The sequence below is a fragment of the Ictidomys tridecemlineatus genome, chromosome 5 (genome assembly GCF_052094955.1).
Source record: "Ictidomys tridecemlineatus isolate mIctTri1 chromosome 5, mIctTri1.hap1, whole genome shotgun sequence".
In the NCBI taxonomy this organism is placed as follows: Eukaryota; Metazoa; Chordata; class Mammalia; order Rodentia; family Sciuridae; genus Ictidomys; species Ictidomys tridecemlineatus.
This window is the reverse complement of record NC_135481.1, coordinates 99,844,389-100,124,833: the sequence shown is the minus strand read 5'-3', so window position 1 is coordinate 100,124,833 and position 280,445 is coordinate 99,844,389. Positions and strand designations below refer to the sequence as shown.

Sequence of the window (280,445 nt, the reverse complement as noted above, 5' to 3'; positions counted from 1 at the left end):
CTGTTGACCAAGAGCAGCAGTGGCACCAGGTCACCGGGTATTCAAGGCCTCTAGACGAGCACAGGGCCCTTCCGCCAGATTCACCAGGCATCGCGCCCCCAGCCCAGGCCTGGGAATCGCCACCCTGGTTCCTTCACCTGGCTGTTAGGACACTGCCAGTCACCAACGCCCCACTCAGACCCTGCTCATGCTTTACCTTCCCAGGCCACTCTCTATTCAGGTATCATTCCTGTCACATTTGCCTCTGCAAAGGGTCATTCCAAATCTCCCAACAGCCCTGCCCCTCAAGATTTGCCTGGGTGCCTCCTGGAGATAGTTTTTTTCTGAGATGCCATTAGAAACATTTTCAGAGCCCGCTAGCTATGGCAGAAGGGCCCCAGACAGACTGCAATGCAGGAACAGGCCACCTCTGATCCTGGGAGTGGATGACAAACGCTCAGGATTGAACCTGGCCACCAAGGCAGTGCCTCAGGCAGGAGGAGCACACGTGTGGCTTTTCAAATGCACAGATTTCAACATCCCTGAAAATTACCAACTGTGCTGAGACTCTCCATGTCTGCACGCTGCTGATGGTGCACCCGCTGTAAGCCAGGATACCTATATGCTAGGCACAGATCTGGAAGGCACAACTCACACCCCCAAGACAGCTTAAGGAGCAAGGATAAGCTTTATCTGTAGAATTAAATATCAAAACTATATGGCTACAGGCAACTAGTAAACCTCTCTGATCCTTGGCTCCCACCACTGAGGGTAATGACGCTCCGTCTGAGAGCTGATGGGACAATTCAATGATGTAATGTATTTTCAGAGCCTGTCATGGCCTTTTGCACGTGGAGAGCACTCAACAGTCTGCTGTTCTACTGTTTTCAAGCTGTCCTGAACCTCCAACTCTCCTTGCCTCTCTGCTCTTCCCAGAGAAATGTGTGGGGTCTGGGCCCACTGGCCACATGAAGATGTTCTAGGTCCCAGTGCAGAGGAAGCCAACCACTAAAACAAAAGAGAAAAGTAAATGCCCATGACCTTGAACAGAAAGGACATTTCTATTTACTTCAGTGGCTATAAAAGATACCACAAAACAGAATATGCAGCACATCTTCGTGATTAATAACAGATCTTACAAATTATTCTCACAGGCCCCTGGGTCCATCCAACTGGTCACTAAGAACAATCAATTCTTTTAGGAAATAAAAGGACTGCAGTCATCTCTGATCACTAGAAAATCTGCTTGTTGTCTTATAAATAAAGGGAATAGAAAAATGAGACTCGGGCTCAGGGATTTTCACCTCTGTGATTGGGTGAAAATCAGAGAGACCCAGATACAATCAGCATCTGTGCACATGGGTGCTCAAGGAGTGGGGATCTGCCAGATCTGAGGTCTTGGGGACCTGGAGACCATGTGGCCACAGGAGTTAGCTCCATCATCTGCTCTTCTGTCCCAAACAGAGGAGCAGATGCTGGAGCTGGGGGGAGGTGCAGGTGACAGGTAGAAACAATTCAAAGGTGCCTGGGAGTTTCGGAGGGGAAGCCCAGCCAGGGACCCAGGGTTCAGGAACAGGACCAGAGTTTTCAGAAGGACTGGGAAGACCAGGTACAAGCACACCCCTGAAGCTGAGGTCACCAAAAGAGAATCAGAGAGTAAGACAGGTGGCCCAGGTCAAGGGAATGAGGTGAGAACCCACAGAAAACAGCCTGAGGCTTCTGCCAAGCTCTGAGCTGCTGCCCTCCTCCAATCAAGGCCTCAGAGACTTGGATGGAAGGAGAAGCCTCCAAGAAGCAGGAAATGGGAAGTGGCCCCAGAGAGGAAAAGGCTTCTTCCAGCTTGGAAGGATCACAAGGGAGGATGCCAAGCAGAAGACTCTCTTGGCACTAGGCGTTGAAGTCCACTACTGGCCAGTGTGGAATAAAAATGCCACCAACCAAACTCTGACTTCATCTCCCAGGTCTTCCTAGAGCTGCTCTAAGTGGTGTGGCAAGGGCCAGGGACACAGCTGAACGGGCATGTGGCCAAGGCAGGGCGGGAACCAGTGAGTCAGGACAGACAACCCTGCAAACTTGAGAGAGATTTACTGAAACACAATACATAAAACACCAACAGGTCACCGTGGCAGCAGTGACACACTCAGATGGCACCTCTGGGGAGTGACATGGCAAGGAGAGGAAGCCTGTTCTCCCTCGGGGTCAGGGACCATGCTCACCTCTGACAAAATCAAACTTCCTACGAGTTAAATGTGCTCTCCGTGCACGTGTGGTCCATCCTGAAAATAGAATGGGTGACCAGAAATGGGGGTGGCGTCCAGCCAGTGGCCACACAGCAGTGGGAAGTAGGCTACTGCATCTTCTCCCTGGGGAAGGACAGAAACCTCGTCCACGGTACCTGAGACAAGTGTGGGCACAGGGATTCCAAAGGTGAAGCATGATGGTGCCACAGGTCATGAGGGAACCCGGAACTCCTGACCACTATGGGGCAGGGAAGGTGGGTGGAGTCAGGGAACGCAGGAAAGACAGGAGTGGAAATCCACCACGAAGGGACAGGAGTTAAGGAGTAGCTCAAAGTGAAACAGGAAAGAGCCAGCAAAGCAGGGCCGAGACCCAGCGGGGCAGCCTCAGCCCCTTCACACGCAGCAGGAGTTCGTGAAGGCTGATCTGCCACAAGTTCAAGGCCTCGCTGAGAGAGATCTGGGTCCTTCTGAAGAACGAACAGGCATTCTTCTTGTTGTGCCTGAGGAAGGGCAAGAAAGGAGAGATAAGCCATCAGGACACCAGCTCAGTACAACTGAGAAAAACAAGAGATGGTGGCTTTGGCCAACGCACCAGCCCCTGCCCCTGGGGACTACTCTTGGTGACCTGATCATGCCACAGGGTCAGAGGACCTCAAACACGCCAAAGCAGTTTTTCAAATAAGTGGGGTAAGGAAAAGCATCTGTTTCACAGGGCGTCAGAGGTCGGAGAGGCTCACTGGATGGAATATTCCAAAACTTCTCTTCCCAAAAGTATAGTAAATATATGCCAACCCAGAATTCCCCAAGCTCAAATATACTGAAAGCTTTTCCAAACTTGCTCAGGACAAGAGTCACTTGAAAACCTGGTCATGTCCAGGGAGGCTGAGGCCGTTACACATTAGCCCAGCTCCATCCCTTCTGTACCAACAAAGGACACAATAAAAATTGGTGTTTATGACGACGACCTATTCAAGACCTGACTTCCCAAGCCCTCAGAGGAAGAATAAATCATGGCCAGCTCTTCCAGTGTGCGGAATATTTTGCTGTGATCTCATTTGATATCTGATAGAAGGTACATGATATATATGTGGTCAAATCTGAGTAGTTTCCCAGAAAGTCCCATTTCCTGCCCAGGAGAGATGGGCTAGGAGTGGACCCCAAGCCAGTGAGAACATTCCACGAGGGCACGTTCCTTCCAAGGTATTCCACCCCACCCCACGGGAGGCCAGAGTCCTTGTGCCTCTGGAATGAGCTCCCTGAGAAAGCACCTTCCCGTCCTCACCAGCACCCCAAAGGCACTGAGACAACTAAAAGGCCTGAAAGTCCAAGACAGCCTGCTGGCCAGCCACCCTGCAGGAAAAAGAGCCACTGGCCTACCTGCTGGGCCAATCACAGAGAGCCAAGTCCCAAGACCAGTTAGAGATTGGGTCACACCAAGGCTTCCTGACCCCAAGCCCAGGGACACCTGCAAAGGGCTGAGACTCCCCAAAACCTTTCAAACTTCAGTGTGGGCAAGAATCATCTAGAAGCTGGATTGGGAAGATGACATCCTAGAATCCACCCTTTCACATATACAAGTGACTCTCCGGGAGACCCAAAGACACGGACCCAGGGCACCTGCCAGTTCACCAGAGCTGTTTTCTAACCTCAGCTCCCCCGGCATGGAGAAGTGGAGATTGGGAAATGCAGATGGCGCCCGTGGACTGTGGGAATAGCAGAGGCAAGCAGGAGCCCTGGGCAGGCTGGGAGCTGAGAGAGGACCAGAACAGGGCCCATACTCACTTGGCTAGCGCCCGGACACAGCACCGTGACATGTTGAGGAAGGAGCTGGCAGAGGCGCGGGTGCCCAGGGTGGCCTCGATGCTGCGCAGCAGGTCATTGGTCTTGAAGATGAGCAGCATCTGGCGTGGCACGTGGTTGAGGAGCTGGCTGATCTGGGGGAGGTAGTTGGCGGCATTGTTGCGGATCTCTAAGTCCTGGGGCAGCAACAGGGAGACAGAAGTGGATGGTCAGAGGGGAAGTGGAGCCCGGGTGGCAAAAGTCTCTGGGCAGTCTGTGACCAGAGGGGCTTCAAGGAAGCTCCAGGCAGAAGCTTCCAGCACAGCCCTCCTGACACCACTAGGAACACTCCTCAAAGAGAAGCCCCACAGCTCCACAGCCTGACCACAGAGACCAGAGGCCCAGCCCAGCCCCTAGACAAGCACTAATGCAGCTCAGGAGCACGGTCGAGTGTGCTCTGCCACCCATTTCAGGGCAGGCCAACAAGAAGCCCTGAAAGTCAAGCCATGTCCCCCGCCAGCCAAGCACAGGTTGACCTAGCCCATAGGTCTGAGCTCCTGACTCCAACCCAGCCCCCAAGTCCTGCCCCATAATCTGCACCCCACCAGATCCACCCACCAGCCGCGTCCCCCTGTGGGTCACTGTGTCCTGCACTGCAGCCAGTCTCATCTCACATTGCCCAGAGTAGGGCCCAGGGCCATCCCACGGCCCTCACCATCAGGTGTTTAAGTTGGGACCCGGCGTCCCTCCTTTCCCTGTCACTGAGCTCTACAAAGGCATAGGTGAGTAACTGCCTACAATCCTGGGCATGACAGCGTGGCTCTGGCCCTTCAGCAGTCTCCAGGAAAATGATGAAGGTGACGATTGTGGTGGGGACCACCATGCCTTGGAAAGGCCAGGAACTCTGAAAATATCACATACATTAATTTATTTAACCCTAATAACAAGTCTATCAGGTTGAGTGTATTATCTCCATTAAAGGCGAGGACACGGGGCTAGGGATGGAGCTCAGGGATGGAGCCCTTGCCTAGCATATGCAAGGTCCTGGATTCCATCCCCTGGCAAAATAAATGGAAAGCAGGCAGGAAGAAACGGAGGCACTGAGAAGTCAAGGGACCTTCCCAGGGTGCAGAGCGGGTAAGTAGTGGGTCAGGATCCCACCAGCAGCCTGACTCCGGAGCCCACGCTCTCCCCGCCTGGCCACGCTCCCTGCCCACCTCACTGTAGGACTACAGGCCTTCAAGCAGTCCTGGATCTCTTTCCACTCAGGGCCCTCACCCCCAAACTGGACATGCTACTACCCTCTGTGTGGGATGGAGGGGGAGAGGCAAGTGACCCAGCTGCATGGAGAGGGTCATCAGAGACAAGGCACAGAGAAGCACTTGGTGCCACTGAGTCCTAACAACGGCCCAGCAGTTCTGCCAGAAGCCCTTTCCCCCACTGCTTTCCGCAGCTGAGACAGAGTCCCGGTGCCTTCAGAAGCCTGACAACACTGCTGATCATCATGTCGCTGAGTTAGCACACTGGGTGGTCTCCACGGCAGCCAGACACCAAGAGGCTGGGCACTGTCATAGCTGCAGGTGGCCCTGCCTGAGTGCTAAGTCCAGACCAAGGCCTGGCTCCCCAATGGGACTACAGCACCACTCACCCAGGGTGCCTCCCAGGGGTAGGTCTCAGAGCAGTAGAGCCTGCCGGCTTGGGCACCCACAGCTTAATGGTGGGTGTCTGGAATAGACCTAGTTGGGTGCCTACCGAGCAGCCATTCCCCCACTGTCCTTTGTTTAAAAAAAAAAAAAAAAAAAACAATTTTGTTCATTTGGGTCCTGCTCTTCTGGGGCTCAGAGCCCTTTGCTTGCCCTGGGGGTGAGGCTCGCTCTCAGCCAAAGCTGGCTCTGAGTACTCACTCCCTCACATGACACAATTCTGGCCAAAGAGACACAGGACAAGTCGGCTGGGGGACTTCTAGGAAAGGGTCTCTTGCCCTTCAGAAATGATACATGAGAGGAAACAGCCCCTGGTTCCTGCCTGTGGCCACCACTGAATAAAGATGTGAAGCTTGGAACTGCCCCGGCCATCTTGGAATCATGGGAGAAATGCCCAGAGAATCAACAGGAACCGAGCCCAGAGCCCCCAGGCTGTTGACGTGCTGAGTTAACTAACCCGGACCTGCCTCTCTCCAGGCTTTTTGTGAGAACAAGTTCCTCATCGTTGTTTAGGCTACATTTTGTTGGGGAAAACATCCTCCCTGATCCAATGCTGGGGGTTCCCTTAATTCTGAATGACAGCAGGTTTCAGAAAGAGCCTGGAGATCTCAGAGGCAAGGTTGGGCTGGTCTGACCCGGCTCAGTTCGCCCTCAGTCTGTCTGGGTTCATGTCCAAATGAGCAGTTAGAGTCAGGGTCTCCAGAACCTACACGAACGCCTGTCTGCTAGATCTAGACTGCAGGGACCTTATAAAAAGATGTGCAAGACAAGGGCCCTCCCTGTAATTAGACAGTGAAGATGGACAGACGGGACTACTCTGCAAGGGACAGTGAGCCACTTGCCCTAGAGTGATTCAAGTATGGATGGGTGACTTTCTATGAAGAGGGTAAGGAAAGGCTGCCTGGAGGTTTGGCTTCTTCAAAGCATTGGCTTTTTAACTGGTCTTCATGAAGTCATAAGAATGTAAGCACAAAATTCCATCTTAGATAATGAATATGCATGTCCTCCATGCATACCTACCATGGGCCACAAGACCTCATTCAGCACTGTGGCTTTAGGTATCATCTACAGGCTAAAGACTCACAAATGGATAGCCCAACAGGACCTCTTCATTGAGCTGTGGTCTTCACTTCCCAGGACATCCCCATCTGCTCGAGAGAATCAGTGCCTAGTCCTGCCCCAAACATGTCCTTTCCAAAGTTTCCCCTGCTTCTAGAAGCAGCAGCTGCTCCCCCCTTAGGACGCTGCAACCTTGATTCTGCTGCTCTCTCTCCTCCACCTCCGCCTCTAGTCTCCATCTTTGTTGCCACCAGCGTGGTCTGACCCCTCACCTCCACCTGGACGCCTGGCCTGACCTCCTAACCAATGGCCCAGGGCTCATCTCACCCCACTTTAGAGACACTTAAAAACAGCAGGTCTGAGCATCTGCTTCTGTTTAAAGCCCGTCCAAGGCTTTGCTTTATGCTGAGAATGAATCTGAACTTCCCTCTGTGGCTTTTAAGGCCCATGGGATGCTCTTCCGGCCAGCACTCCCAATTCTTCCCATCCCACCAGCCTCCTCCCCACACTCTGAACCCTACCAAACTCTCCTACCCCTGGGCCTTAGTGTGCCACAAATGCTTCCTTCAATCTCTTCCTGGTGCTGCTGCCCTTCTTGCCCTCTGTGCCTTAGCTCCAATGTCCTCGTCAAGGTCGTCTCTGAGCACCTCAACTCCCTCTGCAGATATGATCCTGCGTATTTCCTCCATGATGTCCATAACCTGCAATTATTACTCTTACTTGTTTGTTCACTTGTTTACTGTCTGTCTCTCGCAACCAAAGTGGAAATTACACAAAAGGCCCATCTGCCCGAAGGTCACAGTATCCTCAGTGCCGAGCCCAGGATCCAGCAAAAACAAATGCTTGTTGGATGAATGAACTTCAGGAACTGTTGGTAGGCGCCCTACATGCACGATTAGTAAATCAGAATCATCAGTCCTACTGTCCCTGTTTTACAAAAGGAGACTGTCTCTCTTCTGAGATGGACTGTGGGGCCCAGAAGAGCAGGTGGTCATCTTTGCCACCAACTTGCTGGAGAATGATGTCAACTTGGAGGAAAGTGCAGCCAAGAGATGAAGAGATGGACACTTGGAGATGTCATCTGCGACTCTGGATCCAGCCAATTCTAAAGCCACCTACCTACCACAAAGCAGCTTGCAGGGGAGGCCCCTGAGACCCAAAGGGGTGACAAGAACACCCCAGGTCATGACATCAGGAAAAGGAGGTGCCAGAACCTAAGCCCAGGCTTTCCGACATCATGATTGGTACCCTGTCCCCTGCAGTGAGCAGAGGCCTCAGCTGGAGTTCAAATCTGTCCATCACCAAGATACAGGCCAGCACGGATGGGCCTGGAAACTGACAGAAGGGACAGACAGAAGTCAATGCCAGGAGAGAAGGAGAGGCTTCCTTCCCTGGAGAGCTGCCGGGGGTGCAGAAGTGGGCAGGAGCGTGGGGAGAAGGTGTTCCCAGGATCTGTCTCCGAGTCAGAGCCATGCGACCCTGTCTAGGCCCACAGAGAAAGCAGCAACGGATAAAGAACAGAAGAAGCTGTTTCACTAAAGAGTCTGCAGGTCCACAGGGTGAGCAGGGCCACTTGAGTATCACACGGGAAAGCAAAGGGCCCTCCCGACCATGCAGCCTGGAAGGACAAGGACAGCAGAAGAGACTTAGGAAGGAGACAGTCCCTGAGGAGGTCCAGAGTCTCGGGGGAGAAGTTGGAGGAAGCCTAAAAATCTCATGTGAGCCAGTCAAAGCTAAAGCACAAGAGAATGGGTATTGCAGCCACGTGACCTTGTTTCTCCTCCAAGCTGATAAGGCCTGGGGCAGCAGGCAGTGAGATGTCTTCCCCTGACCCTCCTCCATACAGGGACACTGTCTCTTCCCCCTCCTGCTTCTCATCTAGTTCATTCTCCTCCCGACATATACACAAGCTCCCGGGGTCTTCCTCCCCAAGACCCTGGCTTAGAAGGGAAGGAAGGAGGGCCAGGAGGGGTCACCTACCTCGGAGGAAGTGACTGGCGCTTGGCTGATGCCCCTATTGACTGAGTCCCAGGACCGGGCTGTCAGCATGCAGGCAAACAACGGGTAGAGATCCCCGGCCCCCAGGCGCTGGCTGTACTTCTTCACCCCCTCCATGTCCATCCAGATCAGAGACTGCCACAGGTGACAGTAGTCCAGGCGGAACTCCTCCGTGAGCACCTGTGGGGGGACAGTGGTGGTGGGACCTGAGTCTCTTCTCCCTACCAAAGTCCTAACCCCCTGGCTGGTGCTTACCATGGCTCCCCATGAGGCCTGCTTCTCCCCTGAAGTCCGGCCATCCTTGAAGGCCCAAGTTTTTAAAGCTCCTCTAGGTTGACTATCCCTTATCTGAAATGCTTGGGCCGGGAAGTATTTTCAATTTTTGGATGCTTCCAGATTTTGGAATACTTGCATAGACATAGTATCTTGGGGAAGAGATCCACATCCAAACTGAAAATTCCTTTATGTTTCACATGTACTTTATACACATAAGCCTAAAGGCAATTTTAAAAAACATGCTTAGTAATTTTGTGCATGAAACAAAGGTCTCATGGCATGGAATTTTCTACTCAGTGTCATGGCACTTGAAAAGCTTGGAGTTTGAAAGCACTTTGGATTTCACATTAGGCAGGCTCAACCTGTATTTGGCAACACTTGGAATCACTCAGGAGTGGCAGAGATTGCTAATCCCCCACCAAAACCTATCCTCTCCTCTTCTTCTCTGGGACAAGCTAGTTTCCCAACCTCCTTTGAAGCTAGATGTGGTCCTCTGCCTGACTGTTGGGATGCAGCAGAAGCTCTATGTCTCCAGAACTTTCCCATGCGTGTACTCTGAGTCCTCTCCCCTGCTACTGGCAGCGCCCTGCTGACTCTGCTGCTTCCAAAACTGCAATCCAACTTCTCTTGTGTCGGGGCCGTCATTCATTTTGGGACTCCTCGTTGACCAAGGCTAACTTAACATGATGTACCCTACTTCACGAAGCCTTTCAGAGGAAGCCAAGATTCTGGGATGCAGCATCAGGGCCCCGGGGGCCACTGGGATAGAAGACCACTGCAGAAACTCCCCAGGACCATCCCCAAGGAATCAATCCAGGCCTGGAGACCCAGACGGGCAGTGAACTTCCCAAGCGGAAGCCCACGGTTCACCTAGACGCATCCCCTTCCAGGCTTCTTGTTACGGGGAGAACCAAGTCCTCATTGTCTAGGTCACATCTGCCTGGGGAAATGTCCTCTCTGACATGATGCTGGGGGTTCCCTTAATTCTGGGTGAGAGCAGCACTCTCCTGATCTTAGAGAGTAAAGTCTGCACCACCAGCTCCGTCAGCTCCCTTTCCACCACATCTTCCACCCTCCCTGGGGCTGAAGGTGGAGCTAGCTACCCTTCCCCAGAAGCCCTGGCTCCTGCACCTGGCAGTTCACCGCCCAGGCCTGCCGGGGCCTGCAGTCCCCTGGAGATAGAGTCACAGGCACAAGCACCTTTCTATCTACTCCTCACGACCGTCTGCAGAGGAGGTGTGACGGACCTCACAGAGCTCTCAGGACAGTGCATAAAATGACGGTTCCTGGGGGAGGGAGGCCCCCCACCCTGCTACCTTGACTATCCGCTTCCCAGTTCTGTGGCTGATGGGGAATGTCAGCCAGTTCTGGCCCCAGGCAGCAGACGCCCTGGGGCTGGGTGGGAAGGCTTCTCCCACCTGGTAGAGACCGTGGTCCAGCAGGATGACCTCTGCCTTGCCGGTGTCCGGATGCTTCCGCACCAGCACATTGCCCGGGTGGGGATCGCAGTGCACGAAGCCATTGACAAAGATCATCTCACTGTACATCTTGCCCAGGTGGCAGGAGATCTGAAAGGGAAGGGAGGCATGTGGGAGTCCAGTGCCATTCTCACCCATCTCAGGGAGCTCCCCTCTGGTCCCTCAATCTGCTCATTTTAAGAGAGACCCAAAGGACTGGGTAGGCCTGAGTGGAGGTGCGGGAAGTCATGATTTGAGACGGTCTGGTTCTTGCATTTAAGACACAGCCACACTCTGATCCAATCCTTCTTCACTCCTCCACCCATTAGAGCCACCTGGAGCTCAGAAATGCTGCGCACGGTACCGGGATGGTATTGAGCACCAGTGTTTTCTTAAAGTCCCCAAGGTGATTTCCAAGTATGGTCGTGGAGGAGAGGGGCTGCTTCTGCTTTGTCCAGGGCTGTCGTGCTCCACCCCCACATGGCCCGCCACCCTCCTGCTCCCTCATCAGACCCTCTTGCTTCCCTCCCCAAAGCTGAGAAGGGGTGAGAAGCTGGGCTGGGAGAGCTCGCCCACCCACCGTCCCTTTGCCAAAGAACAGGGCTGGGGGCCGAGGATCAGGAACAGATGACTTGGCACCCCATTTGGGGGCTGCCCCGTCGATGCTGGGCCGGTCCCAGACAGACCCAGTGTCCAGGCCTCTCCCCACTGCCCTCCCTCCCCAGCGCCCAGTGCTAATCTGATTTATGATGTCTGCACAGAAGAAATGACACTGGAGAGGCCATTTAAATCATCCTGTCACTGGTGCTCTCCCTGCAGAGGCAGGCTCTTATCTCTACTCCCGTTTTTATTAAAGCTAAAAGCCTCTTTGCAGCTAGGGAACGGTTGCTGAATAGAGTCAGACCTGGGCCCCGAGATGTCTTGTGGACAGGTTTCCAGGGGAGAAAGACTTGCTCTAGCAGAGAGCTGGCACCCCAGGACACCAGCTGCCCTTGGCATTCCACTCAGCCTCAGCTGGACCCCATGGTCATCAACAAACATATCCCAACCAGAGAACAGGAGCGAGGGCTCATGAGTGGGGAGCACAGGAATAGGTTCTTTCCTCAACCTACAAAGTTCTGCACCACCAGGCCCGGCCTCCCTCCACGGTCTCACCTTGCACCACGTCAACACCGCAGTCCCATCCAAGCTTCCTTTCTCCACTGATCCCTGTGCTTTTCTACCCCAGGGCTTTTGCACAAGCTATTACCACTTCCAGAAGCATTCCTGCCACCACCCCATCATCAGGTTCAGGCTTTCTCTTCCTGCCCACCTAGGTCAGCTTTGCCTCCCTGGGGAAACCTTTCCTAACTCCCAGGCTAGAAGAGGTTCTCTTGCCATATACTCCTAGGTTGCTGTGATTTGGTTTCATGGTACTAGCAATTATCTGTGTGATTATTTGATTAATGACCACATAGCCCACCATCCTAAACTCCACGACAGCAGGGAGGGGCTCTGTTTTGTTAAACAGCTTTATTATATGGCGGCATCATTTGCATACCATAAACTGGCTCTGTTATGTACGCACTTGCTTATAACAGCCCCAAACACGTGATTGACTCTAAGGCCCTGTGTTCAAGGTAAGCGAGACCCTCACCTCTTCGTGGCTTTCTGAGATGCTGTGGTTCCCACCTTGAATGCTTATCCTCACCTCATTAATCTCCTCTGAAACCCAATCAATTACAAGGAGCACTACATTAACCGATCAAGAAAAAGATCAAGAAAAATCCGTACTTTAGGAACAATAGCCAACGTCCTTATTCAGAGCCCCAGGGGATGGGGCTAGAATCAGAATGAGACAGGGGAGTTCACTCGGCCTGGGCCACAGCTGACAAGAGCAGAGCCAGGACTCAATCCCACCGCCTTCTAGAAAGCCCACACCTGCTGTGTGGCCCACACCTACTTCTGCACTTCTCAACTGAGTTCTGGGATCTTCAACAAGTTGCTGATATGCTCAGCTTCAGTAAAATGGAAATAGCAATAGTGCTATCTGGAGGCAAAGGATGTGTCACAGTGCCTGTGACCTAGCAACCTTTCCCAGTTGCCTCTGTGATTGCTGCTACTGGTGCCTCAGAGCACTCCTGGAGGCAAGTGGACCTGGTTTCATGACACCTTTGATCAAGACCCTGCCCTATTGCCACGCCAGCTCTCCGGCTGGCCTTTTCCTTGGGACCAAGGGACACCCTAGGACCTGGTGTCCATTCACACCAGCAGAACTCTGCCTCAGGTCAGGTTCCCAGACAGGCTGAGATGCCAGGGGTCCCAGGGCCACCATTCTCTGTTTCCCAGGAGAAGGACCTCAGTCAGCACGTCCCCATCTCTGTGCCACCAAGAACCCCTATTGTTGGGCTGCTTGGAGCTTCTGCCGCCGGGCTTCCAGAAGCCACACTGTATCTGCCAAACCGATTGCATTTATTAAGTAATCATTCATTTTTATTTGTCAAGGACGCATAGAAAGGTCCAATCGGGGCTCCTGATCGGTCCAAGATAAGCAGCGCCACCAGACTGAGCTGACGGAATTTCAGCCAAAAAGCAGAGAAATGACATTTCATTTAGTCTGGGCAGACCTGTCACTAGGAGATGTATGATATCCCTTAAGCCTTCTAAAATATTGCTAATCGCTCTGGGCCCCTTATTACTACACTGAAAGATGGCCCCTGGGGCTGTGGGGAGGGGGGGCTGTCCACGAGGACTGGGCCACCACGGCTGCTGGATAAGGGGGCACTGCCATTGCACTGCCTGAGACACACAAGCGCAGCCCCCAGAGCGGCCCTGCCCATATCAATACACCCATACAGCTGCCTCCTTGGTGTATGGGAAGCCCTATGCGGGTCCACTAGTGGTAGTCATTTTAACCAGATGTCACCAAGGACAGACAGATATGAAAGGCAGAAAGGGGCAGGGACTAGCCTAAGCCAACAGCTGGTCCCTGGAGCCATCTTGGTTCTGCCACTTGGGGCGTGGGTGGCCTGGAGCAGGAGTCACCTCCCTTCTCAGTCTGGGTCTAAGTTCTCTTAGCAGTCCAGTGGGACTTAGGCCATCTGCTCTACTTCCTTAAAGAGTGACCTTGAGATTCAAGGTCAAATGTGGCTGGGCAGGGGGTGTTTTTAGTGCTGTAGCTTCTTATTTTAAACTTGGAAAAAATACCCAGTATCACGGTCAAAGGGTAACTGTGAAGTTAAAAACACAGCTCAGACAAACAGACAATGAACATGCATCAAAGATTGGAAGAGTCATTAATAAGGGAGCATGAGAGATGGTACAGTCAGTTCAAAAAGAATTTTGAGGAAGCGGGTAACTAAGGGGATTTCAACAGGAGCAAGAGATTAAGATTCCGGGTGAAATACAAACTGGTTATTGTCCTATGGGGCATTAAAAAACCAAGCTTTGGGGTTATCTTTTCTACTGGGCAGCACCCTCCGACTCCCAGAGGCACTGAGGGCCCCAGGGGAAGCCTGAAGCCCTTCCTGGACAGCTCCCTCCCTCCCACCGCTCCCATGGACTTCAGCCAAGGCTCTGCCTAAGCACAGATGATGGAGTCCCTAACAAGGCCTTGGCCCCAGGACGGCGGCCCCTAAGGACAGAGAGCAACACCCTTCCAGCACGGTGGCAGGTCTCAGGATGTGGACCAAGCCAGCACTCCAGCCCTGTCCCCGGGAAACCGATGAAAAGAAACAAAAAAGAGGAAGAGGCGAGGTGACTTATGCTGTCTGCATGTAGGAACACACCACCGTGACCTCACAGGTGTGATCGCAAGGCACCCAAGGAAAAAATCAGAAGGAACTGGACCAAGGAGGGAGGGGAGGGGAGGAAGGAGGGGCAGGGGAGGTATCAGGGAATGAGTTGGAACAAACAAGGTTATGTGTGTATGTCACAATGAACCCACTGTTGTGTATAATTATGACACTTAATGAAAACACTAAAAATTTAAAAAAAAAAAAAAGCCGAATGTAGCGGTGCACACCTGAAATTCCAGCGGCTTGGGAGGCTGAGGCAGGAGGATCAGAACTCACGGCAACTCCGTGAGACCCTGTCTCTAATAAAATATTTTTAAAAAGGTCTGGGATGAGGCTCAGCAGTTTCAATTCCCAGTACTAAAAAAAAAAGAAAGAAAGAAAGAAATCACCTGGTCACTTTCTCAACAGTTTGTGATGCTGGGATCCAGACCCTGGTGACTGGATGCCACAGAACAGGTGCTCCATGGTCAGGCTATCTTGCCTCTCCACTCAGTCCCGAAGATTGCTGAAGGTCCTCCCCCCAGCTGTCCAGTAAAGGTAAATCATGAGGAGAAAAGAATCTTCCTGGGCAATCCTGGACAGGTGGCAACTAAAACCACACCGTACAGCGCCACGTAGGAAAAAAGTCACCAGGAAGTCTTTCAATTGTTCCTTGCAAAAAGGCTGCTACTCACAAGTGATTTCAGTAATTATGCAACGCCTTTACGCTCTCACAGTGGGGAAGTAGGGGAAACCGGGACTCTAAAAAAAGGCTGAGTAAAGAATTAATTTAGTAAATAATATTTAAATCAAGGAGTTATTTTTGGATTTTCCTCAAAACTTGAATTGGCTTAAAGTACTTTAATTATTTTATAATTGCATGAATTAATTTATTCCCACCCCCAAGGGAAAGTCTATTTATGTTCCTGGGGGGCGTCTCAGAAGCAAGGCCAAGATCTCGGAGAGAAGCCGCAGGTTGGTGCTGCAGGGTGTGGGCAATCACACAAGCCGCCCAGTGTCAAGGGTAACGGGGTTCATCACTCAGACTTTCCCTGCCCGTCCCCCAGTTCTGCCCAGGCCTCCGGCCACAGACCAGATCATGGAAAAGCTCCAAACACAAAGGTGCTGGAAGCCACCTGGCCACAAGTGGTGTTGGAGACGTCATGAGGAGGGAGGCAGAGGTGCCAGGCTAGTCACAGCCACTGAGGAAGTGGCTCGGACTGTGGCACTTCTAGGCACCTTTGCAAAAATTCCTCTGGGTGAGGCCTTTCTCTGGAGAGTCAGGGCATGGGCAGCTGCCACAGGCCAAGAAAGCCTGCTTGGGTCTCCAGCCAGAGACACTCAGGTCACCCAGACAGCAGGAAGTGGTCACGGCTACTGGACACCACAGGAGAAGGGACGGAAAGCTGCGGGCACCTGGCCTCTCCCGCCTTGGACAACCCTCATTCCAAAGAAAGAGCTTCACATCCACCTGGCCTGGCTCAATCGGAAAAATGGAGAAGGGGCTCTTCCCTACCTGTTGCCCCGACTCTTTGGTAGACACTGTGCTAGGAGCACCACGGAGGGTTGAAATGCCAACCCCTTTCCCAGGGCTCCCAGCATGGACACAGGGCTCGGCCACACACCGAGAGCCTGGCGCTTCAGCCATCAGACAACCCTCTGGGTCCCTCTCTAAATCCCACCTGCAAAAGGGTAGTTTCCCCAAGGGGACACGGCTAGCAGGTGGCAGAGTGCAGGAAGGTCGACTCCAGGTGTCAGTGACCTCTCCTGACCCCTCTGCTGGGAAGAGATAAAACTTCAGGAGTCCACCTTGAGCACCCGGGCCCCTCTAGTTCCATACACTTCCAAGAAGTGATGGGGAGAGGGTGACAGAAGGTGTCGCCTTTCTAGTGACGTCAGCAGACAGGGTCAGTAGACAGGGTGTTCGTGCATCTGCAGGTACCAGAGGGCCAGGAAGGCCCAGCAGCTGGGAGTGAGCTGAGCTGGAACATCCTCCCATTCACTGTGGGGATCAGAGGCAGGAACCCTGGCGTGGCTTTTGGAGGGGGCACCAGAGGCCTCATGCTCCACTCCAGGTCCACATACCTGCAGATTCCAGAGGCTGGTGAACAGGGAAGGAGCAAAGGAGATTCTAGAGGAGGACTTGCCTCTGTGAACGGGACCCTCATGCATTGTGAATTACAGATGACTTTCGAAATAGAGCCTCACAGCTTGCAAAGTTCACACAGCAGTGTCAAGAAGTGTTGTTATCCCTTCAGCTGTGAAGATGAGCAGGCTCAGACTACAAGTGAGCCACCCCAGGGCACCTGGCCGAGGGATGGCTGAGCCAGACGCAACACCGGATGTCCTGACTCTGAAACCCTCTCTGCTTCCTACCCAGCACCTCTGTGAAGCCCCCCTGCTCTGCCACACTCTGTCTACACTTCTATTATAGCACCGATGGGCAGCTGCACATAGTAGGTGCTCAATAAGACATGCACCGAAACCTTCACTGCTCCAAGAGGGACATGGAATGGACTTTAAAACTATGGGAGGGGGCTGGGGTGGTGGCTCAGCGGTAGAGCGCTTGTCTGGCATGTGTGAGGCCCTGGGTTCGATCCTCAGCAGCACACGTAAGTAAATAAATAAAACAAAGGTCCATCGAACTAAGAAAAAGAAAGAAAGAAAAAAACTGTGGGAAGGAAGCAGCAGCAGAGCTTCTGGTTACACGTGGCGGAGGGAACCCAAGCCATTACTCCAGGCCCTCGCCAACCCCTCTAAGATGACTAAAGGAAAATGAGGGTGAAATCCCATTCCCACACAAAAAGTGGAAGGACCAGGAAGAGCCAAAGAGATGAGATGAGCCAAGCTGCGTTGGCCTCAGGGGTGGCCAGCCACCTCGGGAGGACTCAGCAAGCCAGAAGGCATGGCCCCCCAAGCTGGCCACGGGGCGCTCCACGTTCACCACCTCGGAGCCCCGGGGAGGCTCAGGTGCCCCCAGCAATTCTGAACATGGGGCTTTGGGGTTCTGGAGAAGGATTAGTTAAACGACTAAACATCTCAGCTCAGTCCCCAGGTCCCCTTCCATCCCTGACAGAGGGGAACAGACAGCCGCTCAGGGGCACCCAACACACAGGAGTGCCATCCTGAGAACAGGGGACCGAGTCCGAGACCATGGTGACAGCAAGGAGCCCTGGACCTCCTTCCCAGCCAGCTCCCAAACCCTAGGGACAGCCCCCTCCTGCCAGCGTCTGCCCACCGGCCCATCCTCTGTCCCTGCCGCCCCTCTGTTCCTGGCTCTGTCACCTTTCTCTTGGCTAATTTCATGCCAATTAAATTGGGCCTCGGCCCAGGCGGGGTCTTAAACACACATTCACTGAAATCCAATTAACCTTCGATAAAGGTTCCGCAATCAATAGTCCTTCTGGGGCTGGAGGAGGCTCCATCCAGCCTGCAAAACGGGATCCGCACGCCCTTTACTTTTAATGAGATCAATGACAGTGGCTGTCGCCAGCTCTCTAAGTGACTGGCAAATATGATCACCGGGTCCGGCCCTCCGTAGTATCTGCTTCTGGGCAGAGACACAAACAAATGAGGGCCATGCAGGCTGCTGGCTCCCAGGGCCCTGCTCCCCAGCAGGTGAGTACCCCGGGTGGGCCGTCTCCCGCCTGGAGGTAGGAAGCAGAGCTTGGGGCGGGAGCCTCTGGCTTCCTGCCAGGTGGGGTCCTGAGCTGCAGTGAGGGTCTGAACCACACAGAGGGTCTGTTAAATGCAGATCGTGCCCCGTTTTGCCACCTGCCCAGCAGGTCCTGATTCACAAGGCTGGGGAGGTGACCAGAAGTCAGCATGGCTAAGTAAGCTCTCAGGTGATTCTGAAATAGATGGCTCCTGAACCCCTGTCAGCACCCCCAGAGCTGAAGAATCCCTGTTGGGTAAAATGTTCAAGTGGAAGGGACACTTGGTTGGAATCCAGCTAGTCAAACCCCCTCAGTAAGAAAACTGATGACCCCAGCCACTCAGGAGGCAGGAGGATCATGAGTTCAAGACCAGCCTAGTAACACAGTGAGAACCCCTATTAAAACAGAAAGGAAAGGACAGCGATCCCTGAGGACCACAGAGGACAGGTGATTTGCCCACATCCACACAGCCAGCCACTGGTAGGGATGGAGCTTGAACCTAAGTCTTTGGCCTCCCAACCTGGTGCGTCCCTGAGTCCATCGGGACCGGCTAGTCAGCCCAGGGTTCAGGTCCTCACAGGTGCTGACTGCAGCGGGGCTGACTCAACCAGTGGGTGCAGGCTCTGGGGCCATCGAGAGGGGTCCCTTCCAGAGACACCTTCCAGCACAGGCACCAGTTTACAGCAGCCAGGACGCCACGACCCCAGGATCTGGAGTAGGATTTTTGCACCCTGCCACTTCTATCTGTCCCCTGCACTTCCTTCCCCAGGAACACAGCCAGGGCGTCCTCTGGAGGGTGGTCACCCCAGGACTGGCATCCACCAGCAGCCTGCTGGGGACTGGGTCTGGTCCCCTCTGAACCCCCATACCAGCACCTGCAGGAACTAGGAAGAGGATGAATGCTGTTGAAAGAGCATGGCCCCCTCCCGTAGAGGGACCCCAGGTGACCAGGAAACAGAAAACGGGGTACAGGCCCTGCCCACTATCTGGCTGTCCCTGAGATCAAGGCACAGAGTGGGGACTCAGGGCCACCATTCCCCTGGCTCTGGAAAGCATTTGCAGTTGGTGGCTGCCACCTCTCTGCTGCCTCAGGCCTGAAGTCCTCAGCAGGAGGTGGGGAGGCAGAAGGGACAAGATTGTCATCAGGCCCCACAGAGGCAGGAGGGCCACGTCCCATTGATTTTACTCCATTATTTTTGGCTGTGCGGGGCTAAATGGTGAGAAAGATGGACAACAGCTGCAGCAGGCCCAGCACATCCCCATGTCCCACCAGCAAAGTGGCTTGGGCCGATGGCCTGGGAGAGCCTCCTGCCAGATGGAACTTCCCAGACTCGCCAGGCCACCCCGCCAAGCCCCGCCCCTGGACCTCACCTCATTGACGTCGATCCGGTTCCGCTCCATGTACTCCCGGTCGTTGACCTGCCCGCCCTCCACGAACTCCATCAGGAGGACCCGCTTGGTGGACAGCTCCCAGAAGATCCGGGGGACCTGGAACAGGAAAGGGAAGGCCAGGGCGTCAGGGGAGGCTGGGAGTCGCGCAGAGGACACAGGGACAGAGCGAGATGCTACTTCCCAGGCAGAAGAGCAGAATCTAGGAGAGGAGGCGGGTGGCCCTGGTCCTCAGGCGGGCAGAGACCCCTCCTGTTTGGGGGCCTCAGAATAGCTGGCTTTCCTCAGTGTCCTCCAGTTAAAAGCCAAAACCAAAATTTTGACTTCAGAGAGAAATACAGGAAATGCTCACAGCGGCACGTCAATGTTAAAGGCTGAGGCAGGAGGATCACGAGTTCACAGCCAGCCTCGGCAAGAGAGAGGCACCAAGCAACTCAGTGAGACTCTGTCTCTAAATAAAATATAAAATAGTGCTAGGGGTGTGGCTCAGTAGTCAAGTGTCCCTGAGTTCAATCCTTAGTACTCCCCCCAAAAAATATTTCCCCCTCCCCAGCACCCTGCCAGGCCCAGCTCAGGTCCCCCTCATGATCCTAGCTTATCTCAGCCTTTTCACCAGGTAAATTAATGTGCTACTTGTATTGAAAGAATGAATGAACTTATACCCGGTGATATATGTTGTTCCATGTGCCAGTTTCCTACAGAGCCCTGTGGCAGACAATGGTGGGCCTGAACCCATCACCTATTTCCAACCTTCCTCTTCCCAGAGATGAAAACTCAACACTCACCCTTCCTGCCTCATAATAGGTCTGGTCATGTGACACCGTTCTGGCATATCACACCAACTGGAAGTTGGCTTGGGAATTTGGGGAATGTTTTTATTTTCTTAATTTTTTTTTGGCCCAGAAAAAAAAAAAAGGGATGCTTGTATGACATTACTCATCCCCTTCTTTGCCTGCTCTGAAAGTAAGTGCGATTCCTGGAGCTGCAGGAGAAAAATAAAATGAAATAAAAAATCCAAGAAAATCTGAGATGCCAGCCCTGACACTGACACAATACTAAAACAATATGAGCAGGCAATGGCGGCACGCCTTCTTGATATGGGAGGAAAACATATTTCTTTTGTTGAAGACACTGCTAATGGTGCCTTTAGCTCTCTGAGAGCGTATCTCCACCCCTTTCTGACTCTGAGAACACTTAAAAGCCCAAAGGGGAACAGATTTCCCCGGGAGTAGGCAAGAGGCCACCATGCACCGAGGGCTTCCACAGTGTCAAGAGTGGGTGACCCCATCAGTACCACCCGGGCCAGGGAGATTCCTAACTGCTATGCTGCCCCACGGTTTTGGTGGCCTTGCTCCCCCTGACCACTAAAAACAACCAGGGCAGCTAATTCAAAGGGTTCGGAGAATAAGAGCCACCCAAGCTCATGGAGCAGAAGAGAGTGGCCCTCCACCTCCGACCTACTTCCTGTCCCTGAGCTGCTGATCTCTGCCGGGTCTCTGACCGTCTCCTGTCTCCCTTGCTGGCAAGGTGCCGGCCGTCCATCTCGGTGATGGGCACACACAGTGCAGCTGGTCGGAACCACGGCTCCCACCGAAATCGAGGTGCCATCTTGAGCTCCGCCACTTCCCTGTGGGTTTTGCCGTTTGGGAACCCTGGGTCAGCAGGGCAGTGTGTGCCTCTCCTCTACTTGGAGCTTAACATTTAGACTTAGCATTTCTCAAAAAGTGACTTAAAAATGAGTAGCGTTTGCTGTGGTTTTGTTTGTGGCTTCCATATGACAGGGCCATTCCTCCAGGATACGTTTCTCCCCACTGTCTGGAGACCTAAGCTTGGCCAGTGGGCCCTGGGGCTCTGGGGACAGGAGACCCCAGAAGGGCCTCCCGGGGCAACCTGAAGGGCTGCCCGGAGATGACCGCAGTGGAAAGAGCAGCAGGCGGCAGGTCCCCTGGGTTTGTCAATCCAAGGCGTGGGCGTGCTGAAGTTTCCCCTCCTACTCCTCATTCCCTCCACATGACCTGTCCAGGCTGACAGAGGACGAGCCCCTGGCTTCGTCTGCTCACATCTAAAATCTGGAATATCGAACCTGGGAGAAGAAGGGGTTTCACCAGGAGGTCCAGGAGCTCCACTGATGGACATAAGATAAAAACGCCTCCAAAATGCCAAACTGCTCCCAGCCAGCTAGGAAGAGGACTTGTCCCAGAATCTCCATGTGGGCAGAAGGGCCTGCGGTCACTACGCCTGACAGCCAGATCTCACCAGTCCCTGCCTCGGCCTCTTCCATCAAAGTGGGTGATCAGAGCTTCCGGGACCCTGGGGCCAAGGACTCTCTCCCAGCCACAGAGCAGGAGCCCCACCTGTGGGCTCCACCAGAGGCCAATCCTGACCCCAAGAAAAGAGCAGGTTATGGAAATTTCTACCCCAGACCCTGGGCGGGCCTCAGCCCCACCCTCTGGCCTGACCTTGTGCTCCTACCCTGTTCCCATGCTTTGGCTCCTCTGGACCAGCACCTGTCACCAGGATCACGGTTTCCCATAACCAGAGCCGGTGAGCAGAGTGCAGACCCGGATCCAGACGGCTGGGCTGAGCCCCGCTCTGCCTCCTGCAAGCTGCGAGACTCGGGGTGTGTTTTATCGCTTCTCCGGGTGCCAGCCTTCCCACCAGCAAAACGGCAGTGTCAGTTCCAGCAGAAGCAACACCCCCACTCCCTATTCAGCCAAGCAGAGCACTGGTGCTCAACGTGGGACCAGCCACAGAGCAACCTCAGGACAAATGTCAGCTGCCCCATGACACCACACAGCAGTTCACTCGGGCTCTCATTCATACCAGGGCTGAGTCAATGCCACAGGAAGTTCCCGGTCATTCAGATCTTTCCCACAAAGTGTCCCCAAGGCAGAACAAAAGAGTGGCCTGACATGCCGGCTCACGGCCAGGCTGCCTCCATTTAAAGACTGCTTCTGCCTCTGCTGGCAGCTGTGCAACCTTGGGCAAATGATTCCACTCTCTGGGCCTCAGTTTCCCCAGGGATGATATAGGGTTAGGAATGGCGCCTCCTCTGTGAAAGTGTCTACCGTGGCACATGCCTGTAAAAAATGCTAAGTGTCCCACCTTACACATCAGGAGTTGTTCATCTATGGGTCTAGGAAACCATCATGCTCCTCCAAAAGTATGCACACCCTCTCAGAGTTCACCAGCCTCTGGAGAGTCCCAGGGTCCTTAAGGTGAGAAATCATGGAGTGGCCCTGCCATCAGTCGGCAATGTCCCCTCCCCACCTCTGCACATGCAGACACGCCCTTCCTGTCCCTTCCCAAGCCCTGCAGTTAGAAGGCTTTCCCCTTCCTGCCTGGTCCCCAGTGGTCACTTAGTCCAGTCACAAACCTCACTGCTTGCCCCGCCCACTTTCTGCAGCACACACCCTCTCACTCCAGACCCACCAGGCCCTGACCTTGACCCTTAGGCCTGGCTGCCCCTCCCCTTCTCCCCTTCCTCCAGTCCCCCTGACACCAGATCTGCATTCAGGACCCATCTGAGGCTCCCAGATTCCTAGCAGGGGCTGAGGTCATTAAGCCCTGCAGAAGCTCCGGAAGACGCCCCCCCACGCCGAGAGGTAGGCTCTTTGCGGAGGCTTAATTACGCACAGATGTGGTGACGGGGTGCCAGCGAGCAGAGGCAATCCATCTCCAGCTTTAAGAGCCGAGCTGGCTTCGCAGCACAAAATCCACTTCCCACTTGTGATGTGTTTAGGCAGAATTGATGACTCTGAGAGCCTTCGGTCCGCCACGGTCTCAGGAATGGTGTGCGAGTTCTGGCAGCGGCAGGTCACGTCGGTGCATTAATTATTTCCCGGTTTGGCATCCTCGTTTCAAAAATTTGTGTTATTACTATCTGTACAAGTCTTGGTCTAGCAGTTGCGAGTGGGCCCCAGCCAGGGGACGATTTTCCTGTTTCCATGGAAACGGTGGAGGAGATGGTTGTTTGTCTGGCTCAGAGTTCTGGCTCTGAGGGGCACCCCTGCCGGGGGGAATGGCAACACAGAACCCCGAGATGAGCACCAGACATGGAATCCAAAAATCCAGGTGGTAGCTCAAGCTCCTCTACTCGAGGGCTGTCATGGGTGAGATGGGACAGTGGCTGGTGGAAGGATTCACCGTCAGGACCCGCAACAGTGCCTGATGATGGTCATTCCATCAGTATCACCCCGCCACACACACCCCCACCCCCCACCCTGGTCTGGTGAGCACTTCCAGACGTCCTCTGAGCTCTTGATCCTGGGTGGACTTAGTACTTCCTCTTGGGAATCCACCAAAACAAAGAAAGGACTATCAGGACACAATCCGTCCTATCCCAACACGTTCGAACGTTTGTTCTCCATTAGACGGAAACAGCTCTTCTTCCCTGACCTGAGCGTCTGGATGGTCAGGGGGTTGGTAGAGACACGTCCTCTCTTATCTGGACAGCGGGAGTGGAAGTTTCTCATGATGTCCAAAAGCCACATGAACACCAGAGCCAAGAACAGGAGAGCCTTGGCCATGCAGGGACCTGCCACGCCCCCACCCAGGAGGACGGCCACTTGGCTGGGAGCAGCACGAGGGGTTGCTGAGGACTCTCTGACCACGCCCACAATCTCTAGCCTCCTGAGTCAAGAGAACTGGACCCATGGCTTCCAGAGTTCCTGCTCCCTGTGAAGACTACCTGGAAGTCTCAGCCTGTACCATCCCAGTAAAGGGACCCCCATGGTGCCTGAATGATGAGCCCCACAGAGGCCAAAACCTGTTGGAATAACGGCTGTGCTGGCATGCATCTCGCTCACACCAACCCTGTGCCCTGTGGGGACATCAGGAGTCCTCAGAGACCACATCTTCAGGGCACTCGAGAGCAGCCCCAGGGACACTTTCAGCCATGGCTCTGCACCACCTGATACTGCTTCCCACATCAAGCGTCTTCTATCCCACAGGGTAGTTCTGCTGTCAACCTTGTTTTGGAAACACAAATCTGTCCCAGTGTAGCTGACACATTGGAGAGTGGCCTGATCATGACACACACCGTCACCTGCTATCCAGGCTATGCACACGGAGCTGCGCCCAGTGCACGATGCCACCGGGGAGTACGTGAAACGCACACGCACCTCAAATCTCACGTGTGCGGTGAGTCACCTGCACCCACTGTTACAACTTCCTGTCCCACATCCAATGACCTTTCTGCACCTCACGTCGGTTCACAAGCGGCAGCCTGCTGAAGCCCATTTCCACAGGCAGATCAAGGCAAGGTGCCCCGTGGATTATGGTCTTCGGTATTTCTTAGCCATTTAAAATGCATAAGACTGTGCTGCTCTCCTTATGAGTTCCTATCCCCCTTCCTTCCCTATGTGGCTGATGAAGTTTTTGAGTGCTGCCCCCTATGCCTATTTCCCCCATAAGCCCTGCACCTTCTGTGGTGTGGATTTACCCAGCATGGTGATTTCCAGGAACACAGGCCGCGTGACAGCGGAACTCACTGTATATCACAGGAGTAAATGCTAATGTAATGTACATGCATCTGGGAGAGGGCCAGGGGACTGTAGTGTTGGCCATCATCTGTTATCACCATCAACATCATCACCCCATGCCACGGAGGTCAAGATCACAGCGCACAGGCCCCTGGGTAGTGTTCAGTGTCTTGTGATCGCAGGTTATGCAATAAACATCTGTTCCGTGGACTGACAGGTCAGCACTCAAACTAGGTATTTCTTTGGAAACTGCCTCTGAGAGCTTTAATATGTATCTCCAGTGGCAAATGATTCATCCTCAGTCAGAAAACTCGGGAAGAAAATGTCTCAACTCACATTCTATAAGGGGGAAATTCAGAGCAGGAATCAATCCCCCACCCCCTGCCCTCTTGCACTGGAAGCATGGGCCCTACCGCCCGGTCCCTCTTACCTTTAAGAAGTCAAACTGCTTCAGCATTTGAGCCACTTTCTCAGCATTCCTTCCTTCGTTGAGGAAATCCAGCTCCAAAGGCAGGTTCTTCTTGGCCTCATCCACCAGCCACATAAACTCAAACTCTGGGAAGAGCTGCTTCACAGCCAGGGCAAGCACCTGAAATCATCAAGCACCGCATCAGCCGCCCACAACGCCCACCAAGGAAGGTACATCTACCCTCGGCCTCCGTCCTGCCCCTGGAGTGGGCGGGGAAACAATGCCCCTGGTTTCCATTTCTATAACTGCACCAAGTCCAAAATGATCACAGTCCAGCTGCTGCCACCGTGACCATGATGACCACTTGCTGGGCATTCCCCATATGCTCGGCGCTGGACAAAATGCTTTCCTTACTCTTCCACCAAATCTTCACAACTCTGGGAGGTACCTGGGTACACATCTTACCATCTCCATTCTATAGATGAAGAAATTCGGGCTCTCAGAGTTTGTGTGATTTCCCTGAATTTGCCCAGCAAGGAAATGCAGAGCCAGAATTCCACCTGGGTCTACCTAACTCCCAAACCCTTGCTCTTAAGCACTTTGCCAAACTGTTTTGTTGCTGCCTCCAGATTTGTTCTCCACCATCTGCAAAGCACAGGAAGTGCTTCGGCTATAGCTTCCATTTTTTTTTCTTTTTCTTAAACTGAGTGGTGGGTACTTGAGCATTCATAATTGAGGTTGAGCATTCTGATCCAAAAACCCCAAATCAGAAATGTTCCCAAATCTGAAACTCTGAGCCCTCACAGGACACCAGAGAGGAAATTGACACCTGCCCTCGTGTTATAGGCTGCAGTCCAAATGCAGGTGTACTAAAAACCACATATAAAATTACCTTTAGGCTATGTGTATAAGGTACAACTGAAACATAAATGAATTTCATGTTTAGACTTGAGTCTCAGCCCTAAGATAGCTCATTATGCATATGTAAATATTCCAGAATATAAAAAAAAATCTGAAATAGTTCTGGTTCCAAGGTACAGCATACTCAATCTGTATTTTCTGTACTCTGTGTAAAATATTTCATGATGAAAAATTAAATTGGAATAGAGGAACAAACAGTCTAAACAGGAGGAACAGAAGATAAGGAATTTGACTACCCAGATGAAAAGCTTGGATTTTTGGCAATTAGGGCCCACTGTGGATACCTCAGTGAGGGCACGCTGAAAAGGGAGGTTTTATTTTATTTTTATTTATTCATTTGTTTGTTGGTTGGTTGGCTGGTACTGGGGATTGAAGCAGGAGTGCTTAACTACTGAGCCACATCCCCAGCTCCTTTTTATATTTTATTTAGAGGCAGGGTCTCACTGAGTTGCTAAGTGCCTCACTAATCTGCTGAGGTTGGCTTTGAACTTGCAATCCTCCTGCCTTGGCCTCCTCAGTTGACGGGATTACAGGCGTGTGCCACTGTGCCCAGCAAAAGGGAGGTTTTAGAAGACTTGTCTAGCATTTAGGTATCAGTTTAAGGATGCTGAATTAAACATCAGAGGCGGAAAGCAAGAGCCCAGTGAGATGCACAGAGTACGCCACAGCCCACTCCCCCAAAGGGGCAGGGACTTAGTGCCTAGCTCCCCCTGGATTTTGAGGCAGTTTCACAAGTTCCCATGTGACACCTCTGTGGCAAGTGAGCAAGGGTGATACAAGGAGCATGCAGGTATTCTAAAATTCTAGAAGGGACTCACAGAAGGCAGCCCTCCAGCTCTCTCACCTGAGTCCTCCTGGCATTCAAAGCCAGGCCTGGGGAGGACCTAACTGATTGCCCCAATGATTCTTGTTATTACTAAGGTCCAAGCTCTCTGATAACACCCCTCTCCACCCCTGGCTACCGCAGATGGGAATGAACAATGACATTCCATGGGCCAGTTGGTGTCAACAGACCTTCCCCTTCCGATCTTCCCAAAAGGACTTCCTGAGCTCCAGTTGAGAGCCTTGTCCTGTGCCTCTGCCTGCACTGGTCTCTGTATTATGCATACTGCGTTAAGCATGTGTGATACAAAATTAATAAATAAATAAATCCAAAGCAAAGCCACTAGCTACGACGCATTTACAGCTTGGTTTTTAAACCCCATGTTCAAGGTGATATGCCAGACACCATTCTAAAAGAATTGTCACACGGGGTTATTACGGTCAATTTCTAACAGAACCCTTTTTAATTGCCTTAGGCTGTAGTCTCATTTCTTTTCAGTCTCGTCTGGTCTCTCATGGGCTAGACCTGTGACCTTACACCAATCAATTTTGTTCGTTTTGTTTCTGTTTGTGTAACACGAAACAAGAAGGGAAAGGTAGCAACAGAGACACCCGGGCCACCTACATCAGACCCAGGAACTTGGACGCTGCAGCCTCCAGACATGACATCTTGTCAGGTGTCCCCAGAGGGGCCTCAGGTGCACCAAAGTGGGGCCAGAAGCAGGCACATAGGAAAGAGAAGTGACTCACCAAGCGAGGCCCAGGGCAAGAGCACATGGGCCATTGAAGGCATCTGAATTCCACTCTTTGAACTCAAGCAACAAAAGTACAGAATTTCGCTCTGGTCTAAATTCCAGAGGGCTTTACCCCATAGGAGCAAGGAGAGAGCCAGAGTGAGGTTCCTCCTAGTTCAGTCAATATGCACTAATTACCTCCAGGTAGTTACCTTGGGCCAAATGTGGGTAGACACGGGAGAGCTACCTGCAGCCCAGAGCAGTCTGTATACAAGGCAGAGCCTTCTGGGTTGAGAGCCACAGCCGAAGCGGCCCCAGCAAACTTCCAGCTGCCAGTTGATTGGCTCCTCTACGGTGATGCTCATTGGGCTGTTTCCCCGCCCTTTCAGACCACGGAGCTGCTCATTGGGGGACTCTTTTGGCTCCGCCCATACAACCCAGCCAATCGGCCTCAAGAGCGGGAGGAGAGGGGGTTGAGAGGCTCAAAGGAAGCCGGTAGTGGCAGTTGGGCTCCGAGGGAATTCCTGAAGAGCTCCTGTGGTGCAGCATGTGTGTTCTAAAAATAAAGTTTGTTTCTGCTTGACAAGTGGCTCGTGAATTGTGCCCAGCCAGACTGCGGCACTTCTGCCCAAGCAATACTCACTCATTATAGGGTCATTGCTATTTGTGAAATTTTAAAATATCATTAATATCCAAACAGCATTGAAAGGTACTTTAAAGATTTTTCTGTTACTGATCAATTATATGATTAGTCATTACTAATGCCATTGGTTATTATTAATACCTCATGCCATTAATCAAAAAATCAGCCATACATTTTTATGGATTTATATTAATTGCTAATAACTAATTAGTAAACTACTTCATAACCCAAAAAGCATTCTGTGGGTGGCAGGTTACTCTGTTGAATACAATAGTCTCCTCTAATCCAAGAAAAATATATCCTAAGACCCCTCCAAAGGATGCCTGAAATTGCAGATAGTATGAAACCCTGTGTATACTATGTTTTTCCCCCTACCCAAACAGACCTATAATTTATAAATCAGGCACACATGAGATTAAAAAGAAAAACTAATTAAGTAGAATATTTAAAATAATATACTGTAATAAAAATTACATGAATGTGGCCTGCCTCTCTCTCTCTCTCTCTCTCTCTCTCTCTCTCTCTCTCTCTCCTCTCAAAACACCTTATTGTGCTGTATTGACTATGCTTGACTGTGGACAACTGAGTCCATAGATAATTGAAACCTCAGAAACTGGAACAGCAGATAACAAGGGTCTATAGTGCTCTAAAATGAGAGGGCCTGGGGCTGGGGATGTGGCTCAGTGGTAGAGCACTTGCCTAGCATGTGTGAGGACCTGGGTTCATCCCCAGCACCAGAAAAAAAAAAAGGGGGGGTGTCTGTTTAAATCAGTGGCTTAGATTCCCAGCAGTTCACCAACCCCCTTCTAGAAAGATGTCAATTTGAAAGCCTGATGTCGGCTGTGAAGCCCAGAAAATGTATAAACTGCACACAGTTCAGGGGGGTGGGGGGATTGGGGGGTGGGGTCCCACCAACTTCTCAACATGCACTGGGTGGGAAGGGGATCAGGTGAAGAGTCATTTGCAGGGCAGGTGGGGGAGGGGCGGTGTCTGTGCTGCCGCCATTTTCAACTCTTCTTGGCCAACGAGAGTAAAATAAAACTCCTTAATTTCACCGTCTGTTTTCATCCAGTCCCCTTAGAGCTGCCCTAAGTAGATTCATTTCGGTTTCTTTTTGACAACAGATGCAATCGACTAAAATAAAGCAGGTGTTGTTGTCAATTTGCCTTTTTTGATTTTTCTCCCAAAATGTATCTTCTCCATAAAATTCTTCCAACAGCCAATGTTTTCGCCAGGGCCTAACACATATGCAACACCCAGCAGATGTTTATTGGGTACTCACATGAATGAATGAGTGAATAAGTCAATAAATGAACACATGAATATTTCAAAGGGTTTGTCTTCTCCTGTGAGATAATTATATGGTCACATTTGTGTTATCAAAATGAAGTCAGGTTTTGTTTCTGTTATTTGGGTGGAATCATCCCTTCAGAAAAATTGAGAATTCCCTACTTCATCTGGAAACTTATGAATCAATTAAGGTATATTCAATAATTAATATTTCCTTCAAGGTAAAATAATGAAACTATTTTCCTATAGAGTAATTGGCTCACAGAAGAAAAAAAAAATAATTGATTGTAAGCCAGCCAGAAATATAACAGAGAAACAGGGTCACTTAGAGAAGTTTAAAAACTAGTAATTGTTATTTGTAATTGCACAAACAAAGGAAATTATCATTATTTAGTACCACGACTATAGGCCAGACTGTGTGCTCTAAGGTACTTTACATAGATATCCTCATTTTATCTTTTTCCTGCCCATTTTACAGAGGTACATAAGTTCCTGGAGGTTAAAGCAATTCTTCAAGTTTGGAACAGTCCACGCAGGATCCAGACCGAAGTATTTCTTGTTCTTTCTTTAGGAAGTCCTGCCTCCTGCAATACCATGTAGGAAAATACAATAGGAAGCTAAGATAAGGCAAAGAAAGAGCGTTGCAAATTGTGAAATGCGAATGAAATGTCAGTTACTGTTATCAAGTTATTATATACTATAAAAGAAATAATGTTCTATGGAAAAGCAGTCCACTAAATAGAATGCCACAACAAGCCAAACTGGTAAAAATGGACGTTCGACAAGAATCGAAAATCAATTCAGAGTGATGTAAATAGCTTGCCATTCTTGGAGTTTATCTTTGTTCAGATAAGTTATTAAAGTGCATGCTTTTTAGAAAACAGAATTATAGTGTGACAAGAAGTTTCCGTGGGGTGGCTTATGTCGCTGCATATTTTATATATATTATTTTTTTAAAATCAGCCATTGGATTTTGTGTCGACATAATCATTACCTAGCCACCCACCGTTCAATCGACACATTTTAGAAAAGACTCAAGATGACAGACAGCAGGCACTGAATAGGCTGCTCAGAAACTTGACTGTCACAGTCTTTATTTTTAGTGACCCTTGGGATAGGCCAGATGACAACAAGCATGCAGGCCACAGAATTCCACCCCAACATAGGAGAGTGCCCTGGGGACCACGGTACAGGGAAGGCGTGGTACTTAGCCATGAATTAGAATCCTCAGGGAGTGACAGCATGAGGCGTGTTCATCGTCACTGTTGGAAGCTTGAGCGACAACATGGAGTAAGATGGAGTGGTACTATGGGACCTGGGGATTACAGTCACATCCCCATTCACAGGCCATCTGAGTCCCACTCCACTTCCAAGCAGTGGGAGGTGGCCGGCTGAGTGCCCCTCCTCTGTGGGCAGGACAGGACTGCGGCAAAGCTGTCCCACCAGCAGACAGCCAGGCGGCACCTCATCAGTCCCCTTCCTGCTGAATCAGTCAGTGTTCCCATCTCCGGGCCAATTAGTCTGGCTTTGGACAGCCATCCAAATCAATAAGAGTCACTGGCCATGCATCTAGAAGTAGCGTGGCCCCAACTGCAAAAGGGACAGTATCAGGTGATAATGACAAAGCTGAAAAACACCCCGGGGCTTGGCTTCTTTATTGTGCAAAGTCACCAGCATCATCAGAGTCATTCACACACTGTGCAATGACAGCTTCCATTTGCCTGTCACCACCCAGAGATCCTCCCCTTCCCCAACAGGAGGGCCTGCTTCCCAGGAGACAAAAATACTAGGGTGGCACCAACCCAAGTGCCATCTCTCCCATCTTCCAGATTAGCAGAACCCCGAGTCTTTATGTCCTCCATGTCCTTCAAGGAAGGCAGGCCTCCTCCTGGGAAGAAGAGCTATGATCGGTCTAGGCCAAGCAAGGTGGTCCCACTTCTCCTGCCCAGACCAATTCAGGCCTGGGCGTTACTTCTTGTCAATGAGAAATGAGGCAAATTCTCTGAGGGAACTAGGGAACTTTCTTTTTTGATAAGAAGCAAAACACACACACACACACACACACAGGCATCTGGATGTCACCAGGAATGGTGCAGTGGTAGTAGGCATTAGTTTAAGAGGACAAGGCCAGGAAGCTGAGAGGGCAGAGAAAAAGATGGCAAGAAGCTAGGTCCTTACAAATCACAGTGAGGTGCTGGGTTAGTCAACCTTGGGACAGCTGGTCCAACTTCCAGACATCTTCTCCGGGGAGATAATATGGGCTATTAGCATCTATACTACTTTTTCTTGGACTTTCTCATTTTTGCAACCAAAAGCATCCTAACTGATACAACCAGCAGTCCCAACCTCCTCACTCTCCGAAAGTATCCCTTCCATAGACCTCTACCCACCTTATCTTTATAGCAGATATGTGTTTGGATTTACAAACTCCACTTCCCCCAAAAAAAAAAAACAAAAAAAAAAACAAATACGCAGAGAGTAAGTCTATCAGTCACCTTCTCTTTAGTGTGAATTACTGTCACCAGATGACCTTCCTCTCAAAACCAGGTAAGGAGCCATTCAGGGTTGTGGGGGAGAGGGACCATAGTGAACGAGAAAAATGAAAGCATAGAACACTTGGTATTGGCATGAAAGAAAGCACAGGAGGCTACACAGGAAAGTATCCTTGTCCCCCCTGTCTCTAAGATTCTGGTGGCTAAGGTGGCCCTCGTGTCCCCTAGAAACCATTCTTCTCCATACCTGTACATCTGAACTCAGGAAAAACAAATAACCAATATTCATCACAAATTTCAAACAAATGAGTTTTCTAATTGGACCCTTCTGGTTTTACAGCCAGGAAGGATGACCCAGGTAGGACTTTCTTCATCAGAGACCAAGCCCAGAGACAAGGCAGTGCCATCTGGTGCCGCTGCTGGTCTCTGGAGCAGTGGCCTCAGGCCTCCTTCCCAGCGGATCTCCTGCGGCCACAAGGTAGGGTTTGCAGTCTACCCTCTGATCCCAGCACTACTCTCACCATGGCCAAGCACAGTGGCTACTCGGCTCTGCACACAGATTGCCAGGTCACGCTGCCCACGAAAAGCATCTCACATTTATCTCAGGGAGGAAGATGCCAAACCTGCTATTGTTGTGGCTGACTTAGAGCCCTCGTGACTTAAGCAGCCAGCCAGGTCATGAGCAGAGAAAAGTGACTGCTATCGCCCCAGCCCAGGGGCCCTGATGCATTGCTGGGCAGAGGCAGATTCCTGCCTGGCTCAAGAGTGTTCAGGAAACTCAGGGATCCTCCATGACCCCCCGGTTCACTCCCAGCTACGGCCATTCCACAGCTCCCAAAGGATTCTCAAAAATATCAGGTTTCCAGGTCTGCAGCCAGCGTCACTCGGCAACCCTGGTTCCTCACCCTCGGCTCCCTTTGCAATGCGCACAGCAGCTATTCCAAACCTTCACCCCCTCGAGCCCCCAGTGCCACCTCCTACCCTCTCTTCTTAGCAGATGGTCTTGCCTCCTACTTCAGAGAAAAAATAGAGGCTATCAGGCTGGTACGCTCTCTGCTGCCCACTCTCTCCCCTCCTCCTCCGCCCCACACTCCTCCGCGCCTGGTCTTGCTGCCTTCCTCCCATCTCAGGCAAAGGCCCATCGGAGCCGAACGTTTCCTCTGGGATCCTGGTGCCCAACCTCCTGAATCTCCTCCTGGACTTAATCAAGCAACTACTTCTCTCTGCCGAATCTGCAATCCCTCCTGTTCCATCCCCTGCAAGCCTGCTCAACTGTCCCTGGCACTTAACACCCGTGCTCTGCTCTGACCCGCCCCATCCTTCTTGGCTGAGCGGGAGAAGAACGTGCTGCATTAAGTGTCTCTCCGTCGCTGGGTCTCACTTCTCTTTCACCGGACTCTTGTCATTGAAGCTGCTCTTCCTAACAACAATAAACTGCCAATCCAGCCAGGTATGGTGGTCCACGTCTCTAATCCCAACAACTGGGGAGGCTGAGGAAGGAGGATCACAAGTTTGAGGCCAGCCTTGGCAACTTAGGGAGAGCCTTTCTTAAAATGAAAAAAAAAAAATAAACGTAAAGGCTGAAGATACGGCTCAGTGGTAGAGTACCCCTTGGATTCATTTCCCAGCACCACAAAAAAAAAAAAGACAGAAAAAAAAATGCCAATCCAAAATACCCTTTTCAGTGCCTCACTGGTTTGATCTGCCACTTGACAACAGTGAACAATTCTGGCAAATTCTATTTTACAAAATGGCTGCAACAACACTCCCACTCTAGTGTGCTTCTAGAACCTGGCCACGCCCCTGTGAGCGGCAGGCTCTATTTCCTACACCTGAACCAAGGAAGACTTTGCAACTGCTTCCACCAACAGAGTAAAAGAGAAATGATGCCACATGAGTTCCCAGGTTATGTCACAGAACTTCTTCTCTGGGGACACTTACTCTAAGAATCCCGGCACCACACCATGAGGAGCCCCAATAGCCACGCAGAGGCCCATATGGTGAGGAAGGAGGCCCTAGCCTCAGCCCTGACTGAGCCTCAGACCACAGCCACCCCGATCTTGCCAGCCATGGGAGGAAGCCACCTTCGGGGTGGATCTCCGAGTCCAACAAGGGCTGCAGGAAACAGACGGCTTCCTCCACCAAGCCCTGGCCAAACTGCAGGGTCACAGCCAACCTCAGGACCGCCATGTTCAGCCTGTTAGGGTTTCAGCATTAGGTGTGAGACAATGCAAGAAAGTTTAGAGGTGAAGCAACTGGATTTTGAGAGTTTTAACCTAATCAGTGCATTAATCCCCAGATAGGGATTAAGTAGGTAGTACTTGCAGGCAGATAGAGAATGCTGGAAGAAGTAGGTCATGGTGGGGGTGGGGGGACTGACTTTGGGGTTTCTATTTTGTCCTTGGTGAGTATTATGGTTTAGATGTGGTGTCCCCCAAAAGCTCACGTGGGAGACAATACAAGGAAGTTTAGAAGAGAAATGATCGGGTTATAGCCTTAGCCTCATAGTGACTTAGCCCCTGATGGGATTGACTGAAGTGGGGGGGTGAGGCTGGGGAGGTGAGACTGGGGGCGTGGCTGGGGAGGTGGGGATGGGGGCGTGGCTGGGGAGGTGGGGATGGGGGCGTAGCTTGGGAGGTGGGAATGGGGGCGTGGCTGGGGAGGTGGCAATGGGGGCGTGGCTGGGGGAGGTGGGAATGGGGGCATGGCTACGGGAGGTGGGCTAGGGGGCATGGCTACAGGAGGTGGGCATGGGGGCATGGCTCCGGGTGGGAATGGGGGCGTGACTTAGGGTATATATTTTGTATTTGGAGAGTGAAGTCTCTCTCTGTGCTTCTTGATCACCTTGATGCAGGCGGCTTCCCTCAGCCATACTCTCCTGCCATGATGCTCTGCCTCACCTGGGGACAAGAGCAATGGAATCAGCCATCTACAGACTGAGCCTCTGAAACCATGAGATCCAAATAAACTTTTCCTCCCCTACTTTGAGCTTATCAGGCCTCTGGGTCACAGCAGCCAGAAAGCCGACTAAAACACAGCAGCGTGTCTTGAGATGGCTCCTTGTGTGGCATGAGATACCTGAAAGGACGCCCTCTTCTCGAAGGTTCTCTCATCAGATGGGGCAGCTCTGCTCAATCCTGGTTCTCCTGGGACACCTCCGCAGACCCTTCACTCTCCTGGTTCCACATCCCCAATGACATGCTCCTCACTTCTCTTTCCTCGCCACCCCCTAAGTGTGAGATCCTCTGGGTGGCCCCAGACGGATGCCAGCATGAGCCTCCTTCCTCCTAAATCCTGCACCCATATTCCAACCTGAACTCCAGAGCAAGAGGAGCAGCCCCATCCCAAGCCACCCACAGCAGCATCTCGCCCCCTCGGCTGCCTCTTCCACTTTGCTGAGATCCACTGATACCTCCTGACTCTCCTAGGAAACCATCTTCCTGGATGCCCTTGCCAACGTGCTTAAAGGACAACTGGTGGGATACTGTGGCTCCAACTCCCAGGCCCTAGACCTGGCTGGGGATAACACTCCAGTCCTGGATCCCACCAGGTTTCCCAAGCTCCTGGTCTCCAGAAAACCACCTCTTCTCTTTGCCCCTTCAACCTTGAGGGTCGCAATGACTTCCTGCTCTTTGTGAGTGCCTCACCATCCTATTTGGGGGTCTCAGCAATCCCACCCCTCACTTTTCTGTTTGAAACACCTAGAGAAATTTCTTTCTCCTGGACTACACCCTGGCTGAGACACGTGGTTAAAGGCACCCAAACTTGACCACTTAAGCTAGAAAGCTGAGAGAGATTTCCGTCTCCTTCTTCCCATCCACACCAGTCCTTGCTCCCTCCCCAGGTAAAGCTGGTCACAAGGTCTGGATGATTTCACCACCTGAGCTCATCTCCCTCCTGCCCCCACAACACTGCCTTGCTCCACATCATTCTCTCAGACCAATGCAGCAGCCCCTCAATTAGTCTCCTGGCTATAATCTTTCTGCCTCTCAATACAGTCCCCAGAATGCCAACGGATTTTTATTTTTAATGCATATCTGATCATGACAGTCCCCTGATTAAAATTCTTAAAAGGTTTCCCACAGACTACAGGAGAATATCAGAACTGCTCAGTCCCACAAATACGCGGTGAGCATTGACCAGGTAGAGTGCTCTCAGCCTGGAACACAGGCCGCCATCCCAGCCTCATCTCCAACCACTCCTGCTCACACCCTCTGAACTAGCTGAAGTTCTGCAAGCACAGTGCCTTCACACATGCTGGGCTGTCCTTCCCCTGCCCTGCTGAGGTCCACTTAGATGTCATCTCCTTAGTGAAGCCTCTCGACACCTCCATCCATCCAGACACCCTGCAAACACCCCTTTGACAGCCCTCAGGCCCCCACACTGGGGATGTTTGTTTACACACCTGTCTCCTGCATAAACAGGGAGCCCCCGCCAAAGAAGAGGACAGAGCTCACTCACTCTCATGTTCCCAGCACCTCTTAGGACATAATGCAAGAAGAGCCTTCTCTGTATGTGTTCAGTGTAAAGTGAGTTCAAAGAAGAAGAGTCCAGAGTAAGGAGTGAGAACAAAGGAAACAGAGGAAGGGCAGAGGAGGGACCTGCTGGCAGGCTGAATGGACTGCTGGCTCCCTGTGGGGGTGCTCCAACCATGGCGGCTCACCCTCCTCTCCCCATTGGTGCAAGCACAGAGCTAGAAAAATCCAGAAGCATACCAGGGCCTCTAGGGCTTTTCCCAGAGCCATTTTCAGGCAGGTAGCTTTGTTCATTCAAAACCAATGTGAGATAAGCAAACATGCCATCTGCATAAATATTTCCACATGGCCGGCACATCATTTTTATATTCCTAGGAAGACTGCATGCTCCCTTCTAATTTTAAAAATCTGGCGTAACTTTTACTACCTCCAAGGAAATCGCCTGAGGCTCATCTCATTCCCACTGCATCCCCTGAAGGTCCCTCTTGGCCAAAGTAGCTGCCCAGTATGTTCTGAAACCAATCCAGAGGATTCCCAGAGGCAAATCAAGAACTGACCATCCCGGCCATCGGGCAGGGTCACGAGTTATCATGACACCACTGTGGTCTCAGCTCTCCTCTCCCCCTCTGCTGGTCAAAGGGTCACACACCCTGAGCTAGTGCCACCAAGGCTACTTGGACAAAGGACAAAGTAAGAAGAGGGGCACCCACCTCCATCAGAAGAATGTCCTTTGAGCTCTGAGCCTGGACCTTCGGATGCTGGACCTTCACAGCCACTGTCCGCCCATCACGCAGCACTGCCTTGTGGACCTGGGCCAGGGATGCTGCCCCCAGTGGGGTGTCATCGAAGCTCAGGAACAAATCTTGGATCTGGCAGGAGTGGAGAGAGGACAAGGTAGTTGAGAGGATGGTGCACAATTCCGTAAGACAGGAACAGAGCTGCCTGAGGTCCCACAGCCGACTTCCTGTTTTATCAGGTCTTGGCCGTGCCCTGTGCTCCGGTGAAGCATCACACCAGGCACATGGAGGGAGTGGACAGAAGATACCCCTGCAGGGCCCATCCTCACACAGGTGCCCCAGCCCCAGCCACCTCCCTCAAAGACCCAGTAGGGCTGTCTGGAATGTTCATCATCCACCCTGGTGGCCTCTGGGGCTCTCACACACCCAAATTAAAAGTTCACAGGCCTGGGGCCCACAGCAGCCCCAGACAGGGTTGATGAAAGATGACCCCACTCCACCCACCAGGAGAGCTCGAGAGCCCCGAGTGGGAGGCCGCAAACCCGCAGCCACCTCTCGTTCCTGCCTGAGCAGCTGCCCCGGCATGCGTTCCTAAGGCCACTCCATGCCCAGTCACCCTGGCAGAGATCCCAGGGATGCCAGCCAGAGTTACAAGAAGCCCCACTCAAAGAAAGCTGTGGGCAGAGCCCCTGTCCTCCCTGGCCTGTTTCTCTCTCTGAAGTGGAAAACACGCTCCTTACTCTTTCCGTCTTCTCCCTCCTCCCTCCTCCCTCCTTCCTTCTCTCTTAAAAAACGCCACACTAATTTTCCCAGACTCCTATGCACTGAGGCCTCTGCCCCCAACCCCTTCTTTCCTTTGTCTCTTCTTCTGCAGAAGTCACTCTGTCCTATCCTCAGTGCTGACCCTCACCTCTCCTGGGTTTTCAGAAGTCACATGACCCACAGCCATCGCCCAACTGGTTTGCTAGGCTGCATCACCCTCTGCCAATCCTCCCTCCGGCCCCGTCCCCAACCTTCACCTCCCAATGGACTTCATTCCATTTACAGCTGCTCCACAGAGGCCAAAGGCCCAGGCGACTTGGGAGGCACCTGTGTGTCTTGGTCACAGGAGAAGATATGGGATTGGCTTCCCCGTCCCCTTCTTCCTCGGGGGATCTTTGTTTCTCCCCCTCCCAGAGCCTAGTTCTCCCTGCAACCCCAACAACACGCTCTTCTTTCTCCTCCCTTACAAGTTCCAGACTCCTCAAGGGCACGAATCTTCCATGTACCCACCCCAGTCCCCCTGGGTGTGACAGCACAAGGACCCTTGATCCTGCCCCTGGCTCAGGACGAGAGAACACCAGGACCATCTTCCCCCAAAACACAAGAGGACCTCAGCTCCAAGTGAGCTGGGCTTTGTCTCTTCTGTTCACTGCTAATTCCTTGCACCTAGAACCGGGCTGCAACTCGTCAATGTCAAGCCGATGCTGTTCTCTCCACTGGAGACTGGCCTCCTTTAGACCTCCCTGTTCCTACTAATCCAAACACCACAAATGGGTAATTTTTCACTATTTCCAAAACAGTGAAAGCACACATCATATGTGGGGATTACCTAGGTGGATCCCCGTGAGGGTAAAACCCTGGGCCTGGTGATCAGAACCCTGAGCGCCCCTGGCCACCCTGATTGGTTCAGAGATGGACATGTGACCCAACTGGTCCAACGAGACTCAATTTTTCTGCATTTTATTTTAACTATGAGAGAAGAAATTCTTTCTATTGAATTTGAACAGAAAATTATAAACCTGGCATGATAAGGATCACACAGCAGCAACAATAAAGGAAGTAAAGACAAGAGGTAAAGGAAAAAATCTTGGCTACAGTGTTGGATCCCCTTGATCGCATCATGCCTGAGTACCTACCTGATAATTTTTGACATTTTGCTAAGTCAGTTTGAGTTTTGTGTCACACATAACTGAAAGGAATCTGGCTAAAGCATTGTGTTCTTAGAACCCAGCGAGGACAAACAGAGAGAAGGGCATGGGGGCAGCGGGGGAGGGGAGGGCTGGCTCCCCCAAGGGATTCAACAAGTACCAGTTCCATCCCTTCCCCACCTCTTACTGGGACAGGGACCCAGGAATAGAAGGGAAGGTAGGATGCCTTTTTATCAGCGATGCTGCCAGACCTTACACAACGAGAGCAACACCAGTACCTCTGGTCCCCTCTGGAGGAACACCAAGGAGAGGATTTCTGAGGCAGAATGTGACCTCTGACCCTCACCCTCTCCCACCACCCCACTCCCCTAGCAAGGCAGCTAGAATGGCCCAATCTTCCTGCAGCAAAGAGACCTGGGATGGCCACCCCAAGCTTTGGCCTGCTCAAGAAACACCTGTTTACTGTCTGAGAAGGACAGCCAGTCTTCAATCTGGTGTCATTGCAGGGACATTGCAGAGTCATTGCAACCAAAGAGTGACATGGCATCCCTGGGGCTGTGTGACTACAGCAGCTGCCAAGAGCACCCCACGGGGAAGCAAAAGAAGGAAAGGGCTGAGACAAGCAGATCCTAATCTCCAGGTGGAGACAAACCAGGGACAGAAAGGGGCCTTCCACAATTTCCTGATCAAGGGGACCCCAAGATACCGTGTAAGCCCCGCTGCCAGCTCAGCACTGTAAAGCTATCGGGATTTGCCCAGCTTCCCCCATTTTAGCCATGGAAGTGAAGAGAGGCATGGGAAATAGGATGCACCCCACTCTGGGCCCAGGAGACCTCAGGCAGATTGCCCACCCCTGATCCTTCCGGTGACCCTCACAGCCATCCCTTTCCTTTCTGGCTGGATACAAGTCCCAGGCCCACACCCCCCTGTGCTCACGCAAGCACACACACAATAATTGATTGCTAGTGGATGTTCTTAGCTGGCTTATAAAAAAGGTAATTAAAGATCGGTGCTGCAGCCTGTAATTAAATATGAATAAAGTATCTCTAAATGGAACCTTGATTCCAAGTGTTCAGTGGAAGTACTTTATGCTGATAGAGAGTAAGGAAAAATAGACCCTGTCCCAAAAGCAGAATTACACCCCCCCTCCACCACCCTGCAGCTGAAACAAATGCCACCCCCCTCCAATCAGGATTTGCCTCGTCCTCAGCCCTTTCACCAGAAAACCATTAGCAGGCACGAACGGCGGCGGCATTTGCAGCAATTAGATTCAAGCAGGGCCCTCGGCTGCCTCCAGTCACTCACAGAAACTTGACTCCCTTCCTAAGGCTTTCTGCCGGCCCCCCAATCCCCGTTCCTTTTGCTCTCTCTGGGTCTGGAGGCAAAAATCAATTAAGGAAAACAACTGCGTTTTAAAATGACTAGTTATGTGCTTTTTAATTACTGTCGGCCCAGGATTCAAATATATCAATGCTCTTGTCTGGAAAAGAAAAAAATTATCAGGAAAAAAAAAAGTTTCTCTAGATTTGTAGGGTTGGGGGGTTTAGGATTTGGGGTGTGTGTGTGTGTGTGTGTGTGTGTGTGTGTGTGTGTGTGTAAGGGGAAAGTCTGTTTATGAGAAGAAAAACATCAGGGGGGCAAGACGAAATGTGTTCACCCTTGGGATCTTGGCAGACCATGGTCCCTTAGTTCTTCAGTATTCTGCCTTTCGCTGGGGTCTCTGAATCTAAAGAACAAGTGACATTATTCCCAAGTCATAGGGCCAAGTGAGAGATTCTCTGCAAAATCAGCCATGGCTTCCACAAAGCCAGGTTACTGGACAATGTTTCCAAACTGCCACACTATTGAGCAGCTAAGCACGGGTCAGGGTACTTATGAGACCCAAAAGAAGGTGCAAGAAGAGGAGATTCCTTGAAGTCACACTATGACTGCTTGGGGACTTATGCTTGCAGTGTCTCAGCCTTGGACCCCCTCATGGCCACCAGCTCATCAGTCACGTAGGGAGGGTCCCCTGCACTTTCCAAGAAGGCCCAGTTTCAAATATCCCATCTTGCTGTCCCCCTTCTCATCACATCAGACCTATTTTGGCTTTCAGAAATGTCACCGTCCTATTGATAATGCATCTCCCAAACCCTGAACTGCACAGTTCTAGAGAAGACAGACAGGTGCCAGCCTGGTTCCAAGGCCAGGCAGTTCCCACCTAAGAGCTGGGGAGACCGCCAGGGCACCTGAGGCAGACCAGCTCGGGGCAGGTTACCATGGCATCAGCGGCAAACAGCACTTGGCTCTCAAAGTCTGGAGCTGGCCCACCCCAGGTCTGGCTGGGTGCCATCCCTTCCGTGGGAGCACAATGGGGAAAGACAAGCCTCCTTCTGTGCTAATGGAGTGGCCCAGCAAGCCCCGCCCACTGCTCTCCCCGGGCCACATCCTCATCCCCAATCTGAGGCCCTCAAAATGGCTCCAGCCAGAGAGCACCCTGCGAAATGCCCATGCCTGCCCTGGACAGCAAACCCACCACCACCTCTCATCCCCTCCCCTGGGCACCAATTACCCACCCCAGGAACCCTCCATCCCACAGTCACGCACCCAGCTCATGGCCCCGTTGCTGTGATTGCTGTCCCTGGTCCCACCCTTAAACAGGGCTGGTCTGTAGCCCACCCCTTCAGGGTCATTCCTAAGATGACACCAGACAGTGAAGGTGAACAGGGGCACAGGCACTCCCACTCCCCCTGGTGGTTGTAATATATGATAGCAAGTTTTTACTGTTTTAAAATTTGTTCTAAATAATTATACATGACAGTAGAATGCATTTTGACACATCACACATAAATGGGGTATGATTTCTCATCCTTCTGGTTGTACAGGATGCAGAGTTACACAGGTCGTGTAATCATATATGCACATAGGATAGTAGAATGAATTGGACATTATTATCACCCTTCCTCTCTCCATACCGTCTCCCCTCCCTTCACTCCCCTGTCTAATCCAAAGTACCTCTATTCTTCCCTAGCACCCCCACTTCTTGTGAATTAGCATATGCATATCAGATTCAGCCTTTGCTTATATTCAGCCTTTGGTATTGGGGGATTGGCTTATTTCGTTTAGCATGATATTCTCCAGTTCCATCCATTTGCCAGCAAGTGACATCATTTCATTCTTCTTTATGGGCTGAGTAATATTCCATTGTGTATATATACCACATTTTCTCTATCCATTCATCTCTTGAAGGGCATCTAGGTTGGTTCCATAGTTTAGCTATTGTGAGTTGAGCTACTATAAACTTTGATGTGGCTGCATCAGCGTAGTATGCTGATTTTAAGTCCTTTGGGTAAAAACTGGGCAGTGGGGTAACTGGGTCAAATGGTGGTTCCATTCCAAGTTTTCTGAGAAATCTCCATACTGCTTTCCAGAGTGGCTGCACCAATTTGCAGTCCCACCAAGCAATGTATGAGTGGACATTTTCCCCCACAGCCTCGCCAATATTTATTGTTGCTTATGTTCTTGATAATTGGATGGCAAGTTTATAAATACTCTTCCCTTTGAGAACTGGATTGAACTGGAGTTAATGACCCACCCATAACAACCAGCACATGGAGGAAGGAACCGCGTATGACCTCCAAGACCAGTTTATAAAAGGCACCGCCGTGTCCTCCTCCCCACCCACTCTGTTTTCCACTCTGGAAGAGACAAGTTGCTGTGTCATGGGGACACTCAAGTGGCCTGCGGAGAGGTCTCTCCATTTGGTGAAACACCAAGGCTTTTCACCTATGGTGAGCCACCAACCCTCTATCCCCAGATAGGCCCCCGTACGACTGGCCCTGGCCAGCACCTTGACTCAGCCTCCTGGACCATGGGTGCCGTGGTCAGTGTTAGGAGTCAACCTGACTGGATTAAGGAACACTAGAGAACGGGAAGAGCCCTCCTCTGGGTGGACCTATGAGGGTGTGTCCCTCTGGGTGGGCCTGTGAGGGTGTGACCAGAGGAGCTGGGCCTGCAGTGGCGGGCTGTGCCCGGTCTGCGGGGAGGGCACCACCCACTTGGCTGGGGGCCCAGATATAGAAAACGATTCTCCCCTCCCCTCTCCCTCCCTCCTGGAATCAGGACACTCCCCTCCTGTCCCCTGGACGTCAGAACTCCAGGCTCTCTAGCCTTGAGACTCCAGGACAACCCCAGCAGGCCCCAGGGTTCTCGAATTTTCGGTCATAGCCAGCTTCTCCGGCTCTGAGGTCTTCGACATGAACTGAGACCTGCTCCGGGAAACCCCAGGGTCACCAGCCTGCAGATGCCCGTCATGGGAGCTCTCATCCTCCGTGACCCCAGGAGCCAATTCCTCTAAAAACTTCTCTCTCTTGTGTATCTGCAACTATCCTATTGGTTCTGTCTCTCCGGAGAATCCTAACACACTGAGCCAGAACCATCAGTGCACCACTCCCAAATTCCTGACCCACAAAACTATAAGATAACAAATGTCTGTTGTCTCCAGCCACTAAGTATGAGGGTGATTTGTTACACAGCAATAGCAAAGTCACACATCCCAGGCACACCCATGCCAGACATCACTGATCCATCACCGCATCCACTCCTGCTGAACACAGGTGATGCCTCACAGTCCTCTCAAAGTGCCCCAGGCAGCCACTGCCAGTGGACCAGAGTTAATTCATGAAATGAAACCCATCTGCCATTCCTTAGCCTAAGCCAATCAGTCAACAAATACCTACCTGCCACAGGCCTGCTGTGCAGCAGAAACCATGTTTGGTATGCCAGCCAACAACACTGAGCCTCTGGCCATGAGACCTCACCAGGGCACACACCTCAGCCTTGCAGAAGAACACTCTGGCACTTTAGCAGGGCCTGCTGGGCAGAGGGTCCCCTGCCCACTGCTGCTTCACCCAACCCTAAAAATAACATGCACTAGGTCCGAAGAGGGGACCTCACAGACACTGGCCATCAGAGAACGAAGCAGGAGGCCCCACTCTTCCCCTCCGCTTCACAGCTGCCCTGCCTCAAGGTGGGAATGCTCCCGCCTCGGCTTCCCACTCAGAGCAATTTATTATAATAAAAATAACAACAGCTTGAGGACACGGAGACCCTGGCTTCCACGGAGCGTGTGTTCTTTCTGGGGTGCTGGGGATCACACAGTCAGTTCTGCAGAACCATCAGCCATGGCAACGGCTGAGCTGGGAAGAAGCGAAAGGCCAGTGGCAGAACCTGAGCCCACCCCGGAAATTATGAGAATGTTCCCCAGTTCCTGGAAAGAGGCCGGCACAGCGCTCTGCCAAGGGCATCACAGGTCAGACCGAGCTTCTGTCCACCCACGAGACGGTGACCAGCAGCTGACTGGAAGAGAAGCCAGGAGCAAGCACACCCCAGGAGGCCTGTGAGCTGCTCCCTGGATGTGCACAGCAGCCACTCAGCTGCCAGGCCTGCAGTCCCGAGGCAAGCTCCAGTCAGGCCTGGCTCCGAGGGGCACCCGCTTAGGCAAGTCACCTAAGCCCTTGGTACCTCAGTTTCCTCATCTATAAAATGGTCATTTTAATATTAACCTCCAAGGGTTGCTTCATAAACCACACATACAGGGGGTCTAGAAGAGCACTCATTCCAGACCCCCAATAACCACAGCAAGAGCCGTGGGTGCCTCATTCGATGCCACCAGCAAAGAGGACAGAGGGGTGTGATAAACGGGTGCTGGGCAGAGCAGGCGATGCCAGCCTCAGTCCTGCTCCGTCAGTGAGAGCAAACACCATCCCATCTGCCATGAGACGACAGTGGCCTCCTAGCCGGCCCACCACCTGCACTCCTGTCCCCCCAGCCATGTCCCCAGGCAGCTTCAGGAACCTTCCAAACATAAGCGGATGGTGTCACTTCTGTCTGCCTAAACTACTTCACCAGCGCCAACCCATGGGGTCTAGCCCTGCCTACCTCTCCTGCCCATGTCCTTCCTCTGTCCCACCCACAGGGCCCCTTTCAGCCACCAGGGCACTCTCTCCCAACCCACCCACGGCAGGGCCTTTGCAGGTTCTGTCCCCTCTGCCTGGAAGGCTCCCCTCCCCCCACCCGTCCTTTAAACCCCAGCTCTACTGCTGCCTCCTCAGAGGAGCCTGCGGGATACCTGCTGGAGGCTCATGGCTCCTTCTTATGAACAGTGACCACAGCTGCCCCCTCAACTCCATTCGCATCGGCTCCATCCCCCCCCACCCTGGCTAGAGACTTCTGGGTGTGCTCAGCATGGCATTCGGCACACCGAACAGATACTTGGTGCTCGGCATTTCTAACAGGGGAATGGAGCTAAGGTTAGATTCTCCCTGTCCTCCACATGGAGAGAGGACCTCGGGCCTTCCCGCTGACCCAGGGTAGCTGAAACCCCTCCCAGAAGCAGCTACGATTCCTTCAAGGCCACCAAAGGGGCCTGCTTGGCACGGGGCTCCACGACAGCTGTGGGTGGAGGGATTCTAGGGAAACGTTATGATAATAATGATTAATAAAAAGCAGATAAACACCCAGTGTGGCTGGCCAGCACGGGAAGCCATCCATTAGAACTGTCATTCATTAGTGGTGGGGGAGGGGGCAGTCCACGCCGATCTCAGCTTAAGCAAACCTTCTGTAAATTGTAGGCTGCAGGCACTGACATTTGATAAATTATCCTTCATAATCCACCGTTGCCTGTCATAAATCTCATCTCTCGACGTTCCCTATCTTAATAACTCCTACAGCCTCACAGGGTGACGTGTTTATGTCCCTGCCTGTGACAGAGATCTCTGGGGGAAAAGAGACCAGAGATCCTGGAGAGAGGAGCACGAAGCCAGGGACCCCTCGGTCAGGGCCGAGGCTGGGCAGGTGTCCCCTGATGATCAGAGTACAAGGCCACGAGTCCTCCTTGGGGCTCAGAGTGCTCAGGAAGGCTGATGGCTCTCACCCCATCCCAGGACCCAGACCAGGAGCAGGAAGCTGAGCTCCCCACCCTCCAGCACAAGCCCACCCTCATACGGACTCCCCTCCGCTCCCTGAATCAGAGACGGGCAGTACTGGGAACGTCTGGACACCTCTGCTCCTCAGGGACGATGTCCAGCCCCAGGCCGTGCCTCACATCTCCTCACAGCACTCTGGGGGACTCTCACCCGTCTCCTGAGGTTGGCTGGAGGAGATGTCACTGCATCCCTTTCCTAGAGAACACACGGGCTAAGCCATATCCATTGACTCGCCCAACAAGCATTTGCTGAGTGACACACGTGCAGGGCCCTGGGCTCGGCACCGGGGACTCCACAGTGACTCCACAGTGAGTCCAAACTGGGCGCAGCCACCACCCTCTGGAGCCACCCACTCCTGGGACTTGAAGTGAAGGGGGACAGACAGGAATTCATCAAGCAATCACAGGTGAAGAGCCCAACAGCTGTCCCTCCAAGTGCTGCAGAGGAGCCAGCGCCATGGAACCCGCGTTCAGGGACTGAACCCAGGCGGGGAGGCTCCTCTGAGAAGCTGGCGAGAGCTGAGGAGTCGGAGCCAGCTGAAGAAGGGAGCCTTCCAGGCAGGGGGACAGAATGAGGGAGCCACGAATCAGGGGGGCGAGGAACAGTGAAGGCGGGAGCCAGGAACCCAACGACCAGCAGCTCCAATCCAGATGCAGCCAGACCTGGCTCCCCGCCTTCCCTGGGAAGGGTCCTCCTCTACAGCCCTGCCCCCTGGGGACCATGTGGCCACCAAGGCTCCTGCTCATTTCTGTGGGGGCTGTGAATTCCAAAACCCAGCAGGTTCACTCTCCACAAAACCCCAGAGGCCTTCCAGCTACCTTCAGATGTCCCTCCACCCAAACCCAGAGGAAATGAAGCACAGCATCCTTTGCCAGTGGCAGCTCTTTCTGCTGTCAGAACAGGCTTCTGTGGCTTTCAGAAGTGGCCAATGCCACCAGGCAAACGAGCCTAAGATATGCTCCATGCCCCAGAGCCAAAGTAAGAGAGTCGCAGAACCAAAGCCCTGGGCACGGTTCACCCACGAAGAAGTCTCCTGGATTCACTTTGCAAATGACACCGGTGCCCAGGGATTTTAAAGGAAGGTAAACCCAGATGCCACAGACCTACTGGGAAGACAAGAACGCACACTACTGGTAACCCCTGCAAAGCAGAGCGGTGGTTAAGAACACCAGCTCAGATGAGCTACCCTGTCTGACCCAGATCAAGTGGTTCCCTGGGACACAGCATTCCCACCCCCTGAGGCACGGTCCACGCTGGTCTTACACCAAGGTGGAATGGAGCAGTTGCGATAGGCCGTTATATGACCTGCAAAACCTGAAATATCTACTAACTGGCCCTGTTAGAAAATGGCCCAAAGTGGGGCTGGGGATGTGGCTCAAGCGGTAGCGCACTCGCCTGGTATGCGTGCGGCCCAAACAAACAAAGATGTTGTGTCCGCTGAAAACTAAAAAATAAATATTAAAAAAAAAAAGAAAAAGAAAATGGCCCAAAGAACTCTGTGTCTGGATCCCCAATTCCTCTGAACGTTCCCTTACATGGCAAAAGAGACCTTGCAGGTGTGATAAAGTTAAGGACGCTGAGACAGGGAAGCAGCCTGGATCACCCTAGCTGGGCCAATGTAATCACAGGTCCTTCTAAGAGGGAGGCAGGGGCTAGAATCAGAGATCTTAGCAGAGGCGAGAGGCTGGGGTGGAGATTTGAAGGTGCTACACTGCGGGAGGGGATTGGAGGAAAGGGCCAGGAGCCAAGGAACAGGTGGCCTCTAGAAGTTGGAAACGGCAGGAAGGTTCTACCCTGGGGACCCCAGAGGGATGCTGTCCGGCCAACACCTTATCTTGAAGACTTCCGACCTGCAGAACGGTAACATAATAAATATGTGTTGATTGAAGCCACTAAATCGGTAGCCATTTGTCACAGCAGCAATAAGGATCTTAGACAGGCCCTTTACAGGCAGTCTGCTGATCCCTGACCCTGAGCCCGTACCCTAAGGAGAAGTCCAGTTTTAGCGTCTGGCCATATTTCCCAGCACAAGGGTAGAATAATCTGGGCACAGGGTGAGGGGAACACAGACCATACAGGAACCCCTAAATGTGGGACCAGGAGCCGGTACTTCACAGGGTCCTTGTCTATCACAGCAGGTGACAATACCAAGGACCAGTCCATTTCCCCCTCAGGGTGCGAGGTCTTCTGCTCCCTCTGCTCCCGGGCTGCTGCGAGGATACTGTTCCTTCCCAGTCCCAGGCCAAGGGCTGAAGCCTGCCTGGCTGAATGTCCCCGGCCTCCCTTTCCAAGGAGTCCACTTCTTCTGCAGCTTCGCATGGAATCACCAGTCCTCCTTCACAGGGCTGCGGGGCCCAAAGAGACTTGTTACACGATGACTCTGGAGCCGGCTGGCAGGAGCTGCAGCTGTCGCAGTGACCGCCTGGCCTTCCACACACCTGGCTACCAGAAACACAGCTCAAGGCCCTCACTCCACCAGCACGCTGCTGTCTCTTTAAATCTAACATCTGGAATCTGGGGACATTAGGCCCTTGGCCTCTCAGTGCTCAGTCCTGCACACACCCGCTGGCCTTCTCTGACCACCCTTCCCCCTTCCACTCTGGGCAGGGGCAACTATGCAAGCCCCAGCACTGCAGAAGAGCCCTTCCCCAACTGCCAGCAGGATGACCTGCCAACAGCCCCACCGTCCCCTTCAGTTAGTGGTTGGTGCTGAGGACCCGCTGTGCATGCCAGAACCCTGGGTGTCGATCACGACACCTCCCTGTCCCTCGGCACCCCCACTGAATGCCTCCTTGAGTCCCGCTGATTCAAAATCCACCCACCCACTCCTGTCCCAGCCCAGCCCTAGGCCAACCACCATCACCTCTTGCCTGAATGACAATGGAAGCCACTCCACTGGTCTTGCATGAGCTCTACCCATGTCCCGCCACCTTCCCAGCCAGCCACTGCAGATGGCACTGCGCCCTTCTGCAGAGCCCGCCCATGGCTGCCAACCTCGGACCTCCTTAGCATGTCCAGCTCCCCTCCCGGCCTCCGCCCTGCACTGCACCCCCTTCCTGTCCGGGGTCAGACCTTTCCCACCCCAAGACCCGGTCATTCTCCATTCTCTCTGTCCCACGCTCCCGTCCCTCTACCAGGCTCCAGACTCAGTCACCGCTTCTTCAGAAAGGCTGCCCTCCCCCTCCCCCACAGCATTCTGTGTTTCTCCTGTGACATTTATGCGAGAGTTATTAAAGCTTTTATTTTTCCTGGATATTCACGGAACAGCTGTTCATGCCCCACAAGCAGATCCTGAGTCCCCTCCTGGCTGCCTGGCTGCCCACATAACCCAAGGCCACACGACACAACGTCCACAGGCACCTGCAGAGCCCATGGTGGACAGGTGAGGGAAAACAGCCAGAGAGTCCCACACCCTGTGGCCTGCCCATGGGGTCCCAAGCCACACAGGCCCAGCACTTGTCCCCCCCCCAAAGCCTGGGAGATACAGTCCTCCCTCTTCTCACCCTTCAGACACCTTCCTGAGAGGACATGCTCCGAGGTGATCTCCTAGGTCACCCCTCGGAGGCCCTCCCAAGCCTCCCGGCTCCTCTCTTCACCACATTCACGTCCTGCTCACGTCCACCTCCTCCAGAAGGCCCTGGCGCACCCTCTACAGTCCTGCTGGGCACCAGGATCACCTGGACGCTGCAGCCCAACCCAGGGAGAGCTGCCCTCTGTCCTGCCCTCTCATCGGGCCGCCAGCAGCATGTTACGTGCCTAAACCCTGGCTCTCGGTGACAGCAGGACTGTGGCAGCGAGGCGGTAAGGTCACCAACTGGGCAGCTCACGCAGTCCCCTCCGGCGACTCTCTGGCCCTTTGCCTGCTGGGGGAAGATTGCTGAGGCCTCAGGGGATGGTACAGGGGGCAGGGCTGGTCCCCACTCCCCACCAAGCAGCTGGGTGACCTTAAGGAAGTCACTTACCCTCTTCTGGGACTCAACTTCTCACCTTCCACCCTGTGCTCCCCCAAGTGTGCCCAAGGCCCTTAGCAGCCAACCTCTGCATGCACGCACACATGCAAAAACACACAGGTTCTCCACCTGGGGTTGGGCTACCGGCCCTGATTAGGGATGCAGACACACACTCACACACACACACACACACACACACACTCACACACACACACACACACACACACACACACGCAGACACACACACTCTTCCAGGACACACAGGCAAGGCCACTGAGGGGCTCTTCTGGAAGCAGGGCCCCCACGGTGTAAATTGCCACAGGAAGTAGCCTGGGAACTGGGCTTGTCCTGAAGCGCCATGAATAAAGAAGCAGGCCCAGCTGGCCTATTCATAAGCAGCATGAAAAATTGATTAGCCCTGTACAGATTAAACATTATTGTTTCAACAGCGAACATAAATCAGCGAGATGCGGAGGCCGCACCTTCCTCCGCTGCTGTCCCAGGTAAGAGCCAGTGGGCCGAGGTGACCGGGCAGCAGGAGGAGAGGACAGTGCTTCCAGGAGAAGGAGCAGGAGTGCAGTCCCCCTCCCCCTGCTGCTCCCCTCTCACCCACAGCTGTGAGCCTAACCACTGCACCCCCCGTTCCTGACGCCCTCTCAGCCAGCCCCTGACTAGTTCTGGAGGCAACATTGGTCAGGACCAACGGGGCACTGGAGGCAAGATGGCAGTCCAGTGTGAGATCAGAGGAGGAAGTGTGGCCCTGAAAGGTGGACCGGGTCTCACAGGCCATCAGTGTGGCCTTGAACCTGGCCCCGCTTCTCCTCGTTAGTCACCTCCTAAGGCAGCTGGTGTAATGATAGCATGTTTGTCTCTGGAACTGCACAACATTCCAGCTTAGTTCCTGGTCCCTTCATCGCCCTGCTGTGTCATCCTCAAAAAGTTACTCAATGTCTCTGAGTTTCTACATCTGGAAATACTGGGGAAAAAAAACACTGAGCTGTTGCAGAACTAAATGAGAGCTTGCATTTGACCTAAGGCATGTTTGAGACAGAAGAACAATAAAAATTCAGGTTTTTTAACCTGATAAGTTCTTCACCTGCCTGCCCAGCCCCCTGTTGGGAATGAGTGAGAAGCCATAAGCTGCCAGAACATGAAATCTTAATGACAAGTGTGGGGAGAGCCACCGAATGCAGGGGTTAGGAGCTTGGCTTCTGAAATCAGTTCTGCTTGTGTTCCTGGCTCTGCCTCAGACTCTCCAAATGACACTAGGCATGTGACTTGACCCCTATGGCCTCTGTCTGCCTCTCTGTGAAATGGGAATAGAGTGACAGTACTTCCCCCTCGTGAGGCCACCATGAAGATGACGTAGAAGATGTCTGCCTGCACAACACGGCCTGCACCCCACGGCCCCTTCTTCCATCCTGCACCACCCAGTATTGTATCTTCATGTCATCTCAGAAGTCAGCCGTCCCCGGGAGCAGCCATCAGTGATCCAGTTAGAAGCTGGTGGATGGACACCCTGCTTCCTCTTGGCCCATGGGGGAGAGATGCTGAGTGGCACCATTTCCCAGCTACCCAGCAGGATCACCCTTCCTTGGCCCACAGTGACGGCTGGTCCGAGACACAGGGTCACCAGCTGCCTCCTCCTCCCTGAGCCACCTCCCCACTTCCCTGTCAGCAGCCCCCGAGAGTCCCACTAAATTCACTTGATCCGTCTGGGAGTCTGCTTCCAGGACAACCCAGGCTCAGACAAGCCCCTGCCAGGTGGTGAGTGCTCGGTCACTCCTGGCAATTACGTCCACCTTCAGACAGGCCAGGCCCAAGGCTCCTCCACACCATCCCCTCTCCGCGGGACTTCGCCAACACAGACCACCTGGCTCAGGGGCACAGGGAGAGGCCCTCGGAAACCACTCCAACAACCCAGCCCCTTCCCCTGGGGAGGGACCAGAGGCTATGGGCACCATCCAAGGAAGAGACAAGGAACCTGCAGTCCTCTGGCAGGCCCAGGGGCACAGGGGCAGCAGCCAAGACATCTGTCTTCAAGCTTGTGGCCTCCTGACCCACTGCCCAGCCTGGGACACCCAGGCTCTGAGCTGCAGGCAGACAGTGAGAGGAGACAACCAGCCCTGCCCAGCTCCGGGAGACAGCACCAAGGCTCATCGGCCTGCACCTAGCACAACTGCATCAGGCCCTTGGGTGGTTTGCATCTGGAACATTCCCCCAAAGGCTCATGTGTTGAGGGCTTGGTGGCCATTGCATCCATCATCAGAGGTGGGCTTTGGGAAGGGACCAGATCTTCAGGGTGGGACCTCATCAGTGGATTAGTCCATGATGGACTCGTAGTTGATGGCTTTATTGGGAGGTGGTGGGAACTTACAGAGCCAGGGCCTCGTTGAAGGAAGAATATCACTCCTTTAAGTTGTTTTCTTCAGGTGTTTTATGACAGTGATAGAGAGCTGAGCAATACAGGCCCCTCCCTCCATCCAGTATCAGCCTGTGTGAATACACACACACACACACACACACACACACACACACACACACACACACACACACACACACACTGACCTGACTGTACTCAGAAGACCTGGGCCTGTGGTGACTTCCTAAAACTCACCACAACAAGGCCCAAACCCTATGGCCCACTTTAATGCCCCCCAAAACCAGCCCTCTCCAGGACCAGAGCCAGCAGCTGTGCAGCAGCGCTGAAGGTAGAGATGAGAGTTCAAGTCCTGGTTCTGCTTCTTCTTAGCCAGGACTGTGGACATAACTCAACCTCTCAGGTCCCTGCTGCCTCATATGGAAAACATGAATGGGGGGTGGGGGGAACCATGTCACCCAGTACAACATCTGACTTCAGCTGTCCATCACAGTCCCCCTCTGTCACGCTACCAAATGAAGCTGGGGGACAGGGCCAGTCCGCAGTGGCCAGATCTGGAGGGATCCCACTGTGTGAAGATGGCCTGCAGAGACAGGTGGAGAGGAGAGAGGAAGAGTCCAGGAAGAACGCCCCAAAGCCCAGCTCTACCCCCAGCTCAAATTCCCGTCGGCCCTGAACCTCAGCATGTAAAGTAAGGCCTGCGCGTTAGATGTGATCACCAAGTCAAGATGTGGTCACAGCGGAGTCAGTGAGCCCTCACCCCGAGGACAAGTGTCCTTATCAAGAAGATCATGTGGCCAAAGAGGCTGAGATTCAAACGATGCGGCTACAAGCCAAGGCGCTCCAAAGAGTGCCAGCGGTCACCAGAAGTGAGGAAAAGGCCAGGACAGTCCCTCCCCTGGAGCCTTGCGAGGGAGCATGGCCCTGTCGGCAGCCGCACCTCAGGCTTCCAGCCTCCAGAACCGTGAGAGGATAAGTGCCTGTTGTTTCAAGCAGCCCCCGCCACCCCCCCACCCCCCCACCCCCCCACCCCCCCCACCCCCCCACCCCCCCCACCCCCCCACCCCCCCCACCCCCACCCCCCCCCAAGAAACAGATGTCACTCTCAGAGCAGCCACTATGGCCTGAGGGGGTCTGAAAGGGGGAGCTGGGATTCACCCAACTTGGAGCAGGTTCCTGCCCCCAGAGAACACCCCAGAATCCTACTGCCTTGAGGGAGGCATGAGGAAACGTGGCTTCCTCCAAGTCCGTGGGAAACCACAAGTTCCCAGGGGACAGGGCTAACTTCCTGAGGCCCTGGCAAGGCCAGCCTGACTTCCGAATGCTGCCCTCAGGGTCCAAGCACTGCTAATACCATTACTCACATCAGAGCCACGAGTCTATCCCCCACCTGGAACATCTATCGCTCCTCTAGGCATGAGATCATTCAAAATCCTGTCCCAGCTCTTTTGAAATATATAATAAGTTACTGTTAACTATAGGCACCCGACATGCTAAACACCACTAGGACTTACTCCTTCTGACGGTAATTTTGTACCCATTAACCCTCCCACCAATCTCTGCCTCTCACATCCTCCCCATACTTTTCCCGCCCCTACTCTTCTACTCCCAGCTTCTATGAGATCAGTTTTTTTAGCTTCCACTTGAGTGAGAACACACGGCACTTGTCTTTTTGTGCTTGGCTTATTTCACTTAATACAATGATCTCCATTTCCACCCATGTTGCTGCAAATGACAGAATTTTATTCTTTTTTATTGCCAGATAATATTCCTTTTTGTATACGTACCACAGTTTCTTGATCCATTCATTCATCCAGTGCCAGGCACTGAGATGGCCTCCATATCTTAGCTACTATGAATGGTGCTACATAAACGGTGAGTGTGCAGATTTCCCTTCCTGGGGATAAATACCCAGTAGTAGTAGGGGTTGTTGAATCATATGGTGGTCCTAATTCCAGTTTTTTGAGGACCATCCCTATATTAGCATGGAAAACAGTGTTTGTCAGTACTTGTTCCCTGCTCTCCAAAGCCTTGTCCATATTTGTTTTTTGTTTTTTGTTTTTTTTTGTCCTTTCGATGACAGCCATTCTAACTGGGGTCAGTTGACAGCTCACTGTGGTTTTGAGTTGCATTTTCCTGATGATCAGTGATGGTGAATTTTTTCATACACCTACTGGCCATTTGTATGTATTCTTTTGAGAAACGTCTATTCAGATAATTTGCCTATTTTCTTAATCAAATTATTTGGGTTTTTGTTGTTTGTTGTTTTTGTTTTGCTGCTGAGTTCCTTAGAGATGCGGGATATCGATCCCTCGTTGGATGAATAGGTCTGCAAATATTTTCTCCCAATCTGCAGGTTGTCTCTTCAATCTGATCATTTTCTTTGCTGTATAGAAGCTTTTTGGTTTGATATGATTTGTCTATTTTTTATCTGTTGCCTTGCCTTTGAGTTCTTATCCAAAAAGAAAATCTTTGTGCAGACTAAGGTCCTGATCCATTTGATGGCTTATATCTTTCCGTCCTCAGCACAACCCTACTAAAGTGAAGGTTCTGTGACCATCCCTGTCTACGGTGAGGAAACCAAGGCTCAGAAGGAGCACCTAATTCACCCAGGGTGACAACAGCCATGGTTTGCATTTGGAATTTAAGCAAGACATTGACTCCAAAGCCTGTTTATTTAATCTGTTTGCTATTCTGCCTGAGAAATAGTCACTTTGCTCCTTCTAGAGCCACACGCTGGCCTTGCTCTTAGCCGGTGGCTTAGAGAACTCCAGGCAGACCCTCACACAGCACTATACGGAACAACAGGAGACCACCCTGCGGACTGCAGGCCCTTGAATGCCCCTGGGCCTCAGCCAGGAAGTCCTGCGTCAGAGGGAGTGTCTTGGTTCACCTAGCAATCCATTGTTAAGCTCCTCTTGTATGCAGGCCCTGGGCAGTGCCCTGAGGGAACCCAAGATAAGTGGGAGGAGACCTGTCATCACTGAGGTGACCAGATGGCCAAGCTGAGCTAGATGACCACCTTCTAGATCCCAAGAGATTCATGAGCGGTCAGCAAAGGTTTCCAGAGGACTGAGGCATTCAAGGTACTTCTAGAACTCAATTCAACAACACTTTCTAACACCTGTTCCATACCAAGCCCAAGCCAGGCCCCACGGGGATTCAGGATCAGGAGGTGATGAACCATGAGCATTAAATAACTGCTTAAGAGCTACGGCAGGAGAGGGATGTGTCCCGGCAACACAAAAGAGCCATTCATCCTGACCCGTGATGCATGAGAAGGTCCCGCAGGAAAACATCACCAGAAACTCTACCTCAGTTTCCCGTCTATAAAATAAGGCTCATAATAAGTGCTTATGAAAATGAGCTCATAATCATATGCAATCTTGGAAACCGTGGCTGACTCCTGGCTGGCATTCAGAATGAGGGAGTGTGTATGTGTGTGCACTCGCACGTGTGTGCGTGTCTGTGTGTGCGTGTGCATGATTAGACCCCGAGGCTAAAGGAAGAGTCCCAACGAGTAAAAAGGGGGAAACGAGGGCAGTGAGAAGCAAGGACAGACCCCGGAGTACATGGATTGAGAGAGGGACCCGTGGGCAGCTGGGCCGCAGCTGGCTGAAGGGCAGGAAAGGCCAAGAGGCCGGGGGAGCTGGCAGCCCTGCTTAGCTCGAGGTGGAGATTTATTCCACAGCCAGGAGCCACGGGGCCGACTGAGGAAGACTCCTCTGGAAACCACAGGACAGTGGGCTGAAGGTGGCCCAGAGACAGGAGTAGGAGTCCCCAGAGGGGACCTCACGGGCGGCACAGGGGTGCAGCCTGGGGCCGGGCAATGGCCACAGGATGGGGCCTGGGCCAGGCGTTGGGAGGAAGGTCAGCCAGGCCACTGCAGCCACCCCCTTGCCTGTCCCCGGTGACTAATGGCAGGCCATCCGTCCTGGATGACATCAATGCTTCCCTGCCATCCATCTCCCTCTCTTAAATTACCATTTTATGGCCAAAATCTCTCCATATAATTGATAAAAATCTCCTTTTGATGTTCCGCATTATTGGGGGGAATGTTTTTTATTCTTCATTATGTTTTTAATATAAATGCATTTTTTATTGAGATCTGCTGGGAAGGCAGGCTGAGGACAAGCAGGAGGGGGGAGCTCTCCCTGCCCCCACCGCCCTCCCCGTACTCAGCTCCGAGGCCACCAGATCCTTATGTTCCATTCCCAGAACACCCACTCGGTGGCCTTTTGGGGCACAGTCCGGGGAGACAAAGAAGCTAGACATCGGACCAAAGGGCCGTGCTCAGGGCCAGGAGAAGCCAATCTAAGGACAGTGACACCCTCGAGGTGAGCCTCACAGTGGCTCAGGCCAGCGAAGCAGCCTGGGGTGAGGTGCAGGGCCGGCAGACCCAGAGCACCAGGGGGCAGGGACCTCCAGGGCTAGCGCAGGACCTGCACATCCATCCATCTCCCACTCGATAAACAGACTTGTAAGGAAGTAAAAGGACAGGGAGAAGTGGGGACAGCACTGGGAAGAAGATGGCCAAGAAAACGGGAACAGGAAGGAATGGATGGCCGCAGCCCAGGGCGGGGCAGGTACTCCGCCAACCTGGGGCCCACAGGTGGAGTGGATCCCCAGAGCCTGACCACCTGTCCAGCCTTCGCCCACCCCAGGACATGTTCATCCCCGTCCCCTGCAACACACACACACACACACACACACACACACACACACACACACACACACACCTGGCCCTCCCAGGACACTGCAGGGGAAGCAGTCTGGCTGCCACCTGGCAGGCAAGAAGGGCTGGGGAAGGATCCTGAATACAGCACAGCCACCAACGCCAAGGCCCTGGGGACCGTGGCTCCTGTGACTCCTCCCTGGTAGCAGCCAGACCTCTGCCTCCAACACCTCGTCCCTCACATCAGCCCAGCACAAATGTCACAGTCCCTAACCCAGGGGAGATGCCACGCAGGACCCTGGGAGACTGCAACCCCCCAAGGTGGTGCAAGTACACAGAAGCCCAGGAGGCTCCCTAGGCAGCCCCTGGGGCGTTTCCAACACTGAGGAAGGGCTGGGCTGGGGGTGGAACACGGGGAACTGGTTAGGAAAAGTATGAGACAGGAGAGTTCTAGCAAAATACGGTATGGGGCAGAGAAGCATTCCAAGTATCAGAAAACCCAGTTCGAGACCCGATTCTACATTTACAAGCCCCCCAGGACCGAAGCTGCTTGCTCACAGAAAGCACCCAGCGTCATACAGAAATGCTAACATTTGCTGACCACTTACCTGCGCCACTATTATGGTTTGGATACGAGGTGTCCCCCAGAGCTCACGTATGAGACAATATGGGAATGTTCAGAGGTGAAATGGTCAGAAGGCACTCAGAACCAGAGACTAATACCAACAGGTCTGTTCTAAGTGCTCCACCTGCATTAATTCTTTTCTTCCCCACAGCAAGCCCACAGGCAGGAACTATCATTACCCCACTGCAATAACTGGAACCTCATCAGTGGATTAATCCATCTGGGGGATCAATAGTTTGAAAGGGTTATGGTGCTGGGTGGTAACAATGGGCAGGTAGGGTGTGGCTGGAAGAAACAGGTCACTGGAGCATATCTTTGGGGGTTACATCTTGTGCCTGGTGGCTTATTCTCTCTGCTCCTAGGCTGCCATAAACTGAAAAGCACTCCTTGGCCACAGCCTTCACCATGATGTTCTGCCTCACCTTATACCCAGAGCAATGGAGCTGACCGACCGTGGACTGAATCTCGGAAACCTTGAGCCCAAAATAAACTTTTCCTCCTCTAATTTGTTCTTGTTGGGTTTTTTGGTCACAGTGATGAAAGGCTGACTAATACAGCCAGGTCTGTTCTCAGGGCTCCACCTGCATTCATTCTTTTCTTCCCCACAGCAAGCCCACAGGCAGGTCCTATCATTACCCCATTTTACACATGAGGAAACTGAGGGGCAGAGAGATTAACTGACATGCCCACGGTCACAAAGCTAATAAACCAAAAGGCAGTTTGGCTCCAGCCCCTCTGGTGGGGGTGCCAGACGTCAATGGTAGGGAGAAAATGGCTCTCCTCAAGGTCATGAAGGGGCCAAGGTCCTACAGGCCCCTCAGGGGCATGCACCCAGTGACTTAAGGACCCCCAACTAGGCTCCTCTTTCTAAAGGTCATCACCTCCCAACAGTGCCACCCTTGAGACCAAGCCCTTAACACAGGGGTCTTCAAGGGACACTACCCAAATCATAGCACAAGTCAACAGCCTCATGGCTTAGACCTGTGCCTGTGCCATTCAGAGTGGACAGATGTCAGCCTGGGCTCTTTGGACCATGCCCAAGAGTAAAAAGAACTAGAGTCTTACCCACCCGGCAAGGACTCCCCTCTGCAGGAAAGGGCCTGGTCTCTGACACCCCTGGGTGACTCGCAAGCTCAGGCGCCATCTTCTGGCCAAGGCAAGCACTGCACTCCACAACCTCAAGGGCACTCAGCACCAGAGGCTATCCCCAACCCAGTCCCGAAGCCAGGTCACTTCTGAGGCAGCAGAAATGAGCCAATCTCCTAGGGAAACGGAAGTGTTGGGGCTCATCCTGTTGCTTGTTCCTGCCCCTCACTTAGCCAAGTGGTCCCAGCATACTCTCTGCTGAGCCAATCCCTGTGTAAGGATAGTGCCCTTTGCTTGTCCTCTGCTCTCCACTACTGGTGCCAGCTGATGTCCAGAGGCGTGGACTGATCTGGAACCAAGTATAATTGTGGAGTCCGAGGTCCAGAAGTGCTGGAACCTCCATTTCATCCCTCTCCCTCATGGGGGGAGAGGGGGCACACCTCAGGGTCAGCTCCATCTAACTGGAACAGGAACTGGTCTGAGGACACAAATGACCCTCTGTGAATGAGAAGAGTCCCCAGACAGTCAGGTCAGAGGGCACCATCCTTGAGCTTCTATCTAGCCACCCACCCCTGCCTGCAGTCCGAGATTCAGGAGCACTTGAGCAGCATTGTAACTTGGGAACCTTAGGACCTAACCAAGGACGGGACCCAGAGGGACAGCAATGTATGAGAGACAACCGGAAACCAGCGCTGGAGCCCAGTTTCCACGGAAGGGCCCGTGGCCAGCATGGCACCTGGGGGTGAGAGCTGCTCTTGAGAAGTGTCATGGGAGGGGCTGGAGGAGGGGGGAAGTGCGAAGTGAGTGACTTGCCCCCGCCCTTACACCCCCGCACTCACCTACCCTGCTTCCCACACAGCCCTTTGCCCCTCCCTCCACCCACAGACTAGAAAGTGTGTCACCAGGGAACAAATGCCATCTTCCCAGGAGGGAGTGGGGGAGACGGTGATCGTGCGCCTGTGGGGGCTGTGGTAAGACACCAGAGTTTTCTGAGCTTCCCAAAAGCAAGGGACGCCCCCTCAGAACTGTGACCTCGACAGCCTCCCTTTCTCCGAAGGTTCCAGATAAACGGGGGCAAGAGCCACATGGCCACCTGGCTCAGGACTACTTGGCTAGGGAAGGCTGGAAAAGAGGTCCTCCAGATGCAGGAGATGATTTCCAACCCCAAACATCCTCCAGCCAGCAGGGTAGGCCCACCGTAACCCTGGCACCCGGAATTTCTCATCTCACTCTGCCCCGGCTGTGGCCCCACCCCCTCCCCAGAGGCTTCCAGGGGTTAATTTTCTGCTGCCTTCCCCTCTTTCATGTCCACCCCCACCATGCCACATGCCAGTGATAATCCACTTCACACTGTTATTACAGTGACTTGTTTAGTTTTAATTTGGGGGTGGATCTCATGCTGTTGGAAGCTGGAGGCCAACAGTCTTCGTGAGAAGCAAAGGTGCTCTCCGACTGGCACCAGACTCTGACTGGGGACCTCTGCAGCCTAACCCTGCTCCTCCTAGCTTGCAGTCTGAGCCCCCTGACCCCCAGTTCTAATTCTATTTGCCTTTCATTCGATCTCTCTCTCTTCAGAGGAAATGTTCCTCAGTGCGGAGGAGGATTCCAAGCTCATCCTAGGCATGGTTCGAGCTTCTACAGAGTCAGCTAATGAGGCCTCCCTCCAGGTCACCATTGAGGAGTGCAGCATCTTGGACTGACACTGAGCAGCTGGTGCCTGCTCCACAATAATAGGTGCCAGCCCCTGATAGTCAGGGCCAGTTCCCTGCAGATCAGTAAAAATGGAACAACTGGTCTTCATCCATCCTCTGCCCCTATTCTCCCCTCTGCCTTGAGTAGCCTGAGGAAGCTGTCATTCATCCATTGACTCATTAAACAAACACTGGTACCTGCCTTAGACTGCATAGCTCTGGTGCTACAGATTCAGGATAAAAGAACCATTAAGGTCTTCATCCCCAAAGATTTTCTGACATCTGATGGAAACACCTAGGTTCAAGTACCCAAGCCTCAGCTGGCATGAGTTAGTTGGGGGGAGGCGAAGTTCTGCAGAGCCTAATGTGACTCGCGTAAGAAGACTTCACAGAAGAGCTGCAGTTTGGCCAGGAAACCAGCTCCTAGCACCTGGCATGGTGCTAGATGGACAGACAGAGTGCTAATGTCGTGGAATCACTCAACAGATACAGAGAACGGAGTAAAGAGACGTTCCAAGCAGAGGACAGACCAAAACACAGGCACCACAGGCTCAGGGTGCACAGAGTGTGACAAGCAGCACAGTGACCAGCAGGACCTGACACTAACTGAGCACTGCGGCATGCTGGGTGCTCTACAGAGCCCACCCCCCCCATTCCTGTCGCTCTAGTCCTTACTGCTATCCGAAAGGGTGTGTGCTACAGTGATCCCCATTTTTACGGATAAGGAGAGTGAGGTGCCAACAGGGTATAATTTGGGCGAGGTCCACAGCCCTGGCTCCAGAGCACAAACGCCATGCTCCACTGCCCTCTGCCCCACCGAGTTACAGTCATGGAACAGGGAGGAGGCAGAGACTGGATAGGCTGCACCTTGAGAGCCCTGCTAAGCATTTTAAGGGCAACTGGGAAGCATCAAAGGTCACAAACTAATCTCAGGAAAGGCATCTGCTGCTAAAGGCTCAACTTCAAGGTGATTTTGTTCAGAGAACTCTAGAAGACCTAGAATTCTCTAAGAGAATTTCAGATAACAGGTAAGGGCAAAAGGGATTTCAGTAAAGATCTCTGAGGCACCCTCAAATTATAGCACATAAAAGCTGGACCTGACCCACTGCTCAGCCACCTGCAGATGGCTGCTCATCCCCTCCCTGTCCCCAGAGGTAGTGACCAGAGCAAGTCAGTGAGGGTCCATGCAACTGTGCCCAGTTCGGCACAAAATAACACCCTGTGGTTTATGGCATGAGTGGGAAGGAATGCTCAGGGCAACCAGGGCTGCTGTACAGAGGGACCTTAGCTCCGTTCTCTGTCACTCCAGGGCCCCAAATGAAGATGAGGAGTTGAGAGTGGAGAAGGCAGGCTCTAGCACTTATAGGGATGCTCTTCCTACAGTCAGAAATGACTGACAATAGGAGAGGCCACCATGGGTGGCACCTAAGACAGGAAGCTTCCTACCATGGGGGGTTAATCGAGCAGAGGCTGAATGAGTGCCTACCAGGGATATTCCAAAGAAACCAAAACATGGAGCTCATGGACAGCTTATGGATGGCACCATATAAGCAGCGTGCCAGATCTTACTACCCAAGGCTGCAGCCTTCATTGGCAAAATGGAATTAGTAACAGTACCCACTGTAGGTTTGCCATGAGGATCAAATGAGATGAGGCATGGACACAGCACCATTGTGGGAATGCCATAAACCCTCAGATGTTGATAGAAATTATCAGGCTGGACCGTGACTCATTAAGTTGCATCCAAGATAATACGTATATTTCATACTTCAACTAACTTTTTTTTACTGAGGTTCCTTCCAACCTCTCTGATCTCAGCACTGAAAGTGTCTATGACATTTGATTTTGCATTAGTGGTGGGACCCCAGTGCCCTGGGCCCAGGCAGCAAGAACCGTGCCAAGACCTTTTCAAAAGCATACTGTCCTGGAGCCAGCCCTCCTGGCAGGGGTGAGTACCTCCTTGCCCAGGTCCTCCCGGATGACCTGGCGGACCTCCTGCATGCTGCTCTGCGGGGCCTGGCTGTGCAGCACCTTCAGCGTGCTGGTGTACTCCTCGGGCAGCAGGTAGTCCAGAGCCCCCAGGTGCTGGCCCACCTTGATGAAGGTGCCCCGGTTGGCACAGCAGAGATCACAGAGACGCCTGGCAGAGCGGAGGTGCACCTGCAGGGAGACAGACGCGGGGGGGACAGAGAGGCGTGAGTGCAGGCTGTTCTGAACATCATTCCCCTCCCCCGCCCGCTGTGCCTGAACACCTTCTCTCAGTCCCAGTGCCTAAGGTGGGGCCCGTGCACACACCTTCAAGGTCCTCCTTCAGCCTCCTGGTACCCACAGGGTCCATTCCAATCTCATACTAGGGCCCACCTTTGCACGTGGCCTTAAGCTGCCAATCTGCTCTCCATCAAAACTGGCCTGGTCTGAGTCACACTCCCTAGAAATCAGTGTTCAAGGCTTTCTGGGGCTTTTCTGTTTGGCTTTGGGGAGGCGAGATGCTGAGATGGAACCCAGGGCCTCAGACATGCTAGGTGAGCTCTCCTCCACTGAACCATATCCTCGTTCAAGGCTAGTCTACTAATGGCTCACTCTAGGGTGTGCCAGGTTCATGTATTTGCCACCTAGCCCTCAGACACACTAATAATACTTCATGTATGTTTGGGTCTCTACAGTGGATGGTCAAATACATCCTATCTCTTAAGACAGCTTTGGAAGGCAGTGTTGGTATCTTTTAAGATGAGAAACTCAATTGCCTTATTTATAAAATGAGAATAAATGTCAAAGGAAAGACTATAACATACTCCAAATCTGAAGCTCATTTAATGTAGCGAACTTTGGCAGGGACTCCTCTTTCCTGGGGGAATGACAGTGTTGGGGGCATGAGGCATATGACATAGGCTGTAGGACACACTGTCCAGGATGCAGGGCCCTAGCTTACATCCTGATTCTCATCTACCCCAGGCTGTGCATCACAGTCATCACTCCAGACCAGCTGAGGGTTTGGGAACCATGAGGGTCCTGCATTGCAAAATCATAGCCTCTGGGCAGGATGGGGCCCTGGTTGCACACAAAAAACAAGGGATCCCAGCATCCCAGGGGACCTGGTACCCTGTTTGCACCAACAAAGTCAAGAGAGCATCAACATCAAGCATGAACTTACACTCTCAGAAGGCACTAAAATCAGATTTAAATAACAACTGATAACAAAGATGGAGAAAATGTTCAAAAGTCCTATGTAATTAGTTGCCAAGTGAACCACACAGGAAACGACTACTTTAGAAACTGAGATCACTAAGCCCTGAGCACCCTCATCCCAGCAGCGGGGACACCCAGCCTACCCACCCCATAGCAGACTCCAGGCTTCAGCAGCCGTCCTTAGGCCCTCAGGGGCTGGTCTACTTCTAGCTCTGCTGGACACCTCTGCATCCTGCTCCAACCCATTATGGGCCAACCCTGAGTACACACAGCTTGGTTCCTCTGGGCACAGCCCTTCAGCTCTGATGAGGACACACAGTTCAAGCTGCACCAGGGAGAGTCCCTTTTTCTTGGTAGAAGGAAAAAGGAAATTAACTCTAATTGAGAGAATAAGAGCATGAGCATCCCTAGAAAAGTCAAAGCATCGAGGGATACTGTCTTAAGAACTGGAGACTGGGGACAAAGCCAGCCAGTGTCAGACGGCAGAAGGTCATGTGGAGCTGGGTAGAGTTGGGGCCATGGCAGGCCAAAGCCACACTCAAGCTGTAGTAGTAAGGAGATGACAAAGGCCATGGTCAACCCGCAGCCAGCCATCACCAGGCAGTTAGTACAAAGGTTCAGGCCTCAGTGGACAACTTTCTGCAGCTGAAATAGTTGGCCTCTGACTTTAACCCAGCAGAGGAGAAAATGCACAACCAATGGCAGAACAGGAAGAGCCAGAAAGGCGGGCACACCTCTCCATCCAGAGCCGCCAGAGCCAGGTCCTCCAGCCGCTCCCCAGCAACACTGCCCAGCGTGCCACTCATCCCCAGAGGCACACTAAACCCTACAGCTAGCTGTTCTGGGGGTCAGCTGGACAGTTAGCACACCCAAAGGGAACAGAGGCTAGGAAGGGGGTGAGGTCACATACAGCTCTCCTCCCCTCCCAGGAAAGACATCCACTGCCACACACTCAGGGAGACTTACTGCAGGTCCAGACCCTGCCCTCAGCTCTCTGGGGACACCCAGAGGGCCACTCACACAACAGAGAACACCACAAAGCAGCAGGTATTAGAGACTCTGAGTTCAGGACAAGCTGGGAAATCACAGATGAAAGAAACAAGGGGGCTATGAGCAGACGCTCAGGTTCACGGGAAAGGGTGACATGGGGCGAGGCAGGTGCTGGTTACGAATGAACAGATGCTTCTTGGCTTAGGACGGGGTCTGATCAACCAATGAGAAGTCAAAGATGCATTTGATGCCCCTGACTATGGAACATCACAACTTAGCAACAGGGCATCATAGAGCAGGGTGGTGACCCTGTGATCTCCTAGCTGACGGGATGATGCAGCTCACTGCCACCACCAGAATCCAGAGGGGTATCATGACATCACCTCTAGTCCAGGGAGGTCAAAATTCCAAGTATGGTTTCCACTGAAGACATATCTCTTTTGTATGATCATCGAGTCAGAGAATCATCGACTCCCGAGCACAGGTCCTGCCTGTCCTGCCTCTTGGCTCTGAATCTACTCTTCTTTGCTGAGATACTACAGCTGAACCCTGGGTCATTTTTCCTTTGTCTGAGGACTTGATGATATCAGCCTGTGTCATTCAGGGATCCTGAGGACACTGTGAGACCATAGCAGGCACAGAGGTCCCCTTACTGGTTCCAGTGTGCTGCTCCAGCAGAGACAGGCAGCCAGCAGGGACAGCGCCCACTCCAGGGCCTCAGATTCACTGCAGCCCACTCCTCCACTACCCATGGTCCACTTCCATGGAACTCAGGCCCACCCTCCATTGAGTGTCCTGGCCACCCCTACAGATGAGCTCAGCCCACCCCCTCCCATAAGTCTCTCTGCCACCCAGTGGGCTACTGCCACGGGCCCACTCTGGCTCAGGCCTGCACCACAGCCACCGCTAGCGTCCCAGAGCAGCCCTGCCTGCTCCATGGGCCAGCTCCCAGCCTCAAGGGTGGAAGGAGCTCTGCTGAGTCCTTGGTTCTTTCAGGCTCACAGTCCCCTGGCCCCAGAAGGAGCAGCTTTGGGTGCCTGCCACATCTGCACCGGCAGAGTCTCCTTCTACCCCTTGCAGGAGCTGACTACCTTTTCGTAGTTAATAATTCTTTATTTTCAATTTTTCCTATTCAAATTATGGTATGGCTGGGCCCTGGCTGATACAGAGTTGGCCTCTGAAAGTGAATTGAATAGATGAAGCTGAAGAGGAAAAACACTTTATCTAGAACAACAGACACAAAGGCACAATCGTGCATGTGTGTGCTGCTGTGTGGGTGCGTGTGCAGAGGGTACTGCCCGTGTGTTGTGTGCATGTTGCTACATGTGCATGATTGTATGTTGCTCTGTGGGGGGTGGGGCGGATAACCCTGCTCCACTGTTTTCTTTAGGCTGGACTCACATCTACATTTGTCCCTGGCTCTGACAGCCCTCGGACAGCACAGGACTCGCCCTGCCCAGTCTGCCCTAAAGCAAGCTGAGTCGGGGCTCTACTGCCTGTCATCTGTGACATGAGCCAGTGCTAGGTGGGGTGCCTCTTGGCACAAAGTGATGATCACCTTCAAGACCATGGGGAGCCCTCCCTGGTCACCCATGCCCAAGAAGGTGGTCCACCTCTGGCTCACCAGTTACCTGGCACATCAGCTCTTGGGCCAAGTGTGTCTGCTGTAAACACTGCATGCTCAGAGTTAGCTGTGCAGGTGCCATTAACAAACAGGTGACAGTGGTTCATATGTTCACAAAACCACCATCCATGAAACTGAGTTAGCACTACTGCAAATTACACCCCACATTCCCATCAAAGTTACCTTTGACCTGCTTCTAACACACACACACACACACACACACACACACACACACACACACGGAACTGAGGAACATTGCCACTCACCAAAAACTGAAAATATTATTTTAAGGCCAAAAGATCCCGATGCTGAATAACATAGCAGAAACTCTGCTCTCCAGGGTGCCTTTCCTGCTCCAGTTCCCACTGTTCTTCAGGATCAGAAGCCAGGCCCATGCAGATTTTCAGGAAGGTACTGACTTAGTGCAGACTCCCTTTCTCAGTGTTCACGGGCAGCTGGGAGTATACACAGGAATCTCACAGTTCCCTCTTTCCAGGATCCTATCCCCAACCATGCCTGTGTGCTTGAGGGAAAGAACAAAGCATCCAGAATCTCCTGAACTGGGTACCCCACTCAAATCTAGTCCTCACCACACACACCCTTGACCACACACAAGGCATAAGTACCATGAGGGACAGGCAGATAAATGAGAGTTAGTTTCTAACACACTATCCAACAGAACTTGCTGCAGTGACGGAAAGGTTCTATCTCTACTGTCTAGTACAGTTGCCCCAGCTACGTGGCTTCCCGGCCTACAGTAAACACTCAGACATAAGGGGTGGTGGTGGTTTTTGTTTTTAAATCTTTCCACTATCTCTGTAACAAAGATCTTAGGATGTGTCTTTAAAGATGAAGAAACAATGTCAAAGTTCAGTGACAGCCCCCAAATCCCACATGATGAAGCTACAGTATTCTGGTTTGGATATGAGGGGTCCTCCAAATGCTTCTGTTAATATAGGAATGGTCAGAGGTCAATGACTGGATATTGAGAGCCGTGACCTAATCAGTCCATCCTGCTCTGAACAGGCTGTCTGGGTGGTAACTCTAGGATGAGGGGCATGGCTGAAGCAGGTGGGTCACTGGGACAGGTGGGTCCTAGAAGGGTGTTCTTCCCTGCAGCCCCTCCCACCCTCTCCTCAGCTTCCTGACCACCATGAACTGAACAGCTTTCCTCCACTGAGCCCTTCTCCCATGATGCACTGCCTCATCCTGGGCTCAGGGCAATTGGGTAGGCTGTCTATGGACTGAGACCTCTGAAACTGTGAGCCCCAAATAAACTTTTCCTCCTCCAAGTTGTTCTTGTCAGGTATTTTGGTCACAGCAACACAAAGCTAACTAAAACACACGCTATGCCCAAACCTTGATCTGTCCGAGATGGGGCCCTGTGTACCAGGTACCATGTGCCAGGGAACAAGCATCATGAAATTTCTCTTGTACCAGGCATTGTTGGGAGCTGAGAAGAAATACAGCCCTGGTCTTCACAGGACAGGAGCTGACAATGTAGACTGACACACCCCCATAAAACCAAAATTACAAGAGCAGGCAGCAAAAGGCAGCTGCCCATCACTCCCAATGTGTGATATATGTTGGATGGTCACCAGGCTAGGCACAGGGAAGCCATGGCAACCGAAACAAGTGCACACCATTTGAAAGGCCAATGTAAGCTGCAGGTGGTCTTAAGTCAAAGGAGGAGGAATCATATAATGGTTAAAAGCATTGGCTCTGGAATCAGAAAAACTTGGATTCAAATCCTATTTTGATAGTTACTTGTCAAAGTTACTTGTCAAAGTCAATGAACTCTGGAACCTTGGCTTCCTCATCAGGAAGAGAGGGAAAATAATTATGCTCTTCATCATGATGGTTCATTGAGGTAATGCATAAAAAACCCAGTGCACGTTCAGGGCCCAGCAAATAGTCAGTGCTTAATAAATGAATGGAAAGAGAAAAGGGAAGGAATCAAGCTTCCCAGAAAAATGAAATTTAAAAACAAAAAAACCCTCCAGGCCCATCCACTCTCTGTGCCTCACTTGATTGGGTATAACAAGTCGGGACCACAATCTAATAAACAGAAACAACAGCTAATTTTATGGACTGTCATCTCAATTGCAAAGTACCGGTGCAAAAGAATCGCAAGTAACAACAGAGAAAGATCCACAAAGATCTTTCTACTTTGCCTGTTACCCTGACACCAGCCACCCATTTGTTCCCTGGATTCCAGGGCTGCCTCTACCCAGCACCTGGGTGTGTCACGGCAGCACACCCTCACTGACAGCCCCCACACCCATCTTCTATCCTGTCACAATATCCCAGAAACCACCGGCAAGTCCCCCTGCCCGGGCTCCAACCTCCTTTCCACTCCAAACTCAATAACTGGCTTTATGATTATCTCATTACCAATAACCTTGCTGCAATGAATTTTATCTGCCTCATATTAATTAAAGCATTGTCCTCACCAGCTTGGTTTGTGGTTTGAGAGGGGGACAATGAATAACTAATAAGATTAACTCAGTGCTGATTAGTTATTGATTTGGCCAGATACAGCCACAGCCTAAGGAAGATAACTCTTTCCTCATGTCTGAATCCCTGTGAGCAGGGGTCCCAGCCCCCAAATTTGGCAGAAAGGTACCAACGTCAGACTGGATCCACGGGGCTCCTCGTCAGACTGGGCAATATCTCCAGTCGGCCTCAGGGGGGCTGGGAGACAGAAAACAGACACACACACATACACACACACACACCACACGTGTGTCCCTCACAAATGGGAAGGAAAAAGGAAATGGTGAAAGGAAACAAATCCCAAACAGACCTTTAATGAATTCTTTTAGTCAAATACTCAAGTCTCAAAGGACTGGAATATTAACGGCAGTATCTCTGGGCTGCGAATTTATTCCTTTTTCTTCTTGATTTTTATGTATTTTCTAAATTTCTTATAACTAATGTATGTTGATAATGAGGAAGGATTTTTTTTTTAATCCATCCCTTCTTTGGCATCTTCTAGAAATGGAAAAGTCCTGCTGGGCAGTTGGTTGGTTGGTTGGTTGGGGGGTTTGTATAAGACTCTGCCACACAGACTGAGAGGGGTCCAGCAGCACAGCCCTTCTCTGGGAGGACACCATGGTCCCTGAGTGTGTTCCATCCTGAGAAGAGGAATCATGACTCCTCCCCCACCCCCCAGGGTCTTTGATGGCTGTTACTCCTTGCTTTCAGTTGTCCCTTAGGCATTGTTATGGTTTAGATGTAAGGTGTCCTCCACAGGCTCGTGTTGATGCAGGAGTAGTCAGAGGTGACATGATGGGATGAGAGCTGTGACCTAATCAGTCCATCCTAATTTGAATGAACAGATCCGGTGGTAACTGTAGGCAGGTGGGGTGTGGCTAGAAGAAGTGGGTCACTGGGGATATGCCCTCAAAGGGTTCATCCACCCCAAGGGCCTTCCCCTGCCTCTGCTCCCTGACCGCCTCCTCCCCCACCCCACCCTGCCTTGAGCTGAGCAGCTTCCCTGCCCTGGGCCCTTCCCCCTCAGTAGGCTGCCTCACCTTGGGCCCAGAGCAGTGGAGTTGGCCATCTGTGGATGGAGACCTCTGAACCCACAAGCCCCACATCAACTTCTCTAAATTGTTCTTGTCGGGTACTTTGGTCATAGTGACAAAGAACTAACTAAAACAGACAACCAAGTAAAATTCATCGTGTCTTAGAGCAAAGAAACAAGGTAAAAGTTTTGAGGAGTTTGGCCCCAGGTTAACACCCACTGGGACTGCACGGGACTGTTCCATGGTTAAGAACATGGGGACCCAGAGTGCCCTGGTCTACATTCCACTTCACCACTTAGGAGCTGCTGACCTTGGGCAACTTATGGAGCCTGCTCTCCCCCATAATCTAAAAAAGGAAGATAACAACAGTACCTACCTCATGGGGTTGCTGGGAAGATTAAGCAGGGTAAGGTAATACAGGCACTCCACATGGCCAGAGCAGGCATTTCCCCTACCACTAGGGAGAATCTGACACAGGCAGCGCCATTTTGAAACACATCCTCCTTCTCAGAACTGTCACCCCATGGTCACTCTGATTCAGCCTGACCTAGACCCCAGACCATACTCCATCATTACACCAGAAAGGAAATACTTATCTGGGACTGAAACTCTGAGAAATACCTTGTTTGACATGGAACAGTGACCACCACAGAATGATGGTGACCACCACAAGGACTCTTCCCTGACAAGGCCCTAGCAACAGCCTAACCGCAAAAATCCCCCCACTCCGTCACTCCCTATAACTTCCCTCAGTGGAAGACAGGTTCCAACCTCTGCTGGGAGCCCCTGCATAGGTTTGTCCCAAAGAAACCTATTTTATTGTTAAGCTCCTATCTCTTTATTTCTTCTGTTCAGTTCTTTCCTTACATCTACACTAATTGTAAGGGAACCTGGAAATTGTTTTTAACCGGGTACAGTAAGATGTACAAACATGGAGACAATTGTCATGAAGGAACAAGATTTTGGTCACAAATGCCTAGAAGATGAGGCATGGTGGGCCTTATGGGAAAAGCACCAGGGTCAGTCGGCGGCAGAGGGAGCCTCCTGCTATGGGTTCTGTGGGCAGGAATGGGTGAGGCAGGACAAGTGGTGTAAGACTGGTTAGTGTGGATCATTTCCACATGCTCTGGGGCACAGGAGCTCTCCCTACTTGGCTGGTTCCTGGCCTGGGGCAATTAGGGCTGGGGATTGGGGCCAGAGAGCAGGAGAGTAGAGAAGGTAGCTGGGGAATGGGGCTTTGGGTGGGTTGATTTGCCCATGAAAGGCACACCTCCAGGAAAGCTGACATTATCTCTAGGAATTAGTTAACCCTGGGAGGGGAGGGCCTTCTTATGCCAGCAAGAACCCAAAACAAGAAAGCACACAAAACAGGAAACTGATGAATGCAACACACTAGCCAGGTTCCAACCAGGATCTCATCCAGGGCGATCTACAAGCTGATGCCACATAAATGAGCAGCCCCTGCCCAGACCTCTCCCCTGACTAGAGCCTGACAGATCCAACTGCTTCTCCGACTTCGCTCCAGGGTCCTCCTGGCCGCTCCTCAAACAGCACGACTTTCTACATTATGCCCTATTAGTAACTGTTGTATTCTGCTACCTTTCTCACCACACCCACCGCCAAACCTGCTTCTCCCAGTCTTCCCCATCGTAGGAAATGACAACTCAAAACTCGAAGTTTCTCAGGCCATAAATCTTGATGTCATCCTTGACTTCTCTCCCAAAATGAGGACTCCTATTACCTTCCCATCTGGAACTATGTGGAAACTGGACAAGAAACATAAACCAATACTTTCCAAGGCACTGGACATCAGGCAAGGAAGAGCAGTACTCCTAAGAGATGGGGGAGAAACACAGTGAACCCTACGGTGGCCCCAGTGGCTGCTCAGCTTCCGCCCATGATGCTGGGAGGAAGCCAGGCTCCCTGAGCTGAGGAGATGGAGCTGAGCCGTGGAAGAGCTCACGGGTCAGAAGAGCGCTGTACAAAGAAAGAACAGAAGATCTGCAGAGGACCCACCTCAGGTACGCAGCTGAGCACCTGCAAAATCTGCCTGAGTCCAGGGAAAGAACAACCCAAAAAGATTCAAGTTAACAGCATCCCCCACTCACACAGGGACTGCTTCCACCAGCCAAACTGGAAAAGCCACATAATGCATGGGGCACTTGTTATCATAGCCAGGAAGGCCTTGCTCAATAGTGGGAAGTATCCTAAACACTGTTCCATTCCCATCTAACAAATAGCAAAAGGAAGACTTGGAATTAAAAAAAAAAAAAAAAACTATCTCCAAGTAACTTAACTGTGTCCCAGAACAACCTCAAGAATATGTCTAAGAGGGCTGGGGTTATGGCTCAGTGGTACAGCGCTTGCCTAGCATGTGTGAGGCCCTGGGTTCAATCCTCAGCACCACATAAAGATAAATAATAAAATAATGGTATTGCATCCATCTAGAACTAAAAAATAAATATTTTTTAAAAAAAGAATATGTATAAGAATACAAAAGTATCTAACACCCCAAAAGATAAAATCATAATATCTGGTATCTAATTAAGAATTTATCAGATATACAAAGAAGCAGGGAAATATGACACATAATGAAAAGAAAAAAAAGCAATCAAAATCAACCCAGATGTGAAACTGATATTAAAACTGGCAGAAAATAACATTAAAGCAGGTATTAATAGCTGTGTTTTGTATGTTTAAGAATTAAATAGAGATGTGGATGATGAGAGAGCAAGCAAGAGCTCCCAATGAAACTTCTGGATATGAAAAATTTGTCTGATTTAAAAAAAAAAATACACAGGTATGATTAATGGCAAACCAGATATTGCAGGAAAAAAAAGGTTAGTAAACTTGAATACCTAGCAATAGAAACTATTCAAAATGAAACACACAGGGTAAAATAATTTTTAATGAAAAGAACACTGTGAGCTGTGGGACAAATTCCAGCAACCTAGTACACTTGTAGCTGGAGTCTCCAAAGACGGGAGGGGAAGGAGAAAACAACATGTAAAGAAGCACTGGCTGAAATGTTTTCAGAGTTGATTTTTTAAAAAATCTATAAACCAATGGATCCAAGAATCTTAACAAGCCCTAAGCATCAAAACCACAAAGGAACAGTTTTAGTTAGCTTTTTCATCACTGTGACCAAAATACCTGATAAGAACAAGTTAGAGGAGAAAAAAAAAAAAAACTATATTTGGGGTCATGGTTTCAGAAGTTCAGTCCGTGACTGGCTGACTCCATGGCTCTGGGCCCAAGGTGAGGTAGCATGTCATAGGGGGAGGGTCAGGGGGAGAGGAGTTGCTCTCCTTAGGGCAGCAAGAAAACAGAAAAAGCAAGGGAGAAGGGCCTGCAGGAAAGAAGCAGCCTTCCAAGGCTCAGCCCAGAGACCCACCTTCTCTAGCAGCACCCCAACTGCCCACAGATACCCCCCAGCCAGTTCATTCAAATTAGAATGAACTGATTAGGTTATGGCTCTCATAATCCAATCATTTCATCTCTGAATATTCCTGCATTAATAGGAGTCTGGGGGAAGGGGTGAAACTCCTCATATCCTAATCACAACAGGAACATACATAAATAACTTGTTCAAAACCAGTAATAAAGAAAAATCTTAAAAGCATCCAGAAAAAAAAGAGGAACAAAGTTAAGAAGGACAGTAGGTTTTTTCACTGGAAACAATACAAGTGTAAGTAAGCAGATCAACACCTGTGAAAGCACTGAAAGAAAACCCTAGCCAGGTGTGGTGGCTCACACCTGTAATCCAGTGGGTCAGGAGGCTGAGGCAGGAGGATCTCAAGTTCAAAGCCAGCCTTACAACTCAATGAGACCTGTCTCCAAAATAAATAAATAAATATATATATATATATATATATATCAAAAGTGCTGGGGATGGGGCTCAGTGGTTAACTTCCCCTGGGTGGGAAAAACCCAGGATTCTCTACACTCTGAAAACATCTTTCAAAAACTAAGGTAAAATAAAAGTTTTTCTCAGACAGTGAAAGGTGATAAGATTATTTCCCTGCACTGTAAGAAATATCGAAAGACTGCCATCAAGCAAAAGGAAAATGATACCAGATGGAAATACGGATCCACATACAGGAATAAAGAGGCCAGAAGTGGTAACTTACCAGGTAAATACATAAAAATTTTATTTTATACATTTTCTGTCTCTTTAAAAGATAAGTGGCTGCTTAAACAATGTGGAGTTCATAACATGTTAAAGCAAAATGTATTGAACCAATTATATAAAGTTTAGGAAGAGACATGGACGTATACTCATAAGGTTCTTATAGTCTTTGAAGTGGCAGAATATCATTTGAATGTAGACTGTGACAAATTAAAGATATACACTGCAACTAAAGCAGGCATTAAAATAATGGAAAAATTGTAACTCATAAACCAACAAAGGAGACAAAGGCCTCAGAGTCCACCATAAGAATCCAATAAGAAGGGGTAAGACAAGATAATACAAATGGAAGAAATGATTTACAGTAGAAGGGGTAGAGAGAGAAAAGGGGAGGGGAGGGGAGGGGAGGGGGGATAGTAGAGAATAGGACTGACAGCAGAATACATCAGACACTAGAAAAGCAATATGTCAATCAATGGAAGGGTAACTGATGTAATACAGCAATCTGTATATGGGGTAAAGTTGGGAGTTCATAACCCACTTGAATAAAACTGTGAAAGATGATGTATTAAGAACTGTGTAATGTTTTGAACGACCAACAATAAAAAAAAATAAATAAATAAAATAGAAACCAATAAGAAGAGAGCAAATTAAACCCAGAGTAATCCAGAAAAGGGAGAAATGATAAAGGACAGAATCAATGAAGTATAAAACAAGAGAGAAAACTGAAGACAGTCTATTTCCCAACTCATTCTGAAACCTTTGTTCCCCTGATGTCAAAACCAGACAGACAAGAGGATACAAGCTACAGGTCAACGTCCACTGTGAACACAGATGCAGAAATCTTTTTAAAAATTCGTAAATCAAATCCAACAAAGTAAACAAAGGCTCTGTGCTCTTTACATCCTATCAGGTGGTGCACAATTTGGATCCGTCTCCTTTCTCACAATGCTAAAACTTGGATCACGTCATTAAGATGGTCATTTCATTAAGATGGTCATCTACCCAACTTCATTTACATTTACTTCTTTGCCCTTTATGATTAAGTATTCTGCGGAGAAGTACTTCCAAATTTTGTAAATAGCCCACTCTATCAAACTTTGATTGATTGATATCAATTTGGACTCATGGACTGCTATTTTTTCCAATGAATGATTCATTCCCATCATTGTTTATTTAACAACCTCATTGAGGTATTCTGGCATAAATTCAATAAACTACACATATTTAAAATGTACAATCTGATACATTTTCACATTTGTGCGTATCTGTGAAACCATCACCAAAATCAAGATAGTAAACATATCCATCTCTTCCTAAAAGCTACCCATAACCCTATGTAATTCCAGCCCCATCCTTTCATATATCCTTCATCTCTAGACAACCACTGACCTACTCCTTATCAGAACACACAAATTTTTAGTTGTAAATAAATGGAATCACACAGCCCATACTCATGTTTTGTCCAGTCTTTTCACTCAACATAACTGTGCTGAGAATCATCTATGTTGTTGCCATTTCAATCATCTATGATGTTGCCATTTTCTTGCTGAGTAGTATTCTACTGTATGAATATACCACAATTTGTTTATTCATTCACCTGTTGCTAGACATGTGGGTTGTTTCCAGGATTGAAATATACGTAAAAGCTTCATTTTTTGGTGGGTAAACATGCTTAGGAAGGCAATGCCCAAACTGAAGATATATGGTTGACTTTTTAAGAATTTGCCAAGGGCTGGGAAGTAGCTCAGTGGCAAAATGTCTGCCTTGCATTTGCAAAGCCCTGGGTTCGAACCCCAGTTCCAAAAAAAAAAAAAAAGAAGACAAAAAAATAAATAAATAAATAAGATTAAAAAAAAAAAAAAGAATTAGCCAAGTTTTTTCCAAGGTGATTGTACCATTTTACATTCCAAGAGAATATAAGATTGCCTCTTCATCCTCCCAATACTTGGTATGTAAGATAAGTCTTTTTTCTCATTTTAGTCATTCTAATTGGTGAAATGGTATCTTATTAAGGCTTCAATTTCTATTTTCTAGTGTCTAATAACATTGAGCATCTTTTCATGCACTTATCTGCCATTTCTATATCCTCTTTGGTGAGATTTCTGTTCAAATCTTGTCCACCTTGTAATGGATTACTTGTTTTTTTTTTTATTATTGGGTTATAGGGGTTTTTACATATTCTATAAACAAGTACTTTACCAGATTTATGATTTGCAAACATCTTTCCTTTCTCTGATGACATTTGTCAGAACTAAAATGGAGTCACTTGTATCAAAACCTAATTTAAAAAATAAAGCCAGGAGCCTATGAAGGAGGTCCCTCATGCATAAATGCCTATGATAAGAACAGGCACCCTAGGGGCTAGGGATATGGCTCAGTGGTAGAGTGCTCGCTTAGCACGTGCAAGACCCTGGGTTCGATCCTCAGCACCACATAAAAATAAATAAAATAAAAGTATTGTGTCCAAATACAACTAAAAATATATATAAAAATATACACACACACACACACACACACACACACATTTATATTTAAAAAAAAAAAAAAAAACAAGCACTCTCTCTGAAGAGCTCTTATATCCACATGTCTGTGATGGAAACTTTTGCCAAGGGCTTTCCAAACTGCAGCTTGCTACATGAAGCACATGATGGACAGCAGGATGCACAAGAACACCTGCCTGAACTTTGTCTCTGCTAATGAACTAACGTCAACTCCTAAGACACGACCTTGTGCGCAATGCTGTCTTTGCTTCAAAACAAAGCATGTGCACTTCTCTCTTTTCCCACTGAAAGCTTCTTTCTGCCTTAACCTCCTTGGATATGTCTGTGGTCCCCATAAGCACACATATTCCTCTCCCACTCACAATTAAACTCAAGAATTCCTGAGAGAATCTCTGTTCATTATTTCAGTTGACTCTCTCAACAGTTTTCAAAAAGATGAAGTTTTTAATTTTTATAAAGTAAACTTTACCTCTCCTTGTTTTCTGCATCATGTTTTTGGTATTACATCTAAGAAATCTTTGCTTAACCCAAATCACAATGATTTTCTCCTGCTTTCTTCTAGAAGTTTAATAGTCTTGGGTTTCACATTTGGGGGTGTCATTTACTTGGAACCAATTTATACAGAGAGTGTGAGGCATGGATCAGAGTTCAGTTTTTTATATTGCTGAACAAATGAATCCTTCTCCATTGAACTGCCTTTGCATCTTTGTAAAAAATTAATTGTCTGTATTTAGGTGAGTCTATTTCTGGACTCTGTTCAGTTTGTCCGGATCTGATCAGTTTGTCTACCTTAACATCAATATCATATTATCTTTATTATGACAGTTTTATGATAAGTCTTAAAATCAGGCATTGTTAGTCCTCCAACTATGCTCTTCTTTTTAGTGTCATTTTCTAGTACCTTTGGCATTTCCTTATAAATTTTTTAATTAGCTTGTCAATTTCTTCAAAATGAAAAAAATCCCCCTGGAATTTTGGGGGGATGGTCATTAATTTATATAGACTTACTTATCGACAACAGACATCTTAACAATATTGAGTGTTCTGATCCATGAACATGGTATATCTCCCCCATTTATTAAGTTTTCTTCAATTTTACTCAGCAATGTTTTGATTCAGATCTATATCACTTTAGAAATTTCCCCTAAGTAAATAATCCAAGATATGGGGACGGGGTAAAGCTATGCACAAAGATGCTCATCATAGAGTTAATTTATGTGTGGAGGGGTGTGTGTGTGTGTGTGTGTGTGTGTGTGTGTGTGTATGTGTAGATGCAAACTAAAAGTGGGGAAAACGAATTAGTTATGTAAGTTATAGAACAGTCACACATGAAGTACTCGATTTAGGTGAAGAATTGATAACTTGGAAAATTTCTAAAGATAACATTAAATGTGTAAAACACTTCATTTTATTGATAGAACACTATTGATTATAACAGGAACAGGTCAATATGGAGTATATTAAAATTATAATGATTCAGATTGATGAAACTAACTTTTTCTCAAATCCCTAATTTTTATAATATAGCTATTGCCTTAATGATTTTTTATTTTTACATTGAGATATAATTCATACATCACAAAATTCATCATTTTAATGTGTATGATCTGGAGTTTTTAGGATATTCACTTTATAAAAGTGCAACTTTAAAATAAAAGTCTCTAGTCTTCATATAAATTGATCGGTACTTATTAATAAATAATAATGTTTGTGAATATTCAAGCATTATGATTTTCCTATCATCTATATTTTACTAACACCCAAATCAATAATTTCATATAATAAAGTGAGGATCATACCTAAATTACCAAATGCCTTGTCAGTCCAATGCAAGAATCAATAGTTCCTTGATTTATCATTTTCACATACTCTCTATAATCATTAGTCTATATTTGAATTGTTGATTCCCTCTACCAACACAGGATATAAATCTTGCTTGCATGGGAAACAAAATCTTGTCCATCACATGCTCTGTAATAATGGTCCTCATAGTGAATGCACAGTCCTTTACAATGGCCTTTCACACACACATCACCTCCCCAGATCCAGGAAAGAGCCTTTGAGGTAGGGTAGGTACAGTCATTTTCCCCATTACACAGATGCAGGAACTGAGGCTCAAAAAAGTCTGGGCCTTGCCAAGATGATTCAACCAGTAAACAGTAGGTCCAAGATTTCAGATTTTCAGTCATTGTCTTCTACCTTTCTACAAGACTCTGCCAACCGCCCACACTGTTTAACACCCTCCTGAGTTAGAAGAAAGGCAACCAGGTGCCCAGCACCTGCTAGGGGCCCTCTAGCCTCAGCTGTTTTCCAGCCTGGGCCACACACTGAGCCACCCTAGGCCTGGCCATGTCTGAGCTCCCTGGATCTGTTCCAGTAAGCAAACAATGACACTGAGATTAGGAACAAATCCGTGAACATACAGGGGTCTGGAAAGCAGTCGTCCTACAAACAAACTGAGATGGAAAACTGCTGGGAGAAGGAAGGGAAGGAGCCCAGCAGGCCTGAGGGCTCCAGCAAATGGACAAGGCCAGAAGATGGTGCAACCCAAGGAGGCCAGTTTAGAAAGGGACCAGACACTGGCCACAGTGGGAAAGGGGGAAAAATCTTCCATGATGGTCCCAGAAGTCCCACCTGGCATGGCGGGGCATTAAGCTGGCTCCTGCAGGACAGAAAGTCTACCTCCATCCTCTCCCCATCCACCACTTATTCAAGGCAATGGTGGGGAGGGCTCTCTGGTTGTGGAATGTGGATTATGACCAAAATGCTCCCCAGGACCACAGGCATCAACATATCCATCACCACCTCATATTTCATCACCCAAATACTGGGATTTTTTTCATCACCAAATTGCAAATTCTAGAAGTACTTCAAACCCAGAAGATTCTAGAACATTCCATAGGGAATGAAGAGAAGAAAGTGCCTCTAAAGGAAATCCTAAGAGATATTTAGAATTTGCAGAGAAAGCGAACAAGGGAAGAGTCTATGTATGTTTCCAGCAAGAATCTAAAAGGACAATGCAATAGAAAAGTAACATTTTAACCGGCAATTAACAGTGATTAAGCACAGTAGTTCTTCTGTATCTGCAGTTTTGTTTTTCGTAGTCTCAGTTACTGCAGTCAAATGTGATCCAAAAAAAAAAAAAAAATCCAAAATAAATAGTGTACACATCTTCAACTGCATGCCATTCTGAATAGGGTGCTGACATTTCACATTGTTCTGCTCTATTACACCCCGGATGTGAATCATTCCTCTGTCCATTGGATCCATGCTTTACAAACTACCCACCCACTAGTCACTTTGTAGCCATCTTGGTTATCAGATCAACTGTCACATCAGGCTTGTATTTAAATAACCCTTATTTTACTTAATAATGATTCTAAAGTAAAAGAGTAGCTATGCTACTAGCAATTCAGAGATGGAAAAAAAATCCTTAAGTTCTGTTAAGTGAAAAGGTGAAAGTTCTTGACTTAATAAGTAAAGGAAAAGAGTGCGTGCTGAGGTTGCTTAGATCTGCAATAAAGTATTTTAAGAAACACCACATTCACATAACTTTTATTACAACACATTGTTCTTTTGTTGTTAATCTTGTACTAATCAATAAACTTCATCATTGGTATATTTATACAGGAAAAAAACAGGTATCTGTAAAATCCAGTACTATCGTTAGCTTCAGGCATGAAAATTGGAAGTCCTGAATCATATCCTCCATAGGTAAGGAGGGACTACTGCACTCACTATGTGGTAGGCCCCAACCGGAATATTTTTTACATGAATTATCTAATTTAATTTCATAACCACCCTATATAGCATGAAAAACTATTAACAGCTATTTTACAGATGAAAAAGCTTTGGCCCCAAAAGGTTAAATAACCTGGACAGGGCCCATAGGTAATTAGTGGCCAGAGCTAGGATCAGAACCCAGGCAGCTGAACTCCAAGACCACAATGGTCTCTAACCGTAGTGAAATGCTCCTAAGAATATCTGCACAATTCAGGGATGAGGTGGAGCTTCGCACGTTCAAGGCCCTGGGGTTAATACCCAGGTATCCCTGTCTACCTCAGAAGAAAAGGTTTTGGCCCAGGCCTCAAGGAACCTGGATTCTAGGTCTGTCAACTACTGCCTCTACTTGTCTGGTCCTGAACAAATCATTTTGGCTTTCTGGACTTCAGCTGACTCATTTATAAACAGAGAGGTTGGACAAATCAGGAGTAGCCAGTGTGTGGCACCCATGCCTCCCCCTGGTCACCACACCCATGGCACAAATCAGACATCACTAATCAATCACCAAATGCACTCACCGAGCCCAGATGAAGACTCACTTATCACCATCCTGCATTGGGACAACCACTACTTACAGACAAGAGATGGCCGGTAAAACGTCTTTGTTTTCCCAAAGCTAAGATGGTTTCTAAGATGTATCCTGACTCTGAAAACCTATAACTCTGTAATTGGGCTTCTAAAAACAAATTTTTAATTTTAGCCCCAACTCCCAGTGGACTGTTGTCCCCGTGCCCCGGTCTTCCTGCTGCAGGATGGACACTGTGTTACACTGTGACATTATGCAGTCAGCTCCACTTTCTCTCCCACCCGCCATGAACCACACACCAGGCCAAGGCCCAATTTGAGTTAGTCAGACTGGATCCACTCTTAACATGGTCCTGGGGTCCTCTCTCCCCCTTGTTTCTATAAGGGAACCCAACTGAGGGGGGATGGAAGGCCAAAGCTGCTGACATATAGGATGAAAGGGCACAGGTTCCCCTGCACTAAACACGTGTCTGCCAAAAGGACAATACTCTCTCATGGTGGTAGCACAGGAAATTATGATCAGTGACAGGTGAGTTTCTTCACCTGTCTCTCTCTCTAGGATTAACAACTACTGTGCTGAATCACTGTTAACCACTCTAGAGTTCTTTGAAATGGGACAGATTCTAAATACAGATTCTGTTTCAGAGAGGTCCATCCTAATGGAAAGTCGCAGGAAAGAGGTACTTAGGAAGGGCAGTTGCTGGTGGCTGAGAAAACTGAATAAATAAAGCAGGCTAAACAGTTGTCAGGGTTACTTGCATTTTACTAGGGAACAGAGTTCTAGGCCAAAGGAATTACTCTCTAATGGTGGAATTACAAGCAATCAACAATGATTGAGGGAGGTATTAAGCAAAGAAGTTGTTCCAGCATCCCTGAAATCCCAACAAATGAGTTAATGTGACTGTGCTCATCCTCGGCAAACAGCAAACGGGCTGCAAATTCAAGGGATTAAAACATTATTACTGGCAACTTCTGACTCTGCCTGTCAGTGGGCAAGCCTACCCCCACACAGACAAACCCGATGCCCACGGGAGCCCAGGACACGTACTCTCTGGGCTGGAAAGCCTCCATTTAGGAACTCAGTAGCCAGAAAAGCTGAGAGAACCCTTCCCTCCATCTGCCCCTCAATCACACGCACTGAGAAGATGCATAATTAATTTGTTCTCAACAGTTGCTCTGTGGCTGACAGAGTGAGGGCATTTCTAGAATGGCAATTACAGACCAGAAAAACAAATGTAAGGCCATGAGCAGCATAAACTATCCCGACAGCCCGATTCCCTTCCTTCCCCTCTCCGGCTTGCTCAGGCCACAGGCCCGGACGTGGGACAGGAGGCTTCTTTGTTTCCTCTCTGCCTTGTGCTCTTGGGGGCTGGTGGCAAGGGACAGAAAACAAATCCCTGAGAGGTACAGGCAAGGAGGCCCCTCTCTACTTGGAAAGAGCCAGAATAGGCCCAAAGTCCAGGTGCACTGTGACGGATGAACGGGCAGAGCGTTTGGGAACAACGGACCACATGCAGGAATTAGATGAAGTCAAAGGACTCTCGTTCATTTTGTTAATTGTGATAATAATGTTATGATTACTTACAAAAATATCACTGACGTATTCTTAAATCACAGGTGAAATGCAGTGATTTCCACAACTGACTTCAAACTTCTTCCATAATAAATAAATGAAAGAAAGAATTATGGCATCACACCTAGGTCTAAGTGCCAGGTAGGAGTTCATCATATTTTCTATTCTCTGTGCTTCTTAACTACATTTGAAATTTTTCATATAGAGGTTTTGTTTTCCCAAAGACCCGACAGCAGATCCCAGCCCGCTGTTCCCAACCCTGCAACTGTGGCCCAGGAGACGCTGCGCTCGGCCCATGCCAGCCTCTCTTGACTTGTGCCACGTGCCCTGTTGTTCACTCTGCTCTGTCGCCATGGCCTCCTTTCAGGAGCCTGAACAAGCCCAGCTCACTGCCCCCCAGGACTTCTGGACTCACGGTTCCCTCTTGCCAGGACCCCGCCCCGCACGTGGAAAGGGCCACACTTGTGGTTTAAGGCTCTGCCATCACTGTGGAAGTCAGAGCACTGCTCCCGTCCCCCTAAAATGCCCACTTCCTAATCCCCGGAACCCTCAGATACGCTGCCTTTCATGACAAAGAAAATCAGGTTGCAGAAGAAATTTAGGTTGCTAACAATGAAATGACCTTGAAATAGCAAGATTATCCTGGATGGCCCAGGTAGGCCCTGGTGACCACCACGGCTCTTGTCAGCTCAAGAGAAAGGCAGAATAAGGGGACCAGAGAGATGACAGTGTGAGGACTGGGCGAGGTGCTGCTGGCTTTATAGACAGAAAGATGCTGGGTGTGGTGGCACCCACTTGTGATCCCAGCCACTCAGGAGGCTGAGGCGGGAGGATCACAAGTTCAAGACCAACCTCAGCAACTTAGCAAGCCCCTGTCTCAAAATGAAAAAAAATAAAAAAATAAAAAGGACTGGGCATATGTTTATATTTTAAAAAAAAAAAAGTACTGGGAATATAGCTCCATGGTAGAGCACCCCAGGGTCAATTCCAAGTACTATTGGGCATAAGGTGGGGTGACAGGGTAAGCCAAGCCTCTAGAACCCAGAGAAACAAAGAAATGAAATCTCCTCCAGGAACATGGCCTTGCTGACACCTTATTTTATCCCAGGAAGAATCACTTCAAACTTCTGACCTCTATAACTGTAATATAGATAATAAATGTCTATTGCTTTAAGTCATTTAATATGTGATAACTTATTACAGCAGCTATAGGAAACTAACACAGCAGCTGCCTTAAAAGTCTTAATTTTATTTTTGGACTGGTGCTTTCTCAGTGAAATCAGATGGGACAGGAGAGCAAGCGCTGGGAAGTTCAGCCCAGCTCCCAAGCAGGCCCTCCTCCTCTGTGGGTTCCTGGCTGCCCCATGCCCACACCAGGCACCCTGGCTCCCCTCAGACTCCCCACCCCACCCTGAGATCCCTGCAGCTCTCTGTGTTCTCCCACTGCCCTTCATCCCAGCAGGGCGTCTGGGTTCAAGCCTGGGAAAGATCAGGGTCACACAGGTGCCACTTGGCCTCCAACCGCATCCATGGCTAGAATTACCACAGCAAGCTCAAAAGGTAACAGGGCAGGGACTCTCACCCACCCCAATCTAGAACCCGAGCTTATCCCAGAATCTCTTAAGAGACCCCCTCTCTGTGGGTTGAGGCAGGAGGGCCACAGGAAGGGAACCCAACTTCCAGCAGAGCCACATTTTCATTTTGCACTGGACACTGGACACTCCACAGCCAGCCCCACCTCCTCCTCCAGCAGTCTCCCCCCTTTCACTTGCTGGTTCTTAGACGACTACCTTCAGATTCAACTAGAACGTTCACATCAGAGAGCCCTTCCCCAGCCCCATGTCAGCTGCTCTTGACCCCATGGCTACATTTCTCTTCTTCAGGGCGCTTAGCAAGAGCTGAAATGATCTTGTTACTTTCCTCACTGATGCACTTAAAAGCATACACTGAGCCCACTTCAGGTACCACTGTCCTAAGTGCACAGATCTGGCAGCCGGCAAAACAGACTGAGACCCTGCCCTCCTCATGCAGATGTTCTTATTGGTTCCATCAACTGTAGTCTCTTGTCCCCATAAAAATAGACCATTATAGGGCTAGGGGTGTAGCTCAGGGATAGAGTGCTTGTCTAGAACTATGAAGCTCTGGGTTCGAAATCCCCAGCACCATGCACACAAATAAAAGCTGTTATGTGCCCCGCACTCCACACAGTGGCCGGCACATGGTAGGCATTCAATAAGTAGTTGAGAATCAACTGGATATGTGAATGGTGGTTTAGATATTCCACACCGTGGCTTGGCACAGCATAGAGAAAGCCTTCTTCGTTGCATTGATGGTAGGGAGGGAATCTGTTCCCTACGAACAAAAATTGGAGAGGAAGAGAGGCCTATAGGCAAATTGGTGGGGAGAGGCTACACCCTAGTTCCCAAAGCACCTTGCCTGGAATCAGCCTCACGTATGTACTTCTGCTGTCAGACGACAGTGTATTTGTATATTTAAGTGAAGTTATTCTGCTCATTGGACATACGTCTCACATTCTACAAGGAAAAGTCTATTTTTAAAAAGTCTTGCTACACCAGGCAAGAGCTCTGAAGGTCATTTTATTCAAGGAGTGGATTTTAATTTGGTAGAAAATAGCAGGTTGGGGCCAAGACAGGGAGAAGCAGGAAATCAAGAGCAGGCTATTAGGTGAGTGCTGTTCACAAACAGGCATTGCGACCACCCTGGCACCTGCGGAGGCCTTCCATCAAGCCACTGTTCCAGCTGGCCTTTCCTCCACTCCTGCCATCCCGCGACTCCCATGGTGGAGTTGTGGCCACTGAGGCAAGAGGAACACATCTCCTCTCAGCAGGTTGTCCTCAGAAACTCTGATCTCCTGAGTACACTAAGGTCTGAGAATTTTTGAGTTCAAGATGAAGAGCCCAGCCAGGCACGGTGGCACAGGCCTGTAATTCCAGAGACTCAGGAGGCTGAGGCAGGAGGATCACGAGTTCAAAGACAACCTCAGCAAAAGCAAGGTGCTAAGCAACTTGGTGAAACCTGTCTCTAAATAAAATGCAAAATAGGGCTGGGGACGTGGCTCAGTGGTCGAGTGCCCCTGAGTCCAATCCCCAGCACACACACACACACACAAAAGATGACTAGCCCAGAGGGTTTCAGGAGAAACGGTAGAGGGCTGAGGGGATGGGCTGGCCTAGGGGAGGCCCAGGAGCCACCCAGTCCAGAGGTGTGAGTGGGGGAAACACAGTGGTCATGAGTGCAGGGGCAGGAGCCACGCCACATGGGGTTCAACTCAACTCGAGATCTGCCCCAAAAAAGTTCAACCCCAAAAAAGATCTACCCATGCCCTAACCCCTGAAACCTGCGACTGTGACCTTATTGGGAAAAAGGGCCTTTGCAGATGTCATTAAGAACTTTGAGACCATCCTGGATTAGCCAGGTGGGCCTAAAACCAATGACAAGTGTCATCAGAAAGAGAAGACGGAGGAAGACGTGGGAGAGAACAAGCCGCAAGGAATGCCTGGATCTGCCAGAAGCCGGAAGACAAAAAGGATTCTTCCACAGACCCCCCAAAATAGGGCGGCCCCAACAGTAGTTTAATTTCAGATTTCTGGCCTCCAGAATCCTTCTCTATAGGAGACTACATGTCTGCCATTGTAAGCCAATGGGGTGACTTGTCATGACAATCACAGGGAACTAATACACCCCATGGTTAGCTGTGAACTCCTGGACAAATCACTTAAATGTGCCTTGGTTTTTTCATCTGTAGAATGGGGATGACACAATGGTAGCTGACCCATAGAGTAGTTGTGAAGTTAAAGAGATAATACAGAGTCCTTGGCCCAGTGCTGTCCTCTAATTACTGTCTAGTAAATGTAAACACTTGTTCTTAGCATCAGAAGCCATCTTGGCTACTCCTCAAAACCATGACTTTCCGGGCCTCAACCCAGAATCACTAATAGTGCATCCAGCTATGGGGTCCAGGATCCTGCTCCCAGGTGACTGATGGCCTGACAGATTGAGAACCACCAGAGTGCTGTCACATTCTCACCTCTGTGCCAGACACTGAGGTTCTCCTGAATTCAGAGTTCACAATATCCTCACTAACCCATGCCAGTCGTAAGCTACCTTAACCACAAGGAAGTTCTTGCTCATGTCCACCCTGAATCCCTCATCATGTCACTTCACCTTGTTTCCCTTCACTCTCCTTCGTAGAGGTAGAAGCACCTAGTCTAGGCTGATGGGGAAACTACAGGGGTTTTTCAACAGCAAAGCAACCAGGAACAAGAAGCTCATGACAGTTAGTCTAGGACAGGCTCTGAGATGGGTAAGAGCAAGGGAAAGTCGGGTTTCTCCAGCCTCTGCCTCACTAAGTGTACTAGGTGCAGGCTAAGCTCAGGGTGCAGCACTGACTCTGGGGAGCAGAGCACTCTGCCCTCTTGCACCCCCCCCTACAGAATCTGGTGGCAGGGACAGGTGGGGAACAGCCCTATGGCAGCAGGAAGCCAGCCCCATGCATACAAGAAAAACACAGAGGTGAGGGCTACAGATACACACACACACACACACACACACACACACACACACACACACACACACACACGGAACTGGCTGAGGGCAGTATTCATGGCAATCAGGATGGAGAGACACCCAGGATGCAGCCACAGCCCCATCGCAGAAACCCAGAGGGACGTTTTGTTTCATTATAACCATGGTCTTCAGAAAGGGATCACTGCTTCAGAGCAGTAGAAGCAAATCCTGTCCTATCAGGCATCTCTGAGCCTGGACCAGTAAAGGAGATGAACAGGGGAAGCCCAGGGCAGAGAAGAGCTGGAGAGCGTGGCCAAAGTCATCAGGGGAAAAATCAAGACAAAGGTAGGTGTGAGCCCGAGCCCAGCCTGGCGCCTGCTGCGGACGGTGCAGACTTGGTTCCCAACATGCAGCTCTGAACCAGTAACAGCAAGCAAAGGGGTACAAAAGGTGACTTCAGGCAGCACCCACAACACTTATTTGCATATGCATTAGATAGCCTGAGCAAGAACTGTCAAACCTATAATTTCACAGGTATTTTGCTTGAAACAAAACCAAATAAAGGGGAAAATCAACAGAATAAAAAAAATAGAAATACCTGAAGATCTGGTGATAGAGAGTGTGTGGCTATGATAATAAATTCAAGACAGTGCTTCTTCATGCTCATGTAGGAAGAAGGCTGGAGTCAGGGAAATACCACCCAGGGGCTAAAATTATATAGGTCAGGTATTATTTCTAAAATTGGGCAGCAAATGCAAGGGTGATCACTGAATTACTATTTATACATTTTTCTTAGGTATAAAGAATACAGGTGGATAAAGAAAATGTGGTACATATACACAATGGAATATTACTTGGTCTTAAAGAAGAATGAAATTATGGCATGTGCAGGTAAATGAATGGAAATAGAGAATATCATGCCAACTGAGATAAGCCAATCCCCCAAAAAACAAAAGCCAATTGTTTTCTCTGATAAGTAGATCTGATCCATCGTGGGGTGGGGTGATAGGGAAGAATGAAGGATCTTTGGTTTGTGAAGAGGAGATTCAGGGGAGGAATGGGGTTGTGGGGATGGGAAAGTCAGTAGGAAGAGACAGACATTATTACCCTGTATACATGTATGATTACACTAGTGGAGCGACTCTGAACCACATATAGTCAGAGGAATGAGAAGTTGTGCTCCATTTGTGCACAATCTGTCAAAATGCATTCTACTGTAAAATAAATAAATAAATGATTTTTTAAAATGAAAAAAAAAGAATACAAGTATGCACAGGTATGGCATCTTAAAAATACAGGGTATATGGAGATCTGCAAAACATGATGCTGTTATGAGCCACAGTCCCTAGGCTAACAAGTCTAGATCAAACAAGAGGATAACTGGCCTCTCCTTGGTTATGTGGGACCTTCAGAGAAGCCACCACAGTGAGCCCAACCTCCAGTCACCACACATTTTCCCCTGGGATGACCACTGCTGCTGGCAGTGGGCCCCACCAAGACCACACAAGGCCCCATGACCGGCACTACAGAACTCTCCCAGAATCAGAAAGGCCACTGCAGAGAATTGCACAGGTTTGCAAGGCTCAGAAAGGTTTGGGTATCCAGGAAGCCAAAACAGAGGTGCTGGACTCGACTCACAGACTGCCTCTCTCATCCCAGAAGCCTGATCCTTAGGGGACCCCACGAGAGCACATTCAATGCAGCTCAGGCCCCTGCAGAAATTATCACAAACTCTGAGGAAGCCAGTGGCCCACATGACAAGGGCTCGAGTCCCCTCCTCCTCTGTGCAGAACACTCTCAGGCAAGCATCCCATGATGACAAACGACAGCAGCAAGATGAGAGGCACAGCGTGTGAAAACCCACTGAAAGTTGTTTCCTCCGAGGGACAATGCACATGCAGAAGAACCACGGCCAGAGGGGGCCACCCTGGGACGCACCCCACCACCCCAAGCAGGGCTCCCACTCACGTTCCTACTGGCCGGGAGATAGTTACTATCGGGTCCAAAGCTGTGACTCCAGACAGAGACCAGAGCTGTCACCAAGACAAATCTGTCCTTCAGAGGCTGGCCGCGCCATGCCTGCTTCCCAGCCCGCAGCCCGGACTGCGGGCGACTTGAGGGCAGATGACAAGTCTTATTTCCCTTTGCCCCTTCTGAAGCCCACACGCAGCACCTGGCACACAGCACCTGGCACACAGCAGGCTCCGTTCAAGCTGGCTGAGGCAACAGATGATAGAAGAAGAAGAATGAAGCAAAGTCCTAGATTCGACAGGACAGTTCCCAGGTTCAGAGACGATTCCTAAAGAACCAGTTCCTTTTTGCAGAACAAGATCCTTACATGCGAGACAAACAGCTGTGACTCAGCACTAATCCATCCGGCTGAAACAACAGGTCAGCCCTTCTGATCCTACGGAGGTAAATGCCAACCGAGCCTTCATAGGTAGTGGCCACAGGTTTGAAACGGGGCTTGGGAGAGACAGTAAGGACCCACCCGTTGCATTGGTCACCCGGCAAAGGGAAACGAACTGTCGCCATTTGCAAGAGATACCACCATGGCAGACAACTGACGTCATCAGACTGCGGCGGAGGAGATAACTTCATTGAAACCGGCGGCTACAGGTGTGTAATTCACTAGCCTTCCCTCTCCACACATCGGGGAAACCTTAAGGGCCAATCTCAGCTCTCCTGTAAGGGCCTCTCCCAGCTCTCCCGTGAGCACGGTAGCAACACCGAGGGAATTAGAGGCGGCGCGGGACTACCGCTCCCACCAGTGCTGACAGCTGAGGTCTCTTGCACCAGCTACCGGGGGTGTGGCTACCGGAGGGGCAGTAAAATTCGCTGAGGATTCTCAGCCCCAAGCTCTACAAACTTAGGGACTGAGGGATTGGCAAACTGGAAGAGTGTGCCCAGTCATTCATGACAACAGGGCTCCCGGGAGCAGCAGACCTGGCGTGTACCCAGTATTGTGGTGAGCGGCACCCGTGAGAGGGACCTGGCTAGAGGAAAAGTGGGGAAGTGACTAGACACAAGAGGACGCCCTAGTCACCCAGGATTGGAGACTCGCCCAGTCTGGGAGGAGGAGCTGCTGCACAGTGATTGGTTTCCGCGTATTGATAGGAGAAACTTGGCCTGGTGGTCACAGCGCTACCTACTGGAAGAGAAGTTAATCAAACTCTAAGACTGCATTTATTAGTTTTTTTTTTTTTTAATTTTGATTTCGGGTTTTCTTTCATTTTCATTTTTCTTTCTTGTTTTTTTAATTTTTTTTTCAAATTTTTTTAAATTTTTTTTCTTCCAATTTTAATTTTAATTTTTTTTATTATTTAAAAAATTTTTTTTCTTTTTTTATTTCCTATTTTTTTCTTCTTTTGTCTTTTCATTTCTTTTCAATTATCTTATCCCCCCTTCCTTGAATTCTACCTGCTTACTCTCATTCTCTTTAGTGACTTTTTCCCTTCCCTTCTAATACCTTTCCTCCCAAGCATCAAATAAATTTATAGGAGTAAACAGTAACTCAGCAGTCAAACAGAACAAGAAGTAACATGAGCAGCTTCAAAAAGCAAGGAAGAAAAGGAGTACAAACAATGCAGGACAGCCTAAATATTCAGGAGGACCTAGAGTCATCAGAAAAATGGTCATATAAAGAACTCAAGGAACACCTTAGACAGATGGAATGGAACCTTAAAGAGGATACGAGATAGCAAATTCAAGCAGCGAAAGAACACATTGAGAATGTATTACACAAACAGATAAAAGAAGAAGTTAAGCACCTTTATCAGGAGACAGAGATTATAAAAAAGAATCAAACCATAATCTTAGAAATGAAGGAAAGTATAAACCAAATTAAAAACTCAATTGAGAATATCACTAACAGAGTGGAGCAAGTAGAAGCCAGAACGTCAGATAATGAAGACAAAATATTTCATCTTGAAAAGAGTCTAGGCAACTCAGAAAGGCTGGTAAAAAATCACGAGAAAAACATCCAAGAGTTATGGGATAACATAAAAAAACCAAACTTACGAGTCATCGGGATAAAAGAAGGTACAGAGATTCAAACCAAGGGAATGAGTAACCTGCTGAATGAAATAATTACAGAAAACTTTCCAGAAATAAAAAAGGAAACAGATATACAAATTGAAGATGCATACAGGACACCGAGCACACAAAACCACAGTAGACCAACGCCAAGACACATTGTTATGAAGATATCCAATATACAGAACAAAGAGAAAATATTAAAAGCTACAAGAGAAAGGAGACAGATTACATTCAGGGGTAAACCAATAAGGTTAACAACGGATTTTTCATCACAGACACTGAAAGCAAGAAGGTCATGGAACAATGTATTTCAAACACTGAAAGACAATGGATGCCAACCAAGAATTCTGTATCCAGCAAAATTAAGCTTCAGGTATGACAACGAAATAAAAATCTTTCATGATAAACAAAAGTTAAAAGAATTTGCAGCCAGAAAACCAGCATTGCAAAGCATTTTGAGCAAAACACTACACGAGGAAGAAATGAAAAACAATAACCAAAACCATCAGAGGGAAGTGCCTCGGTAAAGACAGAGGGCGAGGGGAAAAATAATCATGGAGAAACAAACTATATTTTTTTTAAAAAAAGGATAAATAATCAAACATGGATGGAAGTACAAACCATATATCAAAAGTAACTCTAAATGTTAATGGCTTAAACTCTCCAATAAAGTGACATAGGCTGATATCATGGATTAAAAAAACAAATCCAACAATATGCTGCATCCAGGAGACATATCTGATTGGAAAAGACATACACAGGCTGAAGGTGAAAGGATGGGAAAAAATATACCACGCACACGGTCCTCGTAAGCAAGCAGGGGTGGCCATCCTCATATCGAATAAAATCGACTTCAAGACTAAGTTAATCAAAAGGGATAAAGAAGGACATTATATACTGTTAAAAGGAACCATTCACCAACAAGACATAACAATTATCAATATTTATGCACCAAATAATGGCGCTGCGACATTCATAAAACAAATTCTCCTCAAGTTCAAGAATCAAACAGACCACAACACAATAATTATGGGTGACTTCAACACACCTCTCTCACCATTGGACAGATCCTCCAAACAAAAGTTGAATAAGGAAACTATAGAACTCAATACCACAATCAATAACCTAGACTTAACTGACATATATAGAATATATCAACCATCATCAAGTGGATATACTTTTTTCTCAGCAGCACATGGATCCTTCTCAAAAATAGACCATATATTATGCCACACGGCAACCCTCAGTAAATATAAAGGGGTGGAGATAATACCATGCATTTTATCTGATCATAATGGAATGAAACTGGAAATCAATGATAAAAGAAGGAAGGAAAAATCCTACATCACATGGAAAATGAACAATATGTTACTGAATGATCAATGGGTTACAGAAGACATAAAGGAGGAAATCAAAAAATTCTTAGAGATAAATGAAAATACAGACACAACATATCGGAATCTATGGGACACAATGAAAGCAGTTTTAAGAGGAAAATTCATCGCCTGGTGGTCATTCCTCAAAAAAAGAAAAAACCAACAAATAAATAAGCTCACACTTCATCTCAAAGCCCTAGAAAAGGAAGAGCAAAACAACAGCAAATGCAGCAGAAGGCAAGAAATAATTAAAATCAGAGCAGAAATTAATGAAATTGAAACAAAAGAAACTATTGAAAAAATTAACAAAACTAAAAGTTGGTTCTTTGAAAAAATAAATAAGATCGACAGACCCTTAGCCATGCTAACAAAGAGAAGAAGAGAGAGAACTCAAATTACTAACATACGGGATGAAAAAGGCAATATCACAACAGATGCTACAGAAATACAGAAGACAATTAGAAATTATTTTGAAAACCTATATTCCAATAAAATAGAAGATAGTGAAGACATCGATAAATTTCTTAAGTCATATGATTTGCCCAGACTGAGTCAGGAGGATACACACAATTTGAACAGACCAATATCAATGGATGAAATTGAAGAAGCCATCAAAAGACTACCAACCAAGAAAAGCCCAGGACCGGATGGGTATACAGCGGAGTTTTACAAAACCTTTAAAGAAGAATTAATACCAATACTTTTCAAGTTATTTCAGGAAATAGAAAAAGAGGGAGCTCTTCCAAATTCATTCTATGAGGCCAACATCACCCTGATTCCGAAACCAGACAAAGACACCTCAAAGAAAGAAAACTACAGACCAATATCTCTAATGAACCTAGATGCAAAAATCCTCAATAAAATTCTGGCGAATCGAATACAAAAACACATCAAAAAAAATTGTGCACCATGATCAAGTAGGATTCATCCCTGGTATGCAAGGCTGGTTCAATATACGGAAATCAATAAATGTTATTCACCACATCAATAGACTTAAAGATAAGAACCATATGATCATCTCAATAGACGCAGAAAAAGCATTCGACAAAGTACAGCATCCCTTTATGTTCAAAACACTTGAAAAACTAGGGATAACAGGAACGTACCTTGACATTGTAAAAGCTATCTATGCTAAGCCTCAGGCTAGCATCATTCTGAATGGACAAAAATTGAAGGCATTCCCTCTAAAATCTGGAACAAGACAGGGATGCCCTCTATCACCACTTCTATTCAATATAGTTCTCGAAACACTGGCCAGAGCAATTAGACAGACGAAAGAAATTAAAGGCATAAAAATAGGAAAAGAAGAACTTAAATTATCACTATTTTCAGATGACATGATTCTATACTTAGAAGACCCAAAAGGGTCTACAAAGAAACTACTAGAACTAATAAATGAATTCAGCAAAGTGGCAGGATATAAAATCAACACGCATAAATCAAAGGCATTTCTGTATATCAGCGACAAAACTTCTGAAACAGAAATGAGGAAAAACACTCCATTCACAATATCCTCCAAAAAAATAAAATACTTGGGAATCAACCTAACAAAAGAGGTGAAAGATTTATACAATGAAAACTACAGAACCCTAAAAAGAGAAGTAGAAGAAGATCTTAGAAGATGGAAAAATATACCCTGTTCATGGATAGGCAGAACTAACATTATCAAAATGGCGATATTACCAAAAGTTCTCTATAGGTTTAATGCAATGCCAATCAAAATCCCAATGGCATTTCTTGCAGAAATAGATAAAGCAATCATGAAATTCATATGGAAAAATAAAAGACCCAGAATAGCAAAAGCAATTTTAAGCAGGAAGTGTGAATCAGGCGGTATAGCGATACCAGATTTCAAACTATATTACAGAGCAATAGTGACAAAAACAGCATGGTACTGGTACCAAAACAGGCGAGTGGACCAATGGTATAGAATAGAGGACACAGAGACTAATCCACAAAGTTACAACTATCTTATATTTGATAAAGGGGCTAAAAGCATGCAATGGAGGAAGGATAGCATCTTCAACAAATGGTGTTGGGAAAACTGGAAATCCATATGCAAAAAAATAAAACTGAATCTCTTCCTCTCGCCATGCACAAAAGTTAACTCTAAATGGATCAAGGAGCTTGATATCAAATCAGAGACTCTGCATCTGATAGAAGAAAAAGTTGGCTCCGATCTACATATTGTGGGGTCGGGCTCCAAATTCCTTAATAGAACGCCCGTAGCCCAAGAGTTAATGACACGAATAAACAAATGGGACCTACTTAAACTAAAAAGTTTTTTCTCAGCAAGAGAAACAGTAAAAGAGGTAAATAGAGAGCCTACATCCTGGGAACAAATTTTTACCCCTCACACCTCAGACAGAGCCCTAATATCCAGAATGTACAAAGAACTCAAAAAATTAAACAATAAGATAACAAATAATCCAATCAACAAATGGGCCAAGGACCTGAACAGACACTTCTCAGAGGAGGACATACAATCAATCCACAAGCACATGAGAAAATGCTCAACATCTCTAGCAATCAGAGAAATGCAAATCAAAACCACCCTAAGATACCATTTCACTCCTGTAAGATTGGCAGCCATTATGAAGTCAAACAACAATAAGTGTTGGCGAGGATGTGGGGAAAAGGGCACACTTGTTCACTGCTGGTGGGACTGCAAAATGGTGAGGCCAATTTGGAAAGCAGTATGGAGATTCCTGGGAAAGCTGGGAATGGATCCACCATTTGACCCAGCTATTGCCCTTCTTGGACTATTCCCTGAGGACCTTAAAAGAGCACACTATACGGATACGGCCACATCAATGATTATAGCAGCACAATTCACAATAGCTAGACTGTGGAACCAACCTAGATGCCCTTCAATAGATGAGTGGATAAAAAAATTGTGGCAGCTATACACAATGGAGTATTATGCAGCACTAAGAAACGACAAAATCATAGAATTTGCAGGGAAATGGATGGCATTAGAGCAGATTATGCTAAGTGAAGCTAGCCAAGCCCTAAAAAACAAATGTCAAATGTCTTCTTTGATATAAAGAGAGCCACTAAGAATAGAACAGGAAGGAAGAGCATGAGGAAAAGACTAACAGTAAACTAAGACGAATGGGGGGAGAGAAAGGAAGAGAGAAGGGAAAACATATGGAAATGGTAGGAGACCTTCAGTGATACACAAAATAATAAGAGGTTATGAGGGGCAAGGGGGTGGGGGGAAAAAAAGGGGAGAGAATTGAACAACAGCAGAGGAGGTAGAGAGGGAAGATGGGAGGGGAGGGGAGGGGAGGGGGGATAGTAGGGGATAGGAAAGGTAGCAGAATACAACAGTCACTAATATGCCATTATGTAAAAATGTGAGTATGTAACAGAAGTGAGTCTGTATTATGTATTTGGGGAGTTCAAAACCCAATTGAGTCGATTGTATGAAAGATGATATGTCTTGAGCTCTGTAATGTTTTGAACAACCAATAAAAAAAAAAAAGAAGAAAAAAAAAAAGAATCAACAAATGGGACTTACTTAAACTAAAAAGTTTTTTCTCAGCAAGAGAAACAATAAGAGAGGTAAATAGGGAGCCTACATCCTGGGAACAAATTTTTACTCCTCACACTTCAGATAGAGCCCTAATATCCAGAGTATACAAAGAACTCAAAAAATTAGATAATAAGATAACAAATAACCCAATCAACAAATGGGCCAAGGATCTGAACAGACACTTCTCAGAGGAGGATATACAATCAATCAACAAGTACATGAAAAAATGCTCACCATCTCTAGCAGTCAGAGAAATGCAAATCAAAACCACCCTAAGATACCATCTCACTCCAGTAAGATTGGCAGCCACTATGAAGTCAAACAACAACAAGTGCTGGCGAGGATGTGGAGAAAAGGGTACTCTTGTACATTGCTGCTGGGACTGCAAATTGGTGCGGCCAATTTGGAAAGCAGTTTGGAGATTCCTGGGAAAACTGGGAATGGAACCACCATTTGACCCTGCTATTGCCCTTCTCGGACTATTCCCTGAAGACCTTAAAAGAGCATGCTACAGGGATGCTGCCATATCGATGTTCATAGCAGCACAATTCACAATAGCTAGACTGTGGAACCAACCCAGATGCCCTTCAATAGATGAATGGATAAAAAAAAAAGTGGCATCTATTCACAATGGAGTACTATGCAGCAATAAAAAATGACAAAATCATAGAATTTGCAGGGAAATGGATGGCACTAGAGCAGATTATGCTTAGTGAACCTAGTCAATCCCTAAAAAACAAATACCAAATGTCTTCTTTGATATAATGAGAGCAACTATGAACAGAGCAAGGAGGAAGAGCAGGAAGAAAAGACTAACATTAAACAGAGTCATGAGATGGGAGGGAAAGGAAGAGTAAAGGGAAATTGTATGGAAATGAAGGGAGACCCTCATTGCTATACAAAATTACATATAAGAGGTTGTGAGGGGAATGGGAAAATAAACAAGGAGAGTAATGAATTACAGTAGATGGGGTAGAGAGAAGATGGGAGGGGAGGGGAGGGGGGATAGTAGGGGATAGGAAAGGTAGCAGAATACAACAATTACTAATTGGGCATTATGTAAAATTGTGGATGTGTAACCAATGTGATTCTGCAATCTGCATTTGGGGTAAAATTGGGAGTTCATAACCCACTTCAATCTAATGTATGAAATATGATATGTCAAGAGCTTTGTAATGTTGTGAGCAACCAATAAAAAAAATAAAAAAATTTAAAAAAAAAAAAAAAGATCCTTACAGGCTTTTTTTTTGGGGGGGGGAGGGGCAGAGGCAGGGTTTGAGGGGTACTCAGAATTGGACCCAGGGGTACTTTACCACTGAGCTACACCTCCCAATCCTTTCCATTTCTTATTTTGAAACAGATTCTCACTAAATTGCCCAGACGGGCCTCAAACTTGCCTTCCTTCCACCTCAGCCTCCCGAGTAGCTGGGATCAGAGGTGAGCACAGCCATGCCCAGCTAAAACTGTTTTTCTAATTACCATACCTTCACTGGGGGATAGGAGAGTTATTGTTAAAGCTGGTGGTTGTTTCATAGCTGAAAAGTTGAAGTCCTTTCTTGAAACAAAGAGCTGGGCTCTACCAGTTCCTTAGGAGGAGCTACAAGTCCCTCTATTGGGGAATATAAATGCGAAATGCTTGTTGAACTAACTATTCGGCTGAATAATTAAATGAGGAAAGGAATTTCCAGAAGGAAGCTCTAGAGTCTTCTTTCCTCCTCACCTCTGCTTCCCAAGGCCACCACAGGCAGCAGCCCAGCACCCTGGCCTCCACTTTCTACCTGACCTGGTGCTTTTCCCCAGGTTGTAAGCAGATACACAAGGAGATGGCCGAGCAGAAAGTGCAAAGAACAGGAGACTGGGCAAGACCTGAATGTTAAAAATCAAGCATGGGATAAGAGGGGCGGCTACAGAAATCGCAAGCCCTCCCTGGAACTCCAGTTCCACGCCTGTGCATTAAAGCACCAGCTAGCGGATGCCCATGAGATCTTTCTCAAGTTCAAAGGAGCCACTGCAGACAGAGTCAGCACCACCCCTCAGCCCTTCCTCTCCTTCTCTGACCCATATCCTAGGGTCAGAAATGGAGTTCCTTTTGCCCCCACACACCCTACCATATCCCATGGTTCCAAAGGTTGACAGCATCTGACCCCTCCCCCTAAGTGCACATTTCACTAATGCCAAAATGAATGCCTCCTACTCAAACCCAAAATTGTACACTGCAACCAAGGTCAAGGATAAAATTTAGTAGAATCTGATGCGCACGAAAGGTTCTTACCCAAACCTGAGGTTACTTCCCCCTCACCAGGGCTGCCGGTGAACCCCCTGTCCCAAATGTTATGAAAGCATGTGGAGAGAGTCCCTTTGGGGACCTGGTGTTGCTGATCTCTCTCTCTCTCTCTCTCTCTCTCTCTCTCTCTCTCATCCCTCCCTACTCTTTGTGGGAGGGGGCACAATCTATTGGTTTTTGCTGAGTTGGGAGAAGAAACAGATCCCACTTTGGTATCTGCTTAACCACAGAGCTCTGGCGTTCAGTTCTCCCCTGTCCTAAGAGGCTACCGCCATCTGAGAGCCTTGTCCAGCCACACCCTGTGCCTACTAAGAAAGTCTGTCAAGTTTGGGGGTGAAGTTCAGCAAGCCCACTTGATCCGGACCCAGACCACAAGCTCCGGACGAGGCACTGATCAGTAATAAAGTTGACATTCTGACCTCCACTTGCCAGCATTCTGTATCTGCTGGGTTCTGCTTCTCAAGCAAGGCGGGGGGGGGGGGGGGGGGGAAGGGGGTATTGAACCATTACCTCCTCAAGTTCAAAGGTGAAGTACTGTAGTAACCAACAAGACGCACACACGTAACCCTGACCTGAAGCAGCTCACCACAGGGACCCAGTGGTGGCCTACTTGGTAACAAGAATTTGAGTTCAGCCAAAGGCTTCACAGTCACAGTGTAGTCAAAGACCCCTTTGGTTGAGGAAGGAAATGGCATTCATTATCAGTCTCCATTCATTACCCCACCCTCCTCTTCCTCCTCCTTCTTCTTCTCTCTTCTCTCTCTCTTTCCCCCTTCCTCTTTTCCCCACCCCCATGGTCCGACATACAGTACAAGCTAAAAAACTATTCAATAATTGATACTTTTAAGCATCCTCACTCACTGAAAACTTAATAAAACTGTACTTGAGAATTTTCCATGATTCCCTCCCCTCTGTGCTACGAAGCCCAGCCTCAAGTTCCTCCATGAGCGGGACCTAATTCTACTTGTCAATATGCCCCCTCACTCACCCACACCAGTCCTCAGGAACACTGAAATAATCTCTGTTCATTGTGGACAATCCCCAAAGTCTTCCCATCGACGTCAGCCAAAATCACTTTGTCCTCCATGCTACGTGTTTCAATCACCCCCTCCTTTCCAAACTCCCCTTTAACGTCACCTTAATTTGCCCATCCTCACCCTTTTTAAGTCACTCTCTATCCCTGTATGCCTCAGGGGTCTTGGCCATCCCAGGGTATACCCGAGTTACACGAATGAGTCAATATTTTATAGATAAATAAGATGCCGGTTTCTCACTGTCAAAGAAAGAAGTAACATAGAAGGAAAGAGAGAAAGCTAACGAGGACTCTGTGGCGTTGATTAGAATTGGAGATGTAAGTATGAACTCGGGGCTTTTTAATAGAAAGACGGATACCCGTGTATGTGTGAGTTCACACACGTGCATGGAGATCCTCACTCTGGTTCCAGGAAGAGCCTGAAATGGCATCCTGGCAGCAACGAGCATCCCTAGCCTCCGTGTTTGGGTTTCTAATTCCCATTCTCCAATAACAGGTACCAGGGCTCCTTGGAAACATGACTGATTCCAAGGCTGAGGCAAGGAAAATACAAGACGAGCCTGGCACACCCTGTGATTCCGGAAAGTGATACAGTGCTCACCACACCATGGAGCACACCAAAAGGACATAGAAGTCAACCTAAGGAGCTCCCAATGACCAAAGTTGGAACCACCTGAGCAACAAAATAAACAACTGTTTTGGATATAAAGGGTAAGGATTCTTTGGATTATATCTGGGATATACAACCTATGGAATATGAAAAATACCCATGAGTTCATCCAGATAAAAATATTTAAATAACTGGGGAAAAAGGAAAGCTCTTTCTTATAGAAGAATTTTTCCAATGAATAAATGGGAGAAATAGAAAAACATTAATTTGTCCATTAAATGATAAGGAGCCACCAAGGCAACCCTATGTTTCTGGATCTCATCTCCAGAGTAAATGATCCACAATGTCTGAGTCAATAAGTTGTCTCCTCTCCATTTTTAGAAACTCAGATGGAGCAAAGGTCACTGCCACTATTTTGTAATTAAGGAAGCAGAGGTGCTCGACCATGACCTAGGAGCTAAAGGACCCAGCTCGAGGTCCAAAATGGTTCAGACACAACCCTGAATTTTATTTCTTCTCTTGAGTTACTGGTTCTTCTGTGATCTATCAAAATTCTAATCATGTTTCAAGATCCAGCATACTTCTCCAAGAGTCCCCAGAGTTATTGGAACTCATTTGTTTGCATTTAACGGTAAACCCAAACTACCTTAATCAAAAAAATAAGAAATTCCTGGCAGATACAACTGTAGGGGATAGTGGTAGTCCAGCTTCAGGTTCAGGAAGATCTAGGGACTCAACTGTCTTTGAAATACCAGCTCCATTCATAGATGGGCTTTCCCTTCATAGTGACAAGACTGTCAGCAGCTCTAAGCCTACATTCTATACTTTCAATTAACCCCACAGAAAAGAGAGAGATGGTATTCTTTAAAAAAAAAAAAAAAGTCTTAGACCTGATGTTCACTGGCCAAAACTGGCTCAAATGCCAACTTGCATCAATTTCTAGAGCCCAGCAGAATGAAATCTACCAATTAATTAACTGCCTAACAAGAGTGAGGTGAATCCTACTGAAATGTGATATAGTGTACATGAGAGAGGCTGATTCTCCAAAGGAAGTTCTGGATGCTGTTCCCCACAATAAGAATGGATCCTCACCTGCAAAATTTAAAAATGTCCACTCCATTTCAACTCCTTGGTCAGAATCAACTCTATCCTGCAACCTCCCATTCTCTGCCTGGACATCTACACCGGCAATGACCTCCTTCTGCTTTATGGATGGATCAGGTCCCACAAGTCAGTTTATGAGCATCCTGGGCATTAGAAATCTAGTTCTCCAAAGCACCTGAGCCCCTTTTCTAACCCCCAGGGGGTTAGTAAAGTGCCACAGTGCCCCTAGAACCTACTTCTTCACGTAGGCTCCCCACCCTCCTAGTGCAGAGCTACATCAGCGAGAGCCCAATCCGCCAATGCCAACCTTGAAAGTGCTTCTCAAAGTCACTGCCTGTCTCTGTGACAAACCCTGGAACTTGGAGATGCTTGACAGGTGAGATAATTATGTTTTATCTTTTGCTCATTCTTTTATCAGCCATGATGAGAATGGATAAGCATCCCAATGGAAGAAAACACTCCCACAGTATCTACTCCTGCTCTTTTTTATGCCAGCCAGTTTCCCCTTCCCAGGCACAACTCCTGCACACCAGCCTATACCCTGTTATCTGGTGTATCCAGCCACCACGTGCTGCCCTCTTGTCAAATGCCAGGCTCCACTTTCCTTACCACATCCCCAAGCTGTCAATTTCTCCAGGAGCTGTGGCACCACTGTCTTTCAGGTGACCTACACACTGACAGCCAACTGTCTTCACAACAGTCAGCACTGCCCTCTCTGCACAGTCTCCAAGGCAGAGACCTGGCCTGGGTCTTGGCCGGGACCTCTCTGCAGAATGTCATTCTGGTGTGTTCCAAGGTTAGATGGAGAAAAGAGATAGGAAAGAGCAGAGGGCATTAAGTCTCAAAGGCAGGAGCTCCTAAGTGCTCCAATAAAACCAACAGTTGGAGCTGGGGTTATAGCTCAGTAGTAGAGCACTTGCCTAGCATGCATGAGGCATAGGTTCGATCCCCAGCACCACATAAAAAGTATATAAACAGTCAACCAATTCATGATGCTTAAAAAAAAATAACAGTTCATTCATTGATTTGTTTTATACCTTTTACTGAGAACCAGCTGTGTCCAGGGTACTCACGAGTAATGCAGACCTGGAGATACAGCACAAGAGTCTCTGTCCACAGAGTACCCTCTGAGACATAAGACTTGTTTTCATATTGGCTTTACATTTTGCAAGGACTGTCTCAAGCATTATCTACATAATCCTCAGTAAGTGGTATAAGGATCTCTAGTTTAGACACAAGGGAAAGGGCCATTCCAAAAGGCTAGATGACCCTCCCAAAGCCACAGAAAACTCAGGTGTTCTGACTACAAACCTTTTACTCTCTCTGGAGCTTCTCCAAAGGCAAGGAACTAGCAGGGCATAACCTGACATTGAACCAGACATTAAATTGACTCAGTCCTAAGCATCATTGCTAAAGATAGAACATACAAAAGAAAAGGCCCAAAACTTCACCAAAGGAACCAACAATCTAAAGAGAGAGAACGACATGTAACCAACTATCATCTGTGGCAGGAATAAAGATAGAGTGATTATATGAAAATAGGAAGATATCTCTAGAAAGACACTCAAGAAGTAATGATTGCCTCCAGACAGGAAAATTGGGTACCTGAAGAACCAGGGTAGAAGGGTCATTTTGTCTGTTTCAAATATTGTGTATTTTGAATTGTGTGCCATTTATATGTACCTCCCATTAAACAACACTTTGAGCATACAATCGGCCAAATCTTGAATACAGAAAATTCTACATGATAAATTATCTAACTTCTTCAATAAGCAAATAGCTAAATATAAAAAAATAAATAAATAAGGGAGGGAGAAGAAATGTTATAGACTTTAAAAGATTTAGGAAATGCCAACCAAATGCAAAACATGTACCTTGTATGGATCCAGACTGAAACAAAAAATTTACTCTATTTTATGTATAACTAAAAAGAAAAAATTAAATTTAAAAAAATAGGTATTTGGGGGACAAGGGAGTTTTGAACATGAACTAGCTGTTAGAGGCTATTAAAGAATTGTTAATCTTGTTAGGTATGATCACAGTATTGTGATTATGTTTTTAAAGGTTCTTATCTATTAGAGATGCATACTGAAGCATTTACAGATGAAACAGTATAATTTCTCAAGCTGGATCACGGTTCCACAGGAGGTTATTATACTATTTTCTCTTCTCTTGTGGAGGGTTCTCATTTCCATAATGAAAAGTTTAAATAAAAAATTTAAAAATTGGGCTGGCTCTGTAGCTCAATGGTAGAGTGCTTGCCTAGTACGCGTGAGGCACTGGGTTCGATTCTCAGCACCACATAAAAATAAAATATTGTGTCCACCTACAACTAAAAAATAAATGGTTAAAAAAACTAAAAAATTAATTATCCCATCCATATAGTATGTCTGAGAAGGAAGGCATCATAGAGAGGAGATCCAAACTCAGTCCAGAAAGAGGACTAGTAATTTCCTAAGGGCAAGAGGGCATTCCAGCTAAGGAGACCACCGAACAAACATATGAAAATCTATCCAAACCTCTCTCTGGGGGAGCAATGTATGTATGCTTGGCTTCAGGCTCAACCTACATTCCTTCCCTGCAAAATCCCTCTTACTTGATCCCCCAACTCTCTGGAGTATCCAGATGAAACATCTATGTCAACTCCCAGGTTCCAAGTGAGGAGAGAGATCCTGAGATTGACAGCTCCACTTCTCCAAGAGGCTCCTAAGAAGTCCTCAGAGGACAGGGAGCAAACTGACCTCTTTCAGTTGGGTTTTGCCTAACAAAGCAGTTTAGAAGCAGCTGAGTTATCCCAGGGACAGAGCCTACCTCCCTCCTGAGTCATCCCCCAAAGCACCTCCTAGCTAAGAGCCAGGGGACTCAGCCAGATGCAGGTCTGGCAGCCATACTGATAGGCACTACAACACCCCCACATGGCAAATAGTCCCCACATCAGTACCGTCTGTCTTCTGCCACCTCCAACTGCCTACAGGAAGCTTACTGGCTGTGCAGTCACTTCAGACCTATCCACCTGGCTCAGACGGGTCCCATTGGTCCCTTACCTTGGATCGCAGCTGCAAGTACTCCTCTGAGCCATAGGGAACACTCCTCAGGGAGGTGAGGTAGTCATAACTGATGACAGCTGTCTGTAAACCAAGGGAGAGGAGAGCTTAGCACTCAGACAGCACATTCTGCTCCTCTGCCCCAGCCCTGCAGCTGCAGCCCCTCACATGGGCTGCTAGGTCTGCAGGAAGGGCCGGTCCCACCCTTCAGATGCTCTGCCCCCCAGTCTCAGCCTGGCTGGTTTCCTCCTGATTCAGAGCTCTCCACAAAGCCCCTTCTGCAGAGAGGCCCAATCTAAGGTTGCCCCATCCACCAGGAACTCTCAACTCTTTCTTATAATAAACCATCACCTAAAATTATCCTGTTCATGTTTCCTTATTTATGAACTGTTTGAATTTAAGCTCTATAAACACCAGGACAGGTCCTTCCTGTTCATCATGGTACCCCTGGGTTAGTCAGCTTATCATTGTTGTGACCAAAATACTTAACAAGAACAACTTAGAGGGAAAAAAATTATTTTGAGCTCCAATTTTATAAGTTTAGTCCACGGTAGATGGACTCCATTGCTCTGAGCCCAGGGTGAGGCAGAACACCATGGCAGAAGGGCATGGTGGAGAAGCATTGCTCCCCTCATGGTGACCAAGAAGCAGAGAGAGCAGGGGGCTGAGGGAAGAACCCATCCAGGGCATGCCCCCAGCGACTCCCCTCCTCCAACCAGGCCCCAGCAGCCTACAGTTACCACCCAGTGAGTGCATTCAAACTAGGGTGGATCAGTAGGCTATCACTCTCACAATCCAATCATTTCACCTCCTGCCTTGACACAGGAGCTTCTGGGAGACACCTCACATACAAACCAGGACAGCCTCCAATACCTTTCACATCGCCAAGCACAAAGGCAGATGCTCAATAAATATTAATTGAAAGAATGCTGTTAAACTTATCCCACTTCTCTATATCACAAATAAACATTGTATATTTAGGGTTGTTCTCATAGTTTTGATTCTGGATTCCATTGCCAAAATTCCTGGAGAGGATCTCCTATCCTTGGTGAATCAGAAATTGATAGGCTCCCTGGTATCTCGTGCATGGAGGAGCCTTGAGGATTAACAAGCCAAACCTTCCTTTTTAGAATTGAGCAACTGAGGACCCTAGAAATTAGCTCACTAGATTTACATTAAAAATTCTGTTCCTTAAGTTGGGCCTCCATTTGTGTACAATGAAAGAAATGCATTCTGCTGTTATGTATGCCTAATTAGAATAATAAATAAATGATCTTATATTTGTGAATTAATCCATTGTATTACATATGATTGTGATTCATTCCTTTTTCTTGTTGCATAGGACTTCACTGTGATTTTATAAACACACTCATACATGTATTCGTATATGTACATATATATATATATCCATGAATAATGAATTTTGATTTTACTGTTTATGACTATTTGTACTAGTTTAAGTTATGAAGAATTTTGCTTTGCATCTTTAAAAAAACATTATTTTATTTATTTTTGTTTGTTTTGTTTTTGTTGTTTTTAATTGTATATGGACTCAATGCCTTTATTTGTTCTTATGAGGTGCTAGGATCGAACCCAGTGCCTCATGCATGCTAGGCAAGCGCTCTACCACTGAGCCACAACCCCAGCCCCTATTTATTTATTTTTATGTGGCGCTGAGGATCAAACCTAGTGCCTCATACTTGTAAGGCAAGCGCTCTGCCACTGAGCCACAATCCTAGCTCTTACTTTGCATCTTTTAATGCATGTCTTTTGTTGTTCTCATGCACATTTTAGTCCTGGGTAAATGCCCAGGAAAGAATTACTGGTTTGTAGTAATTATTATAATAATTATATACATGTACATAATTACTAATGTATTTTGATTTAAATCGATGTGCTTTTTATTTGCCCCATCTGTTCTTATATGTACTCTTTCTTTTCTTTCCTGTTTTATTTTGGAATTATTTACTATTTTTAAAATTATTCTACTTCTACCTCTGTTAGTTTTTCCTCTTCTTTTACTGTTTACCCTAGGAATGACCATATGCACTATAGATTTATTCAAGTTGTATAAATTATTAATTTGATCTTGACAAAGTGAAGACCTTAGAACACTTAAATACCAATGGCTTTTTGAGTATCTAAATTCTCTGTATATTTTAAACTCCATTTTATTGATATTGTACATTAAAGTTAGCATTAACTTAGACTTCCAAAAAAATATTCTGTTTCTTTGTTTGCACTCTCCAAAGCATCATTTCATCCAATATATACTTATTAAACATCAACCATGAACAAGACCTAGTCACTGAACAGTGTACTAGGGTGATCAAGACCAAAACTCTAAAGAAGATGTACCTTTGTGGCTCGTTTATAAAGAACTGGTTCATGCTTCCACACTCCTTTCCCACCATTCAAATCCCAAAGCTTAAGCTTCCCCCAGGATACTCATCCTGACTCCTGGGTACCAGCCATCGCTGTGTCTGATTATAGCAGCAGTCTTGAACCATGTGTCTTTAGATTGCACTCTTTTTTTTTTTTTTTTTTTTGAGATGGAGTCTCACTATGTTTCCCAGGTTGGCCTCAAACACGATTCTCACACCTCGGACTCCCAAGTAGCTGGGACTACAGACTCTCACCACCAGGCCCACTTTTAGATTGCTTTTTAACCCACTGATGTCTGCTGGTGTGGGCACTCCTTGTCCAGAAGCTCTTTCAAAGCTGGGTCTAGGTGGGACAGTTTATTTCTACCCTTCCAAGCAAGCAAATAAGGCAGTATTGGACCCCAAAAAGGTACCTGGTGATTTTTTCGTATTTCATAGCCCAGGTACCTGCCTTGGTTTGTGACTCAGCCTACCCTTAAGGACAGTCATCATATCAGGGCCTTCTCCTCTGAGCCAGACTCGAGAAAACATTTCATAATTCTGAGTACTGGGGAAATAACAATAACAAACAAAACAGAGTTGTATCTTAATACATATCCACATCAGGGATATCAAGGGGAAGAAAGGATGTGCTCATTTGCAGCAAAGGAGAGAAAGCCTGAGATATGGACCAACCTACCTACCAATGGGGCAACAATTATTGATCTGGGACTATGGGTCCCAGCCATGTCTGGGAGAGTAGCTCTCAGCAGTTAAGAGGACATGGTTACCCCAGGACAATATTACCATTGAGTCACAGGAGAAAACCTCTAGAGGTCAAATATTCAACTCAAATTCTCTGTCAATTAGGGAATCGAAGGAGACTCTCAAAGTCCTCCAAGGCCCACACACTGAGGATGAGTCCAGTATCAGAACTTCTCATACCAGCTTATGGCAGCAAGATCAAGTTTGCTGGTAAAATTTATTCTGCAGTCTTCTTTTCACAAAGTCTTCCTGCCGTGTCATTTACTGAGGAGCACTGCCCCTCAGAGTCATGACCAAATAAGATACAGAAAATGTAGAGACCTTAGACCAGAGACTTCATGCAATCTCAATCCCGCTCTATTTAACCACAGAGTGCCAGGATGTGTGGACAGGAATGCAGGCAGATGAGCATGCGTGTCCATGTCTGTGCAGCTGTGCAGATGGAGCTCTGGTCCAGGTAAGGGTATCTCCACATGTGTATGACCAGCATGCCCATCTGCTACATGTCTGAACACCTGCAAGGAATACTACAGTTCCTCTGCTTCCCCCAAATGAGAATAACCTACCGTAGCAACTGCTCTGCCCACCCTGATGGCACCAAAGTCATTAGGGTCCAGATACTTGTTACTGTAGAGGAAGCCACCAGAGGCAGCAAGAGCCACACTGGTCCATGAAGCAAACTTGAGAGCCTTTCTAGCCATGTCCCCCGACCTGGAGAAGAAAATAAAGTCGAGAAAGATTAGCAGTTAAGGATTTCATAGTGAGTCAATCCAGGATTCAAATCCTGGCTCTGCCATTTATAGATTGTACAACCTTGGGTCGTTTTCTTAATCTCATTGAGCCTGTTTCCTCATCTGTGAAATAGGGTGATACCTCAAACTTGTCAGAATAAAATGAGATGATGTACATAAAATCCTTAGCATACTACCTGGCACAAGTTAATTCTCCAAATCCTTCCTTCAATAGTACCAGGCACTGCCTTGGAGACAGGACAGAGTGAATAAAACAAAGTTCTTGCTCATATAGATTGCATGCTAGTGGGGGATGACAGATGGAAAGAAAAGAGATATATGACACCTAGAATATCAGAGCTGCTATTAAGTGAGAGGAAGAGAAGCGAAGAGGATAGGGGTACAGAGAGACGAGGAGTGCTATTTTAGATAGGAAAGGGAGAAGAGCAAGTTGACCACTGCTATTTGAAGTTTTATTCTACCAGCATACACACTTGGGCATCAATAGCCTTTGTGCCCAAGTCAAAAGTGGTCAGGTCCCCACCAAAATGGCAGCCAGTAGTCCCCTATATGTGGCTGGTTTTCAAAATACTACTGTGGTTAGAGTAGACACCCCTTTAAACCCCAGGACTGGTACCTATTTCATCCATTCACTGCAGGGTGACTTAGGGTTAGACACCAAATCATGCTATTGATCAGTGTGACTGCTCCCCTCCATGCACCATGTGGCTATACAGTCAACCTTTGGCCAGCATACCCAATGGGCTGCTCCCTTGTAGTTCCTAAGCATCTGTATCAGACTAAGGTCCTTGACCCCAGCTACAGCTGCCAAGGGAGGCCCCACACAGAAGTGCACCAAACCACCTGCCGATATAAACCCTTGCACAGGTTCCAACACAGGTCGTCACCCTGGCTCCTGCTCCAGACCCAGTCTGTGACCATCACTGTCCCGTTCTATGCCTCTGTTTCCCCTTTGTATGGAAGCTACTGCTACAAATAACCTTGTGTTCATTTTCTTTAAAGTCTATTTTGACTCATGCCTTCATAATATAGCCCCAGACTTTTTTCAAGTATTCACAAGACATCTCTCTTTCAATACTTTAACTTTCAACTTACATTTTACAGTGTCTCTAAAGATATAGTTGATTGTTTTATGTTTGCAGCCTTCTTTTGCTAACCCAGCCATTGCCAAGTATGGTCAACCTGCGTGCGGCTTCAAATATGCAGGTTGCTCCAGTCCACCCTGTGGCCCACTGAACCACGACGCTGGGGATAAGACTCAGGAATCTGTATTTTTGCTATGTTCTTGATTTTCTTTCCTCCACATATTCTTATATTTTTTCCAGATTTTTTATTGGTGCATTATAATTATACATCTGGTGGGATTCGCTGTTACCTATTCATAGGTGTACATGATATAACAATATAATTTGGTCAAACCATCACCCAGTATTTCTCCTTTGCCTTCCCTCCCCTCTCCCCAGGTCCCTTCCCTCTTCTCCACTGGTCTCCCTTCAATTTTCATGAGATCCATCCCGACACACACCTTTCTTTAACTTTTTTCTCTCTAGCTTCCACACGTGAGAGAAAATATACGCCCCATTATGGTTTGGATGTGAGGTGTCCCCCAAAATCTCCTGTGTTAATGCAGGAATATTCAGAGGTAGAAATTATTAGATTTCCAGAGAGCTGTGACCTGATCAGTCCATCCTAGTTTGAGTGACCTAACTGGGTGATAACTGTAGGCAGGCGGGGCCAGGCTGGAGGCAGTAGGTCACTGGGGGTGTGTCAGGGTTCATCATCCCTGCAGCCCCTCCACCTGCTCTCTCTGCCTCCAGTCACCATGAGATAAACAGCCTTGGGCTGGGGATGTGGCTCAAGCGGTAGCGCGCTCGCCTGGCATGCGTGCGGCCCGGGTTCGATCCTCAGCACCACATACAAACAAAGATGTTGTGTCTGCCGAAAACTGAAAAATAAATATTAAAATTCTCTCTTCCTCCCTCCCTCCCCCCCTCTCTCTCCTCCCTCCCCCTCTCTCTCTCTCTCTCTCTCTCTCTCTCTCTCTCTCTCTCTCTCTCTCTTTCTTTCTCCCTCTTTAAAAAAAAAAGAGATAAACAGCCTGCCTTGGCCATCGCCCTTGCGCCAATGATGTTCTGCTTCATCTCAGGACCAAAGTGATGGAATCCATCGAGCTTGGACTGAACCTCTAAAACTATAACCCAAAATAAACATTTCCTCCTCTAGGTTGTTACTGTCAGGTAGTTTAGTCACACCAACAAAAAGCTGACTAATACAAAAATGAGATGATGTACATTAGAGGGTTGTTGCTGCAACTCACCTGACTGTGTGGTTCAGAAGTCTTTAGAACTGGTTTATGGAACAGTTTGGGAATGCAGTCTAGAAGGGCCTTTGTAAGCATAGGTTAATGGGTGATGCTGGTGGGAGTGCAGAAGACTAGAATACCAGCAGGAAAGCAAAGAGTAAATAAAAATTGTGCATAGGAGATTTCAGAGGGGAAACGGATTTGGAAATTGGCCTTCACATTACATTCTATCAAAGAACTTGTCTGCATTTTTGCCCACATTCTGAGACTTAGTATGAAGCTGAATTTAAAGGTAATTAACCTGGCAGAGCAAATTTCAAGGTAGCACAGCATTCATGCAGTGGCATAAATATTGCTAACAGCTTTTAACTAGGTTTACTGCAAGAATCAGGAGCAGACAGAAGAGCCCAAGAATTTTTGAAACTTGAAGTTTGGCCAGAAAAGTGCATGTAAAATTGGGGCCAAGAGAAGTGCGGTTGTTGAAGGCATGACCACCACTAAAGAGCATTTAAGTACTTTGCACAGAGACAATAGGAAAGATGTTGGAGGGCATCTCGGGAATTTGCAAGCCCACACCCCACTGCAGGCTCAAGCATACAGAAATGAAAACTCCTTTAAGAGACCATGGGGGTACCCTACTCCCACAGGGGTGCCCAGAAAACTGCTTCTCCAGGAGTCATTTTACTGTCCTCAGTCACCAAAGCAACTGCAGTTGGGGTCCAAGGAGACCTGGCTTCTGCTCAAGCAGCAAACCTTGGTATCATGGTGCCAGTACTACAGGAATGCAGGATATTGCAGATAAGAGATCTTGGGGGCATCCACCAGATTTTAAAGAAAAGCCTAGAAGACCAGGCAAAGTGTAGCAGGATCAGAATGCCTGAGGGCTGCCAATGAGAGGGTGATGTATGAATCTGTAAAGGTGAAACCCAAGCTGCAGTTGAGACCCCCCAGTTTAAGACATGCCAGTAACGTGGACCATCTATGGAGGAAAGCTAATGGCTATAGAGAAAGCCTGGCTAACAAAGAGGCCTTGTCAGGGACAAAGGATGGAGAGGCCCAGGCACTTTGAAGAGAACACCATGCCACCATGTACCCCAGATGCTGTATATGGAGCTATTGGACCTAATGATTGCCCAGCTGGGTTTCAGTCTTACTTTGGTTCCATCCCTTCCTTCTATGCCTATATTTCTCCCTCTAGGACTGGGAATGTCTACTCTGTGTCACGGTATATTGGATATACGTAACTTGCTTTTGTTTTTTACAGGGGCTCACAGCCAAGAGTGTGCCTTGAGTCTGAGAGGAGACTTTGAACTTGGACTTTTGAAACTGTTAAGACTATGGGGATTCTTGAAGATGGACTAAATGCATTTTGCATTGTAATGTGGACATGAGCTTTTGAGCAAATGGAATGGTTTGGATATGAGGTGTTTCCCAAAAGCCCCTATGTAAATGCAGGAATATTCAAAGAATATGACTCGATTTTGAGAGCTGTAACTTGATCAGTCCATCTAGTTTGAATGAACAAACTGGGTGGTAACTGTAGACAGATGGGATGTGGTTGGAGAAGGTGGGTCATGGGGTGGGAGGTGCCCTGGAAGGCTTCATCTTACCTGTGGCCCCTTCTCCCTGCCCCCACCACGGTCTCTGCTTCCCAGTTGCCATGAGCTGAACAGCTTTACTCCACCACTGCCCTTCTACCATGGTGTTCTGCCTCACCTCTAGCAAAAAGTGGGAGTTGGCCAAGACTGCTAAAACTATGAGCCCAGAATAATATTTCCACTTCTCAATTGATCTTGTAAGGTAGCTGGTAACCAGTGACAAAAGGCTAAAACTCAATCCTTGGCACACCACAGCGTCATGTAAATACTGCTGCTATCTTCCTATATTATGGACAAGATCCTACCATGAGGTGAGCAGCTCTCCTCCAACGGGCCCTTCCCCCGTGATGAGCAGCCTCAGCTTGGGCCCAGAGCAATGGAGTCAGCCATGTATGGACCAAAACCTCTGAAGCCCCAAATAAACTTTCCCTCCTCTAAGTTATTCTGGTTGGGTATTTTGGTCAAAGTGACACAAAAGCTGAATAAAATAGTATTGATTTCTAATTTCATTCCATGATGATCAGACAAAATCCAAGAAATTACTTTTTTTTTTTTTTTTTTTGGATTTGCTAAGAGTTGCTTTGTGGCCTAACATACAGTCTATTTTGGAGAAGCTTCTATGAGCTGCTGAAGAAAGTTAATTCAGGTATTGTTGGATGAAACATTCTACAGATGTCTGTTAAGTCATTTGATTTATAATATTATTTAGGTTAGAAGAGTTTTTAGTGAGCTTATGATCTGGATGACCTTTCTACTGGTGAAAGGCATACTGAAATCATCCAGTATTATTATACTTGGTAATAGCTGAGACTTTGAGTAGTGTCTACTTTATATTTATTAATTCCTGATATATTGATTTATTTCTATTGTTTAATTTGGTCATATTTCTCATTTGCTTAGCTACTCTTCAAATGAGATTTGTTCATCTGTGGGTTCGAGAGTTTGTTTTTTTTTTTTTTATTTCTTCTTGGTAATGCATTTCTCTAAGTATTTTCTGTAGTGCTAGCTTACTAGTCATGAATTCTTTTAGTCTCTACCTATCTTGGAACATTTTTTATTTCTTCTTCAATTCTGAAGGATCACTTATCTGGATTTAGCAGATTTGATTATGTTATTTTCTTTCACAACTTGGAACACATCAATCCAAGCCCTCCCGGATTTTAGAGTTTGTGCTTAGAAATTGAAAGTCATTATGATTTGCTTGACTCTAAATGTGACCTGATGTTTTTCTCTTGGGGCTATCCTTATTCTATATGTCAGGCATTTTAATTTTAATGGGTTGTAGAGAGATTTTTTTTCTTTTGTAGTGCTGGGGATTGAACCCAGGGCCTTGTGCATAGGAAGCGAGCACTCTACCAACTGAGCTATATCCCCAGCCTCAGAGATTCTTTTCTGGCAAAGGATCCCCTTCCCATCAACTCCCAGAGGATTCAGGCATGCCCACTTCCAACCTTCTAGCAGGACCCCACCTAAACCTACCTTTTCACCTTGCTTTGTACAGTCTCACCTGCAGTATTTCCTGCTGAAAGGGGTAAAAGGTTCGGGCCTCCCTCTTCTTTGCTTTCACCAATATAAGGTTCCTAATCTGACCCAGAAGGAGGCCTGAAATGAGGCTGGGTGACCTCAGTTCCTTACACATCCTCCTTCTTCAAGATCTTCAATGTGGTCAGGTATGGTGGCACACGCCTGTAATCCCAGCAGCTTGGGAGGCTAAGGCAAGAGGATTGTGAGTCCAAAGACAGCTTCAGCAGCTCAGTAAGGCTCTAAGCAACTTAGCAAAACCCTGTCTCTAAATAAAATATAAAAAGGGCTGGGGATGTGGCACAGTGGTTGAGTGGCCCCTGGGTTCAATCCCCAGTACCAAAAAAAAAAAAAAAAAGAACCCAGGCTCCGGAACTGGGTGAAGGCCTGGTCTGACTGCTCACCAGCTGTAGATCTCAAGTAAGTCACAACCACTTGGGGGCCCTGTGTAATCAACTAGTTGAGGGAGCTCTTGAGAGTACCAAGCTTATGGGGTCATTGTAAGAATGAAATGAGACACTGCTTTAACATGATGCCTAACACACCCAGAAAATGAGACTTCCTTTCTTTGTGATTGTCTTCATCTCTGAAAAGTCCAAGAGGACTGGGGCTACAGTTCATGGCAGATTACCTGCCTGACATGCATGAGGCCTGGATTCGACTCCAAGCATCAAGAGAAAAAAGTCAAAGCACTTATGTAGAGGTACTCCTAGATTAGGTACAGGCATGAATAATTAATAAGGGGTGGGGGGTGAGGGGCTGACCATCACCTCTTGCCTGAACTATTCAACCACTTACTGCATTGCAAACCAGCTCTCACACCCCATGCAACCCTCACTCTTGCTGGAAGTATCACCATCATCTTTAAGCGCATTCATATCATTTCTAACACCTTTCACCTACCGAAAAGTCCAAATTCCCTGGCAAGACACTCAAGGATCATTGCATTCTCATCCCAACCCACCTATCAAGCTTTATCTCCCAAAATAGTCCTCCACACTCAACCCACTCAAATAGCCCTCCTCACTTCATCATCCCCCATGAGGCTCTGTGAATGCCAATCACTCAGAACTCATTGTTTTACGAGTTCTTTTCTCTAGCCTCATTTATACTCTGCTTATATCTCTAACAATCTGGTCCTATATCTGCCTTTTCGACTAGATGCAAAAGGCAGCATTTGCTACTAAGTAAATACCGAGTGGAGCATTCCAACAGCTTTATGTTCATTGGCATCCATTTTGAGTCTACGTTAAACTTTCCCATGCCAGAAGCAAGCCTTAGTCACCCTTGAGTCTCTAGTTCTGACTTCTTCCTCAGTATGGTTGATCCATATATCTGCCTCCTACAACCACTTCTTGCTGACCACCTCCCTATGAGGCAGATACAATCTACCTTAGAGATAATCTACTGCAATCTCAGAGACCTCCTTCTTCTAAGAATTAGAACTCCGCAAGGCAAACCTGCTGGGGTGCACTCTGAACACACACCAACAAAGGCTTTGACCCACAGGTGTCTGTCTATCTGTCTGTCTCTCCCCTGCACCCACTGCTGGTTGAGCTCCATGCTCTCCCCAGACTTCCCATCAGCTTTCATGACACCTCTTTTCTTATGGAGCTATGAGTAATAAAAGGCTTCTGTTATTTCCTGTGTTTTAGTGAGCTGCCTTCCCTGTGTCTTACCTAACACACCTGAACCTAACTTCTGGCCTGGTCAGGACTCTCCTAGAGATCGGCTCTCTTGGAAGGAATAAATTGGATACGGGTCACTTATGAATCACAATATAAACATGTTTCCTTTGAGAGGGAAACCTGGTAGCAGGTCAGACACATGTATTGGACCATCTGCCAAAATAAAGACCCTGTCAAAGGGAGACTGTGAACATCCACCACCAAATCTCTCAGATCCCCATCAGGGAAGGGCTCGAGTTTATGGCCACCTTCCTAAGACAGACCTCAGGATCATATTAGAGGTAAGCACAATAATAAGCCTGCTAATAAATAATGAAACGAGTGAGTGGGTCATTCCCTGGTCTGCTAGTCTATTAATGTGGAAACAAGTCCAGCTAGGCACTCCCACGCTCTAACCACCCCAATGGCTCCCACCCCGTGAAGAGCCAAGGCCTCGGATGAGCACAGCCTACGGGGCCTTACAGGATCTGCCTCCCCACTTCCCTCTAGGCTCTGAAGCCCTTCCCACTCCCCTTTACTCGCTCCACTCCAACCGCACTGCCTCCTTACCAGTCCTCAAACTCGCCCAGCACGTGGTGGCCCCAGAGCTTTCATACTCTCTGTTCTCTGCCTAGAACAGAAGCTGGCCATTTTATCCCATAAAGAGCCATCCAATAATTACTTCCGACTGTGCAGGCTATACTATCTCAGTGCAGCGAATGAACTCTGCATTGCAGCACACCTAGACGACCACAGAGGACATGTAAAGTAAGGACTATGGCAACGCCTGGCCTTAGACATTAATTGGCCACACCCTGGCACAGCACATAGTAAGTGCTCCAAAAGCATTTATTGAATGAATGAGTCAATATTCCCCTTGAGGCCTGTGCAGAGCCAGTAACGACAGATTTCTCTGTGAAAATACACACCCTGGGCTGCCAGAATGATAACCATTTCTGCCCGTCACCCTCAGCACCACCGCCCAAGACGTACTCACCTGAACCCCTCTCCTCCGGGAGGCCATCCCTACCCTTGAGACACCTCAGGGTAAGAAGTGGCAGCAAAGCATCCACTCCCACGACCCACTTTTCAAGAAACTGTCCTCAGTAATAAAAGAAGTGGAAATTGAAATACATAAAATAGATGATATAGGAGCCAAACTGTGTCTAAATAGATTGGAGCTGGAGTTTTCCATAAGGAGTCGGTGAGTGTTTAACATGCAAATGAGCTGCTTTCCTGAGGGTATTTTAAAAGACCTGTCAGGTGTGAAATATGTCTGTCGATGAAAAACACCTTTCATTATTAAACCCTTTGCTAATGAATCACCTGCCCAATTCTGTTTATTTGCCTTTTTGACTTTCACCTGACTTAGCTCTGGATAATAGTACATAACTTGCAGGGGGTTGAGGCCACCAAGGGCCTAAATCCTGATCACTAGATAATATTATTAGCAAAAACTAACCTTCACAGAGCCCTTTATACTCATTAAACATTATACACAACCCAGTAACAAGGATCATCATCCCCAGGTATAAATGAGGAAACCAAGGAACAGAGAGGTGGCTCAGCTCATATTCACAGCTTGGACAGGGCCTTCCCACTCCAGGTGCTCAGTTCTCCTTTTTTATGGCACATGACCTCTTTAAGAGGTCACCTGGACCCTCAGGTGTGAATCAATATTGGTTAAACAAAGGAATCTCTGACTGATGCCAAGGTCCTAGAGCAGTTAAGAAAAATAAATTTCACCCAGGCAAGGAATAGAAATTCTCAGTTCGTCCTGGGAAGGGGGCCTCGTGGTGAATAGTGGAAATCCAAGCACAATAAGGTTCTTTCTACTGTCCTCGGGTAAACGCGACAGTCACTTTGGGCAGGACCCTCCACCACGCCCAAACGGTGCCAGGTATGTGGAAGGCACTGTTTGGAGCCTTAGAAATCCCATGTCAAGATCCAGGAGTGTTCCAGTCCACAAAGTTGCCTTAGCGGCTTCACCATTGAATCAATAGTAAGAATGATCTCCATCTCCCTAGACCAAGGAAAAACCCTGTGGGTCATAAAATCAGGCAACAGGAAGTTCACAGTGGGAAGTTTTGGTCAAACAAAATATCCATCCTAAATAGAACTAAACAGAAAATCAAGCACTTACCATTCATGAGGTCTATAAGTAGCTAGGCCTTTTCCTTCCTTCCTTCCTTCCTCCCTCCCTCCTTTCCTTCCTTCCTTCCTTCCTTCCTTCCTTTACCAGGGGTGGAACCCAGGTGCAGAACCCAGGAGCACATAACCACTGAACCACACCCCACCTTTTTTGTATTTTATTTAGAGACAGGGTCTCACCAAGTTGCTTAGGGTCTCCCTAAGTTGCTGAGACTGGATTTAAACTCATAATCCTCCTGCCTCAGCCTCCCAACCCATTAGGATGACAGACCATTCATCTCCTGACTCTCCCCATGCCACATCCCAGGAGTACAGGTCTGGAATCATCTCTCCCTGCTTAGCACACAAGTGGGAATGGCCACAGAAGAAAGGTACTTTGGGATCTTATTTCATTAATCCTCTTAGTGACCCAGCCTCCTCCCATTTCCTAGAAAGACTATTAGACAAATAAGGTTTTTGTTCCCTAAACCGTTCCCAAGACTGGAAAAGACACAAAAATACTCTTGGAGAAAGTGGACAGGTAGGTCCTCAGAAGAACTTAGTCAGTAAAATGAATAAAAAGCAAATGAGTCAGTGCCTAGGGATGGTGTCATGGGTCTGAGTGAGTTTACAGTCTGCCATGTCCTTTAGAGAACTATGAAGTCCAACGGAGAAATCCAAATTTTAACCATACCACCTTTCCTCATGTTTAATGCCCAGAAGTTGCTTGAATCAATATTGGTTAAACAAAGGAATGCCTGGGCTGAGGCTGGGGCTCAGTGGCAGAGCACTTGCGTTGCACTTGTGGGGCATTGGGTTCAATCCTTAGCACCACATAAAAATAAACAAACAAAATAAAGGCATCTTGTCCATTACAACTATAAAAAAAAAAAAAAGTAATCTCTGACTGTTGCCAAGGTCCCAGAGCAGTTAAGAAAAATAAATCTCACCTAGGCAAGGAATAGAAATTTTCTATTCAGATCATCCTGGGAAGGGGACCTTTGGGTGAATAGTGGAAAGCCAAGTGCAGGTGCTTCCAGCAAGACAGGGACAGTGCTCGGCGTTTCAACCTCTCACACAACTTCCACAACTAGACTCCAAGGTGCAGGCCGTGAAAGTCTCAGCCTACAGACAAGGAAACTTGGCTGATGAGCCAAAACGGGAATGCAGGTGTGTCTGCTCTAACTAAGAAAGCAAAGGGTGGACTAGAACAAGCAGCTTGATGGGCCTGGAGGTGGACCACAGAGACTCTCTGACATAGGAACCTAAACCCAGAGTATTCAGTGAGCTGCTCTGGTTGGAGAGAAGGGGACAGAAAACTAAACCAAGCACTATTCTTCTCTCACAGGTACCTTCTCTCTAAAGAAAATGAGTATATATCAGACAACAGTAAAAGGCCACTCTACCAGCAGAGATCAAATCTTACATCTGCAAGGACTGTTGAGTAACAACCAAGCAAATAATGACAGTAAGACAGAATATTATATAATCCAGGAAAAATGACACAAGTGTAGGAAGGCATGAAAATCTGCATATAACACAGCATGTTGGTGCACAGTACAGTGGCTCGGGACGTGATGGCACATGCCTGTATTCCCAGCTACCTGGGAGGCTGAGGCAGGAGGATCACAAATTCCAGGCTGGTCTCAGCAACTTAGCAAGACCATGTCTCAAAAAAATAAAATAAAAAGGGCTGAAGTTGTAGCTCAGTGGTAAAGCATTCCTGGTTCAAACCCCAGTAACAAACAAACAAACAAACAAACAAACAAACTGTATATGAAGAATGGTGGAGGATTAACAAAATACTATGTCCAAAATAATATGCAAATGTTTACTACAATTAGAAAAAGTAAAACTGGCAAACAAGAACAAGAAGACCCATAATCAAATGTGAAGAGAGGACTTTTGCCAGCATCCACATCCCATAGGCACATGACAGACAAGCAAATCCTTGGTAACCAGTACCAGATCTACAGTACCAGAATCAGAAAGCTGGGAGGAAAGAATCCAAAACTTTGTGCAGTAACAAGGCCTACAGGTGACTCTGCTAGATATCTAGGGCAACAAGAAAAATGCTTAAAGAAAACGTGTGACAGCACAAGAGCAGAATGCAGGTGTGTCTGCTCTGAAAGAGCAAAGGGTGGACCAGAACAAGCAGCTTGTTCTCACAAATATTTTTTGAGCACCCGCTATGCACCACCCATCACGAAGGGAATCCTTAAATACTTGTTGAATGACTTCCTAGTTAGTGGAAAATAAACACCACTTAACCCTAGGACAGAACTGTAGTTGGGGTTTTCTACAAGCTGCTCTCCACACCCTGCTGGGTGTTGGCCCACATTTATCCCGCGATCCGAAAGCACAGGACCCCTGCAAGGTCCTAGTGATAATTAGTGGACAGGGGAACGTGGCAAGCCCAGGTGCAAGGCTGGCAAGTCAGGGTCGTCCCTGCTAGAAATCAGACCAGGCTCCAGCCCCAGCTGCCTTCGACGCGGGGCCCAGAGCCACCTGGGTGTGAAGGCTTCCTGCTGAGCCACCTGCGGCCCTCCTCCAGCTCCGCCTCCTCGGGTGCACGCAAGGCTGTGCCACTCAAGGACAGTCCACTAATACCCGCTGGAGCGCCAAGCGAGAGAGTCACGGCGGAGAGGGGCGGGACCCTGCGAGTTACCCGAGGCACGTGGCCGCGCGCCGGGTGACAAGGTCGCCGGCTGGGGTTCCTTCCCTGTTCTCCTGCAAAGCCGAAACCGCGCCGGGCGCGTGCCCACCGGCTCCCCCGCACTCCAGGCACCGGCCTGGTCCGCCCGGGCTCCGCACCAGCCCGCCGCTGGGACCCCACTCACCTCCGGCAGAGCCCGGCGTCCCTCCCCCGCAGCCTTGCGGTCCGGAGTTGGCTGGAAACGGTGCCCTCGGCCGCCCCGATTGCGCTGGGCGAAGCCGGCGCGCGCGGCCTGCCGGGACTTGTAGTTCGCGGTTCCTTGAGCCGCCGGCAGCGGAGCGAGGAGCCGCCGCGGTCCTCGGACCTCTCGGTCCCTGGAGGCAGAGACTCGGATGCTCTCACGGAATCTTACCGAAAACTTTTATCAAGAGGTCGTGGGTTTGCGTTTAGTGAATGCGAGTGATGCACTTGTGGATTTGTAGATTTTAAATAAGGTATCAGAACAAGTAGGTGAAGAAGAAATTCATTGACAGTTGCTGAATGGTAAGAATAGGCAGGGTACCTGTGGCCCTCACGTATTGACCCGTATTTACCGAATGTTGACTTATAAGATGTACCCTGGAGACATTTATCAGACATGTATTCATTCCATGAATACCTCTTCCCTTTATCGGGGATTCAGATGTTTCATCTGTTGCTTCAATGTCTGTTTTGGTTCTGGGATTGAACTCAGGAGCGCTTTCCACTGAGCTGCAAGCCCAGCACTTTTTTTTTTTTTAATAATTTTTTAAACATTTTTTAGTCGTAGGTGGACACAATACCTTTATTTTATTCTTATGTGGTGCTGAGGATGGAACCCAGTGTGCCTCACGCATGCTAGTCAAGCATTCTACCTCTGAGCCACAACCCTAGCCCAAGCCCAGCATTTTTTATTATTTATTTATTTGTTTTATTTTGGGCTGACCTCCAGATTGCGGTCCTCCAGCCTGAACCTTCTCCAGTGGTTGGGATTATAGGCAAGAGCCACCAGAGCCATCACGTTCAGCTATTTCAATGTAATTCTAACCAAATTTCCAACAAGATTTCCCCCCACCCACCCACCTTTAGAAACTATTTTAAAGTTTATATGGAAAAATACAGAGCAAAGCATAGCCAACACTCTTGAAAAAGAATAACATGCTTGCCCTTCCATGTTTCCCGTGCACCATAAAGCTATTAAAAATTGTGATATTGGCATAGGGCTTAGACAAAGGAGAAAATGGAACCTCCTGATGTATGGGGGCGCCATGAACAGGAGCTGAGACTGTAGAAGCTGAACACATACCCTTCGCCTTGAGCAATGAGGGTGTGGAGCTGGCTTCGCTCACAGTGCCTGTGTCTCAGAAATCTTTCAGCTCAAAAGCCGGCTCCAGCAGCAGACGCTGGTGCCAGCCGGCCTGCATCTGCCCCAGAGCAGCAGCTGGGTTACAACCACTCCTGACCCCGGCAGGACAAGAATGCAATGAAGAGGCTCAATATAAATTGTCTCAGTATTTTTTAAAAACAGCAGAAAAATAAAATTCACTTCTCTAGAAGTAAAGAATCCCCGGTATCAAGTCCCACCACAAAAAAATCTCTCCTTTTTCCTCTCACTCTCCGAACACTGATTCCTAGCACATAAATCCAAAAAAAATCTTCACCTTAATATTTCAAAATTCAAAAAATCCACAAAAGAATCCAGAAAAATCCACAAAAGCTTGCTTTTCCCAAGGGAGGGGACTGAATTTTAGCAACATATATTTTATCAATCACCTCAATAATCTCTAGTGGGACCTCCAATTCTCTAACTTCCTATTCTCTATGCCTAATTATGGTCTTCAGAATTGCAAAATAATTTTTTTATTTTTCTAAAGACAAAAAAATTCCCTACATGTTATGAGTTTAATGTCAGTCACTTTCTTCTAATTCTCTTACTTTTCATAAACCAATCCACGATACTCTGAAAACCTAAGCATGCTTAACGACTTGAGAGAAAACCAAACCCGCTAAATTTCTAAAATTCATGTTGGAATGTCCCCGTCCCCGTCCCGGCCTCATCTGCAGCAACATGCGACCAAATCAGTCAGGATCCCTCCAGGTGAATTGGGCTGGCACTAAATAATCACACACAGGAAGTACCTTTTTCTTGGGGTTCAGTGACAGCTCCTCTGTCCCAGCTCCCACAAGGGAGGCAAGAGAGGCAGGCAAGAGAGAGCGAGCAGGCCTGAAACTCTATTAATTGGGGGAAAGACATACGAGAAAGTTCCACCCAAATGAGGCAAGGGATTGGATTTCAGGGGGGTGTAACCCAGTCCCATTGGGTGACACCCACTCTCAGAGCTATAATTCCTTGCCAAGGGAAGGTGAGGTTCACCTGCTTTCATGCTGCAAGGGGAAGCCAGTTCATTGCTCAAGGCTAAGGGTACTGCTCAGCTGCTGTTCATGGCACCCCTGACACTGATGAGCCCAGAAACTGATTCAGGTATCTATGGAATGTTTTTGTTGTTTTTGTTTTTGTTTTGGTACTGGGAATTGAATTCAGGTGCACTTGACCACTGAGCCACATTCCCAGCCTTACTTTGTTTTTATTTAGAGACAGGGTCACCCTGAGTTGTTCAGCACCTCTCCTTTGCTGAGGCTGGCTTCGAACTTTTAATTCTTCTGACTCAGCCTCCCGAGCCATTGGGATTACAGGCATGTGCCATTGCACCCAACTGGAATCTTAATATTTGACACGATTGGATTACAGATCAGTGGGGACAAGAGAGACAGTTCCATATATAGGCTGATCAACAAGTTATCTGCCTTAACTCATCCTACATGCAAAAACTCATTCCAGGTAGACTAAAGACACTAAATGAGAAATTAAGTTCTTTTAAAATGAAGAAAATAAAGCCAAATGCCCTTATGAGCATAGAAGTTTTCATAAGTGTCATAAACACAAAGTATAAAGAAAACTTTTATAAACTTGAAATACATTAAATTTAAGAACTCCTCCTCATTGAAAGGCACCATAATAAGAAAAGACAAGTCGTACCCAAGGAGAAAGCAACTGCAGAACATACAGATTGTAACTGGGGAAAACCCTAAATAAACCCTTTAGCTTCACTTCCTCTTACTTAACATACAAACACTGATTCTGGAGGTCCCACAGCTGGGTGATAACGTGATTAGTCTTCCCCTTGCTCTGCTGGAGGTAACACCTCTGACATGTGAGTGATGATAACCATTGTCCAGGTTACTCCACAGGGACTCAAGGCCACTTTTGCTGAAAACACTTGACTTTTCACTTGAGCCTGCAGCTATCCAATGAGAGACTGGAACAAGATTAAGACACTTGGCATGTCTGTCTTCATATTGTGTATCTCCTTTGTTGCTTTGCCTTGGGCCAGATTCTACCGAGTTCTGCATGTAGACATGTCAATCATTTGATAAATGTTTTGTCCGAAATTATAATATATAGTTAACTTGTCCTAGACTTGCCCAGTCCCCTCCTCTCTCCCTCCCCCATTCAAGGTTCAAGACCCCTTCTCCTAAAGACCCTAGCCATGACTGGAAATACCAAAACAGGAAAGGAACAAAAAAGAGGTGGTACCAGAGTTCCTGGAAGATTTCCACCTATTCCCAAAAAAGACATGACTCTTCCTCCCCTTTAGTAGCCTAACTCTCTCCCTCATTGTTCCTATCTTACATCTGTAACACTCAGAAGGTGATTTGTGAGCAGTGCTCCCTCTTCTCCATCCTCCGACCACTGCATTAAGCATTTCTCCCTAAGATTCTTCTCTCTGACATGAGTTTTTTGGTGCCTTCTGTCTAGTCTGTGTGTGTATATATGTATATATAGATATAAAACCTATGGAAAAGACTCGGAGGACAAAATGGAACTGGCTGGGGTCTAAAGCTGGACCCGGGTTCAATAATAGCAAAGTATAGAGTCGAATAACACAACCACATCATCTCCAGTTTGCGAATCACAGGCACTAATACAAGAAGATTAACAACATCCAAATGGTGTGAGCAGTGTTAGAGGGATGAACGGAGTGGAGCATTGATTTTACCCAGGTGATTTTGAAATGTTCTGTAAACTAAAAATTGGGAATTAGGTATGGGGATGTGGCTCAAGCAGTAGCGCGCTCGCCTGGCATGCATGCAGCCCGGGTTCGATCCTCAGCACCACATACCAACAAAGATGTTGTGTCCGCCGAGAACTAAAAATAAATAAATAAATAAAAATTGGGAATTAAAGATCGAATGTGGCTCCCCAGGAGAGAGGTCTTGGGGAATAGCCCAAGAGCAAGGAAAGTCATATAGAAACAGCATAAAGACACAGTAGTATACAGCAGAAGACATAAAGATACCAAAAATTCTAGGGGCTAAGGTGTAGCTCGGTGGTACAGCACATGCTTAGCAAATCCCCAAAGCCACACATACACAAAACAAATTTAAAACAACAGAGAGAGAAGAGAGAATAGGTACATTAAAAACTGAGTAGGGACCAATGGTATAGAATAGAGGACACAGAGACTAATCCACAAAGCTACAACTATCTTATATTTGATAAAGGGGCTAAAAGCATACAATGGAGGAAGGATAGCATCTTCAACAAATGGTGCTGGGAAAACTGGAAATCCATATACAACAAAATGAAACTGAACCTCTTTCTCTCGCCATGCACAAAAGTTAACTCAAAATGGAGCAAGGAGCTTGATATCAAATCAGAGACTCTGCGTCTGATAGAAGAAAAAGTTGGCTCCGATCTACATATTGTGGGGTTGGACTCCAAATTCCTTAATAGGACACCCATAGAACAAGAGTTAATAACAAGAATCAACAAATGGGACTTACTTAAACTAAAAAGTTTTTTCTCAGCAAGAGAAACAATAAGAGAAGTAAATAGGGAGCCTACATCCTGGGAACAAGTTTTTACTCCTCACACTTCAGATAGAGCCCTAATATCCAGAGTATACAAAGAACTCAAAAAATTAGACAATAAACAACAAATAACCCAATCAACAAATGGGCCAAGGACCTGAACAGACACTTCTCAGAGGAGGATATACAATCAATCAACAAGTACATGAAAAAATGCTCACCATCTCTAGCAGTCAGAGAAATGCAAATCAAAACCACCCTAAGATACCATCTCACTCCAGTAAGATTGGCAGCCACTATGAAGTCAAACAACAACAAGTGCTGGCGAGGATGTGGAGAAAAGGGTACACTTGTTCATTGTTGGTGGCACTGCAAACTGGTGCTGCCAATTTGGAAAGCAGTATGGAGATTCCTGGGAAAGCTGGGAATGGAACCACCATTTGACCCTGCTATTGCCCTTCTCAGACTATTCCCTGAAGACCTTAAAAGAGCATGCTACAGGGATACCGCCACATCGATGTTCATAGCAGCACAATTCACAATAGCTAGACTGTGGAACCAACCCAGATGCCCTTCAATAGATGAATGGATAAAAATAATGTGGCATTTATACACCATGGAATATTATGCAGCACTTAAAAATGACAAAATCATGGAATTTGCAGGGAAATGGATGGCACTAGAGCAGATTATGCTTAGTGAAGCTAGCCAATCCCTATAAAACAAATACCAAATGTCTTCTTTGATACAATGAGAACAACTATGAACAGAGCAGGGAGGAAGAGCAGGAAGAAAAGATTAACATTAAACAGAGACATGAGATGGGTGGGAAAGGGAGAGAAAAGGGAAATTGCATGGAAATGAAGGGAGACCCTAATTGCTATACAAAATTACATATAAGAGGTTGTGAGGGGAATGGGAAAATAAACAAGGAGAGAAATGAATTACAGTAGATGGGGTAGAGAGAGAAGATGGGAGGGAAGGGGAGGGGGATAGTAGGGGATAGGAAAGGTAGCAGAATACAACAATTACTAATAGGGCATTATGTAAAATTGTGGATGTGTAACCGACGTGATTCTGCAATTTGGGGTAAAATTGGGAGTTCATAACCCACTACAATCTAATGTATGAAATATGATATGTCAAGAGCTTTGTAATGTTGTGAACAACCAATAAAAATAAATAAAAAAATAAAATAAAAAATAAAAAAACTGAGTAGGGCTTCTATAATTAAACATTAACTGTGAAGTTGTTACTAGAAGGTCAGTAGCAAACCCTAAGAAATAGGAATAGGGGTGGGAGGGAGAAAGTATTTTACATGCTCTGCCCTTTTGTAGTATTTGACTTGTGTACAATTGTCAGACAGAAGGTGAGGCTCAGTTCTAGGAAGCAAGGTTGAGGATTTGGCAGTTGAAAGAAGATCCAAGGCACGGTGGGAATATGGTGGGAATCTTTATTCAGAGATGGCAACAGCCTCCACCTTCAGCTCCATCTTCAGCTTTAGCCCCCAGGCAGTTCCATTTTACCCCCTGAGTCTTTTGCAAAGGCTATATTTATATATATATATGCAGACGGAAGGCACCATGCCAACAGGTTACCTCAGTGGGCTCATGCTCACAAGCAAATGTTTATGACCTTGAGAATGTACATTGAGCCCGGTGTTCATGACCTTGGCTACACACTGACCATAACATAGCCAATTCACAGCCCGGCTGCATACTAAAGACATAATGTAGTCCGCCCTAAGCCTCAGCGAGGGAGCCTCACTATACCCTCTGCGGCCTGCTCCAACCACAATCATCGTGTGAACTATTATATAAAAAAGTTTTTAGCTTAACAGATTTCGGTTAAATATGGCCGGTTGAACATGGTAAGATGAGCTCATTTCACTCTGACTCCTATGAAAATAACAGGAAGAAGGAAGGAGGTCATCAACCTAGAGAGAACAAGCAAGAGGACAGAGCAGAGAGGGAATCCAGAGATAAATGCAGCCGCAAAGGAGGCTGTCCCCAGCTGGCTGGGCTGACGGTATGAACTAGGCTCAAAGGGGCTGGCTGTATCGATAACTAATAAAGCGGCGAAGAAACCATGCAGCACGCGGACATAAGTTTCTAAGGCAGGACAGCTGGGCTCGGCTCAGTGACCCCAAGGTCTTCTCTAGCGCTGGAAGGACAAGAGAGAGAACACACCGGAAACCCCCTATTTATTGGGGGGAAAGACATTCAAGAAAGTTCCACCCAAAGAAGGCAAGGGATGGGGTTTCGGGAGGTTGCTTGGTGATGTCTTGTGGTCAGCAGATGGACTGACCTCTTGGAAAGCCACACCCATCTCAGGTGCCGTGTGGGAACACAGGCAGAGCGAGAGGAAAGGGCACCCGTATGGCACACAGCCCAAAGAGCTCACAAGGACAAGCCAGGCCTCCCATATGCCCAAATGTGCATAGCTCACGCACACAGCCCATGGATGGCTCGCGACAGGAGGTGCCTTTGAATCCGTCAACGCCTGGAGATTGTGCTTTCAGAGCCCAGGTTGGGGTCTGGGGCTCAGTCATTGTTAAGATCTCCCCCAGGGACTTTCCTAGGTGGCTCAGTGGAAAGACCTTCAAGGAGGCAGTTTAGGACAGCAAAAGGCAGGGGGGTTGGAAGTGGCTCTCAGCAGTCACCTAGAGAGCCCTAACAATCCTCCTGGGCCACACCCTGGACCACAGAAGTCTAATTTCTAGGGGCAGGACCAGACACGACTATTTAATAGAACTCCCCAGGAGATTTCCACGCACAGCCAAGGTTTAAGACCACTGCTCTAGAATCAGAAAATCGTGTTTGAACTGTGAGCCTTACAGCAAGTTTCCTGATTCGGCAGAGCTTCCTTTTTGATAAGTATGAACATGTATTGGTTCTACCTCCTTTGAAAGTAAAGAGCAAGAGAGATGTATGAGTGCTTTGGAAATGGAATACCGCTGTTTGGAAGTATTCCATCAAACTGAGAAGAAAACTCTCCACCTGGCTCCCCATGACCTGACCCCACCCTCTCTCTCCAGTCTCATTTCCTATCCTTCTCTCCCCTGGCCCATACCACTCCAACTATACCAGCTGCCTTTCTGTTCCTCAACCTGCCAAGCTGGCTGCTGCCTGAAGACCCTTACACTTGCTATTCCCGTATCTTCATAGATTCTCTCCATCCTAGCAATCTGTTCTCTGTGCTAATCTCATTCTTCCATGGAGGCATTCCTATTTACCCCTATCTGTCTACCCACATCCATATTCCCTGTGACACACCCCACCCCATTACAGTGCTTTTTTTATAGTACTTAGTGCTTCAAATTGCATCATCAATTTGTTTAGATCAATTTGTCTCCTCCACTAGAATATAAACTCCATGAGAACAGGGATTTGGACCCACAGTACCCAGCACAGTGGGTACTAGGTGGCAAGGATATGATGAACAAAACAGGCAAGGTCTCTACCCTTGTGGAGCATTATTTGGCTGTGGCAGAGAAGAGAGGGGGGACCAAAAAACAAGCAAAGAAATAAAAGGATAGTTGCACAATGTAATAAACCTGGTGAAGAAAAGAAGCAGGGATGTGTCAAAGAGTAAGCAGAAACCAGAGATAGCCTCTTAGGCTAGCTTAGGCAAGATCTCTCTGAGGAAGCTGCAACCTGGATAAGGAGGTCAGCCATGGGGAGGACAGGCAAGAGAGTTCCCCAAGAGAGGCAGCAGCAAGTGCAAAGTTCCAGGGGTAGGAAAGAGCTTGGCATGAGGAATAGAAAGGAGTCGTTCAATGTGACCAAATCCGAAAAAGAGTGGTACAGGAGGAGGTGGAAGAGTTGTGCAGGGACTGGGCCACACAGGCCTTTAAAGGGCTCATCAGTTTGGATTTTAGTCCAAGAGCAGTAGCAAGCCATCGAAGTGTTTGGAACTAAAAGAGGATATGACTAACAAATTTTTTTAAAAAAATTTTTAAAGAAAGGATATGGGGGTGGGGATGTAGCTCAGTTGGTAGAGTGCTTACCTCACATACACGAGGCCCTGGGTTCAATCCCCAGTGCATGCACGCACGCACACACACACACACACACACACACACACACACACACACATACACACAAAGAAAGGATATGACCAGAGATGCTCAATAGAAAATGCAACTAAGCAACCAAAGCCATAAGAAAAGCAGCTACCGTATTTCAGGATTTTCCTGAGTCCCAGCTATGTTTCCAGTGCAAAAAGTCCTAGGTTGCTGATTGAGGGTTTAGAATGCTGTCCAAGAGAGGTTTACATGCAGGGTGCCCTGTGTCTTGTCCCAGAAGTAAACCATCTCGGAGAAAGCGTCACACAGCAGCCAATCAGAGGAGATGTGAAAGAATCCAAAGTGTCCACTTCCTCTTTAAGGCCACAGGGAAGATCACAGCTGAGGACCAAGTTCCAGCAGGAGGTCCAATCCCCTGGGCCTGTAGAAAGGAAGCAGGAAAGCCACAGATTGGTTGGCAGTGGCACCCCGGAGCAGCACTCTGTGTGGAGAGAAATCACCAAGAGCAAAGCACCAGCTGAGGCCAGCAGGCTGTGTCAGTGCCCCCCCAGGACAGAGGAAGTCCCAGCAGGTGACGGAAGCCAGCCAGGCCCAGAGACAGCAGGTCAGGGTCCAGGGCCATTGTTATGGTTTAGATGTGGTGCCCTCTGAAACTCACGTGGGACTCAAGAGGTGTGGAGGAGAAATGACGGGGTCATAGCCTTAACCTAATCAGTGAACTGATCCCTGGGATCAGCTGGGCGGTGACTGGAGGCAGGCGAGGTGTGCCTGGAGGAGGTGGTTCATTGGGGGTGTGGCCAAGGGGTAGATATTTTGTCTCTGGAGAGTTTTTCTCTGATGCCAGATCACCATGTGAGCTGCTTCCCTCTGCCACACTCTTTGGCCCGAATATCCTACCTCAGCTCAAGCCAAAGGAATGGAGCTGGCCTCCATTTCAGAGGAATAAGGCCTCTAAAACCGTGAGCCCTCAAATCAACTTTTCTTCCTCGACAGTAATGCTGCTCAGGTCTTCTAGTCACAGCAGCAAAAAAGGCCGACTAAATCAGCAGTTGAGCATCTGCCAGAGGATCTCCAGGCCACGTGCATGTGTATGCTGTGGGTTGAAGAGCAGACAGGGGCTGGAGAGGAAAGGCTAGACCTGGATAACATCTGGGGCCATGTCCATGTGATGGGAACCTGCCTGGCCTGCCCCTCAGGGTGTTCCAACTGCCCTGGGTCTGATGAAAGCCGAAAGGATTTTTTTTAATACCTGGGAGGCAGCAAATCAAAGTGATCTGGAATTAATTTCCAACCCAGGGGAGGGAGCAACATGAAGAATAGGATCTCTTATCTGCCTCTGCTGGCTGAGGAATCCCGCAAAAGGCCCATCCCCGGGGCCCTTCAGTGCTCTCATCTGTCGCCAGGGAGAGCAAAACAGCTGACACATCTCAGGATAAAAGCCACATTTGATTGTAGATGGACACAATATCTTTATTGTTATTTATTTATTTTTATGTGGTGCTGAAGATGGAACCCAGGGCCTCACGTGTGCAAGGCAAACGCTCTGCCACTGAACTACAACCCCAGCCCCACAAGAGGTCTTAATCAGAATTCTAAACTAGTTTCTTGGGGTGGGACCTCTATGTACACATTTGCATGCATTATAGATGGAATTAGCCAACAAAGTTGATTACTGCCAGATGCTAGTCTAAGTGCTTTAAGTGTATTTTTTTGCATATCATCCTCAGGAGGTATGAGATACCAGTATTATCCCCCTTTAACAGTTGAGCAAACTAAGACACACAGAATGAAGTTGCTTACCCAAGAACACCCCACAAGGACAGAGCTGGGACTCAGCCCCAGGCGCCTGACTTCAGAGCCCACACATGGAAACGAGCAACCCGCTCTGATCACAGAATTTTTAGAGGGACATCATTTCAGGCAAATGTCTGGGGTTTAAGGTAAATGATACCCTGAGGTCTTTTAATAGCAAAGAGCCAAACTGACTCAGTAGTAATCCTTCATTACCAACCACTAATTGACCACAGTTCATAAATTAAAAGACTGCATGGACTAGGAGTAGGCAAGCTGGGTCCAGTCCTGCACCTAATCAGCAGTTGACCTTGGAGCAGTCATTTTCCCTCCCCGGGTCTCAGGTCTCCTTTTCTCTTGAAAAGGAATTTTACCGGCAGAACTCTAAGGCCTCTTCCAACTTGCACATCCCATGATTCTTTGAGTCCATAAGCAATGTCCTGTGCATGTCCACTCACCAAGAAATGAGATGGTGTGGGGACACAACTGAGTTAGCCCCTGTGCTGAATGTTCTCTGTATCCTTCTCAGAGGCTTTTCTCACACTTCTCTTTCCTGCCCTGAGCCCCAGATGGTCGACCTCCAGCATCCCTGCATCCCCAGGCTCCCTGCCCTCATCCTATGTGTGGGCTTGGCCTTGGTGAGCCCGAACAGGAGACGGGAAGGCAGAAAGAGGCAGACCTGGGTCACACACGTAGCACACACACCACTGCATTCTGGCAGCTCTCCTTCTGCCACAGCTCCTGTCCAGTCACATCTACCATCGCCCCAGCTGTCACTGGGTTTCAGCAACACCATTCTCACACCCTACCCCTTGAATCTAGGAGTGGTGATGGCTCCAAGCTGTTGCCGGTCCCAGAGCTTCCCCTCGACTGGTTGGTTCCCTGAACTGCCCATACCTCTGCTAAGGCCAGTCATTCAATATCCTGTCTGTAACCCCTAAAAATGTCATCCATTTCCTGTAGGACTCTGCTGCAGGCCCCTCTGTGGTGGAGTGACTTTCTTCCTTGTCATTGCTACCATGACATTTGTAAGTCCTTTCATGTGTCATCAAACAACACAGGAATCCAAGTCCTCCTTTCAGAGTCCAAGAGGCATCCACACCAAGTCCTTACCACTAGCAGGGAACCTAGAAATAGACACTTTCAAGGCAAGAGAAGAGGATTCCCCTAGTTCTTCCATAGTGGTAGGAGCAGCCTATATAAAAACTCAGAAAAAGAAAACAGACAGACCTGGGTTTGAATCCTGACTCAGCTACTTACTGACTCTAAGACCTTCCCATGCCTAAGATTCTTCATCTATAAGCATGGGCTTTCTCTGCCTCTCAAGCTTGCTCAGGGCCTAGCACTGCTCCTGGGACATACTATAGATGCTCAGGACATGTTAATTCCCTTTCTCTCAAGTAGTCAGCTGAGAAGCCCCGAGAATACTAAATGAGGCTTCTCCAGAAATACCATACCACCTCCTTCTGTCCTCCGATGGAATGGCCAGGTCATAGTATGGCAGTGAACCAAGGCAGAAAAAAAAGAAAAGAACAACTCATCAGAAACTAGGCAATTGTAAAAAAAAAAAAAACAACAAAAAAAAGACAATCACACAATGCCCAAACCCAACTGCAGCAAGCAATTAGGGAACAATAGCTAAATACTTTCTATAATTAGAGAGAGAGAAACCATCACAAGTGATCAGAGATGCTTTGTCTGCACTGACCCTCTGCACCGGGAGAAGATCTTGGCACATGTGAAATGGAGACTGGGGACAGGGATCTTGGGTCTTTTTTAGTTTTCTTGATAAATTATCTCTCACACTTCCCTTCTGTTGCCAGAAAAGGAGCGCAGAGGAGGCAGTGGGGACCCTCTCATCTGCAAAGATAAGGCAACTGGTAACATGAGCCTTGCTGAGGGTGAATCTAATCCTGAGAGGAAAGGGTCCTAAGCCTCCCGCTGAGGGCTATCATCATGCCAGTGGCAGCAGGTGGGTGGCTTGGCATCTCCATAGGAGGAAGAACACATGGGCCTTGGCATCCACCTATCATGTCCCATTTGCTAAAATCTCAGGAGCAAGACCTTCCCATGCACATGGACATTCCAGGCAGAGGAGAGGTTTTTTTTCCCCACGGATAGAATCGCTGACTCTGGCTTCACAGCAGGAGCATGGTGCCCCTTCTTCCACTCCTCACCCTCGTAGATATTCCACAAAACACCACCACACAGATTTCCTGAAACCCTACAATCACTATGCCATCCTCTACACCAGGATTTTTTAAACGAGGGTTCAAATCCCCCTTGGTGGCATAGTAGATGATTTTCAGTGGTACAGTCCACATGTTAGTGTCCCACACAGGTGCCCTTCACCAGGGGGTCATGGGGTCACTGTGAATGCTGGCTTCCAAGAATGCATAGCTGCCCCCTGCTTCAGAAGATTGATGGGGCTGAGAGGAGTGGCCTCACCAGGTCATGTTCTGCAAGGCTTCTCCCTGCCCCCGACCACACAGCCAGTGACTGACAGATACAAGGCACAAAAGGCCAGCCCCTCAGCCTAGAGGAGGGATGACCTTGAAGGGCTATTAGTGCTCTGTAGCTTCCTGTGGGGAAAGGGCCCTGTTTTAGTTCATTTCTCATCTCTGTGACCAAATGTGTGTCAAGAACGATTTTGAGGAAGAAAAGTTTATTTTTGTCTCATGAGTTTGGAGATCAGTCCATGGTGTCCCAACATCATGTCAGAATGGAGTGGCAGAAGAAAACAGTTCAGAACATGGCAACCAGGAAACAGAGAGAGCTCTGCTCACCAGGGACAAAATATAAACCCCAAAGTTAAACCCCCAGTAACCTACTTCTTCTAACCCCACCCTACCTACCTACCTTACCACCCAGTTAATCCATCCAGTGGATCTGGCCTTGAACTTGTGATCCTCCTGCTTCAGCCTCTAGAGTAACTGGGGTTACAGGCCCGTGTCACTATATCATACACTAGCTGAGTATTTAAATAAGCATTAGGAAAAAAGTATGATTAGCACATCTCACTCAAGTAATTAGGGACATTGTTTCTTAGGATGAATTAGATTTACTTAAGTGGGAAAAAAAGTGGTAAGAAGCCAGGAATAGCGAGTGGTACACACCTGTAATCCCAACCACTAAGGAGGCTGAGGCTGCAAGACTACTTGAGCTCACAAGCCTGGGCAAAAAAGTGAGACCCCCATGTCCAAAAAAAAAAAAATGTAAGGAGAGATTTGGCTAAAGGGGTTAAAAGAAAAAGAAAGTGTAGCAGGAGAGTCTGGCAGGAAGAACAAGGATCTGGTAAACATCAGAAAGTCACACCTGAATGTCTAAAGTCTGGAAAACATTGTCAACTCAAACACTCACAGTGATACCCAGCCAGGGTAATTTTGCTCTCAAGGGACATTTGGCAATTTCTGAGACACTCTAAGTTATAATGACTTGGGGGCTGCTACTGGAAACCAGGCCTACAGGTCAAAGGTGTTCCTGGACATCTTACAGTGCAAAAACAGGCTCCATAACAAAGATGCTGTGGATGTCAATAGTGTCATTTTTTAATAAATGGGGCTACATCTAATCCCCAGACTTGGTATGAGCAAGACCCTCTTCCACTGGGCCCACCACCTGTCCAAGGCTGCCTGCCTCTATGTTCTTCCTATACCAACTCCCATTCTTTGCTCCCTCTCGTGAACATCTCATGCTTCTTTCTTTTTTAATTAATTAATTAATCAATTTGTTCTAATCAGTTATACAATAGCAGAATGCTTTTCAATTCATTATACACAAATGGAGCACATTTTTTTACTTCTCTGGTTGTACCCAAAGTAGGGTCACACCATTCGTGCAATCACACATGTAACTAGGGTAACGATGTCCATCTCATTCCACTATCTTTCCTACCCCATATCACCCCATATCCCCTCCCTCCCTCTCCTTTGCCCCATCCAAAGTTCCTCCACTCATCCTATGCCACTCCCATTATGGATTAGCATCCACTTATCAAGAAAATATTTAGTCTTTGGTTTATTGGGATTGGCTGACTTCACTTAGCATGATATTCTCTAACTCCATCCATTTACCCGTAAATACCATAATTTTATTCTCTTTTATTGCTGAGTAATATTCCATTGTGTATATGTATCACAGTTTCTTTATCCATTCATCTATTGACGGGCATCTAGGTTGGTTCCACAGTTTGGCTATTGTGAACTGTGCTGCTATGAACATTGTTGTGGTTGCGTCACTGTAGTCTGCTGTCTTTTGGGTATAGACCAAGGAGTGGGATAGCTGGGTAAGATGGTGGTTCCATTTCAAGTTTTCTAAGGAATCTCCATACTGCTTTCCTGATTGGCTGCACCAATTTGCAGTCTCACCAATAATGTATGAGTGCGCCTTTTCCCCCACATCCTCGCCAACACTTAATTGTTGTTTGTATTCTTGATGACTGCCATTCTGACTAGAGTGAGATAAAATCTTAGAGTAGTTTTGATTTGCATTCTCATGCTTATTTCTGACTCCAAATACATGCTCTTGTTATATCTCCATCCCTGTTTTCTTTCATGAGCTCTGTATCTTTCTCCCTATAACTTTCTTCCAACCACTTCAGCACACAACTAATGTCTATTTGTCAAAATCTTCCTTTTGGGGCTAAGAATGTAGTTCGGCAGTAGAGTGTGTGCTCAGCATACAAGAGGCCCTGGGTTCAAGCCCCCAGCACAAACATACACCAAAATTTTCATTTTTATTCAATCATTATCATACCCCTGTTGGTTTAATTTATCTAATACTAAATTATTTGGGGGGGGGAGGGAAATGGGGCTTGAATTCAGGGGAACTAGACCACTGAGCCACATCCCCAGCCCTATTTTGTATTTTATATAGAGACAGGGTCTCACTGAGTTGCACAGCAACTCCCTGTTGCTGAGGCTGGCTTTGAACCTGCGATCCTCCTGCCTCTGCCTCCCAAGTTGCTGGGAATACAGGTGTGCTCCACAGAATCCAGCTAATACTAAATTCTTAAAGCAGTATTCTAGTCTATTGACCCCTTGGTAAAAGGGATCACGAACCCCTTGAAATTAAATGCATTTGTATAAAGTTATGTCTCTAAGCACAGAAGCACAGCAGCTAATACATTTTTTAAAGGGTCTCTGAAAAAAATAGTAAAAACTAAGACTGTATGCCACAGTCTGGCTGGGTACAAAATAACCGAGCCGCCACAAAGCCTTGTAGGTTCAAACAGCAACTCTTTATTCCCAAACTCTCACCAGCACTCTACACACACTTCCTGGGAACACACTCCCTCCACTGGGCTCCGTGCACCAATTCTCCTGGAACTCAAGGGGAACTCCAAAGTAGGGGGCGACTGGAGGCATCAGGATCCGCCCTAATCCCAGCAGGATCTTCCCTAATCCTGGAGCCACCCTATTCCCAGCAGGATCTGCCCTAATCCCAGAGCCACCCTAACCCTGGAGCCACCCTAATCCTGGAGCAGGGTCACCTTTCAACCATTCCCTCTGGTAAAAATGCCAGGCATCATTCTGACTAAACTGTGGCTCTCAACATCTCCCCCCTTCTGTTTAATTAAACAAGTATGTGGCTTAGGGACTGTGCCTGTCTTAGGTTGTCCAATACTACATATGGTCCTTACCTGTCATCGGATGAGCTGACCTCAAGGCGTCAGCCTCCTGTCTTAGGTTGGTACCATTGTAATTGGATCTTACCCGTCACTGACTACCGGTCCAGCATACAGCCATACTTGTGGATAGGCCTTTGCACCAGTGGGGGGAGGGGGGTGAGGTTCTTTGCCTCACCTCTGTTGGCCCCCAAATTTTAGACCATCACAAGCAGAAAGGGGGGAGAATGCAAAATGTCATGGCACCAAGCCAAATGACAGCTCTTATTGGAAAAATTGTACCACCAATGACACCATCAGCAAAGATACCCCAGCAATACCATAATTCACTGCACCAACAGATAGTTCACAATGCATGCAAGTGATACATAGTCCATGCAAGTTCTGCAAGCAGTTCAAAGCAGAGGAATCTATTAATATGTCCATTTCCTCCCAAAGTAAATCGACTCCTTGATTGAGCATCACATGCTGAGTTATTATTCATTGATGCATCAGTTTATACAGTTTACTGTGGAAGCTATCGAAGAAGCTGTAGTTTAGTTTTATCTTTGTCTTCACCGGCACTGGGATGAAGATAGGAATTCTGGCAATGATGGCTAAAAAAAAATTATGTAACATTCCAGCAGGCACTAAGAAAACAATGTTCTGAACAATTTACATTCCTGAACAGAATTATTAAATATAATGAAAAGGAAAGGTAAAAGTAAACAAACAGGTCTGTTAACCTCCTTTTTTGTTCACATATTAAAACAATCCACAACAGCTGTTTACCCAATTTAAACTAAACTATTTAAATCATGTGAATAAAAAGAAAATATATTTGGATCCATTTTTTCATGAACGCTCCTCATATATATGGACATACGCACATATAGACATACAACACAAAACAGAAGTGTGCACACATAACACAATACATACAACACATAACATAATAGTAAAGGCCTTGTAGCTTTTCACAGGTGAAATCTCCATTGCATTTAAAAACTCCACAGTCAAAAAATAGAACTGATCAGCAAAACATTAACCTAGGTCTGTATGAGCTCAAAAAATAAAATAGAACTTCATGATGTGGGAAAAGGCAATAATAAAATAGATATTGAAAAAAAGCATCCTGGTTACCACCTGGGTTTGACTCTTCTTATGATATCCCATCCTTCTTCCTGTAACTTGCATATGAGTCTGAAGGTATTCCCACAAGTAAGCCTTAAGGTTTCTTATATTTGAAATAGGCCTTAATGGTGTTCATTATTCATTAGTTTCCAGGTGTGGGAGAATCACTGTCACAGATGTAAGAATAGCCAAGCTGGAGTTCTGAATATCAGCTGTTATGGATTTGAGCCAAATCATCTTCTTTTTGGTCTGTAGAAATCACTTTGGTTAGTCTCTCTGGAATCCAGATCGACTGCTGTTCTCCCTGTGGAAACACACAAACAAACCCCGACTCCAGACAATCCCTGGGTCAGGACCTTTCCATTGTCCTGTTAGAATATCCTTCCAAAGTACCTTGGGCTTATGTACATTTTTTGGACACGTATGCCTTTCCACAGCACTAAGCCCTGATGAATCCAAATTTAAAAAGTTTAGAGTAAAAAGGGTTATTTTAAGTTTATCTTTGGGGGATATATACCCATTTCCAATTCCCTCTTTTTGCTTTAATAAGTACATTTTAATAGTTTGATGAGCTCTTTCAACTATGCCTTGTCCCTGTGGATTGTATGGGATTCCTGTTATATGAGTAATGCCAAATGATGAGCAAAATTGTTTAAAAGAGGTAGAAGTATAACCAGGGCCATTATCTGTTTTTAACTGTTTTGGAACGCCCACGGTGGCAAAATTTTGTAAGCAATGAGCTATAATATCTTTAGTTTTTTCTCTGGCACGAAGGGAGCCCATCAAAAATCCGGAAGAAGTATCAACTGTAACATGCAAATATTTTAATTTTCCAAATTCTGGCAAGTGTGTGATGTCCATTTGCCAAATATGATTAGGTATCAGTCCTCTAGGATTGACTCCAAGATTGACTTGTGGTTTGACATTGTTTATTATTTGTCTAGCTTGTTCCTTAGTTATTTTAAAATGCTTTTGTAAAGTATTAGCATTGACATGGAACTTTTTATGAAAATTTGTAGCTTCTTCTAGTGTAGAGAAAATATCTATGTCATGTGTAGTTTTATCTGCTAAATCATTGCCCAAACTAAGGGCTCCAGGCAATCCTGTATGTGCCCTTATATGTCCTGTAAAGAATGGATCTTTTCTGTCCCAGATTAGACTTTGTATAGTGGAAAACAAAGAGAAAACAGTAGAGGAGGAGGAAATCCTACCAGCATCTTCAAGGGATACTATAGCTTTAACTATATACTGACTATCGGAAAATAAATTAAATACAGAATCTTTAAACATCACAAAAGCTTATAATACTGCATAAAGCTCTACCTTTTGAGCTGATTGTTTGGGTACTAAAAATGTAAAAGTTTGATCAGGGGTAACTACTGCTGCTGTACCATTATTTGACCCATCAGTGAATATATTTGGAGCATTCATGATAGGTGTTTTTCTTGTCATTTTTGGAAAAACTACAGGATGTGAAGACCAAAAAGACAACAAAGGATTAGATGGTAAGTGATTATCAAATGAAACATTAGATTTACACATGATTATTGCCCAAGTATTTAACTCATTAGCTAACTCATCAATTTGATCCATTGTATATGGAGTAATAATTTTATTGGGAGAAATTCCAAACACTCCCTTTGCTGCTTTTATTCCTTTGAGTATTAATTGTCCTACAACCTCAGGAAACCTAGTAAGAATAGTGTTAGGAGAATAAGATAAATGTATCCACAATAATGGATCTTCTTGCCAAAATACTCCTGTAGGAATATTTTTTGTTGGTAGTACAATAAACAATAAAGGTAAACTTATATCAATTCTATCCAAATGCATATTTTCCATATGTGTTTCAATGATTTTTAATGCCTTTCTTGCTTCAGGCATTAACATTCGGGGTGAATTTGGATCTGATGGACCTTTTAGGATATCAAATAAAGGTCCCAACTCTCCTGTTGGTATGCCTAGATAAGGCCTTATCCAATTTATGTCTCCTAATAACTTTTGAAAGTCGTAAACTGTGGCTCTCAACAACTGTACCTCTCTACTACCTTCTCATTCATTACTACAGCTAGTACCTAGCACTGGCTAGCCACACATGAAATCAGTCCCAGGAAAACAGCTATTCAAGAGAAAGCATGCATGCACACATGTACATATGAACACATTCAATAAAGTTACCTGGGAGAAAAAAAGAAAGTAAAAATTGGAGAATATCTCAGTTCCTCGATTTTCCTTTACAGATTTACTTCCTTGCAAGTTTTTCATATTTTCATAACTATGTATTTTCCCAGACTTTTCACTCTTGTAAACCCAAGTAGATTGTACTGTAGCTAGAAAACATTTAACTTGAATTGATATTTTTGCTTCAAAAGACTATTAATACATCTTTACCAACCCCTGCCCGCCTTGTGATTTTGTTTCAAACAGAATATAAGGAGCAGCTATTTGTGAGGATAAGAGAGAAAAGGTGACAGCTAGGCTTTTGTTTCCAAATCCACTGAGCTTTATTGCAGCAGGATTGCCTCGAGGCAGGTCATCCCTCATTACATCAGAGGCCATCACCTAGATAGGGAGGTGTGGAGCCAAGAGAACTTGCTTTCTCTGGTGCACTTACATCATGCCTTCAGGAAGATATTCTGTTTCTTAAACACAAGGGTGCTAATTTCTCTGGGAGAAAACCAAGTCAGTCTTAGAAAGTCTAGGACATCTGCAATTCAATTCAGCCTTCAAGGGAACATTTATTGGGTGTTGACCATGTTCCACATACTGAGCCACTTTTAAGCACCAGGCTTTGCTATGAGGACATTGGTATAAGTAAGATGATGTTCTTGCCCAGCTGAGAAGCCCATGGTCCAGTGACTGATACAGATTTTTTTTTCTGCGATCCATTTGACAAGTGCTATGTAAGGAGAAACACAATCAATTTGACAAGTACTATGTAAAGAGAAGGAAAGTTTATGCAAAGCCATTGTTTTGGATGAGCCCCCTACATTGGACCTGCACACGCCACACCAGAATGGAGTCTCTTATGCTAAGTGCCATGTAATCAAACTAAATTTTGAAATAGACCCATTTTTAAAAAGGAAAAAAACAAAGACCCCCCCCCAAAAAAAATTGGTGATTCCAGTCAACCTGAGTCACCATAATAAAAAAAAGTCCCATCTGTTTTTAACCTTATAAAATTATTTTGAAACAACCCAATCTGCTCTTCTCTTCTGTTTCTGCTTTCTTCAGCCCTTTTCTGCCTATAAAAGCCAACACCCTCTGTTCAGTTCATTGGAACGCTCATTTTATTTTATAGAATAAAGTATTGCAATTCTAGAATCGTAAATAAAAGATGTGTTAGTCAGCTTCGAGTTACTAAAATAAGTTGAGATAATCAACTTATAAGGAGAATATGACTTATTTTTGTCTCACTGTTGTTGTTGCTTGTTTTCAGTTTTGGTTTTGCCGTGCTGGGGATCAAACCTGGGGCCCCACATACGTGAGGCAAGCACTGTACTCTTAACGATACCCCTAGCCCATGGTCTCACAGTTTGGGAGGTTTTAGTCCATGGTCCTGTTGCTTTGTGGCCTAAGATAAACCAATATGTGGCAGAGAAAGCTGCTCACCCCAGGGTCCCCTCCCACTTGGGCCTTTGGGGGAATTCTCCATCTGAACTAGAACAGATGTTTAAACTCAACTGTCACCAGCCTCCTAATGGGATACTCCCCACAGGAACTGACCACCTGATGCAGGTGAACTTCCCCCTCAAGCCCTGCCTGAGAACCCACGCAAAACCTGAGATGGGTGTGACCTGCCAAGATGTCAATCAACCTGCTGCAAGACATCACAAAGCAAGACTCTGCCCTGGAAATCTTATCCCTACCTTTGATGTACCCCCTTAAATAAACCAACAGAGCCATTTTGTCTTTGTCTAGTTCAAAAACCCATGTGGACTAGATCTATCAGGGGCTTTGCTTTGGGAAATATATTCCTGAGTGTTTGTGTTTTATTATTTGTTAATTATTTGAGATACAAAGATTTTTAGGGAGGCTATTTAGGGTGTCTTGGATTCCCCTGGGCTTCTTAGAAGAACCCACAAATGTGACACTGGCCATCTTCCCCCGCACCGAAACTCAACTTGTTGTAATTGTGTGTTCTGAGGGTGGATATGTGTGAAGTAATCCTGGAATGGCATGAGGTCCTGGGCCTCTGATATAATAAAGCATAAGAAAGTCCGGGATTCGGCAGCTGGGTCTGGTGCCCACTCTCCCACATTCTGGAGAACAGACCCCAGGCAAGTTACTATGGTACCCGCAGGCAAAAAGGAGCCACTGAAATTTCTTCTAGAGGACCAGAAACAAATACACCAACTTAATGGGCATTGTTTCTGAGTAGTGGGGATGCAGGTGAATTATTTTTCCTGGTATTTCCTTCTATACATTTTTTTTTAATTTCCAAAAAGAACAAAATCTTTTGGAACCAGAAAAGAATCACTGAAGTTGTAAAACATGGTTTAATTCTCAAAAATATACTGCAAGATCTTCTCTTTTAAAGCATATTCTTTCTCCTACTTATCTATTGTTCCTCACAAAAGGTTAGTTTTTAGGACCTAAAAACCACTTGGAAGAGTCATAAACACAAATTCCAAGCCCTTTTCCCAGAGTTAGATGGCCTGGAGTGAGGCCCAGAAATCTGTATTTTAAGAAGTTCCCTAAATGATTCTTTTCTGCACCATTAACCTGAGCCACTGCTATGGAGAACAAAGCATGACATTCGTATCAGTTCTTCAGAAAGCTAAGGCCCATCCACATATATAACTTCTTTAAACATTCTACACATCCTCCTAAAATAAGTTTGCTGAACAAGTTAAAGGTGTTCTTGGTGGCTGGAGGTCATGTCCATGAGATGGAAGGGTATTAAGATGCCTGCTTTCCTTCAGGGTCCCTTGAGTTGTAGAGGGCTATTTCACCCTCACTAAAAGAATCCTGGGCTGTGATATTTTTTATAGTTCTCTCCATTTTGTTCTATCATTCATCATCCAATGTCTATTATTTCTTACTTTAAAAAAAAACCTTCACTTACTCCTTCCACACATGCACAGATTGTGCCACTTAAAGAAACCAGGTCCCCTGAGAGAAAATGGCCCATTCCACATCTGGTCATGGAAATGCATAAGATGGTCCTGGAATATCTTCTGTATTAGTCAGCTTTTCATGACAATAATGAAATATCTCAGGCAGGCTAACTTGAAAGGAAAATAGATTTATTTTAGCTCACAACTTTGGAGACTGGAAGTCCAATAGCATGACACAGCCTCTTGCAAGGGCCCCCCTTGGCATATCGCACTGTGGTGGGAATACATGTGTATCTTTCCAACTCCTCTTTCTTTTTGAGGGGAGGGGGTGGGTACCAGGGATTGAACTCAGGGGCACTCAAACCCTGAGCTACATCCCCAGCCCAATTTTTTGTATTTTATTAGAGACAGGGTCTCACTGAGTTATTTAGCACCTCGCCATTGCTAAAATGGATGGCTTTGAACTTGTGATCCTCCTGTCTCAGCCTCCCAAGCTGGAATTACAGGCATGGGCCACCAAGCTGGGCCTCCAGCTCTTCTTATAAAGCCACCAGGACCCAATCATGGAGCCCCCCACCAATAACAAAACTTTATCTAAACCTAATCACTCCCTAAAGGTCCCACTTCTGAAAACAAGAGTCAGATGCAGTTTCGATCCTTTTGATATCATTAACATGATTTTGGAGACTAAAATTCCTGCCTGAGTTTGGGATACCAAGCCATATTTAAACCATAGCAATCTTGTTACATCAGAATGCAAGGAACCTATCAAAGTCTACTGGGATGGGACAAAAAGTCTCAGAAGCCAACATGAAGGCCCCCGTCCTTACCGAGAGTGGAACAATTTGATTGAAATAGACTAAAAACATCAATGGATTAAAGCCCATCAAGGAATTTCAAATCCTTACATGTATAATGATACCAAGAAATTATTAGTCATTTCTGAAAATGACTAGGAAGCCCCCTGTTTTAAATACTGATCATTAGAAAGAGAGAATCAGGCCTTTATTTCTTCTTTCCTTTGGGATCTATTCTGAAAGGTAAATAAAATAGTTGGTGAAAAGAAACTCTCTTTTAAAGAAGTTATTCCAGCTAGTAAATGAAAAAGGAATGACTGGATTAGAACATCACCAGTTTACAATCCCTAATCACATATGCATGTGGCAATGACCATAAATGGCTGCTAGCATCACAAGACCACCAGTCAATGGACTCATCTGACAGAAGTAAACACCACTACCTAAGAGTTTGCTTTGTTGCTCTCCCCACCCCATCACAAAACAAAACTCTGAATCTGGTCAAACCTCTACCTAATGAAGAATTTACAGGAATGGCTGGGCATATTGGCACATGCCTATGATCCCAGTCACTTGGGAGGCTGAAGCAGGAGGATCACAAGTTTAAGGCCAGATCTTGGACAACACAGATCTTGTCTCAGTTTTATTTTTTTTAAATTCAGGAGTGATCATGATATATTTTTAAATGTTTATTCTTAAGTTTTAGGTGGACACAATATCTTTATTTTACATTTATGTGGTGCTGAGGATCGAACCCAGTGTCTCGAGAATGGAGTGCTCTACGCTGAGCCACAACCCCAGCTCCATGACCATGATATTTTGTGGTTGTTGAAAAGGAGTTCTTATCTTTCAGAGAAACATTCTGAAATACTAACAAATGAAATATGATGTTTGAGATTTGCTTCAAAATAATCTGGCGGAGGGAGAAGGAAGTTGACCCTGTGTCAAAAACTATTAAAACTTGTGGTGAGTTTGCCAGGTTACTTTTTCTGTTTTCTCTACTTTTGAAATGTTTGAAAATTTTCATAAATAAAATGTCCTAACAATTCATGGTTGAACTTGAAATTTTCAGGGAAGAAAATTTAAGTTACCCATATCCTACCCTGCTGAGATAATCACGACTATCATTTTATAGTATATCCTTCTAGCCTTTTAAGTAATGTATATCATAGAAATCCTACTCTGAATATAATTTTTAAACCATTTTTTCACTTATGGTGGTATTTTTCCTTGTCATTAAAAAAATTCCAAAATATCATTCTTAATGTTTTCAAAGATATTTTAGTTCCTAGCATTTATTTAATCAATCCATTATTTTAGCTATTAAAATTTTTGTTGCTATGAACATTCTTGAAAATCTTTATTTTGGGACATCACTGATTTTCTTTAAAGTATAATTACTAGTTTGAAGAATATAAACATCTTCAGGGGCTGGGGTTGTAGCTCAGTGGTAGAGGGCTTGCCTCCTATGTGTGAGGCCCCGGGTTCAATCTTCAGCACCACATAAAAGTAAATAAATGAAAATAAATATATAAAAATGTTAGGGTCTGTAAACAAGTCAAGATGGCACCTGGCAAAATGCCAGAGGGAGTGGTTTGTGAAGTAAGGCCAGCGAGCCATTAAGTGTGGAGATTCCTTATTGGTTGACTGCTGTATCTAGTTTATGTTAATTAAGATAAGCTGTGTGGAATGTATATATACCCCTCCTGTCCTACAAAAAAAGGCTCCCACTCCTGCTATATCAATCTACACAAGTTGTTCGTCACACACACACACCCCCACCCCCCCACCCCCGTTATTTTGCCCAGCCAACCGGGCTGCGGCAGATGGTGGCCCGTTACCGGGAGCCCTGGGACACTCGGGGGTAAGTGACGAAAAAAAGCTGCCCGTCCCTAGATAGGACGGGAGCAAATCTGCTCATCCCTAGATAGGGCAAGAGGAAAAATGGCCATTCTGAGAAAATGGAGAAGATTGATACAGTATGTTTGTGTCTTGTTTTGTCTTGTGTTAAGTAAATTACTAAGGGAAGAAGGCACCCCAGTGGAACCAAGAATAGTTAGGGCATGTGTTGATGGAAGCCCGGGAACTCTAGTCAAAAAGAAAAAGAAAGTTCAGAAGAAGAAGGATTATCAGGAAAAAAGTTGCAGCAAAAGGCTATTACTGAATACTTTTCATTACTGGAGGATTCGCAAATCGGCAAGGCCGCTGCCACGTGTGAGAGCCAGTCATGGCGCAGCAAGGACTTTCCAAGTGGCAGCAGCCGGCTCCTCCCGCCCAGGGAGCGGGACGCCACTTTGAGAGCCCAAATCCAAACCTGACCCAGAGGCAAGGTCTCACAGGCTCTTGCTCCCTGTGCCTGGAAGCAGTTTCAGTCCGGGACTCTCTCTGGGGCCATCTGGGGCTGCCTGGGATGCTGCAGGGGAAGATGGCTCACGTCCCTGAAGTTTGATCATTTCCAAGGCCAGTAACTACAATGGTTCTCCCACACCTGGAGGCTAATGAGTAATGAGCGCCATTAAGGCTTATTTCAAATGTAAAAAACCTTGAGATAATGTACTAAATTGTTCAGAAGGTTGTTTTCTTAGTGCCTGCTGGAATACTACAGGATTTTCTTTAGCCATCCGGAGTTCCTGCCTTAGTCCCAGTGCCAGTGAAGACGAAGGTGGAAGAATTTCCAGTGTTGCTGAAAACCGGACGAGACTTCGGATGAAGCTAGCTGCCTGCAGAACTTACTTGGACTGTGATTTAAGCTACCTGCCTGCAGAACTTACCTGGACTGTGAGTTAATCTATTGAGACATTGCTTTACCTGGACTGAAGCAACAAACAGTAATCTATAACAAATTGTAACTCTGTATTGCTAATGGTGTTATTGCTGGTATAATTTTTCCAAGGGCTTCTTGCATGGAGCCATGGCTTGGTATTGTGGCATTTTGTATCCTCCCCTTCTGCTTGTAGCAGATTATTTATGGTGTTTGTGTAAAAACCACTCTGGTCGTTATTTAAATTAAACAAAAGGGGGAAATGTTAGGGTCTGTAAACAAGTCAAGATGGCGCCTGGCAAAATGCCAGAGGGAGTGGTTTGTGAAGTAACATCAGTGAGCCATTAAGTGTGGAAATTCCTTATTGGTTGACTGCTGTATCTAGTTTATGTTAATTAGATAAGCTGTGTGGAATGTATATATACCCCTCCTGTCCTACAAAAAAAGGCTCCCACTCCTGCTATATCAATCTACACAAGTTGTTCGTCACCCCCGGTTATTTTGCCCAGCCAGCTGGGCTGCGGCATAAAAAAATACAATCCTTTTAAATATATATATATAAACATCTTCAGGTATTTAGTATTGTCACACTGCCCTCCAGAAAGGTTAGATTCACTTATGTTCCTAATAATAATGAGGTAGAATTTCCTTTTTCCCAAAACCTAACTCTTCCGGAAGCTTTTAATTAGCCCTATTTTTATTTATTTTTTTTGTTTTATTTATCCTTTTTAGTTATATATGACAGCAGAAATGCAATTCAATTCATATTACACAAATAGAGCACAATTTTTTGTCTCTGGTTGAACACAAAGTAGAGTCACACCATTCTTGTTTTCATATATGTACTTAGGGTAATGATGTCCATCTCATTCCACCATCTTTCCTACTCCTCACTTCCCCTCCCTCCCCTTTCCCATGTTCCCAGTCCCATCCCCATTGTGAGTCAGCATCCTCATACCAAAGAAAACATTCAGCATTTGGTTTATTGGGGTTGGCTTACTTCACTTAGCATTATATTCTCCAACTCCATCCATTTACCTACAAATGTCGTGATTTTATTCTATTTTAATGCTAAGCAATACTCCATTGTGTATATATACCACATTTTCTTTATCCATTCATCTACTGAAGCGCATCTAGGTTGTATACACAATTTAGCTATTGTGAATTGTGCTGCTATAAACATTGATGTGGCTGTGTCCCTGTAGTATGCTGTTTATCCTTTATACCTAAAGGACTTAAAAACAGCATACTACAGTGGGATAGCTGGGTCAAATGGTGGTTCCATTTTCAGTTTTCCAAGGAATCTCCATACTGCTTTCCATATTGTAATTAGCCCTATTTAATACATAATTCTAAGTCAAAAGAGCAATTGACAAGTGTATTGGATCCAGACAAACCTACCTTTAAATTAAACTAACTGTGTGACATTAGGATGGTTATTTAACATCTGGGGTCTGTTTCCTCATCTCTACAATGGGAGAAATAAAAACAGTAGGAGTTTATGGTCATTGAATAAGATCCTAAATATAATGATATGTTATCTATAAATTTTCTGATACAGTGCCTAGCTTCATAAATGTTCACTGTAACTATCATTATTGTCACTATTAGATCTTTGCTCCCTGTAGAATAAAATTCATGGCTGTTTTCCTTTTCATGAACAGAACGTTTTTACTTGTTTCTGCAGTCAAGCCTGTATTTAAGCTAGCTCATGGATAAGTTGGGATGCTCTGGGTGGTTGCAAGCAACAGAAATCCCAAGTCAAATTGATATAGCTGCAGCACTCAGGAAAGGATTCAGACAATGCCTGACAGATTTTAATGATTCCCTTGGCTCTGCCCTTCTAAGTGTTCTTTTGAGCACTATACTAATGTTCCTAAAATAAGAGCTATTAACAGCAACTAAATCTATATGTTTCCCATGTGAACAAAAAAAGAATCCCTGTCTGCTACATCCTACAGGATCTTAGATTTACACTGGTCAGGATAACTGTTTTATTTTGGGATTTATTACAGGAACAGAAATAAAGAGCCCCTAAACAGATCTGTACATATGGACATTTGCTATGTGACAGAAGTAGTCTGTAGATCAGTGAGGAAATAAAGACTTTTAGATGAATGCTGTTGATAAAATTGAGCACCCGTACAGAAAAAAAAAAAAAAGGTGAAATTACACTTTCTCCTATCACATATTCTGCACAATATTCAATTCCAGGTGGAACTGACATAGCGTAAAAAGAATAAATATAAGCTTTTACAAGATAAGATGCCAGGACAGGGAAGAATTTTTTAACAAGACACAAAGAGCACTAGCCGTTAAAAAAATGAAAAATTCACTGCAGAATTAATTTTTTTTTCTGTTCATCAAAAGATAACATTGTTAGGGCAAAAAGTCAAGCAGAGTGATGGGAGATATTTGCAATAGATAAAGGACTATCCAAAAACATGAAGAATTCTCACAAAGCAACAACAAATAATGTAACTCAGTAATAAAAGTACAAGAGCCTTGTTTAGAAACCTCGAAAAAAGAAAATCAAAGGTATTCCTCTTTAGTAATCAGAAAAGAATAAACTTGATGCCATTGATGTATATAGATGTAAAAAATTTTAAAGATGAGCATATTAAGTCTTGGAGAGGATCTTATTGGAACTGCAAGTGGGAATCTAAACTGAGTCAAACACTTTGGAAAACATTTTAGCATACCTATAAATATGGAGATAAACATACCCTGTGATTTAATGGCCCACTGTCTAAGTGTAGCCCTAGAGAAACCAATGCACACATATTCAAAGAAGTATTATTCATTAATAATCCCAAATTGGAAACAGCTCAAGTGTTCACCAATAGCAAGATAATTTCAGACAATCTAGCCATTACCAATCTAATAAATATAAGTGAGTAATGATAATTAACACTTATAGGGCACTAACTATGTGCTAAATACTGTTCTAGGATTTCAATGTATCGGTATTAACATATATAATATTATATATATATATATATATATATATATATATATATATGTAAAATCATTGCAAATACAAATACCAGATTCACTATGTGCCAGGTACCATTCTAAACATAGTTCATAGTTCATACATTGGTCATATTTATTTTTTATTTGTACGTGGACACAATACTTTTATTTTTATGTGGTGTTGAGGATTTAACCCAGTGCCTCATGTATGTTAGGCAAGCACTCTACCTCCAAGCCACAACCCCAGCCCTTACATTGATCATTTTATCTTCATACTTAACCTATAAAAAGGTAGTATTATTTTGTCTGTTTTCCAAATGAAGAAATTTATGACAAGAAGTTAATTTATGACAAGAGGTTGCTCAAAATCACATAACTAGTTACCGGTAAACCTGGGAGTCTGTCTCCATGGAGCATAATAAGAAAAGGTCTTAAGATAGAACTTTAAGAAAACAACAGATAAGAAGTTAATAAGGAAAGGGAGTCCCAGGAATATTAATAAATAAAAAGGAAAAGTCCACTTGATTCCCAGGTATCTTAGAGACAGTCTGAGTTAAAGCAGAGTTTTTTTAAACAACTGTTTTATTGAGACATAATTCACATGCCATAAAATTCACCCTTTCGAAATATATATATATTATCACATCATTACATATGATATTCACAAAGTTGTACAACCATCGCAGTATCTAATTTCAGAACTTTTTATTTTTCAATAATCAAAAAAAAAAAAAAGGAAAGAAAACCCTTACCCATTAGCAGTCATTTCCTTTCCCACCCCACCCGAGGCAAACTGCCAGTCTGCATTCTGGGTGAATATGGTGTTCTGAATGTCTCATATTGAAAGACCCTAGCCCAGTTAGCCTAGTTACCTAAGGCCAAGATATGAAACCAAGATACCAGGCAGGCCATAAACAGGTTCAGGCACCAGGCATGCTCTCCGGACAACCGGTTGAAGAACAGAGCACCTGCATCCTGAGGCATAAATGAATAAACCGGAACAGATAAGCAGGAACAGAAAGAATAGAATGCAGACCTGTGGTTTTTGGAATGCAGACCTATACCCCCTAGGTGGCCTATATGCTAGATTTAAACAAACCAATAAGAAACCTGTTGCTTCCCGCGCGCGTGAAACCTGTCCCAAACCCTATAAAAATCTCTGTATCCCCAAGTCCGGTGTGCCAGTTCACCAAAGCTCCGGCTGAGGTTCTGCTGGGCACCCGCAGGCGCCTGTGTCCCAATAAACCAACCTCTTGCTTTTGCAGCCAGTGTTTCGTGTGATTCTCCTTGGACAGGGATACGGGGGTCTTTCATTGGAGGTCCCACCGAGATAGCCCCCCCACCCCTTCCGGATCCCTGCCCTAGGATCACCGGCATCACTGGGAGGTAAGCTGGCCAGCTCATGTCGTGTTTGTTGTGTTGTCTGGTGTCACTTCTATGTCTGTAATGTTTGTAACTCTTGGCTGATACTTTGTTTCTATGCGCTACATCTGTACGATTACGCATAGTCGCTCTGTATTCTGGGCAGCTTGAGAAGGAGTTGACGAACTCCGACTTCTCCCCTGCCACCCTGGGAGATGTCCCAGGGATTTTTGTAGGCAACGGTGGAGCTTGTGCTCCATCTAAGCCATCTGTATCTGTAGGCGACGGTGGAGCTTGTGCTCCATCTAAGCCATCTGTATCTGTAGGCGGCGGTGGAGCTTCGGCTCCATCTAAGCCATCTGTATCTGTAGGCGGCGGTGGAGCTTCGGCTCCATCTAAGCCATCTGTATTTGTAGGCAACGGTGGGGCTTCTGCTCCACCTAAGCCATCTGATCTGGCAGCGCTCTTTCTATTCGGTCTGATTGTAGTGTTATTGTGATTATTGTGTTATTGTTCCATCTCTGTATTCTATCTCCTCATCTGTGCTCCACGATCTCCTTCCGAAGCCCCACCCCCACCCTATCAGCCCCAACCCATACCGGCTCCTGATTCCATCCAGGTTTCCTCGGAGAAAGAAGAAGAACAAGTAGATCCAGCCACCAATAACCCTCCGGGTCCATCCCCCATGGTCAGGAGACGTCCCCAGCCCCTTTCTGTGTTCTGAGTGGATTGCCTGTAGTAAAGTATTCTGTGAAGTATTTGGTAAAGTATTTTGTAGCTGATGGATCCGCGATCCGCCTGAGTTTCTGGGTAGCAATCCACGACGCGCTGCGAATTCTGTGGCCGCGCTGCGAATTCTGTGTTTTATGTTTTTGTTTCTGTTGTCCTGTCTGTCTCCACCCCAACACCCTGGCAAGAGAACTAATCTCCCAATCTGGGGTTGTCAGACCCAATCCGAGGGGGATGCTCTCCCAATCTGATTGTCTGAAGGGAAGGCCCCAGTCGGCTTGGGGCCAGCACCCATTTTCATTTTTTTGACAATCTGAAAAGGGAATCTATGTCTTTGTGTGTGTCTCTGTGTGTCTTTTTGTCTGTGTCTCTGTTAAGTGTGATGGCATTGTTTTACTTTGAACCGATGCAGAGTCCCAAATTCTAATCTGCCTTAGAGGTGTGGAGACAACTTTAGCTAGATTTTAATCTAAATTGTAAGCAAGATTAGGGAAGCAGTGTTTTCTTTTCTTCCCATAGTTGGCCTGAGTACACCCGCTGCGGTTAAGGAATGCCTGCTGGGGAATCTAAGAACTTTGATATCTCGCTTTAACTTTTCTCAAAACCCGGTCCTCATTATTAAATTGGCATTAATTGGCTTTGGGGATGGGAGCCGAACTTTCAGTCATAAATTCTGTCCCAGACGGGGATTCCAAACCGAGGTAAGTGCACGCACCCCATGTCTATTTGAGATGCATCTTTCTCTCTCTCTCTTTCTTTCTGGAGGTAAGGTGGGCACCCGACGGCTACTTAAACGCAACTAGTGCAGCCGCCACTCTACAAGACTCGGGTGAGAGGTTTCTCGGCCTAGGCAGCTCTCAATCACCTGTTCGGTACAGAGCAGGCATGTTGGGTTCTGCCAAAGCCGCTTCCAAAACTTTTCTGTCTGGGCCTGGAGAGCAATTGGCGTGAGTACACAGTGTCCCTAATCCCGATCTGCCTCGGATGCGTGGAGGTGGAGGAAGGAGTTTGGAACAACTGCGGAATCCCGGTCTGGGCTACTCTCAGACGTTTCCAAAGGTTCCTTTCTCTTGAGCCCTCTCCCGACAGCCCTCAGGGGTATCTAGGGTGATCGGTAGATGAATGGCATTGAGGGAAAGCCCCAATCACATTTGCCTCCGTATGGGCCGTTCAACACTCCCAACCCCGCATCCATTCCTCCTGGATGCTTCCCTTCCTTCGAGGGTCAGAAATGTTAGCAATTCAGGTTGTAGGACTGAGAAAAAGGCATGGGATAATTAGTAAGATCTGCCCAGGTTCCCTAAGGTGCATAGGTAACTTTCAATAGTCTGTTTTACCACCCAATGTTTAAAATGTGCTGTGTTCCTTAAGCTGCTAAGAACAAAGAAAGTAGCTTAATGATCCTGAAGGAACTTCTTCTGATGGTGGCTTTTATATTATCAAGAAAGATCCTATTCTCAGTTTTGTGTGAGCAAGTTTTTCTAGTGTAGGAAGATAAATTGTGACTTATGGTTAAAATGCCTTAGGCATAAAGTTTCTGCTCAAGAATTCCGGTTTTCCCAGTTCCTTCCAGACCTCAGCCAGGGCTCAAGCTGATATGCAAACAGAAGCAGCTTGGAGCTCAGGCCCAAGGAAAAAAAAAAAGTAAAGGTGTCTTTTACCTGAACTCAAACTAGATTAAACCAAAGAGTAAATTGTATGGCATCTACTAATTACTGGCCGGTCAACTTTTTAGGATTTTTGCTTTTTTCTTAGATTCTGTATTTTTATTTTTTTTCTTTGAGCTCATGATTTTGTTCCTACAGACAAGTTAATGTTTTTCTGATAAGTTCTATTTTTGATCAACTGGAGTTTTTTTTTTTTAACATTGCAATGAGATTTTACCTGAGAAAGCTGCAAGGCCTTCACCATTGTGTTATGTGTTACACTTGTGTTACGTGTTATATGTCGATATGTCTGTATGTGTATATGTCCATATATCCTGCAGTGATATGACAATTGACAGATGAGGAGTGCTCATGAAAAATTTAAAAATGGATCCAAATATCTTTGATTCACGTGATTCAAATGGTTCAATTTAAATTGGGTAAACAGATGAAAGTAAAGATGTCTTTAAAATTAAGCTTATAAGTTTTTCTAGGTGTTCAAAAAGGCCCTAATAAAATGTTGATGTCTATGAAATAATCTGCTTAGATTCAAAGGTTTACAGGTATTGTTTCAAAATGTGAACAGAAGGAGGTTAACAAATAAAAAGAAAAACTAGAAGGTTCTAGGTATGGATTTAATAGAGGGAAAGTGTGTTTCTGGATAGGAGTTTAAGTAAGTGATAAAAAAGGTCTGTGCAAGTTGGTTATAAGTGTAAGTTTTTGAGCAAAGTAATCTTAAAGAAATTAAACAGCTGGTTAAACAAGTGCTGTTGTTTTAGAGAATTGTGCTATGTTATTTCTTTAAAAGCTAAATTTGGTTAATACAAAATCATCAATGTAATTATGGTGTTATTAATGTGTTCATATCTTCCAGGTATACAAATCTGTAAGGTAGAAGCTTTAGAAAGAGCATTATATCAACCTGGTATTCTAAAACTGTATGGTAATTTTAGGCTTAAAAGAAAAACATGTTGGAAATTTATTTATATCATTTGTGTTCTATAACTGGACTTGTTATCAATAAGTTATGTGATGTTCCATGTTACTTTTTACACTGAGATACAATTTAGATGTATTTTTAAGTTAATGAGAGCCTAATCTAATCTATGTAAAGGTTTTATTGCAAAACAAAAGTACTTTGCTACTTCTCTACAAAAAGTTAAAAGCTTTCAGCTCTTCTTTAATTCATGTTTTAGGTGTGATATTATATTGTGTTAGCTAATATTCATGTAAATTTGAGCAACAATTTATGTAAGCTTTGTAAAATGATGTCTAAAAAGCAAAGATCAGCTTCAGAATTTAAGACTTATGATGAGCCCCGCCTCACTTGGGATAAGGCTGTATGTCCCATCTCATGTGAAAGTGACCATGAAAGAAATAGGCCAGATTTCAGTGCATTTAAGGTTGTGTCAAAAGTTGGTTTTTGTCACGATTGCCAGGACCTCAAACAGGGGATTATAATGTATAACTCTGCCAGAATTCAAGGTAGCTATTATATGAACTAAATGTTTTTACTCTTGATAATTTTATCTTGTAGTTTTCTTATAAATGGCTTAAAGATTGCCTGTTAATGTTTTGCAGAGGTACTGATTTAAGAACACACAACCTGGGTTGATTTAAGATAATGAGTTATCACCTACAGGATAGAGAGATAGGTACTAAAGCCCAGTACTTAGTATAAGGCTGTTGAAACTTATTTGCTAGATGTTTAAGATTAAGTTTTAAAATTAAAGCTAAATTAAAGGGCCAAGAAAACCAATATTTGGCTCTTGCCCTCTGAGTCAGTCTAAATCAGGGATAGGGGACTTCTCCAAAGGGCTTTGCAACTCTAGGCCACATAACCTCCTGATCAGGGAGATTAATGAGACCAGTGGAGGACAGAAAGCCAATCAGTGCATTTGCTGTGAAGAGGAGGGTCATCAGGAAAGGGAGACATCCCTGATGCTTCCGAGGGAAGCCACGTGGTCAAGTAAGGCCTGGACCCATCCTAGCGCAAATGGCACTAGCAGAACTGAGAAGCTGCTGTGAAGTTCCCGAGGACTCCCAGGAGGCTGACTGTTAACAATAGGTAGAAACAGAAGTCAGTTTGACTTGCTTCATCTTAAACACTTAGCAAAGACAGTCAAAGCCAAAACACAGCTGTTCCTGGGCATTTTAAATGATAATAATAGTTAAATGTAACCTCCACAATAAGTAAACTGGAGGCTGCAAAAGAGACTCTTAGGTAGGAATGCCTGATAACTGTCAAAGGGACTGCTAGAGTAGTTTTAGTCTAAGGCCTTTATTTCTAACCAACACAGGTAGGCTTGATGTTTGCTAGTATGGTTATCCAGCCCTAAGTAACAGAATTAAAGATTTCTCTATTAGACACAGGTCATACTAATAAAAGGATCTTGCAAGATCAGATGATATTAAATTATTAAACTATATCTTAAGGGAAGGACAACTGTAACCCTAAAAGTTAAATGTTGTGTTTACATCCTGATAATTCTGGCAATGTGACAAATATCCTTAAAGATTTACATGCTCAGATAGAAGCCATGTCCTCAGCAACTTTATCATGAAAACAATATCTTAGCTTCTGGTTCTTGGTACTTCCTGGTGGAAAACATTGTTAGTCTTTGTCTTTGCCATCATACTCATTGGCATATTCCTGTGCTATGGCATTCATTGCTGCATCAATATGGTTCCAGCACTAATGAATTCTTGTTTCTCTTATAGACCACCCATCACTCAAATGGCCCTCCAGCCTATCATGGACCACTCAATAGACCCGATTTTTAAAAGGGGATTCCAAACTGCTTGCCCCAACATCGCCCCTTTTTGTCAGCCTGAAGAAGCCAGAAAGATCTTCGCCCCCTTTCCTTACAGCAGTAAGGAGTTCCCAAATTAGAGGGGGGAATGAAGCCAGATTTAAAGTTAGGTAGTCAGTGTAGTTAGGTAAATCGGGTCTAATATCGAGTGAAATCTAAAATGGAGGCCATGCTGGGAATGACTCAGGGAAAACACAGGACAATGGATATAAGATTCTATCCATGATAAAGAAAAAGGGGGGAATGAAAGACCCTAGCCCAGTTAGCCTAGTTACCTAAGGCCAAGATATGAAACCAAGATACCAGGCAGGCCATAAACAGGTTCAGGCACCAGGCATGCTCTCCGGACAACCGGTTGAAGAACAGAGCACCTGCATCCTGAGGCATAAATGAATAAACCGGAACAGATAAGCAGGAACAGAAAGAATAGAATACAGACCTGTGGTTTTTGGAATGCAGACCTATACCCCCTAGGTGGCCTATATGCTAGATTTAAACAAACCAATAAGAAACCTGTTGCTTCCCGTGCGCGCGAAACCTGTCCCAAACCCTATAAAAATCTCTGTATCCCCAAGTCCGGTGTGCCAGTTCACCAAAGCTCCGGCTGAGGTTCTGCTGGGCACCCGCAGGCGCCTGTGTCCCAATAAACCAACCTCTTGCTTTTGCAGCCAGTGTTTCGTGTGATTTTCCTTGGACAGGGATACGGGGGTCTTTCAGTGGACAGGGGTCTTTCAATATAAATGGAATGATACAATGTCTAGTTTTTGGTGCAGGTTTCCTTCCCTTAGCCTGCTTTCAAGATTCATATATGTCAAAGCATGTAACAGCACACCATTTCTTCGTACCACCAAATATCTTGGTTAGAGAAATACTATATTGTGTTTATCCACTTATCTACTGAAGGACATTGGGGTTGTTTCCATATTTTGGCTATTATGAATAATGCTGCTGAAGGCAGATTTAAAGATAAAGAAGATGGAGACTATTATCAAGAATGGAGTCCAGGAAACCAGAGCAGCACTTGGGAAAATTGAAATGTTAATGTCCCCAAAGCCCAAACCCATCCTAAAGAACTGTTAATGAAGTAGCTCCCAGCAAACAGAGAAGTGCTAATTAAACCACCCCAGGCCCTTCCTGCCCAGATTTCTCCTCCAGTCCACCTATCTCCCACCTGCATTCTATCACTGCAGGATGGAGGGAAACAAAGGACAGGAATGTGGGAGGACTAAAAGAAGACCTTAGCTATAAAAGAGGGAAGACCTCCCCCTTCCACGGATTCTGCCTTTTGGGTCCCCTTCTTCCTTAGGGGAGAAGTCTTTTCTGCTGTCCTTTAATAAAGCTTCCACATTCCACTCTCCACTTGCCTCAGCTGCTTCTCTGGTGTTAGACTCCAGCATTCGGGGAAGCAAGGACTCGTCACAGGTACACAGTGGTAACACTGCTATGCTCATTTGTGTACAAGTTTTTGTTGGGAAAGATGTTTTCATTTCTTTTGGTGTATATGTGAGAGTGGAATCACTGGGTCATGTGGTAACTCTATGTTGAAGATTTTGAGGGCTAGGGTTTAGCTCAGTTGGGAGAGTGTTTGCCTTGCAAGCACAAGGCTGGGTTCCATCCCCAGCCTGTACCATGTTACATCCTCCCTAGCAATATACAGGGATTCTGATTTCTGTACCTCCTCAGCAAATAAGGAAAGGGAGTCCCAGGAATATTATTACATTGGTTATTGTCTATTTGCTTATAGTCATCTTAGTGAATGTGAAATGGTATATTAGAAGGGTTTGGGGCAGAGTTCTTCACTGAATTTAACTTTGAACTCTACAAGGAAATCCCTTCTATCTTCAGCCTGCACCGGGCCTCTGCCAAGTCTCTCAGCCCCTGGTGGGAATGAGCTCCTGTCTATGACCAAGAACAGGCATGAGCCCTTCACTTTTATTTGACCTCCCACCAGTTGGATCTGAGCCTACTTTTTCCCTCGGATGTTCTTAAAGGTGAGGGGCTGAGGGGCTAGCTCAGTGGTAGTGCTCTTGCCTAGCATGTGAGAGACTCTGGGTTTGAACCCCAGTTCTGAAAAAGAAAAGGGAGGAGGTCGCCAATGTTAAAGTCTACTCACAGGAAGAAAATCGTTTTCCCTATGAGCTGAGCCTGGTCCTGCCCACCTAGATAGGTTTTCATTCTTGTTTTGAGAGGAGCTAGATTTCTTCTCTCTCCACTTTTCTGGATTCCTCCCACAGAAGGCTAGGTCACCGACTGCGTCAGTCATCTTTTCTCCATCAATGGGATCTTCAGAGATAACACTCCCCCTGTGAAGGGGGTCTGGGTAAGACATTCAAGGACAGGTATAAGGTCAAAGATGAGACGGAAACTGTTACTACTATCTCTGAGCCCCTTCTCATGCTGTACATGCTGCTCACTCCACTCACCACCCAAATCTCTGCCCCTGTCCTGGGCCTCACCTACAAATGGCACATGGCTTTGGTCAGGTGACATTATCAGGAAGCATCCTCTGAATGCTTCAGACCTGGCTAAGTGCTCTTCCTGGTGCTTCCAAAGCATCTTAGGCTTACCTCCAGCACAGCACTAATAGCATTGTGATGAGGTGACATTTTTCATAAGGGGTTGCAAACTCCGGTGTCTAAGGAACCCGGGAAGATAACAAAACTAAAGGAAGCAGGTCAGACATGAGACTAACCCTGACTTTGAAAAAAGAAGCAAAAACTTTGTCTTATGAGTCTTCAATCACACAATTCCCTTGATTCTCTTCTGACAGAATCGTAAGTACATGAATCATTTCTTTGTCATGAGGACAACGGTGCAACCACAACAATGAATGGTAACTAATAACCTCCGCTTTGGAGATGCTTCCCTTCCCACATGACCAACCGCATTCCATGTGTGGAATTCAGGCTGACTGTCGTCAGATCTATCGCTTAGAGAATTCTGTATCTTTATAAAAATCTACCAACTTTTAAATGTCTGAAGCTAACTGAAATGTTTTAAAGCATCTGAGGAACAAACAGCACACAAGCCCCAGAGCTACCAGTACACTGGTCTGTAGGACCTGACTGCACAGGATTTCATTGAAATCCCCCTCCCCAAATTAGCACAGGTTCTGGTACAGAGGCAGCACTTGACAGATTTTTGAAGAACAACAGCTGACATTTACTTAGTACTCACCCTGAGCCAAACACTTAGGCACTTGACGTTCATAACATGGTGTTATCCCACAGCCTAATGAGGTAGGCAGACTTGTTTAAGCCTTTAGACTGAAGTAATAATGAAGGCAGGGCTCTACCTCAGGTCTGTCTGACTCCAGATTTCTTAGAAAGATGGAATCATCTACTTGGGAGATGCTGATTAAGATGATGTTCTTGGAATTAATTTGACAAAATTACTCTATGTGCATGTGTAAATATACCACTGTGAATTCCACCTTATGTATACCTATAAAGCACCCATTAAAAACAACAAATAAGGGCTGGGGCTAGGGCTCAGTGGCAGAGCGCTTGTCTAGCATGTGTGAGGCACTGGGTTTTATTTTTAGCACCACACACAAAAATAAGCAAATAAAATAAAGGCATGCCGTCCAATTACAACTACAAAAAATTCTTTAAAAAACCAAGTAAGTGGGGAGGGGCCATGGGGGCAGGAAAGATGGTGGAATGAGATGGACATCATTACCCTAGGTACACTATATCATGTACAACCAGAAAAGTGAAAAGTTGTGCTGCAATTGTGTACAGCAAATTAAAACACATTCTGCCATCCTATGTACCTAATTAAAATTAATTAATTTATTTATTTTAAAAAACAATAAATGAATAAAAAGATGATGTTCTTGGTGGTCTGAGTTTCAGATTAGTCACTTGCTATTTGTCATCTGGGAAGCTTACATATTATCTCTAAGCCTCAATTTCCTCCTCTATAAAATGGGGAGGGACTAAGAAGGTGGCTCAGTGCTATGGCAGGTGCTTAGTATGCACAGGCTTTGGGTTCAATATCCAGCTTTTAAGAAGGGGAGAGACAGATGGATGGAACTGGAAACTATCAGGCTTGGTGAAATAGCCAATTCCAAAAAACTAAAGACCAAATGTTCTCTCTGATATGTGGATGCTAATATACAATAAGGGAGGCGGGGTAGGGAAGAATAGAAGTACTTTGGATTTGACAAAGGGGAGTGAAGGGAAGGGAGGGGGGATGGAAATAGGAGAAAGAGAGTAGAATGAATCAGACATAACTTTCCTATATTCATATGTGAATTCACACCCAGTGTAACTCCACATCATGTACAACCACAAGAATGGGAAGTTATACTCCATGGATGCAGAATATGTCAAAATGCATCCTACTATATGTATAACTAAAAATAACAAATTAATTGTATTTTTAAAGGGGAGGGACAGATAATAAGAATCATCCACTCCCAGAGCTATTCTAAGATACATAAGCACAGAGGAACTCGTCATCCAATAACCAATATTACTGTCCCACTATTTATTAATCACAGCCATCCATACCATATGTACTACAGCTCCTTAGTTTGCAAGCGGGCATATTCTAGTGGAATATCTATCTTGTTTCTAGAGAAAGAGAAGGAAGTAATATAAGAAATCACTTCAGATATCAGATGGCTGCCTCCTGAGCCAACAGCACACTTGATAGGAATGAAAAATGATCAAAACAAATGACAGGGCTCAGAGCAAGGGGCAAATTGTTCCCCTGCCAGGCTATTCTATAGAAAAAGGAATCGTTATCTTGGGTCTAAAGCTTCATCCCCAGTGGATCTTCGTGGTTCGCATCCCCTTAAGGTTAGAGCCAACTCTCAAAAGGAATAATTAAATCTGGAAAGAAATGGGGTCAGCAGGTCTTGCAATGCATTTAAACAGGAAATCTCAGAGTGTGCAGAGGAGGTAGCTCAAAGCAAAGCTGCTTTCCTACCCATCAACCTGAAGAATTGCTTAATCCCAGGAAGAAGATACAGGAGTACATCTGACCAAACATGAGGTGACCCTAACTTTCAAGTCATCTACAGGGCTGGGGTACAGCTCAGTGATAGAGCACATTTTACCTAGCATGCCTGAGACCCAGAGATTAACCCTCAGTTCCACAAATAATAATAATTTACCATCAAAAAAATGTATACTGCCAATAAGGTGACACATTTCAGAACATTTTTGGCTTGCTTAATAAAAATTACTGATATATTTGGAATTATATAAAACAGATTGCAATCATGATAACAAAAAATGAAAAGCTTAAGAATTCATATCCTGAGAGATGCATATAATCTATGTAAAGACAAACTTCAAAACGTTTTTGGAAAATATGAACTAAGATTTTAATAAGGCAAAACCTAAACAGTTCCACTGAGTGAGAAAACATATAATTGTAAAGATATCAGCTCTCTCTCCAAGTTAATTTACAGACAACTCAATGCCAATCATGAAGCCTACATTTAAAAAAAAAACGCAACAAACCAATTTTAATTGGGAAAAAAGCAAATAAAGGGATATTTTTGTTGTTGTTTTTAGGGGGTGTGTGGGATACTCAGGGGCACTTGACCACTGAGCCACATCCCCAGCCCAATTTCATATTTAATTTACAGATAAGGTCTCACTAAATTGTTTAGTGCCTCGCTTTTTTACTGAGGCTGGCTTTGAATTTGCGATCCTCCTGTCTCAGCTTCCCAAACTGCTGGGATTACAGGCATGCACCACCACATTCAGCAAAGGATAATTTATCATGCTTTTTACTCACTTGTTTCTTCATTTCATTTTTTTTTGTTTTACTTACGTTTGTTTTTATAGTTTATTGAGATATTTTTCATATATGGTAAGATTCATATTGTTAAAGTCCACAGATGAGCGTTTTTCAGTATATTCAGAGTTTCAAAATCATCACCACTCTCTAAATTTTCAAAACTAAAACAAAACTCTCACATCTAGTCATTAATAGCTATTCACCTTTCCCATCCCAATCCTAGGAACCCCAGGGAGGTAATCCACTTTCTTTGTCCTTGAATTTGTCTATCCTGGACATTTTGTGTAAGGGGAATCTTACAACTGGTCTTTAGTAACTGACTTCTTTCACTTAGCATAATGTTTTCAAAGATCCTGTAGTAAATAATTTAACCTTGCCCAAACAGAGACCTGGCTTTTGGCCTTACCTTCTGGTGGATAATCTTTGAACTCTAAAAATGTCGTACTTAGCAGGAGTCCCTTTGTTTGCCTGGAAGTCTTGAGTCTTTTCACTGCCCAACACACCTCATGCCAGGGATGGCACTCAGAGCCTTCCACATGCTGCATGAGCACCCTATCCCTGAGCTATATCCCCAGAAGCTTTTCACTTTGGGTTTATTTTTGTTTTGTTTTGTTTTGTTTTTGTACTTCTGGATAGACAACATGCCTTTATTTTGTTTATTTTTTTATGTGGTGCTAAGGATCCAACCCAGTGCCTTACTCATGCTAGGCAAGCCCTCTACCACTGAGCTGCAACCACAGCCAGCTCTTCACTTTCAGATGGTATCCTTCAAAGAACAAAACTCAACAATTTGATTTAGTCAAGTTTATCTATTCTTTCCTTTATTGCTCATACTTTGAGTGTCATGTCTAAGAACTCTTCACCAAATACAACCTCATTAAGATTTACCCTGTTTTCTTTTAAGATTTTTTATAAACCTTTTTATTTTTTAATTAGAGATTGAACCCAGGGGTGCTTTACCACTGAGTTACATTCCTAACCCTTTCTAAAATATTTTACTTTTCTTTTGGAGAGAGAGAGAGAGAGAGAGAGAGAGAGAGAGAGAGAGAGAGTTTTTAATGTTTATTTTTTAGTTCTCAGCGGACACAATATCTTTGTTGATATGTGGTGCTGAGGATCGAACCCGGGCCGCACGCATGCCAGGCGAGCACGCTACCCCTTGAGCCACATCCCCAGCCCCAATATTTTACTTTTGAGACAGAATCTTGCTAAGTTGCCCAGGCTAGCCTCAAACTTGAGATCCTCCTGCCTCAGCCTCCCAAGTCACTGGGATTATAGGCATGGGACATTTGTGCCCAGATAAAAGTTTTAGAAGACTTAAAAACAAATGTTTTAGGCAGGAAGCATAGCTTAATAGTACAGTGCTTGCCTACTACGCATGCAACCCTGAGTTCAATTTCCAAGACCACCAAGAAAAAAAAAAAGTCACACAGTTAGCTCTTTCATATGTTTTAATATCTTTTCCCTTTTGAGATGGGGATTTCACTATGTTGCCCACTTACCTGGGCTCAAGTAATTCCCTTTGTCAGCCTCATGAGTAGCTGGGACTATAGTCATGCTCCATTATACTTAGCTTGAATTAATTTTTTTTAGTATTCTTCCTTTTATCCATATGTTTATTGGTGCATTATAGTTGTACATATTGGTAGGGTTCATTGTTACATACTCATACATGTACATAATATAACAATACAATTTGGTCAATATCATTCCCCAGTATTTCCTGTCTCCCTCCTCTTCTCCGTCTCCTTGATCTTCCTTCAATTTTCATGAAATCCTGCCCCTGCCTTTCTTTTACTTTTTCCTCTCCAGCTTCCTCATGTTCACTTTTTGAGTTTGGCTTATTTCACTTAAGAAATTTTTTCATATTCCATCCATTTCTTCTAAGATTTCCAATTCATTGGAGTATAAGTTTTCAAAATAGTCCATAATGATCCTCTGGATTTCTATAAATTGGTGTCTGTGGTGATTTCTCCTTTTCATCTCTAATTTTCTTTTAATTGGTTCTTCTTTTTCTTTTGCTTAGTTTGGGTAAGAACTGATAAACTTGTTTATCTTTTTGAAGTACCAACTCTATGTTTCATTGATTCTCTGTGTGTTTTTCTTGATTTTATTGATGTGGGGTTTGACCTTAACTCTTTGCTTCCTTCTCCTCATTTTGGAGTTGATTTGTTCTTGTTTGACAAGAGCCTTGAGATGCATGACTAGGTTATTTGTTGGGATCTTTCTGATTTTCTTATGTAGGGCATTTATAGCTAAAAACTTAACTACAAGTCATCTCCACAGTGGAGATTCTTGTTTTATTCTAAGAAATTTTAGTTTTTCACCTATTTCTTCTATCACCCTTTCATCATTCAAAATTATATTGTTCAATTTCCATGTACTTATATAGTTTCTGTAGGAGTTTTTGGTGTTGATTTCTAATTTCATTCAATTTTATCCAAGATGCAAGAAATCATATCAATTTCTTTTATATTTGCTAAGAGCTGCTCTGTGACCTAAAATATGATCTATTTTGCAGAAGGTTCCATGAGCTGCTGAGAAGAAAGTGTATTTGGCTTGGATGAAATATTCTCTAGATGTCTGATAAATCCCACTGATTTGTACTGTTTTTCAGGTCCAGTCTTAAGATGATCTATCTATTGGTGAGAGAAGTATGTTGCAGTCACCCCATATTTTTGTACTAGAGTCTTCCAGAAGTTTTGAGTAATGTCTCTTGTATGTAAGTAGGTACACCAACATTTGGGGCATGAATATTTACTATAATTATAACTTCTTGTTGGATTGTATACCTTTGATATTCTTTGTCTCTTCTGGTCAATTCTGGCTTGAAGTCTCCTTTGTCAGGCAGAACAGTAGCTACTTCTGCTTGTTTGGGGCCTCCAATTGCATGGAATATCAATATCCAACATTTAATCGTCAACCTATGGCTATCCTTGCCTGTAAGGTGAATCTCTTGCAAACAACTTATAATTGGTCTTGTTTTTATATTTTAAGTCATTCTGCTAGCCTGTCTTTTAATTAGAGAGGTGAAATCATTTACATTTAATGTTATTATAGACAGATGTTTTTAAATTCATGCCATTTTGATTGATTTCTTTTGTGTGTGTATGTGTATGGGGGGTGGGGAGTTCTATTCTTCAAATGAGGTGAGGGCTTAGGATTGGTTTTTTTTGTTTGTTTTGTTTTCCTTCAGTGTGAAATATTTTTTAAGTATTTTCTGTAGAGCTGATGAGTAGCCATGCATTCTTTTAGTTTCTGTTTATCTTGAACAGTTTTATTTTTTCTTCTATTCTGAAGGATAACTTTGCTGGATATAACAATCTTGCTTGAGTTATTTTTCTTTCAGAATTTGGAACACATCATCCAAATCCTCGTGGATTCTTAGAGTTTGAGCTTAGAAATCAGAAGTAATTCTGATTGGCTTTCCTTTAAATGTGCCTGATGTTTTTCTCTGGAGGCTTTTAAAAATCTATACTTATTGGATATGTAAGGCATTTTAATTAATATGTGTCATGAAGAGGTTCTTTTTTTTTTTAATGGAGAAGGCAAAGAATTAATATTTATTTATTTATTTATTTTAGTTATCGGCAGACACAACATCTTTGTTTGTACGTGGTGCTGAGGGTCGAACCCGGGCTGCATGCATGCCAGGCGAGTGCGCTACCACTTGAGCCACATCCCCAGCCCAATTCTGGTTTTTTTTTTTTTTTTGAACTTGTGTATTTGGGATTCTGAATGCCTCCTGTGTCTGAATGTACATCTCATTCTTGAGATTTGAAAATTTTGTTATTATGTCCCTGAAGAGGTTATCCATGCCATTATCCTGCATTTCACGTCCCTCTTCAATTCCAGGGATTCTTAAATTTGGTCCCTTAATGTTTTCCCAGAGTTATTATATATTCCAGTCATGACTCCTTTTCTTTAATATCGTCTGAATGTTCAAGGATAGCTTCTTTGTCTTTCAGTTCTGACATTCTTTATTCTGCATAGTCTACTCCATTGGAGAGACTTTCAACTGAACATTTTATTTTATTGTGTCTTTCATTTCTGAGCTTTCTGTTTGCTTCTTTTTCAATCTCTATCTCCTTAATGAATTTTCATTCATATCTTGCACTGACTTCCATAATTAATTCAGCTGTTTTTCTGTAGTCCTTGGAATTCAATGATCATTTTTATGATCATTAATTTAAATTCTTTATCTGATATTTCATCCACTTCAATATTTTTCAAGTCATTTGGTGAAGAATTATGAACTTTAGGTGGCATAATGTTACCTTATTTTTTCACATTTCTTGTATTCCTGTGTTGGGTTTGTCTATCTGTTGGAATGGATTTCTCTTGCACTCTTATGTGTGGGCCTCTTTAGAGCATAACCTTCTCTTACCCAAGTGTCCTACAGTGATCTAGAATTGAGACCCATCATAGGTGTCATATCTATTGCTTTTGTTTTACTTCTTGCTGTATTTGCTGTAGGAGTAGATGTCCATGAGTGGAACCTGAAGGCTTTCCCCACCCATTCTTTCTTGGAACCTGTTCATTAGTTTTGGGTTGGTTCTCTTCCTCTTTGTACTAAGAATAGCTGAATTTTGAGTGTGGTTAATTTGTGTTTGGAGCAAGGTGCCCTATCTTTTGGTTGAGTTTAGTTCAGCAGCAGTCTCTATCCTGTGAACTTGTAGTATCTCTGTAGATTCCCAGCACCTCACAGAAAAGGGGGAACAAACAATAGTAACTATCAAAGCAAAACAAATATAGTATTAAAATAAATACCCAGTTCCTAGAGTGACATCTACAACACTAATTACCACAAAAAATAGGAAGGGGGGATGCTCAGCAATTGCCAACAGCAAAAAAAAAATTTAAATAAAAAAATAATCATGAACTAGATCAGGAATTAAACAGCAGGTGTCAATTATGTCATCCACAATACTCAAAACTGCAAAAATATGAATAGCAGGGGCAGGAGTTATATAAACCAAATAGTCTAAAAGATGGTAAAAATAGTTCATTAAGAGAACATAATAGGGGAAGAAAACTGAAAAAATATTTTGATAAAAAATGAAGAAAATATCTTCACTGAGACTGGTCAAAACAGTATATGAGGATGGATGACCATTGCATATATCCAACTGTCCTTTCCATTTCTTCTTTGGTTATGTACTGAAAGAACACATGCAAGTGTGTGACAGCTGGGTCTCTTAACCCCTTCCTCTTTTTATGTTGTTTACCAAGCTGCCAGCTGGAGGGGCTTAAAACTGAAACTGGTTGGAATACTTCTCAGTTTCCCTTCTCACCAGTGCAAGGTAGGATGGAATGGGAAGTATTATTGATTGGAGTTTTTTCCAATCAATGCACTCCTAGGGTGGGACTGCTGCAGATTTCTAGGAAGGGAGTCCTGTCATCTGGGGCTTAGGTCTAATCAGGCCTTAGGGGCTTTATTGAGTGGTATCTGCTCTGGTGAGATTACACCAACACATCCCTAGAGTCAGGTAAATGCTGATCTCAGCAGGGAGTCTGGATTTCAGTAGCTTCCCAAGAATTCTACTCATGGGGGCAGGGGAGCCAACAATCCACACAGTCTGCTGCCCATGAATACCACCTTCCCTGGCTTAGTCCCTAGCTATATTTGAGCCTGCCTATTCAGTTTCTCAACTCCCTTCAGTTGGTCATGTAAGCCACTAGACTCAAAGGGAAAGCAAGTAGAGGCATTTTTCTGACTTGACTCTTCCTGGATACTATCTTCTCTGTGCCTGTGTTACTCACATTGTGCTATTTATACCCTAGGCTGCACTGTAGGTGGGTGCTTGCTGGGACAGTATGCAATGTTTGCTGTGATCTCCTGGGATCCTGTTGCAGCTCAGCTTGGCCTCCTCAAGACTGATTCTCCTTGGCTCTTTGCTTGCCAGTTGAGAACTACACAGCACTTTTCAAACCCCAGTTCACGTGCAGCCTCTGGATTGGCTACATTCAGGTTGATTTTCTTTCTTTCTTTTTTTAGAGAGAGAGAGAGAGAGAGAGGGAATTTTAATATTTATTTTTTAGTTTTCGGCGGACACAACATCTTTGTTCGTATGTGGTGCTGAGGATCTAACCCAGGCCGCACGCATGCCAGGTGAGCTTGAGCCATATCCCTAGCCTCTCAGGCTGATTTTCTGACCTACAGATTTTTCTATGCCAAAACTCGTGTGTTATCCCTCCCCTTTGCAGTTAACCAGCACTAGTGTTGCTGCTACAGCTTCCTTTGCTCCATACCCCCATATTTCTGAGACATGTTTGTGTGTGTGTTTTCCTAAGAGACTCTAATTGTCCAGTGTTGAATTTCAGTGAATTTGCTCTTTAACCTGCCTCAATGAGAAGCAATACTCTCTCTGCTTGAATCCTGAGATACTAAGCAACTGGAAATACAGGCTTCCTCTAATCTGCCATTATGAATATCCTCTTAAATTAATTTTTTTCATCTGGCATGAAATAAGGATCCAACTTCTTCTCCTCATCCTCCTCTTCCTCCTCCTCCTTTTTTTCATATGAATTTCTAGACTACCAGCACCATTTATTAAAAAGACTATTGCAAAAAATAGTATTAGATGGTTTGGCACCATTGTCAAAAACCAGTTCACCAAATCATGGATTCATTTCCATTGATATATGTGTCTATCTTTATGCCAGAGCTACATTGTATTGATTATGATAGCTCTGTACTAGCTTTTGAAATTAGGAAATGTAAGTCCTCCAGTTTTGCTCTTTAAAAAAATCTAATTTTATGTTTACTTGAGCATTAGGGAATTCAGCCTTCATGATTATGTTATTTATACTTATCTTGCAAGTTTTTGTCTGTTCTGTTTCTTCTTCCTTGATTTGTTGGTGCTTCATTTTCTGTTTAAATCACTTGTACCTTATTTAGAAAAAGCAGTGTAAAGCAGAATATTGTGTGTTCTAGAAGTAAGGTTCATTTAAAAATTAATTCCTAGTTGGGCATGGTGGTGCATGCCTGTAATCTCAGCAGCTGGGAAGGCTGAGACAGGCTGAAGATCACAAGTTGAAACCCTGCATCAGCAACTTAGCAAGTCCCTAAGCAACTGAGCAAGACACTGTCTCAAAATTAAAAATAAAGAAAAGGCTGTGGATGTAGCTCAGTGCTAAGTACCCCTGGGTTAAGATTAAAAAATAAAAGATAAGGGCTGTGGTTGTGGTTCAAGTGGTAGAGTGCTCACCTAGCACACGTGAGGCACTAGGTTCAATCCTCAGCACCACATCAAAATAAAATATTGTGTCCACTTAAAACTAAAAAATAAATAAATAAAAGATAAATATAATTCTTCTAAGAAATATTTTTAAAAATGTGACTGCAATTTAACAAAATCAATTAGCTGCAATATAAATTATTACTTACAAACTGGATTTTTCTTTGTTTTGGTACTGGGGATTGAATCCAGGTCCTATATGATGCTAGGTGAGCACTGTATCAGAGCTACATCCCCAGTACTTATATCTTATTTTATTTTGTGACAGGGTCTCACTAAGTTACTCAGGCTGGCCTCAAATTTGGAATTCTGCCTCAGCAACCAGAGTAGCATGAATTATAGGATGTGTGCCACTAAACCTAGTCACAAATTAGATTTATCTGCAAATTTGAAAGAACTTTTGAACATTTTTATAACATTTGTTTGCATTATATGGCTTTAGTGACTAGGGCTTCTGCATGTGTATTCTAGGGAATGTATGTGTCAACTTAGCTATTTGGTCATACATCATTCTAGATGTTTCTGTGATAGTTTAATACTTAAATCATTAGGCTTCCCTAATATGGATGGATCTCATCTGACCTTTTGGAGGCCTTAACAGAACTTTGCTCTTATCTTTTTTTTTTATTTGTTCTAATGTTATACATGACAGTAGAATGCATTTTGACACATCATACACAAATGGAATATAATTTCTTCTTCTTCGGGTTGTGCAGAATCACACCGGTTGTATTGTCAAATATGTACATAGGGTAATAATGTCAGATTCATTCTACTATCCTTCTTTTCCCCCAATCCCTTCCCTCCCTTCCCTCCCCTCTATCTAATCCAAAGTAATTCTATTCTTCCCTAGCACCCCCTTATTGTGAATAGCACTCCCATATCAAAGAAAATATTCAGCTTTTGATTTGGGGGGACTGACTTATTTGGTTAGCATGATATTCTCCAGCTCCATCCATTTACCAGCAAATGCCATCTTTTAAAAATTTTTTTTTTTAGTTATGCAATATCTTTATTTTGGTCTATTTATTTTTATGTGGTGCTGAGGATCAAACCCAGTGCCTCACATGTGTGAGGCTGCCGCTCTGCAACTGAGCCACAACCTCAGCCCCAAATGCCATCTTTTCATTCTTCTTTAAGTCTAAGTAATACTTCATTGTGTATATATACTGTATTTTATCCATTCATCTGTTGAAGGCCACCAAGGTTGGTTCCATAGGTTAGGTATTATAAGTTGAGCTGCTATAAACATTGATGTGGCTGCATCACTGTAGTATGCTAATTTTAAGTCCTTTGGGTATAAACCAAGGAGTGGGCTAGCTGGGTCAAACAGTGGTTCCATTCCAAGTTTTCTGAGGAATCTCCATACCGCTTCCAATAATGGTTGCACCAATTTGCAGTCTCACCAGAAATGTATGAGTGTATGAGTGTACCTTTTTCCCCACATCCTTGCCAACATTTATTGTTGCTTATATTCTTCATAATTGCCATTTTGAATGGAGTGAGATGAAATCTTAGTTTTTTTAAAAAAAAAAGAAAATATTTATTTTTTAGTTTTAGATGGACAGCATGCCTCTGTTTCACTTATTTTTTTATGTGGTGCTGAGGATCGAACCCAGGGCCTCACATATGCGAGGTGAGCGCGCTACCATTTGAGCCACATCCCCAGCCCTTAGAGTACTTTTGATTTGCTTTTCTCTAAATGCTAGAGATGTTGAACATTTTTTTCATATATTTGTTGATCAATTGTATTGCTTCTTCTGTGAAGTGCCTGTTCAGTTCTTTAGCCCATTTATTGATTGGATTATTTGTTTTTTGTTTTTTTGGTTTTGTTTGTTTGTTTGTTTGTTTGGTATTGAGTTCTTTATATATCCTGGAGATTAGCAATCTATCATTCTTCATAGAACTAGAAACAGCAATCGTGAAATTCATTTGGAAAAATAAGAGACCTAGAATAGCCAAAGCAATCCTTAACAAGAAGAGTGAAGCAGGAGGTATCACAATACCAGACCTTACACTATACCACAGAGCCACAATAACAAAAACGGCATGGTATTGGCAACAAAACAGACATGTAGACCAATGGTACAGAATAGAAGACACACAGACAAACTCACATAAATACAGTTATCTCACACTAGACAAAGGCACAAAAAACATTCACTGTAGAAAAGATAGCCTAATCAACAAATGGTGCTGGGAAAATTGGAGGTCCATATGTAAAAAAATGAAATTAAACCCTTATCTCATCCTGCATGAAACTCAACTCAAAGTGGATCAAAGACTTAGGTAGTAGAACAGAGAACCTGTGCCTAATAGAAGAAAATGTGGCTCAAATCTTCACCGTGTTGACCTAGGATCTGACTTCCTTAACAATGCTCCTAAAGTGCAAAAAGTAAACAAAAATTAGTAAGCTTCTTCTTCTCAGAAAAGGAAACAATAATGTGAAAAGAGAGTCTACAGAATGGGAGAAAATCTTCACCATATGCTCTTCTCTCTTAAATTTGTACTGTGAACAATTTCATAATATATTTTTTCATGTTTTTTCATACACACACACACACACACACACACACTCACATTTGTGTATATATGTTTCAGTAAACACCTATACAGCCCTGCCATTGAGTTCTGAGCAACTCAGTGAGACTGTGTCTCTAAATAAAATAAAATAGTGGGCTGGGGATGTGGCTCAAGCGGTAGCGCGCTCGCCTAGCATGCGTGCTGCCCAGGTTCGATCCTCAGCACCACATACAAACGAAGATGTTGTGTCCGCAGAGAACTAAGAAAAAATAAATAAATGTTAAAATTCTCTCTCTCTCTCTGTCCCCCCCTCTCTCTCACTCTCTCTTAAAAAAAAATCTGTTAAAAAATAAAAAATAAATAAAATGAAATAAAATAGTGCTGGGGATGTGGCTCAGTGTTCCAGTGCCCCTGAGTTCAATCTCTAGTACCTCCCCTAAAAAAAGAACAATTGTTAACATATTGCTTTATTTGTGGACTCTCTCATTCTCTCTTGCTCTCTGGTTGCAAACACACACACACACACACACACACACAACACATTTTTTTGTTGTGTTGAACTATTTCAAAGTAAGTTGCCCACATTTCTTCATCAAATTCTTTGGCATAGAACTCCTAAAAATAAGGACCTTGGCTGGGCATGGTGGCACATTCCTGTAATCCCAGGAGCTTGGAAGGCTGAGGCAGGAGGATCACAAGTTCAAAGCCAGCCTCAGCAACTTAATAAGACCCTAAGCAACTTAGTGAGAACCTGTCTCAAAATAAAAAAGGGCTGGGATATACATCCATGGTTAAGCATCCCTAGGTTCAATCCCTGAAAACAAACAAATAAAAATATATAAAAGAAGGACAGGGCTAGGGTTGTGGCTCAGTAGTAGAACACTTGCCTGGCATGTGTGAGACATTGCATTCGATTCTCAGCTCCAAATATAAATAAATAAAATAAAGTCCACTGACAACTAAAAATAAATAAATAAATAATATAAAAGAAGGACATTCTTCTACCTAATCATCATGTCATTAATACTCCTAAAAATTAATCAAAATTCTATAATGTATACTACTACCAGTCCATTTTCAAATTTCTCCAAAAAGCCTAAAAAAAAAAAAAATAGTTTTCAACTAACTGAACCAGAATCCAATCAAAATTTATTTATTGCATTTGGTATGTCTCTCTTAATCCTTTTTTTCATGTATTTTATAGACATCCTATGACATTAACATTTTGAATGGTCTAGACCAGTCGTCTTGTAGAAAGCCACACGCTCTGTATTCTTGGCTTCTCATGCTGTCAGACTTGTTCCTTTATAGCCTGATCAGAAAATGGAGGAATTAAAAAAATGGGGAATTTCCTATTGGAGGCACTTAATGTCAGACTCTCCCACTATTAGTGATGTTAAAGTGACAACATTTTTAAGGAAGTTACATTTTTTCATGTGTAGTTACTAAATAATCTTTGGGTAATCTTTTCCACCACCTTTGGATCTAGACTTTTTAAGTACACTTTAATGAAAACCAATATTTTATCGTTTAAAAAAGTGTTTTAAAGATTGGGAGGGCATACAAAGGACACTTAAAAAGGAAGAATGGTGAGATGGAGTAGCTCTGGTTTTTACCAAAGCTCCACCAATAACTAAAGCATAATGACAACAGAACCCAACATACTGGTATCAAAATAAATTCAAACATACATCATACAGGAGAAAAGAATGTGCCAAATAGCTCTGAGCCCATTAAAAACCCTTACATAGTTTGCCAAATGATGCTAATTTGGGGATTACATTTTTGTTCTGTTTTGATGTTCTGTTTAAGAGTGGACATATGATCAGATCCCATATGTGAGAGCTGATGTGAATTCCCTTCTTTCCTTCTACAGTGTGAATAAACTCTCCTTGCCTGTGGAAGTGTTATATCAAACCCTGTTGAACTCACCACATGCGAGTTACTGAATTCAACTACCGGACTTCAAAATACACATTAACTCATGTTTAACCAACACTTTTGAGAGCTTAGGTCCTGGCAGGGCTGTACTCTGCTAGTCACTTCTCTATGGGCAGAGATCTCAGGCTTCAGTAGGCCCTGGAATTCTGAGGCCTCACCTGCCAACACCTGCATCATCTTCTAGCATAGAAGGACCTCATATGTCACATTTTCCTGGGACGTACCAGTAAAGCCAGCTTCTCTTGAGAAATGATGGTATCAAGCTACATCTTGAATTTTAATTAGACTTTAGTTTCTACAAAGGCCTGTGTACACCTAATGAGAAACTGGTCTTGAGTAATTTTGGAACTCACTATGTGGCTAATGTGCCCCACCTAACTAGTATAGTCCCTGTGAGCTTTGTCAATGCTCCCCCATTTTAGACAGTGTGGTTCTAAGAAAACCTCAATTAAACATGTGATTCATAAAGTTGTATTCTGATCCACTCATTTCTACCATACACAATAGAACATTCATTATAAGGTAACCCAGAAATAAAACCAAATTCAACTGCTTCACTTTATAGATGCAAAACCTGAAGCACAAGAAATTCAATAAATTTTAAGGTCAGTTAAATGAAGGACAGAAAATCATGATTATTTTTTGAGTGCTTACTCTATGCTAGATATTGTTCTAAGCACTTTTTAATTCTCCTCACAACTTTATGAGACAGGTTATACTACTTTACTCATTTTTTTCTGCCAGTGAAAAAACTGGGAGAGAAGTGAAGTGACTTATCTAGGATGTATAGATAATTCAAGAAATCTGACTCCAGAATCCGTGCCTAACTGATCCACCCTCCTATCTCGCAAGTTATACTACTTGTGGCTACACAGTCACAGCTAGTTAGGAATCCAGTTGGGATCTATGTTCTCTGAGAATACATTCCACCCTCTATCAGGAATTCCAAGAGTGGAATGAATTCAGTGTTTCTTGCAACCCAGCACAGCCCTGATTGGGGGTTGCACTGGGCTCTCTACTGTGATCAGGCAGCTGTTAAATGCCTGTGATAATGGGGGATGGGTGGGCAAAGAAGATACAAGATGCCAGAACACCAAATCCCTCTCCCACAAAACCAATCAAAGCATTAGGCCTTGAGGTATAATATCATGTCATTTTTGCAGATTTGCTTTCTTAATTATGTTCTGCTAAAACTGCCATGAAACTCTGTTACTATTCTCTTATACACCCCAAGGACAGCAAGGGATCATGACTAGTGCAAATGCCTCACGTGATATGCCTCTGTGGAAAATGAAAATGGATTCTAAGTGCTCTTCTCCCTCCCTTTCTCTCAATCTTACATCCCAGGTCTTGGTCTATGTCTTACTGATTTCCCATGTTAATTATTTTAACCTTGCCCTTAGTGGCCTCTTTTGTCTCTCATTGCCATAGAAACCCAATCTGCCACAAGAGTTGTCTTTCTTGCCTGTTTTTTTGACTGTGGCCCTCTACTTAAGTCCTTCTTCATCTCCAAATCACCTGATGAATTAAATCTAAGCCCCTTGATCTTGCCTTTGGGACCTTCTCTAATTTGCTCCTCTTTTATGCTCTTTTTAGAAATAATACATTCCTGGAGCAAAGGTTAAATCACACCTCTGTCAGCCAAAATATTAACTCTAAGAACCAACGTATTTCTATAGAACTTTAAAGAGTAAAAAAAAGTAAAAAGAGTAAAAAAAAAAAAAAAGCTACCTACCTATATTACCCACATTTAAGTCTCACAATCAGTACAATATAATGAATAAACACACACACACACACACACACACACACACACACAATAACTGTCCAGTCTCACGATTTTCTACCGTTTTAAAAACCTGACACCTTTTCACTCAACATTGTTGCCCCTAGAAGGCTTTTATATTTGAAACTTTACTAGTGGAGTGGAATGGGACTGAGTAGGGAATAAAATAAAGCAGCAAAAAAAGGCATCTTCCTTCAATTTCGGTTTTCTGCCTAGTGAACGCCGTCTCAGGTCACAGAGTACGAATGACCGGGTTATATCATTTCCTGAATGCACTTGCTTTTGACATAAGCTATTATCGTGATAAACCGCTAGGTCTGGTCAGGAGTACAGACTACTACTGTTCAAAGAACTACGAGTCCCACAATGCCTTGCGGCCAGGGCGCCTGCGTACCGCGCGCTCCTTCCTTTCCGTTCCCCGTCGCCGGGAAAGGCCCGCCCCGCGGCGCTGTCGCTCGCCCTGGAAGAAGCGGAAGAAGATGGCGCTCACCAGGTGGGTTGTTGATTCGGGTCCTCGATACGGAAGGGTCTGGGAGTAAACACCTTTTTCTTTTCTTTGTGTACACGCCCCCGGAGATAACCTGGCCTGGGGAAAAGAACGACGTGGGTTGGGATCATGGCTAGACCTTCCCGCTGGCCGCCGCGGCGACTAGGCCTCGCCGAAACCGGGATCTTTCCTGAGGGGCTTCCCGGGTTGAGTTCTCCCCCTTCCTGTGTCCGAATGCCGCGGCGTGGCCTCGCGCTGGAGTCTCACGTGTTCTTTGCTTAAGCTTCACAGCGGGTTGGAGGGCGCTCCTGCATGTCCGCGGCTCGGGTGGACGCGGTGGGGCCGTGGGGGGCAGCGTCTTTATTTCTCCAGGATGAGTGGAGCGCGCGGGCGGCGACTTCGCGGCTTTCGGGCCGTTTGTCTGCGATGATCTCTCTCCCGCCTGTTTCCCGACACTGGGATTTCTAGGAACAGAAAAAAAAAAGGGGGGGGGCTGCAGGGATTTTAAAGTGGCCTCAATAGAGGCCGCTTTCTACTAAATTCACCTTTGCTCAGCACTTGAACTTTGGACCTTAGAATTTCTTCTGTAGATAGAACTACCTCCGGATTTTTTGCTATTCCCGGTTGCCTTGGTAACCGAAGGTAAAGCGCTCCCGCCATTAAGAGAAAAGATGCTGTTAAGTGGGAGATTCCAAGAAGTTACGTAACTCGTGCTAGCCCGCGACCTTGCTGCTCCGTCTAAGTAGAAAAACTTTCCATGCGAAACTCAACAGTACAAGCGCAAAGAAAGTAATCATTTTAGGACCTCAGCTTGAGGCCCTGTAATACACTTCATTCTCCTCGCATATATTCCCTAACTGATGAATCCTAAAAATGTTTCAATTACAGGGGATTACTGCTGGGTATCTTGCCCTATCTTAGGAGTCTTTTGTACAGAAGAAAATATAACTTTTGAGTTGCAGAGAAGATGGGGTACTAGTACGATCATAAGACAAAGAACAACACAATGTTTATTTGTTTAGTACCAGCCTAAGTGTAAAAAGAATTAGATTCAATGAGTTGTGTGGACTGAAGAGTTTTCTTTAGTAAATGATACAGGCAGCAAACATTTTAATGTCCTCCAGGTGCAAAGCACTGCACTAGATAGTAGTAGGGTTATGAATGAAGAATTTTTTGAAAACATGGAATTGGAAATGAACACCTGGAAACAATACCAGAGATGTAGTGGGTATTCTGTGCTTAAAATTGCATTGGCAGATTGCAGTCTGTGAATGGTCAATTTGGGGACTACCTAGCTTTCCATAGGTTCCATCTGGTGTTCATTGGTGTTTTTTGTAATATCCTTTATATAAATCTGTAAACATTATTTTTTATTTATTTATTTTTTAAGTACCAGGATTTGGACCCAAGCCCATAATTTAATTTTATTTTATTTTGAGACAGGGTCTTGCTAAGTTGTAGAGGTTGGTCTTTAATTTGCAGTCCTCCTACCTCAGCCTCCCAGATAGCTGGGATTGTGGGCCATGCACTCTTACACCTGGCTAGGTAAATGTTTGGGGTTTTGTTGTTGTTTGAGCTGAGGTGGTACGACTCTAGTTTGTAGTCAGTGAATCAAAAGTCCAGACTTGGAATTGGCATCTAACCTGTGGAGTCTGGAACTATCTCCATTAGACACTATCAAAATTGAATTGCATTAGAAAACACCCAACTAGGATGTACTGGAGACCCTGAAGGACAGTTGATTGCTTGATGTGTAAGGGAAGCATCCCACACATTTGGTGTCCTAAATCTTACATATTGTTGATTGTTAAATGAGGTAGTAGGAGAAACTGGTTTTCCTGTATCATTGCATTCTCCATCCTCCTGCTTATATTTTAGTAGGACAGACTATATATGAGTAAAATTAATAATGCCTTTAGTAATAAATGCTGGGAATAAGAAAGGATTAGATTGTGAGTCCATCTGGTGAAGTGACTATTTTGGACAAGGTGATGCAAAACGGCTCTAGGGAGGTGTGATTGAGTGAGACTTTAATGCTAGGGTGCACAGAAATTGGATTTTTTTTTTTTTTTTTTTGTACTGGCGATTGAACCCAGGGGCACTCTACCACTGAGCCACATCCCCAGCCTTTTTTAGACAGGTTTTCTTTAAATTGCTCTTGACCTAACCAAATTGCTGAGGCTGGCCTTGAACTTAGGTTCCTCCTGAGATGCTCAGATTACAGGTGTATGAGCCACTGTGCCCAGCAGAAATTGTTCTTAATAAATAAATAGAATATTAGCAAATGTAAAGGGCCTGAGACAGCTTGTTTGAGTAAAGGTGAGAAAGCTATAGTGACATAAAGATGGTGAGTGCAAGGGATGAGTGAATTCACCTTGCAGACATTTAAGGTACTCCTGTAGTCAGCTAGACAATGCCTTGACATTTAGGATGAAACCGGCAGAGAGCATAACACTGTCTAGTGAGGAAATGATAGGTAAATTAATAGATAATTGCAGTTCAATAAGTAGATGTTCTTGTTGTGTGCTGAGGGCCAAGAGGGAGCATAGTTTGCGGGCAGTGAACACAAACTGGGAAATCATGGAACAAGTCCAAATAATCATTTATGGAACATAGGTTTAGCAGTATCTAGACACTTTGCCAACTGATTGGTGAATGTTCTCATTTAATGCTCATAAGAACCTCATAAGGTAGATACTCTTCTGTGATCTGTCATTACAGGTGAGAAAACAGGCTCATAGAGATAAATAATTCACCCAGGTTTTTAAGTGTTACAAGGTAAATTTTGAACTCTGAGCTCTTAGCCATTATTATAACCTGACCTCCCCAAACTGGTAAACCCTCTGTTGAATGCTGTCATAGCACTCTGTATTTTTTGCTTAACACTTAATGTATTTATAATTATGAATTTGTGCGATTGTCTTTCTCATAAGACTATAAGGTTTCTTAGTTATACTTTCATTGCCTGTCTAGTATAGTGTTTGCACCCAAGTGATCAAGAAATATTTTTGATAACTGAATAAAGTCTCCTACATATTCAGACTTTGTGCCAAGAATCACAGAGGAACTTGAATTATTTTTCTCTTCAATGTACATCTACTGGAATCCTTTTGTTTTATTTGTTTTGTTTGGACTTTAGATACCACTGTGATAACATAATACTTAAAAGTTGTTAAGAATAATTTAGTAGAAAGTTGTTCTGATTAAATAATGCCACATCTTCAGGATTTCTGCTTTCATTCTTTAGCCTGTTAAGTTTTAAATTTCATTCTAAATTAGACTCTTGGGAAAATGCCCTCAGGTATGCAGTTTATCTGTGTCTTTGTGACATTCACTTTGAATCCTTGTTCTTTTGTATTGACATTGAAATAGTTAAAAAAAAAAGTAAGGAGCACGTATGAATAAAATTGTTTTTAAAAGAAGTATAAGAATAGGAAGGATATTTAGAAAATCATATACTGGACATTCGGCCCCTGGGTAATGGGGAATGTGTATTTGCTTGTTAAAAGATATAGAAGAATAAAAGCTCAATAGTTTGTCTATTATGTAAATATCTGTAGTTTTTTATAATGGATACCATTTGTCTTGATTGCAGATGGATTTTTTTTATTATGTCTCTTAGTGCTTCTTTTTTGCCACACATAATAAAATGCTTGGTATATGTAAGAGTTTTTAAAATTCTGACTCTTGTTTTCTATAGCTTTTTACCTGCACCTACTCAGCTATCTCAAGACCAGCTTGAGGCTGAAGAAAAAGCAAGATCTCAGCGATCACGGCAGACCTCACTGGTCTCCTCCCGGAGAGAACCACCCCCATACGGGTACCGAAAAGGCTGGATACCTCGGTTGTTAGAGGTAAATATGGATGTTCTGTTTTGATTTATTAAATTATGTTGAAATTTATTATTATATGTTGTAAAATATATTTAAACCCTAGATTTTCTGATTATTAATATCAGTGATAGAAATTCTGCTTGTGAGCTCTCAAGACAGACTTCCCTCAGAAGATTTCTTTTTCGTTTTGCTTATTGTCACTGGTTTGTGATCACTAGAGAACTGTGCCATTTTGTCTCTTCTAATGCGAAACTATTAAACATGTACATAAGGAACTAACATACCCTTTATGAATCTAGGAATTATATAGCATGTGGACAATAATGGTAAAGTAAGAGGTAAAAATAAAGTGATTTTATGTTTGAGTTGTCTCCACAACCCCAACTAAAATAATAATACCATTTTACCCTGAAAGAGTTTCCTTTAAGGGAAGGTTTAATAGCATTTCCTTTATTGATTTTTTTTAACCCCTCATCTGTTTTCTTCAGTCTGAGAATGTTAATCAGCAGATTAGATAATGTTTGGGGAAATGAGAGACAAAATTTCATAGTTGACTTATAGGAAGTAGAAGAGAAGGAAGAATCTATAGAGTGATCCTTTTTTATATCTCTGCCTTGTTTCCAAATAACAAACTTCTCAACAGCACCTGTTACTCAGGATCCTATACATCAGTCAGTTCAATGCATATTTCTTTCCCCGATTCCAGGGAAATCTTCCCATACTAGACCACTGTGTTAGTCAGTTTTTTTGTCACTATGACCAAAATACCTGACCAGAGCAACTAAGAGGAGGAAATGTGTATTTGGGCCAGCAGTTACGGAGGTTTAGTTCATGGTTAGCTGGCTCTTATTTTGGGCCTGAGGTGAGGCCTAGCATCATGACTGAAGAAAGCTGCTTACCTTATGGTGGCCCAGAAGCTGAGAGACAAAGGAGAGGAAAGATGAAGCCCCAGTGACCTGCCTCCCCTCAGTCTCTATCTACCATCCAGTCAGTCCATTCAAACTAGGATGGACTAATTAGGTATAGCTCTCACAGTTCAGTCATTTTACTTCAGAATATTCCTGCATTAACATTGGAGTTTTGGGGAGACAAACCCAGGCCATAACAACCACCTTCTTTATCTAGGGAGAAAACAAACATTTGAGATAAATATTTTTTAACACAAGATAAACTCTGCTTTTATCAAGCCTTTTTCTTCTCCCTCTCCCAGTGTTCATTCTCATTACTACAAATTTTCTTCTACATGCCAAGGAATGGATGTGCCCCGTTAAAAATCTAAAATGGCTATGTATTTTTGCACTTCATTTATTTTTATTTTATCACTTTCTTATATTCTGTTCTTATGTGGTTATGACTTTTACTTCACAAATGGGAAGGGCGCTTGCCTTTCTCATATGCCTCCAAGTGGTGATCATAATATTTTTTTGAATTGAAACTTGTTGCTTAGAATCCTATAAGAAGCCATCTGTTTTCTCTCTCCCATGTCTGCCTGTCAGACTAGGTAGATAGAGCCTACAAGATAAACACCCAGCTAGATTGTACTTGGCCCTTACATATTTCAGGAGGTTTTCCCCTCATGTTTCCTCTGGTCTTTATGAATTCCTCTGTGAGAATATCAGCCCTACTATATTGAAGGATTTTTGTTGTTGGTTTTGTTCTCTCTGGGACTGTAATTTGTGAGAAAGGCAAAATAAGAGAGGAGGCTATAATGCCCTCTTACCTGGAGCAAAAAGGTAGTGATTGGCATTAGCTAATTGAAGAATTCTGTTTCTCTTGAAATTATATCTTTTTTTTTAGTTTCTCAGTAGATTACAGAATGGGGGTGGCAGGCCTCATTTTACATACAATGGATCAGCTTTATGACATTTGACTGCTTTTTAAAATCTTAATTGATTATCAAAGGTTTCATGTATCCTGGTGGAATAGAACTGTTTATTTGAAAATCAAACTAAAATGGCCAGCTAATCTGGAAATGCCATGGATGCTTTGAGGAGAGTGAATGTACTGTGGAAGAAGGCATTTTGTTCTAGTCTTCAGTGTAAAAGCTATGATTTTCTGGCAAGCTTAATGACCACATAATGCAACATCTACAGTTCTGAAGTGCTTATTATAGTTGAAGAACTCTAGCAATTCTGAGCATGTGTCAGATTGATGGTCTGGGTACAGGAAGCACTTTTCTTGGGAATATTTTAACTATTTCTGCCTAATTTACAAAAAAAATTCTCTTTCCACTTTATTCTGTTCATTTTCAAATATTCCAAATCTCCCAGCAAATAAGCATATTATACCTAGGGACTCATATATACTAGATCTAATGGAATATTGCTTGAAGATGTCTTGTAAAAGCGGATATTTTTATAATTTTTCCATCAGATCCCTCTAAATGATCAATGTTTTTCTTATCTTAGTAGTGCAAATTGAATATTCTTGACTGAAATCCTTGGAACCAGAGGTTTTTCAGGTTTCAGAGTATTTGTCTAGACTTTACTGGTTGTGCACCCCAGTTCGCACCCCTAATCTTGATCCTCAGAAGTCTAAAATCTGAAACTTCAGGAGGCTATTTCAACCCTCAAAAAGTTTCGATTTTCATACTGGGGTTTCTTGGCCTGTACTGGTTGGCTTTTTTTTTTTTTTTTTTTTTCTCTCTGTCTTTTTATTTGTTCCAATTAATTACACATTACAGTAGAATGCATTTTTGACACTTCACACATAAAGAATGTAATTTCTCATTCTTCTGGTTAAACATGATATAGAATCACACTACTCGTGTAGTCATACATGTACATAGGGTAATAATGTCAGATTCAGTCTAGTATCCTTCCAACCCCATGGCCCCTCTCCTTTCACTCCCCTCTACCTAATACAAAGTAACTGTTCTTCCCTAGCACCTTCACTTATTGTGAATTAGCATCCACATATCAGAAAAAAACATTTGGCCTTTGGTTTTGGGGAGATTGACTTATTTTGCATAGTATGCTATTTTCCAGCTCCATCCATTTACTGGCAAATTCCATCATTTTGTTCTTCTTTATGGCTGAGTAATAGTCCATTGTGTATATATACCACATTTTCTTTACCCATTCATCTGTTGAAGGCCACCTAGTTTGGTTCCATAATTTTACTATTGTGAGTTGAGCTGCTGTATACATTGATGTGGCTGCATCACTGTAGTATGCTGATTTTAAGTCCTTTGGGTATAAACCAAAGAGTGAGATAGCTGGGTAATTTGGTGGTTCCATTCCAAGTTTTCTGAGGAGTCTCCATACCATTTCCATAATGGTTGTACCAGCAATGTATGAACATTTTCCCCTATATCCTCGCCAACATTTATTGTTGCTTCTGTTCTTGATTTTACTTCTTGTACTTTTTAAGAGTCTTGTTAAGAAAGTCAGATCCTTGGCCAACGCAATGAAGATTTGGGCCTACTTTTTCTTCTGTTAGGCACAGGGTCGCTTCTAGTGCCTAAGTCTTTGATCCACTTTGAGTTGAGTTTTGTTCAGGGTGAGAGAGGGGGGTTTAATTTCATTTTGTTTCATGTGGATTTTAGTTTCCCAGCACCATTTGTTGAATAGCTATCTTTTCCCAGAATGCTTTTGGTGCTTTTGTCTAGTATGAGATAAATATTTATGTGGGTTTAATCCCTTTGTCTTTTATTTTGTGCCATGGTTTGACTTTTTTTTTTTCTCTCTCTTTTTAATATTTATTTTTTTAGGGTAGATGGACACAACACAATGCGCCTATTTTTATGTGGTGCTGAGGATTGAACCCGAGTCCTGTCTGTGCTAGGCAAGCACTCTACCACTGAGTCACAATCCCAGCCCCGTGACTTTTTTTTAAGAAAGGTATCTCAGAGTAGTGAAAAAGACCTTTGGAGTCAAAAGAATGGAGTTCAAGTTCATATGCATATGAGACCTTAGGAAATCACTTTAATTTTTCTAAACCTGAATTCTTTCTGAATGAAAATATGAGAGTGCTAGTTATAAAAGTTAAATAAGATAAAATGAGTTTCATTTTGTAAATTACAAGGTACTAAGCAACTACTAATAAATTTGGGGGGGGGCTGGGGGTGTGGCTCAAGCGGTAGCGCACTCACCTGGCATGCCTGCGGCCTGGGTTCCGTCCTCAGCACCACATACAAACAAGATGTTGTGTCCGCCGAAAACTAAAATAATAAATATTAAAATTCTCTGTCTCTCTCTCTGAAAAAAATTAAATAAAATTTTTTTTAAATTTAAAATTATACTTGATCTTAATGTTTATTTTATGACCTTTTCTTTTTTGGTACCAGGGATTGAACCCAGGGGTGCTCTATCTACCACTGAGCCACACCCCCAGCCCTTTTTATTTTTTATTTTGAGACCGGGTCTTGCTAAGTTACATAGGGCCTCAGCCTCCTAAGCCACAGTGGTTGTAGGAATGTGCCACCATGGCTGGCCCTTTTTTTAGTCAATATAAACATCAATGACAAACTCTTTAGATGGTTCTACTTTAGAAGTCTGTTCTCCCTCCTAAATAATTGTATGTAATCACTATTATAAGTGTGAGCCGGGTGTAGTAGCATGCACCTGTTGTCCCAGCTGAGGCAGGAGGATCACTTGAATCCAGGAATTTGAGACCAGCCTGGGCAACTTAGATTCTATCTCTTCCTCCCATTTCATCCCCCCAGTAATAATACAACACATACACTGTGTATGTATATGTGTGTGTTGGTCATGTGCACACTCACACATGTATGTTTTCCAAGCTGGGAATATAACTAAGTAAGAAAGCTTGCTTAGCATGCTTGAAGCCCTGGGTTTGATCCCCAGCACTACAAAAAGAAAGAAAGAAATATGGTAATTCATTTCTAGGTTCTTCCTATCTTATTTATTTGCTTCTCATAATAATGAGTAAATGAGTCTTTTTATTTTTTTAGTGCCCAGGATTGAAACCAAGGTGTTGCTTTGTTATCCCCAGCCCAATGATACTATTTTAATAAAATCTAATTCCAAGAAAAATTCTTTACATTACTACCCCTAAATACCTCTTACCCTGTATGTATGTGTGCATACATGCCAAAACCATAGTCTTTGCTTTGTCCTAAACATTTTTTTTTACTTCATATGGTGTCAGTTCCTTTGTTCACAGTAAGCTATTAGCTCCGCTGGACTTTTGTTTCCTAGAACATGCCAAGCTCCTCCTTGCAGAAGGTCCTTCACATTTGCTGTTTGCTCTGCCTAGAAAATGCTTGCCTTAGATTTTCCCATAACTGCTTTCTCACCATCAGGCTTTAGCTTACACATTACTCATGTTGCTTCTTAACAAAGGCTGTAGCAAGCACTCTATCAAAGTAGGACCCGGTTCCAGGATCTGTATTACCCTCATGGCACTCTGAATATATTTTTTTGTATCTTTGCTCATTGGCCTGTAAGCTCCACGATGCTAAGGACTCAATGATTATTTGTTGAATAAATGAATTTATCTTGAGTCTCTAGTTATTACTAAATATTCCTTTTATTTCTTTTAATATTCAGGATTTTGGAGATGGAGGTGCCTTTCCAGAAATCCATGTGGCCCAGTATCCCCTGGATATGGGACGAAAGAAAAAAATGTCAAATGCACTGGCCATTCAGGTGGATCCTGAAGGAAAGATTAAATATGATGCAATTGCTCGACAAGGACAGTCAAAAGACAAGGTAATCTCTCATTGGGTTGTTCTTTGTTTTTTGTTTTCCTCATTGATGAATGTTTTGTGAGGTTTTTTATTTTTGTTTTTGTTTTGTGTGTGTTATATTAATAGTAGCAGTGAAGTTAGGGACACAGCTAAAATGGAAGAGCTCTTGCCTAGCATGAACAAGACCCTGGGTTCAATTCCTAGCACCAAAAAAAATATAAAAGTATCAATGAAGTATGCTTAGGTTAACTTTGGTACTGTATCCAGTAGTGACTTGTCTTGAAATTCTACACAAATTGTTGAGCTAGGGGAAGGGGCAGTACTGGGGATTGAACCCAGGGCTGCTTGTTGTTTTTTTTTGTGTGTATGGTGCTGAGGATTGAACCCAGGGCTTTGTGCGTACAAAGTAAGCACTCTACCAACTGAGCTATATCCTCAGCCCTCTCTATTTTGAGGATAGGATGTCATTAAGCTGCCCAGCCTGGCCTTGAACTTGAGATCATCCTGCCTCACCCTCCTGAGTAGCTGGGATTAAAGGTATATACCACAATGCCTGGCTGCCACTCTAATATTTAAAGTCTACAATTCTAAAACCCTAATAAAGTCAACCTTTTTTTTTTTTTTTTTTTTTTTTGGCAATGCTGGGAATTAAACACAGTGCCTCCGTGTGCTAGGCAAATACTCTACAACTGAGGCTACACCCACCAAAACCAAAATCTACTTTTAATCTTAAATTTAATCTTAAATTTGTGTATGTGTTATTGTCCAAAGGACTTTGCTCATGCTCTACCCCTGAGCTATATCCCAGCTCTTATTTTAATAGTTCATTTGGATAATAAACACAAACTTCTTTTGCCCTAGATTAAGAACAAAACTAGCATTTGCATGCAGATTTAGGATGGCCCTGCTTGCAAAGTAATCCAAAAACCAAAAATAAAATTTGCTTAAAATAATCTCATCACATAGCAGCTATGCCCAGAGCCAAGGAACTATTTTTGAGGAGACCTAGTTTGGTTTTTCTCCCCCTTGTAAATAAATACTTGAGATAGAAGTAAAACATTTCTTTAGAATTGATGATGTTGGAAAAAAATACCTGAGAGCTTTCAAAACCTATCCTTTGCTTCTCTCTCCCAGACTTTTTAATTTTGCCCTCTAAAATAGTACTGACAGCCCATCCTTAGTCCTCCAACAGGACTGCTGAGCTTTTTGGAAAAATGCAGACATTCAATTTTATATCTTCAGCCCTGCTCCCTTCTTGCTACCACCAACTTGTGTGTAACTCCTGCTTCTCTCCATCCTGTCTTATCCTGAACAAGTAATTCACATCTATTTCAGTATAAAGACAGAAGAAAACTGGCAACTTTATTCTGCATTTACCTTTTTCTTTTTGTTTCCATAAGAAATACCGTCTCTCTAAGCCTGATCTTTTTATTTTAAAATTCCTAGTATTTACATTTCAAAAGTTATAAGAAATGGTTGAAATGGATATTGAGTTCTGTGATTATAATCAAAGCCTCATCTTGCCATATGTATTCTGGTTCACAATCCCTTCTCTTTCCCTCCAAATCTCACATATTAGTTATTCTTCTCAACTGTCTTGAATTCTAACTGCAAGTCTTTGAGTTCTGACACTCCTTTCCATTAGCATTTGAATGTGCCTGCTTTTCTTATCTTTTGAAAGAAAAACTTTCTTGACTATCCTCAAAGCTCCCTCTAAGCTACCACCTAATTTCCACTTAATTTTCTTAAACTTTTCTCAAGATTCTTTATAAAGAGCTGGATTTCATGCTACTTCACTTCCCTTTAATTCTCTAATTCACTAGTATGGCTTCACCTCAACCTATTTGTGGTAGTAGCTTTCTGACAAAGATCTCTGACACTTTCAGAGTGCATTCTCCTTATTTCCATGGGTTCAGTTACCACTCATAGGTTGATAACTATTGAATCTGTGTTTCCAGCCCAGACAGTTATATAAAGATTTCCCTAAAATGCTGTGTAATCAAATCCAAACCTAAATGTATAATTTGTCTCTTAAATCTATCTGCTGTATTCTCTAATTCAGTGAATGATGGTGATATCTTTCTCATTGCCTATACCAAAGCCTCAGAGAGTCCTGTTTTCTCTTATTTTATAGATTTTTAAAATATTACACATGTAATATATTCTCATGGTAAGATAACAGTGGTATATACAGGATGTACAGCATATATACTCTAAAGCTATGTATACACTGTATACATACTGTATATAGAGTATATATACTGCATATATATTTATGTGTGTATATATATATTTATATACATATATATACACACACACACACACACACACATGTATATATACTGTGTATACTACCTGAAGGAGACATGCACCAAACCAAATGCAGCTTGAGTCAAATGAAGGCTTCCAGTATAAATCCTGCATGTATAGGGGCCTCATTTTCCTTTTGCAGGGGTAGATTATGCTTCCTCAATGACTTCAGATGAAGCTTTTTTTTTTTTTTTTTGATACCAGGGATTGAAACCAGATTTACCCTGAGCTACAGCTATATAGTATGTATATGTGTGTATGTATGGTGTGTGTATATACACACACTATATACATATATACATTGTATATGTATATAGTATATATACTGTATATATAAGTATGTGCAGTCCTACCTGGTTTTTTCTTATTTTACCTGCCAAAGATAACTAGTTTTACTACAGTGATGTGTATCTTTCCAGACTTTTATTGTTAATTTCGATATTGACATAATTTTTCTTAACTTTATATATGCATATTCATTTATAAACAGATTTTTATATGAATGGGATTTTAATACAACTTCCTTTGACCTTTTTTTAACTTAATGTTTTGAAGATTTTTGTTAGTATACATAGGTTATGTGTTAAAAAAAAATCTATACATACTTCCATGGTGTAGTTACACCCTAAGTTTTAAATCATTGGTAGTTTTTACTTTTTATTTTTTGGTTTTGCAAATAGCACTTTATTTAAGATAGATACAAACCTTTTTGTGTGTAGAATAAATTCTTAGATGTGGACTTCACTGAGTCAAAGGATATTTCAGTTTCAAATATGACACTGCCAGTATGCTCTCCCTGTGCTTAACAATCATTCTAGTTCTTTAGTTTCTTCTAGACCCTCCATCTATTTAGGAACTGTGCTCTATGTAATTTCCTTAATACTTCTCAAGTATTCTTCCTTTCCTTACTACTTAATTCAGGCCATTATTATTTTTGCTTGTCTTACCACAGCAAAGTCTCAGCCCATCTATTTTGCATTTGTCTTGCCTGCCAGAAAAAAACATCATGTCTGCTGTTCTCTTTCCTCTACATATACACATAGAAGTGTACATGCTTACAATCTTTACTTGCTTCCATGGTCTTCTGGATAAAGGCCAACCTCCTTATGGCAAGCTTGCCCCTTTGCTTACCTTCCTAGTCTAGCCTCAATTCTCAGGACCAGTATACTGAAATAAAAAGTAAACAGTTCAGTTTTAGCCATTATATTTATTTTCAATATAAAATAAGCATTATAGGTAGTTGGAAAAATTTTCATGCCTTCTCAAAAATCTTCCATGAAGAACTACTTTTAGTTCTCCTAATATGGCACATTCTCTCTTATCTTGAGAACTCTCATGGAAATTCTTCTTGTGCCTAGAGCACTCTACCCTTGACTAAGTTCTATTGCTTTCAGATCTCAGCTTATTCTTTACTTTTCCAGGATACTCTCCCTGATCTTCCCTGGCTACGTCGGCTTTCTCCTTTCTAGTCCCAATGTTTTTCATAGCAGTTTAACACATTTGACTATGAGCTGTTGTAGGGCAAGGATTGGATATTTTATTTTTTCCTCTTCAGGTACATTAGTGCCTGAAAGCTTGCCACACAGGCATTTACCAGTGTTTCTTAGGTGAATAATATCAGTATTCATTGTATAACAGAAAACCACTTCTTGCCAGGAGTGGTGGTACATTCCTGTAATCCCAACGACTTGGGAGACTGAGGCAAGAGGATTGTCAAATTCAAGGGCAGCCTTCCCCATCTAGCGAGGCCCTAAGCAACTTAACAAGATCCTGTCTCAAAAAATAAAAAAGCTGGAGTTGTAGCTCAGTGGTAAAGCTGGTATGGGGAGAAAAAAACTTAATCTGAAGTCATTGAGGAAGCATAATCTACCCTACAAAAAGAAAATAAGAGGCCCCTATATGTGCAGGATTTATATTGGAAAGCTTCACTTGACTCTAGCATTTGTTTTAGTGCATGTCTCCTTCTGGGATAATTATTTTACTGGTATGATGTGCTACCTCTCTACTCTCATCAGTTAGGAAAAAGCAACATTTTGGGACAATAATTTGACATTGGCAAATACAAAATATTGTAATATTTTGAATTAAATACAGCTTTGCATTATATTTCAAAAATGGAAACAAAGAATTTTGTCTGGTTTATAGGAAATGTCTGAAAATATTTTTATTTCTGTGACAACGATGTATATTGATAGTTATATAAAAAAATAGAGTTAAAACTGAACCATTTATTTTTGGATTTCAGTACTTTGACCCAGTAAAGTCTCTAAAGCTTTGTTCCTTTATACAGTGACATTATTTCCATGCTTATATGCTTGACTATAATGCAACCATTAGAACTGAACCCCAAACTGGTAATTTAGAGAAGTACCACTCTCAAGTTCACACTGTTTTTTTGTTGGTTTATTTATTTTTAGTTAAAAGTGGATGGATTAATGCTTGAAGTTTTGGAATGCATTTAATAATTCAAATTTAACAGAGTACACATTATATACCATTGGCATTTTGAGTGTGACATTACTTGATTATTCAGCACTATCTTGAGCTTTGTACAATGTTTAACATAATTGATTCTACCTGTAAAATGCCACTAGTGTCCCACTCAACCACCATTGTTTTAACCAGAAACACCTTCTATGTTTATAAATGCTATAGGAGGGGAGCTGGAGGTGGCAGCAAAACCCTGTATGAAAAGCATTTATTTTCTATTTTAAAAGAAATGGGAATCGACTACTTACTGTACAAAATGGAATTTTAAAAATTCATGATCATTTAGGAGACTTATGCAGAATTCTCAACAAAAGATGAAAATGGTTTTTAGGATTTTTTTTATTTGCACTGTAGTGCAAAGATTCCTAACTTATCTCAGAGGAATCTGACCGTAGAATTCTCACTAAAATATTAATTGAGAGCAGGAATGGAAATTCTAGCCAGGCACAGTAGTGCATGCTACACGAGGTTGCAACATGAGGATTGCAAATTTGAGGTCAGCCTCAATGACTTAACAAGATTCTTGGCAAAACCCTATTTCAAAATTAAAATTAAAAAAATAAAAGACAAGGGATATAGTTCAGTGGTAAAGCACCCCTGGATTCATTCCCCAGTGCCGCTTCCTCCAAAAAAAATGCCAATTTTAGCAATAAGTATTAAGAGGTAAAGAGAATAAGTCAGAATTCCACAAGGTAATATTTATATCAAGTTGTAAGGCCACTGATCTCTGTGCATTTAAAGTAAGTACTGTGAATATGACTTGTTGTAATACAAAATTAGATAGAAAAAAGGTTTCTTGGAATAAATCTTGATAGAACTAAATGCTTCTCTCCTTTTCAATTATGAACTCCAGTGACAATTCTTGAAATAAAGGCCCTAGTATATGTGGTTTTCTATCTGAAATAGTTTCATAGAAGATGTTATATACATGATATTACCTAAAAGAATGCTAACTACATCTTAAAAAAAAAAAACCTAACAACTTTAAACTGACCCTATGATAAATATGTTATTAATTTTTTATGAGAGCTGGGGCTGTGGCTCTGAGGTAGTGCACCTGCCTGGCATGTGTGAGGCACTGGGTTCAATTCTCAGCACCACATAAAAATAAAGATCTATCAACAACTAAAAAAAAATTTTTTTTAAATATTTTTATGATTACACAAAGTAATCTATTTTTACACGGTGAGTATGTTGACAGATTCATCCTTTCAGTAGTCTAGTTCTTTGCCTATTTTCAGTAATCCGGAATTATCTGTTTTACAGAGGAGTTCTTCCTTTATCTTATTCACAAAGCTCATTTATGCTTCTGCCTTCAAGGATATATTGTAGTTTTCAGATAACCCTATCCAGCCCCATTACCTCCTGGAATGTACTGAGTTTCAGCACATTTGGTCCTCAGGCTATAAAAATTGGGGGTTTTATAGTTAATTATCGTGGAGGAATCTTACTCTTCAGATGTCCTTCACTCAGCCTTGTGAGATGGTAGAATCTTACTGATGCTCATTTAAAGGGTTATTAACTTTGGAATACCCAAATAAGAAACAGCAAATGGCTCTTGTATGCTAAATTAGTATTGAGACTTTATGTGAACTTATATGACTACCAAGGAACCATTTGCTTAGAATCTTCCTATAGTAATTGCTGTATGAAAATGATTATTAACCCTTCATAGTCTAGGTATTGTCTTCTGTATTGTTGTTATATAATTTTCAATTTGTGTAGTATGGATTTTTCCTTCCTGAAAAGAATACATTTGGTGTTTGTTAGAAGCTGTGTAATCTTTTTTTTTTTAAGACATTTATTATATTTTTAGGTGTAGATGGACAGAATCCAATGCCTTTATTTTTATGTGGTGCTGAGGATCGAACCCGTGTCCGGCCTGTGCTAGGCGAGCGCTCTACCGATGAGCCACAATCCCAGCCCAATGTAGTGAGACTAATTTCTCATTAAAGTCAACTTTAGGATCCCTTCCAAAATAAACCTTGAAGGATGATAACATTAATAGCTCACATGTCAATGGGACATCTTGTGCTAAATTTGTACTTTCTTACCTGATCCCTCTTCTCATTCTTTAGAGAAATAAACTAAAGATTTCAGTTTATATCTATGAGGTAGTTTTTTCCAAAGTTGGTCCTATAGTACCTAAAATATAAGTACCCATAGCATGTGATAAAACTTCTTTAAATTAATTTATTCATTAATTTGTACAAAAAAATAACTAAATATCTCTTATGCACCAAGCATTGTTATAGGCACCAGAAATACTTTCATGAATATTTTCATCAGTAGTACAGCTATAATCATCAGGGTTGGTACAAAGATCAAATTAATTAATGTGTGTATTAAAACAAAAAGTGACATAATATGTGCTCAATAATGTTAGCCTTTTTTAAATAGGTAAAATAGTAAACAAGTAGAATAAATAAATAATTTCATACTATGAATAGCACTTTGAAGACAGTAAAGAGTGATGTGAAGCAGAATGGTTGAGGAAGGGGCTACTGCTTTCACAAGGCTAGTCAGGCCTCACCAGTATGGGCCCTTTTGATCTGATGCAGAGATGAAGAACTGGGGTCAGTATTCTGTAAAGGTTCAGAACTGGTGGGAAAGCATGTTTAAGGAACAGAAGAGCTGTGTGACTGAAACATGCGTGAAGGAGTGAGAATTTATGGAGGGAGATTGATGCTGTAGGCAAAGCCAGGTCAGGTCAAGTAAGCCTGAGAATGTCTTGGTCCACTGTTTGAAATGGGAAATAAGGAATAGTGTACATTTCCCTAAACAGTTTTAAGAACTGTCATATGATAGGACAAAATTATTAGTATAAGACTTTGACTTTTCTTCTGTAGAAAACTTTTGAAGGTTTCAAATGCTTAGGAATTTTAATTTCTTTCGTATTTATAAGTTGTTCTTTTTGTCAAAGAATTCTAATTAAAGCATTAAAATCTAGAATGCTTATTATTTTAGTGTTTAAATTTCTGTGATCTCTTTTTCCTTAAAATCTGCTATATGCATTTTTTTTTTTTAACTATAGATGTCTGTGAAAGCAAGTAATATTCTGTTTGTTGGGGGCCTATCACCCATGGTCAGTCTAAAATGAATCTATATTGAGCCTAGCAGTCTTAATTTTGGGTATAAAATAAGTTGTGTATATAGGATGTATTTTGTTTTTTCTCTTTCATTTTTGTCTAAAATCAAAGAGAATGTTCTGGGTTTTTTCACTGTGGCACATATTCATTTTCTTAGTCTGTGAATAGAATTGATGGCAAAAAAAGAGAAACATTATAAATACGATGAGGTCAATGAAATTTTCTAGGCCCAGTGAATTTGGAAATTATTTGGTAACCTGACTTAAATTCTGATGAGTTTTTAATCCGAGATAATGGTTCATTGGGCAATTTATATCATCATTAATTTCAAGTCCTAGTGAGCCTCAAAAATAGAGATCACTGATGCATAAGATTTTGTTGGCACAATTTATTTTGATTCTGACTTGATTAGAAGATCTCAAATAATTTAAATGCATGGGGTCAAAAGAAAATTATTAACTTACAGCCCAGGCAGCAATTTGTGTATGTAGTTTAATCTTTCTTGGTTTTAAAATCAAAAAGACAAAACTGAGTGTCCTAAATTTATAAGTGTGCTGAGAGGACATGTTGACATCTGGAATGACTTAATGAGGTTGCATTTTTTCATTCTCTGCTTGCTTGTGTTTAAACATTTCAGGTCATTTATAGCAAATACACTGACCTGGTTCCAAAGGAGGTTATGAATGCAGATGATCCAGACCTACAAAGACCTGATGAAGAAGCTATTAAAGAGGTAACTGGGAATTGATATATATATATATAATTATCTTAGATGACTTTTTACATCCTTATTAACTTCCAAACCACTCAGTATGATGTTTCTTATTTCAGATAACAGAAAAGACAAGGGTAGCCTTAGAGAAATCTGTATCGCAGAAGGTTGCTGCAGCCATGCCAGTTCGAGCAGCTGATAAACTGGCTCCTGCTCAGTACATCCGGTATGAGGCCTGGAATTCTTAATTTCTCTTCAGACTTCATTTGACTTAAGAGTTCTGGTATTCATTCAATATCCTACATAGTCATAATTATAAATGAATTGTCTTGAATAGGGATGTCTGTTGACTCCTTGCAAACAATTTAAAGCAGAATTTTTAAAGATGTCCACATTAAGATGTATGCTGTTATTGATGTTTTCAAAGTATTTTTTTGTATTTTAGAAAATAAGTTACTTATGGTATATGATCCTAACCACAATTGTTATAATTTTCCTATTGAATATAATAGACGACCTTACAATCCTTTTGAATTTTGAGGGGCTTCACTCAACTAAATCTTTGTGTGGACAAATGATTCACATATAGACTTTAAAGAAAAACTCAGAGCTGCTAGGGCTGCTGCCATTATTTTTTCTCTGTTTCACAACTTAATCAAAAACTGCTGTGAGATGCCTGCTGGGATTTTTATGTGGGTAGTTTTTCCTCAAATACACACTTAGAAAATAGCTACTATTTCTAGACCTCCGCTCTGTGAAACTGAACAATTATACTTTCCATGTTAGAAAATGGATGAGGATGGATTGTTGACAATCTAACCACTCCAGTTTACATTGTTTGTAACTCATAATTCCTGCTAATTCTCTTATTTCTGTTCCTGATGGCTCTGCTTAGATATTTTGTAGTTTTCTGTTAATCCTTTGTGAAGAGATTTGAAAGTGTAGCCTCTTAAGATTATAATAGGAAAATACCTACTGAAAACTTGAATTAGTTACACCTTTAGTTTCCATCTACTTTCTTTAGGTACACACCATCTCAGCAAGGAGTAGCTTTCAACTCTGGAGCTAAACAGAGGGTTATTCGAATGGTAGAAATGCAGAAAGATCCAATGGAACCTCCAAGGTTCAAGTAAGTAGATTGTTTCATAAGACTGAACCACTGTTCTTAAAGATATTAAAGGAGAAAAATGTCCCAAATGTTCTTAAAGATATTAAAGGATATTTGATATATGTTTTATATTTAATGTCTTATATATAATATCTTAAAGATGCTAACCACTGTTCTTAAAGTTATTAAAGGAGAAAAATGTCCCAGTTAAAAAGTGGGATGCATATGGCTCACCTTTGTAATCCCAGTGACTCAGGAAGCTGAGGCAGAGGATTGCAAGTTCAAGGCCAGCCTCAGCAACTTAGGAAGGCCCTGTCTCAAAAATACAAAAAAGGGCTGGGTATGTGGCTCAGTGGTTAAGTGGCCCTGGGGTTCAGTCCCCAGTACCCAAAAAAAAGTCTTCAAAAGAAAACAAATGTAGGGGCTGGGCTGTAGCTCAGTGGTAGAGTGCTACCTTGCATGTGTCAGGCACTGGGTTTGATCCTCAGCGCCACATAAAAATAAATAAAAATACTGCGTTCATCTACAACTAAAAAAAAAATTTTTAAGTGTATTAATACAATAATGTAGATGAATCTCAAAATAATTATGCTGAGTAAAAGGTAAAAACAAGTACATATAGTATGATTCCATTTATATAAAACTCTAGAAAATGGAAACTATGGTAATAAAAGGTAGAACAGTGCTTACCTGTGGAAAAGGAGATGGCGTCAGAAGAAGGGAGAGTAAGTGCAATGCAGAAACTTCTGGAGCGATAGATATGTTCACTGTGTTAATTGTGATACTGCCACAGATGTATCTTTCTGGCAAAATTTTAATTAAATTTTTTAAAAAATTTATTTCTTAGTTGTATGTGGACACAATATCTTTATTTTATTTTTATGTGGTGCTGAAGATCGAATCAAGGGCCTCGCACGTGCTAGGCAAGCGCTCTACCACTGAGCCCTAACCCCAGCCCCAAATTTTAATCAAGTTTTACACTTTAAATATGTATAGTTAATTATATGTCAGTACACATATTGTTATTATGTAACAATAATGTTGGGATGTCAGCTGAGTAACAATGATGACAGCATTGACCACATTTTAATAATTGTGATGCCAAATGATAGGTGTAGATGGACATTCATTATATCTGTTTCTGCCTGTGTTTAAAGCTTTTCACAACAAAAAATAAGAAGGAGAAATTTGAGATATAAAAACTAAAAGGGCAAAAAAGTATCACTCTCTGATTGTGTTTGATTTCTCTTTCAGGATTAATAAGAAAATTCCCCGAGGACCACCTTCTCCTCCTGCGCCTGTCATGCACTCTCCTAGTCGAAAGGTATTCTTTGCTGTAGTTCATGATCTCGTTTTTACTATTAATTTCATAAATAACCTCCCTATGCCTAAAGGTACATGTCACCAAACTGATAAGATTTCTTTTGTCAATATCAAATAATGACCCAGTCTAGACTACAAAGTACTGTTTCTAGAATGCAAATGAGAATGTATGTGAAATGTTAGCTATTTTATTATTAGTAGCTTAAACCCTTCTTCTAATGAAATGAACAGGATCTGTTTCACATGAAGGATATCCCATATGAGTACCATGGGTTCATTAGGTCTCCAAATGATAATATTAAAGGACTTTTTTAATTACCCCAAAAGAACAAGTTTTCATCTGAAAGGTGGTAACACATAACTTTGTGGAAAAATACCAGCCAGCATTTTTAAGTGTCAGAGATAATTTCTAGATTCTTTTCCATTTTTTACTATATTAAAATTATTAATAGAATCCATGGTATGGGAACACAGTATATAGTGCTACCAAAACAAATGGAATTTTACACTTTGACAAAATCTGTCCATTAATTGTATATGGAAGAGTCTTTGATGAGAAAGATCATACTTAAGTTTTTAGCTAGACTGTGAATCTATAAAAATATCACACTTCTCTTGCTCTTTTCTCAACTCAGATGACTGTAAAGGAACAACAAGAGTGGAAGATTCCTCCTTGTATTTCCAACTGGAAAAATGCAAAGGTAATTAATTTAATAATTGTAAGATTAGTCTCCATTATAATCTACTACTTCAGTTGAAACTTTAGCACCTTATCTAAATGATCTCAGAAAGGAATGCCAGGGACTGAGGGTATATAGAGCTCAGTGCTATAACTCATGTTTAGCATGTATAAGACCATGGGTTTGGTTCCTAACACCCACACCAAAAATTTAAAAGACCAATTTATGTGACTTTCTAAAATATAAATGTTAGTATGACAAGCTTATGATTACCATGTAGACTCCTTTAGTGTATTTTAGCTATCATAATGGGCACAGTGGTGCACACCTGTAATTCCAGCAGTTCAGGGGGTCGAGGCTGGAGAATGGTGAGTTCAAAACCAGCCTCAGCAACTTAGCGAGGCCCTAAGCAACTTAGGGAGATCCTTTCTCTAAGTAAAAAGGGGATATGGCTCAGTAGTTAAGAACCCCTTCATTCAATCCACAATAAAAAGAAAAGAAAAATGGAGCTGGGGATATAGCTCAATTGGTAGATTGCTTGCTTCACATGCAATGACCTGGGTTCAATCCCCAGCACCCAATCCCACCCTCCTGGACCCCCCCAAAAAAGAAAGAAACCAGTCTCAATGATGATGTGAGAAAATAACAGTAAATGTTTGGATATTTTTATTACTTTAATTTTCAACTATTGGTCTCTGTTTATAACATTGCAGGCTTAGGCTATTTAAATCCTGCAGAAATCTACTAACCAAAGCCTCCAGGAGTTATTAACCTGTAAAATATGGGATAAATTGACTAATCACTATATCTCATGCTCCAAATTATATTGTGATTCTATTTTTGATGGGCGAAAAAGGCCAATTTAACCCTTGAATTAAATGTAAGTTCTTCCTTAAAAGATGTGCTGTCCTCATCCCACAGGAAGGTTGGCTAGTCTGATTTAGTCTGATTAGTATAATATGTGGTATATTAAGTATTTGATTCTGTAACACTTTGTTTTGTTAGGAGACCATGGACTAGAGGTCAGTGTTTGGGAATCTAGTCAGAAATCTGGAAGAACAAAGTTTTCATCCCGAAATGGGATGAAAACTTCAGAATGTAGAATTGGGGTTTTTTTAGGGTTTGATATTTTTATTTGGTAACTCATTCATGCATCAAATGTTTTATTACTGTCTTTAAAACTGAAATACACACTTTTTATAGGGCTTAATTGTTTTGAAACTATAGAATGAAGCAAGAAAAACCTTTATATTAGTGGTAAAATTTAGCAGTTGCCTAAATTGTACTTTGCAGAATTTCAACCTTAATAAAGGTTCACTTACTGGTTGAAAGAAATTCTCCTTCTAACTAGTGGACATTTATTTTTTTAAATTATTACCACACACTCTAAAGGATCAAGGTTTAGAAACTCAATTACATAGTAAACTTTATCTTTTTCCCCCCATTTACTAAAACTTAGAATCTAGTAAATATTGAAGGAGTATCGCAAATTAATATCCAAAGATTATTGTGATTTAGGTGCTACCTTTGTGTGAATGATACTTCTATTCATGGAGTAGCTACTTGGCTGTTTGAATAGTGATTTTCTTTTATTGTACTCCACATGAAAATCTGTTTTTCCAGAGCTTGGGCTCTGAAGACATGCTGTCCGAGTTTAAGTACTAGTTTATCCATTTACTATTCATACGACTTTAGGGACATTACCTAAGCTCTCTATCTCACTATTTTGATCTGTGAAATGTTTATAATATTAACAGCTTTATACTTTTTGTGTCGATTGATGCCATAGAGGTAAAGTGCTTGCTTAATCCTCCATACAAAGCACTCATTGTTACTTGCTGTTATTTTTCATACTTGTGAAGAAAGATATAAGAAAAAAACTGTATGTGGTCTTAGAATGGACAGGTCTTAATTTCATTTTACGTATTTATTGTAGCTCTTCAGTGACTGGTATCTTCTGTCTGCTTTTACCCTTCCTAGGGTTATACAATTCCATTAGACAAACGTCTAGCTGCTGATGGAAGAGGACTTCAGACAGTACACATAAATGAGAATTTTGCCAAACTGGCTGAAGCGCTGTACATTGCTGATCGGAAGGTTGGTCTGCTATAATTATAATTTTTTAAATTAAATTCATGGTAATTTGTAAATCCATTCTTATTTATTTAAGGTACTCTTAATTTAGCTGCAGTACTGAATGATGATTCAGCTACCTAGGCTGATCCAATTTTGCAGAGATTGTTAGGTTTTGTTCTGTATTTTATAATTTTCCTCCTTTAGATGTAGATGTTGCCCAAAAGGGGCAGTTACAGGATTAATTGAATGCTACATAAAATAGTATAATGATATTGAGTTTGATATTATATATTAAATGTTATTAAATGTTATATGTGTTATATATTAAATGTTATGATATTATATATTAAATGGTATTAAACTGTGAACTTCAAGTTCACATGGCATAAATGTCATCTTTGATATAGGGAGAGCAACTAAGAACAGAATAGGGAGGAAGAGCATGAGAAGAAGATCACCATTAAACAGGGTCGAGAAGGGGGAGGGAAAGAGAGATAGAAGGGAAATTGCATGGTAAAGGAAGGAGACCCTCATTGTTATACAAAATTACATATAAGAGGAGTGAGGGGAAAGGGGAAAAAAACGAGAGAGAGAAATGAATTACAGTAGATGGGGTAGAGAGAGAAGATGGGAGGAGAGGGGATTGGGGGATAGTAGAGGATAGGAAGAGCAGCAGAATACAACAGACACTAGTATGGCAGTATGTAAAAAAGTGGATGTGGAACCGATGTGAATCTGCAGTATGTATACGGGGTAGGAGTTCATAATCTGCTTGAATCAAATGTATGAAATATGATATGTCAAGAGCTTTGTAATGTTTTGAACAACTAATAATAAAAAAAAAGTTCACATGGCATGTGTTTAGCATGTAGAAAAGATTGTCTTCTGTATCACAATGAATTCCCTTATAAACATTATCTCTTTAAAAACTTTGCCAGATATGAGGGCACACTTGTGCAATCCAAACTGCCCAAGTTTGAAGCCAGCCTGGGCACCTTAGCAAAATAAAACAAGAAAATCTATCTCAAAATAAGAAAAAAAGAGGGTGCGGTGGGCGTTTCTAGGTACATAGCTCACTGATAGAGCACTTCCCTAGCATGCCTAAAACCCTGGATTTGATCCCCAACATCAAAAAAAACACATAAATATCAATAAATATATATATATATCTGTTAGGCTTAAGTTTTATCTTGAGTTAGATAAAATTTTTTTTTTTTAATTTTTTTTGTTTTTGTTCTTTAATTGTTCTGAGAAGAGGTCTGTTAGTTGTCCAGACTAATCTCAAATTCCTGGGCTTAAGTAATCTTCCTTCCTGAGCCTCCCAAGTGCTGGGGCAATATATATGCAGCTCTGTGCTAGCTAATTTTTTATTTTTAGATTTTTTCATGAAAATGCATTAGTAAACACTTGACTTACAAGATTGATTGGGGTCACAATAGTTTCAGCCATTAAAACACTCCCCAGGGTGAAAAACCTACCTTACACAGTTTTCTACGCAGGATATCTTATTTTAATCAGCAGTTACAAATATGAATTCTGTTTAATTGCTCTTCCTAGCCATACTTTAGTCATGGAGTTGGATGATAGCTGTAAATATTTGCCCCACAGTAGTGTCCTATTTAATGTCATATTTTTACTAACAGGCTCGTGAAGCTGTGGAAATGCGTGCCCAAGTAGAGCGAAAGATGGCTCAAAAAGAAAAGGAGAAACATGAAGAGAAACTTAGAGAAATGGCCCAAAAAGCCAGAGAGAGGAGAGCGGGGATCAAAACTCATGTGGAAAAAGGTACAACATTCTCTTGGTAGAATTCACTTAATGAACAATATGTATCTCATTTTAGAAAACCTCTTTATTGTCTTTTTGGTTTTTAGTTTATACAAAAGTAATAAGTATATATAAAGAAAACTTCTGATATTTCAGAAATAGTGTAGAAATGGAAAGTAACCTCTACCTTACAAAGCTGAAGCAGCAGAAAATAAGAGGGTATATTTGAAGGTGAGCCTTTCATGTGGGAGTGTATACTAGAATTTTCAGGGGTTTTAAGTCCTGAGCAATATACAATTGGCCCTCTATATCCTCAGAAACCACATCACAGATTGAACCAACTGGCCGAAAATGTTTGGAGGAAAAAAAGAAATAACCTGTAATCTAGAGATGATTGAAAGTATAAAGGAGGACACGTGTAAGTTTTATGCAAATACCACCTCATTTTATATAATAGAATTTAGTATGCATGCATTCAGGTATCCCTGGTGAGTGTTAAAACCAATTCCCAGGAGATATCAAGGATGGTACTTTAAAAATCACATTATTTAGCTAGGCATGTTGGCACACTGCTTTAATCCCAGCTATTGTAGAGACTAAGGCAGGAGGATCATAAATTCAAGGATAGCTCAGGCAACTTGATAAGACCCTATCTCAAAATAGAATTTAAAAGACTGAGGATGAAGTTCAGTGATAGAGTGATTAGTCTCCATGTACAAGGGCCTGGGGGCAGGAGGGTATTAGCCAAGTGATAGGCTGGTGGGTTATTTTGGTTTTCTGTTTTAGTTTTCTTGAAATTTAGAAGGAGAAATGAGGAAGTCAGCTTGCCCATATGGTAAAATAATTCAGAGTTTTTCTCTCTTATAGGCTAATGTATTTTCTAATCATTAAAAATGCCAGTGCTGCCGGCATGGTGGCACACGCCTGTAATCTTGGGAGGCTAAGACAGGAAGATCATGAGTTCAAAGCCAACCTCAACAACTTAGCGAGATGCTAAGCAATACAGTGAGACTCAGTCTCTAAATAAATACAAAATAGAGCTTGAGATGTGGCTCAGTGGTTGAGTGTCCCTGAGTTCAATCCTCGGTACCCCCCCCCCAAAAAAAAAAAAAAAAAAAAAACCCTGCCAGTGCTCTCTCTAGTTTTATTTAGTGGTCTCCATTGGTGTATTAATTCTATTGGAGTGGGGTGATTAATTCTTATTAAAGAAAATATGTTAGGGTGATTTTTGCTTCCTTAATAAATCCTGGTCTAAGGGCTGGGGATGTGGCTTAGTGGTAACGCACTTGCCTGGCATGTGTGAGGCACTGGGTTCCATTCTCAGCATTACATACAATTAAAATAAAGGTCTTTCAACAACTGGGGGCAGGGGGGGGGATTAAATAAATAAATAAATACTGGTCTAGTTCAAGTATTCATTCTTTCATTAATTCAGTTAACATTCTGTGCCTACTATGTGTAGGGGTTTTTTCTAGACACAAGATTTTTCACTTGACATTGTTTGCAGGTGGGAGGGCAAGCAGTTAATTTCTACTAAGTGTAGACAGACAAAAACTTAATCATACAGTAATATTTATAATAATGTCATAAAAGGTAATAACTGCTACAGCCAAAAATAAACTGGGAAGCAGATATAAAAGTACCAGGAGAGGGTTTTCAGACTGGGCCTCCTTCTGAAATGATAACACTGTCACAAAAACTTAAAGATTAAGGAAGTAAGCCATGTGGCTATCTGGGGAAGAGTACTCCAGGTAGAAGGTTATAAAGGAAGTGCAAAGGGCCTGAGTTAGGAGTATACCTGTGTGCACAGAGAAGTATGGGGAGACCAGTATGGCCGAGAGTGATGAGGGAGGAGAGAAATCAGAGATGTCCAGATAGTTAGGACAGGTGGGAAGAATAGTGGCCAGCCAAGATCACATGGTCTTTCAGCCATTGAGAGGACATAGCTTTTACATCAAGGGACAAGAAAAACAATTGAAGGGTTTTGAACAGAACAACATTGCCACCTTTATTGAGGTATAATTGACAAATGAAAGTTACATGTATTTAAGTTGTACAATGTAGTATTTTGGGGGGGTTTTGTTTGTTCATTTTGTTTTGTGAGTCTTGCTATGTTGCCCAGGCTGGGCTGAAGAGATCTTTCCTCTTCAGTCTCTCAAGAAGATGGGACTAGAAGTGAGCTCAGTAATATATCCAGTCTAAATTTTCTAGGCATTGTTTTTTTGTTGTTTTGTTTTATTTTGGGTTTTGGTGCTAGGGATTGAACCCAGAGCCTTGAACATGCTATTAATTAGCATGTAATCTACTACTGAACCACACACCCCAATGAATAGATTCATTGGATGAGTAGAATCTGGAGAGCTAATGTACTACATGGTGACAGAATCTATTCATCCAATTCACCCAAATGTAATGTTCTGATATATGTATACTTCATAAAAGTTTGCCTCTGGGCTGAGGCAGAGGCTGGGGCTCAGTAGTAGAGTGCTCACCTAGCATGTGTGAGGCACTGGGTTCAATTTTCAGCACCAAATATTAATTAATTAATATAAAGGTCCATTGATAACTAAAAAAAAAAAAAGTATGTTTGCCTCTGTTTAGCTAATTAACCTATCAGTCATCTTGAATAGTCAGGTTTTATTTTTACCTTAAAACTACACACATTTATTACTGTAATGAATTTCAGGGAAGCTAAACTCAAGGTGTTAGCAGTGCTGCTGCTTCCTGAAGGCATTCATTTCCATGCCTTTTCTAGTTTTAGAAGCTCCATGTTCTTTTGCTTATGGCCACTAGCTAGCAATCATGTTGTTCTGATCTCTTCCAATGTCACATCTCCTTCTCTGCCTCTCCTGCTTTCCTCTTTTTTTAAAATTAGATTTTATCTTTCTAAAAAAAGTTTTATTGGTACATTTTTATTATACATGATGGTGGGATTCATCATATTCATATATGCATATAATATAATTTCTCCAGTCCCTACCTTTACCTCTCCTGCTTCCTTTCCTATTATATGGTAGTTTTTATAATTTTGATGAGAACAATTAAAATGTGTCAACAAATTTCATTTATTTAATGTAGTATTATTAAATACAGTCATCATGTAGTACATTAGCTCTCCAGAATCTATTCATCCAGCATCATTGAAACTTTGTACCCTTTAACCAGCATTTCCTCTAACATATTTCTAAAAGGTTACTCTGGTCACTATGTTAAAAATAGAAAACTATGTCCCAACTACTCATAGAGTAGGCTGAGAAGGAACACAAATTTAACACTAACCTAGACAACTTAGTGAGACCCTGTTTCAAAATAAAAAGGGCTAGGGGCTGGGGTTGTGGCTCAGCGGTAGAGTGCTCGCCTAGCATGTATGAGGCCCTGGGTTTAATCCTCAGCACCACATATAAATAAATAAAGATATTGGGTCCACCTACAACTAATAAATAAATAAATAGGACTAGGAATGTAGCTTAGTAGTAGAGTGCTCTGGGTTCCATCCCTAGTACAAAAAAAAAAAAAAAAAAGACTATGGCATGGGCATAGGCAGAAGCAGAGAAATTATTTGGAAGGCTATTAATAATAAACTGGTACGAGTTAAAAGAAGGAATCAAGAATGGTGGGATTCATCATATTCATATATGCAAATAATATAATTTCTCCAGTCCCTACCTTTACGTCTCCTGCTTCCTTTCCTATTATATGGTAGTTTTTATATTTTTTTATATATAAAATATATTTTATATATTTTGGTGCCAGGTGCAGTGGCACAAGCCTGTAATCCTAGCAGCTCAAGAGGCTGAGACAGGAGGATTATAAGTTCAAAGCCAGCCTCAGCAGTGTAGCAAGGCCTTAAGCAACTCAGTAAGACCTTTCTCCACATGAAATATTAAAAAGGGCTGGGATAATGACTCAGTCACTACACACCCCTGGGTTTAATCCCTGGTACCAAGGGAAAAAAATGAATGACTTAACAACTTTTGACCTGAGCAATTGGGAAGGATTAAATTTGCCATTTACTAATACTGGGGAAACTACAAGGGGAACAGGATTGGGAAGGAAAGATTAGGAGTTTGATTGAGGACATCTTAAATTTAAGATGGAGATGTTAAGCATGCAGTTAATTTTGGGAGTCTAAGGTCAACTGTAGGGAAATAACTAAGGTTGCAAGTAGTAATCCATGTCCCTGAATAATATGAATGACTTAATGAGGTAAGATGTAAATGCCTGCCTGTTGTTCTAAATACTTTACCAGCAATTTAGAAGTAAAATTTGTTAGACAATGGATGTAGTTCAATAGAGTACCTAACATTCACAAGGCCCTGGGTTTAGTCCTGTGCACTGCAATAAAAGAAAGAAAATTTACTTTATCTTAAGTTGTCTCAAATGATTAAAAATTAAAAAAAAATAAATAAAAAACAGAATGGTTCTTAAAATAGAGATAATACCTTGCACCCTATCAGATCATAATGGAATGAAATTAGAAATCAATGATAAAATAAAAAATAGGAGCCACTGTAACACCTGGAAACTAAATAACATGCTATTGAATGATGAATGGATAGTAGAAGAAATCAGGGATGAAATTTAAAAAAAATACTTAGAGTGTGGGAATGGTGATAGTTTCTGTCTCACAGCAGGAGATGGCCTGCCCTAGGAACGTCCTGTGCAAAGGTGCAGGTCAAGACTGCCCAGTTGCTATGGTAACTCCTTGCTTAAAGGAGGTTCTGTGTAAGACACAGGATTGTCAGTCTTGACTCATGAGCACCCGTAGATAATTGTAATTGTCTTCATCCTTCAACCTGCCTGCTTTGAAGAAACTTTCTCACAGAAAACCCTTTTGATGATAAAACTTATATATTAAACATGCTGAACTAACTCTAGGTCATTGCGCCTCCATCAGAGGTTGATGTCCCACTTGGTCCCAGCTTTCTCTCTTTTAAAAAAAAAAAAATGTTCTACACAAAAAGAAAGTATCGGGGCTGGGGATATACTACTCAGTTGGTGGAGTGCTTGCCTTGCATGCACAAGGCCCTGGGTTCAATTCCCAGCACCACAAAAGAAAGTAAGTATGGGAGATAATGGGCTTATTAGCTAAACTGATTTAGTTATTTTGCATTATAAGCATATGAAAACATCATACTGTATCCCATAAATATATACAATTATTATTTGCCAATTAAAAAAAGGAAGAGTCTGTTGCCAGATATTAGTAGTTAATATTTATTGTACTTAATATAAGCAGTATACATGTATTACCTCATACAATCTCTATAGCAACCTTTATGCAATGGTGCTATTATTGTTACTGTTTTACAGAAGAGGAAATTATAGGCCAGAGTAGTTAAGTAACCGCATAAGGTCACATTGTTAATTTTATCATGTAGAAACAGGATTTGATGACATAGGTACAGTAGGAATAAAGATGGCAGCAAAAGGTTCCTTGTTTATTAGAATCTTTCAAAATATAAGGAAAAATTTATGCATAATTCTTTTTTCCTGACAATGAAATTTTCAAACATCCAAAAAAATTGAAAGCACTGTGTGATGAACACTCATATCCACCCACCTAGATTTTACATTGGATATTTTTAATAATTACCATCTCTAAATTTGCTTTGTCACATATATACTCATGTTTCTGTCCATTTATCAGTCCAATGTACTACTGTACATGAAGACAACAGTGCTGTATACTTCAGTATACAGAATTCACATTCAAAAAGTTCTTATACAACTCAGTGTGATGGCACAATCCTGCAATCCCAGCTACTCAGAAGGCTGAGGCAGAAGGATTGTAAGTTCAGGACCAGTTTGAGCAATTTAATCAAAACTCTGTCTCAAAGACATGGGCACAGCTTAGTAATAGAGCACCCCTAGGTCCGATCCCCTACACCTCAAAACCAACAAAAATTAAACTAATACTGTTTATTAGATTTAAATTAATTGCAAGTAAGGTTAAAAAGGCTGAATGAATGTGACTACAAAGAAGTACATGGAATTTTCTCTAAAGTTAAAGAATATTCTTGTATTTAAAATATTAATGAATAATACAGTAATAAAGTGATTTTCAACTGTGTCCACACAGAGGATGGGGAGGCACGTGAAAGAGATGAAATCCGTCACGATAGACGAAAAGAAAGACAGCATGACCGGAATCTTTCTAGGGCAGCTCCTGATAAGAGGTATGTATTATTTGATGTACATACAAATTATTAAGAGGTCCTTTTTATATTAACTTTTGGAACAGAGTTTTACTCCACTGGTAGCAGTTTTGCTTTTCCTCCCTTTTATTTTTAGTTTGATAATAAATTGGCACCTAATTTTCTTCTGCTTAATGGTTTTGTCTTAGCAAAATTGACTATCCCTAGAATTAGTCCTTTCTTCCATCACTTTATAAGGTCAATTAGAATTAAGAATGGGAGCTGGGTGCAGTGTCGCATGCCTGTGATCCCAGCAACTCTGGAGGCTGAGGTAGGAAGATTGCGAGTTCTGAACCTGCCACAGCAGAAAAACAAGATGCTAAGCAACTCAGGAGACCCTGTCTCTTGGTCAAGTGCCCCTGATGCAATACCCAGTACCCCAACCTCTCCCCAAAAAAGACTGGAGTGTATGGAATGTGGATAAAGGAATTTAGATCAAGATTGTGAAAAGGAAGTAGTGAATAAGACTGCTCTGATCTGTTATTTTTCTATTTCAAATGGTGAGACAAATTATTTGCCTATGTTTTTAGACAGGAAATAAACTACCATACCTTTATTGACATCCTTTCATAATGCAGAGTGCTGTATCCAATACAGGGTATGGGGGGAGGTGGGGGTTAGTTTTGAAAGAAGTAAAAATTTGAGCAGCTTATTTGGGAAAATTTTAAAAGCATTCTTAAATTACAAAATGTATAAAACAGGGGGCTGGAGATGTGGCTCAAGCGGTAGCGCGCTCGCCTGGCATGCGTGCGGCCTGGGTTCGATCCTCAGTACCATGTACAAACAGAGATGTTGTGTCCGCCTAAAAATAAATAAATAAATTCATTCTCTCTCTGTCTCTCTCTCTCTCTCTCTCTCTCTCCCCCCCCCTCTCCCTCTCTCTCCCTCTCTCTCCCTCTCCTCTCTCTTTAAAAAAAAAAAACTAAACTAAAACAAAATATATAAAACATATAAGTACATGTGTGGGGACATAAAGTAGAAATTGTAGTTCACAGATACTGAGGAGCACAATTGCTAAAAAGTCAAGGAAAGCTATAATACAAAAGTGAAATTCTGAGTGTTGTTCAAATGTAAATGTAAAACATTTTCCTCTCAACCAACTTCATCCTAGGAGCTGATGCAATCCGTTTTTTAAGTCATATCTTAAATCACATCTGTTGGTGTTGGTTATTGTTGAAGTGGCATATTTCATCTCCCTTGATAAGTGTAGTCATGGAAAAGCAAAGAATCTGAATTCAGTGTTGTGGGTAAATCTATAAATTAGAAGAAAGGAATTAAATGTGAAAGTTTTCAATTAATGACACTCTTCATTAGAACTTTCTAAGTTGAAAAGATTAAAATGGTTTTGTAGATAAATTGAGCCCTTAAAACTGGTAAAGTGACTGAAAATTGGTAACATAGAAAAGCCATAAATAAATTGGGTTGGGGATGTGGCTCAAGCGGTATGGAGCTCGCCTGGCATGCTCGGGGCGCTGGGTTCGATCCTCAGCACTACATTTAAAAAAAAAAAAAAAATGTGTCCACTGCAAACTAAAAAAATTAATAAATATTAAAAAATGTTTTCTCTTTAAAAAACAAAAGGCCATAAATTTGTGATTGGATGAAAAGCACATTGTCTATGGAAATAATTAGACCAGAACATTTAGTAAAATTAGTGATGACAGTTACCATGGTTTCATTCCAATGTAGAGTGTGTACGTACTAAAATAAAATGGTAGAGGAATTAAATTAAGCCGAATATTAAAAATTCAGAGTGATCATTGACATGTTTTCCTCAAATTAGTAGGATAAAATTATAGAATGTGGTTAAGCAAAAGAAGTGATTGTAGTGTGTGGATGATGATTCAAATGAGGCGTCACTTAGCATCCACTTCCCAAACCTTTGTCTAATGATAGCAAGTATAGACCAGAGCAGTTTCATAGTTTAGCATGGTTCTATGGTGATTGTTTGCCCATAACAAGAACCAATCTATTGGACGTTTTTTTGAGCTAACAGAAGAATCCTAATTGTAGAACTCTACCTCCTCTAATCCTGCATCTGAAATGCTATACCAGCTGCCAACCTGATTACACGTTATCAGGAAATTTATGTTCACAAGATATAAACATGACATATTCATTTCCTTTGCTTCTGAGATTGGTTGTATTTAAATTGAATATATTCAACTTGTCTGTAAAGAGTATTCAGTTAATTATATTGTGTTTCAAATAGGTCAAAGCTGCAGAGAAATGAAAATCGAGATATCAGTGAAGTCATTGCTCTTGGTGTGCCCAATCCTCGGAATTCCAATGAAGTGCAGTATGACCAAAGGCTTTTCAACCAATCCAAGGTACAAGGAGTTTAGAAACAGCATGGTTTGTGTATTGACATGAATACCTATCCTTAGGGAAAAGAAAATTTAACATGTCTTTGATTTGGATTGCCAAAATTTGGCCAGTGTGGTAGCAAAAAATTGAATGTTGTTACTTAAGAGACAAGATGAAACATTTCTGATTGTGACCTCTTAAATTTGGATACAATTCAAAGCATTCAATAGAAAATGAAAGAAATGGGATGATAAGAAATTAGGTGGTTCTGGTGTATGGATTTTTTTAAAATTATATATATAATTTTTAGTTGGACACAGTACCTTTATATATTTTTATGTGGTACTGAGGATCGAACCCAGCACCTTGCACGTGCTAGGCAAGTGCCCTACTGCTGAGCCACTACCCCATCCCTGGTGTATTTACCTTGTATTTGTAAACTAGAGCCAGTGTTCTATAAAACTACGTTAGTTTTTTTGATCTGTGGATTCATTTCAACTAGAAACATTTCAACTAGAGAGCTTTTAAAAATGAACCTTGAAAACTGGACTAAAGTACCAGACTGATGGTCAGAAAATCTAATTTCTAGTTCTGGAGGTCATTAACCAGCTAGGACACTATTTCTGCTCCTTTGTGGTACTACTGGACCTTATGTATGTTAGCACACACTGTGACACTGAGCTACGAATCCAGACACACTCTATTTTAATTCGCCTAATGTTGATTAGTAACTATGCATATGTTAGTGAGATCAAAAATAGATGTGCCTTTCCCTTCAAGGAATCCATAGTCTACGGGAGAAAGCAGCAGACAAGTGCCTACACACACACGTGGGTGTTTGTATATAATGACAAGCAATGCCTCAGCTTCCAGAGTAGTGGGGACTACAGGTGTGTGCCACCACACCTGGCTCACAGGGTTTTTTGTTGTTTTAAGCATTGAGATAATATAACTAAAAGACTTAGAAAAATGCCTGCAGTACGAAAAGCACTTGACAAATTATTACAATTATTTTAGAAGAACTTACTTAAATGTTTTCTGATCTACCTGAAACCTCCAAGTCATAATTAGCTTTGTCCTTCTACATCCCAGTTGAACTAACCCTTCTATATTTGTAACCACACACTTGGTGGTGGTGCTTTCCAATAATCACCTACTCATGAGGCTGAAGTAAGTGGATTGCAAGTTTGAGGATAGCCTGGGCAATTTAGGGAGATGCTACTTCAAATAAAAAGGGCTGGGAATGTGGCTCCGTGGTATAGCAATTACCTAGCGTATGTGTGAAGTCGAGGGTTCAATCCCCACTATCACCAAAAAACAAAACCATGTGAAGTCATTTAGCTAATAAATGATGTGATTAAAATTGAAAATTGAATGTCTTGACCCCAAAGATTTGTTCTTAACCACTGTATACAATGACTGTTTATCAGCCTGAAAAGGGAGGTTGGTTTGAAGGTTTCACTTAAGTATTTTCAAGACTCACCTATTATAAGCTTACACTGAAAGCATTTAAAAATTGTTAGGAAAATATTTTTCTTGTTGATTTCAGATGTTCATTGAGGACCTTGTGTTGTAAAAGTGAAATTCTCAGGTTAGGGATATAACATTCCTTACTCTAAATGGCATCAAAGACCTATTTTATCATTCTTTCATCTTCTTGCCACCATGTAGATACAAATTAAAGTTTTTGAGTACTTGCTTATAGAAAGAAACATCCCTTTTTTTTAATATTTATTTTTTAGTTCTAGGTGGATACAATATCTTTATGTAGTGCTGAGGAGCAAACCCAGTGCCTCATGGGTGCTAGGCGAGCACTCTACCACTTGAGCCACAACCCCAGCCCCAAGCATCCCAGTTTTAATGACTGCTTTGTTAGTTACAACTTGAATTTCTTTGTCTCCAGGGAAGGACCCAAACATCATATGAACAAGTTTATGTATTTGGGATTTTTTTTAATGAAGACCTTTTTTTAATTTGAAGTTAAGATTTTTGAAATGAGAGCTATAAATGAGCATTTATTACTCATAAGTGTAATCAGATTGTTTTTAATAAAATATATTTTCATTCATTTTCCCACAGGGTATGGACAGTGGATTTGCAGGTGGAGAAGATGAAATTTACAATGTGTATGATCAAGCCTGGAGAGGTGGTAAAGATATGGCCCAGAGTATTTATAGACCCAGTAAAAATCTGGACAAAGACATGTATGGTGATGACCTAGAAGCCAGGATAAAGACCAACAGGTACCAAGGCAGACAATTCAATTTTGGTGTTTACACCCATGAACTAAGTGGAGGTTCATAGTCCCTTCTGTTTTTCCCCAGATTTGTTCCCGACAAGGAGTTTTCTGGTTCAGACCGTAGACAGAGAGGCCGAGAAGGACCAGTTCAGTTTGAAGAAGATCCTTTTGGTTTGGACAAGTTTTTGGAAGAAGCCAAACAGCATGGTGGCTCTAAAAGACCCTCAGATAGCAGCCGCCCCAAGGAACACGAACATGAAGGCAAGAAGAGGAGGAAGGAGTAGACATACCTCTCTTCAAAGTGAATGAACTATTACACATAACCCTAATGATGCAAGTCATCGGGGAACACTTTGTAAATGGTCGGGATAAAAACCAAACCTGGGTATCAGATCCCAGTGCTACTTTTTACTACGGGCGATGAGGGGACTAAAAATTCTACTTTGAATTATTTAGCTTTTTTAAAACAGTGGGTTGTGTTTGTGCTTCTCCCTCCTTTTAGCACCTGCAGAACATACAGCCCACACAGAATTAAGACCATTTTGTGTGATACTAGTAGTGGGGGGTAATATTTTACATAAGAAGAACTACTTATGAATAAGGTTACCCCAACCGTGATGAGGAGGATGTTCACATATTAGGACTATGCCACCAAATGAATTTTGCCCCTATTGTGCTATTTTACTTTGGAGTGGGGAAAATAAGGTCTTGCTTAGTACAACTATTTGTTAGAAATAAAAACATTTAGACAAAATTCTCAGTTAAATTTATTTAATTGGAAATAATCAGAAATCTTTTTCTTCATCAGATGTTTGGTCATCTTGCAACATTTTTCGTCTTTGAGCTTGAATGTAGACCTAAAAAAAAAAAAAATCAAATTAGCACTGTAAGAAAAGGCAATGTGTGCAAAAAAATTAAAACTTTAGCAAGTTCCATTTTATAAGAATGCCTTACTAAGGACTGAGCACCAGTAACTCAAGCAGTTATTTGTACCTTGTTGTTGGGAGACTACCTGAACTTTAAAATGGTAAATAAATTTGACACGATATCTTATAATAAGTAGAGGAGTCAGGATTTCAGCCCTAGTTTTGCCCAATTTGAATGTGCACTCCTGTTTCCACTGCTGGTATTATTTATACCTTGCTAACCATTAAAGATCTTCTTACTGAGAGTATACCTCAGTGGTAGAGCACATGCTTAGCATGTGTTAGGCTCTGGATTCGATCCCTAGCACTAAAAATTAAAGGGTCCTCCTGTTTCTCCACACTTTTTAGAAATGAACACTCTACCACTATCACTCTCTACCACTATCACTCTTAACAAGTATTAGGGAAGGTTTTCAGACCTAAATTTCCCCAAATTCCTGTCATTCCACACTTCTGGAATGACATGGAAAGCTCATAATAAAGAAGCATTTACCTTTACTCCATCAATAATATGATTTTCCTGTTGTATTGCATTCTGAAGTTCTTCTTCTGATGAAAAATGAATCCAACCCATACCTCTGTGAAAGCCAGTCTCTTTGTCCTGAAAAATTTTAATAACAAAGGAAAAGATTAATCATGAACTTGAAAAAATTTCCATTTGTCAAAACCAGATTACAGACAAATGTCAAATAACTTGCTTTAGTATATATTTACCTTCCTGTAGGATATATACCAGTGTCAACATTCTGCTTTTTTAACTGTCACTGGAGAAGATAAGGATAATGAGGTTTATGCATTATTCTAGAAGCAGACCACAGTAACAGCCAAGGGAAACTGATTACTACAATACTCAGACTAACCCCCCTCATTCCTAGGAACTAGAAATAAGCCCAAAAACCTAGCTGCATCTGACATTTCTGAAACTAGTCAACCTCATCCACCACTACTACACTTTCATCACATGTTCCTAACAAAAGACAGGAAAGTAAAATATTACCTTTACATAGCTAGACTAAGTATGAATGATATGGAAAATAGAGTCTTGTGCTTGGAGGCATACTGCTGTGTCCCTTTAGCCATCCATTAAAGGACAGGCTGGGGAAGATGATCATTTGGTTCTCAATCTTGCTAAAAGTTATGTTGTGTTTTGTGGAAGACCAACCTTGCACGTGACTGGGTCACACTCCCAGGCTGGGTGCTGAGACACTCAGTCACAGAAATGTGGCAGAGCTTTCCCCACCCTTCTTGGGTTCAAGGGTCAGTGTCTCCTGCATGGGTGTCTTGCTACAGCCCCATGGGTGAAACTATGCTCACCTGTTCCTTTGTAATATAACCCCTTGCCCTGTTTAGGATAGAATCTTCCATGGAAGTGCCTTGTGTGTGTCCCATTCTCTTACTGTGCCCTTGGATGTGGCCTACCTAGGTGTCAGTCAACCTGCTGACAGTGGACATCATGAAAATAGACTCAGCCCCCGAAACCTGACCCCTTGCCTCATTTGAATAGCTTTTCCTCAAAAAAAAGGGGTGAGCTCCTGCCTGCTCTCTCTTCCTGCAGACCCTTAAAGTCAGAGGAGTCATCACAGCGACCCCAAAGAAAAAGGTATTTGTGTCACTTATGTGGTTATTTCGTGCAGCCCAATTAGCCCAGTTTAACTGGAGTGACTTCCTGAGCATTTTAGACGCAAGTACAGAAACCCAGCAGTGTTTTACCAAAAAAGTCAAAAGACTTCGATATTGCTCCTGTTCTTCAGAGTGTTAACCAAGAATGCAGGAAAAGTTTCTGGTGATTTTCCCATCATCTCATCATTTACTTTCCTACCTGTGATAGATGTCTCCATTGGATTGACCCATTTCCACAAGTAAAGGCATTTAAAAAAAAAAAAAGTGTTTTAAATTTTAGATAATATATTCCTAAAAAAGAAACCAGGATTTCCAACTTGCATATAATAAATTTAACTTGAACTAATTTTTTCCTGTTATATTTTGTTTAGTGTTTTACCAAGAATCAAAGCCTTTTTATAAGATCTGTTCATCCTGGGTCCTAAATTCATTTTTAGTGGCAACCAAGAAAAATCTATTCACTTTTATTAGAAGAAACGTTTGTAAATGACTTTAAAAAATTTAGTTTTTAAACATAGAAAGCTATACATTCATGTCTGTAATCCATGTTTCAACTATGAAATTCCATTATATCAATGACTTTATCTAGTCAGTCTCACTGATAAACATTTAAATTTTTTAGTTGATTATTGCTTTGAACGTTTTTGAACATATATTTTTATAGGATAAACTCCTACAAATAGAATTGTTAAAGCATATACAAACCCTCTTTTTTTTTTTTTTTTTTGGTAATACCTTTATTTATTTTTATGTGGTGATAAGGATCCAACCCAGTGCCTCACACATGCTAGGCAAGCTTTCTACCACTGAGCTACAACCTAAGCCCCCAAATTCTTAATTTTGGTATTTTGCCAAACTAGACTTAAGAACTGAAGGTAACAGTTAAATTTCTAAATGAAATTGAGTGCCAGTTTCCCTACACTTTAACCAACACTAGATATGAGAAAATCTGTCAAGATTTTTGGAAGCTAAATAACATTAAACCAAGAGTTAAGAATTTAAATTTATTTAGGTTGATATTTAACCATGGCTGTTTCAGTGTCATGAAATGTTACTGTGTGTAAACTCCAATCACACACACACATACCCCACCGCAAAAACCCAGTAATTGTAGAAAATTACAGACTAGGATAAAGCAGAAAAAATTTACAGAATGATTTTTAGATCCTCATGAGAAAGCAAATGAAATGTAATTAACAAAAGTACTGTTTCATAGGTTAGAAATACTAAAACTAAATGGCATTCAATAAAATTTAAAATAGACACTACAAATTCTAAAATATTATCCTTTACTACCTGAAGTCATTATAATGGTTTAGGGAGCAGATTTCTGAAGATGGAACCCATATCTCCATGCACCCTTTTCCCGTATAACCCCCCTTCTTGGAATGTAGGCAGGATCTGTAACTTTTTTCTCAACAAAAGAATAAAGTAAGGATGATAGGCTGCCATGCTTGTTCTGACAGTGAAGGCACTGTCACTCCGGTGATTAGGTTATATGTAAGATTTCTATATTAACAGACTGGAGAAACTCCCTTGCTGGCTTTGAAGAAGAAAGCTGCCATGTTGTAAAACAGACTACAAAGTAGGTGACCAGAAATTACACGCAGTCCTCAGGAAGTGAGAGCAGCTCCCAGCTAAAACCTAAGAAAACAGGGACCTTCATCCTATAGTTGAAAGATGAATTCTACCAAAAACTTAAGGGAGCTTGAAAGTCAGTCTTCCCCTGAGACTCTAATGGAGCACACTGAAGCCCCAGTGGATAGGATTGCCATGCACAATCCTGAGCAGAGGGAGGATCAGCTCCTCTGTGCCTAGTTGTCAGATCACCTGTTTTGTTTTGTTTTTTTAATATTTATTTTTTAGTTCTCAGCGGACACAACATCTTTGTTGGTATGTGGTGCTGAGGATCGAACCCGGGCCACACACATGCCAGGCAACGTGCTACCGCTTGAGCCACATCCCCAGCCCTCACCTGTTTTTTTGTAAGTTTTTATAAGTTTGTGGTAGTTTGTTATGCAACAATAAAAAAACTACTACAAATACCTAAAGTTTTGTTGTTTTAATCAATAATACCCATAACTTTATCAGTAAAGACTAAACAGCTTCCTTTTTTTTTTTTTGGTACTAGGGATTTCTACCACTGAACTATAACCCCAACCCTTTTATTTTGACAAGGCCTTGCTAAATTGCAGCCCCCCTGTCTCACCCTCCCAAGTCATTAAGATGACAGGTGTGTGTGCCACTGCACCTGGATTCATTATTAATATATGCTTTCTTTTTTAAAAAGCAAGAGTTAGGATAATACTGGGACTGCACAGATGCTAGGCAAGCCTCTACTTCTGAGCTACACCCTCCAGACCCCAACAGTTAAGATAATACTCACAAAAGGTACAGTGCACTTCCGTATATGACCAAACTGAGAAAAGTGTTCTCTCAGCTCACCTGTACAAGAGGAGAAAATACATTAAAAATATTTAATACATTTTGTGTTCTCTATCCTAGATTGTAATTGGAAACCAAGGGGGGTCCAAGAGTCCCCAAGCATCTTGTAGAACTTCTTTATATATTCTTAGCCTTAAGATTTCAACAAGCAGCTACAGGACTGACCAAATTGCCATAATGTACCAGATTTGAAGGTGAGTTGGGGACATGTTAGGCTGGCTATAGTCTCCATATGCAGCAAATATTAAGTATTTTCATCATACCAGATACCATACTAGGTATGTGAATTATAATCCCTGTGAGTAGATCACACAGAAGACGAAAATCAATTACAATCCAGAGTGTTGCCAGCTATATTAGAGGTCTCCAAACAAAATCCCAATTTATTGGTCTTTCATAACTTAAAGTTTATACTAGGCTAAATAATTGGTGCTTGAAAATGTTTTGTTGACCTCATCGACCTTTGCCTTATTTCCCACTGTTGGCCCACAGTTCTCTCTCTAGCAAACGGAATTCTCTATATCGTATCCTGTGGATTCCCATTTTTGCACATGTTGTTCTCTTCCCTTGATATGTCTCTAATCCTATCTCCTTCCTAAGTTATAACTATCCTTCCAAACTCAAGCCAAATACATCTCCTGAGTATTATTTTATGGGGCTCCTACTGCCACACAGGAAAAGTACTAGCCCTGGGGGACCTCAAAAATTTATAGCATGTAAATGTATTAATTTGTTGCAGTGCTAGGGATTGAACCCAAGGCAAGCACTCTACCAGTAAGCCACAACCCCAGCCCTAAAATGTACTATCTTAAAGATGGAAACCTATATGACCACTTTTTCTTCTGAACTACAGTAGTTGTATTTTGCTGGTTTGAATTTTATATTATCTACTTATATCTTTTAGTTCATCTAAATTTAATTGGTTCAACTCCCTATATTTATGTTTGTAAGTCTTCTCAGCCCCACCACTACTCGTATACAAGAGTAGAAACCACTAGTTTACAGTGTAAGATACATAATACGGCTTCAATATTGGCTGAATAAGTAAACTAATAATCCTTCAACAATTCACAAAAGCTAAATTCCTGTAGGTCCCTAATAGTTGATCAACCTAGCAGGAAAGATCAGATCACAGAACATGATGCTAACAAAGCAAAACCGTGTTAAACATGTATGTTTTACACCATCTATTATAAGTTCTAGAAAACACTTCCAAAATATTATGGTTTGGGTCGTAAATGTCCCCAAAGCCTTCATGTTGAAGGCCTGGTTCCCAGTCTGTGGGATACTGGGAGATGGGGGAATTTTCAGAAGGTGGAGCCTCATGTACAAAAGTTAGATCACTGGGGGTGTGCCCTTAAAGGGATCCTCTCTCTGCATCCCATTGGCCATGAGGTGAACAGCCCTCCTCTGCCACACACCTCCCACATGCATGATATACTATGCTGCCACAGGCCCAAAAAACAGGGTAAGCAACCTTGGACTGAAACTTAAAAAGAGGTAAAAATAAACCCTCCCTCCTTCGAGTTGTTTATTTCAGGAATTTCTTCACAGCAACTTAAAAAAAAAAAACAACTCTGGATGGAAACCTTTTTACCTAATCACTTATAATTATTCAGGGAAAACAGCTATAAGTATCAAAAACAATGCCTTTAACCTAACAGATAAATGTTAAATATTGGCTGAATAAGCAAGTGAACTGAGAAAAAGTATTTCAAAGTTGTGATTATGGAGCTTTAAAAGTTCTAGCCAGGCAAAGTGCAGTAGTGCACGACAGTAATCCCAGCGGTAATCCCAGCGGCTCAGGAAGCTGAGGCAGGAGGATCAAGAGTTCAAAGCTAGCCTCAGCAATTTAATAGGCCCTAAGCAATCAGTGAGACCCAATCTCTAAATAAAATTTGAAAAAAAAAAGCTAGGGATTTGTCTCAGTGGTTAAGTGCCCCTGTATTCAATCCTCAATACCTACCCCACAAAAAGTTTTAGACTAGGCATTATGGTATAGAAACTTGCAACTATTAGATGCTGGTGAAAACCTTCAGCCTTTTTCAGAAAGCAAAAAAGAAACTTTATTTGGTTTGGTCTTTACCATGCACATACTGAAAGATGGGGCACAAACCAAACTCTCCTCTGAGCCACCAAAACTAAGAAAAATAGCCAGGTCCAATGGTGCATATCTGTAATCCCAGATACTCAGGAGGCTGAGGCAAGAAGTTATTAAGTTCCAGGCCAGCCTGGCAATTAAGGGATACCCTGTCCTAAAATAAAAAGGGGTTGAGGGGTTGCTGAGTGGTAGTACCCCTGGATTCAATCCCCAGTGGGGGATGGGGAGGACACCTAAGAAAAATAACCCTGTTCCATCCTTTTATTTAAGGAGACTGGTCTATACATGAGAACATCTATCAAAGTGGATAGTGAATTTTTAAGTTTTAGTAAATATAAAAACCTTAATACTGCAACTGACAAGAGAGTTCAGAATTTCTCCAACCCTTTATCTCCAGAATAGGCCTCTCTCATGAGCTTCAAATTTAGTAATCATGAAAATATCATTTGTTGAGTACTTTAACAAATCTAAGAAATGTATATATAAGCTCATTTAATCCTCTTCACAATGCTACCAGGTATTATTGATGCCATTTTTTAGATGATTAAACTAAATTAAAGAGCTGTGAGCCTCTTTCCCATAATTATCTTCAGTTATTCAGGTTTTCTTAACTACTAAATGGCTGAGTTGCAAGTCTGGCTTCAGAGTCCGCTTCTCAATCACAATGTACAACCTCTGTCCAGTACCCTGAAAGCGACCTCACAAGCTTCTAAAATCTCAACTTTCCGACTTTACTGTCCATCTCCTCTCAGCCTCCTCCTCCTAAAATCCAACTACATAACTGCTCTTTCCCTCATTACATAACACCACCACCCCGCTCGCAAGACATCACGAAATTCCACTGATTTTGTTTTCTGAAGACCTAAGTAGATCTGATCCCTTCCCTTTTACCTCTTTCCTCGCTCAGGTTTTCATTTCTGAATTAAATGTAACTGCCTGTTATCTCGTAGCCATGCCTACAATCTTGCCAGTCAAAACAGTCCCTTCTAAATCATAAATTTCAAAAAGTGACCAAGTAATAAACGTTTCCACCAAATCACTCCAAATTACAGGAGATCATAAATTCGTGCCCTAAAATTTCAGGGGGCATTCCCTAACCTTTTAATTGTGAAGAACACTTCTGTGCACTGGTTTGCCTGGAAGCAAACTTGGCCTTCTAATGCTACCACCACGCTGACTTCAGTGCTCTGCACAAGAGGTTTTGGGGATCGCTTGGACCTTAAAATTCAGCCTCATCCACATCTCCATTACTCACTCGACGCTGCGGTCCAAGGAATTTTTCTGACAAAAGCAACCGAACGACCAAAACTCGAACGCAGGGCCACTGCACCTCTCGCCGCCGAAGCTGCCATCTTCAGACTGAAGAACCTCCGTGAGCTGGTGTCGTGACCCCGGAAGAACCTGTCGGAGCCCAAGCAGGATGATATGCTTCCGGGTCAGAGCGGTCAGGGAGCGAGATGGGGAAGATGGCGGCGGTCGTGGGTTCTGTGGCATCGCTGGTGACAGAACCTGGGGAGGACGCTTTTCGAAAACTTTTCCGCTTCTACCGACAAAGCCGACCCGGCACCACAGACCTGGGAGGGGTCATCGACTTCTCGGCGGCCCACGCAGCCCGCGGCACGGGTCCTTTTGCCCATAAGGTACGTACGGAGAGAAGTGCGGTTCGAGTCCCGGCATCACCTCGTGCTGCTTCTTAAAGGGGCTTCTTCGCCCCTTTCGCCTGCAGACCGATGATCCTTGGGCTCGGAGTTGAACTGCCCACCAGCAGTCACGCTTGGCGACAAAACGTTATTCTGCGAGTTTAGTCACGCTTTGCTTCTCTGCCTCGGTCCCCAAAAATTCTGAGAATTAGTGTTTACTTCTTCCTTTAACTGTCCCCTTATGGTTCTACTTTATTTTATGTAAAAATCCCGTAAAAGTCTTTGTAGACGTTAGGGTAGCGCTCTGCGACTTCAAAACCTACTACCTACCAATCCCAGATCTGACAAGGATCTGCCCGTGCGAGTTAAGCCTTTCCAGTCAGGCTTCTCTCTGGGCCTTTAAGAAAGAGGTAGTTGGAAGGATTCTAAAATAATCCCCCCAGAATTCAAAGTAAATGTCTGAAGAGTGCATATGGAACCCTTCTTTATTTTTATTTTTACCACTGAAGATTAAGAAAGGAAATAGTGTGGAGAAGGTATTGCAGGGGAAATACAGCTGTGCTGCAGTTGGGTTTTCTTTACAATCACTTTAACCTTGAGAACCTATAATCTCTTAATGGGCCATTGATGTTATCCACAGTGTCCCGAAGAGGCATTCTTTACAAGCAGTAATAGTTCTCAATAAAACTAATGCTATCATTACCCCATACTTTGAGCTTAACTTCTCAGCAGCTTGATTTGTTAGCAAAATCAGTTATAGAGTTGTCTGAATAACATAGAATGTCTGCACCGAGAGTGTAATGTACTTGACAAGAAGAAAGCTTCAGAACCCTATTCAGCTTCACTTTCCTTTATTTTACCTTTTTTTTTTTTTTTTGGTGTTTTTATCAATGAGTGTTTTATTAAATTCTCTATTTCGGACATGAAATGAAACCTTGGAGCACTGTTTGCAGTTATGCAGGCCCAGCAGCTGAGGCTTCTAGAACAGATTCATGGATGTGCACAGGTTTTCTCAGCACCCCCCAGACAGAAGTCAGGGCCTCTGGGCCAGTCCACTCTGAAATGTGGCCCAAGTGTCTGTAACAGGTTATCTGCCTCCATCAAAGCCTGAAAATCTACCTGCTGTGAAATCACCTCTGCTACAACTGGGTTCTTTCCTATCATACTTTATTAGGAAGTTAAAAAAATTATTGTACAGGACACCTCAGTGTCAGGGAAGGGGGTCACAAGGAAAGCTGTCGGGAGTGATGGCTGGGCCTGGCCACTCCTCTGTGATGCCTGGAGAGAAGGGTGCAGTGGAGGTAGGAACTAGACTCACAGGTGCCGGAGCGCCTTCTGACCCACTATTCAATCCCTTCTTGCTAGTCTTTAATGGCCACCCTGAACCACTCTTCCAGCAAGGAGAGCTCACTGATGAGGTCTGTGATGGTGTTGGTAAAGGCCTCCTACAGGCTATAGGTCTGGCTGGTCTGCACACGGATGATGATCTTGTGCTCCAAGAGGTAGGGGACTTTGTAGCTGGCAAACAGCACTTGTGGATCCTTCAGCAGCTGTGATTTTTTTCCTAGTGTGTGGTCTTCTTTGTTGATGGTGAACAAACAGGCATTGGGCACCTTAGTGTCCTTGTTAATGGTGAAGAGCAAGAATGACTCAAAGGCTGGAGGGGCATTCATCTTAGCACCGCAGCTGGACCCAGACTTGAAATGGAATGGCTCTGTAGTTTATCTTAATGTATAAGTACATTTTAGACTATAAGCCACGATTACCCCAGACATTTTGTGTCTAGCTCAATACCCAAAATAACACTGCTGCAGTCTTGGCTAGGCACAAAATCACGAGCCACTCACAGCTTTGTAGATTCAAACAGCAATTCTTTATTCCCGAACTCACACCGGTCTCTACACATGTTCTGGGGAAATCCAAGTTCTGCCCGCCGCATAATTCACGTCCCAAATACTTTCTGAATTCCACGAGAGCTCAAGGGGAACTCAGGCAGCAGGAACGCCCTATTCCCAGCAGGAATAACCTTAAAACTGGAACTTCCCTAAAACCCAGATTGTCTTAAACCGGGAACGCCTTAAACCCAAATTATCCTAAACCGGGATACTTCCTAAAACTTGCAGGATACACCCTAAACCTGGATCCACCCTGGTCCTTGAGCAGGGTCACCTTTCTCAAAGACACATGCAATGTCACAGTGAATTTCCATTTAACATGGGGTACAGTACGCTGGCAAGGAAATTTCGATGCGTCATTCCTACTTGGCAATGGCCCTCAGCAAACACTCAAAAAAATACAGTGTGAGCTGGGTGCAGTGGTGCACGCCTATAATCCCAGCGGCTCAGGAGGCTGAGGCAGGAGGATTGCAAGTTCAAAGCCAGCCTCAGCAAGTTAGCAAGCTGCTAAGCAACTCAGTGAAACCCTCTGTCTAAATAAAATACAAAATAGGGTTGGGGATGTGGCTCAATGGTCAAGTGCCCCTGAGTTCAATCCCCAGTACCAAAAAAAAAAAAAAAAAAAATACAGTGTGTATTAAGTACATGAAAGCTTAGATGTTTAGTTCCTTGGGCTAAAGCAGATTTAAAATACATATTAAGAAATTGCTGTCATAAAACTGGTAAGATCAGTGGAGAAAATAGTCTGGCAAGAGAAGAAGCAAGAAAAACTTTTTTGGTGGGGGAAGCAAGTAATACTGGGAATTGAATCCAGGGCCTTGTGTGTGCAAGGCAAGCATTCTACAATTGAGCTATATCCCCAATCCTCAGAAAAACTTATTTTAAAAGCTCTTTGGGGGCCTGGGGTTGTGGCTCAGTGGTGGAGCGCTCGCCTTGCACGTGCAGGACCCTGGATTCAATCCTCAGTACCACATAAGAATAAATAAGTGAAGTAAAGGTATTATTTTTAACTACAACTAAAAATTATTATTTTTTTTTAAAAAGCTCAGTGGTTTGGTTTCATTCAGTTTGGCATATGGTTGAGTAAGTACACAAATTTCAACTCTGAAGATGTTGCTGAATTATAGTGCAGTGCAAAGTGTGGCCTTTTTAAGAAATCATGACAGTGTTTATCGGTTGGAAAACTCAGCTGATTAGGACTCTTAGAGAGTTCCAGATAATCATTTTATTATAAAAACTGGTTATACACCAGTCACTTGTTGCTATTTTGTCTAGAAATCTCCATACTTCAAAAGTTGGTAGGACAAAGATCACTTACCTTTGAAAGAGGACTTTTGATGTCATCTAAGGTAAGCCAGACCCTAAGTTTATTATTCATGGAAAAATTCTTCTCTTTAATGTCCTTGACTGAGTGACTGTATATAATGAGCCATTCTTAAGGTGCTCTATGTGCAAAGAAACTTTCATTAACTCCTAATATTTTTATGTAATTAACAACAACAAAAGTTCTAGCATTATCATTTCATCTAGAAGAGAAAAAATGTTCTACTTATAGTAAATAGGGTTCCCAGTGCTCTTTCTCATAGCTCTGTTTAAACAACAATCATATGCCAGTGCCTCAGAAGAAGTATTATTAGGACTAACCAGAGTAAATACCATTGTGATTTGGGATATTCCAGTACACCGCCCACTTTTTTTGTAAGTTCTTTTAAGAAGCAACCAAAGGTCAAGTGCAGTAGTACACGCCTGTATTCCCAGTGGCTTGGGAGGCTAAGGCAAAAGGAATTGCAAGTTCAAAGCCAGCCTCAGCAACTTAGCAAGGCCCTAAGCAACTTACTGAGACCCAGTCTCAAAATAAAAGTTAACAGGGCTGTTATTTGATTCAGTGGTTGAGCGCCCCTAGGTTCAATTTCTGGTACCAAAAAAAAAAGAGCAACTAAAGTATGGTCTCATAGGAAAAGGTAGTTTTGAATGCCAAATCCAGTCCACTTTAATTTTTCAATTGCCACTTAGCTAAATTTTATATAAATCTTTAATGTTTGTTAGCATATAGATGAGGAAACTATGGCTTTAGGAAGTAATTCATCTTAAAGTCCTAGAACAAGTATCTGGTGGAGCTAAGATTAGAATCCCAGAAGTAAGACTCTTAATATTGCCCCGTACGAGAAATTTCTGAAAGTTTGAGGTTCCTGGTGTTGATCTACAAAGTAGCTTTAGCCCTCTGGCTTCTGTTTCCTTCCTGCCAGGTCGTCAGATCTCAGTTAAGTGTGTCCTCAGTGAGTGAGCACGATGCACATAGAGCAGGACTTCAGCCAGTCAGCAAGTGGCGAGCCTATGGACTTGAAGGCTATCCTGGTGAGTGCACCTGACCTCAAAGGGATTTCTCTAATTTCATAGGAGTTATGGCATGTAAGGAGAAAACAGAGGCATTCTACTCCTGAACACATCCTAAATTGTTCTATCTAAGTTACCCATTTATTTAGCATTCCCAAAAGATAGAAGAGTAAGCGGCACCTGCCTTATATTGCAGAAAGTGGCCAACAACAAATAAAAAATAAAGATATTGACTCTGGGCTCTCTGTTACAACTGTAAACTTCTGCCAAAATAATTGCTTTAAATAGTAGAGTAATTCATAATGTCATTCCAGTCACATTCTCTAATGACATAACAACTTAAGACTTGTTGCTATCAAGGCTATTTAAAAAAGAATCACAAGTAATGATCAAAAGTTCTAATAGACTACTTTAGAATTTTTAATTTAGGGGCTGGGGATGTGGCTCAAGCGGTAACGTGCTCGCCTGGCATGCATGCGGCCCGGGTTCGATCCTCATCACCACATACCAACAAAGATGTTGTGTCCGCCGAGAACTAAAAAATAAATATTAAAAATTCTCTCTCTCTCTCTCTCTCTCTCTCTCTCTCTCTCTCTCTCTCTCTCTCTCTCTCTCTCCCTCTCCCTCTCTCCCTCTCTCCCTCTCTCCCTCCTCTCTCACTCTCCTTAAAAAAAAAAGGAATTTTTAATTTAGTGACGTTGAGTAGTTTACTTTAGAGAAAATAAGGTAAGAGTAATATTAATTAACTTTTTGACTCGTGGAGCTGTTGTAAACTAATTACTATAAACCATTTAGAAGATATAGAAATGCCTTATTTGGACCAAATAATCTTATATCTGCCATCCTGGATTTGGATTGTTTGTTTTTTGTTTAGAGGGGTCTCAGTGTTTTGCCCAGGCTGGTCTCAAACTTGTGAGATCAGTCCCCCCACCTCAGCCCCCTGAGTAGCTCAGACTAAGGGCATCCATTACCACACCTAGCTCTGTTTTTTTCTAAAAGACAAAAAGTTTATGTTACACTTATGATTTCCAATTTAGATCAAAAGTGAGAGAATCTTCAAAAAGAAATATTTGTTTTCATTGTACTGAGAGGTGGAACTTGGTTAGAGCTCTTACTACATTGTGACTACTAAAATATTTGTTGTTATGATGGGAAAGTGTAAACAGCTATATTGCTTCCTATAAAAGGCCTTGTGCTGTAAATTCTGTATGAATTCATGATGGAAACAGATGAGTGATGATGTTCAAATATGAAAACATCATTCTCTGTGAGTTTGGGTAATTTGGAATAAGTACATAAAGTTATATGCACTTATTCCTTGGAGGCTGCTCTTGATCTTTCAACTCTAGTGCCATGATTTTCTGTCACACTAAGCCTTCCTTTCTTAACAGGTTGTACTGCAAAGTTACCAATTTCACTTAAGTTTTGTATTACCCAAACTGATATACCTGCTTTTTTGAAGTTTTCTAGGTTTTCCTACTTAAGCCACATTATTTGGGTTAGAGCTTCATTATGTGAAGAATGTCTTCCATCTTCCCTGCCATTGTAAGCTGCATTAAATAGAAGTATAATGTCCAGGGCCTCTTGTTCTTAGTAAGAAAGAATATGTCTACTTCTGAATCTTACTTACCTTAAAGGAACCTGAGTATCCCTCTCCCATCATACACCCAAAGGACTTAAAATCAGCATACTATAGTGACCCAGCCACATCAATGTTTATAGCAGCTCAATTCATAGTAATTAAGCTATGGAATCTACAGTAGGTTGGTTCTCTTTAATAGATAAACGGTTAAAGAAACTGTGGTACATATGCACAATGGAATATTACTCAACCATAAAGAAGAGTGGAGGGGCTGGGGATGTGGCTCAAGTGGTAGTGCGCTCGCCTGGCGTGCGTGCGGCCCGGGTTCGATCCTCAGCACCACATACCAACAAAGATGTTGTGTCCACCAAGAACTAAGAAAAAATAAATAAATATTAAAAAATTCTCTCTCTCTCTCTCTCTGTCCCCCCCCTCTCACTCTCTCTTTAAAAAAAAAAAAAAGAAGAGTGGAATTATGGCATTTGCCAGTAAATGATGGAACTGGAGATTATCATGCTAAGTAAAATAAGCCAATCCCCAAAACCAAAGGCTGAATATTCTCTCTGATATGCAGATGCTAATTCACAATAGGGGAGCTGGGGGGAGTGGAAGTTCACCAGATAGGACAGGGGGGAATGGGGAAAGGAAGGGAGAATGGGAGTGGGAAAGACAATAGAATGAATTGGACATAACTTTCCTATGTTCATATGTGAATACACAACCAGTGTAACTCCACATCATGTAGAACCACAAGAATGAGAAGTTACACTCCATGTATGTATGATAAGTCAAAATACATTCTACTGTCACATATAACTAAAAAGACCAAATTTTTAAAAATAAAGCAAGTACTAAAAAGAAGGTGAGAAATGATACCAGGAGGCTTAGTCCAACAGTACAATAAAAGGACAACTGGAGTCTTTTTTTTGCAGGGGTGGGAGGAGCCTGAGTATACCAAACCTGTTCTTACAGGTCTGGAAACCTGTAAGGGAAGAGAGGACTTGAAGGGGGAATGTGACAGTATCAAACATTTGAAAAATGGTCAAATACAAGAAGGGATGGAAAGCATTAAAAATTGATGGTTAAGGGGCTGGGGTTGTAGCTCAGAGGTAGAGCTCTTGCCTAGCATGCATGAGGCACTGGGTTCGATCCTCAGCACCACATAAAAAATAAAACAAAGATATTGTGTCAGCTACCACTAAAAAATAAATATTTTAAAAAAAAAAAAAAGATTGATGGTTAAGCCAAGCTACCTGGACTTTTCCTGGCTCTACCACGTACTAACTGACCTAGGGAAATTTTCTTAATCTCTCCTGACCTCAGTTTTTTAATGTGTAAAAGATATAAAAATAGTGTTCACCTCACCCATCAGCAACTGTACAAAATAATCCAAAACAGATTAGAGTGGAGTAAAGTAGAGAGGGTAGAAGGGAAATTGACATGCTTAGGACAGTGCCTAGAACATCATAAGTGCTCAGTAAATGTTAACTATAAACCTATGGGTATTTATCAGAAAGAATTAAAAACCAATTTGCGCATTGCTGTAGATTTCAGAACTCAAAACCAAACCAGGTTCAATGGTACACACCTGAAATCCCAGCAAGTCAGGAGGCTATGGCAGGAGAATCACAATTTCAAGGCTAGCCTCAACAACTTAGTGACATCTTGTACCAAAATTAAAAATTTTGAAAAGAGCTAGTGATGCTAAAGGGGCTCGTGATTCACTCTCCAGTAAGGGAGGGAGGGGGGACTTAAGACCAATGAAGATCAATGCATGCAGATTAAAGAGAGGCAGATTTTTAACCCAGTAAAAGGAGAACAACATTGAAATGGCCTGAAATGGATTGCCTAAAGAAGCATTTAATTTCCTTTCACTGTTCAAGATATTATTAGATCGGAAGTATTCCTCCTTTAATATTTTGGGAGATGTTACCATCTTTATTTTGTGAAAAAATGATAATCAAAGATGATAGATAGTAGAATTTTTTTGTTTTTTATATCCCTTTTTCCCCCTAAAATGTTGGCTATCCTTTCACCCTCTCAAATTATTTGGAGACTATTTCTGCTAAATAAAATGTAAAATTAGGAACCTTAGTTGGGTTCTATGTCTTGGAGATGCATTAGAGGACATAGAAAGACTAAGATTAGCCAGGCATGGTGGTATACTCCTGTAATCCCAGCAACTCAAGAGAAGGCAGGAGGATCACAAGTTTGGGGCCAGCCTTGAAAACTTAGCAAGACCTATCTCAAAATAAAAAGGGCTGAAGATATAGCTCAGTGGTAGAGGCTTCTGGATTTAATCTTCAATATTGCAGCAGATCAGATTAGTGGTCAAACCATTAAAATGAATTTCTATGACTGATCAACTATATTTATTGCCCAGCCTTTTGCAATGATTTTTTTCTTCTTGCTGCATTAATTTACAGTATGCCTAAATAATGAAATCCACCAAAAAAAAACCAAAAACATTCAACTTTTTCTTAGGTAAACTCTGCTGTATGAAATTTCATTGGTACCGCCAATTTGCTAACTTTGGTCATTAGGCTAGTTCTTAGTATGAGCTATTGATAATATTAAATTATTATTATAAATATTAAATTATTGATATGATTAGTCAACTGCAGTAACCAACTCATCAGTGATTATTACTAAGCTGTCCAAATTTTTTCCATAAATGCAAGAATCTAAACACAAAATTTTAAGTTTTTTTAATAAAATATAGTACAATAGAAGAATCTTCAGGTTATTTTCTTTTTTCTTTTTTTTTTTAAAGAGAGAGTGAGAGGAGAGAGAGAGAGAATTTTTTAATATTTATTTTTTAGTTCTCCGCGGACACAACATCTTTGTTTTGTATGTGGTGCTGAGGATCGAACCCGGGCCGCATGCATGCCAGGCCAGCGCGCTGCCGCTTGAGCCACATCCCCAGCCCCTTCAGGTTATTTTCTATATATTTCTACTATATCAGTGCAGGTTCCTTTCTGTCAAATCTCATGTGGTTTAAAATCTAAAATTCTGATAGTGGACCACTGATTTTATTGTTCAAAGACTCAATTGATTAGAGCCTAGAATTTATAAGGTAAGGATCTTAGGTTTGTTTCCTGTCATCTCCGAAATGTGTACCATTGGCCCTGAGAGAGGGATTAATCAGTGAAGCCATGTTACCTTTCTGAACCTCTGTTCTCTCATCTGTAAAATTGAATTAATGAGTTTCTCATGAAGTTATTGAAGATTAATGACATAGCTTAAGGTTACTAGCACAATGTCTGACACTCAGTAGGCATCCAGTTTTTAGTAGCTACTATAATTAGTAGCTAAACATATTTGTTGTTATTAAACTTCACATTATCCTGTGTTTAAATTAAATGCCAAAAAGAAGAGAGGAAGCTTAGTTTAGTAATATCATAGTTGTTTTTGTTTTAGCCTCAGCCCTTGTCTTTATTATCTGCTTTTCAAAGTAATTCTCCTTGAGGACATTTCCATAGTGTGTTCATGATATAGACCAGGAGTTGGTGAGCTACAATCAGGGGCCAAACCCACCTCCCAACCTGGTTTTGTAAGTACAATTTTATTGGAATATAGCCATGCTTATTTGTTTACTTACTATCCATGGCTATTTTCTGTAACAGTGGCAAAGTTGAATACTAAAGAAAATAAATGACTCTCAAAGCCTAAACTATTTAATGTCTAGTCCTTGATAAAAAGTTTCCAGCATTTTACCTAAGCTAGATCTGAAATCCAACCAGGCATTGAAGAGCCTCTAATTATTTTCAACATTTAACTTAGAAATTCTTGAGCTTTAGTCTCTTCATCTGTTTTTGGTATACTTTGCATTGTGGGCTTTACATTAATATATAATGATTGCTTTTTTGTTTAAATTTTATTTTTTAAAACAATATCTTTATTTCACTTATTTATTCTTATGTGGTGCTGAGGATCAAACCCAGGGTCTCACACGTGCGAGGAGAGTGCTCTACCGCTGTGCTACAACCCCAGCCGCTTGTTTAATTTTATTATTGATTCCTTCTTGTTCCTCATGACTTTCCCCCCAGCTATTCTTTCTTTTGCGGAGATGGCCTTGCTATTTATCTGATTGGGAAAACCAAGTCTCAGGCAAGAACTTCTCAGCTTTTGGTGGCCCCCACACTTATAAGCAGATATTCTCATTCGTTTCCTCTAAGATGAAAATTTCTTCAGTTCAGTGACAGTTCTCTCACCCTCTTACTTCTCCTTCTTGTATCTCTTTCAAGACCTTGCTCTGTTTCTTTCCTCTCTTTTGTTTTTAACCAGTTCCTCGATAATGGCTCTTTCTTCACAGTCTGTAAGTATATTTAGGTCTTACCAATCCCTAAAACCCATAAACTTCCCTTTTAGTACTTTATTCATCTGTGACCCCCTACTCCTTGATTTCCTTTTATAGACAGGCTCCTAAAAAGAATTGCTTGTATAACCAACCATCTCTACTAACCTATCTCCAGGTACTTCCCTTTCTTCAAACAAAATTTTTCATCTGTAATTCTTAATTATTTATTTATGTGTGTGTGTGTGTGTGTTGTTGTTGTTGCTGCTGCTGCTGCTGCTGCTGGTGCTGCTGCTGCTGGAGATCAGACCCAGGCACTTGTACATGCTAGGCATGTGCTGGGCCATGACTCCAGCCTTATTCATCTCTAATTCTTGAGAAAGTACCTTTTGCATAGTATGTATTTTATATTTGATGAATGAAAACGAATCTTTTCCATGCTCTACTATTGAGCTACAATCCCCAGCCCCATGACTTAGAATTCTGAAGGAGGAACATAATGAGTCTGGTTCTAGTGATTTGAAAAAAACAACATTAGAACCAACTTCAGCCCTCCAGTCATCCATTACTGTCCCTGATGGGCACAGTTTAGCAGGGAGCAAACTGGCAAAGAGGAAATTGGTAGGTCCCAGCCCCCACATTATGAAGCCAAACTGAATATAGAGGAATGGATTTGAAGCTGAGATACAAAATAAATTAATAACCAGGGCTTCATTCATTATAGCCAGACTTTCAAATCCATATTTCAGTTAAATTCAGTATAAGAACTTCCTCTGTGCCGGCAGTAAATGATATAGGGAATTTGAGAAGTCTCAGATGATTCTGTAAATGATGATGCCTGGTGAAAATTAGAGGGTGGACTTTCAGTTCTAAAGTTTGCTTTGGGATAACAAAATGGACAAGTTAACTGTGTGAAATATTTGTTCCCTTTAAGAATAACCCAAAAGCCAGAGAGACTTGTATAGAGATGGGTGTTTGATAATTATCAAAAATTAATTTTTCATTAACTTGAAGCATAACCAAAAGATAGGGGGAAAAGGACAGAATAGTAGATATAAGGATGTCAACAAAAAGAAATGATCGGAATAACTAAGTAGAATTTTCCCTTCTTTTTTTTTTTTCCTATCTGTCTTTTGTATAGGATTTATTTTTATCTCAAACCCATTCCTCCCAGGGTACCAGTGGCACTGGGTAAAGCAGTGCCTGAAGTTATACTCCCAGAAACCTAATGTGTGTAACCTGGACAAACACATGGCTAAAGAAGAGACCCAGGATCTGTGGGAACAGAGCAAAGAGTTCCTGAGGTAAGTCTCATCAGTCAGAATAAAGTTTTAATACTCAGCTCGGATCACAACAGATCTTTGAATAAACTGTTATATAAGAATACAGTGAAAATGATTGTCCTGTTTTTCCTCCCTTGTTTCCATGCAAATACAACACAGTTGTTTTCCTTCCCTGACAACTTTTGGACAGATGCTTTGACATTTATATTAAATTGAGATCATTTTACAGATTTACTTACCATAGCTTAGATACTGAATTCATCCATATTAATCATTAGATGATCCATTTTTATTCATCATAAATCCTTTTTTCCTACTTAAAATGAGTTCCTTTGAACAGTTGTGGTATGCTAGGAGAAATATCATTGACAACTCTTTATCCCTACTTTCTTAGATGGAGTCAATGTGAATGCTGGTAGCTGTTTTATGAAAGGCCAGTGTTCCTTATGGGAAAAGAACTAGTATTTGTACCTTCACTCTATTTCAGTAATCATTCATTCATTCATTCCAAAAATATTTATTGGAAGTCATTTGTGTACCAGGTATGATAGTAGACATTGGATACACAAAACTTAATAGGATACTCTTCCTGTACTCAAAGGTCTGTAGCAGGAATTCATTGTCTATAGGAATGTTTATGATAGGCTCAGAAACTGTTATAATGGAGGCCAGAGGAGGAAATAATTAATTCTTCTAGGCAGAGCAGAGGTATCAAAGAAGAACAAGTGATTTTTTTTTTTTAATTGAGCCTATTAATCCTCTTTCTTCTGTTCATTTGAACTGATCTTCAAAAATGATTAAGGGGGGCTGGGGATGTGGCTCAAGCGGTAGCACGCTCGCCTAGCATGCGTGTGGCCCGGGTTCGATCCTCAGCACCACATACAAACAAAGATGTTGTGTCCGCCGATAACTAAAAAATAAAAATTAAAAAAAAAAAAAAAAGATTCCCGTTAAGACCATGGTACCAACTTTGTGTCCTCTTTGGTCTTAAGTGGCCCTAAGGCCACTGTCATGCTGATTCTAACAAGGATAATAGAAGATTTTCTTAAGTTGAGTGGGGAAAGAAGAACCAAAATGTAGTGATTTTCCTTTAAAGATTGTTGGTGTGTAGGTTGTAATACTATCAGGAGCAATGAGGAAAACCCTGTCATCAGCTATTAATACCTTCTTTAGAACTGAGACAAAAGTAAGATAAGATCATGACTGAGTGAAATTAGCAAGAGAGAACTTAATGTTATTAAATCAGTCTATGTTTTCAAGTAATTTCCTTTTTTCCTTTCTGAAATATGACTTCAGAAATCCCAGCTGTCTTCTAAGATAGCTCAGGTGAATCTATATAATAAATCATCCTATAGACAATGGTGGAATACACTGGTTTTTGTCTGATAAATTAGCAAGAATTTTTAAAAATTTATGTTCATATCTTATGTTGCCAAGGGTTGAAAGAAATTGCATCAGACATTGTACTAGGAACACTGAAAATCGATCAGGTACCTATCTATCACTTTGTGATGTGTGTTTCAGTTTTCTTGTGTGAGAAGTAAAGGTATTAGGAAAAGCCATTCAAGATTGTTGAATCATGGTCAAAGTCCTATGAACAATACACTAAGTTCTCCCCACTTTCCCAGAGTCTGTCAGAGATGGAGAGGATTTGTTGCTCCAAAATTCTCTTGGAGGTTCTGATTACCTGGTAATATCCTCCCACAATGAGAATCAGGAACAAGAGCATTTCTCAGGATCCTTTCACTTTGAACTCTAGAATTCTGCAGTCATTTTAAATAGGATATGAAGAAGAAATACTTGAACTCAGAAGCAAAAACAAGACTTCATAAAATTAGAGAATTTCAATTCTGTTTTGTTCAAAGTGAGTAGTATCGATATTGAGCCTTGTACAAGAAGCAGAAGACCAGATTAATCAAATATGGCATATCCCAGTAGTAGAATGCAATCATTAAAAAACTGTAAATTCAGTTCACTCACAAATATGGTGAGCCTTAAGAGTCAGTATACATTTAATTATTTCTCTCCATCTCTCTCCCAACCATCTTAATCTAAGCCACCATTACATCTTACCTGCAGAATACCACAGTAGTCCTAAACCTTCCATTGGAGTCTGCTCTTGACCCTCTGCTTAGAGGATAAAAATCACAACATTTTTCGTACAACTTCCTAGCTACTGTTTAAATCTCATGCAAAGTACCCCAAATTAGCACAGACTTTGTAAGTTAAGGGCACATCTCCAACAAGGCTACTACCTTTACTTCAGACACCAGCCTCAAGTTTGGAAGGTTTCCAAGCTATCCTCCCTTGAAACCAATGCTACAGATTCAGGGGAGTCTCATGATTTACCCAGGTCCAAAAATTAACTATAACTCAAGTAAGCACTATACTTTTTTTTTTTTTTTTTTTTTTTTTTTTGGTGCTGGGGATTGAAGCACTGTACTTATGATTACAGTTTTATTATAAAATCTACAGATCAGGACCAGCCAAATGGAGAGACATATGGAGCAAGGTCTGGGAACCTCCATGTCCTTTTTCCTGTAGACTCAATTCATGTATGTCATCCTTCTAGCACATTGGTTTTTTCACCAACCAGTAGTAATCTCCTAAACCTTAGCATTCAGAAGTTTTATTGAAGTTGCATTATTTAGGCATGATTGATTAAATAAATCATTAGCCGCATAGTTAGATTCCTTCTTCAGTTCCCTAAGTGTGATCCAAGGGCCTACCATGATTAGCAGTGACAGTCCTGTCATTCCAGAAATTTCAAGGGTTTAGAATCTCCCTCACAAGAACCAGGGACAAAGGCCAGCCAAATTTTTCATTATATAACACCATCACATTTTTTTTAAAAATCCAAAATCTTTTTCATGGCCTGTGAGCCCTACATGGTGTGGCTTCCAGCCACCTCTCTGACCTTATTTCCTGCTGTTCCTTTTCTGTAGCCACACTGGCCTCCATGTTATTCCATGAACACATCTGTACTGCTCAGCTTCTTTAAACAAGCTTCTCCTTCTACCTAGGAACCTCTTCCCTTGAATATCCAGTAGCTTCCTTCCTTAAATGTTTTAATATAAGAAAGGCCTTTCCTTATTCAGTCAAAAATAGTTCCCTACTTTCCCTCACTTTTTAATCCTCTTACATTGGCCTTATTATTCTCCAGTGTAAAAAACTTATCAAATATTTCTGAAATTAATTCATATGTTTTATATCTTTTGAATTTTCTATATTTATGATCCATTCAAAAATAAAGAATAGTACAAGGGGAAAATGTAAATAAGTAGCTTTGCTTTTTTTTTTTTCTCCACGTTTGTTTATGAAGTGCTTTGTATCTGTTTTTTTACATGAAAAAGGTTCTTTCCACTGATATCCTCCATGTGGAAGCAGAATTAAACCTTGTGCTTTTCTATACCTTTAAGACTTTGGTTAGGTTTTTTTGTTTTTGCAAGGCTGGGAATTGAATCCAAGCTTCACAAATGGTATGCAAGCAAAATACCACAGAGCTATATCCCAAGACCAAGACATTGGTTTTTTAATGCTAGTGTGATATTTGTTTTAGTGAATCAAGTCATCTGATTCTTCCTTCTTTCATTGTGTGCCTCCCAAAGCCTACCATCTTGAAAATTGTGTGATCTTAAGGCCTAGCATAGTTCTTTATAAAATATCAGAAGGTGTTCAGTAAATATTATTTCTTCCCCACCCTACCCCACCCCTAGTGCTGGTAAATGAACCCAGAGTAAATATTTCAATTATGATGATATCTCCTAGCCCAATAAAACTACACCACTAAGGGGCTGGGGATGTTGCTCAAGCTGCCTGGCATGCGTGCGGCCCGGGTTCGATCCTCGGCACCACATAGAAACAAAGATGTTGTGCCTGCCGATAACAAAAAAATAAATAAATAAATAAATAAATATTTTTTAAAAAACTACACCACTAAATTTGAAAAGAATTAATTTGAGGGCTGTATAGTAGCTTTCCTTTTTGTTTTCATTAATTTATTAAATAATAGTCAATGGTGTCTTAGAAAATATTCAATGCTAAAACAGCCACGAAGATGAATAAAATTCAGTCCCTATCTTTGATGAAAGGATTTAGAAAAGGAATTTACAACATGGAAGGTTATGTACTTTGAGGAAGTTACGTGGTGCTGTGGGGCATAGTGTAGGGAGAGACTGGGAAAAAAGACTTCCAAGTAGAAGTGAACATAAAACATGTATGAAAAAGCAACTTAGGAAAATCTGGTAGTTCAATAATATAGTGAGAAAAAATAGCGTTTTAATAGAGGAAAATTGAGTGGTTCAAGGCACAGCCATGGAAGGTAGGACTTGTGGGAAATGCTTGGCAATGAACTAGAAAGGTTAGTTAGAACCAGATTATAAATGGGTTGTCAAACAACAATAAGTGTTGATTAGGGTGTCGGGGAAAGGGCACACTCATACATTGCTGGTGGAACTGCAAATTGGTGCAGTCACTCTAGAAAGCAGTATGGAGATTCCTTAAAAAACTTGGAATTGAGCCACCATTTGACCCAACTATCCCACTCCTCAGATTACCCAAAGGGCTTAAAATCACCATACTACAGGGACACAACCATATCAATGTTTATAGCAGCACAATTCAGTAGCTCAATTATGGAACCAACCTAGATACCCCCAGTAGATGAATGGGTAGGGAAACTTCGGCATATATACACAATGGAACGTTACTCAGCATTAAAAGAGAATAAAATCATGGCATTTGCAGGTAAATGGATTAAGTTGGAGAATATAATGCTAAATGAAGCAAGCCAATTCCAAAAAACCAAAGGCCGAATATTTTCTTTATTATGAGGATGCTGACTCATAATGGCAATTGGCGGAGGAGCATGGGGGGAATGTAGGAACTTTAGCCAGGGCAAAGGGGAGGGGGAGGAAAGGAGGGGGCAAGAGGGTAGGAATGATGGTGGAACGAATTAGACATCATTACCCTAAGTAAATGTATAAGACATGAATAGTGTGAAAATACTTTGTGTACAGTGTCTTGAAAAATTGTGCTTATGAATTGCATTCTGCCATTATGTATAACAAATTAGAATAATTTTTTTAAATGTAAAAAAAGAAAAAAATACTTAAATATTGTATTAAATATTTCTAATTTAAAAAAATTGATTGTATGTAGACTTTGTCTTGTGAAGAGTAGGCATTTATCCAGATCAGTACCAAGACTTTTCACTCTAGCAATCTGATTCTTAAGACACTAGAGAAAATAGTCTGAAAACAGTGGCTGTAAAAGGCAAATTAAGAATTTAATAGTTCATGAAAAAATGATAAAGAAAAGTCATTGTCAGTAGAGTTGGTTATCAAAAGATTATGAAAAATGAAAGAAAAGAAGAAAGCATTATCCACAGATTTCTAATTGGCAATGAGGATAATATGGAGGCTTTGAGTGGAAATGAGGATTGACAGAAGAGAAGAATGAGCAGATTATCCTGAGTGTAGTTTGGGGCATATTAATTTTGAAATGCCTGTGTTATATCCAAGTGGGGATATACAGCATGCCCTGGGAATAAGGAGCTGAACTTGGGAGCAAAGTCAGAGATGAGATGAGAGTTACACACAAAAATCACCATGAAGTAGTGAGAATAGATGTGATTTTCTCTCATTCCCCAAAAGAGAAAAGAAGGTCATTGGCCTTAGGCAGCATCAGTGCTGGGTATAGAAAGTAGAGCAGAAGACCCTGAGCAGCCAGAGGGATGTGAAGGAAAATAGAAGAGAACACTGTTAGAGGCGGAGACAAGAAAATATTTTCAATAAGAAGAGACAGGCCAGCCATGTCAAGTAGGCCTAGGATTTGACAGTTAGGTGATGGTATTGAAGCTAAGAAACTAATTTTGGTAAAGTAATGTAAGCAAAAAACAGACTGTAGTGAGGGGAGAGTAAAGATGGCAAATTCTGAGGGTTTTTTAGAGTTTAATTGTGAATGGAAAAACACATATGGGGCAGAGAGGTTGGGATATGGGCAGGGTGGCTTGAATGAGAGGTAGAGTTGGAAAAAAATTTTTTTGTTCTTTTGTCTTAAGTATGCAGAATTGTTAAACAGTGTAAGAGGAAGAAACAAGTGCAGAGGAGGACTTGAAAATAGGAGAAGAAAGATTTATTAATGAAGAAAGGCCCCAGAGTTTGTATGGGGGAAAGGATATAGTATGGGTAGAGAATTAGCCGTGGTGGAAGAAAATACGACCACTTCTGAAACCAGGAGGGAAGGATGGAATAAAAATTTAGAGAAATGTAGAGGTATAGGAGAGAAAAATTGAAATTGGACTGTATCATTTAGGCCTCTGTCTCATTAACCTAAAAGAGGGAGTAAGAACAAAACTGAAGCATTGAGATGCATGGTGAAGGCTTCAAACAGAAGCTGGAAGGTTGAATGAAATAAAATATTTACAACATAACAAAGGATGTTAGCAGTTAAAGTAGCATTAGAGGTCTACTCCTTATGATTGGCAATATCGAGTTGAGAAGAGACAAAAAACTGGAAGGACTCAAATATTGAAAAGAATGGGGCTCTAGGATTAGGAGATTGAAGATCAGGTTCAATGAAAAATGAGAGAATAGGGAAGGAAAGAAGAAGGCTGTGGTCTTAGAGGAAAATAATCAGAGTTGTAAAAGACAATTCTTAAACCATAAAAATAATTGAAAAAAGCCCGGTGTGGTGGCACACAACAGTAATCCCATCTACTCAGGAGGATAAGGCAGGAGGATCTCAAGTTTGAGGACAGCCTGGACTATTAAGCAGTACTACTCTTTCTCAAAAAAGTCTAGAGATGTAACTCAGTGGTGGAGCACTAAAGTTGAAAAAACAAATACCCGTAGTAGGATTTTGAAGATTTTTATCATAAGTCTTTGTGTATGTGGTGCCAGTGATTGAACCCAGGGCCTGTGCATGCACGTCAAGCACTCTACCAGCTGAGCTAAATCCCCAGCCCATATCATAAATCTTCAGACTTTATTCTGTCCTGAGTAATTTTGTTCTCCCAATGATTCAACTAATGTTCCATTCAAGCAAGAAAGTAAAGAAAATGCAGTGCTTAGTTATGGCTCTGGTTTACCCACTGTACAAAAAGTAGACAAGCAGGCCAAGAGTTCATTTCCTCCCAGTTAGGGTTCAGTTGGAAGCAGTGCTTTAGAACATGATTGCTGAAGAAAATGTCAACACTTACATAAGGCACTTAGTCATTACAGAAACTGTACAGACTGCCATATGAACACATTCCCTGGGGGAGAAGGTGACCAGCCCACCCATTTATCTTCCTCATCCTAGTGCCCGGAGGACATAGTGAGGTCAGGGAGCATAGTATGTTTCTGTTTGCCATGAGAGCCAATAATTAGGGTCTGCATTCTTGAAAACATTCTTTTGGATAATTGGATACAAATTTAAAATTAGGTCAAGGTGCCACCATATTCCTACTTTGTTCAGGGTGGCTTGAATGGAAGCTCCATTAATGCTGATCCTTCTTGGTTTCCTCTTAGACAAGTCAGGTTTTAAGGGAGAACAATTTATGCCCTTCAGTGATTCTTCAGTGTTTCATGCTTTAAAATATTCTGGATGTGGGTTAAGTTTGGCCTCATAATGTTCACAACATTCAAGAATGAATTTTTTGGAATCCTTGTTACCCAAGAGGCCCATGGAAACAAGATGGGTTCCTAAGTAATACTGTAGTGCTAAGACAAGAAATGTATTATGCTGGCCAATTCTGCTCTCATATGATGAGGGCAAATGTTAACAATTGTTGGCTACTTTCTTTCCAGAAAATACAAAGGTAAGAATTGAAATCAAGTTCTCAGAAAAGGATATGAAATGAATTGAACCTACCTCAATCCTAATATATTGCACAAAATATATGTATTATTACCTTCAAAATGGAAAAATTAAAGATCACTTTCTTGCACTCAGGAAGCTTTTAAGTTATTCTTTTCTTTTTGTTATTTGGACTGGGCTTAAAATTTTGAAAGTAAGACTGCTCTGACTTCTTTTCCATCCTTGGACTAGTCTTCCTGTATAAGGTAAACCTCAAAGTCTTTCTTACAATGATTCAGTTAACCTAGACCAGATTATAAATTCTGTGAGCACAGATAGCATCAATCCCTGAACTCCTTGCTAGACATCAAGAAAAGTGAGCACCACTTACTGTATGGGCCTCCATTGGATCCTTCACTTTTGCACTTTTGTGCCCATGTTGCCTACTGTGTCTCTCCCTGTTTAAATGCTGGCCATTCTTTGTCACTATGTGCAACTATCCAGCATATCTCAAAACCTTAAGCTGGCTTTGCACTTATAGCTTTTTCTTAGTTCTCATACCCTTTGAAGTCTCTGCTATTCAGTTTAGCTAGACTTTCTGTTGCCTTTAACTTTCCCTTTATTTCTACCTAAACTTTCCATTTTATATGTTAATTTCCTGTCAGAATGTAAATCCCTTAAAGGAGTCTCATCTTTTTTGGTACTAGGGATTGGGTCCAGTCTTAACCACTGAGCCACATCCCTGACCCTTTTTTTTTTTTTTTTCATTTTGAGACAGGGTTTCACTGAGTTGCCTAAGGCCTCACTAAGTTGCTGAGGCTGGCCTCAAACTTGTGATCTGTGATGCCCAGCTTTTTTTTTTTTTTCCAAGATTGATTAGTGATGAAAATTATAATTAACTATATAAAATGATTAGACCTTGAAATTTTAGATTTTTGGAGATGAACCAAATAAGCTTCCTCTTTAGAAAAAGAGTAGTTAATATCATAGATTTATTTCTTCAGATAAAACAATTACAGGAAGGGTACCTCTGTTTTACTGACACCTCCTTTGGTTTGAATAATGGATGGGCAGAAACCAAATCAGTTTCAGTGGTGCCTTAATTGTTAGTTGAGCCTCAATTATCTAAGCTATATTGTACAGGGTTAAGTAAGTCATGTTAAACCAGTTTTTTTTTTTTTTAATTGTACATTGTTAGTGCTTTCAGTATCATTAACAAGTAAAGACATTCCTGTTATCATTTTGTTTTGTTTTCTTGCTTTATCATTACCGAGATGCTAGAAAATTTGTCATTTAAAGTTGATGCCATTCAGCAGAGGATTTAGAACTAAAGAGTAGAAATTGGAAAGGCTAATATGTTTTTTACTGTTATTGTATTCTTGGTCAACTCATTTATATGTTTTCATTTTCTTCACCAACCTTGTTTAACAGCTTAAACCGTGGAATACTAAATTTAGACTCCAGGGTTCATACAGAGGGCTGTTGCTGATATTTGAGATGGACAAATTCTCTATTGTTGCCAATTTTTGCAGGTATAAAGAAGTGAATAAACGGAGACCCCGAAGTCTACTAGAGAAATTGCGCTGGGTAACCCTAGGCTACCATTATAACTGGGACAGTAAGGTATTCAAATTTTTTCATTCTCCATTTATGTGCTTCATTTTTTCTTCTTTTTTTTTAATATTTTTCAGTTGTGGTTGACATAATACCTTTATTTACTTATTTATTTTTTTATATGGTGCTGAGAATCGAACCCAAGGCCTTGCACGCGCTAGGCGAGCACTCTTCCGCTGAGCCACAACCCCAGCCCCCATTTATGTGCTTCTTGAGCCTGAATAGTTGGATTTCTTCCTAGTCAAGCTTAAAGTATCACCCAGGGACTATCTAGAGCATAAGTTATTCATAAGGTTATTTTTGTAGGGTCTCTTTATTTATGCCCTCCTTAAAAATCGCCCTTCAGTTATCTCAGAAGAAATGAATAATTTATCAAGAGAAAATTTTGTCTGCATAAGCCCTCAGATCATATTTTGCATCAAAAGTCATCAGTCCTGTCTCAGAGTCTGCTTCAGGATATAGATTTCTTTTACTGTTTCCAAAAGCAGTTCTCAGTTATCTTTATATTCATTATTGTTTGAAGTTTGTTGAGCATTTATTTTCTACACGATATGTGCCTGGAGTTTACCAAAAAAAGTTCTCTATACTTAACAGTGTTTTCTTCCATCAGTCAAAAGAACTTCCAAGATACCTTTGCTTGCCAGGAGATGCCAGATAAATGTCTGGCCAGGAGAGAGGTGGGAAAGAATTTCCTATAGTTAAGAAAATTCCATGTTTTATTGAGCTACAATTTCTTTTCTGTCCTCTGTGCTTCAGAAGACATATCATTTCTCACTAGTAACACAGTGTCTCGTGTCTCAATGTTTACCACCAAGTAAAAGAATTCTAAGATTAAACTGAGGAATGGGGTAGAGATCAGTGGTAGAGCATTTGCCTAGCATGCGTGAAGCCCTGTATTCCATCCCCCACACTGCAAAAAAAAAAAAAAAGTAAGTGGAGGCGGAGTAAAACATATTGGTATAGACCATATTCTCTGCCTAACCAATTACTTTCTAAAAACTCTGTTGTTTTAGTTAACCCAGCTTATTAATAAGTTTATTAACTGGTTCATGTAATGTTACTTTTTAAAAGTATGTGTAATATAATTCTTTCTTTCAGTGACACAGATTCAGTATGAAACTAGATGTTTGTATTCAGGAAAATGGCCATATGATGGTCTTTGTGTTAGACAGTTGGTGTTTAAATCCTGTTTGTGAGTAATACCTGTAAAATGATTACCATAGTGCCTGACTATTCTAGACAGTTAGATATATTAACACAAAAGGAAATAGCATTTTTTGTTTTTTTAAACAGGGCCTTGCTAAACTGTCCAGACTGTCCTTGAACTTAGAATCCTACTCTCAGCCTCCCAAATTGCTGGGATTACAGCCATTTACCACTGCTCCTGGCAGCTCTTGTTTTAAATATTTTAGATATATTATTATTCCCAAGGACCTCAAGTTTAACCTTGTTTACTAAGAATAATGGAAAGTGAAAAATTATCAACAACTCTGAATGAGAAATCAAAAGTTTTAAAAAAAGTGAAAGTTTAGGGGGTGGGACTTGACAAAATATAGTATTTTTAGTTAAAAAGAGAGAATTAAGTATGATTGACAAAAAGAGAAAGAGTAAGTGTGTAATCCATAGACAGTTTGGACAGGTTGGAAAGCCTGAAAGGTAATTATTTTAACCATAGCAGAGGCTATCTAGAGCTACAACAGGAGGCCTAACTAGTTGATCTTCTAAAGGAATAAAACTTAAATTGACACAAGGAAACTTTAATGTTCTGTAACTATACCTTTAGTTTTAAGAATTAAATAGGAGCTTTTCTTATTTGCAGTTCAATAGAAGAAGAGAAAATTAAAAACAAGTTCTAACCAAAGATTTCACAGAAGTTTTCCTTGTACCTGAAGTTAAAGTGCATTTCTGGCCAAAGTAAATCCCTTCTATCCAGAGCCAGGACTATTGCTCCAGCTAGAATATATCAGGAAACTAGTGGATTTGTGAGACAAAAGTGGATTTTCTGATCACATTTGAGGTTGATTTGGCAATGGAAGAGGTGGGAATAGAGGAGCATCCAGAAGGGAAAGGCTGTGTTGGGCTGCTGCAGGCATGCACAGCCCAGAGAGCCCTCAACCTCGTCACACAGGAAACCTAATGAAACCATAGCCTTGTTATTCTTATGAATTGTAGGCAGGAAGATCTTTTAGAAAGGCTTTCTGCCCTTTGTTTTTTGTGGTGGTGTTCATTTTTATGTGTGCTAGAGACAGAAGGTATTTGTAATCCTTAGGTGCTAAAAACAGAAGCAATTTGGAGAGATAAGTGCTGAGAAAGTACTTGTTCCATTTTAAGGTTCTACCTTGACCATGATATGAGTCAGATGTTTTGAGCATGTCATCTCATCAGATTGACCACTGAAATTGGCACAAAGCCTTGTTGCAAGGTAGCTTATAATATTTAAGTTGCCTTTTAAAAATTTTTTTTTAAATTTTTAGGATAGTTTTAGATGTACAGAAAAGTTAAGAAGATAATACAGCAAGGTGCCATATCTAGTTCCACCATCTGTTAACGTCTTTCATTAGTGTGGTATTTTTGTGGTATTTTGGCTGGGAATGTAGCTCAGTGGTAGAACACTTCCCTAGCATGTGCAAGGTTCTGAATTTGATTCCAGTCACCACAAAAGAAAGAGAAAACAAAAAACTAGAAATAAATTAATTAACCAATAGTGTAAATTGTAATTAAATTATAATTTAATTCAGAGTTTCTTAATTTTTAACAAACATCCTTTTTCTGTTCTAGAATCTCATCCAGGTTACTGTATTACATTTAATTATCATATTTACTTAGGCATCTCTTGACAGTGACACTTTTTTAAAAAATTTATATTTTAATTGTAGTTGGACACAATACCTCTATTTTATTTATTTATTTTTATGTGGTGCTGGGGATTGAACCCAGGGCCTCCCACGTGCTAGAGGAGTGCTCTACCACTGAGCCACAACCCCAGCCCTTGACAGTGACATTTTGAGTTGACTTTTTATCCTAAAAGAACTGTCCTGCTTAACATTAAAGTATACTGGAGAGTGGTGTAATAATCACTTCATGTGTAGACTCCATGCACTGTGAGTCTGTGTCCTTTGCAACTGCATAGCATGCTGTCTGCTCTAAAATAGGTGTTCAGTTTTTTGAGTGATTTATTATTTGATTATTGGATCCCTCTGGACAGGTAGATAATGCTGGCTAATACTACTTTGGAAATTAGAGGATTTTAAAGTAGTAATTAATCTTATGCCACAGTTTACTATTCCTGAGATCATTGTTTATTTTTCTTATTTTCTCTACTTTTACCAAAGAAATACTCAGCAGATCATTACACACCTTTCCCTTCTGACCTGGCTTTCCTCTCAGAGCAAGTAGCCGCTGCCTGTGGATTTCAGGGTTTCCAAGCTGAAGCCGGTATCCTGAATTACTACCGCTTAGATTCCACATTAGGAATCCATGTAGACAGATCTGAACTAGATCACTCCAAACCCCTGTTGTCATTTAGGTAAGCTGGTTCCAAAGATTTTGAGTTACTTTTATCATTTCATTATTTTCTTTAAAGAATTAAGCTAAAATAAAGACATTAAACTTTCTTTGAATGGCTGGATTCTATAATCTTTCATTTCTGGGCATCTTAACAATGTATCATAAAGTAAAATTAGTCTTCTATGAGCAACGCCCACATAACAGTTACTTTTTCTCTTTAAGTTGCATGGAGTATGCCTTTTATAATGAAAGATATCCTCTGTGTTCTGTGGAAGAAATAGGTAGAAGATCATAAAGCGAAGTGAGCAGCTTTTTTAGAATAGTAGAGCAAAATCCAAAAGCCTGAGTGTTTACTCTGGTCTCCCTAAACATAACATTGGTCTTGAGTACAATGCCAGTATCTCAACAAAGAAAGTGCCTTTTATAATGAGAATTCATACCCCCATTTGAATCAAATGTATGATATGTCAAGATCATTGTATTGTCATGAGCAACTAATTAAAAAAAAAAGAAAAAAAAGTGCCTTTTATTAATGCCTTATCTTTATAATGAAGGAATGATACACAGAGTAAAGAATGCAATTTTGAAAGACTGAAGTCTTAAAAGATACATCAATAAAACTTTATATGGATAATGTTAAAACTCAGTTCTTCACTTGCTTATTTACTTCATCAAATTTTATTTCCAAAAGAGGAAGATTAAACTGAATTGCAAATGATGAAGTTGGCAATAACTTTGACAATGATAGTTAATAACAGAAAAAACTTCCTATTTTTACTTATTTTTTTGTAGCTTTGGACAGTCTGCCATCTTTCTTCTAGGTGGCCTCAAAAGAGATGAGGCCCCCACAGCCATGTTTATGCACAGTGGTGACATTATGGTGATGTCAGGTTTCAGCCGCCTGTTGAACCATGCAGTCCCTCGAGTTCTTCCACATCCTGAGGGAGAAGGCCTACCTCACTGCCTGGAGACACCTCTCCCAGGTGTCCTCCCCAGAGATTCACTGGTAGAGCCCTGTTCTGTGGAGGACTGGCAGATATGTGCCAGCTACTTGAAAACTGCTCGTGTTAACATGACTGTCCGACAGGTATTAGCCACAGACCAGGACTTCCCTTTGGAACCCGTGGAGGAGAAAAAAAGAGACATCACCATAGAAGGTTCCTGCCATCTGGATAACCAGAATAGCCAAGTAAAACGGGCCAGGTTGCACCCTAACAGCTGAGACATGGAGACAGGTCTTATATTACCACGGACTCTAGCACCAGGACAAACAAAAACAGACAGGGAAGGACTCATCATAATCACACTGTTGCCTTGAAAGCCATCTTGAAGAGTAAACTGCCTTCACTTTGCTCAGACACAGTCTAATCCTAGTGAGATGTCAGCAGTGATGTGTGTGGATACAAAAGAGGTATAATGGTCCGCACAGCATTCTCAGCTTCTGCCGTTACCTTGAGGGAGGTGGAAGTAAGTTTACAGATCTGTGGAATCTAAATACCTCAGATTTTACTCCTGGAAAATATAGCAACACTGCCCCAGTCATCACTGAAGTCTTTGATCTCTTCTGCCATCTTCACTGGCTCTCACAGAGGAATTGCATGTATGGATGACCATAGAACTGTATTGTCCCCTAGAAAAGAAATTAATCGTAGCCATCAATTTTGCCTAGAAGACAAATATATGTAAACCGAACAAAAGGGGAACAGTAGTTTCTCCACATCCTGTCTCCAAACTCTCCCGTTGGCTTTTTAATGCAGTTTTAATTATTGAACTAAAAATGTCCCGAAGGTGTTCTGTTACTGTTTTCTCCATGAATAAACTCACTTGGTTTTAAATTAAAGATCTGTATCTGTCTTTGAGGGTTAGTCTATCTGGGATTGGGTTTTTCCTCTTTTTATTTGCTGTATTGTTCAGCTGTGAAGCCCTCTGGCTGTTTCTGCCCTACACCACCCTGCTCTGCCCTAAGTATTCTCTGTGGCTGTCTCACAGGAGAGACACTTGATAGTCCAATCACTACTCTCATGTCTGATGGTAGTCCATAACCTGCTAAGAAAATGCATGAAGCATCAAGTCTTCATCTTTGTACCCCCACCAGCTCTGCACACTGTACCTGCAGCAAGTACTTTACATTTCTCTGGACCTCTATTTTTTCACTCATAAAATGGAGAAATATTTACTGCCATCTTCCTAGGGGGAATTTTGGTAATGAACAGGGAATTCAATGCTCTTTTCTAGAAACATGATGTAACATTGTTGTCTTATTACTACTTGGGCTCTAGAGATATCCTAATTCAGTATGTTTGTGTGGCAGTGGGCCAGAAGCCACTTTGATGCCTAGTGTTTTTGATGTGTCATGTGGAATTTGCATTTCTCCTCTGTCCGTCTCTTTTGTTGTGGTTGTTTGGTAGGGGGTGGTACTAGAGATTGAACCCAGGGCACCTCTACCACTGAGCTATACTGACAGGCTTTTTTTTTTTTTAAGACAGTGTCCTGCTAAATTGCTTAGGGCCTCAATAAGTTGCTAAGGCTGGCCTTGAACCTGTGATCCTCCTGTCTCAGCCACGCAAATAATGAGGATTACAGAAGTACACCATCACAGCTGGCCCCACGAGGTACTTTAAATATGACCCACCTGAAACCAACATACTGCCATTTAGTAAATCCAACAGAGTTCACCCTTAATGCTAAAACCAGTTGCTGCTGCTTCAGCTGATTATCAGAAAAGGGCTTTGGCTTGTGCTTAGGAACCATGTTGTGCCCCAAAAAATCCAAAATAGTGCTGGGAATATAGCTCAGTTGGTAGAGTGCTTACCTCCCATGCATAAGGCTCTGGGTTCAATCCCAGCAACACACACACACACAAATCCAAAGTAGTAGACTCATTCCATGAAGTGTTCATGCTATGAAAAGCAACTGAGGCCAGCCAAGGGAGCAGATGCCTGCCTCCCATCCCATGCTCCCCTGGGAATGTGCTCATTGTGTGGCATGGTGAGAATTGCTACAGTGTTTCTTCTCTTGTCCTTGCTCTCTTCCCCTCCCTCCCTATTTTTGTTAAGCACATATAATTGAAGGTATATGAATGCAATCCTACTTGGTCTTTGACCATATGCAATAAATTATGTAATTCGTGGAAAAGGAAAAACTCTACATTTACATGAGGAGATCCCACTAGGTTTTAATTGTCAACCATTTACTTCCTAAGTTAGATGTCAGCAAATTATGACCTACCTCCAGTTTTTGTTGTACTGCCCACAGGATAAGAAAACTTTTTACATTTCTAAGGGGCTGGAGTGGGGAGGGGGCTGATGTCAAAAGAATAATACTTTGTGAAACATAAAAATTATATGAAGTTTAAATTTTCAGTCCATAACTAAAATTTTGTTGGAACCCAGTCACTCTGATTGATTTATACTAATCTGTGGGTACTTTTGTGTTATAAGGATGGGGCTGAGTGGTTGCAATAGAGACCCTACAAAGCTACAAAGCCAGGAAAGGTCAGCCTGCAGAAAGAACCCTGAAATTAAGGAAAGGATCAAGGGAAAATTTTTCTTTTTTATTAAGATTTTTTTAATTAATGTTTTATATCAAAAGAATATATAAAGATTCTGGTGTGGCTATTCAATAGAATTTAGGATGAACAGATGTATAAAGGGTGGAGTCACTATTGGGTCCAGTGGCACAGGCGTGCAATTCCAGCTACTTGGGAGGCTGAGGCAGGATCGCAAAAGTCAAGGGTATGTTGGGGAATTTAGTGAGATCCTATCTCATAAAAAATAAGGGTAGAGCACCCTGGGTTCAATCCCAAGTACAACAAAAAATGTTAAGCCTGGAAAAACTGGTACCATAATACTCCCCTTGATAAGAACAAAATAGGGGCTGGGGTTGTGGCTCAGTGGTGTAGTGCTCACTTAGCATGTGTGAGGCGCTGGGTTCCATCCTCAACACCACATATAAAAATAAATAAAGATATTATGTCCATCTACAACTAAAAAAGAAAAATAGCTATGGCCTGTTGGGCAGTGTGGCATCCTGGAACATGTAACTCTACATCACCTTTTGGAAAGGGCAGTCCTGGATTATGTGCCCTTCTTAGAAATGGTTTGATGATAAATTATGTGGCCATCCTAATGGTTTGTAAATATGTGCCCTTTAGTCCAATAAATTTTACTTCTAGAATTGGGTCCACAAAAGTAATCAGCCATCCAGAATAATTTTTGTGTAAGAGCTTATAATAATGAAAATTTGAAATAAGCTTAATATCCAGCAGCAGGAGAGTTGGCTGATTAGATTCATGTAGCTTTGATTTTCTTCAATACTAGGGTTGGAACCCAGGGTGTCTTGCGTCCTGGGCTGGGCCATCAGCCTACCACTGAGCTGTACCCCAGCCCTCATGTAGCCTTTCAACAAATGGTCCTGCAGCACTACTCCTCAGCTGCACAAGCGCCCCTGGAGCCGGCTGGATGTGCCATAACCAAGATGGAAATCCAGCTATTACAAGGCATCTTTTAGAAGAACAGGTAGTATAGGCAAACACTTACATATATATTTGGGAGCAGAGGGAACTAGAGGTCAAATCCAGAGGTACTTTACCACTGACCTATATCTCCAGCCCTTTTTATTTTTTGAGACAGTACCTTGCTAAATTCTCCAGGATGGCCTTGAACTTGTGATCCTCCTGCCTCAGACTCCTGGTTACACGGGTTACAGCTGCACCACCACACAGATCCTCATGATATTTGAGAAAATCCAACTACTTTTGTATAGAATGTTCACATGTTTTTCAAAAACTGGAACACTGTACATACCAAAACATGAATAACCAAAATTACAATTGATGTTTATTTTATTTGGGCTTTCCTGTGTCTCTGATTTCTTTCTTACATTGAAAATCTTTTAAAATCCTTTTTTTAAAGAAAGAATAAAATTTGGCTGTGGATGTAGCTCTGTGTTAGAGCACTTGCCCTGGGTTCAATCCCCACTGGGTTCAACTCCCAGCAAAAATAATAAATATTCATTTTTTCTTTTTGGCAGGGGGAGATGGGTTCTCATTAAATTGCCCAGGCTGGCCTTGAATTTATAATCCTACCTCAGCTACCATGCCTGGCTTGATTTTTTTTTTTCTTCTTTTAAATAGATGGTAACTTCTTTATCAGGCACTTCTACCTCTATCTGAAATTTGGATGCAAACCTAGGAACAACAACATTGTCTAACAAAAAGGGGCTGTTTTAATGAAATTCTTACGTTATAAAATGCTAATAGGCACTACAAATTATGTCTTAGAGAAAATTTGATTATTAGGAGAAACACCGTGTTAACTTAAAAACAGCTTAAAATAGTATGCCCAGTATTTACAAAATTTTTTAATGTTTAATACATAGAAAAAGCTAACATTCTTATGATTCCCAGATTTTCTACAGCCAGCATAAATTGTTCTTTTGAAAGCCTTTCTGAGGCTTTTCAAAGGGACCAGTGGGGCACATGCTGAGTCAAGCAGCACCAGTTTTGTGAATTGTCACATCAAGTGTCATTTCTAGTTGTCTTCCCTGATCAATCTGACACCCTCTCAGTTTCTCTGACCTTCCTTTTTCTTTAGAATATAGTTGCCAAAATGGATCTACTCAGTATGCTTCCTGTTATTTCAACAGAGCCTCTTTCCTATGGCTCATTTTTGCCTCACATCTGGTTTTTCCTAGAAGGGTCCCAGGGCCTCAGTGAGACACAGATGTATTGCTAAGTAGGACAAACTCAGCAAGATTTGGCTTTCCAGTATTCCAATTTTCTCTGTTCCTTTTCACTAAAATAAGCTGGTATTATTCATTTTCCCTCAATTGAAGACTGTTTATTAGAGGAGGGAAAAAAAGACCCTAATACCTGAGATGAATTCAGCTAAGGCAAATTAGAATGATAATGAGGCAGAAAGGAACCCTGGGAGTGACTATTGATCTTTGGAGGAGCTAAACAGAGACTCCTCACCTGTTTCAAAGGTTACAGCGGAAAAGTGGTTTCTTAGCCTGAGTGCTAAATTTTTATTGATGTTTCTTTTGATCAGCTACCTATCCAAATTTGAGCCCTTATGGAGATGGTTTCTTTTTATTTTTATTTTAGTTGTAGGTGGACACAATACCTTTATTTATTTGTTTGTTTTTGTGTGGTGCTGAAGATCAAACCCAATGCCTCACATGTGCTAGGCAAGTGCACTACCACTGAGCTACAGCCCCAGCCCTGGAATTGGGTTTTTGATTCTCAGTTCATTTTGTTGTTAAGACAGATTTCCTACTAAGATAATAGAAGGAAAGTGGAATAGAGTGGTTATCAAGGAAGGTTGGTTTTTTTCTCCTGTGATGGAAATGGAACCCAGGGCCTCATGCATGCTAGGTAAATGCTCTATTACTGACTTACACCCACAGCCCAAGAAAGCCACATTTTAATAACAGTTGTAACACTTAACTTTGTGACCTTGAATAAGTAAGTCACTGAGCCTAGTCTCAGTTTACCTTTTTTTAATATTTTTTGAGTTGTAGGTGGACACAATACCTTTATTTTATTTATGCATATGTGGTACTGAGGGTTGAACCCAGCGCCTCACAAAGCACTAGCTAGCTGTGCCCTCTACCACTGAGCCACAACCCCAGCCCCTCAGTTTGCTTTTTTGAGCCCCATTTTCTGATCTAAATGAGGCGTAATCAAGTAATCCTTATTACATATGAGCTCTGCAATAGTGTATTTCTAAAATGAGAACTTAATCCCACAGAGAGGCTGGATAAGCACAAAGCAAAGCTACCCCAGTAGCTTTTGGTAAGGAAATCAAGCGTTAACTAAAATACAGAAGGAAAACACAAAACTGAAACTTCTTAGAAGAAAACAATACAAATAACTGTAAATCTAAAAAGATGCTCACCTCACTAGTGGTGAGAGAAATGCAAATTTTATTTTGTTTTAGTTGCAGTTGGACATAATCTTTATTTATTTATTTATTTATTTTTATGTGGTGCTGAGGATTGAACCCACTGCCTTGCACGTGCTAAGCGAGCGCTCTACTGCTGAGCCTCAACCCCAGCCCCGAGAAATGCAGATTATTTTAGGATAAAAGTTTGTGCCCAACCATTCAGCAAAACTAACCAAATTATGATCTCTAGACTCCTCTCTCTGACTCATAACCCACTGCTGATCCCACAAAACACGTGGTATCTACCTTCAAGGAATCCAGAATCTGATCGGTTCTCTTCACCTCAGAGTTACAACCCTGGCTCAAGCCACAGTCATCTCTCAACTGAATCCTTTCAATAACATCCTAACCAGCTCCTTCCATGCTGTCCCTGTCCCTGTCCCTGTCCCTGTCCCAATAGTTTACTATCAACATAGCAGCCTAAGTAAGTAAGCTTGTTAACAGCTAAGGCAGATCACGTTACCTTTTTTTTTTTTTTTTGGATAATGGGGATTGAACTCAGGGGCACCCACTACTGAGCCACACCCCCAGCCCTATTTTGTATCTTATTTAGAGAGAGGGTCTCATTGAGTTGCTTAGCGCCTCTCTTTTACTGAGGCTGGCTTTGAACTTGCAATCCTCCTGCCTTAGCCTCCTGAGCCACTGGGATTACAGGCATGCACCACCTTGCCTGGCAAATTATATCACTTTTGTGCTCAAAATTAAAGTCAGTCCTTACCCTAAACACAAGCCAAGTCCCATTGATTACCTACAACTCCCTACCCCGTTTGGCCCCCATTTTTCTCTTGGTCTTCTTACCTTCTCTTCTAGCCATTGGCCTCCTTGCTCCAATTCAACATGCCAAGCACATCCCTGCCTCATGGCCTTGGCACGGGAGGGTACTTGGCCTAGAACACTTCCCAGGGATTTGTACTCATTTCCTTTCAGTCTTTGCTCAAATACCTTCCATAGCCAAGCACAGTAGCAACTTAGGAGCCTGAGGCAGGAGGATTGCTAGTTCAAGGCCAATCTGAGCAATTTAGTGAGACCCTGTCTCCAAGTAAAAAAAGAGCTGGGGATATGCCTCAGAGGTAAAGCACGCCCTGGGTTCAATCCCAAGTACAAAAAAAATACACATATGTACATATGTGGTATATGTGTGTATATCTATATATCACCTTCTTTGACTTTACTATGTAATACTATGACATAGTAAAAACACTGTTTTTTCATAGTATTTATGGCATAACATTCTACATAAGTTACTAATTAAGAAAATAATAAAGAATATGATAAATAATTACTCTTTCTTCTTACTGGACTGTAAGTGCCACAAGGCAGACAGGTGTCCTATTGTATCAAATGGTGCCTGCTTGTGTCTATTTATTAAATGAATGGCCACCTGCTGTTGGTTTGGATATGTGACTGATACACTGCTGTGGGAACAAATTGCTAAAGCTCACTGGAGGCTAATTATTGGTGTTTACATAAATTTTAATCTAGCAATTCTACTTCTAGGTTTCTTCTTTACAGAAAATACCTATGGTATAAGTATATATACCTGGACATGATATGTGTAAAAGATGTTCATTACAGTGTTATTCTCAATAGTGAAAAGCTGGAAATAACCCAAATATTAATCAGTACCAAACAAGCTAGTCAAATTATGGCTCATAGATACTATGAGACATATTAATACCGTGCATCCCTTCACAAGAAGGTACTGACATGAAAAACACTCCAAAGATATATTGATTAGTGAAGAAAAATTGTAAAATAATATATACAGTCTAAAAATGGATATGCAAAACCATTATGTATATATAAATGTACACATAGACTAATGTAAAAACTAATGTAAAGACTGTTTCTATGCATATGTTTATAAATACATGGTAGGGAGATAAATCCAAATGTAATAGTGAGGATAAGAGATTGGGGGAGGTGGTAGGAGGCCCTTTCTACTTTATATACTTTTGTGTCATCTGACTTTTTTATGAAAACATGTCACATTTTATTTGTGCATAGCAAAATTTACAAAGAATCCAGCAATGATTAAAAAAATTTGGAGTACATCCATATTTCTCCAAACTGGATATATGTGTTATTAAAAGATCTGGTACTGGGGGCTGGGGATGTGGCTCAAGCCGTAGCGCGCTCGCCTCGCATGCGTGTGGCCCGGGTTCGATCCTCAGCACCACATACAAACAAAGATGTTGTATCCGCCGAAAGCTTAAAAAAATAAATAAATAAATTCCCTCTCTCTCTCTCTCTCTCTCTCTCTCTCTCTCTCTCTCTCTCTCTCTCTCTAAAAAAAAAAAGATCTGGTACTGGGTCAAATGATGCAAAAGGCAGCCAATGGCTACTATACAAGGGCTCTGATTCTGACATGTGGGTCCTCCCTGGACTGACTAGAAAATGCATGGACTCCTTTCCAGGCAGGAGAACCCACCTCTTGGTTTAGTGCATCCTAAGCTCAGGTTCATTGATTGCCCACAAACCCTGATCTACCTTCCCATGAAGATATCAGATTTGGGCTTTTGTTGCTAAGGCAACAGTCAATCCTGAGGTGGAGCCAACTTGTGAGGGCCACAAGTCCTTCCCTGAAAAGGAGGAGGCTGGGAAGATAGCACTGAAATTCCCAGAGCTTTAAGGTTTCTTATTTCTGTTAGTTCTGTGGTGATGGCCCAAGGGAGGAGAGGTGAAATCTCTGCTGTTTGGGGCATCCTGGGAGGTGTTTGTGCACGTGTGTGTATGTGTGTGTGTGTGTTTCCAGCTACATGCTCTGTTCCCTTGTTAGATATTAACTGTCCTATCCCCAGTAGTGAGATCAGGCCTACAGGGAGCCCACCAGTGTGCTTCCACTTGCTCCTGCTGGCAGCAAGCACACACTGCTGAGAGCCACTGGACATGGTCCCACAGACTCTACTTCTTTGTTAAGAGATTCTCAGCAGAAAGCCCCCAGGCTCAAGTGCAGGAAGAGGGAACAAGCTCCTTCTGCATTTTTGGCTAGAGAATATTTTTTCTCTTTCTCTGAAGACATTTGTGTTATGTGTGTCACTAACTACTGTCTCTGCCTTTGAAGGGGTCACATTGTGAGATAATTGCCTCAAGGGACAAAAACAAACATCAGTGTGGATGCTGTCGGTCAGACACGGAGCCTTTGCTATTTTTTTTTCCTTTTATATCGAGCCCTTGTTATTTATTTATCCAGCAACCACCAAGCTTCAGTGAAGTGAGCCGCCGTGTGAGTGAATGTGACAGGCATCGCTGCTGCCCTCAGGCCCCACAGGGAGTGGGGGAAACACATGCCTAGCCAAGGAATGGGCTCTGGTGGGTCAGCATGAGGTACAGGAGGAGGGTATTAACCTGGAGATGGAAAGGCCAGACTTCCCAGAGGAAGTGACATACAGGTTGACAAAGATGAGTCAGGGTTAGCTTCACTACCCTCCTGTTTGGTCAAAGGCATTATTAGCCCACTTGACTCATTCCTCTTGTGGGATTAGCATCTGGAAACTCTTAAGGATATTCTTAACTTTAATGGTTGTGATATGTCTGACTCACATTGAGAGAATCACTGGTTTTGTTCTAACCCATAGCACTACCTGCTTTAGGTTTGTTTACTCTGTACTATCTGTGTCCTCCAAGGATAAACTCCCTATGGGCAGGCCTTTCTCAGTCTTGTTCAGGGCTCTTTCTCTCATGCTTAAAATAGTGCTTGGTATATAATGGCTGCTTAGTACAATGCTTAAGGAAGTAAATTTCCTTTGTCTTTTTTTTTTTTTTTTTTGGTATTAGGGATTGAACCCAGGGACACTTAACCACTGAGCCACATCCCTAACCCTTTTTGTTTTATTTTTATTTGTAGACAAGGTCTCTTTCAATTGCTTAGGTCCTCACTAAGTTGCTGAGTCTAGCTTTGAATTTGCAATCCTCCTGCCTCAGCCTCCCAAATAGCTGGGATTCCAGCATGTGCCACTTTGCCCAACACCTTGGTCATATTCTTAATGCAACATTGTACCCCACGAAAGTCTTTTCAACAACTGGCGGTGGAAGGGCAGCAGCATTTTACATTCTCACATAGCCAAACAGCCTCTTTTTTGAGGGACTCACTGCTAATCCTGAGTGGTAATGTGGCTAGACAGGCACTTTCAGCACCACTGGGAAAACCTTACCCAAGTCCTCTGCATGCCTTAGCATTCCACAGCAAGACACATCCCAACCAAGGGCAGGAAGTGCAACTAGAATCAGGAAAGACGTTGGAGCCACAGCAGCTGCCACATCCCCCTCTCCTACTCTCTCTGCCCTCCCTGGTCTCACTCAGCCTGTCTGCTTCTTGTTCACCACAACTCTGCTGATTTTACTTGCACTGTGCAGGGGCCTAATGGCACCTTAGTGTCCCTGCCTCTCGGGGTGATTAACCCAAACCCAGGTTGCTAGAAGAGAATCAGCTTGACATTCTTGGGGTCAGTTGTCTATTCCTAGACCAGTCACAAGTGGCCAGGGAGGCAGGGACACTTGATGAAACATATGACTTAATTCTTGAAAAACCAAATGAAGGACAGTGGATGGGTAGAAAGGGAAAGATGAGTAGAAGAAATGGTGGGCATATCCATTGATATTCATTGCTAAATAGAGTTTCCTTCCAGAATGAAGTGCTGGAGGATATTAACCCCAGATCATTGGCCAGGAGTTGATAGGTGTGGAGCCTGTCCAGCTCCCTTTACCAAACACTACTCCAAGGCCCTCCCCTAAACAAAACCCACCAGTGCTCCAGCATCATTTCCCCAGCATATCACCTCTTGGGCTTTGGGGGAAGGCTAGAGATGAGTATGAGGTATCTGGTGCCATTGCTTTGGAGACCAAAGGCAACTGAGGGGCTTTCAGCCAGAAAAATATAATTTAAGGGCTTGGCATCTGGCTAAGAGCAGAGAGCTGTGTTACCATGGAAATGCCTCGCTTCATTTAACAGCAGCATATCCCTGAGTTTGGTCACATCCACACTCAGGCTCGTATAGCACCCTGTCAGCTGCCCCCGCGATGCGCACACACATACCTCTGGCAGAAATCCCTCTGCAGGATGCAAAGTCCTTTTCCGGCACCCTCCTTCCCATTGCTGACACCCACACTCCTCATACCCTTTCCTGAATTACCTCTTCCAATCACAGAGACTCCAAAAACACCCCCAGAGGCACAGAGCACTCCAGGGAATTGAAAGTGCTTTAAGGGCAAAGCCTCTTTACCAGGCCCACACCACATGGAAAGAAGGCTGCTGGGATCCATATGCTTTGCTAGAGCCCCTAACCTGTAGCCCTATCTCCACCTTCCTTCATAAGTCTTTATGTCATCTCCAACCCTTTAATGATACCCAAGGAGCAAAGAGTGCACTGGCCACTGGTGCACAAACGCTTCTCAATTTTCTTGAGAGGATGGTGTACTAGGGGTAGGTATTAAGGGCTCAAGCCCCACAGTGATTACCCCAGGCCCCTAAGACCCTCCCTTAACCCAGGCACTGATAGATCAAATGACTTAGAGCAGGGAGACCTGAAGGTCTAAGGATATTCATTGCAACACTATCCATAGTAGTGAAAAATTGAAAATTGCCTAAAATGTCCATTAACAGAAAATTGGTAAGTAAATTGTAGTACAACTATACAATGATGTATCCTATGAAGATTTAAAATAGTGATATTTAACTTTTGAAAGTTACATACATGTGGATATTTACAATATGTAGAAAAGGTCTGAGAGGTGTTGGATCAAGAGAAGGGTGATGGGGACTGTTTCAGTTACCCTTGCCTACACAGCAAACCACCCCCAAAGTTTAGTGGCTTAAAGAAACAACTACTTGCTACTTTCGTGAACTGTGGGTTGGCTGGGTACCCCAGAACTCACTGAGGCAGCTGTGATCCACGAGTGCTGGCTGTCACGTGGGCTGTCTCAGTCCCCCACAAGGTCTCTAGTCATCCAGAATGCTAGACTGGCTTCTCTGGTGTCCCAGGGTAATATTCCAAGACCATGAAAGCAGAAGCAGCAAGACCTTTGCAAGCTGAGGCTCTGGCATACGATCACCATCATTGATTTTGACACGTTCTACTGGTCAAAGCCACTCAAAGTCAGCCAGGTTTCAAAGTGTAAGAGTTTTAGTCAGCTATTTCATTGCTGTGACTAAAAGATCTGACCAGAACAATTGTAGAGGAGGAAAAGTTTCTTTGAGGGCTCAGGGTTTCAGAAGACTCAGTCCATAGAAGGCTGGCTCCATTCCTCAGAGGTTGGGGTGAGGCTGAACATCATGGCCAGAGAAGGTGGCCAGGAAAATAGCTCACATCGTGGCGACCAGGAGGCAGAGAGAGATTCCACCCTCCAGATACAAATATATACTCAAGGCCACTCCCCAATTCCCACCTCCTCCAACCACACCCTACTGCTTCAGTTAATCCCTATCAGGGGATTAAATCACTGATTAGGTTGAGACTCCCAATCATTTCTCCTCTGTACCTTCTTGCCTTGTCTCACATATAAGCTTTTAGGGGACACCTCACATCCAAACCAAAACAGTAAGGCAAGAGACTCTACCTCTTGCAGGCATGGATGGCAGAGTCACATTGCAAAAGGGCAGGTTATTGGGATGAGAATAATGCATACCCATTAAGCCACCACAGGCACCTGTCATACTTTACCCTACGTATCCAGTCTGTACTTCCTGTTTATATGTTAATTATGTAAACCAAAAGAAAATAAATCTAAGAGACTCAAGAAAGAATGATGAAAGCTTTGTTGACTCATAATCCAGAAAGAAAAGTCAAAGATATCATTTAAGTTTACTAATCTAGAATATTAAATTATAGCCAAGAAATTAAATGTGGAACATTCAAGGCTAGAGATGTGACATCATTGACTAGTGATTCTGAGGAAAAGAATCCTAAATATTAAAGAGCAAGGGAAGAAAGTACAGCTATTTCACCACACACTTTGTAAGAAACAAATATAATAAACCTTTAAAATAGCTGTACATATGCAATAGATGTATATTATCACTGAACTATGAAAATGAATGGCACGACTTTTCATTCCCTGCCGCTGCTTGCTAGATATTAAGTACATTCCAGAACCACATTTCCACCCACTAAATGGAATAATCCTTTCTGATAAGGACTTCGTTTAAAAAAAAAAAAGTGATTCCTCATTTATACAATATCCTTGCAAAGATAGTTTGGGCCATTAGCATGGGTGATTTAACAAAACAATACCCTCAAAGTCTTGGGGAAAGAAAACCAACAAAAATGAAAATAAAACCTTATTTTCAAAGTGGCAACTTTAAGGGCTGCAAGGAAGCTCAGTGGTAGATTCCTGCCTAGCATGTGTAAGCCCTGGTTCCATTCCTAGTACTAACCAAAAAAAAAAAAAAAAAAACAAAAAAGTGGCAAAATTCCTTTTTATTTCTTATTTTTATTTTTAGTTATAGATGAACACAATACCTTTATTTTATTTATTATTTTATGTGGTGAGTGCTGAGGACCAAACCCAGTGCCTCACACCTGCTAGGCAAGCGCTCTACCACTGAGCTACAACCATAGCCTCTGAGTTGGCAAATTTGAAGCATGATAACCCCCAATAAGTCCTGAGGGAGGGCCTGGTCCATGTGGAGTGCTGTGACAAGCAGTACCAGGTAGCAAAGAGTTCCCAGGACACAATAGGGAGGACAGAAGAATAAGAACTAATAGAGACCAGTGACAGAGAAGTCATCTGGGGCCCCAAACCTCTGGAAAAGAAAGACACAATATACATGAATAGGACCCCAAGATGGAAAGGAAGGATCTGAAGGAGAAACATTCCCCCTCCTGTCAGTCAGCTTTCTGTTACTAAAACAAATACCTGATATAATCAATTTTGAAGATTAAAGGTTTGGGGCTGGGGCTGTAGCTCAGTGGCAGAGCACTTGCCTACAATGTGTGAGGCACTGGTTTCGATCCTTAGCACTGCATAAAAATCAACAAAGGTATACTGTCCATACACAACTACAAAAATCAGGTTTTTTAAAGATTGAAGGTTTTCACAGTTTTGGAGTTCCCAGTTCATGATCAATTGGACCCATTGCTTTTTGGCCAGTGGAGATGCAAAACATCACTGACAAAGCACATGGTGGAGCAGAACTGCTCTCCTCATTGCCAGGGAGTGGAGAGGAAGACAGAGAGAAAGAAAGAGAGAGACATGGCCCAGTGACCTAAAGACTTCAAACAAGGCCCCACCTCTTCACGTGTCCACCCCTGGTGACAGCACCATGCTAGGAAGCAATCCCCCATGGACCTTGGGGACACTTGAATCCAAACTCCATCATCACCCTAATGTTTCCTTCCTGTGAAGGATGGAAACTTCTAGAATTCTCTACCCCTTACTGAACCTTCCTCCCCTGGTGGCTGTGGGGAAGGGGCGGTGACTCCTCCGCCCTTAATTTGGGGAAGAAGGCCTGGGCATTCTTGGCTCACATCCACACCTGTCTCCCGTGGACCTGAGCCCACTGCTGAGTGGAAGTCCTCCCTCCTTCAGGCCTTTACTCAGCAAGGGGAGCTCTTATCTCCACCCGTGTTCCTTGGGACTGGGTAACGAAGGCTACCTAGACTCTGGGGTTCAACAGTAGCAGGCTCAATTGGTTTAAGACCCACGACCACAACCTGCAACCTGGACTCTTATCATTAATAAAAGTGCTATTTCCCTTCATATTTTTTTTTAGAGAGAGAGAGAGAGAATTTTTTAATATTTATTTTTTAGTTTTCGGTGGACACAACATCTTTATTTGTATGTGGTGCTGAGGATTGAACCCACTGCCCTGCGCATGCCAGGCGAGCGCACCACCGCTTGAGCCACATCCCCAGCCCCATATGTTTGTGTTTTTTAAAATCTTTCTCGACTGCAAAACCCTAGGAGAGAATAAGAGGGCTCTTTATTAGGATCCCCCTCGAAGGCCATATTAGTTATTTATAGCTGCACAGCAAATTACCCTCAAACTTAGTGGCATGAAATGATGAATATTTATGATCTACAGTTTCTACAGAGCAGCTCCCTGGTGGTTTATGGGGCTCAGAGTCTCTGCCGGTCAAGGAGGAGTTTGTCTGAAACTGGATGGGGCTGGAGCACTAGCTTCCAACCTAAATGTTGGCCCAAGCTCTCAGGTCTGCATGACGTGAGCCTCTCTGCAGGATTCCTGAATGTCTTTAGGACATGGCTTCTGTGTCCCCTGAGTGATGACCCCAGTGTCAAAGAGGAGCAGCAACTTTGACGACCTGGTTCCTGAAATTGCCCACCATCACTTTTGCTTTATTTCCTAGAGGTGAGTCACAGCCCGGGAGGGAAATTAGGCTTCATCTCTTCAGGAGACCTGAAAAAACCTAGGGAATTTTTTTTTCTTTTTTCTTTTCTTTGTTCTTTTTTTTGCACTGGGGATTGAACCCAGGGTTACTTGACCACTGAGCCACATCCCCAGCCCTTTTTAAAAATATTTTATTTAAAAAGAGGGTATCTCCAAGTTGCTTAGGGCCTCACTAAATTGCTGAGGCTGGCTTTGAACTCTCCATCCTCCTACCTCAGCCTTCTGAACTGCTGGGATTGAAGGGGAGATCTTAAAATTGCAGGACCCCTTGACACAAGAAAAGTGACGGCTTTCACACAACAAGCCAGACAAAAGCTGAAGAAAGAGAAGTCACTGTTTCAATCAGCTTTTGTTGAAAACTCACATACTGCTAGGCTTTGTAACCAACATCTTACGTAAAGACAGAAAACACTGGGCCCTGGGCATGACTCAGTGGTAGTTGTCTAAGTATATGCAAGGCCCTGGGTTTGATCCCCAGCACTGAAAAAAAGAGGGGGATGGAGAAATACCAAGAGCTGGGGGAAAGAAGACAAATCCTTGTGTCCCCACTTTGGTGGATGCCTCCTCCCTCCCCACAGGCTTCAAGGAGGTGCTCACCTGTTGAGAGCCATCCTTGGGCTGTGTGTGGACTATGTTGTACAGCCTAATAAAATCTGGTGTCTGGTAACTTCCAGTGGACATTTCCTCTGGCTGACCACCCAGACATACTGTGAGCCCTGTCTAGCTCTGCCAAAGGTCCCACACAGGGAGATGGTGTGACCTGCTGCAGCCACACAGCCCCTCTGAGATGGGTGTGACCAGCCAAGATGCCAATCAACATGGGGACTGCAAGACCTCAGGAAGCAAGACTCCACGCCTAAACCTTATCCCTGCCTTTGGTGTACCCCCTTAAATAAACCACGGGAGCCATTTTCTAATTGTCCAGCTCCAGATCCTCTGTGGACTGGGCCTATCAGGGGCTTCATTTTTTTATGATTTATTATTTTATTGCATACTTTATAAAAAAAACAAAAGCCCAAACACACATTCCCCCAACATCAGGGAAAGAGCTTATATCTTTTTTGTGTAGCCATCTTTAAAGCAGGCCATACTGTTTATTTCTATATATACCCCTACATACTTCTCTCCCCTCAAATATTTATATCCCAACTATAAAAATGGAACTGCAAAGGGTTTTTAAAAAGATAAATGAGATCTTTTTTGCCCTTGTTATTATACAAACACTTTAGGTGACTCAAAAACATGAAAGTAACAAGGAAAAAAAAAAACCCTAATGAAGGAATGGAATGTCTGTTAGCTGTAACAAGTAGCTATTATCATTTGTTGAACTGGCACCTTCCTGACAGATCAGTCTGTAGGGACATGGGCACATGAATCGGGATGACAGACATGAGCCTGGTGATTGCTTCTACATATTTCCAGAAGGCACATGTCTTCCACACCCTTTCTTAAGTAACTGAAGACAAACTACAGGAGAATCCAGTATTTAGATTCTGCCCACTCTGAGGTATTAAATGCATAAGGAAAAGATTAGTTATATCCAAGCTGCATGCAATAAAAATATTTTTAAACCAACATGGTTAAGTGTTAAGATTTTTAGAAATCAAAATATTTATTCACATAATTTTAAACTAAAGTCAAAGCTAATCATATTCTATGGTAATGATTTAAGTGCAAGTGATGCAGTTTTCACATTTGTTTCCTTCAGAGAAAAGGCAGATAGATCAGTTGTTCTTGAATAAGTCAATGCAGCTCTGCAAGAGGGAGACATTGTTTCTGGCATGCTTTATTTCCAGTTCAGACATCTCAATTAGGTTTTTTCTAAACGCTGCCACTCTCTTCCGTTTGAAATTTATAAGTTCTTCTTTTGCAGATTCAGAAAGCTGTTCAAATTTCTGGCAACATTCCTGTTGGTGTGCCTCAGCCAACTTGACATCTTTGCTTTTTAACCGGGGCCTTATCCAGAGCTTTGTTTGAGTTCTCATAGTCAATGAGGGCTTTGGTGCGTCTTTATAAGAGATCCTTTGCAGCCTCTATATTGAGCATGTAGTATCGGAAGAAGCTCTGTCAGCTTTAAATCTTCATCTGATGAGACACGACCCTCCACTTTCCTAAGTTTTTCAAACAGTTCAGCAACCTTCAATAGGTATTTTTTGATGACTGTGGGTTCTTCTAAAGCCAGGCTCTGCAAGGAGGCCGCAGTGTGAATATAGTCATCAGCAACATTTTTGTGAGTTCTGGTCATTCTGTCAGCTTTAGCACAGGAATCCTTGATCCTATTGTAATAATTAATAAGGAAGTTCTTCTCTTGCTCAAAGAAGTCATCTACCTCCTTAACTCCAGAAAAAAGAACTTCATCAGCACTTTTCACCACACTTTTAAAGAAGCCACCAAACATTTCTTTGGTATTTTTCCGCCTAACACTTAGATCCTGATCATATTCCAGGAAAACATGAAAGTTTCGATCTTTACTGAGAACAGGATGAGAAGAAAGCCGCTGAAGAAATACTTCATGAGAGGACACAGTCTTCTTAAAGACAGCGAGATATTCAGCTTCCAGTTCTTGCTTCATCTTTGCAAACTCTTCTTTGGTCATAGACCCTTCACCCTCTCCCAGTTTCTGCATCTTTTCTCGAGGACCATCGAAATCTGGTTTTGTAGGAGCAGGGGGAATAATAAGCCCAGCATAGTCTGTGGTTTCAATTCCTCCTGCTGCTTCAGCAACAGCGGCCATGGCGACGCGGGCCTAGAGCAGGGGCCTCCTGGCTGTGCGAGGAAAGAAGAGGCTGGGCCACCACCGCCGCCTCCGCGGCGCCTCTCAGGGGCGACCGCGGCCCCGCCTCCGCTGGCCTCCCTGCCCGACGGCGGCAGGAGGCCTTGGGACTCCGCCACCATCCCAGCAGCCCCGGGAGCAGGCCGCTTCATTTTTTTGAAACTATCTTTCCGACTTTGTCTTTTGTTCTTCACTAATTATTCTAGACTTTGACTTCTTGGGTGGCTTACATCCTCCTGAGCAGGAAGAAGAACCCCCAAATGAGGCGCTGGATGCCTCCCCATACTCACCTGATGCCCTTGACTCCCTTGCTCACTGCTCTGAGCACCAGGACTCCAGCATCCTCTCTCTCTCCAGGAGGCCCTGGGTCTGCTGCCCAGGCCTGCACAGGGCTCCTCCTCAGGTTCTCCTTCTGGCTAGCACGTGCAGCCCTGGGCCCAGGAAAGCTGCTTGAGGGATATGGACAAAGTTAGGGCATGCTGGCTGGGTGTGGGGTGTCCACATATGTGGCATGGGAGGTAGGGACAGAGAGCAAATGTGCCTTAGCTGGGAAGGGGACATGGCACTGAGGTCCAGGTTTCCATAGCACATCAGGGATGTTCCTTTTCTTCCTGTCCTTATCTGTAATCCAGCAAGTGCGCCTCAACCTGCTGTGAGGGGCTGATGGGAGCGGGGACTTGGATGTGAGCTCGGGGTCTCCACTGCTCAGGGCCTGCCGCCCCTCCGCAGGCAGGTGTGCGCCACTTCCCAGCCCAGGCCTCCCTCTAGTGGTCAGTCAGGGAACAACACCCAAAGGCTCCTTTCCCCTTCTCCAAAGGGCCACCACTTCCAGAATCTGTTTTCTGTTGTCTTTTGCTTAGAAACCTTAAAAACAAAGAACAAAGCCTTCCAAGCTCTCCCTTTCCTGACACACCTCCAGGAAAAGCCCAAGGCCATGCCTACCAGGTATCACACAAAACCCTTCAACATACCACTGGGGTCACTCACAGCCAGGACCCTCCACATACTCCCACACACTTCCCTCTGCCACCTGGGTTACATACACTCATGCAATGTACACACTGTTTCTGCTATACACACGCACACACACACACACACACACACACACACACACACACTGCCGCACCCTCCTTTGCCTTTGCTTACCACAGCACACACCCCAATGCTGAAGTCATGCCAAAGAGCTTGCTTTTCAAAAAACACACCTAGATCTTCGTGCCTCTCCTTTGCTGGAAGTAAGCCACCCAGCTCTGTCCATAAAACAAATCATTTTTCTCCACCACCAAGACTCACGTCATCGCTCATTTGTGGCTTTCTCTGGTCCCCTGTGGGAGCATCAACCACCTTTCACTGGGTTTCTCCAAGTACTTTGGTACAGAACAATCACTAATGACACTCCACACCCAGCCCTGTGTTGAAGGCTCCATGGGCTCATTAAATCCTTGTGCTGACCCTAAAAGCCAGGCACTACTGTCACCCCAGCTTCAGGGAAGGGGTGACACAGATAGCAAGTACAAGAGCCTGTGGTACCAAGTGCTCTCTCCTGATCCCCACGCCACCTCCTCAACCACAGCTCCTGGCACCACGGCTCCTCGTTTCCTGCTTCTTGAGAGCCTCCAGCCAGAGCCCTGTACCCTTGCCTCTGAGTCCCCAGCATTAAACTCCATGGCCCTGGGCCTGACGCCTGGTGGGCCCTCAGTCTATTTCCTGAGCAGGATGACAAACAGGAAGGGTTAGTTTGCCTGCTACAGTTTTTCTCGATTTTTCTCTTCTTGGTCTGAATGCTGATTCTAAATCTCCCACCTAAGGCTAAAATTCTTGTTGCCCCCATACCGAGCCAGTCTAACATAATTAAAAAGGGATGGCAGAAGCTGTGGACTTCATTTGCCTTGGAAAGAAGTTTAGATTAAGAGTAAGCATGCCGGGTGGTGGGCCAGGTAGGGGGCGCTGGAATCGAGGCTCAGGGGTAGAGCACTTGCCTAGCATGTGTTGAGGCACTGGGTTCAATTCTAAGTACCATAAATAAATAAATAAAGGTCCATTGATGACTAAAAAAATTTGGAAAAAAAAGTAAGAATCAGGGTGTAAATTTGGACTTTTTGCAAAACAGCTGATCATCAATTCCCCATCTCTAAATTAATTCATCCCAACTATCCCAGGCTGTTAAGAGTTTGTACCAACACACCTGACTGATCCCTTGGGACCCCAGTGTAACCCCCACCCCCCACAGAGGGGATCTGACCCAGACCCATGGTCCCTGCTTTTCTCCCTCCCCCCACCACCGATTCCTCTCCCTCCTTTCTTTCCTTCTCCCTGTCTTCCTGCCTTCCTGCTTCACTCTTTTCTCTAATTTAGGCAACACGTGTTAAATAAACACTTTTTTGGGGACCTGGAATGCTCAAGTTGCTAGGCTACATCTGTTTCTTCCTCCCCTTCCCCCTTCAAAATGGAAATGTCTTTTTTTTTCTTCCTGATTATGAAAGTAACACTTTGAACAAATGGAAACACATGAATGTTTCAGGTTAGAAAGGGAAAGTTGAGGGTGCCACCTCAGCAAGATAAGCCACGGCTCCAGTTGAGTTGATAGCATGCCCGACTGGCCAAGTGTGCAGGGTTTATCATTCCATTTCTGAGAAACTTTTATATCATTTTATTTTAATCAAAATCATGAATGAAGTGTTTCTGCCCCTCCCTCTTCCCCCGCCCCTCTCTCCCTCTCTGTAACTGTATTTCAGCGGTTGAAATGATAATGCTACTACAAGAGCCACCCAGATTCATTCCAACAGAATTCTCTAACTTCACTTGGGGAGTCATGAAAATAGGAGATATTGGAACCTCTAGTTCCAGAATATTCTTAAGGTTCTTAACACTAATTGTTCATAAAAGGTCTATGTATAAAATGACCTTTATTAAGCCACAGGAAAGACTTTTTATACCAATTAAAACAAGGCTCCAAGGGAGTTCATATCCTCCCACCCTCAAAAAAAAAAAATGCAGGGCTCTCAGATAATTTCCTTACTTCCCCTTAGGACAAGGAAGAGGATGGCAGAGGCAGAGGGTAGGAGGCGATCCTCAGAGATTCATTTGAGCAGGTGATCATTCATACCACAGCATTGGCCACAGTAATGGTCCTAATAACACTCGGTTGCTGCCCATGGGTCATGGGTTAATCCCTCTGCTCCACAGACGGGCGGAGGCTTCGGAGTAAAGTACTCTGTCCAGGTGAAACCATAGACTTGTGTAAAGTGATAATTACCGGTTCACACTACCCAAGTCATGCAAGATTAATGCATAAAAAAACCAGGAGAGCAGATTAATCATTTTTCAAATAAAATATAAAACAGATTTACCAGCTACTTGTGTTTGCTGATCAGCACATTCTTTCCCTGTGGGTTTATAATTAAAAATGATAATAATTATGTATGTGTATGTATCCATATATAATATAATAGTATAATAGTCACTGCAATTATTGTTTTGAGTGTACTAGGTGCTAAGTACCGTGCTGAGTGTTTTAACTTCATTTTCTCATATAACACTCTATAACTCCAAAGGGTAGGGATTATACTTATGACCAATTTGCAGATGAGGTTCAGAAATGCTTAGAGGAGCCTTGTGCAGTGACATACACCTGTCATTCCAACAACTCAGATGACTGAGGCAGGAGGACTGCAAGGTTGAGGCCAGCCTTGGCAACTTAGTGAGACGCTGTATTAAAAAATAAAAAGGACTGGGGATGGAGCTCAGTAGTAGAGCATCCCTGGATTTAATCCCAGGAAGGAAGGAAGGAAAGAAGGGAGGGAGGAAGGGAGAGAAGGAGGAAGGGAGGGAGGGAGGGAGGAAGGAGAAAGAAAGAAAAGCATAGAGCAAATAAGTGGGGAACCAGGACTCAAGCTTCCTTCTTCCTGCCATCAAGACCCGAGTTCTGAGTTGCTAGAATCTGTATTGAAAACCAACTGTATTAGTGGAGGCTCAATCACAACTCAGATGTGACTGGGGCCTTTTTAGAGACAATCTCAACACAATCATGTAACACAAAGAAAGCACAGATCAACTGCCATTAGCAAGCAGTGCTGGAAAAAAACTATTTTCCTGAAGCTTTTAGGAAAAGAGGAGTGAAGAGGTAGCACTTCCCAAACACCTCTTTTCAATGCCTTTCTCCAAAGTACCCCCCCACACACACACACTGTCCTCCCTCTCCACCTCATCCCAACAGCCTTCTCCTCCCTCCTTCAGGATCTTTATGTACCCTGATTGCTTATCTTAGAGATCATAGATTGATAACCCCGATGCAACCTACAAAAGGGTTTTGCTTGTCTTACACAGCATTGGAAAGCTTCGAATTAGTTGTCAATATTTAAAACCAGCAGATTTCACATGAAAATCTGATTTTCAACTAACAAAACAACAAACAACAATGTTCATTTACATTAGCAACAAGAGGTTGGGGAAGAAAGGTAGCTCCTTTTAAAAGCAGGTGGATTCTTCAGTTATCAGTTTTCTCCCCTCCCTTCCTATTAAACCCCAGTCTCAGGGTCAATTGCTCTTTATCATCCTCTTCTCCTGTCTAAATTATCAGCCTGACCCCTCCAGGTATTCAAATTCCCAAGCCTTCTCTATTTCTTTATTTGGATACCACAGCATAACTGTGGCAAGGTAGACTTTGGAGCCTACCTTGGAGTGGATTTTTTTTTTCTGCCATGTCTATGAATATATTTGAATGCCTTGTAAATGGGCCACTGATTAGAAAGCCTGTAGCTCTGAACAGGTTCTTTTTGGAAATTCTAGGCGGGGGCATATCATGGTGGTCAGGAAGCAGAGCAAGAGAGAGAAGAAGGAAAGGGCCAGAGGGAAGATGCAGTGACTGACTTCCTCTATCCTGCCCCATTGGCCTAGAGTTACCACCACGACTGGACCTCGGAGTTCAATCTCCAGTACAAAATAACAACAAGGTAGTACCTCAATTCCACCAAACCCGTCCCCTACATTTCCTAACTGTCTTCCAAATGAATTGGAACAATTTGACTGGGCTCTGACCCGTGAACAATGGGCAGAAGTAGTATACATGGTCCTCAGGAGGAGTCCCTAGAGGACCTTCCCTGTCTTCTGCACACTGACTGCTCTGTTTTTATGGTTGGGAATGAAGGACTCGGAGATGGCAAGGACAATGATGGGAGGGTTCCAGATCCTCGAGTCACCCGTCGGAAAGGAACGACTTAGAAAAACCCATAACCCACGAGTGGAAAATAATCTGCAATGAATGCTGTCAGGCTATGGAGACTTTGAGGTTGCTTTTTACAACAGCTGGCACTAATCACTCTCAAACACACACAAATAGAACTGTACTGCACATAGCTTCTGGTGCTTGAAAAGAAAACTTAATAATGATATATTTTAGAAATGTTTTCATCATGTGGATGTTGAATTTAACTCTTTTTGAATTCTTGGTAAGCAAGGACTATGTCACGGTAGTGCTTTGAATAACCACAGTCTCAATGTTGGGTGTTACGCAGAGAGCCGGGGAAATTCTATGACACTGCTTGAGGTCTACTTTCTTCCTCTCCTGCTCTATATCAAAATGGGGCTGGCTCCTACAGACTGCACTTCCAGGGTTTCCATATCAGCTCATTACTGCTCTGATTAGCCAATGGAGCGATTAATGGTGGGAGAAAGGACAAGGCCAGGCAGGGTATTTCCCCATCTCTCTCTGCCTGTGTAGCATCTTCAGCAGTAGCTGAAGCTCTTCTGTGTTTCCAGCTCCTGCTGACCTGGCCATCTGCACTTCTGATTTTCACCAACTGATTCCCATCCTTGGGCTTCATAACATCACTCCCACTCTTCATCCTCTGTTACAGACTGGATATTCATGTCCTCCTGCAAACTCACAGGTACATGGTCTCCAATGTAGTTAGATTTAGAGATGGGGCTTTTATGGAGGTAATTAAGGTTAAATGAGACATGGGTTTGGGGTGCTGGTCTGACGAGATTAGTGTCTTTACAGAAAGAGGTAGCAGAGGGATCACTGGCTGTAGACAGAGAGGTCATATGAGCACACAGCAAGATGGCAGCTGTCCACTAGCCAAGAAAAGAGGCCTCAGAATGAAACCTTGACGAGATCTTGATCTTGGACTTCCCACCCTCCAGAAGTATAAGAAATAAATTTCTGTTGTTTAAGCCACCAAGTCTATGGTATTTTGTTATAGTAGCCCAAGCAGCCTAAGACCCCCTTCTGCCTCAGGGACAATGGTAGCATCCTATTTATTTCAGGGCTGTGTCACTGTCCCCTGTAAGCTTCTCAGATTTTCTGTTACCAATTCTTTGCATTAAACTCCCTCTTTTCAAATACTTTTCCAAGTGGTCTCCCTTTTCTTTGTGAACCTTGACCTATTCACTGCATCATTCTTGCAGACATTGTATGGACTATGATGTGTGTAACCCCGGCCATTGGCAGTACAGTGTGGGGCATAAGGGCACATTCTAACATTAGACAGGAATGGGGGTGTAGCTCAGTGGCTGAGTGTTTGCCCAGCATGTGTGAGAACCTGGGTTCTATCCATAGCACTTCAAAGTAAAATAAAATAACACTGACCCAAGTCTGAATCCTGACTGCAACCATTTTGTAGCTGTGAGACATTCGATTCCCTAAGCCTCGATTTCTTCATCTGCAAAATGGGGATAATACTAAAATCTATTCCAAAGAGAAAACCATACTTGAAACATACCTAGCATAGCACCTGGAGCAGGAGACGTGTTCTTTAGACGTTAGCTAATGTAATAGAGACTGGAAAGAAGTTGACAATGTCAACTGTGATTGCTAGAGTTTTCATAATTTTCTGAAAGCAGCGTGAGCTTCTTGTGAGGTGCCCTAGGAACTATTAATAATCCCCCTCGCGCTCAGAAAAGAGATTAGAACACGGGAGAGCTCAGAAAAGTAGATTGTCCTTGATCTTGTAATTGCCACAGAATACCCTACACTAGAGCAGCCCTTTTATCTGTTCTGCTGAGGCTGACCCTGAACTTGCCTTTTGTTTCTGAGCCTTTAGCCAAAGGACTCCAGTATTACAGAATCCTGTCTCCCTTCCTCACTCACCCCTCATCCCCCCACTCTCCCCAGTGTCTAAGGCCTTGGAGGTAGTACCCCGGCGAGAACTGCTGAGAACTCCAGGCCAGGAAACTGAAGGCTATTCGGCAAAGTGCCAGAAAATATTTTAGGCGTTGCCATCAGGTTTCTGTTCCAACTACTCACTTTGTAGTAGAGCCATAAATGAATGGGTGTGGTCTTGTACATAAATTTTTGTAATTAAATTCATTAATGGACACTGATATTTTACTTCATATAAATTTTCAACCCCCTATATATTGTCATTCTTTGGATTCTTTTTAACCATTTAAAAATGGAAAAGACCAGTTCTTAGCTCCCAGGCTGAACAAAAACAGGCAGAAGCACAATTTGGCCTGCAGTTCAGTTTTCTGTTGGCTTTTTATCCTTCTTTGCTGTGTGACTGTGTAACTCACAGCCTCTCTGAACCTCAGGTCTTTACCAGTAACTCAAGAGTAGGGATCTAGCTTTTCAAAATCCCCCACCAAGATGGATTGGAGAGAGGGACAAGAGAGCAACTGTAGGGTTTTTGTTTTTGTTGTTATTGTTTTAAATCAATTTTATTGGTTAGGATTCCAGATAAAAGTCCATTTATACAAAAAAAAAATTGTAAAAGTCCCCTTCCTACAAATAAGTGCGCAATTGTTCAGCGGCGACTTTTACGCGTTTTTCCTGCCTCTTTACCCACACAAAACAAATCCATCAAATCCATCAGTAGCGTTTGGGACGTTGCTTTCCGCCGGGGCCTCCCGCTCTCTGCGCATCAGTGCGCGCGCACCTCGGGTGGCTCCTTCGTCCCTGCAACTGGGGGACAGAGCCTCGGCGGGGCTGCTCTGCGCCCCCGGGCCTGGTCCTGGGGGAGCCGCAGGGCACCCCCTCCCGCGGGGCCGCGGAAGGCGCGTGCGCCCCGGCCGCGAGCGGCGGGCGACGGCGGAGGGAGTTGGAGAGCGGGGTCCCCCGGGACGGCTCGACTTTCCCAGAAACCGCGGCCGACCCTCCCACGCCCTCCTATCTGGCTTCCCCGACTTCCTTCCCGCGCTTTCTCCAAACACATCCTTCCAGTTTCCCGGACTGCTCCCTCTCCGGGGCGTCCTCGCCCGTCCTCGGCCCCTGATCCTTCCCGCACACCGCGCGAGGGGCGAGGGGCGAGGCGCTGGGATGACCGCCCGGCCCGCGCCCAGCCCGGCTGCGCTGAGGCTCCAGGCGCGGGGTTCTCCTCGGTGGCCGCGCAGGAGCCTAGCGACCTGCAGGGCAGCACCCTGGCCGCCAGTCCCGTTCTGATCCCCGCAGGGAACTGCTATCAAGGCTGACCTTAATCTGTTTCCTTGAACTTTCTAGAGAGAATTGTTGTTGCCAGCGATTGCCTGGAAACACGCAGGAATCTCAGCCTAAAATAACCGGCCGACCTGATTTTCACTATTGGCGGGGAGGGGAGAGGACAGGGTTGGAGGTTGGTGAAGTCTCATCCTCTCCCTTCTCTGTTCTTTCTCTTACTCCTCATCACTAAGGGCGCTTAACCACTGAGTCATATCCCCAGCCCTTTTATTTTTATTTTTATTTTTTTTTTATTTTGAGACAGGGTCTCTCTAAATTGCTGAGGCTGGCTTTGAACTTGTGATCCTCCTACCTCAGCCTCCCAAGTCGCTGGGATCGGAGGCTTGTGCCACCGCACCTGCTTAAATTTTGATTGATTAAATGAGGAATTTCTCAGCTACCTCCAGTGTTGATTCTTACCTCTCTCAACTTTTCTACCTGTTGTTGGAATCTGTTTATCTTTCCCAGGGAAAATGGCCCCTTCCTACCCACCCTCTCCTACCCAAACACGACTCTTACCCCCTTTCCTTTCTGCCGCAGTCAACAAAGCAGACACTTTGGAGCATCAGTTAGCTGGTGCCTGCCCTTTCTCTAAGAATTTCCTGTGCACACATGCACACACACACCCTTCCAGAGTGGGCCTTCCACACTATGTTTGAGCATGTGACCTTGCCCTCATGTCCTTATTAATTGGACCAGAGTGTACATGACTCACAGCTGGATCTAGCATGTTCTCTCTTCTGGACTTTGGAACTGGCCTTGAAATGCTAGTTGCAGACTGAGTTCTTTTCTTGAAAGCAGAAAATGCAGCTAGGGCAGCATCAGTGGAAATTGGTCTGTAGCGAAAGAGTAAAGAAGGATGCAGATCCTCAGAGAAGCAGAGGTGAGACTGGAAGAGTAATTGCCTAGGGGTGGGACATAGTGAGACCCCATCTCTAAAAGAGGAAGGGAAGAATGCCTCTTTCCATTTCTCAGGTTTATCTAGTCACTCTTGATCTCTTCTCCACCTCTTCTTATCCCACCCAGAGGTGGAATGGGGTCCTGGTTGATGTGGGACATGTTTCTCCACCTGTTAAGGGTAATTTGGCAGCTGTCCTGGATTATGGGGTCTGGTTTCTGTCTCTCCCTCTCCACCAGGCCACTGGGAGAGCAGCTTGTACACATGTTGCAGATTCAACTTCCCTTTAAGGAGGGCTGCCCCCACACCTGGACTGGAGGTGAGAAACTGACCTTCACAATGGGCCATGTGCTCCCAGATCACTTGTAACTGTGAGAAAAATTGCATTTTTCCAGGTGACATTTTTGTGAGCTTCATAATTTGTGGGTGCAAAAAAAAGTATTAAGAATTTCACAGTTGTAACAGCAGAGCACTAAAGCAAGTCAGGGCCCTGTGCAACTCATACAGGTCCCACGCCTGGGAATTCAGCTGTGTGTTTAAGTTTGGCAACAATGGCTGACACTTCTGTCTTATTTCTTTTTCTTTTTTTTTTAAATGACCAACAGCTCTTTTTTTTTTTTTTTTTTTTTTTTTTTTTTAGAGAGTGAGAGGGGGACAGAGAGAGAATTTTAACATTTATTTTATTTTTTCTTAGTTCTCGGCGGACACAACATCTTTGTATGTGGTGCTGAGGATCGAACCCGGGCCGCACGCATGCCAGGCATGCGCGCTACCGCTTGAGCCACATCCCCAGCCCCTGTCTTATTTCTTAATTGATTCAGAACTTTGGTGAGGAAGGGGGTGTTATTTGGGTCTTTTTAATTCCAGCAACATCTCTCAGAAGTTCTCAGAACACATCCCTTTTCTTCCCATACCTGCTCCCCTTGTACCCTCATGGAATGCACATGCAGCAGTCTTACTCAGGTCAAGCTAGCTTAGATTCACCCTTGTATTTTGAAATCTGCCTTGAAATCTCATGATCAGAGGCCACTATATCTAGTTTATCTAGTTTTTCTCTGTTTATGTATGTCTGGCATCATATCTAAAACCAGTTGTGTAATATGTGGTCATAAGTATTTATGCCCATGTTTTCTTCTAATGACTTAATAATTTTAGCTCTTACATGTAGGTCTTTCATCCCTTTTGACTTGGTTTTTGTATATGGTATGAGGTAGGGGTTCAGTTTCATTCCTGACATGTAGATATCCAGGTGTATTAGAACCATTTGTTGACAAGACCAATTCATTCCTCCCCTTGAATTGTCTTGACACTATTATTAAAAATTTAGATGAGTGCTGGGGTCGTGGCTTAGTTGGTAGAGTGCTTGCCTAGCATGTGTGAGGCACTAGGTTCAATTCTCAGCACCACATATAAATAAATAAATAAAGGTCAATTTACAACTAAAAAAAATTAAAATAGATTAAAAAACCTCAATTGATTATAAATGTTAGGGTTTATTTCTAGATTCTGTATTTTATTATACTGTCCTATATATGTATTGATATGCCAGTAGCACACTGTCTTGATTATTTCTGCTAAATAGTAAGTTGTGAAATTGGAATAGATGAGTCCTCTTGGTCCTTTGGTCCTTTGTTAAGATTGCTTTGGCTATTCTGGGTCTCTTACATTGTCATGTGAATTTTAGGATCCATAATGTCTCAAAAAAAGCAGATGGACCAGGTTAGCGATTGCATTGAATCTATCGATAAATTCGGGAAGCACTGCCATCTTAATAATATTAAGTCTTCTAATCTTGGAAAATGAAATATCTTTCCATTATTTAGGTTTGCTTAATTTTTTTTTTCAGTGCTCAGGATTGAACCCAGGGCCCAATAATGCCAGGCAAAAGCTCTACCGCTGAGCCAGAGTCTCAGCCCTCCTTTAATTTTTTTTTTAACAATATTCCGTAGTTTTCGGTATATATATATATATATATATCTTATACTTTTTAGTTAGCTTTGTTGTTGTTGTTTGGCTTTTGTGGTACTGAGGATGGAACCCAGGGGCACTTTGCCACTGACTTACATTCTTTTGTGGTTTAGAAATGAGGTGTCCCCCAAAAGCTCATGTGTGAGACAATGCAAGAACATTTAAAGGTGAAATGATTGGATTATGATAGGTGTGATTTAATCCTTGGAGAGACAGTTTAATCTTCAGATATGGATTGACTGTGTGGTAACTGTAGGCAGGGAGGGTGTGACTGGAAGAGGTGGGTCCCTGGAGGCATGCCTTTAGGGTTTATATTTTGTCCCTGGTGAGCACAGCTCTCTCTGCTTCCTAATTGGCGCTTACGTTGGGAGCTGCTTCTCTCCTCCACATCCTTCCTTTATGATGCTCTGCCTCATCTGGGGACCAGAGCAATGAAGCTGGCGGGCTATGGATTGAGACTTCTGAAACTCTGAGCGCCAAATACACTTTTCCTTCTCTAAGATTGTTTGTCAGGTCTTTTTAGTGAACATAGTGGTGGAAAAAGCTGCCTAAAACGCATTGCCACCCCTTTTTGTTTTTTTTTTAAATTTTGAGACAAGGTCTGCCTGTGTTGTGGGAAACAGACTGGTTGAGAGGCGGCAAGCAACACTCCGAGAACTCCAAACTTTATTTTATGCGGGTGGGCCTAGAGGAAGACAAAACTTCAAATTCTGAGCCCTGATCCACAGTTTCTCACAACATTTATAGGTTATTTAGCTTTATTTTAGACCCGTTCAATTACTGGGGCTTTTTTCCTCTTAAAAAAGAAAAAATAAAATAAAAGGCCTAATATATGCTGCTGAGGGTCTGGTGCAGGGTCTCTAACAGAAAGCAAGCTTACAGAAACAGGTCAGATGAAACAGCTGTTAAGTTTCAAGAGGGATAGTCAGACTCCTAGGGCAGTTTATTTACAATCCAAAAGGTAGGGAACCCTGGATAAGTAGGCTTCCTGGAGAAAGGCTGAGAGAGAGGAGGGGATCTGACCCTTTCCCCAGGCATTGGTTTCTTGCCACAGTGTTTTTATAATTTCATTTCACGACCAGATCTGGTTTTGCCATCACACCTGTATTGCTGGCCTTGACGTTGTGATCCTCTTGCCACAGCCTCCTAAATTGCTAGGATTCTAGGCATGCTCCAACCACCCTGCCCAGCCTTTTGCTAGTTTTTAAAGTATTTTATCCTTTTTGACGATATTGTTAATGGAATTGTTTTCTTGATTTCATTTTCAGAATGTTTATTTTTAGTTTGTAAAACTGCAGCCATTTTTTGTGTATTAATCTTGTATCCTATAGTCAGTTTAACTTGTTGATAATTCCCAATATTTTTTATTGGATTCCTTGAGATATTCTATGTATAAGATTACGTTGTGCTGGGAATGTTGGTGCCCTCCTGTATCCCAGTGGCTCAGAAGGCTGAGGTAGAATGATTGCAAGTTCATTATTTATTTCAGCAAGTTAGTGAGGCCCTAAGCAACTTAACACAATCCTGTTTCAAATTTAAATTTAAAAAAAAAAGAAAGAAAGAAAGAAAAGAAAGGGGCTGGGGTTGTGGCTCAGCGGTAGAGCGCTCGCCTGGCATGTGCAAAGCCCTGGGTTCGATCTTCAGCACAACATAATATAAATCAATAAAAAAATAAATAAAGGTATTGTTTCCAACTACAACTAAAAAAATAAATATTAAAGAAGAAAGAAAGAAAGAGGCCTGGGATGTGGCTCAGTGGTTAAGAGACCTGGGTTCAATTCCTGGTACAAAAAAAAAATTGTTGTGAGTAGAAATCATTTTCCTTCTTTTCTAATCTGAATGCCTTTTATTTCACTTTCTTGTTTAATTGCCCTGGCTGTAAGTTATAGTACAAGTTGAATAGAAGTGTTGAAGGCTAACCTTCTTCTCTTGTTCTTGATCTCAGAGGATAAAAGCATTCAGACTTTAACCACTTTGAATTTTAACTGTGCTTTGTAAATGCCCTTTATTATGTTGAGGAAATTCTGTTCTTTTCCTAGGGCATGCTTTTATGATGAATAAGTGTTAGATTTTGCCATATGCTTTTTTGTGTGACTATTAAAGTGACTAGATGGCCAAGCACAATGATGCATACCTGTAATCTCAGTGACTCAGGAGGCTGAGGCAGAAGAATCACAAGTTTAAGGCCAGTCTCAGCCAATTAGCAAGGCCCTAAATAATTTAGCAAGGGCTGGGGATGTAGCTCAGTGGGTAGAGTGCTTGCCTCGCATGCACAAGGCCCTGGGTTCAATCCCCAGCACCACACACACACACAAAAAAAAAATCTTAGCAAGATCTCTGCCTCAAAATAAAAAATTAAAAGGACTAGGGTGTAGCTCATTTGGAGAGTATTCCTGGATTCAATCCTTAGTACCAAAAACAAACCCCCAAAAGTGTGGGTTTTGTCCTTTATTAATATGGTACACTAATTGCTTTTTTGATTATTCAAACAAACTTGTAGTCCCACTCTGTTATTAGGTCTTAAAATATTAAGATTATAAATAGATGCATCATTTTTAAAAATGGTAAGAATTGAAAAGTAAGAAAGCTTTGAATCATCTACAACATGAACAAGGATTTGAGGGTTTGACTCACATACAAATACATGAAAAGATGTATAAATAATCCCACATGATAACTAAGCATGTATCACTATTTAGTGGATGAGAAAACAAACACAAATGAAAACACAAGTACCTTAACTATAAAACAGCATGTGTTGAAAGCTATGTGTCATGATGCGACTGCAGATTGAGTACCACTGCTTTAGGACCTGCACCAGGAGTAAATGACATGTGGTCTGCTCAGTGTAGGCTGTCTTGTTTCTAGGTGACTGCTCATCATGTTCATTTTCCTGAAATTCTCTTCCCATCTGTTTTGCTTTTTTCTTTCTCTCTTTCTTTTTATTCTTTTTTTGTACCAGGGATTAAACTCAGGACCACTTGACCGCTGAGCCACATCCCCAGCCCTTTTTTGTATTTTATTTAGAGATAGGGTCTCACTGAGTTGCTTAGCACCTCGCTTTTGCTGAGACTGTCTTTGAATTCGCAATTCTCCTGTCTCAGCCTCCCAAACCACTGGGATTACAAACGTGTGCTATAGCACCTAGCTCCACTCTTCTATTTTCTTATTTTTTTTTTAATTTTTTAATTTTATTTTTTTAAGAGAGAGAGAGAGAGAGAGAGAAAGAGAAGAGAGAATTTCAATATTTATTTTTCAGTTTTTGGCGTACACAACATCTTTGTTTGTATATGGTGCTGAGGATCAAACCGGGGCCGCACGCATGCCAGGCGAGTGCGCTACCACTTGAGCCACATCCCCAGCCCCTCTATTTTCTTAATTATCATTCTTGGAAGGATATGTATCAAGATATATTATTAGTGTCTTTTACTTTTTCTTGTTTTGGCCTATATTATATTCTAACTTTCTTTCATTTAATAGAAAAATATATTTTTAAAAAAGATCCCACTCCTAGGTGGGAGAAGAAGAAGAATGAAGGTTTATATCCACGCAAAGATTTGCCCACAGAGATTTAGAGCAACTTTATTCACAATAGCCCCAAACTAGAAAAAAGACAAATGTCTATCAACAGGTGAATGAATAAACAAATGGCTGTACATCCATACAATGAAAATATCCTATCCATCAACAAAAAGGAACAAAAACACAAGCAACAACATGGATGTATCCCAAAATATTATACTGAGTGAAAGAAGTCAAAGAGAAAATGGACTATATCATTCCATTTAAATAAAATTCTGGAAAATGCAAGCTAGGCTATATGACATAAAATCTTGGACAGGGAATGTATTGGCTTTGCATTTCTTCTACAAAATTTCAGATGCAGCTAACTTATAAAGAGAAAAGACTTATTTTTAGCTCATAGTTTGGAGGTTCAAGTTCAAGATTAGGCAGCCCCATTGGCTTAGGCCAGTGGTAATGGCAACTGTGGGAGCATGTGTCATGGTTAGCAGCAACTGGCAGTAATATCTGAAGCCAGGAAACAGAGCAGGGTGGGTGGGGGTCCCATACTCCCCCTTTGAAGCCATGCCCCAATGACTTAATAACCTCCCCCTAAAGGCCCTACCTCTTAAAGGCCCACAGCATCTCTCAAGGTTGCCATGCTGAGGATTTTACATATGGACCTTTGAAAGACGCCGGATATTTACTAAAACTATAAAAGGGAGGGTGACAGAGCAGGGAGGGATTCCAAAAGGCACCAGGAGACTTTTTGAGGATGATGTACATGCTTATTATTTTGATCGTGAAGATGAATTCATAGGTGTACACATTTCAAATCTCATCAAATCATACACTTGAAGATGCAGTTAGATTAATGTCAATTATACTTCAGTAATGCTCTAAAAAAATCTGCTGAGAAACTATTAAGAGTTAGAGTGCTTTAAGTTCCACCATGAAACAAAAAGCCCATAAAACTTCAACCTGCATAAACAAAGAAATGTCTAGTCTAGGCTTCAGGCACGGTTCTATCAGACCACCAACTCCACGTGTCTTGATGCACTCCACCCACTTCTTCCTGATACTGGCTTCATTATTTATTTATTTATTTATTTTGGTACCAGGGATTAAACCCAGGAGCACATAACCATATAACCATTGAGCCACATCTCCAACCCTTTTTATATTTTATTTTGAGGTAGGGTCTCGCTAAATTCCTTAGGGTTTCACTAAATTGCTGAGACTGGCTTTGAACTCACTATTATCCTGCCTCCCTCTGGAGTCACTGGGATTACAGGTGTGCACCACCTCATCAGGCCCTGATTCAGGTTTCATTCTTCGGTGTCTTTCCATGTATCACTTGTAAGCTTCACATTCATCTACCACTCCCTTGGGAGAACAGAGAGGTTTCTTTCCCCTGATCATTAATCATCATTGAATCAACAAACTCCTGAGCCCATTTCTGTGGCAATAGTTTGGGCAAAAGTTAACTCATTTTTAAATAAATAAATATTACTCTCGGTGTGGTGGTGCAATCCCAGCTAGCTAGGGGGTTCCCAAGTTCAAAGCCAACCTCAGCAACTCAGTGAGGCCCTAAGCAATTTAGCAAGACTCTCAAAATAAAAAATAAAAAGGGCTGGGAATGTAACTCAGTGGCTAAGTGCCCTTGGGTTCAAGCCCAGCTACCAATAAATACATGCATGCATACATACATACATACTAACTCATGAAGGAAAAGTGGAATGGACAGTGCAGAAGCAACCAGCTAAAATGTGGGCATAGATTGGTCAGAATGGAAAACATTGATCAGGATTGAAATAAAAGGTGTTATGCTTTAAAAGATGTCATTTAAAAAAATTATTTTTTAGTCTTTATTTTTATGTGGTACTGAGAATCGAACCCAGCGCCTCACACATGCTAGGCGAGCACGCTACCACTTGAGCCACATCCCCAGCCCTAAAAGATGTCATTTTTAAAATCTAAGAATATATAGCATAGCCAGGTAAATACAAAAAGAGTTATGGGAAAGAGAGTGAGTTTTTTTCCCTGTAACATTGCCTAAAATGCTGAGAATCTTCTATGCATCCCTGCTTCCTGCTTCTTGCTGTCATCATATCCAATATGGTCAGTAAAATGGTCCTGTGTTAATTATAGCTGCCTATCACTTTTATATGGTAACAATACCCATCTCTTCCAGTCGGGAAAGCACTGGCCTCAAACTGGTGGAGTGGGTAGGTACAAGATTCAGGCCTGGCCAATCAATTCAACATCCATCTGAGGCAATGGGAGTCTACCTCAGGGGGGATTACCAAAAAAAAGGACTGTCTCCTGGCTGAGCTTTTTGTTGTTTTTGTTTTTTTGTGATGCCAGGCTGGAACCCAGGGGCTCCCACATGCTAGGGAAACACTCTACCACTGAGCTACACTCACAGCCCCTTGGATGAGATTTTTAACATCATCATCATTATTATTTTGGTTACTGGAGATTGAACCCAGAGGCACTTAACCACCGAGCCACATCCCCAAACTTTTTTATTTTGAGATACGGTCCTGCTAAGTCACTGAGGGCCTTTCTAGGTTGCTGAGGCTGGCTTTGAATTTGCAATCCTCCCTGCCTCTGAGCTGCTGGGATTACAGAGTTGCACCACTGTGTCTGGCACCTTGGCTAAGATTTTAAAGCTACTCATGGCAAGCTTGCTTGCTATGTAACATGTCATCATGTGGTGACAACTAATA

The 280,445-nt window shown here is 43.5% G+C and overlaps 4 protein-coding genes, 1 long non-coding RNA gene and 2 pseudogenes across 11 annotated transcripts; 2 read left to right on the top strand and 5 right to left on the bottom strand.

Annotated features, from left to right (window-relative positions):
• Window positions 1–2,047: 2,047 nt before the first annotated feature.
• Adck1 (aarF domain containing kinase 1) lies at window positions 2,048–120,032 on the bottom strand. 4 transcript variants are annotated; one of them, XM_078050610.1, is made up of 11 exons: window positions 119,916–120,032; window positions 107,672–107,816; window positions 103,978–104,061; window positions 62,536–62,739; window positions 37,271–37,429; window positions 25,205–25,363; window positions 19,274–19,390; window positions 10,453–10,602; window positions 8,741–8,938; window positions 4,002–4,195; window positions 2,048–2,719 (listed from the first exon to the last, which is right to left on the bottom strand). In XM_078050610.1, exons 2-11 carry the CDS (start codon window positions 107,804–107,806, stop codon window positions 2,548–2,550), a joined length of 1,572 nt encoding a protein of 523 aa, XP_077906736.1. In that variant the 5' UTR covers window positions 107,807–107,816; window positions 119,916–120,032; the 3' UTR covers window positions 2,048–2,547. The 4 variants fall into 4 exon arrangements, with proteins under 4 accessions (XP_077906736.1, XP_077906737.1, XP_077906739.1 ...); XM_078050611.1 differs by lacking the exon at window positions 119,916–120,032 and adding an exon at window positions 119,744–119,766; XM_078050613.1 differs by lacking the exon at window positions 37,271–37,429.
• A 51,954-nt stretch (window positions 120,033–171,986) lies between these two features.
• On the bottom strand, window positions 171,987–175,828 carry LOC144377897 (uncharacterized). The gene is made up of 2 exons (XR_013439166.1): window positions 175,664–175,828; window positions 171,987–175,527 (listed from the first exon to the last, which is right to left on the bottom strand). It is a non-coding gene; the product is annotated as an uncharacterized LOC144377897 (long non-coding RNA).
• Window positions 174,939–211,598, top strand: Snw1 (SNW domain containing 1). Its single transcript, XM_005321279.5, has 14 exons — window positions 174,939–175,069; window positions 178,764–178,917; window positions 184,410–184,571; window positions 193,076–193,171; window positions 193,270–193,376; window positions 194,175–194,279; window positions 195,513–195,582; window positions 196,217–196,282; window positions 198,242–198,358; window positions 199,981–200,122; window positions 206,184–206,280; window positions 208,511–208,628; window positions 210,685–210,848; window positions 210,930–211,598. Exons 1-14 carry the CDS (start codon window positions 175,056–175,058, stop codon window positions 211,126–211,128), a joined length of 1,611 nt encoding a protein of 536 aa, XP_005321336.1. The 5' UTR covers window positions 174,939–175,055; the 3' UTR covers window positions 211,129–211,598.
• Slirp (SRA stem-loop interacting RNA binding protein) lies at window positions 211,599–219,346 on the bottom strand. Its single transcript, XM_005321278.5, has 4 exons — window positions 219,192–219,346; window positions 215,777–215,835; window positions 212,264–212,371; window positions 211,599–211,701 (listed from the first exon to the last, which is right to left on the bottom strand). Exons 1-4 carry the CDS (start codon window positions 219,286–219,288, stop codon window positions 211,630–211,632), a joined length of 336 nt encoding a protein of 111 aa, XP_005321335.2. The 5' UTR covers window positions 219,289–219,346; the 3' UTR covers window positions 211,599–211,629.
• A 12-nt stretch (window positions 219,347–219,358) lies between these two features.
• Window positions 219,359–245,707, top strand: Alkbh1 (alkB homolog 1, histone H2A dioxygenase). Of its 4 annotated transcripts, none has more exons than XM_078050596.1 (7): window positions 219,438–219,576; window positions 222,747–222,820; window positions 223,718–223,826; window positions 230,859–230,988; window positions 240,279–240,369; window positions 243,693–243,886; window positions 244,660–245,707. In XM_078050596.1, exons 2-7 carry the CDS (start codon window positions 222,809–222,811, stop codon window positions 245,087–245,089), a joined length of 966 nt encoding a protein of 321 aa, XP_077906722.1. In that variant the 5' UTR covers window positions 219,438–219,576; window positions 222,747–222,808; the 3' UTR covers window positions 245,090–245,707. The 4 variants fall into 4 exon arrangements, with proteins under 4 accessions (XP_040130409.2, XP_077906720.1, XP_077906722.1 ...); XM_078050595.1 differs by having other exon boundaries at window positions 230,826–230,988; XM_040274475.2 differs by lacking the exon at window positions 222,747–222,820 and having other exon boundaries at window positions 219,359–219,576.
• LOC101967446 (DNA-directed RNA polymerase II subunit RPB11-a pseudogene) lies at window positions 220,920–221,456 on the bottom strand (annotated as a pseudogene).
• Window positions 245,708–261,747: 16,040 nt separating the features above from the next.
• On the bottom strand, window positions 261,748–262,909 carry LOC101966732 (sorting nexin-5 pseudogene; annotated as a pseudogene).
• Between the last annotated feature and the right edge of the window lie 17,536 nt (window positions 262,910–280,445).

Coding starts and splice junctions, on each gene's coding strand:
- Alkbh1 (XM_078050594.1), top strand. CDS start 219,394: ATGGGGAAGATGGCGGCGGTCGTGGGTTCTGTGGCATCGCTGGTGACA. Junction 223,827..230,825: donor TGGACTTGAAGGCTATCCTG/GTGAGTGCACCT, acceptor TCTTTTGTATAG/GATTTATTTTTATCTCAAAC. Junction 243,887..244,659: donor AAACCCCTGTTGTCATTTAG/GTAAGCTGGTTC, acceptor ATTTTTTTGTAG/CTTTGGACAGTCTGCCATCT.
- Slirp (XM_005321278.5), bottom strand. CDS start 219,288: ATGGCAGCTTCGGCGGCGAGAGGTGCAGTGGCCCTGCGTTCGAGTTTT. Junction 215,836..219,191: donor TCCTTGGACCGCAGCGTCGA/GTGAGTAATGGA, acceptor CCTCTTGTACAG/GTGAGCTGAGAGAACACTTT. Junction 212,372..215,776: donor GGAAGTGCACTGTACCTTTT/GTGAGTATTATC, acceptor AAAATTTTTCAG/GACAAAGAGACTGGCTTTCA.
- Adck1 (XM_078050610.1), bottom strand. CDS start 107,806: ATGGCTAGAAAGGCTCTCAAGTTTGCTTCATGGACCAGTGTGGCTCTT. Junction 104,062..107,671: donor TGGGCAGAGCAGTTGCTACG/GTAGGTTATTCT, acceptor CTTGGTTTACAG/ACAGCTGTCATCAGTTATGA. Junction 37,430..62,535: donor GGGAGGACCTGGGCAAGGAG/GTACTCACCCCT, acceptor CACTCCTGCCAG/ATCCAAGATTTGTTCCTGAG.
- Snw1 (XM_005321279.5), top strand. Junction 196,283..198,241: donor CCAACTGGAAAAATGCAAAG/GTAATTAATTTA, acceptor TACCCTTCCTAG/GGTTATACAATTCCATTAGA. Junction 210,849..210,929: donor GCCAGGATAAAGACCAACAG/GTACCAAGGCAG, acceptor GTTTTTCCCCAG/ATTTGTTCCCGACAAGGAGT.